We start from the raw sequence: 288,358 nt of genomic DNA on the forward strand, positions 1-288,358 counted from the left end.
GGTGCATTATTGTTGAGAAATGCCTAGCCAGGCATGGAGGAGGACTCAAATGAGGGGTTAGCCTTGAATATCGCAAGAGATCCAGAATTGACACCCTTATCTATCTGTTCCCAAGAGTGGCAAGGAGTCTGAAGAGATTCTTGTAGTAGAGTCAGAATACAATAAAGTAGTTAGCTTGAACACTACATGTGTGGATCTGGTTGTTTGCGCCCAACATTATGATTAATTTCTTTACTGCCTCAAAACCAACTGTGCCATGATAATTTCATGTTAAAGGTCAAATTTCCCATTACTTGTTGTTGGATAGCTGCTTCTCTCCAAAGGGTCTCCAAAACAGAACAATGAGAGGCAGCACGGAAGACATCCACCTAAATCTTGGTCCTTGTACTTGATCCTAACATCTTTTAGATGTTTAGAAATCCCTGATGGGGATTTCTAAACAGCGCAGTGGTTAAAATGCAGTATTGCTGGGAAACTCTGCCCACTGTCTGCAGTTCGATCCTGATGGTCTCAGGAGTTCGATCCTGATGGGGCTCCCAGTATTGCTGGGAAACTCTGCCCACTGTCTGGAGTTCGATCCTGATGGGACTCAGCTTTCTATCCTCCTGAGATCGGTAAAATTAGGACCCAGATTGTTGGGAGCCATATGCAATTTAATGCTTATATCGTAAACAATCCAGAGAGTGCTGTATAGCGCTATGGGGTGATATGTAAGACTAAATGCTATTGCTAGTTTTGCATCTCTCTATCCCTCCCTGCCCACAGGTTTTCTACCCATGAATGGAAAAGCATAATCAGAACAAAAGAGGTGGGCAAGTTGTTAATGTGCTGAATTCCATTTCCATATACCAGAAAAGTGCAACATTTTGTGAAAAGGAAGACTTGGCTTCTGTCCACCCACCTTGCTTCTCTATCTAGAGGAAGCGGCTTGGCAGTTTCACCCCTCCAGAGAGTGCATTTTCGCATTCCAGGTGAAGTGTTTAAGTAATGGAAATACTTCCAGATGTGATTTTATTCTCAACAAACACTCAAATCCTTTCCTGGGCTTCTTCCACGTGTGACAGGGAACTGCTGCTGAAGACTAATGGCTGATTAAGCCAAGTTCAAATCTCCCTGCCTCCTTTTTGTGCAACCATGCTCAAAAAAGGCAAATCCGTTCTCTAAGCCAGAAACGAAATCCAGCCCTGACCCAAATGGACTTGATACTTTACACATTACCAAAGTAATACAACTCAGTAAAAATATACTCTGGCTTTGTGACCGGTGTGCCATTGTTGGGCAGATTCTTTGGTGGAAGGAAAACAATTCTGCTATAATCAGATCTCCTTTTTTTACAAGCATGTTTACAAATGAGTATTCCAAATTATGTAAATACACATTAACTTGGTGAGTATCCTTAGAGAACAATCTAACTGGGCAGGAAGCTAACCTCTGCTTTAACACTACAATCTGCAGATGGAGTTGCAAGTGTTCATTTTATAGCCCCCTTCTCTTCCTCTCCGACACCTCTCTTGTCAGACAAAGATTACTATATGCCTCCTAAAAGTAGCAGAGCCACGATAAGACAGAGCTCTGATGGCGTACTTCAAGTGCACAATGTTTCCAGCAAGCTTAAAAGAAATCAAAGAAAGGTGCCAGGTATTAAGTCGATTTACGTCCTACCAGTTCTGGCAGCTTTCCTGGTTGAGCTTATTTGATTAATCCTATCTCAACTCTATAGTTTCTAAGAGATATCCTCAACATGGTTTTACTTTTTAACAAGATAGGTCGACAACATCAGCAAGTATTGCAGGCCCAATACTCAGTACAGTATTGGTTGTGCACATGTGGAAGAGGCCTTCATCCTGCAGTGGATAGACAATGGCTAAAATGATGATGATTCAAGAATCTGGGTTTAACATTGCTTGATCTCTCAATACCGCCTGCTTAAGTGGCTGAATACCATAAAACAGGGTTTTTCAGTCTTGCCAACTTTTAAGATGTGTGGACTTGAACTCCCAGAATTCTCCATGCTGGCTGGAAAATTATTGGTTTTGAAGTCCACACAAGACTGAGAAACACTGCCCTAGAGAAACAGCAATACAAGTGGTATTTGCTGCAGCACGGAATGTGGCTCTTTGTGGATAAACCCACTAATCAATGATGGCTTCTTCCAAGATACTCCATGTTACTTTCCTTCCATTTTTTATTCATTTCCCACAGATGCCATTTTGTAACCACTGACTATGTTTAACACTGTTGAATTGGATTATCTTCTTCATTTCCCGCATTTAGGTATGCAAAACTGTCTGGATGACTTTAGACCAGTCCAGGGGTGGGTTCTACTTATCTTTACTACCAGTTAGCATTGTGCGTGGCTGCTCACTTTGCTCGTACGCACGCTCTTCTGTGCATGCGCAGAAGCTTCTGCGCATGTGCAGACATCACCTATGATGACGTCTGGATCAGTGGTCGGAGCCTCCTTCCGGTTTTACTACTGGTTCTTGTGAACCGGTCTGAACCGGGGGCAAACCACCACTGGACCAGTCCCTCTCTCTCAGCACAACTCACCTCACAGGATTGTTGTTGTGAGAAAAACAAGAGAGGAAGGAGCATTAGATATGTTTGCTGCCTCGAGTTACTTATCAAGTAATAAAGGTGAGATAAAACTTGAATAACTAAATGCAGTTCCTTCATTCTCTCCTATAGTTTTGCATATTCTGGAATTCTTCCAAGTTTATGGATATCACTTTCAAGGGTAAGTAGCTGTTGGACGAGATCAGGACATAGTTATTCTGATTCTGAAAATGAGTGAGTTATATCTGGTATTCCAAAACGAACCCAAGAGAGCACCATGTCTTCAATTATTACATCACATTATTTCTCTCAACACTGTGCAGAACCATAACTGCGAGTTTTAATCCTAAATAAAACTAGATGGATTCGTGCTGATATCATTCTTGGCGATGGGTTTGTTGAATTACTCTATCACAAATGGATTGCCTTTGGGTATTGTTGAAGTACAATTACGTATTAGCTGTCAAACTATCCCGCATGGGGTTATGATGTATTATGATCCTGGTTGAAAATTCAACAGGGCCGTGTTGAAATTTCTCCCGCAATTTCTAAACCCCCTTGTTAAAACAAGCACAACTTTTTCCCACCTCATTCTTGGGATGCTTGAGAATGCATTTATTGTTTGAAGAGTCAGAACATGATTGCTGTTTTGATGACACCATTTCTTCATCATTCCATAAATCAGTATTCTCAATATCAGCATCTTTAAGTTGTATGGACCTCAACCAGGGGTGAAATCCAGCAGGTTCTGCTAGGTTCTGGAGAACCGGTAGCGGAAATTTTGAGCAGTTCAGAGAACCAGTAGCGGCAATTTTGAGCAGTCCAGACAACCGGCAAATACCACCTCTGGCTGGCCCCAGAGTGGGGATGGAATGGGGATTTTGCAGTATCTTTCTCCTGGAGTGGGGTGGGAATGGAGATTTTGCAGTATCCTTCCCCTGCCACTCCCACCAAGCCACTCCCACCATACCACACCATGCCCACCAAGCCACGCCCACAGAACTGGTAGTAAAAATATTTGGATTTTACCACTGACCTCAACTCCCAGAATTCCCCAGCCAGCACTGGCTGGGGAATTCTGGGACTTGAAGTCCATACATCTTAAAGCTGTTGAGGTTGAAAAACACTATTATAACCATTCCGGTTTCCTATATTTTCTGAACTATTTCTTTTTAAAGGCTCATAGGAAGAGTTATTTGCTGATTTCTTCTCTTAGGATTTAATTGAAACATTTAAAGCCAGGGAATCTGAAAGTGACTAGACACCACCCGCTGCCATCGCTACTGGATCGGGTGATCCGGTCCGAACCGGGAGCATTTTACCCCTGGTTTGAGGACCTGGGCAATCAAGCACGTGGGTAAGTGAGAGAGAGAGATTTATACCCTCTCTTGGGCTTTGAACTTGCTTCATGTTCCTGTGAAAGAAATGTATTCTGATTGGTTGTTAAACTCCCATGAGGCCATGCAGGGGTAACTTTGTAGGTTGTCTTGAGTCCCAGGCTTGGTTGAATCTTGCTGGGTGATGTAATGAAGGGGCTTTCGACAATTCCTATTATGGCTTAATGGCTTTGTCCTGGTTTGGCTCTTGAGTGAGGGCTAATCCTATCACCCTGGAACTGAAGGTCTTTTGTCTTGTAGATAAAATGGCACCAAAATATCTGCTGGGGCTGAGTTTCTGGGTCCCTTAAGATTTCTATTTCTCTTTTAAGGGAAATATTCTGCCTTTTTAATATTTCCTAGAAAATTTCATTCTTCTAGGAGAGGGGTAGGTGCTAACTTTCTACATATGTAAAGTTCACTTCTATTTTAACTGCATTCTCAGAAGATGAATAGAAATTATTGGTTGTGCCAATGACTGGAATATGTTAGAAACGGAAGATATAGTGGGAAAAATTAGGCTAAGAAACAAAATGGAGACTGTACCCTCCTCCCTTTTGTTTAGATATAACCTGATACTTTGCCTAATTCCATCAAATCCAAATGAACCCTTCCTGTCCCCAGATAAAGCCCCACAATCCCATTTTATTAAACCATAGGAATCTCAACAGCTCACAGCATGCCCCAAGAGCAGCCCTTAACAAGTGAATGGCAAGATAGAGAAACCCCAGTCTAGTTCCATCCTCAACCGAGCACCTCAACATTCCACCTCCTTAACAATAGGCTTCCCCATTTGTGGTGTCCTACTCAAAGGGCCACTTTACCCTGCAAGAGAAATTACCCCAATTAATAATAATAAGTACCTGCCCAGCTTCTCCAAATGGACCATCCAATCAGATCCTTTGGATTTCTTCCCTTGTAATCCTCAGCTTCTATAAAAACATTTGCTTTCTTATTGTTCAGGGCAGGGGTGGGCTTCAAAATTTTTAGCAAGGGGTTCTCTGCCTGGTTGCTAGGTGGGCATGGCCATGGTGAGGGTAGCCTAATTGACCTCCTGCACCACAGCAGGAGTGGGTGGGGGTGGCGTTTTTGCCCTCCCCGGGCTCCGAAGGCTTTCCTTGAGCCTCTGGGAGGGCGAAAATGGCCTCCCCGGGCTCCAGAGGCCCTCTGGAGGCCGTAGACCCATTTTTTCACCCTCCCCAAGTTTCCGCACAGGCCCTGCACTTACCTACATCCAAAACAGGCCGTGTGGGAACTCCTGGGAGGGGCGGGGTGGGTGGGGCCAGCCAGGTGTTGGGTTTGGGGGTTCTCCAAACTGCACAGAATCTTAGCTAGAGGTTCCCCCAAACTCCTGCAAACCCCCAGCAGCCCACCCCTGGTTCAGGGTCTTTCTTTCTCGTAAAGCTGTCACCCAATGACAATTGCAATAAACATGGTTTCTTCTCAGTGCTGTGCTCCTTCTTCAGAATGGAGCCACAAGAATAGCTGGAAAGAATATATCTTCTTTCTACCGATCCATTAGCTTTAATTTGGCATTTGAGACCCTTGAAGGCCAGACTAATTCATTTAAAAAAAGCTGAAATGTAACAATTTGTCCAGCTACACAAGGAAGTGGATTAGTTTGGATGCTGAGACTAATTCATCACCAGCTAATGCACGGTGTCAATTTCTGTGTCAAAATAAAGCAGATATTCCCCCCCCCTTGAATTCTGTCACAATGGGGTCAAACCTACCTGTTTCTCAATCTGCCTATTTGTCTTTGAAAGTGTTTGTAGAGAGGATGAAGGAGAAATTATCATCAAGATCATAATGTCACTATTCAGCATGTTGCAATTTACATTTATGGCTTTTTGGCTATGATGATATTGTGTACACGTTGCCATTCTGACATCAATGCTTTTTGTAACAGATGCCACCATTTGGATTCTGCTGTAATCAACAGAGATTAAATAAGCCAGGAAACCTCCGATCTATGATTTGATCTCTATTGTCTCAGAATCAGGATCTTTCACTTTTCTAATTAAAGTAGATCAGTAAATCCCACCACAATCCTGCTACCATCCAGGGTCTTGAGAGATGGTTATTATGTAATCCAGCCCCAGTTCTTGATACTGATTGATTTTATGGAAGAGCAACAACTCACAAAGTTTGAAGATAACAATGAACAAACTTTAGATAGATGTTCCTTGGTGGGTTGAGCTACCCCCACTGGTAGAAGTGAGAATGACTGGACAAAATGCACCACGCTTAATAATAATTCTGGCTCATTGTGAAATGCAAACAGGCCCAGGGAATTCTTAAGCCTTCCCAGTCTTCACTGTAAACATATAAATGCATCTGTGCTCCAATCCTGTAGTTTAACTCAGTGGAAACTTGATCCAAGTACATTTTGGCCTATTCTATACAACACATGCTAAACTACACTGCCTCTACATTGCTATTGCCTGGTTTGGCTTAGTATATTTTGTGAACTCAGTGTGATGGAATGCCTAGCAGATTGTGGGGGCAGCAAGACAGCTAAGAAGGAAACAGAACCATTACAAAAGAGATGCTGAGTCTCAAAGTAAGTCCACCTTAATTACACTAGGTACAACTTGTGTGGGAGAATTACTTTGGTAGGCTTTCAAGGTATTGCTTCTTTACTCCACTATCTATAAAGTTCTTTTACAGATAGTGGGGTAAATTGCTTTCCAGAAATCTGAGAGTTGGTTTCCTTAGATTGCCAGACTCACAGGGCTAGACGCTCAAACACTATGGTTTGTGAACTACAGTGTATAGTTGGCTTTGTTGTATGATGCCAGCCATCTATGACCATATCATAACAGAACATGATGTGCAAGCCATTTCTGAAGTTGGAGCTCTTGATATGAACTCTATTTTCATAATTTTTGCCGCAGAGACTCTAATTTAAATGAGGGCTGTGGGAAAGGAAAAAATGATATTTTACTCCTCTGGAATTCCTATGAACCATAAGAGAGAAACCTGAAGATATCTGTGTGCGCGCATATCTATCTATCTATCTATCTATCTATCTATCTATCTATCTATCTAACTACCTACCTATCTATCTATCCATCCAGTGGTGGGATTCAAGTAATTTAACAACTGGTTCTCTGCCCTAATGATTTCTTCCAACAAGCAGTTTTCCAAACTGCTCAGAAAGTTAACAACCGGTTCTCCCGAAGTGGTGCAAACTGGCTGAATCCCACCACTGTATCTGTCTTTTTCTTTCTTTCTTTCTTTCTTTCTTTCTTTCTTTCTTTCTTTCTTTCTTTCTTTCTTTCTTTCTTTTTCTTTCTATCTAGTTTTACATTTTGTGGCTAAAAGTGCCTTGTGTGTTTTAAGTGGAGCTTTGTCACACAGAGGAATGTTTAATTTCTCATGCACTATATCCCTGTTCCAATCACGAAGTCACGTGCTTCCATTAAAAAGCACTTATACTTTGTATATACATATACATACACACGCACACACACACACAATATGTGTCTCTGTGTGTATATCTATTCTATTCTATGTTATATAATATATAATGAATGAGTTTGTTGTTACAAAATATGGCTATACAAGTTAAAACAGGCTTAGAATTTAATTTGCTGTTACTAGAATGAAGGAAAAAAAAAAGGAGGAACTCATTCTGGAATCTGCTTGGCAGTGAAACTTCCTACTTACAAGGCAGCATTACTCCTGACCAGCATGCTCCTTCATTGTTGCAAAATAAAGTGAGTCATTCTCTTAACATGAGTCAGCTTGGAAATGATTAGCCACAGAAGACTCCCCCCCTCTATTAAAAGAAAGAATTTTGGCTTATATTCTTATTTGACTTCGAGGGTATTGGGTTATGATCACTGTTTCAAAAAAATCACTTCTTTTTTCAGTGCTCATTTGGTGTTGTGTCTTCCTTCTAGAGTTACAATTTGTGTTGAGGGCCCATCCTGATATCTAGCTCTTTAAAGTTTTCCTACCTGGGCAATTGCCCAGGAGCTTTCTGCTTGTGGCATGACTTGTTCCTTTCTGGGGAGAACTGCTCAGGACTGGCTGTATCTGGATGGCTTAGTTGGGATGGTCAAATTGATCCGTCTGCCGCAAAGAGGGGAACTGCTAGGGCAGAGCAAAAGGCAGAGCAAGTCAAAAGCAATTTTAGCATTTGCAAGTTATTGTCATATATCACTTAAAATAGGACAGGGATGTATTGACCAGGAGAGGAAAAAAAAAGAATAAGCTGCCCCTGACAGTAAGAATCCCCCCCACCCACACTTACACTATTACTTTCTGTATGTGTCTCCTGGAAACAGAAACATGGTTAGAGTAAGACCTGTGGTAGCACAGTGATTAGAATGTAGGCTACTTCTGCTGACTGCCAGCAGTTCGAGTTTCACCAGCTCAAGGTTGACTTAGCCTTCCCTCCTTCCGAGGTCGGTAAAATGAGGACCCAGATTGTTGGGGGCAATATGCTCATTCTGTAAACCACTTAGAGAGGGCTGTAAAGCACCGTGAAGCGGCATAGAAGTCTAAATGCTATTGCTATTCAAAAGTTTGTCATTTTTCACTGGATAAATGTTTGCTTATTTAACCATGAGGTGCCCTGAAAACATTTCACCCCATCCTGAAAACTACATGATACTATAAGGAAAAAATTGATATGGGCCCAAAATATTTAAGATCCAATCTCCATTTGGAGACTGTCTCCTGATACATACCTTAAAACAGTCTATCAACAGGGGGAAGTACAAGGAGCACTGATGCTGTTATCTAGTTAGGGTAATGAAATGTTTGCAAGAAAACAAGCAAGCTCAGAGCATACCAAGGACCCCTCAGTAGAAGGAGTCAGTATCTCAGTTGGTCAACCATGAATAAATTAACCTTCAAGGGATTGTACCAATGAAACCTACAAGTCTGATCACCTGAATTCTGGAGGTTTACTTTCACGTCATGCACAGACTTCTCCTGGAGATTTTGGTCTGCCGGAACAGGACAATTAAGTGACAGTGTTTAATCCGAGTTCATACTGTGGGTTTGGGTCTGTTCCCTGCCCCGTTTGACCACGCAAATAAATCTCGCCCCTCTTTGCAAACAACAAGCAGCATGTCAAGGAAAAACCGTTATATACAATTTACATTACTGACTGCTAGTTGCAGTAGTGTTTACCCAGGGAAGTGTCCAAAAATATTTGCCCCTTTTCTGGATGACATTTGATCTAGTCTGAAGCTGTGCAGTCCTATTCATCATCTCTGAACTCGAAGTAGCTAACTAACTAGCAGTGTTGCAACAGGAAGCCCAGAAGAGCATTTGGATGGGGTGGTGATGGCAGTGGTGGTGGAATCCAGCAGGAACATTTGGATGGAGAGAAACGAGGAGTTGCTCTACAAGTATACTTCACACCTCCTCTTCCCTTTGGCCCACTGTGAGTTTCCAAATGCTGTTTCTAGAGTACATTCTTACTCAGACATAACTAGATCCATGCTTTGGGAGGACTTTAGTAGTGGCAAACCTAAAAGAGTCCTTGTTCAACTCCAGATGGTCATGAATCAGGGGAGGGCCTGTGGTGGCAAATCAGCCCTTAGCAATCTTGTTTGTCCTTGATTTCTTAATGAGGGGGAGGGACGGAAGGGGAAGAGCCCAAATGCAATTAAAAGTACGCAATCCTTCCTAAAGGATTCACTTTTGGAGTTCCATTTGTGCTTAGAACCACTCCTGGACTTTCTTCTCATTAGGTAAGAATTTCATAATTTTAATGGGTGTGTGTGCGCGTGTGTATGCGTGTGTATGTCAGAATATAGCAAAATTAACCACTTTATAAATGCTTGCTGGTCTTAACTGCACATTCACATAAAATCCATCTGTGCATGGTTTGAATATTTAATTGCACGCAGTTCCTGTTTGGAGAAGAAAACTTGCGCAACTTTGCTGGAATGACAATCCTTTTCAATCCTGATGTTGATATTCAATCAGCAATCCCTCCAGCACACTTCCGAGCAAGTGCTGTTGAACAGAGTGAAATTTAATCTTCAGTAAACATACATAATCTTGTGCTGCACAGGCATGATGCAGCTCAAACAAAGACGTTTTGAATTCCAATGTCAGGAACAGTTGGATTGCGGATGACTTTCTTTTAGGGGAGCGTTAAAGGCACAGAAACTAAAAAAAAAAAAAGTTTCTAGAAGCGACTGTAAAACTCTCCGGGAACTTGTTTTTTTTAATTGCGCGTTTATTACGAATCTCTCCAGCCTGTCGCTCTCCAAACACTGCGGACTCTAACGCCTGTTATCCCTAAGCCGCTCGGCAGAGTGGCTAGCAGTAGTAGAAGTCTATCTGTTCAGATGCACGGTGCACCTATCTTCAAGTGGCAGGTTTAGACGTGCTACGGAAAGCGGGGGAAAAAAAAAAGATTAGATGAGAGTCAAAAGCCAGAATCAAAACCAATCCGATTAAAGCTTAGAAAAGATCGGAGGAGCCGATCGTGGTTTTTAATACGCCCTGTTAATAACAGCGATCTCAGTAACGTCAGAACTAGGAGGAAACTAAACTTGGCTTGCCAGTTCTAAAAAAGTGAAGGCAACATTGCCTCGAGGGAAAATATTCAGCCGAAACGGGGTAAAACCTGACAGTTTTGCCTCCCGAGGTTCTTGCCAAGCCCGGATCCGGGCCAAGCGACCGCGAGGAAACCAACTCCCAGCCCCGCATCCCGCTCCGACGACTCATCTAAGGGAAACGAGGAATCCGGAGCCGAGCGAGAGGAAGGAGGCGTTTCCTCCTCGGTGTCCATCATCTTCCTAAACCCCGCCCTCCGGCCAATAGGAGGCCCGGGACGCTCTGAGTGACGGGCCCGTGCGCGAATCCTCCCTTCTCCCCCCCTCCCGCAGGGAATGTTTCTTTCCTAGCACGAGGGGGGGGGGGTCGGGGGTTGTTAACCCAGGAGTCCGGCCACAGCAACAACTCGGTGCGTCTATCTTGACGCTCGACCCGGACGGCCTCTCCTTCACCCCCCCCCCCCACCCGCCCCAAATTGGAACGTCCAACTGAGCATCCGAACGTTGGCGTTTCCCTGTCCGGTGCTGCTCTCCACCAACCAGGCAAATCAGGAGGCGGAGGGCGACGCTGCTGCGCGTGGAAGCGCCGCGGAGAGAAGAAGAAGAAGAAAAAAAAAAAGTTTGCAGGAAGCAGCTTCCTCCGACTCCCAACTTCTGCCTTGACAGATCTCTGGGGAGGAGGAGGGAGGAGGGAGGAGGAGGAGGAGGCGAGGGAGCAGGCGCCCCGGTTCCTGCGCGCGCGAGGCGAAGCTGGCCAGAGGCTTCTCGGAAGGGAATCCCCGTTTTTTCCAAGCCTGCGTGGTAAGGAGGATGCTGGGTGGGTTTTGGGGAAGGGACCGTCCCTTTCGCTTCTCTCCCGGCCGCTCGGGAACAGCCCAAACGCGCGCGGGTCGCGTCCCCCCCCCCCACTACCCACGCGCGGACCCGAGTGGCTGCGCGGACGTGTTGACAAAACGCCGAGATTCGTAGTTAAAGCAGCGAAGTGGGGTTTTTTTTTTGGCTGGCCAGCGGGAGAGGAGAGGCTCCCGCGGTGACTTGCCGGGGCAGGGGTGCCTGAAGGTCTCCGGGGGGGTCACTGATATTAGGACGGGAGAAGCAGGTCTTGGCTCTTCCACCCCCGAAGTTAGCTTTGCTCCGCAGGGACGGGGCGCTCCACGGAGAGAAGCTAGAAGCCTCCCGCTCAGCTCTGGACGTTTGACAGCTTCCCCGGCGGCAAGGATCGCGTGTTTGCTCCCTGCCGCCCTGCGCTTCTATGGGATCGCTTCTCCTGTGAATGCAGCCGGTTTGTGGGTTTTATTCAGTAAATCGTGGTTTAAATAAACCCTGGCTTAGCGCGACCTGCGAACTCGGCGTGTGCTTTGGGACAGCCTGCCTTGAACGGTGCCTTTAGATCCCGCCGGCTGCGCACCTTTTCTTGGAGGGTTTTCCTTCCTTCCTTCCTTCCTTCCTTCCTTCCTTCCTTCCTTCCTTCCTTCCTTCCTTCCTTCCTTCCTTCCTTCCTTCCTTCCTTCCTTCCTTTCTTTCTTTCTTTCTTTCTCTCTCTCTCTCTCTCTCTCCCTCCCTCTTTCTTTCTTTCTCTCTCTCTCCCCCCTCCCTCCCTCTTTCTTTCTCTCTCCCTCCCTCTTTCTTTCTTTCTTTCTTTCTTTCTTTCTTTCTTTCTTTCTTTCTCTCTCTCTCTCTCTCTCTCTCTCTCTCTCTCTCTCTCTCTCTCTCTCTCCCTCCCTCCCTCCCTCCCTCCCTCCCTCTTTCCTTCTTTCCTTCCTTCCTTCCCTCCCTCTCTCTCTCTCTCTCTCTCTTTTTCCTCCCCCCCAACGATCTGACTTTAATAGATCCGCGAGATAATTCTGCGCATTAAGCTTTACTCCTAAGTAGGATTGCAGACTTTTGGAGCAGCGCTGGGAAAAAAAAAAAGAAAAGTTGCAGTGCCAGAGGCAAGCTATTTACCCCCTGGGTTAGTGCAGCCCAGCCATGTGCAGTTGCTCTGGAATCAAGGTGTTGCACAGTGCATGGTGGGCTGCAACTCTATCTAAGAAGATAATGAATGTTATAATCCATTTACAGGGTGCCAAATTTTAAGGGAAACCTAATCTTAAAAATAAGCATAGGCTGAGTTCAGGTGGCCTGTGTTAATTTACACAAGCTAATTGATCCTTTATTTTGATTGCATTACATCTCATCCACCTCCCCCCCCCTACAGATTTAGACAAGTGACTGAAGCAATTGCATTGTGTTAGCATGTTATTTACTATTACACAATTATTATGCACTTGAGTTCTTGGCTTGGTTTGAGAGCATCTGAACTATGTCACTCTTACTATGTTTAGATCTTGATAAATGCTCTTAAACTTCAGGGACTGAAGTAACAGCAGTTACTTAACAGCAATTCTTCACTATTTTTAAACCACGCAGCAAAAACCACAAAATGCTGCAATTTGGTTAATGGATTGTTAGATCATTATGTCTTTATGATCTATTCTAACTTCATATTACGCTTCCTGAAAAATCCCAGGTTCTATGTTCAGGAAGGTGTGTGGCTTTTCTGTGTCTCCCTCGGCAATTCCGGTTGTGTGGACCCAATAGATTAAACTAGAAATCTGGGTCCACTTCTTTGGAAATACGTCACAATAAACGTGATTGAATTTACTTCACATAAGCTAACGGGAATGAACGATTAGATGCCCATTTTACAATTGCTAGGTAAAATTACAAGGGAGGAGTTTATGGGGTTGTAAATCCATTTTTTCAGGAAAGCATTATGTGTGGGATGAAAGTGAATAGAACATGCTGTGACATCACTACGCCTGAGGTGGTGATAAATACTCCTCTAGAGACAATTACAAATACAACCAGCTAAATAGTCAAACATCCCACCAGTGTCATCCCAAGACAAAAGGATTTGTTGTTAAATTTTTGGATGACATTGGCTTTTGTGGTTTGGTGATTCAACATAAGATGCTTTTTAGATAACAAAAGCTTAATGATGATTTTAAGATTTATTCCTTTGGCCATATCTGCTGTTAATGCTCTGCTGTACTGTAGTTTTAAACAACTTTGCATGCTTTGGATAGGAACGTCTTCACAGGTGCTCCTTGACTTATGACCACAATTGAACGTGAAATTTCTGTGGATAAGTGAGACAGTTGTTAGGTGAGATTTGCCCCATTTTACAACTTTTCCTGCCACAATTGCTAAATGAATCCCTGCAGTTGTTAAGTTAACAACACGGGTGTTAAGTGAATCTGAGTTCCCTATTGATTTTGCTTGTCAGAAGGACCCCCTTTATGCATAAAATAACAGGGTTGGAAGGGAGCTTGTAGGTCATCTAGTCCAACCCCCTGCTCAAGCAGGAGACCCTACACCAGTGATGGCTAAACCTTTTCCGGACTGAGTGCCCGATGTACATGTGTGCCTGAACCTCCAAAATGCAATGCGTGTGTGGCCCCCGTGAATGCACCCCACCCACCACGCCTGCGTGCACGGCCCCCTGCATGCACCTCACCCTTGCGCATGTGCGCATGCCCCTCCCGCATGTGCCCCACACCAGCACATGCACAGCAGAGACCCAAAGGCCAACTGGCCGGCGGAAGCCGCACACACGTGTGCAGCAAAACTGAACTGGGGCGACGGCTCACGTGCCATCAGAGAGGGCATGCGTGCCATAGGTTCGCCATCACAGCCCTTTACCATTTCTGACACATGGCAGTCCAGTCTCTTCTTCTTGAAAGCTTCCAACGATGAAGCACCCACAACTTCCGAAGGCAAGCTGTTCCGTTGCTTGACTGTTCTCACTGTCAGGACACTGTCAGTGTCCCCGAGGACACTGCAACCATCATAAACATGTGCCAATTGAAAAGCATCTGAATGTTGATTTTAGGAACATGGGGGTGCTGCAGTGGTTGTATGGGTATGAAAACCGGTCATGTCACATTTTTCAGTGCTGTTGTAACTTAAAACGGTCCCTAAACAAATGGTTGCAAGTCGAAGACTACCTGCATTCATTTAATTAGTTAAATATCCTGTCTTCCATTTAGGAGCTGAAGATGGAGTATAATGCTTCCTCCCCCAATTTTTGCTCACAACAACCCTGTGGTAGATTGGGCTGAAAGGGAATTGCCGGCTCAAAGTTAGGGGCTGGAGTAGAATCTGGAAGTGGCTGAGCATGGCTGGCTGAGGAATTCTGGGATTTGAAGTTCACAAGTCTTAAAAGTTGCCAAGTTTGGAGACCCTTGCTTTAAACAGCTTCTCTTCCATTCAGGGCATTCACAGTAATTAACTGGGGATTCCTACTTTAAGCAAGGCCAAAATGTGAATCCAAACTGTTTTTTGTTTGTTTGTTTGCTTTTGCTAATCCTTATCAACTAAAACACCACTTAAGAGGGCTGTGTGAATGCAGAGAAGGACATATTGGCATTGCATGTACCAACATCTGGGCTAGATTATATGGAGTAATTTTAGGATAGGAGATGTTAATAGAATTGCTGGGTGGATAAAATTCTAGCACGGCAAGCCTTTTATCTTTTAACCATGAAGGCAGATTTTTATTCTCAGTGGATCAAAATGTATTTCCTCATCTGTCTTTAAATAGAAGGTAATTTTTCCCTTACTGTTTTACCATTAGCTGGTAGAGTCAAGGAAGATAATGCTGCTTTTAGGATGAGAAGCTGGAGCAGTGTTGACCATATTGCTGGGCAAATGTTTCTAAAGATTTGCTGAATTTTGTCTGCTGAGATTCTTGTGTCCACTTTTAGCATTGGCACACTCTGGCTCAGAAAGCAATAGCTGTTTTTTTTCATATCAGTACTTTGCTTATACATTTCAATTAGAATTGCCAACTTCCCCTCCTCACCCTGTCCAAAAGCAGGGTGTTTGTGCAACAACTGTAGATATTTTAGAGAGAAAACTTTTTCCAGCCTCTGGAAATATGGTGATGGAAAAGCTTTACCCACAAAACAGCTGCTTGGCACACAGCTGTAACAAGCTTAGGAGCCCTGCTGGGATAATAACTTATTAGCTTTTGAAGTATATTTTTAATTGCATTTATTTCTGAAACTACAATCCTTGTGGGAGGCAAGTCCGATTCATCTAATGAGACTGGACTTTTATATAAAAATGCACAGGATCAAGATATGAGATTTTTGATTGGGGAACTGTGATGGGCTTTTGGTTTTTAACATTGCTTAAAAGTATTCTGCAAGCTAGAAGACAAGAGACTATGAGTTCTAGTCCTATCTTAGACACGAAGCCAGCTAGATGACCTTAGGCCAGTCACTCTCTCTCTCTACCCTAGGAAACAGACAATGGCAAATCATTTCTTAAAAAACCTGTCAAGAAAAATACAGGGACTGATCAGGGCAGTCACTAGGAGTCAAGAATGTCTTGGAAGGCATGTGTACGTACTTTGTATATAACCAGTAGCATACAAAATATATCCTTGTGCAGGTATCATAGTGAAGAAGTCATTCTAAAAATACAAAAATGTGCTGGATTGCACTAGATTTTGTTGGTAATATCGCATTCTTGTCTAAGAGGAACTAAGTAGTGAGAGGGCTGCAGTATAACTCACATGCTTTACGTTATAAAAACTTGCTATCAATCTAGATTAGTCACTGACGAAGAATTGCAGTGGAAAGGTTGTGTGGATAGGAGGCGCCAATAAGTACAGTCATGGTGGCTTATTCAATAAACTTAGCCGTAGTTTATTTGGTAAACCACATTTAAGCATCTTAAATCATAGCCTGTAAACCACAATAACAAGAGTTGCTTCGTATGCCGTACTGAACCAATTTATGGCTTGATGCGATATGAGAACCAGGCCAATACAGGGGTACATGAAAATCAGCCCTTACCTGTTATAAAGCAGTCTTCTATATTTCCATGAATAATATGGGCTTTAAAAGCTGTCATAATTATGTTGGATATGACCAACATAATTGCCCAACTCATTATTTTGATAGTTACTAAATAATTATTTTAATGTATTAGGGCAATATTCCAAAGTTGCTGTTCTCAGTTGACAGTCTTTAATTAGCCATAATTCTCTTAAAAACACCGCACATTTCTTTGCTATTATTCACAAGATTAAACAGTAAGCTCATACATACCACAGGGTGTTTAATATACTGTTTGAAGAAGATGTAATTCAAAAACTTCGTAGTATTTCAATAATTTAAAAAGCCAAAGACATTAGTACTGCCCTCTAATTTAGGACGGTTGTAATATCAGTTGTTGAATAGCAGATATTTGTAAATTAGCTAATTCCCTACTTCGTGTTTTACAGCCACAGGGATAGCTGAGAAATCAGAGCAAGAAGTTTACTGGCTTATTGGAAGAGCTTTGCAATAAGGCTTTGAAGAAAATTGCAGCCAAGGATCTTTGAGTTTGGAATTTGTTTTCCCCCAGTAGGTTTCTTGAGCAGAAAGATATTGACCCTGAGGGCATGTTACAAAGTTTATCTCTTCTCCCAGGCTTCCTCTGAGAAAAAAGGGCTTTCTTTGAATGGGGAGAATCTTTGGGTCAAACAGGACACGGCAATAGCAGATCTGTGTGCTTAAATCCTTAAAGCTTTGTTTTACTCACAGTTCAACTGTGGCGGGGACGGACGGACCATGTTAACACCAATAGGAGAATGAGGAGTGCTAAACTCTTTTAGTTGCTATTGCACAATGCAATAGCACAATGCATCATCCGTGCACATTTGGAGCATGGATGATGGGGAATAAAGTGAAGGAAAAAGAGAGACATGGAGGAACAAAACCTTACGGGTGAGTTCTCCACCTTGTTTGGTGTTAAAGGAGAGTGGGGAGATAGACGGATGGATGCCTTTGAGTTGATTTTGACTCTCTATGATTTATGACGCCTGAACTAGCCCCTGCAATTTTCTTGGCAAGGTTTTTGGGAAGTGGTTTGCCATTGCTTCCTTCCTAGAGCTGAGAGAGAGTGACCAACTGAAGATCAACCAGCTGGCTTTGTGCCTAAGGCATACTAGAACTCACAGTCTCCCGGTTTCTAACCTGAGGCCTTAACCACTGCACCAGACTGGATCTCAAAAATCAAAAACCTTTTCTAATATCTTCTGGTGGTGTCCATGGTTGCTTTTAGGAATACTGTATGTCTGATCCTGTGCAATTTACTTAGTTTGCGGGTTTAATTGAGAAGAAATCTAATCTGTCACTGATAAAATAATTGTGGATGTATGCGGGTTCAGTCACATTGAAAAATAAAATAGAACAGGCATCATTTTATCCTTTTGCCACTTTATCAGCTCATTGATTGTATGTCAGAATGTCCAAGGCTGCTAATCTATGCTATCTACTGTGTTTTTCACATTATGTGCTCATCTCAAGTTGGTGGCCTCCAATACTATCACAGTTTCCTAAACCAAGAAAACTATTTAAGTAAACAAATATCCCTTTTCTTAGGCGAAGCTTTTTTTTTTTTGTCCTCGCCCTGAGGGAAGCAGATGAAAGAAGGGGGGAGGAAAGGCAAAGTATGAATATATTTTAATGGAAGGATTGTGAGGAACTCAAATTGTAGAATAGAAGTTTCTCCACCATGCAGAAGCATGTTGTACTGGCGAAGTGACGGCCATTTCTGTCATACATCATTCATACATTGTAATTGGGCCATGAAAGAACTTATGCCTCTATATGTCTTTAAGTGCAGATCCCCTTTTCTTTTGAAACATATAAACAATAAAATGCATTAACAATAAAATGCATTTTCATTACTTACATTCTTAAGTAATGTCTCTAAACGCAGCAGAAAACAAACACTTGAAGTAATTATAACTAGCACCTTTTAACCGTCCAAAGTGATCAACAACTTTTACATATTTGTTTTCTTTCACAAAGGCAATAAACTCTAAATGCGACAGTTATATACATCCCAAAATTTTTGAATTAAAGTGAAGACTGTTGTAGATGTATCAATAATGGTAATTTGGCAGAAAGATCTGGGCAAGTGGGATACCCTTGAAAGCTTCTGTTTGCACAATGCAGTAATAATGTTCTAAAGCAGAGATTAGTAACCCACACGCTGGAGCCTTCTGTTTTTGTTCTCCTGAAATTCAATGACAAATCATAAAAAAAACCAGTGGCCTTTCTATTTTCATGGAAAAACCAAAAAGAGCAAAAGTAATATGTGGTTAGCCTTGAGGAACATATCTAGAAAAGATATTTCTGTTTTATCTCTATGTGCATATGCTTGTGAAGGACAACTTAGCAGAACAAAAAATCATAATGTATCCTGTTTCGTATGAGTGCTTACCACCTGTAGCCTTGGCTCTTAAAGAAGAAGAAGAAGAAGAGGAAGAGGAAGAAGAGAAAGAGGGGAGGAGGAGGAGGGGGAGGGGGAATGGGAGAGGTGTCTGGGTGATATTACTAACAAGTTAGTTTCTTCCTTTTCTAAAGTGCCCCTTCACAAACTGATGTTTTTGGCCCTCTTTTTTTTTTTTTTTTCTTAATTTGATTTATATGCCGCCCTTCTCCGGAGACTCAGGGCGGCTTACAATGCGCTAAGCAATAGCCTTCATACTTTTGTATATTTTATACAAAGTCAGCTTATTGCCCCCACAAACTGGGTCCTCAATTTACCTACCTTAGAAAGGATGGAAGGCTGAGTCAACCTTGAGCCTGGTAAGATTTGAACTTGCAGTAATTGCAGACAGCTGGTATTAATCACAATGCTATCAGTCTGCTGAGCCACCAGGCTCTTAACTGGAAATCATGGCAGTTTTGCAGTTGTCCAATTCTGGTCACCAGTTTGGGGACACTTTTCCTGAATACAGGTAGTCCTCAACTTATAACCACAATTGAGCCTAACATTTATGCTGCTGAGTGAGAAATTTGTTAAGTGAGTTTTGCCCCATTTTACGACTTTTCTTGCCATGTTTCTTAAGCGAATCACCGCAGTTGTTTAATTAGTAACATGGTTCTTAAGTGAATCTGGTTTCTCCATTGACTTTGTTTGTCAGAAGGTCGCAAAAGGGAATCACGTGACACTGGGACACTGCAACAGTCATAAATGTGAGTCAGTTGTCAAGCATCCGAATGCAAATCACTTGACCATGGGGATGCTGCAGCGGTCATAAGTGTGAAAAATGATCATAAGTCACTTTTTTCGGTGCCATTGTAACTTGGAATGGTCACTAAGTGAGCTGTTGTAAATCTATCTGTATACCAATTGAACGGTTTTGTGTGATGCAATACGGGTAGTTCTTGATTTATGATTGGTTGCTTAGCAACCATTTGGAGTTCCAATAGACCTATCTGGGATACTTGTAACTGGTTCCGAAGTTCTGATGGCTGGAAGTCTCCCCCCGCCCCCACTCCCCACCCCCCAATCATGCAATTGCATTTGAATGTTTGGTATTGAGCTCTTATTTATGCCCGTTTGCAGCGTCTCACTTAGGTCACATGACTGCGTCTTGTGCAGCATTTACTTCCAGTTTTTTGCAAAACTGACTCATAGTGAACCAGTGAACCACTTAACGACTGCGGCATTTGCTTTATGGCCATGGTGTTTGCTTAATGGTTGTCGCACAAAAGTTTGTAAAATCAGATCGGTTTCACGGGCGATTCTTTTTAGAACTATCATGATTTACAACCATGATGGGCAGGCTCCATTGCGGTCGTAAGCTGAGGACTACCTGTAGTCTTTGTTGCTAAGCTGGCAGAAGATTTGGTACATGTGTTCTGCGTGTTTGGAAGATTTGGTACATGTGTTCTGTGTGTTCAAAAGACCAGGTCCAGTTCCTGGCATCTCCACTGAGAATATCATGGAGAGCAGAAACTGAGTAATTCCATACTGAAGATTCTGAAAAGGAAGGCCAGGCCATCTCTATCTTTGCCCACTGCTATGGCCTAGAGGTGGAGCTCTTGCCTCACAATCAGGAAGTTGTGAGTTCGATCCTAGGTAGAGGCATATGTAGGGTCTTCTGCTTGGGCAGGAGGTTGGACTAGATGACCTGCAAGGTCCCTTCCAACACTGTTAATCTGTTAAATCAAGCATCACTAACTAGGAATCTGGGTCTCAGAAGCATCACTGCAAGGAGACCAGCCTGGTCCTTGAAGTATGTAGATTATTTATTATAGAGTAGCTGCAGGAAATTACCTCTAGCTGTCTCTTTTATACAGGGTGACTAAAAATCAATTTTAATTTTTTTAAAAAAATTGGTTTTTTTAATTTAAATTGTATTTTTTAAAATTTAAATTGGATTTTTTTTATTTTTATCAAATTTATTTTAATAAAATGCTTTTGGAGTAAAAATCTATCCAAATATAGTTTTCTGTTTAAGATACATTAATAATTTAGTTTATTCAGCATGAAATGGAGCTTAGTTATGTAGCATGAGGCTGTATATTCTGCAATATTGGGACTGTCGGTGAGTCAACAGCAGGTCAGAGGAGGAGCTGCTGCGGGACAGAGATGACAGTTGTTCTTTAAAAGTTACAATTTAAATCGACTTGATTTAAATCAAATCCACCCTGATTTTATAAGAACCACCCATTGAAATTGGTATTTTCTCCTCTTCCCTCCTAAATTCTCTTCCTTGTATCTGTGTTCTGCATGCACTAAAATGAGTTACAATAGAGCAGGTAGAACATTCTGAAACTCTCAAAATTGGTAACAAGAATGTCTGTTTTCTGCAGCATGTATAGTGGCTTTGGTGCACACAGTAATTTCTGAAGATTAAGGACGCAGCTTCCACTTAGTCTCTAGAGTCTAGACCTAATGTGGCATTCTTAGTTTGATAACTGTAGAGTAAAAGTGCAATGGAGATTCTCAGTGGGAGAAAGAGTCGGAGAGTTCCTGTCTTGATTGCAACTAATTTCCACTAAACAGGAAGCCAATCTGGAGGGCTAAAGCTGAAAAGATTGGAAAATCCTTGCCATTCAATTAAATCATCTCCACTTCTGCAAAGAGGCAAAGATGCTTCTCAAGGAGCATCACAGTGTGTTAAGAGGGATCTGATCAGGCGCTCGTGTTTTTAAGATCTTCAAAAAGTTCACAACATTTGGGTTTGTGTGTTGTGTTGTTTTGCCATTGCAACAAGGGGAGGATTTCCAACCCACACCAGGTATGCAACTGGTAGCAGAACTTCCTTGATATGGGAGAAACAGAGGGAAGCCGCTATGTTGCACCCTCTGGGACAGAAGCTACGAGAGCTTCACTCTTGTGAGTCAGCCGGGTGCAAATGTTCTTTCCTGTGGCATCTTCCTTTCCTGCAGTTTTGCAGAGCGATCATGGAGGTGTTGTCAGTGAAAATGTCACTGGGAGCCACAAAACTTGGGTGGGTGTGGCCAACTCGATGTCACACACTCCCACCCAGTCACATGACACACACCCAGCCACGCCTACCCAGGTTTTGTGGCTCCCAGTGTTTTCTGTGGGAAATAGGTAACTCTCTGTGTGTGGGTATGGGTGTCTCTCTCTCTCTCTCTCCCTCTCCTCTCTCTCAGGCCACGCGAGGAGTGACTGTAAGGGGAGGGCGAGGGGTGGGGCTAGCCAGTGATGGGTTCAGCCGATAGGGAGCCACAGCAGGGAGACGAAAGAGCCACATGCGGCTCCGGAGCCGCAGGTTGCTGACACCCGGGCTACAACAATGTTTGCATGCTAGTTTCTTTTAACAGCTATAATTCAGGGGACTGCACCATGATCATTTAATTGCAGTTTGTTCTCTCAAGCCATAAGACTTGCATTTTTTCTTGACCAAAAACTTTGAAAGCATTTTGGGGGTTGTCTTTGGATCCATTTCTTGGCCTTTTTCCACTTAAAACATTGCTTCTCTCTGGGAGCATCAGCTTTGATGATCTGCGCCTTGTAGTTCGAGAGCAGCATGAATCCTCCTGATGTAGCCAGTGGTGCAACTAGTTTAACAACCGGTTCCGTGCGCGCCTAATGCGCTTGTGCGCAGTGTTCAAAATACAGCAATTTGAAGCTCAGTGGCTTATCTTCTAAGGCAAGTAGAACAGTGGAGGCATGGAAATCAGCTGTGTTGCGCGAATCAGCTGAGCCAGAAAGAAGGAAATATAGAACAGAATAGAGCAGGGGCTGGTGGGCGGGGCCAGCGGATCGTCGGAACTACCGGTTCACTCGAATTGGTCCAAACCGGCAGCAGCCCACCACTGGATGTAGCTCTAGATGTAGCTAGTATGTGAAGCCTCTGATCTACTATCAGAAGGTTCTTGGGTTTTGCACCCCTTTACACCATAAGGAATAAAATAACAACAAATTAACTCTATCTGGAATGGTAATGATAGGGGTCATTCATCTGTATAATGCAGGAGCTCTTCTCAACAGAAATGAGATTTTTTTCCCCCTTCATTGCTGAGATCTTAACTCTTTTCCATAGAGCAGATGGCCAAAGCCAGTTTCTTAGCTTCGGCATGTAAGGATGATTTAGTGTCAAGGCTGTGAGATTAAATTGGTTATGCTTGGACCTTGAAAAAGACTTTTGGGATTGTAAAAGAATAGTTTATCTGAAGGTCACAATCTACAGCTACCGAGTTTTCTTGAAAAGGAGGATATATATGTGGATCTGTATCTGGGGTACAATAATCAGTCTTAAAACAAGCTTCGGTTGAGTTATTAAATTGGGTTAATTGCATCACAATTATATCAGTTTAGAAAATAGTGAAATATTTCCCACTTAACCAACTATATTTTTTGGGGTAGAAAGGGAGTCATTCAGTATACATATATGAACTGTCTAGTACAGGGGTCTCCAACCTTGGCAACTTTAAGACTTGTGGACTTCAACTCCCAGAGTTCCTCAGCCAGCAAACTTGCTTCAACTTGTGGAGTTGGTTCCTAAATCTTAAAGTTGCCAAGGTTGGAGACCCCTGGTCTAGTAGATTTTGGTGCATTATAATGATGCCATAAACATATCTAGCTCTTACCTTAGCACCCAAGTCAGAAGGGAGATTTTCTTGCCAAAAATCTGAATAGTTGAAAACTCAAATTATTTTACTTCCTTCTCATTTCATCTCGTAACAGGCATGGAAGAGCCACTCAAAATTTATGTCAAGGGATGCTCTTTGTATCTCTTTATGGCACCAGAATGAACTGCCATCAAAATGAACTGCCAATGAATGAGCTGGGGGGTGGGTGGGTGGGCTCTGAGTCAATTGAAAAGCATGAAGGTCCATGATCAGTTGTGCAATTCTGTCAGCTCTGGAGGCTCTGAAAGATCAGCCTCCAAAAGCAAATTTAGTGGTTATGATTTTGGACAAGGACCTGAGAGATCCATGTCCATGCTGAATTTTTAGAAGTTCACTGAAAGACTTTGAACTAATCACTGTTTCTCAGCCCAATTAATATCATAAAGATAACATTGGAAGGAAACCATACTCTGTGGTTCTTAACCTTCTGGCGATAAAATAGACTTTGCATGTAAAATATGGACAGAAAACATTCCTTTTTCTACTAATAGTTTAGCATCCATTTTTCACTGTACTGTTTTCTGGAATATTTTCTGGGATATTAACAACCAGCTTTTTTAAAAGCATGCAAAACCTGATCTTCTATATGAGAAAATGAAGAACATTTCTTGTCCAGCTCAACTTTGAGTACATTCTTGCTTCCGATCTAAAATAGGGTCACAGTTTTCCCTCCAACTTAGTGCCTTCCAGATGTGCTGAGCATCTGTCTGAGGGAGAGTAGTAAAGCTACACCCCTGTGCTAGGGAACCTCAGGTCAGAGAAGGTTGGTCCAGCAGCCCCAGAAGTCTTTGTCTTGGCTCGCTTCTCTTCCATGATTGATGATGACCAAGTTGATTGATCACCTTCTGTATCAATTCTAATATAAAAACAAGTGCTTCACTTTTAGGCTTGTGAGGCACAATTGGGAGAAAGGCTGACTCTTCGTGTAGAGGAAGTTCCTTTTGACTCATTGTTTTAGAAGTGTTGCACTTAAAAACCTTTTCCACATGTGTGGAAGAAGTTTCTTAATTCCGATAGGCGTTTTTAATCTTTTATGGGAAGTTGCTCAGCTGATTGTTTTAGCATTATTATTATTTTTTTCTTAATGCCAGAAAGTTAGCTTTAGTTGTTCTGGAGATGCCTATGGAACAAAAAGGTTCTAATTGATATGAGTGTAACATAGCAAATTTTCTAATCTTTATCCTTGTGCTGCAAAAGTTAATGTTCAAAATCCATCTGCAGGCCTCCTCCTTGTTTGGGCACAACTTTTGGGTGCCAATTTGCAAAACTGTAAAAGAGGGTACGAAAACAGAAGGAGAGGCCAATCTGGAAAAGATTAAGCTGGCTTGTTTCTCTGATAGGGAGTTTCCCATAGAAACTTTATTTAGACAGTATTAGGAGCTTTTATCTCTGGAAATTAATTGCATCAAAGGTTATGAGACAGTGACTTAGATAAGACCTTTTTACCTAGCTAAATAAACATGGTAAAATAGATCATGTGGGTGTTGCCGTTTTTGTCATGAATATAAAATCCCTTGCTGGGATTTTGATTGCATATGCGTTGTCCTGATTTGAGCCAAACCGAAAGAAGAATAATGAGAATTTAGCATGGGTTATGATATGCCAAAACCAGGAATCTTGTCCTCCTACCTAGATACAAATCAATGGACAAAACCAGAGTGCAAGAAATATGTACTGTACATATGTGCATAACAGTGGTGGGATTCAAATTTTTTTTACTACCGGTTCTGTGGGCATGGCTTGGTGGGCATGGCAGGGGAAGGATACTGTAAAATCTCCATTCCCTCCCCACTCCAGGGGAAGGTTACTGCAAAATCCCCATTTCCTCCCAATCAGCTGGGACTCAGGAGACAGAGAATAGATGGGGGTAGGGCCAGTCAGAGGTGGTATTTACTGGTTCTCCGAACTACTCAAAATTTCTGCTACTGGTTCTCCAGAACTGGTCAGAACCTGCTGAATGCCACCTCCGGTGCATTATTTATTTATTTATTTATTTATTTATTTGTTTGTTTGTTTGTTTGTTTGTTTGTTTGTTTGTTTGTTCGATTTATATGCCGCCCTTTTCCGGAGACTCAGGGCGGCTAACAATGCGTTAAGCAATAGCCTTCATACTTTTTGTATATACCTGCTTAGTAGGGCTTTCGGCCCCCCCAAGGGGTGTTCTTTTTTATACAAAGTCAGCTTATTGCCCCACAATCCGGGTCCTCATATTAATTAATCATATTAAGACAATACTTGAGAATTCATTTCAATCCTGAAGACTGACTGACTTCTTGGCAGAAAGGGGCAGTTATGTGAACACATATGCCAAATACCAAGCTTGGTGATATTTTAACAAAAGATTGTGTTATCTTCTTTGTAGATGTTTTCTAAACAGGCATCCCTAAATACATTTACTGGGTGACTCAAGCTTGGAAAAAAAAGCATGCAAGGAAGGATTAATTTTCTTCCGCTGTTGTCTTTACACTTATCCAAATCTAGATTCTCAGGACTACAATTAATCTTTAAAATATGCAAGAAGTAACTTAATTAAGGGTTTCTGTCTCTTATCTACTTTAACTTTTAAACAATATCCTTTTTCTATTGTTGTAAGATGCATCATCGTTGAAGTTTTAAAATGGGACCTTTTTTTAAAAAGCTAATGAGCATATTCAGGATTTTAAGGTAATGCTGCATGTGATGCCAACCCTTTAAGGTAGGCCAGGAAACTGACTCTAGAAGTTTTATTTGTAACCGTGTTTTTTTTATTTAGGCTAAGTAACAGAATCAGTGTTTTCCTCTTCCCCCTTCAAATACCTCATGGGGATAGGACAGAATAATATGAGTTTCTTTCTAATGTTTTCTTTATTTCTCAGGCTTAGAGCATGCATTGGTATACATTTTTGCTAACCTTCACTGCATAGAGTCATATCTGTACCTCTCTAAACCAAAAGACTATGGAGAAATATAGTAAAATAAAACAGAAGGTTGTGGGAGGCTACTTCTATTATTAAATAGTGCAAGCTAACAAGTTCAGAAAATTTGTGTTACAAATTTAAATGAACTAAGCTAATGGCAGGACACTAAAGAGGATATATGTGTTTGTGTATGTGTTGTCTGGTGGTGTGGAAATTTTGTCTGCTCTAGTTTTAAATAGTAATCTGAATGGAATTTTATTCCTGAGAGAATACATCATTAGGCACTGTAAAGTTGTGCTAGTTTTATGAAGTAAAGCAGCGTCAAACATTACTCTACACTATTGTTGTATTAAGTTAGTTGTTAATGTCTATGGAAATTCTCAGTCATCCAAGTCATAGTTGTCCCAAAGGTGCTTCTTCAAGACGCAACTGGACTTTTGTTTTTTCCCCCAAAGTCCAGTTGCCTTTTGAAAAAGCACCTTTGGGTTAGATGTTAATATTGTATTAAATCATCTTGTTGGAACCCCCAATTGTCTTACAGCCTGAGCTAAACTACATCACACCCATTGAGAGCATTACTGATGCAAATTTGGGCAAGGCGTATTTTCTGTTTTGAATAAATGGAAGATTCCTGCTATTGACCAAACATTTCAGGCCAGCTTTTCCAACTCTATCAATGTTAGGAATGTAACAGAATACTTTATATGATCTTAGAGTGTTCCTCCGTTTAGCCTAGGGTGGGCAATTTAAATATTTGGCCCATATTGTGATTTTTGAGAACGTGTTGTGGAGACTCTCACAAATATCCATTTGCAGAAATGGAATTGGTAACTTTGCTGTCTTTTAACTTCTTGAGACCCTACAATGTTTCCTACTTTTGTTAGGGTAGAGAAGCGTTCCTCAACCTTGGCAGCTTTCAGATGGGTGGACTTCAGTTCCCAGAATTCTGCAGCTCTCGGCTGAAGGCTATAGAAGAATTCTGGGAGTCCACCTATCTGAAAGTTGCAAAGTTGAGGAACATTGGAGTAGAGGCATATGTTGGCAAGGGAGTCAGATTAGTTATTTTGGTCCAAGAACAGATAGATTAATTCTGCTGATTTATATCTATACTAACCATTGTACCTGGATTGATTAAAACATTTCTTTTTCCACTACTCAGAGACACCAGGGGTTGAACCAGGGATCTCTTTGTACAAAAGAGATGCCATTAGACAGAAATAAAAATTTACAAACTGTCCTTGGACCGGTTGACTAGATGCAGTATCAATTGCAGAACAGGATGAATTTGGGTTACTGCAGGGAGGAAAAAGAAAAGCCTCTATTTTTTCTTAGGGTATAATTATGTGTATTTTGCGGCTTCCTGTAATTTGACAGAACACACAGCAGTGTGTTACCTTTAAAAAGAAAAAAAAAAACGTTTCAAGCATCATGTGAGAGTGGAAGAAAGCAGATCTGGGAGTGACATAACACATCCAATTTTGGCACTCTTCCAGTTCCCATAGCCTTTAGCTGAGATTTGTGGAAACGTCTTATTAAATGTAGCTGAAACTGAGTAACTCTCAGCCCTCACTGCAATTCTCTCCTTGGGATTTTGCTAGTAAAATTGAGAAGCTATTTTAGCTTCGTAGAAATGAAATGTTCTCGGTCTTGTAAAGTTCAGCCTGTTTCCCAAGAGTTTATAAAAGTTTCTGTTTATGATTTTGGTGATCAAGCTCAGTCTCAAAGGAAGACTATTATTTGCTTGGAATTTCTCAGTAATAAGCAATAATCACATTATTTGGTTTCTTTGCTTCTTCTGTGAGCAGATTCAACAGGAAGAACTAAGAATATAATACAGAGACAGACTAAAGAACACTATGGCTCTGCACTTAAGAATTTCATGTTGGAAATACACTGCTTTTTTAGAAATATTTCACTCAGCTGTTTTAAAGTTCCTGCTAATATTTTTAAAAATGACAAAATCTGTAAATATTTCTCCATATAGTCTGGAGTCATCATTTTCGGAGCATAGATTAATCATATAAGTGGTTGCATAATTCTGAATGCCAACATTGGTGTGATATCAGATCCACATTGCTATTGAATAATCCAAAATAAAGGGAACCAAATACTGAATTTCCGAAACATATTCCCCTTATCAGTTTTGTGTCTTTCCCAGTTGCACTTTATTTTTTTAAGCCACAGAACGTCATATTTTTTACATATGTTTGATCTTAAAGCAATGCATCTTTGAGTATATGTGTTACGTTATTCCAGTGGTGAAATCCAAATTTTTTTACTACCGGTTCTGTGGGCGTGGCTTGGTGGGCGTGGTGTGGCTTGGTGGGTGTGGCTTGCTGGGCATGGCAGGGGAAGGATACTGCAAAATCTCCATTCTCTCCCCACTCCAGGGGAAGGATATTGCAAAATCTCCATTCCCACCCCACTCTGGGGTCAGCCAGAGGTGGTATTTGCCAGTTCTCCGAACTACTCAAAATTTCCGCTACCGGTTCTCCGAACTACTCAAGATTTCTGCTACTGGTTCTCCAGAACCTGTCAGAACCTGCTGGATTTCACCCTTGTGTTATTCCCCAGTGAGCTAGGCAAACTCCAATTAAACGTGCCCAAGAATTGAAGCTTGCTGATAAGTAAAAACTTATAGAAAAAAAACTGAGAAGTGGTTACAAAACTATTAAGCATCACATCATGTGGGTCTGGTCAGGGGTGAAATGTAAAATTTGTTACTACCGGTTCTGTGGGCGTGGCTTGGTGGTGGTGGGGTAATGTGACGGTGGGCGTGGCCAACTTTTTTTAAAAAAACTTTTCAAAGCATTTTTTCTAATGCTTTGAAAAGCCTCTGGCGATCAGGCAACTCAGCTGGGATCGTCAGAGAGGCTTTTTAAAAAATGCCTCTCTGCCAATCAAGTAACTCAGCTGGGATCGTCAGAGACTTTTCAAAGCATTTTTTTTACCACCTCTTCGGCAAAGAGGTTGCAGAAAAAAATGCTTTGAAAAGCCTCTGACAATCCCAGCTGAGCCGCAAGATCATCAGAGGCTTTTTTTTTACTTTTAAAAGCATTTTTTCGTCGGAAGAGGTTGTAGAAAAAAATGCTTTTAAAAGTTAAAAAAAAAGCCTCTGATGATCGTGCGGCTCAGCTGTGCATGGGGGGGGGTGCAGGAATTTTTGCTACCGGTTCTCCGAACCACCCGCCGCCATCGCTACCGGATCGGGAGATCCGGTCCAAACTGGGAGCATTTCACCCCTGGTCTGGGTTACTTGAGGGACCACCTCTTCCCAATTATATCTACCATCCCATCAAGTCTAGCAGGAGGGACATGCTCAGGGTCTTATCAGCTAAGGAGCATCATTTGGCAAGGGCTATGGAGATTGGCCCCAACCCTGCTGGCCTCTTGAAAAAGAATGAAAACATGGTTTTGCCAACAGGCATGGAGAACAGGGAATGTGACAGAGTTAGTACAATGGGTGTATGGTGTGTTATTGGCAGATGTGACTAGTTGGGCTGTGAATTTTATGATCATTTTATGATGGGTTTTTAATACGTGTTTATACTGTTTTTTTAATCATTGTTTTTATATTTGTTTTAATTGTTTGTAAGCCACCCAGAGTGTAATATATGAGATGGGTGACTATTTAAATCTGAATAATCAATAAATAGAAGTTTTATTAACTGTATAGTGAAATCTGGGTTCTTATGTCTCTAGCTTCCATCTGAGCTATGCAATGAGCTAGTCAGCATTTCCTTTCAGACAGGAGACCTGGTTTTCATCCATCTCTTGATATCAGGTTGTTTTCTTCTGATTATCTGACAATTGACTTGCCGGAGTTTGAACTGAAAACTATATCACAAAGCCTAGAGAAGAATAAAACACATAAATAATTGTTTTTTGATTCATGTATTAGTCTGGGAAATATGAATTGACTTAATTCCATTAAAAACATAACCTAAACAAAATATTCCAGGATCTGTAAATAGTGTATTGTTTCTTCTTTGCTGGTGGTGGGTTTGTGTGGTACCGGCCGTCATATTTTAACAATTCTTTAAAAAAAATTAGATTTTATGTAGAACTGCTCTGTAATTCTAAAAGATGTTAAAAATTAAAGATCAATATAGAAAACATGTTCTCTGAAACAACAGCAGCATCAATTACCACAAGAAAATCTTTTGTAAGAAATGTGTAATCGGGTGGGATTCACCCGATTCAGACTGGTTCGGTGAACCGAATGCTAATTTTACTCTGGTTTGCCGAACCAGTAGTTGCAAGGACTGGCTGGCCCTGCCCACCCCGCTCCTCCCAGGAGTTTCCATGTGGCCCATTTTGGATGCCAGGTAAGTGCAGGGCCCGGCCGAGGTTCTGGGAGGGCAAAAAATAGGCCTCCCAGAAGTCTGGAAATGGGCCGTTTCTGGTGTCTGGAGGACCTCTGGAGCCCAGGGGAGGTGTCTTCGCTCTCCCAGAGGCTCAAGGAAAGCCTCTGGAGTCTGGGGAGGGCGAAAAATGGGCCTACTGGAAGTCCGTAAATGGGTCTGTTTCCAGCCTCCGGAGGGCCTCTGGAGCCCGGGGGAGCCTATTTTTGCCCTCCTGGAGGCTCGAAAAAAGCCTCTGGAGCCTGGAGAGGGCAAAAATGCCCCCCTGCCATGGTGCAGGAGGCTGAGTAGGCCACACCCACCATGGCCACGCCCACCCAGCGACGAGGCAGAGAACTGGTTGCTAAAATTTTTGAATCCCACCCCTGGGTGCAATGCTTAAAAGAATGCTGGCATTAGATTCTCATCCCATTGGAAAAAAAGGTCCTCATTCTGAGCACAAATTGTAATGGTTTAAAAAACATGGGAAGGAAACGAATAAATCCAATAAAGGTCAAACTCTGGATGGGGATTAGGCATAATAATTCAAATGACTCTTTGAATAGTAGTTACATGTGCTTTGACTCTGTCTTGAGAGTTCCATTGGTGGACCTTGGATTCAGAAGATAGGCTGGCTTCTTTTTGGCATCTTTAAGCCAGGATAACATGTGGCTGATCTTTCTGGCTGCAGAGAGAATAAGATTTTTAGCACTGCATGGCTACTATCTGCAAATATAGCAAAGAACTGAGCATATGAAAACTCTGCTTTTTATCCCAATCTTGCATTATGCCCTGGATGGAAGCACAGATGTCATTGCAATCAATTGTGGGTTGCACTCTTACAATTTAGAATTGCTTTGCAAAATGCCTGGATTTAAGACTTTATAGAGATTTAAAAAAAATTTTTTTTAAAGAGAACCATGGAAGCAAACAGGAACTTTTTCCAGAAATGTGATTGCGTGAGATCAGGTCAAAAACGTGGGAGTTGGGTGTCACCATGTGTGAGCTGCATTTTTTTTCCTGGACGGTAGTTTATTGGCCGAGGCGGCATCTAAAAAGCATTCATGGTAAAAGCCTATTGATGCCAAGTGGTGGCAAAGTTGTGCCCTTTGATAATGAGTGTCAGAAGAGCATTATCTCCCATAACCACTCTTTCTTTATGCCCCCTCAGAAGAGCTTCCTGTCCACAAAGAAGACCATTGCTGTATTATACACTGACCTTAAGGAAAGAGTGATCTAAGCCCTGGTTACAATTTTCCTATTCAAGGAGTTCTGTTCAGAACTTCTGTAGCTAGTTATTCTTCTCTTCTGTTCATTGTTTTCCAAAATTGACACGGGTGTCAACTTTAGTGTTTCTGATGGCTTTGTTCATGGTCTGAAGAATATCTGGCCATTTGCCCTGCTAAGAAGCTGGGAAGGTTGGGTTGATAATTTATAAATTAGTTGTTTCTTTGGTTCCTCTCAGATGTTTATAGTGTTACTTATGCCATCTGAAAAGTCTACTTCATGCATTTCTTGTAGCAGATTCCAATCCGTGAAAATCTTGTTTCATTAATATGTCTTTTAAGATGTGAGAAGAATCTTGGTTTTGCCATAAGAGAGATTATTGGATTTTGATGTAGCAGTGAAACAAACCAGGATAGGACTGCATTCTCTCTGGGATAACCTGTTGAGGGTTTCATGACAAATGGACAAGGAAAATCAGAGGGGGACAACTGTTTTCACTCTGAACCCTCTTTTTTCTCTTTCCATCGCAGACTTAAGGAGAAAGCAGAGTTCTCTTAACAGAGGAATTGGCTGGTCCTTTATAAATAGGATTTGAGGTTAGGCTAAGAGACTAATTTAAGAACTGCAGTTTGCCATACTACATTCCTCTGCATTGATTATCATATCGTAGTATAGTTATTCTGCATATAGCTAACATAAGAGTGTGCAGAGAAGATCATGTGAGAAGAGCAAATCCAATTAACCTACCTTGATTCTGCTAGAAAAGGGGTTGAATGTAAATTCAAAGTGCTGGTTTTAACCCTTAAAGCCCTTCATGACATGGGACCAATTCTTGACTCAGTTATGATCGTTAGTTGAGAACTACCTTATATATGCCTAGATATCCAATTGTAAGGTTCAGATCCTTGGGATTTGAGCCAAAAGATTTTTGGTTGTTGTTTCTCCTCCTCAGCTTTGAAGCTCTTTGCTCTCTGACTCTTGTTTACCAAATGGTGATTTCTGATGTGAAAATTGGAGGTGTTTGGTTCACTAACCATTGTAACAGCAGATAACTTGTACAGCTGTATGGTTAATCATTTAGCTATAGAGTCGGCATTCTTTCTTTCTTGCTCTCTCTGAAAATCAGTGCTGGATTTGGAGTCAGATAAGAGTAGCCTTTTGAGAAGTGAAGACCAAAGAAGAAATGCTTGTCTACTCATCAAGCCTAGATTGATAGGGACATATATGTTCTATGTTGCAAGTTGACCCCTGAACAATTAAAAAAATGTTCACACAGAGAACTGTGAAGTGGGTTGGAAAGATTTCCACAGAATTTCTCCCAAATGGATTCCCCCCCCCACACCCCGGGTACTTAATTTTAGATTAACTTTATTAGGGAGGGAGAATATTGTAAATAACGAAAGTCCAATGTAACATAACAAAGAAAAGTAGTGAAAACAACACAGGTGGATTTATATGCTTTAAAGGAAAAGCATTCAATCAGATATTAATTCTGTCATTTGCAAATGTGATGCAGACTTTGGAGGGATAGGTGAGTTCTTATCTGAGGATAGGTGTTTTAAGTAAGTCTGTATGTGCAGGGTAATCTGTTAATAGCAAAAGTACTTTGATTTATATACTGCTCCAAAGTGCTTTACAGAACTCTTAAATGGTCTACAGAGTCAGCATATTGCTCCCAACAATTTGGGTCCTCATTTTACCGACAGTCAGAATTGAACTCCCGACAGTCGGCAGAATTACAGTAGCTTGCAATATTGCATTCTAACCACTGTATCACCACGACTCTTAACAATAGCAGTAATAAGGAAGAGACAAGTGTCCATATAAAATGAATAATGAAGGAGCACATAAAATGCTGATTTGATGGTATTGGGAACACATGGCATAATTCATCCATATATGGATTTTTTTTAAAAAATTCTCTTTCAGGACTTGGTTAAAAAGAACATTAAAATGGGCCAAGGTTAATGCCCTTCTGAATTTAAAAACTATAATATGATTTAGCTGTTGGGCTGGTTTTAATTTTAAAAGGCTCTTTGGAAATATGTTTCTGGGAAGGCTGCAGATTTTGTCTATTTTTTGTTCATTACTAATAACAAAAAGATGTCATTTGCAAGGTGGGCAATTGCAAACTTGCCTTAATGTTTTTCAGGTGGTTATCCTTAGCAAGTAATAGAGATAAATATAAATGTTACTGAGCCATAGATGAGGAGGCGGAGAGAATAAAAATGGGAAACACAACTTATAACAATCCATTCATCATAATGACATGCTGTATATATTTTAATAAATCAATTTAATGTTGCCCCTTGAATATACTTTAAGAGCATTCCTTTGGCAATTATGTTGGGGCCCTTCCACTGACATCATTGGATCCCTGCTGCATGATCCAGGTCCTTGGTGGCTGACTTAAATAAGGAGTTCCTGTTCTTGATATATTTCTTTAAAACGTACATGCACATGAGTTTACATGAGGATGAGGACTAGCAACTTGTTCAATAGTTTGAGAACTATTTTTATTTCTTTATGCTTATTCCATGTATTTGTAGGCCACCTTGTCAAACCCATAAAACCATACAGTAAAACCGCAACAATAAATCACACAAAAATTAAATCCTACTACTGCCATCCATCATCACCCAAAAAACTGTCCCCAATTATATAGCACCTTCTGCTCCAAAAAGCCAGCCTGATAGAATTGCAAGGAGGAGTCATTCCAAGCCTACAGGACACACTCTTTCAGAGGGACAGGGCTGTGACTGAGAAGTTCTGCGGCCAGAGCTATACCCAGTTAACCTTTTGGGGAGGTATCCCCAACTTGCCCTGCCAACCTGCATACAATCTGCCTGCAGTGAGCAGATTCCCCTTGGTCCAAAAGGTAGTGAGGACCAAAGCCATAAGCGACTTTGTAAGTAAAGAACAGCATCTTGAATTGGACCCAGAAGCCAACTGATAGCCAGTGAAGCTTCTGCAGTATAAGTGTTACTTTGCTGAAGCAGGAACCAGGCAGCAATAGGTAGGCCGCTGCATTCTGTGCAAGTATACCGTGTTTCCCTGAAAATAAGACCTCCCCCGAAAATAAGACCTTCCCCGAAAATAAACCCTCCCCTGAAAATAAACCCTCCCTGAAAATAAACCCTCCCCCCAAAATAAGCCCTCCCCAAAATAAGCCCTCCCGCAAAAATAAGTCTCCCGAAAATATTTAACTGCATGCACAGCTGGTCCCTGCCATTTCCTCTGGTTAGGGTTAGGGAGACAGAGCTGGAAATCGGGTAAGATGGCAAGAGGATCCCTGTCTTGCTCCACATGCCCCAAAATAATAAGACCTCCCCGAAAATAAGGCCAAGTGCTTATTTTGGGGTTCAAAAAAATATAAGACAGGGACTTATTTTCGGGGAAACACGGTAGCTTTTGACTTGTCTTAAGGTAACCCCATGTAAAATGAATTGCTATAGTCCAAATATAAGATGAAAAGGGCATGATACACTATTGCCAGACAATGCACTCAGGAAAGGTCACAATCAATATACTACTAGAAAGCGTACAAAGCCTCCAGCCCTCCATCTGCCGATCTAGCAGGAATTTTAAATACAAGAAAAACTGCAGTTGGGTACCTGTTTCTTTGGGTATTCGTTCTAAAGCTAAAGATGGAACTGCCCTGCTGGAACCATGGAAATTTTGACAAAAGAGACCAGGATTCATTTTAAGCTTGTTCCATCCCATCTGTCTCCCACAAGCAGCACATCAAGGCTTCCATCACATCTCCTGATCAACGTAGGTAGGAATGTCTAACCAGGTATCATTACCTTATTGATGATAAATCACCCCAACCTGATGGATCGTCTCCCCCAGCGATTTTAAATAGCTATTGAAACAATTAGGAGAGAGGTCCTCCCCCAAACATACCAGTTGAATCTCTTACTCTGGAAAGAGCAAAATTGGTCTAAAATCACACTCTGTGTAGAAGAATAATTCCTCCATTGATAGTTGGTATTGAATGCTGCTGGGAGAACTGGCAAGACAAGGAGAGGTGTTCACATTGGATCATAAGAGTAACCAATATCATTTCTGATCTGTCCTCGGGTTTGGACCTGATCGGAAGACATCCAGTTAATTCATTTCATTTAGGGATGCCTGTCACCTTCTCTATAACTTTTCCTCTGTAAAGAAGGTTAGGGCAATGGTTGCCTAAAGTGACTGAATTTGAGGAATGGTTTCTTGAAGAAAGGTGTACCATCTCTCTTCCAGGGCCAAAACGATTATTTCTTCTGTCAAAGAGGCATTCACCAGTTCCTGAACTCAGTTCCCTCCCTAGCAGTTCAAACCAGGGAAGAGGGCCAAGGATCCATTTTACACTGGTGGAGCTCATCCCATAGAGAATCCTGTCTCCGATAACCCTGCAAGACATCACCCTTATTGTCTCATTGGATTTTGTCCAGCAGACTTCGAATCCACAACAGATATGAACAAATCTGTCTACATTTTGCCTGGCAAAATGATCACAGAAGCCCGAAGAAAGTTTTTCTGACTCACCATTTCTCAAAAGGGAGTGAGTTATGTTACTGTCCTATCCGCCTCCTTCCAAACAAGTTCCAGCTGCTCCAAAGTAAAGGGTAGATTAATTGTGTTCCCTCCCATTGTATGCTGGGCCTGTGATGACTTGACGCAACCTATGGTTGTCATGGAGGCCTTGAAAACACAAGTAAATCTCAATCCCATGGCTTGGAGGTTCCCCACCACCTAATGCCAGGGGGGAATCCACTAGCAGCTCAGTGAGATCCAGCAGCTTAGGTAGGGAAAGCGTCAGGCATCAGGGCAAGTGGTACAATCAGCAGTACTCCTGCTTGCCTGGTATCTAACTTCATATCTAGAGTCTTCAATTTATAGGATCCTGGGAAGAGGTTGAGGGGCCAGAACAGGGACTTGATCCCAAATTTTCAATTTCTCTTCCCCATAAAAGCTTCTCCGTGCACCCCTCATTTCCTTTGCTCTTTGCAACTCTGGTACTTTCTGCTGTCTACCTACTGTTCCTTGACTCAAGCTCCCAGAAGTGTGCTCAACTGACAGTTGTATCATCTTTCCCATTTTGCGGTTTACCACTTAGCTACTTCCACTGGATAAACCACATTCTTAACCCCAGTTTTCTTATACTGTACCTTCCTCGGACTTGCTCTCATCAGATCTTTGATATCTGGAGAACCTCACCTTGGAGATTCTCATTCCTCGGAAGGAAAATCTCTCCAACCATCCAATTTCCACAATTACTGCCCCAAGAACTACCATCCCAGAAAGCACAGTCCTCTCCCACTCCCCCGGTTCTCACCCAGGGTGGAAGAATCCAGAGTTTGCCTCCAAAATCACCATGGGGAACTCATGTGGTTGGCATTTAGTAAGTACTTATTTCTTCACACCTTGCTTCTTCTGAGATATACAAATCATGATTTCCCCTCCACCACCACCATTTTCTAGAACCACAATAGTCAATCCACCCAATGTCCTTCCCAATTTTCTTTTTCAATCTTAACCCAGCCAAACTAATTTCCAACATTCCCTTTCCCCTTTCTTCTTATTTCTTCTAATCTTCAAAATCAAGTTTCCCTGAGATGCCACCTTTTGACTGATGGCTTAGCATTGCTCTCATCATTCCACCTTCCAGCTGAACACACTGCATCAAAACAGTACAGGTAGTCCTCAACTTACAATCACAATTGAGCCCAAAATTTATGTTGCTAAGTGAGACATTTGTTAAGTGAATCACTGCAATTGTTAAATTAGTAACACGGTTGTTAAGTGAATCTGGTTTCCCCATTGACTTTGTCAGAAGGTTGCAAAAGGGATCACATGACTTCAGGACACTGCAACTGTCATAAATATGAGTCAGTTGTCAAGCATCTGAATCAGTGGTGGGTTGCCCCCGGTTCGCACTGGTTCTATAGAACCGGTAGTAAAACCAGCGGGAGGCTCCGCCCACCGACCCCGGCATCATCAGAATGCTTCTGCACATGTGCAGAAGAGCGCGCGTGCGTGCGAAACAAGAGAGAGCGCGCGGCCCCATTCCAAACCAGTAGTAAAAGTAAGTAGAAGTACATTCCGATCTGAATGTAAATCACATGACCATGGAAATGCTGCAACAGTTGTGTGAAAATGGTCATAAGTCCCTTTTTTTAGTGCCATTGTAACTTCAAATGGTCACTAAACAAATGATTGTAAAGAGGACTACGTGTATTTATTTTCCCGTGTGTGTATTCTTAAAACATTTACTTATCAACCTTCATTCAAATAGGATTTCAGGGCAGCGAAAAATCAATTTTCTAGATTTGATTCTGATTCGGTTAGGAGAATAAATTCAGCCTTCCTGTTTGGAAAAGGATTTTACTTTTCTGAAAGAAAAAAAAGAAGCGTATCTAGCCTCATATACCTCACATGTTTTTACTTTTGGAAACCCATCGATGAACTTCCAGTAAATCTGTGGTTAGGCTTGGTATGCATTGTGAAGAACATATTATTTTGTTCTAAAGTCAACAGCAAAATGTTCTTCTACTACATATGGACAGAATGATGGTTTTAATTTGTGCATCTGTGTGTGTAGAAGGGAGGAGAAGAAAAACAGAGAACCATGGCTAACGTATCAGGGAGAGGCTTGTCTTTTCTTGCCTTGTAAGCTTTCGATGTGTTTGTGTGTGTGTGGGGGGGGGGAAAATGTGTTGAAATGTCAAGCATGCATATCACCATACTCGCGTTTAGCATTCTGTCTGAAATCTCTGGAGTTCTCTGAGTCTTCCCTTTGTCTCAGCATAGACATGTTTAAACCATTTAGCCGCCTAGCATTTATTGATTTATTAACGGAGTTAAACTAAAAACTTGATTGAAGTTTGTTATAATAAAATAACAAACTACAAAATTCACGCCCTAAGTGATTTTGCCCCCTTTTACAACTTTTCTTGCCACAGTTCTTAAGTGAATCCCTGCGGTTGTTAAATGAGTTACACGGTTGTTAAGTGAATCTGGTTTTCCCATTGACTTCGCTTGTCAGAAGGTTGCATGACCCCGGGACACTGCAACTATCATAACTGCAACTGAATCAGTTGTCTAGCATCCGAATGTAAATCACGTGGCCGTGGGGATACGGCAATGGTCATAAGTGTGAAAAATGGTCTTAAGCCACTTTTTTCAGTGCCATTGTAACTTCGAATGATCACTAAACGAACTGTTGTAAGCCAAGGACTACCTGTACAGTACAAGAGAATACCAAGAGAGGTTATCAAGAAAGAAACTACAGTTACTGAGAACAAAAACATCCAAACACAACCCAGAATGGAGATTTTAAAGGATGTCCTAAAAAAAAAAAGATCTTTGAGACTATGACAGGGATGTCCTGTTGTCATTTTAAGGGGCAAGTCAAAACAAGGGGAAAAGAAGAAAATCACGTAATGTATTCAGTTTTAGCATTGGGTTACTAGATTTTGGACGAAACATTTTTTTACCCCTACCCTAGCAAAATTGCTCTTTCTGATGGCCTGTATTTATTACTTGATTGATTTGGTTTGATTTATAAGCCTGCTGGAACCTTTTGGATTGGAGATAAGGCTCTTTATGGCATGCCTGTAGAGAAGAGCAGGCAGAGCATGGAGGCAAAGTTAAGAGAGGAATCGGCCTAGAATTGCTACGTTGCCACAAGTGGTCTAAGTCCAATATCCTCTTGAATTCCATTAACTCTGACCTAGCACTAATTTAGTGCTGACCGTTAGCTTCTTGTGTATAGGCATGAGCAATAAATCAACTTAACTGAACATGTGCTTCTGGTGCTTCGTACGTAACAGTGTCCTGCAAAATGAAAATATAAAATGTGAAAGGAGCATCAGGAAAGTTCGCTTTGCTTGCACGCACCATCGTCTGCCCATTCGCAAAGCCTTCTGTGCATGCGCAGAGGCTGAAAATTGTCGCAAAAAAGAGACGTCATGACGTCTGCGTGGGTGGGCGGAGCATCCTGCAGCTGCCGCTACGGGTTCGCCCGAGCTGGATAGAACCGGCTGAATTTAACCCCTGACACAGATGCTTTAAAATATTGTAATTTACTATAATTTATATAAGCTATTCAAAAGGATTTTTAAAAAACCTAAACAATAATTATAGTGCTCCAATTGAATTTTTGAACCAACAAAGGACATTTAGATCACTTATAATTTAGACATCTAAGTATAAATATTTAATACACCATAATGACTTTCATACAATATGTTATTAAAAGGAGAGCAATTCTAAAACCATTTTCCTTATCTAAGGAAGTTTCCTTACATTCTCATTTGTGGCATTCCATTGAATCAGGAACACAGAAGTGTAGCAGGTTTTGACTTATACTAGGGTTGTCCAACCTTGGCAATTTTAAAACCATGGCTGACTAGGGAATTCTGGGAGTCGAAGTCCACAAGTCTTAAAATCGCCAAGATTGGACACCCCTGACTTATACCCTGGAGCTAGAGAAAACGTAAGTTTTTGACAAGAGGATAATCTGTTGCTCTGATGGTTTATAAAGTATGATTTAAAAACAAATAAGTTGGCTGTCTTTGTTTTTGTGAAATGGAAACGGAAAATCATGTCTGCTTAAGCAATGTTCTAAAATTGGCTTTTGAACATTTTTGCAGGTCGTTAAAAGGCTGGACAACTTTCAAAGAATCCTCATTAATCCTTTTCTAAGATCACCGCTGGTACAAAGCGCGGCTGAAAGGAGATAATTGTGGAACTTAAGGTGTGGCAAAAATGACTTCATATTGTATCCTTCCAGCATTTGCTTTGATGATTGGATGTTTAGCATTTCCAGGTAAGAGAAATTAATTTTATTTGGGCTTTAGTATACCTTATGTAATGAGCACTTAGTTTGAAAAATGGCTTTTTAAAGAATCACTGTAAAATATTTTGCTAATCGTCTATTGCACTGGCTAAAAGCACACACATAATTATACATATAATTTGAAATAACAGAATAACAGAGTTGGAAGCGACCTTGGAAGTCTTCTAGTCCGACTCCCTGCTCAGTCAGGAAACCCTACACCATTTCATGCAAACGGTTGTCCAATCTCTTCTTAAAAACCTCCAGTGTTGAAGCAACCACAACTTCTGGAGGCAAGTCAACCCACTGATTAATTGTTCTAACTGTCAGGAAATTTCTCCTTATATCCAGCAATTACTGGATAACAGGAAGTAACATTAAGAACCTTATATTAGTATAAAGTCTGATGCCCAAGAGAGCCTTGATTATGACTCTCAGGATGCTAAATTTTCATTTTAATGTCACAAAAGGGAAAAGTTATTAAATATACATTAAAGCTGATTTATTTGTGCTCTTGTCCTACCATTCAGAGTGTGCCACTGCATGCCATTCAAACAGTAAAAATGGCTTGATCTGGGAAAAAAGTGCTTGAATTACTTCTCTGTACTGAAAAAGTTGAAGTTTGTCTACCTATTGATTAATTTTTTTGGTGTGAGCTTTTTTATATTGAAATCTCTTCAGGAAATGTTTGTTGAGGTTTTGTTATGTAAGACATGGCAGAGAACGCTCTCTGTAGACAGTTTTGGCTGTGGAGTTCCCCGTCTTAGCAGCTATGTAGAGCAGAATTATGAAAATCACACCTTTTGGACTAGGAACTCACCTCTATTGTAATGGAAAATAAGAATAAGGCTGCGGTGCCGATGAGGAAAATTAAGCAAAATCTTTTAGCTTGCTTACAAACCTGTCTCTTTTTTTAGAGAAAAAAAAAATGCGTGTGTCTGTTCAAAAATAAATGGAAAAGCAAAGCCAAACACAGATATTTTTGGCTGTTCTCTCCCATATTTCTGTGGATCACAAATTAAGCAGTTTCTGTCCTGAATTGCTAGGCAGGGCAGATCTCCTGAAAGGGTGCTTTGCACTGTGTTGGCACAAGGGTACAATCCGTTCTCAAAATGTTGAGGCAGTTGCGTCAAAGGCTTTCTCAGTTCGTCGCACAACCCCTTCACTCTGCCAGCGGTCGCAGTGGAAGTGTTTGTGCAGACTCAGACATAGACCGAGACCTGCACACTGACCACCTGGAAAAGCAGCTGAATCAGGCCATCCAGAAAGCAGGCTCACCACAGCATTTCAGAGAGAAATTCTTCACAAAGAATCCATTTAACTGCTTGGAGCAACTTTACGCAAAAGCCTAATTAGATATTCTATCTAGTTTGTTTTATTTAGCTTTATGATAAAATGAATCAAGATAGTAGAAAATACTACAGCTATGTCTCTATTCAACTCTACTCTATTCTACCTTTAGGCCAATCCTGAGCAACATAGAATGAGTTTTAATGTGGGTCTCGCTATTGTCAGAACCATTCACCAATCGTATGGTAGCAAAGTTTTGATTTGGAGTGATTTCCCATCAGATGGCCACTCCGCATGGCATATAGTAGTACAGGTAGTCCTCCACTTACAACAGTTCACTTAGTGACCGTTTGAAGTTACAACGACACTTATGACTGTTTTTCACACTTATGACTATTGCAACATCCCCATGGTTATGTGATCAAAATTCAGACGCTTGGCAACTGATTCCTATTTATGATGGTTGCAGTATCTCGGGGTCATGTGATCACCTTTTGTGACCTTCTGACAAGCAAAGATTTTGTGACCTTTTGAAGCCAGATTCACTGGGCGGGTGAGCGGAGCCTCGCGTCGCCATAGCTACTGGTTTGGCTGAACCGGTCTGGACCGGTAGCATTTCATCCCTCCTTCAAGGGCAGCCCCATGTAGAGTCCATTTGTGAGGTCATAAGAACACGAGTGATCACCTGAGCCTCAGTGCTGAGAGAAAATGAAACAGGCACATAATTAAGACACAAAGACATTTGCTTTTTGTGTTGTCCAAAGCTACAACAATATATGTTTGGATCAGATCCCTACCACCTGCAGTAAACTTCATGCAGATGTTTCAATTGATGGCATTTTAAAAAAATATACTGATGTCAACCAGTATAAAGATGCTTAGATTGTTCTGTTCTGGCTCAAACATATCGAGGGCAGGAATGATCATCAGCGAAATTGTCCAGTGGAGATGATGTAGTAGGGGAGACCGGATAGTAGATGGATGACTTGCTCTAAATCTGGGATGTCCTCATTATGGAAATAATGACCATCTGGTTTGGGAGGAATAGAGAACATTACAATCTGACCTCTTTCTACATCAGATACATGGAAAATAATACTCTTTGAAGAATGAGTTTTAAACCTTCTGGGACTTTCTCCAGCGCTGAACTTTACTAAAGGCATATGGCCAGTACGGACTTTGTTTGGTTACCCTGCATGATGCCTTGATGTTGTAATGATTTTATTTTGCAACAAACCCTTATATAAATAAGATACATATGCTGACAGTAGGCGTGATATACAATACGATGTAAAGCGGAGTATTGCCTATGAACAGTCACGTTTAATGCTCCAAGAAGGAGCATTCAGATTGCTTCATATGCATTTTCTCACTTTACTTTCAAATAACCCTGAACCGGAAAACAGAATTATTATTCTAGAATACTTAACTATAGGTTAGAATCCAGACTGGGAGATAAGAACTTCCATAATCCTTTATTGCAGTACTATCAAATAGTTTCTTAATTTTATCCAGACAGAATGCACTATGATGGGAGTAAACAAAGATAGCTATTTGTCACAAATCAAAAAAGTGATATGTCAAACAAATAGTGGGGCTTGGAAAAATAAATTCTTGGAGGCAAGAATTTGTAAACCTATCGTGGCTGAGGCTTGCAGCACAATTGCACTAGAAGATGCTTGTCAAAAAAAAAAGTATTGGATATGATGTGGCTAATCAGGGGGACATAATAACTGGCTAATTACAGAAAGCAGCCAGGCATATGTCCATGACTAATTTGTATTGAAATCAAAGAAAAACATGAAGTCTCTGGAAAGTTTTCTTAGTTAATTTCTGCTGCTTTGCTAATATAATAACAAAGACCAGCAAATTGAAATAGAATGACTATGGCAAAGCAAGCAAAGGTAATACCAATAGTAATAGGCACCTGGGTGCAATCCCAAAACAACTGGAGTACCACTTGAACACTATCAGTTAATTGCAGAAGGCAACTTAATTAGAACAGCTTACATCCTGCCCTGATACCTTTAATACTATCAAACATTCACATCTGCCTATCCCAGGTGCTTGAGAAGGAATCAGTAAGTGAACAAAAATGTCAAGTTCAGTCTGATGTGCTATGAACCGTAATAATAATAATGATACAAGCTTCAAACTAAAATAGCTATGTTGATGATCAGTAAAATAAAATAACATTTTGAAATTTCTGAATGGCCTTTCATACTGATAATTGAATGTGAAGTAAATTTTCATACAAGTTCTTTGTTATTTTTACATTTTATTTGGTATGTATAATCACCTCTGTAATTGAAGGATTCTCATAGGAGTGATAGTAATGATTTTTATCGTTTTTTTAAAAAATCATGTTTGTTTCATCTCGGTTCTGAGTCATATTATACCCTAGTGAAGTTTGGAAATAGAACAATACAAATCATATTTACTGCTGGTGTTTCCCCTCTTTTTATTGAAGACAATGTTCACTGGCCTGCAGTGGTATTTCCAAATAAATTACAAAATCTGACCCTAGCCATAGAGTGAGTTGCATTTTAGGTCTGTATGGAAATAAAGAAATGTATGCTTGCTTGGTTTTTCCTTTTTCTTATTGAGTAATTTCAGTTCTTCATTATATTTCATTTTTCATCCATTATATTTAATACAGATGGTGTTGGAAATTTAGAGACAGTTGAGAATATTTCCTTTCCTGAAAACCAAGTTTTGCCACGTAGTTCTAACTGACTTAAATAAAAAAGTGGAATTTAAGTTGAGTAACAGGATAATTTTTGAGTCCCTATCTGATCAGAATGTTTAATTCATATTGTTCTAGTTTGTAATAAATATACAGATTCCATTCAATGAACTTCGAGTGCTTAAAAACAGGTAAAAAAAAAGGTAAGTATAGGATGGAAGGAAACAGGTAGACAATTGGGTCTTGTCCCTTAGCCAGAACAGAGCCAAAAATTGATAAAGACATGCAGGATCAATACAATCGATTTATTTTACATAGTGAATGTGATGCTTACAATACTTTAACTGATAAATCAATAAGAAATTATAAGAAAAATTTGTACACAATACAGAATGTTTTATTGGAACAAACAATACAATTATTGAAACTCTTCACAAGTTTTAATCTTTATAATTCTTTGGTGTTATATCATCCAACAAGGAGATCTCAGTTTAAATGTCTATTAGGCCATGTAGTTCACCGGAAGATCTTGGATCATCACCATTTCAGTCTATCTAATCTCTCACTTGTGAAATTAAAATGGAAGATAGTTATGTACTCTTTTATATTTATTTATTTTTATGTAAGCATATATTAAAATTGAATACCTCCCGACAATGCTGATTGGCTTTTTGATGAGAAGCTGATATAGGAGATGACTAGGCTGAGCACAAGGGAGGGGTCAAACGCATAATCAGTCATGAGTCCCTGCATGCCCACTAATTTCCTTTGACTGTTAGTAGTTTAGATTCTTGCAGAGCGCTTAAGTTTACAATAAATCTTTATGCAGATTTGAACTGCCTGGGTCTCCTGATTTCCCTGGTGCTTGACATTTATAATATTAATAATTAAGTAAAACGTCGTTGGAAACCATGGGGAAATTTTGAGGATCAAAAAAGACAATTCTTGTTAGAAAATTACATGTAGATTATGTCACTGACATTTGGTATCCAACTCCAGAGATTTTTTTTTTATCCTTGACATATTGAGAAAGATTACCAAATGAAAAAGGTGGTTCTTTGAGATATCCCAGTGTTCATATTTGTTCATATTTTATACAGTATCTATAGTTTAACTATATTTCAATAATTATGAATAATTTGATCTAAATAATTACATAATTATACTTTCAGTGATTTCAATAATTTTCAATTATTTGAAAATATAATTTGAATTGAAAATATAAAATGACTAAATTTTGGTTTAGAGCTAATGTGGCCTTAAATAAAAACTGGAGAGAAATGAATGGTTGCTAGAGATAGTTCAAGCAGGTAACACGCTGTACATAAAAACTAATCTATACCAGTTAAGAGGCAGACTTTCTGTTTCTGCATTAGATAAATTTTCAGTCTTGTTTGTTTTTATCCCTGCTATCTACTGAAGAACTCAAAGTAGCTGGTTTAAGAATGTAAAGTATGAAATAAGTCATGAATACTATTTCTTTACAATAATAATGTTTAAGCCAAATGCTGAAGAAAGAGAAGCTGAAAGAAACTAAGATATGTGTTGCATAGAAAAACATTGTGCCTTGTCTGTATAAGTAATCCATATTATCAAGAACTAAGCCTTCAATTGTCAGAGATGGAGAATAGGTTATCCTTCCTCTGAAATTTATGTTCCCATTTCTTTTAAGGACTATATAAGTTCTCATTTTGTATAAAAAATAATGCTCTAATGGCTCAAATCTTTTTAATGATCTGAGTTATTTGGCATTTTCTGCTGTGAGGAATTTTGTGTCTTAAAGAAGGGGAAGACTTTGCTGCATTTGTTCTTCAAAGAAGAATGTCATTATACATAACAAATAAAAAGTGTAGAATTATCACATCAGAACCAAATAGATTTTTTTTATGATTGGGAGCCTCATTTCCTAAAATAAGTTTTTGGAGGCTTTTGAAAAATGCAAAAGAGGTATTGCAGATGGTGTCAAATTGCTAATGAGCGTGGGGTTTGTTCACTGTTTAGGTACAGTAGCTTGCCCTGCCAGTGTTGATGGAAATGTGATGGTCTCCTTGATAGTTCCTTGATAAGGATATTGTTTTCTACTTTATTGTTTGTCTGGTGTTAATCCCTGCTTATCTGTGCATTTGGCTGCAGGAGAGCATTGTTCTGGTCTTCTTGTTTCCTTTTTGGTTTTTTTTTTAAATTCTGTCTTTTGAATGGTTTGTAAATGTGGTTTTTACATGTCTAGTGATCAAACTCATCTCAGAAACATCTAATCAAAAACATCTCAGAAACAATTAACAGACATTATGGCATTATTGTAGAACCAACTAAATCGAAGTAAACAACAACAACAAAAATCCAGCTGCCCAAGAAGAAAAAATAAAAGTTATCTACAAAATAACGTGGGAGGACTGAAACAGCCATTATGTAAGACAGACAGAAGACTAGCTGAATGTATTCATCAACACAAACTAGCAGTCAGAAGATATTATGAAAACTCCTTAATCTCACAACATATGGTGAAACTCAACCAGAGTTGGGAAAATTGCATCCTATATCAAACTTAATCCTAAAAGACTAGGGAAATTCTCAAAGCCTGATCTTCAGAAAAATCAACCATCAATAGCAGTAGGACTTATATACTGCTTCACAGTGCTTTACAGCCCTCTCTAAGTGGTTTACAGAGTCAGCATATTGTGCCCAACAATCTGGGTCCTCAGTTTACCGACCTTGGAAGGATGGAAGACCGAGTCAACCTTGAGCCTGTGAGAATCGAACTGCCAAATTGCTGGCAGCTGGCAATCAGTATAATTAGCCTGCAGTTCTGCATTCTAACCACCGCGCCACCACGGTGCTAGACACATTGGACTCATGGTCTTCTAATTTCTATCCTAATGCCTTAACTGATTGTCAGTAGGAATTATCATGAAACAATATTTGAAGACCCAAGTTTTGATAAAGTCAAGATTTTCTGTGGCAGAAAAAAATACCTTCACATACAGTAAATCAAACTAGCAGTAGCCACATAGTGTATGTTTTACTATTGAAAAAAATGTCATAAATATGTGCATCGAAAGTTTTAAAAATTAATATCTGTAAAAGAAAACTTACCCCAAAAGCTTATTTTAAAAGAAGAAGCATCTGGCATCTGTGCACTTCATGCCTTTTATCTATATAATCAAAACCTTGAGTAGCATTAAACAACAGTGTTGGCACATGCAAATATATTCCAGTGGAAAAGTTTATTGTTTGCAAGAACTGTGGGAGTTCAATAGCATTTTTTAATGAGCACATCAGGACAGCAATTGTTTTTCCGACAGCAGATGCTTCATTTTGAAGCAAAACACTGGGGGTTTTATTTTTTTACACCATTTCATGTGTAACTTAAACAGCTGGATTGTCTGCAGAAGGAATGGATAGGTATGCATATTCCCTACGCAGAAGCCAGTATTTAACAAGCTGTCATTTATTTAGGTATGTACAATCATCACGCCAGTCTTTTAAGCATTCATGCCCCATGCTGTTTGTTGATCACTTTCTAAGTGGAATATTCCATTTGTGTTACAATATTCTGTCAGCAGTTCACGGCTGTGAAAAAGTATTTGTACCAACAGTAGGAAAAAGCTATTATCTCTGATTCTGATTACATTCTAGAAATGTCAGCTGTGGGGATTGCATAAACTCAATCCAGGCCACCAAATCGTATGATAAACAGTATACTGTTGTTCATTCATTTTCACTCTACAGGGAAGTCCTCGATTTGCAACATTTATTTAATACAGGTAGTCCTCAACTTAGGACCACAGTTGAGCCCAAAATCTATGTTGCAAGCGAGAAATTTGTTAAGCGAGTTTTGCCCCATTTTACGACTTTTCTTGGCACATTTATTAAGGGAATCACTGCAGTTGGTAAGTTAGTCACACAGTTGTTAAGCGAATCTGGCTTTCCCATTGACTTTGCTCGTCAAGAGGTCGCAAAACGGGGATGCTGCAAAGGTCATAACTGTGAAAAATAGTTGCAAGTCACTTTTTTCAGTGCTCTTGTAACTTCAAATGGTCACTGAATGAACTGTTGTAAGTCAAGGACTACCTGTACTGTTCAAAGTTGCAGTGGCACTGAAAAAAGTGACTTAAGACTTGTCCTCATGCTTTCAACTGTTATAGCATCCCCATGGTCACATGATCAAAATTCAGGCACTTGCCAACATTCTGATGATATCAGTATCCCAAAATAATATGATCATTTGTTACTTTCCCAGCCAGCTTCCGATAAGCAAAGTTAAAGGGGAAGCCGTATTTCCTTAAGATGATTCACTTAACAACCATGGCAGATAAAGTTACAAATTTGAACACAACTCACTTAGACACTGCCTTGCTTAACAATGGAAATTCTCAATTGTGGTTGTAAGTTGAGGACTACCTGTACATGAAAAATAGAAGCAGATACATTATTTGTGGCAGAAGATTCAGCAGTGAAGCTGTCCGGATTTCTCTCAGGTTAATAGCATCCTAATTGGCATCAGGATCAGGATTATTCCTTAAATCCAATTTCCTTTAATTTTGCCCTTTCTAGATGGGCAATGACTACACTTCTGGAATTCTTTAAATCATGAAAGTGTTGCTTTAGACCACGGGTGTCAAACTCGCGGTGTCATGTTGCCATCACATGACATATCACGATGTTTTTTTCTCTTCGCAGAGCTGAGGTGGGCGTGGCCTGCATGTGACGCATCTGGCCCATGGCCCGCCACTTTGCTATCCCTGCTCTTGACCAATCTCCTAGAGAACAGTTTGCTTTTCTACCTTCTATTTTTTCTTTAATTGCCTTCACATAGATAATTGACACATTAAGTAGGAAAACATTTTTCCATTTTAACATTAGAAAGGGAAGCTCAGAGAGATGCTGGACCGTTTTCAGGGACTGAGGTATCTGTCTTTTTTTGAATTACATACAATTTTTGCCAAGCTATATTGGGACTTTAGACTGGAAAAAAAATTGAAGTATTGCATGCTTTGGAGCCAAGTAAATGCAAACTGAGTGGCTTTCAGTTGAAGCAGAAAGCTAATCCAGTTAAGTCAGATCTTGGGGTTTATAGCAAAGCTCTTCTCACATTGTCCTGTACTACAGATGTTGCCATTTTAATGAGACTTTTACGTGTGATCTGTTTCTCTATCTTAATGAGCAATGAAAGAACTCTATGAACCCTGTAATTGCAAATGCAGTGTGGTTTTGTGTATTTGCATTAATAGATTTGTGCCTCAACAATTGCTCGACAGATAGGAATGCTAAAAATTGCTCTTTGCTGAAGTATGAAAGCGATCTCTCTTTACGCTAATCTTAAGCTTCGCAATAAAGACGCTGAATGGAATTTACTGCCTGTTTGTGAATAAAGGTCTCTACTAAGAGTAATCTGAGCAATTATTAGTGGATTTTCTAGGATGTTTCCCCCTTCAATTTAAACTTTAAAGCATTTCGTTGGAAATCATCTCGTTGGGTACTAACTTAAAGCAGCGAAGAATTGTGAACTGTGTGTGAATGTTTATTCCTGTTCATTCTTGAAATGTTATATTGGTAACAAGGTATATGCATTTATTCTTGATTGAATTGGACTCTCCCCACCATCAGTAGTCTTTTGGCTTAATGCCAGAAATATTTCTTTTCCCTTGATTTAATTTTCCTTTGCAGCCGTAATTGTACTTGTTGACTAAACTGGCTCTCTCTTTTGAGCTCTCTCATTTATAACCATTCATTCTCAATGTCTTTACCTGAGAAAAAACAGTGGCCAATAAAATAAAATAATTTTGGCAGAACCTTCCAGAACCATCAGTTTTGCTATGGTTAATAAAATTCAAAATATTTTTATTATATGGTGTGTCAATTACAGTAATTTCATTTCTGCTTACAGCCTTTGCAATATTGCTGCCATATTATTGGGGAAATGACGAGCACATTGCCTGTCAATATTATCTTTAAACTAAAAATTAGCTCATAAATTATAACAATGTAGTCAAAGCCATTTACAGATGATTAGTAGAACAATATTTTGATTATTGGTAATACGGGCCTGTTTTACTCTTCAGTCTTAATTCTTCAGTTCTGTTAGTATCTATCCTTGTCCCATTTTATTCACCCTGACTTATAGGGTAGGCAAATACAGTATACAATGGCTTTGCGCTTCCTCTCTAAGCTTCACAGCTTAATTGGAATCCACAAGTATATCTTCAAATCCTAAATCTAAACACACCCAGTGCATCCTGTCAGTTTGAATAATTCAGCCTTATCACATTAATCCCTCTCTCAGGTTAACCAGATCTTAAGAGGAGGCCTGCATGAAAACCATGCAAGTAAATCCAAACAAGAATCTCAGACAAATTTTGGTTTTATGGATATGAGTCAAAAGAGAAGAATTCTCTAGTTTCTTCGTTCGGTTGAAATCTTGCAAATAAACATTACACAAATACATTGGGTGCCAGGAATAAATTTTGCTCAGCTTATATATGCCGTACATGTGTATTTAGAGCAATGAACTGTCTAGAAAGCAGGATCTCTGCATTTAATTCTGTTAAAGGTCCTTCTGATGTATAACTTGGAACTTCGTGCTTAATGTGATGGCAGCTTTCTCGACTTGTAAGCACATTAAACATTTTGAATGTGTATCATAGGTACTTCCATAAAATGGCTGCCATGGTGAGTGAGGCTGGTTATAGACCACCTATTTATCAAGGTATGACCTTTGAGGATGCTACTAACTGTATCTGTGACGTTGTGGAATGCTTTCTTCCATTTCTTTCTCCTTGCCCTCCCTCCAATAGATGAGCAATAAAAGCACTGGACTACAGCTGTTCTTAAAGTCTAAGGCAGGGACCCCCAATCCCTGGGCCGCGGCCCACTACTGGGCCATGAGCTGTTCGGAACCGGGCCACAGAATCAATGTGCATGCACACATCCACACTTTGATGAGCAATGGGCAAGTGCATACATGCAGGCTCCATTTGCACGAGCGGCAGGCGTGCATGCCTGCTGCTCACGCAAATGGAGCTGCACGTGTGTGTGCTTGCCAGCCGTTTGCGCAGAACCATCCTCTCTCCCCAATCCCCTACTGGTCCACAAAGCTGGAAAGGTTGGGGAACTCTGGTCTAACGAACCCATTGTTCATAACATCTAAGGGAACAAATTTATTTATTGGTTCAATTTATATGCCGCCCTTCTCTGGAGACTCAGGGTGGCTTACAATGCATTAAGCAATAGCCTTCATACTTTTGTATATACCTGCTTAGTAGGGCTTTCGGCCCCCCCTAAACCATGTTCTTTTTTATACAAAGTCAGCTTATTGCCCCCACAATCCGGGTCCTCATTGACACCTACAAGACATCCAGAGGAATTACTGGGAATAAAGGTGATGCTAGAAGTTTGTGCTTATGCTCTGCAGTGTTCCAATTCCTCATTTAATTTTTAAACTTTAAAAAAAAGAAGCAAAATTTATGTAGCTGGGGAGATGAGCTACTGAGTGCCAAGGGAGATGTTTGTAGATATACGTGTTCAGAAGATCCTCATTCAAAGGCACCCAAGACTCAACATAGTATTTGTTGCAATATCCCTTTTCTAATTTACAGGTTTTTGTTTGTGGTAGTATGTTCAAGCCTTGAGAGAATAGGAGTCAATACTCTGATGACAGAATTCTAGAATCTGTAGCAGCACGTGAGTACAGTGGGTCAAGATATTGCATCTCATGATAACTTCTCTTTGCTGTGTTCCTAAAAGACAAGCAAATGAGGACTGAAGCAGAAATATCACCATTACCCTTTTTTTTTTTGTGTCTGTATTTCTAAATTAAAAATTTCCGGCAAAGGTTACCTATTGTTTAAGTAATGATTGTTTCTATCTACCATTTCCCAGAACTTCACCATGTGATCTTATCAGGAGAAGGTCTCTGTTTTATAAGCACCTTCCTTTCCTGTACGATTAAGCACAGAACATAGTTATTCAATATCTGCGATTCAAATTCTGTTTATAACTAGCAAAGAGAAAAAATATATGGCTCTAGGACCTACATGTGATGTTATTCTCCATAAGTGGAAACTCTATGAGAATTGTGCCTGGCTAGATATCATGGTATCTTAGATACGATCTGAACATAACCTTAGTTTATTTCCATCTTTATAGTTTCCCTCCCACTAAATGAAATATTCTCTATATTCTCTATATCATATGCGACAGGCAACCATTCCATGTGTTGAATACAAGTGGTTTTTTGGGGGAACAGCTGTAAAAAGGGGTAGAATTATTGTAGTGAATGGCTATTTACCTTCTCTCTGGTAATAATAACAGGGTCAAAATGATAGAGTGAACCAGTAAAAAGAAGAGCTTCATGAGTAAAAGTAGTATATGATCAGATTTGGGGAATAATGTTGATACTGTCTACCTGCACTACGCTTCTTTTCCCTCTTGTATAAATATTTTTTATAATCATCTTGTACTGCTTCTAAAATTCATTTATGGAACTCAATGGATGTCAAATTGTAAGTAGATTTTAAAAACAATCAGTCTTGTAATCTCTGTGGTAATCTTATGGAATGTTAAACCTTAACAATGTCATGCAAGTAGTTCTCTTACTTTGCGCACAGTGTGAAAAAGAGCTTTGGTTATAATTCATCTCTATTTATACCTGTTTTCGTTCGTAATGGATAAAAGTCACACTTAACCACATTAAGATGATTTAGTTGTCCTCCATATCACATGGTTTCTGTTTGGCTGACGTGAACTGATAGTAGGCATGGAATGGGTTCCCTTGAATAAACAGTGCCATCATTTCGGACCCACAAAATGTGCCATACTCTTAGCAGTGCCTGCCCTCTAGAATTAAGTCCTATGAGATCTACACGGCTACCATCCTGTTAGTGTTGTGGAATTCCTTCAAGATTTAGCTGTTTTTCCAGGCCTTGGGGTAAGGTGGATGGATCACTCTGAGGCATTGTAACATTTGGTATGAGGTCCAGATTGCTTTCCTGTAATTACCTTGCAATTCTTTTTGGATTAATTTTTATTGCATTCCTATTTTTTTTTTTTATGTTGTTCTCTGTGAACTGCCCAGAGTCAATTGGAGTCAGGCACCATCAAAATCAAATCAAATGAAATGCGTTCATCATGTCATTATTAAGATAAGAAAGGTTTTTATTATCAACTGGTTGGGGAAGCTAGTGAGTTAAGTATTCTCTTAATTAGATTTAGTCACAGTTTTTTTTTCAGTTATAGCAACCAGTACACAAAAGTCTTTTGTATAGAAGTATTAAATAGGATGTGTAGAAATATGAAATAATGATTTTACCATTTTTGTAGTTAGCTATACAATTATCAGTATGTTGTTCATACTGTCAGTTTATGTTTTTCTTTTTGGTTTATAAACCACTTTTTTGTGTGGTTTGATTTTTCTTGTTCCTTGTTCTGTTTAGCTTAATCTTTTTTTAAAAAGGGGGGGGGGAGGAAAAAATGTCAGCAGGATCCCCCATTTGAACCTCTGTGCAGGAGATTGTACCAATACTGCATACTAGAGAAGTCCTTAAAAAAAGGAACTTTGTGAGATTTAATATATATCAAATTTAGATTTAGTAATCCCTACAGTATCCCTCCCAACTTCTGCCTTTTCTGCATAGGCATCAAAATCTCAATCTTTCCCCTATTTTCTCAATCCTGCCTTGCTGATACAATTAAAAATATAAATCTTCTAAAGCAAAGAAATTCAGAAGTTGACTCAATTGTTCCTAATGTATCAGTTGTGTGCCATTTTATAATAAGGTAAAGGTTCCCATCGCACATATGTGTTAGCTGTTCCCGATTCAAGAGGGAGGTGCTCATCTCCGTTTCAAAGCCGAAGAGCCAGCACTGTCTGAAGACGTCATCATGGTCATGTGGCCGGCATGACTAAACACCAAAGGTGCACGCAATGATGTTACCTTCCCACCAAAGGTGGTCCCTATTTTTCTACTTGCATTTTTTATGTGCTTTCGAACGGCTAGGTTGGCAGAAACTGGAACAAGTAATGGGAGCACACCCCGTTACGCGGCACTAGGGATTCAAACCGCTGAACTGCCGACCTTTCGATTGACAAGCTCAGCTTCTTAGCCACGGAGCCACCGCGTCCCATATTTGCAGTATAAGGAATACTTAAAACAATGATGCACTCTTGCTAGGAAATAGAGTATGTTCAATTATGCTTGGTGGTGCAAATAGAGAACTGTTAGGATCTGTGAGATTTATAATGTTAAATGTTTTAGTAAAAAAAACCAGTAGACTGCTCCGTTACAGTTTACGATTAATTGACTACAATATTGAACTATTGCTGGTGCTAAAAAAGTTGAGCCATTGCAACCCTTGTAACAAAAGATACATTCTTGTTATTCTAAAGTACATGTTCTGAAGAAGCAACTGTCTTAAAACACTGTAAAAAGAAGCCAAAGATATGTCTCCAAATCAGGAATCTCAATTGTTAAGGTCATCTTGAAGGAATTCCAGAGAGCTATGCGGTCCAGAAAAACAAGTTTAAATGTAATGCAACCACCACTGCTGAGTTGTTTAGTTAACAGAGTCTGAAATTACTTTCTACAAGATTGGATGTTGCCTGTTTTCATGTATGTTGAAAGACCATAAAATCTAGCTCTTTAATGGAGAGAGATGAAAACACACCAGTGGTGGGTTGCTCCCCGTTCTGTCTGGTTCTTTAGAACTGGTAGTAAAAGCAGCGGGAGGCTCCGCCCATCCGCCCGGACATCATAATTGACGATCTGCGCATGCACGCTACCGTTACGAACCGGTAGTAAAGGTAAGTAGAACCCACCCCTGAACCACACCTGTTAATTAACTCATGGCAAGGTCACCATGAGCTATTCCTTCAAGTTTTATCTGATAGCTATAGAAGAAGAATGTGGGACGTGGTGGCTCAGTGGCTAAGACGCTGAGCTTGTCGATCGAAAGGTCGGCAGTTCAGCAGTTCAAATCCCTAGTGCCGCATAATGGGGTGAGCTCCTGTTACTTGTCCCAGCTTCTGCCAACCTAGCAGTTCGAAAGCATGTAAAAAATGCAAGTAGAAAAATAGGGACCACCTTTGGTGGGAAGGTAACAGCATTCCGAGCGTCTTTGGCGTTTAGTCATGCCGGCCACATGGCCACGGAGACGTCTTCGGACAGCGCTGGCTCTTCGGCTTTGAAACGGAGATAAGCACCGCCCTCTAGAGTCGGAAATGACTAGCACATATGTGCGATGGGAACCTTTACCTTTACCTGAAAGAAAAATAACCGCATTTGAAAACTTGGGGATGTTAATAGGGCACATTAACTACAATGTTTTATTATGATAACTTTTTTCTTTAGAAATAGCTCCATTTAATTAGTATTTTCAGTAATATGCTTGACTCTTTTATGGATAATTGATAATTCTGGGGGTGCAACATGTACAATAAGGGACTAATATTTGGAGAATTAATCTGGCAGAACTACAACAGAAAGAGTGTGCATTTAGGGAAACAGATGTACAGGTTTGTTTAGTGACCGTTCAAAATTACAACCACACAGAAAAATGTCTTATGACTGTTTTTCATTGTTATGACAATGCAGCATCCCCATGATAATGTGTTCAAAATTTGGCAACTGATTCATACTTATGACGGTTGCAGTGTCCTCAGATCATGTGATCGACTTTTGTGACATTCTGACAAGCAAAGGCAATTGAGAAGTTAAATTCACTTAATAACTGTGTGACTAACTTAACAACTGCAGTGATTTGCTTAACAACTGGGGCAAGAACAGTAGTAAAGTGGGGCAAAACTCAACAACAGAAATTTTGGGCTCAATTGTGATTGTAAGTTGAGAACTACCTGTATAAAATGGCAGTTGGCTGTATCAAACTTAGATACAGTTTTTCTGTTTCTGATGTAAATTTACAGGATGAATGGATGGGTAAATAGTTAATTGTTTCTTATTTTGTAGTTTAAGAAAGTAAATATAACAACATGCTCATTAGGATACCAGAAGAAATATGTTTTCTAATCGGCAATGCATAGATATTCATTTTTTGATTATGAAGATAGCTTATTGTAATGTTTTATTGTTGGTGTTTATTTTTATTATATTATTTGATGTGTGATTTAACTCTTTGATAGGTTGTAGCTTTAAGTAAAATTAATAGATAGTTTCAAAATTACCCTGTTCTGGACTTTCTAATCATTTATATTTTGCAGAAGAGAAATGCTGCCATTTAATTGAAGCAGAGTTTCTTTTCTTATGTGATAAAGATCAGACACTGAAAAGAAATATTTTCAAAAGTTTCTTTTTGTTTTGTCAACAACTGATTCTACTAATTTAAACAATAACAGTTTTCTGGAGGAAATGGTTTGTAATTATTTTGAAAATGTTCACAGGATCTTCAGCTAGTTAAATAACAACAACTGGTCATTGAGTTAACTGATTATTAAGTGAGCTACTCTTGAAATTACAGATAGCCTTCGTCTTATGACCACAATTGAGCCAAAATTTCTTTTGCTAAGCGCAACATTTGTTAAGTGAGTTTTGTCCTATTTTACAATCTTTCTTGCTAACAACATGGTTGTAAAGTGAATCTGGTTTCCCCATTGACTTGTCAGAAGGTCCCAAAAGTTGATCAAATGACACTGCAACCGTCATAAATATGAATCAATTGCCAAGTGTTTGAATTTTGATCACATGACCATGGGGATACTACGACGGTCATAAGTGTGGAAAAACGGCTGTAAGTCACTTTTTTCATTGCCGTTGTAACTTTGAATGGTCATTAAATGAACTGTTGTAAGTGGAGGACTACCTGTATATATATTTTTTGAAATGTAATATATAGAAACGTTTTGTAAATGTTTCCATTTGGATGCAATAGAAATTTAAGTAAAATGGACATTACATTTTAAAAGAGGTATTTTAACCAAAATGGGGGCACTTTTTTCTTTCCTATGTACTTAATTGCTAAGGAGGTCAGAGCAACAGTGAGAACTGAAATTGATATTACAGTGATTTCTAAAGAAAACAAAAACCTAGGAAGATGGAAAGAAAATGTGTTGGTTTATTCTTTACATGGCTTGTTTTCCAAAGATCTGACTTCCTTGATAAGTTTGAAAAACTAGTTTTTGTTGGAGGCAGTCGCATCCCCAAACAGGAAAATTTTATTTGCATGATTTCAGTACCAATCCCCAGAAGAATCGTTGAGAGATAATTACAAGCTAAGCTGTGTTTTTAATACTTAGGATTTCCTTTTTGTTTGTGAAAAGGCACCATTGGGGGTGGGGGTGGGGAAGAGAGCATGCAACATAATACAAAGCTGTTGTATCAGTATCTTCATGAATTATGAGCATTACACTGTTGTGCAAATTCTGGGATGGGTTAGAAGGTGGGTGTCGTTGCTGATCATCCATCTGTAGCAATAGCACTTAGACTTATATACTGCTTTACAGTGCTTTACAGCTCTCTCTAAGTGGTTTACAGAGTCAGCATATTGCCCCCAACAATTTGGGTCCTCATTTTACCCACTTTGGAAAGATGGAAGGCTGAGTCAACCTTGAGCCTGATGAGATTTGAACTGCCAAATTGCAGGCAGCCGGCAGTCAGCACAAGTAGCCTGCAGTACTGCACTCTAGCCACTGCACCACCAATTGCTTTACATATTCAGATCACTTTATAAATATAGAATCTACCATGTAAAGGATACAGACATTAAACATATGGATCCCTTTAGAGATAGTCCTCGACCGAGAACTACAATTGAGCCCAAAATTTCCATTGCTAAACAAGGCAGCTGGTTAAGTGAGTTTTGACCCATTTTATGACCTGTTTTGCCAGAGTTGTTAAGCAAATCCTTGCGATTGTTAAGTGAATCATGTGGTCGTTAAGCAAATCTGGCTTGCCCTCATTGACTTTGCTTGTTGGACGCCAACTGGGAAGGTTACCAACGGACGTCATAAATACATGCCAGTTACCAAGCACCCAAATTCGGTCACGTGACCATGGAAATGCTGCAACGGTTGTAGGTGTGAAAACCGGTGGTAGGTCACTTTTTTCAGTAACGTTGTAACTTCACTAAACGAATGGTTGTAAGTTGAGGACTACCTGTGTATATACTGTCTGGATGTAGGATCTTCCAGCAATGGCTTTCGATTCCAATGAAAACATTTCTGCCCATGCTATTACAACAGTAAATCTATAATTGAGCCATTTAGGAATGATGGCCAACTTCCTTGCCTTAGTGAGGTTTCCTTAATTAGGATTAAGACTAGTCTCCCCATCTCTGTCTTTAGAAAATTAGCTTACAGGTCAGGGGTGGGTTCTACTTACCTTTACTACTGGTTCGCAACGGGGCCGCACGCGCGTGCTTGCTTCAGTCGCGTGCTCTTCTGTGAATGCGCAGAAGCATTTTGATGACATTGGGGCGGAGCCTCCCGCCGGTTTTACTACTGGTTCTATAGAACCGGTGCGAACTGGGGGCAGCCCACCACTGTTACAGGTGGGAAAATAGCCATTATGGCTTGAGGTTTGCGGCCAGGACTAACATAGCACTCTGCAGATATAGAGGGACTGCAAATGTCAAAGGAGCTGTGGGCACTAGACATCTCTAGAGTATTGGGTTAGAGGAAGTTAAATCCACTTTTATCCCTTGTATCTCCCACAAGGAATACAAAGCAGCAGAATTGAGATTGCCCCCCAGGTTTTTAGTTTAGCTCGGTTAACTTCAGAAAGTTTGCTGGGCTTAGACCTTCAGACTAAGCCTGCGTAGAAAAGAATGGAGGATCCTTGCAGTGGTGGTATTCAGTTTGTTTGGATCGGTTCAGGCGGTATTCAGCTCCGGCGTAATACCGTCCTATTTAGCCATGTTTTTGAGGCCAGGGGCATGTGCAGAAGGCGCGCATGTGAGCAAAGCGAGCAGGCGCGCACGGCAAACCAATGGTAAAAATATGTGAAACCCACCTCTGGATCCTTTCCTTTGAGTCCTTTTGGAAGCGATTCTAGTAACTGCTACAAGTTTGATGGTATTAAGCATAGGAGTAGGAATCTGAATTTGGAGCAAGTAGGGTCAACCTAATTGTAGAAGGGTACTGTTAGTTTTCGGTGTTTTACTCATCAAATAGCCACGCTAAAGCTGTTCTGATGCATGGTGGTCTTTACTGAAGGTTCAGTGGACTACTATAACATACTTAAAATGCTCTCCATGATTCCAGGGTTGGCTTCAAAACATTTGGAGATTTCAGCCCAAATCATGTCAACTATAGGAGATGAATTCATCTTGTACTGTAGGTTATACAGTCTGATCTGTAATAAGTAGCCAAAGCCATTAACTTATTCTTTTCTTACTCTCCAGTTTTACTTTGGAGTTCAATATTAACATGACAAATCAGGTTATTCACTCTTCGTACAGGCAGTGTCAGTATTTCAAAACAAATTGGAATATCACTTCCATAGCAAGTAGTAAATAATACAATGTCCATATGGGACGTTGCCAATGGTTTACTCTAGGACAGATTTCTCCAGTCTGGTACTTTCCAGATATAATTTTGCAATTAGGACCAGAATTTCCATTGCTAAGCAAGGTGATTGTTAAACGAGCTGTGACTTTCCTTGCCGTGGTTATTAAACAAAACACTGCAGTTGTTAAATGAGGGGTCCTTAGTGCTCTCTGAGCTTGCTTGTTTTCTTGCAGATGTTTCATTAACCTAACTAGGTAACATAATCAGTGCTACTGGTAGTAAGGAGTGCTGTTTGCTGCCAGTTTATATTCTAGTATTTGTTTGGGGGTAGTCTTAGAGTTTCTTTGGTTGGGCTGTTTGCTGCTGGCTTCTTTGGCAGTTTCTTGATGGGGGTATTGTTTACTTGATTGTTGATCTGATGTTAACCTTGGAGTTAATCTGTTCCACGGGTGTCAAACTCGCGTCGTCACATGACGTATCACAATTTTCCCCCTTCGCTAAACCGGAGTGGGCATGGCCAGGACGTGACGCATCCGGCCATGGGCCGTGAGTTTGACACCCCTGATCTATGCTGATCTGGGTGCTGATTGCTGGTGGAGAGGTGCTTGGGCTTTTTTGTTCCCTTTTGGCCTGGTTGTTAAATGAACCAGGCAGTCATTAAGTGAATCCAGGTTCTCCCATTGATTTTGCTTGTTGGAAGAAGGTTCCAAATATTTTATTTATTTATTTATTTGATTTATTTGATTTGTATACCGCCCTACTCCCGAAGGACTCAGGGCAGTGAACAGCCAACAATAAAATACATAAATACACAAAATTTAAAAACCCGATAAAATCAAATTAAACTTTTTGGCCCAGACAAATTAAAATACCCCAATAATTTAAAAACAGATTAAAATTTACATATTTTAAAAAGGGAAGAGATCAGGCCAAGCCCGCTTGATGGAATAAAAAGGTCTTCACAGCACGGCGGAAGGAGCGCAGATCCGGGATCCTCCGTATCTCCGGGGGGAGCTCATTCCAGATGGTAGGTGCCCCCACAGAGAAGGCTCTCCCCCTAGGGGCCGCCAGTCAACACTGTTTGGCTGACGGCACCCGGAGGAGTCCCTCTCTATGAGAGCGTACTGGCCGGTGGGAGGCTATTGGTGGTAGTAGGCGGTCCCGTAAATAACCAGGCCCTAAGGCATGGAGTGCTTTAAAGGTGGTAACCAAAACCTTGAAGCGCACCCGGAAGACCACCGGGAGCCAGTGCAGCTCGCGCAGGAGAGGTGTTACATGGGAGCGCCATGTCGCTCCTATTACCACCCGCGCGGCCGCACTCTGCGCCAGTTGGAGCCTCCGGGTGCTCCTCAAGGGGAGCCCCATGTAGAGAGCATTACAATAGTCCAGGCGGGAGGTGACGAGGGCATGAGTGACCGTGCGTAACGAGTCCCGATCCAGAAAGGGACGCAACTGGCGAATCAGGCGGACTTGATAAAAAATCCTCCCGGTCACGGCCGTCAAGTGCTCTTCTAAAGACAGCCGTGAATCCAGGAGGACGCCCAAGTTGCGAGCCCTCTCCGTGGGGGCCAATGATTCGCCCCCAATAGTCAGTGATGGCGTCAACTGGCTATATCGGGACGTCGGAAACCACAGCCACTCGGTCTTGGATGGGTTGAGCCTGAGCCTGTTCCTCCCCATCCAGATCCGTACGGCCTCCAGGCACCGGGACATCACTTCAAGGGCATCGTTGGGGTGATCCGGGGTGGATATGTACAGCTGGGTGTCATCAGCGTACTGATGGTACTCCACCCCGAAACCACGGATGATCTCGCCCAGCGGCTTCACATAAATGTTGAACAGGAGAGGTGAGAGGACCGACCCTTGCGGCACCCCACATATGAGGGGCCTCGGGGTCGACCTCTGTCCCCCTGTCAACACGGACTGCGACCGGTCAGAGAGAAAGGAGGAGAACCACTGCAACACAGTGCCTCCCACCCCTAACTCTTCCAACCGGTGCAGCATGATACCATGGTCGATGGTATCAAAAGCCGCTGAGAAATCTAACAGGACCAGGACAGAGGAGCACCCCCTGTCCCGAGCCCTCCAGAGATCATCAACCAACGCGACCAATGCCGTTTCCGTGCTGTACCCGGGCCTGAAGCCCGACTGGAACGGATCCAGATACGTCGTTTCATCCAGGTGCTGGGGAAGCTGTTGCGCAACCACACTCTCAACAACCTTTGCCACAAAACGGTGGTGGCAAACGCAGATGGTGATCACATGACCCCAGGATGCCGCAACTACATAAATACATGCTGTCATAAATACATAGTGATGCCATGATAGTCATAAGTATAAGGGCCGGTCATATGTTACTTTTTCAGAGCTGTTGTAATTTCAAACAGTCGCTAAACTAATGGTTGTAAGTTGAGAACTACCTGTAACCAGTATTTTAATTTGAGCCTTTTAAATAATAAAAAAAAAAACCTTTGAAGTAGTTTCTTAAGGAAAAGTCACTTTCATTTTGGAATTAGTTTTGCCTCACAAATCATGAGCTTATTGCACCAGGTGGTCATTCTGACAAGCTACTCAAGCGGCAAAAGTTGTGTGTAAAAGTTTAACCAGCGTGTTTTGTTTTTTTTTTTGAGCATGCAAACAACAGAATTTTATTAGCAAAACATTTGTAGAGAAAGGTCCAGCTTTTGTGCATCTTCGGTAACAGAACCAATCAGATTTAAAAGCCTGACAAATGTTTCAATTAATTCTGTAGTTAACATCTGTTTTCTATAATTAGGCATCTATAGTTCAGATTCAATTCCTACATGAGGCTTTTTTATTGAGCGTGGCAAAGTATAGTACCATGGGAACCGTCCTCTGTTTTTGTTGCAAAAATGAGAGATGTCAACGTCAAACAAATTGCATCTGGAAGTCAGGGAATAGAAGTGTCTATTTTTTTTAATGTTAAGCAACTCTGTTTAGGCCACATGCTGTTCTAAACAACCATATCTGTGTTTTTTAAACATACATCTCCTGAGACCTAGAAAAATAGTGATGGTTAAGACTTCTGTCCCACATTCCTAAAAAGAACTATCCCAGATGGATATTTACCTGTAATAAAACTTCCAACTGTTTCATACAATTTTCCTTCTAGCAAATTTCCCAGTTGCCTCTTGAGAGAGAATAATGTATATGTTTTGGGCATCATATAAAAATATAAGCTCACTAACGAAAATTCCTGAATCAGTGTTTCCAAACTTAACTTTAAAAAGTTTGGACTTCAATTCCCAGAAGTCCCCAGCCAGCCATGGGATTCTGGGAGTTGAACTCCATACTTCTTAAAAGTTCCCCGGATAGAGAAACACAGATCATATTTACTGGGGTAAAATTAGAGGGATGCGATGGCTCAGTGGCTAAGACGCTGAGCTTGTCAATCGAAAGGTCGGCAGTTCAGTGGTTTGAATCCCTAGTGCCGAGTAACGTGGTGAGCTCCCATTACTTGTCCCAGCTTCAAACCTAGCAGTTCGAAAGCACGTAAAAAATGCAAGTAGAAAAATAGGAACCACCTTTGGTGGGAAGGTAACAGCGTTTCGTGTGCCTTTGGCATTTAGTCATGCCGGCCACATGATCACAGAGACGTCTTCGGACAGTGCTGGTTCTTTGGCTTTGAAACGGAGATGAGCACCGCCCCCTACAGTCCGGAACGACTAGCACATATGTGCGAGGGGAACCTTTACCTTACTAATTTTCTAAGGATTATTTTTATTTTCTTTATATCCCACTTTTATAATTTTTACAAATAACTCAAGACAGCGAACATATTCAACTCAACACTTCCTCCTCATATTTTCTCCACAACAACAATCCTGTGAGGTGAGGTGGATTGGGCTGAGAGTGAGTGACAGGCCCAATGTCACACAGCTGGCTTTCATGGCTAAGGCGGAACTTGAACTCAGTCCCCCCCCCTGTTTTCTGTGGTGTCTTAACCACTAGATCAAACTGGATTACCCTCCTCAGTCCAGGGAGCAGCTGTTGTTCACAAGAAGTGGAAAATGCAGTTGTTTAGTTCAACTGGTTGAAACCTTTGCCAAGAAGATAGATTATGGCTGCCCATAGAGCCATATTTTGGAAATCATTAAATATATGGATAACCTAGTTAGTACTGAAGAATGATAGAACCTTAGATCATTCAGAAGATGTATTTTGATTAATTTTATTGGTTAAAATAGTTTCGGATTCTATTCAGCATAATCCTTTCTTTTCACGACTCCCTCTTTATAAGGGCCACCAAACCAAATTTCCTTTCCTTTTTTTCTTCCCTTCCCCTAAAGTAAGCATAGCTGAATGCTTACCAGGTCAAAATGGAAAATGTGCATTCTTTTCTGGTTTTTGAATGTACTATGCTAAGCTATATATTTTCTGGCAATCTTCCAGCATAACAGGCTTTCTAATTGAAAGCAACCCTTGCTTATTGCTGACCTTCAGACTATTTGTGGCTTTGCTGGGAATGTGGGCCAACATTTGTTGTGCTCAGACACTTAAAAAACACACAATATCCCCAGGGATTAAAATGTGGTGTTGAGTTGTGTGGGCAAGTAATATTGCTATGGTAACCTAAGATCGTTTATGTTCATTCTTTCATGGTTCTTCTACTGTAAATGGAAAATACAGCTGTGAATTTAAACTGCCCTCCCACCCCTTTTTGGCTATTATTTGTCAGGATTTTGTCCTTTTGTATCCATAGGCTAATCTGTTTTAAAACAAAGGAACTGAACTTTTTTTTTATGTTGATAAATATATTTAAACTGAAGTCCAGGGATTTCTGTAATGTAAGTGAATTTTAGAAAATGCCCTTCCGACCATTATACAAGATGTTATATGTGGAGGAAAACAAAACATTTAACTGAGTCCAGATTCTTGACTTAGAATCTTATTGATTGCATTGAGAATGAAGTTCTCATAATCAAGTCACTTTGGCTATAGGGGGGCATGTTCTAAATCTGGCTAAATCTGGCTTTAATACCTAATGTGTTACATTAGGTTGGTTTTAGTAACTGCTTCATTTGGCCATAGTCCAATCTCTAAATGGTTTATACGCTTCATGCATATTTTCTTAAGTGATTGAAAACCGTAGCTGTGTAATTTGTAGAACATTTCTTGTTAATAAATGATCAAGAGTTTTAGGTAGGGGCGGGGAAAAGAAAGAACTGTTAAATATTGTTTCTGTAAGACTCGTAGCATCTTAATTAACAGCTAAGTCCTCTATTGGGCATTTTATTTAGCAAAAAAATCAGCCCGAACATCATACATAGTAGGGATCTTCCCATGCAATTTTAAGTACTTTTATTTATTTATTTATAAGCCACCTGTCTCATCTTAAAGCAACTCTCTGCATATTCCTCTGTTTGTGTGCTTACCCATGCATATATTCCTTATATGGAAGTTTGCTTTAATGATATCAAAAAAATACATGTTCTGTGCAGCGGGGACATGATACCCACAAAATTGCCTGTGTGAATCTTCTCATGGAAATATTATAATTCCCTTTGGAAAAGTGAAGAACTGAAAAACTTTGAAATTGGCCTGAGTCCATATGGAAAGTCCATGACTAAAGTTGTTTTGGACTAATAGCTCTTTAGTCAGGTAATTACCAGTATCAGCAGCCCAGCCTCTAAGACTCTAATAGTAGTTGCTATGTAGGATGGACAACCCATGCACCTCAAAATGTTTCTGACTTTTTCAATGTTGGGGAAGCAAAAAGTTGCAAGTCAACAATATCTAGAGAGCTGTTGTGGTCCACCAGCAGCCTGGTGAGTTGGCAGCAGAGTCGGACAGTGAGGAGGCTGAGGAGGACCATGGGCCAGTCCTGGAGTCTGGGGAAGGCTCGGACGACGGCTCTGTGTTGGAGGCAGAGAAAGGGCTATCTGGGAGGTACATGCTGCCTCCGGAGCCTCCAGAGTCGGACCTCAACGAGGCAGAGGAACAGGGGGAGCCTGTTCCCAGTGCGCACATGCGTAGAGCTAAAACAAAATGGATGACTCAGGAGTAAGGCTGGGAGATGATTGGCCCCTCCCATAAGACTTAAAAGAGGAGCAAAGGAACGTGAGCCTTTGCAGGAAGCAACGTTTGTTCATTCGGTTCAGCTTAAAGCCTGAAGCTCTGTTTGATTCTGGACACCGTGTGGCTTTCTAAACAAGAAAGAGACTTGTTTCTTTGAATCAGGTGCACATTCAGGCCATATACGTCCCTTGCATGTTTCAAAAATGTTTCAGAAGAAAGATTTTAGATCTTGTGTGAGGAGTACCTTCTTCAGTGGTGGGTTTCAAAATTTTTTACTACCGGTTCTGTGGGCGTGGCTTGGTGGGCGTGGCATGGCTTGGTGGGCATGGCTTGGTGGGCGTGGCAGGCGGAGGATACTGTAAAATCTCCATTCCCACCCCACTCCAGGGGAAAGATACTGTAAAATCACCATTCCCTCCCAAATCCAGGGGAAGGTTACTGCAAAATCCCCATTTCCTCCCAATCAGCTGGGACTTGGGAGGCAGAGAATCGATGGGGGCAGGGCCTGTCAGAATTTTTACTACCAGTTTTCCGAACCACTCAAACTTTCTGCTACCGGTTCTCCAGAACTGGTCAGAACCTGCTGAAACCCACCTCTGACCTTCTTACTACAGGTAGTTCTTCACTTACAATCACAATCGGGACCGGAATTTCCATTGCTAAGCGAGGCAGTTGTTGAGTGAGTTGTGCTCAATTTACAATCCTTTTCCCCCCACAGTTGTTAAGCAACACATTGCAGGTAGTTGAATCATCCAGTTGTTGAGCAACATAAGCTTCTCCCATTGATTTAATTTGTTGGAAGATGGCTGGGAAGGTTGCAAATGGCGATTACCTGGCCCTGGGATACTACAACTGTTGTAAATATATTCTGGTTTGCCAAGTGCCTGAATTTTGATCATGTGAACTGTGGAGATGCTGCAACGGTTGTACGTTTGAAAACCGGTTGTGAATCATTCTTTTCATCAGTGCAATGGTAACTTCAAATGGTCACTAAATGAATGGTTGTAAGTTGAGGAGTACCTGTATTTATTAAATTATTCCTCTGCTTTTTAACCATCTGCAGTTCCAATGAATGCAATTGAAGATATGCATCTGTATGTTGCAACATTTTGCAACATTTCATTTAGTGTCCGTTCAAAGATTCAGCGGCATTGAAAAAAATGACTTATGAGGGTTTTTCACACTTAACAACTGTTGCAGCATCCCCATGGTCACATGATCAAAATTCAGATACTTGGCAACCAACTCATTTTTATGATGGTCACAGTGTCCCAGGGTCATGTAGTCAATTTTGCAACCTCCTGACAAGCAAAGTCAGTGGGGAAGAAAGATTCACTTAGCAACCGTGTTACTAACTTAACCACTGCAGTGATTCGCTTAACAACTGTGGCAAGAAAGATGATAAAATGGGGCACAACTCATTTAACAAACATCTCACTTAACAACAGAAATGTTGGGCTCAGTTGTGGTCATAACTCGAAGGCTTACTTGTATTGTAACTCATGTAGAGTCCGACCAGCTTCCTCACTAAATGTGAATTGGTCTATGTACTTCCCTCTCTGAATATATATCTCTGCTACTGTCTTTGGAAGTATGTATGTCTTCCTATTCAACTATGGCTGGATTGTAGCCAATAAAATCTGGATGCTTGAAACAAAGCAAAGGCTTGAAATACAGCCTCCGATTTGTATTTAGGGAAATCTGAGTGTGTTTGTGTTTCCACACATGATTGAAAATTCAACCTTTCACATCCTTCCTTCTCCAACTCCATAATGTAGCTCGTGTTTTGTTTTTGTTTTTTAACATGTTATTTGAAAATGGGGAAGAAATTCTAAACAGCAGAAGAAATGGAACAGAACATCTTCATTTTTGAAGTTAACATGACATCTGAACCAGGGGTGAAATTCACATACCTTTCCTATCAGTTCGCAAATGTGCGCGCGTTATCGTCTGTGCATGTGCAATGCGCAGAGGGTCAAAAACAGGACATGGTGATGTCCGGGCGGGTGGGCGGAGCCTCCCGCTGCCAGTGCTACTGGCTCGCGCGAGCCAGATTAAGCCGGCTGAATTTCACCACTGATCTGAATTTATCGGAAGCAAATGTAAAAAGAAGTACAGCAATGTGACCATATATCTTTGTGGAGTTCAAATTCTGCTTTTATGAACCAGTTTTGAGAACCGCCTTATAATTTAATTAGTATAGGAAAACTGCTGTGGATGATGGTGACAGAGATGGGAGGGGTTAACTTTTGGCAAAATGTTTTCCCAGATGAAACAAAAGCAACATTGGTTTAAACACTTGAGATAAAGCCCATCTTTCGGGTTTAATATAATTACATTGGCTAATATCTATAAAATACTTTTAGGGAGTCTGTTAAAGAAATTCAGCCTTTAGCTGAATATGGAAGGTTTTTATGAAGCAGCATGTTGACTTTAGGATCGCACATGGCTATCTTTATAGAGAATGAGAAAGTTTATGCAGGAAAGTACAAGTTTTCCATAGCTTATGAAGTGGAGGGAAGGGCTGGTAGTGGTTCTGCAGCCACTTTCATATGAAAAAAAAATACATGTGTGAGAAAAGTGCTGCCATCCTGTGTTCTCCATGATACTTCTCTAGACGTGTGCAAGCTGAGGCGATTGTCTTCACAATTTATAGTAATTAGCTGAACCGCTGCTATGGAGGAAATGCAGTGTACATATTTTTGCAGCATTTCCTCTAAGGTTGCCGAGTAAGCACTTGCTTATTGGCAGCAATTCCTCCTTTTTTCAACCTCCTGAGTCCTGGGATTTTTCCTCTCTCTTCACAAATCTAGGTTACTTGATGTTCTCTCCCCCCCCCCATCCTTGTTGTCATCCATCCATGTAAAATACTATCTGTTGTCTTGCCCCCACCACCCCTGAAAACAATTTAGCGAAGTAACAAATGAAACATGGTTTGTAGAGAGCTGGATAATGTTTGCACTTCATATTTGGCCAGTTATGGTGGAGAGAGATCTGGTCATCACACTACAGAGCCGTGGTGATGCAGTGGTTAGAATGCAGTACTGCAAGCTAACTCACTGCTCAGTCCAGGAGTTCAATTCTGAGCGGTTCAAGGTTGACTCAGCCTTCCATCCTTCCGAGGTCGGTAAAATGAGGACCCAGATTGTTGGGGGTAATATGCTGACTCTGTAAACCACTTAGAGAGGGCTGTAAAAAACTATGAAGTGATATATAAGACTAAGTGCTATTGCTATCAGGAGGATCAAGACCAGGAAGTATATGAGGATATTGAAAGACGGCATAGAGGTAGATACTGTATGAGGCTCTCATTGACTGCATGGAAGTCTTTTGCTTGATTATGCTTAGCAAACAATTGTCAGATTATGATAACTGCAATTCTGGTTCAGAACCTTAAGATGTTTAAAGAGTATTGGTAATCCTTTGTATTTTTCATCTCAGAAATCCTTATAATAATGAAGCATAAAAAATGGTGATGTTGCAAATAGCAACAGCACTTAGACTTATATACCGCTTCATAGTGTTTTATAGCACTCTCTGAAAAGTTTACAAATGTCAGCATATTGCCCCCAACAATCTGGGTCCTTGTTTTACTGACCTCGGAAGGATGGAAAGCTGAGTCAACCTTGAGCCAGGCAGGATCGAATTCCTGGCAGTGGGCAGAGTTAACATGCAATAATGCATTCTAATCACAGCACCACCATGGCTCTTGTGGTTACAAATGTTGGCTTCCCTCAGAGATGGGAATCTTCTCTATTATGCTTAAAATCTAGTCTGTGTTGGAAATTACACATATGCAAAGCCCTTCACTTTGATGTATGTTTTTTCTGAGACACACCGTATTTATTCCCTTAAAAAAAACTTGTTTTGATCTTTTATTTTTTATTTATTTTATTTTATTTTGAATTTGTATACCGCCCTTCTCCCTGAGGACTCAGGGCGGTGAACAGCCAAGTAAAAACATCAAGTACAAATATTAAAATACAGTTAAAATATACATATATAAATTTGGCCCCATTAATTAAAAACAATAAACAAAACACTTAAAAACACTTAAAAAAATTAGGCCAGCCCGGCTTGCTGGAAAAGGAAGGTTTTAAGGGCACGGCGGAAGGCACCGAGGTCTTGGATTCTCCTTATCTCTGGAGGCAATTGATTCCAGAGGGTAGGTGCCCCCACAGAGAAGGCCCTCCCCCTGGGGGTCACCAGCCTGCACTGTTTGGCTGATGGCACCCCGAGGAGGCCCTCTCTGTGGGAGCGCACGGGTCGATGGGAGATTGTCGGTGGCAGCAGGCGGTCTCGAAGATAGCTAGGCCCTATGCCATGGAGCGCTTTAAAGGTGATAACCAACACCTTGAAGCGCACCCGGAAGACCACTGGGAGCCAGTGCAGCTCGCGCAGGAGCGGTGTTACATGGGAGCGCCAGGCTGCTCCCGTCACTACCCGCGCTGCTGCATTCTGGACCAGTTGGAGACTCCGGGTGCTCCTCAAGGGGAGCCCCATGTAGAGAGCGTTGCAGTAGTCAAGGCGAGAGGTGACGAGGGCATGAGTGACTGTGCACAGGGAATCCCGATCAAGAAAGGGCCGCAACTGGCGGATCTTGCATTAAGGGTGGCCCCCGGATATTAGCATTGGTATGGATATATATTGTGTTTTCCATGGTTGTGTTGACATTGCCTCAGCCCACTGAAGCAGAAAACTAATAACATACACACATACATACACACACACACACACACACACACACACACACACACACACACACCCTAATGATCACAAAGATTTTCTCTATGACAGTATGTTCCTAATCTGATCTTTTATGTCTTCCAACGCTACAACCATGGCCAATGTATGAGACTCCATCCACCTTGCTGCTGGTTCTCCTCCTCATCTCTCCCAGCATTAGAGCCTAGCGGAGGGATAGTTTTTTACATGATGTATCTAAAGTAGGATAGCAAGAATTAAAAATGGCAACAACATCAAAAGCAAACCCAAAGCCTGGATAGCTCTGCAGACAAGGCACTGTAATTTAACACCAGCTGTCTGCAATTAAAGTAAGTTTGAATCTTGCCAGGCTTGACTCAGCCTTCCATCCTTTCTAAGATAGGTAAATTGAGGACCCAGTTTGTGGGGGCAATAAGCTGATTTTGTATAAAATATACAAAAGTATGAAGGCTATTGCTTAACGCACTGTAAGCCACCCTGAGTCTCTGGAGAAGGGCGGCATATAAATCAAATTAAAAAAAAAATTGCCAAGAACCAAGGAATAAAATCCCAATATCAATGCAGGGGTCATAAATTGCCCTGCTGCAAAAGTCATCATTTAAACACTTTCTGAAAAGGTAACAGAGTCAGGACTATATTGTATTTGAAGGGTATGCTGTCCTGCTAGGCAGTCACAGAAAAGGCATATTTCTACATTTCTATAAAGTGATTTAATCTTAAAGATGGAACCTGGTACACCCTTGCTTTTACTACATCAATAAGCTGTACAGGAGATCAAATATTCTATGCAATTACAGAGATCTAATGAACCTTAATATTTAATTTTCCAGTTCTGATTTTCAGAGTTGTATGTTAATGTATTTGGAGAGTATAACAGGAACCACAATATGGAGAGAACAAAGGAGTTGCATGTCTCACAGGTGGTTTTTTTTCCCATTTCCAGGATAAGAAATGTACAGACGTATATTTATTTCTGTAACCATGTAGAGATTGAGGCCCAGTATGTGTTTACTTTTGTGTGTGTGAGTTTTGTTTGCTGATTTATGAATTCCTGCACAATTTGGTGTAAAAATAAATACAGTTCAATCCTGGGCTCACGCTGCTTAATTCTATAATGTCTAATGTTTCCTTTTTTATTGTTTTCAGTTTACCAAATGGTTTATTATGACTCAGTTTTCTGCACCGCAATAAACAACATTGCCATGCATTGGGCTGAGGTATTTCAGTTGCACTCTTTTAAAATTCATTTTTTTAAAAGATTCAGTACGTTTATTTATGCTTTTTTCATACAGAGTTGAGCTTATAGTTTTTGCTAGGAATTTATGGATTTTTTTTTCCTGCTGTATTCTCTCTTGTCCTAATATGTAACTGATAATTCCACCCCTTGTTACTGTCCAGGCTGAAATTCCAGCCCTTGTTACTTAAACAGAACACTTCCATCTATTGTTTTCTGCACAATTTCCTATCCTTTTTGTGGCTGTGAAGGTTCAAATCTAAGACATATGTATAGGTTGTCCTTGGAGGTGGGGATACGAAGCAGGAAAAGTTAAGAAAAAAAAAAAGCTGCATTATAAAATCATAATTGTTCTATATCGGTTTTATGGATCTCTTCATTTTCTAGATGTTTTTAACTTTTTCCAGTTAATTTTTTTTTTTTTAAAATACATATTTAGGGGTCTCCTCTTCTCTCTTTTCTTTTTATCCTACTCTTGGGGATAAATAGGTGCTGCATTGCAGAGTAATCTAAAGCCTTCCATTTGTAAGAATGTCAAATGTGATTGTTTCCTGCACGGGTCATGGCTGTTGGCTTCAGATACATGTCAGGAGGAAAGTAAAAGATAGGGAAATTGTGTGTGGCTGATAAAGTTCAAGGTAGGGCAAAAATCAGAGAAAGAAAAAGCTATCCGTAAACTAGCAAGAACACATCTGGTTGCTGCTCCGATTAACAAGTGATTTGGATAGAAGTCAGGAAGAATTATATAATTCTGCTTATTGGTGCATAGGGGAAGGAACCTCCTAGGCTGGGATAACTTAATTTCTCAGAAGTGCCTTCCAACAGGCAAAGCTGTTAATGCCCTTTGGGTATTAATTCAGCTCTAATGGAACAGTTTTAGACTGCTGCTTAATTTGAAGGAACTTCTTTACCTAATATGTAGTCTGGTTTTAATATGCAAATTAGTTTTCTTAAAAGTGATTGCTGGGGTTTTACTTTTTCTACACAGATATAAGGAACAATACCTGCTAAATCCCAAAAAATTAATTTACATGTTTTACTTTTAAATCTCACCCACTCAACTCCTCTCCCCTGCCCTGAAACCGAGGCTGCCCCCTTCCAGAGATATCTCTATGCCATGCTCTCTGCAGCCATCACAAGCTCAGGTATGTTTGCATTTCATTTGAGTATTAAAAAAGATGGTAAAATGGCTTACAGACATTTAAAGCAAACAGCAATAACATATTTTTTTTAAAAAAACAGTAAAAGCACAACAGCACTATCATTTACAAGTGAAAACACTTGTAAAAAGCCAGGGGAAACATCAGACTGCAAGGAGCTGGGGGGAAGTGATATTTGTTGCTTTCTTAAAGGCAAGGAGTGATGGGGCAGCAAAAAAAGATCTACTTCACAGTGCTCTTAAGAGAAATGTAGCTGCTTTAGTCTAATAGTATAATGGAACCTGAGACTCGGCAGCCTTTTCATAAATCAGCGGAAATACAACAAACAGCGCAAATCAGAATAGTGCCTTGGCAGGGGGCTTACAACATCTGCTTGCTCTCAAATATTTCTTTGTTTATTTTGTTTACTTGCTGCAGATGTTGTATCCTGGGTTGTGTCACATGGGCTACACAAAGCAGATGTGGAATTAAGGCACTGATATTTTTTCCCCTTTGGGTTACATGTTTAAAATTCATAGCCAAGATTGCCACCCGGTGATCACAAAATTAGGAGTAGATTCTTAAGAACAATACACCTTACTTTTGAATAATAATGCATAGGATAAGTAACTACTACTAAATATATATATATAGAATTGCATAATTGCAGTGGTTAATATTCTGCAGGGATAGGCAATATGGTGTTGGAGATTAGAACTAGATGTCTCTGATTAGTTGGCTGGGTTAAAATCTCAAACATCTGGAAGGCACCCACTTTCTCAGTACTGATTTTCTCAAATTGACAACATGTATTCTTTTTAATCAGAAGAATCTTTCACTCTATAGTTCTGTTTAAAATGGTTTACTGCCTAATAATGAGGACTTCTTGATGTGTAGCTTACTTCCCTGTTAAGAAAAGTTTCCTTTTAGCATTTTCACATAAATTATACTCCATCTCAGCTCATATTATAGTACCACAAAATTGCTTCTTTGGTCAAGGGGAAGATTGCCAGAAATTTCTTTCAACTAACAAAGTTTGGGCCATTTTTATAACAGGCCATATATTTCTCTCTCAATGGCTCACAGGGATGCCTCTCTTTGAATCTTTCTGGTGAAATAAAACAGAGAAAAGGTTTCTATGGAAAATAATGTTCATGGCTACCTAATATTTGCAAGAAGTAAATCTCCCTGTGACAGGTTGCGGATGAATTCTAGGCAGCTAGAATGTTTTGAGGAGCTGAAAGTTGGGTGCCTGCCTAATTCACGCTCCTCCCTCTTTTTATCAAAGAAATATCAACTTTCCATATTAAGCTTTCCTTCGTTTCAAAACCTTTATCTTAATGAAAGAACTTAGAATACATGAAATCATTAACAGTGTAAATCATCAGTCCAGTGTAAATCATCAGTCCTGTCTTCACATGGGCAAGCTTCCTCTCTCAATTAGGATATGAGCTGGGAAGACTGAAATGGCAGTCAAAGACATCCAGGAAGCCAATAGGCAAGAAAATCTGATTGATCCCAATTGTATTTGATCTTGAGGATAAACTCACCCTGCTGATCTTCTGTACAGGACTATCTCCAACCTTTTCAAAACCTTTGTTCTTCTTAATCAATCATTATTTCTCACCTTATCTGTGCTTATTTTTCTTCAGATGCTTCTGTTCATGCAAATATTTTGAAAGTAATAATTCCTGATGGTGAAACTCTTGCAGCTATAAAAGTCACTTTTTCTGGTCTGAGTTCCATGATGTGTTTAATGTATTTAATGAAACAAACAAGAAAACAAGAAAAAAAAACCCAATGCCATTAATTTTATTAGATTGTTTTTCTTGTCATGAAGAAAAACATGTTACATTTCAACAGAAAAGTACTACTAAAAGTACTTGAAATAAGGGTATGGTTTGAATTTGACACTTTTTATAGATAGCGCCATGTGGTCTAATAACTAGAGAACTCTGGAGTTAGTTTCCCCTGAGTAGGGTTGAAGAGAGATTTGCAGACAGTGTTTATTTCTTACTTTTAGTTTTATTCTGGGGGGCACAATGGCTCAATAATTAAAGATGCTGAGCTTGTCAGCTGGAGAGCTGACAGCCCAGGTTTGAAATCCGAGTGCTATGTAACAGTGTGAACTCCCGTTACTTGCCCCAGCTGCTGCCAACCTAGAGCATGCAAATGCAAGTAGATAAATAGGTCCTACTTTGGTGGGAAGGTAACAGTTCCATGTGCCTTGGTGAATAATCGTGCTGGCCACATGACACAGAAGTGTCTTTGGACAATGCTGGTTCCCTCAGCTAAGAAACGAAGATAAGTACCTCCCGTAGATTCGACAGAGGAAACCTTTGCCTTTAGTTTTAGTCCCTTTTAATATGTTTGTGTGTATGTATATGATGTGTGTGTGGGTATCACAACTAAAAAAAAATCAACCACTGCAAGAAATGTTCAAAAACAGTGTTATAAATAGCCGCTTAATCATAAAAGAATTGCATGAATTGTATCACTCAATCTAACAGATAACATTTATAAATATTTGGCTTTGGATGGGCTAGAGATATGGCAGACCACATTCTGGGGATAGGGTTGGCACACAGTATGGCACACATTAGAGTACTAGTTATATGGGAAGTCAAGGTGCTGAAACTATATTCAATAAATTCTAGATGTGGTGTTTTGTTTAGGATCACACAGCTTTGGAGAGGAAATAAATTTGAGTTGTTTCCGGAAAATAATAAAATGATTTTTCCCGCCAGTTTGGTGGTTTGTTTGTTTTAACAGCAGCTATTGTGGAAAGCCTTTTAATTCTCTATGTTTATATTATATCATAATTCCAGCATCCACAGGTGGCTGCTGATGTTTTGGGACATCAAGGCCCAGAATTCCAAGTGAAAAGCTGGAAAATTTTAAGAGATGTAATCCCAATTTGTCTAGAAAGTGGCCAATTTATAACCAAGGGATGAAGAAGGAAATAATGAGACTGGTTTTTTTTCCTAGATCTATTTTGCATTCTGCTTTTATACTTTTTAATGTTCTTTTAATTATTATATAATAGTTTTAGGTAATGATTGTTTTATTTATTTTACTCCTTTATTGGATTTCTTTAAACCATCCAGAGTCACTTTCCGCGAGATGGTCGGTCATGTTAATTTGATTAAATAAATAAATATTCCATTTGTTGAATATAATGTATTCTATATTCAACACTATTCAACAACAGTGCAGCTAATTGATTTGGAATATATATTGGAATTAAAAATGGAGATATGGAAAAGGAAAATCTAATGGTTAACCAACATCCCCACCCAATTAGAACCTTCAATTGAGTTGTTTAATTGTTAAAGGCGGATTCTTTCTTTTGATACACACTGGTGTCCCTGTGTCTTCCTCCAGCTTCATTAGGCTTGAAGATGATTGATGAATTGCTTACATTAATTAACATATAAAAGTGGGGAAGAACAAGATGCTTATTTCATTAATTCTCATTTCATTGACTTTTACTTCCCTTGAACTGAAGTTGCTGGGATGATTGTTGTTGTTTCTAACACTAGAGCTGAGCGTTTCCAGCATTTTTGAGGACAGCCAGAGAAAGTCCTCTCACCACATTGAAATGGATGGGTAAATATCAAGGGAAGTGGAAATTTCAGTTCTTTGACCCACAAATGGCACATTTTGTTAAGCAAGGAAATAAGAAAAACAATTACGTGTAATCAACATCAAGGGGGGGGTTTTATGAATGGTGAATTGGTTTGTATATGTAGAAGCAGATGTCAGTGGCTATGCATGGTTTATGGGGAAAGAAAGACCAGAATGTGGTCTTAGATTTAAATATTGGCCTGCTCTGCATAGCAGTTGGTACAGGGTTTGGCAACAGACAAGGAAGCTGCTATAGCAAGAGTTTGTTTTGATTCTGAATTCAGTTAGTTGGGGAAGATGAGTCATAGACCATAGTCCTAGGTGGTCAGCCTGCAATTATATAGCATTGGCTTTCACAAAGATAAACCTGTAAGAACAATTAGGGCGTTCAGGCAGCTGTACTGGACCAATCCACCAAATAATTGATGTACCAAACTCATGGTCTAGATTTCAGAAGTAGAAAACCTGCATCCGACTAGATGTGGTAAAACTTCCATTTTTAACATTGTGGACAATCTGGGCTGTTGTGGGTCAATTTCCTATGTGTTGCTCAACAACTGCTGGGAAGGCCACTGTTTTTCTTTCCCTGGCACAGACTCACACAAACATTTATAGATAACCAAGGCTATGGCAATTCCAGAGGGATAAGTAAAAAAAAAAAAAAGTATAACAAAAATAACTTAAGTAGAAAGTGAAAAACAAAGTATAGTTTAGTATAATTCCTACTCCTGCAGTTAGAGCCATTCATGAGTAGCATAGCTTAGTAATGACTCACCTGTGGCATCTGCCTATGAAGTGTGAACCCCATCTGAAGTGGGACAGTGATTTTCAGCTGAGATGCAGTAACAAGGGAAAAGTCTTTAATCCGTCACCCGCTCCCCTCCCCATTTCATAACTGTGTTACTTTTCTACTTGCTAAATTTTAAAATTAAAAATGAACTTAATTGATATTGATAATTGATGTCTAAGATCCTGGGTAAAAATGGGGCGGGATAATGGTACCTTGGTGCTTGTTGTTAATTGGTTCCAGGAAGCACAATGGATTCTAAAATGTTGAGGTGCGATAGGTGCCAAAAATGATGAATATCAAACAAATTTTTCCTATGAGGAATAATGTAAAGAAATTTAATGCGTTCCCAAACCAAAGACAATGTACACTTTTTAAGGCAATATTGTAAAAAGATAGGGTTGTATATCATTACATGAGAAATAAACCTAAAAATTAATAAACACTTAGATTAAATAAAATAAAAACTTTATACATGTTTTGTTGAGAAAAAAAGGCAAAAATACACAAAGACTGCCAGGAGATGTGCCCAGGGCAGCAGCTACCACATAGACTTAGACTTAGAATAACTTTACTGTCACTTTGTACACTTATCGGCATACATTAAAATGAAATTTCATTGCATACAGCTCTCAGTATACTCTCCATAAACATGACAAAATAAACAAATACGAAATTATGCATATACCCACATATATTATATGACACAGAGAACCAACACAGTCTAGTTCGGATGTATACATGTACATGGGGAGAAAAAATGAATCCTGCGAGTTTACCAGATGTGACTAAGGTTTCCTGTGTTGTTTTGGCTGGAAAGGATAGCGAGTCACGAGGCAACCAACACCGATAACTTCTAACGTGTGCATTGAGTACTAAACAAATGACAAGTACCAGGACAAAATTTTCTTGTCAAAATGCGTTGAGTTCCAAATTTGATGAGTTTCAAAGCAGTTGAGTACTGAGGTACCACTGTACAACCAATCAGGTTGGCTTCTCTTTCAAAATTATTTCCCTTCCTTCAGCTCTTATAGTTTAAAATACGCTTGTGCAACATTTTTTTTGCCTAATCCACACTTCCCCCCAAATACCAGAAGTATATCTGGTGTAAGAAAGACATTAATAATGGATTACTGTTGATTTGGACGAAAATTAGGCATGCTTTGTTTTGAGTTTATATATAGACAGAAGAAATTTCCTCTAAATTAATTAATTAAGAAAGTAGATTTCCCTCCACTTACTTATTTCTCTGTTAACCTTCAGATAAAATGATCATGATAGAATACAATAATCAAAGAATAACGAAGGTTTAGGTGTATTTTTTTTAAAAAAATAAAGGATGCCAGCAAATAAAATGAAGATAGATTTGTAGTGTCTTATAGAAAACATTAAATTCATAACCATGGAATTATATGGGGAAAAAAAATTAAGTACAGCCAAAAGTATTTGTTTAGTGCTGCGATGACAAAAATTGACATCAGGCAGATTTCTCAGGAAGAAGGTCACAGAAGACGCATTGCCAGACAAATAAAACGCCATCTTCAGAAAGCAGAGAACTAGGAAATAGGCCTCGCTGATGTCACAGTAAAATGTGAGCACAGTGTGTCTCTGAGTTCTGCCAATTTAATTTCTTACGCGCTCAAAAGAGCACATAAAGTCCTGTTTTTACTGAGGGCAAGTAATATAGTTGCTCCCTCTTCCAGATAGTTCATCTTCTTCACCCTCCTGGAACTTAATTGGAAGATTTACCAACTAAATCATAGTTTTCCATTCCCAAGAGAGTACTCTGCTGGTGGGCTTATGGTAGGGGACGCAAAATAATAATAATAATAATAAAACAATGATTACAAATACATGAAAATCATGTCCCATTAAGGCTGACTTCTTTGTGTAGTGATTAGAAAATTAACTCTGAGTAGTCTTCAGTATGATTGTGCTGTAAGTAGTGGAATTTTCAAGAAGGAAAAGAGGTCAGTGTAACCAGGAGACCAATAATCAAACAAGAGACTAGCCAAATGCTTTTTAAAACAGAAAAAAATACATAATAATCTAGACTTGGCAAGAGAATGAATGACAGCCATTCATATCTATGGGAGAAAGTTTTTTTTAAAGTGGATTTTTTTGGACTATATCGGGGAAGAGTATCTTTCCCTCGGCCTTACGACCCCAGTTGCTTGAGAAAACTTGCCCTTCCAACATCTTCGTCATTTGCAACATCTTAACATTCTCCCTTTGAGCTTACTGGGAATCTTCCCCTGTTTATTTAATAACACCCTGAGCCATTTGTTATTAAGATGGAGTGTGGCAAGCAGAATGGACTCCAAAAATGACCTTTGTTCTAAGGACTCAGAGTTTTTGCCCTAGGGACTGCAGCAAAGCCCCAGGGTCCTTATCCATAGCTATTGGGCATAAAGTGCCTATTTTAATTTTGTTCCATTCAGATGCATGTTGGACAAGCCACAATTGAGTCCAGATGCTTGTAATTCAAGCCACTATGGTGGAGAAATGAAGGAATGTGCCTTTGAGGTGTGGGATAAACCCTACCTATGGAGACTTAAGTTTTTCTAAAATCATTTTTATTTCTTGGTTGTGCTAAGCGTGGCAACATTTGAGGAAAAAAAAATCTGTCTTCAATGAAAGGATAATCACATACCAAGCTGAGTAAGGCAGTTTGTAACTAATTTATTGTAGCAAGAGGGAGTCTTTGCTCAGTGGTGGAGCATAGGATTTGTAGTAAAAGCTCATTCCCGTCATCTCCATATAAGTCTTGGAGAAACTGGTTCATTTTCGTATTTCTTGATGTGTGAGATTTTGAAAAGGCCATTTCTGAGAATAGCGCCCATGGCAATGTACAAAAACACAAGAAAGAATAAACATGCCTTCAAAGTATGTGGTTGCATTAAAGAATGCAGCAATAATTAACCTCTGTAAATTCCTTAACCATAGAAAACTATAGAAAAACCAGCTGTTCTCCAAACAATGGACAAAGAAATTAACTCTTAAAACTAAGTGACTTTGTTCTCGTGCCTTGCAGATGGTTCGGAAAGCTGACGAACGTCAAAGCACAACTTCCTATTAGAAGCAGTAAATGGAATAGGGTCTCTGTAGATAATACTGTAGTCTCCAGTACTTGGGATATAAGTAGATTTTTCTGAAGAGAGAAAAGTCCAAAGTACCACTTAAGATTAATAAGGTTCAGCTACACTGAATGAATTCCAAATTGGAGTTAGAATGTGTGAAAGGAATAGCTAAAACCATGGCATTTCTTCAATGAGTTTTGCAATGCAGCGTGAGTTTCTATATAAGTTGGACAAGCCAGGGCCATTCTCTGTAAACATTTGCTTAGTTTTAGCTTCCTGCAGATGTATTTAATGTGTAAAACTCTTTTGTGCCCTTCAGCTCTCCTGCTGTATTTCCATCTGCTATGATAATGCCTTAAAAAAAGTGCAAGACTATGCTGGAGGGGATTATATGGAAGGACACATACTATTTCTTGGGCTAAAGAGTGTAGTTATTAGCTAAGATAATTGCTTTTAGATCCAGCAAGCGGGTATTCAGTCATGGTCAATCCTATCAGTGTTCAGCCAACTCACATTACTAATAGTTGCATTTCAGGTGAATGCAACGTCAAAAAAAGTGCAGCGAACATATAGTAAGGACACTTGTTTTTCCCCAATTTGCAGATTCGATAAATGCATCTTTACCGTATTCTCCTTAAACATCTTCGTTTTGCCTGTCTATCCTAAGCGCAGCATGTTTTCAGATATTACTTTATTATGTTAGTATGGTTTGTTTTGGCTAGTGCACCATGGCCATTTATTTAACAACGAACATTGGCTATGGTCATTCAAACCCTTGTCACCTTGTACCGGGCTACAAAGGATTGCTCTTGAAGACTATCCAGGATCTACAACTGATGCATAATGCAATATCTACTAAGTGTTATTGCCATGTAACACTGAGACTGTAGGAACTGCATTGGTTGCTGGTTTGTTTCCAGGAACAATCGAGTGACTAATTAGCTACTTTGGAAGAACACATTGTAGAAGGCTATAGTTATAAGAATTTGGACACAGTCCAAAGTAACTCGAGTCTAAGTCTATAATCCTATATAAATTCCAACTATACACTCTTCATCAGTTTAGGGTTGAAGTATAATTCCACAGATTTTCACTTTGATGTTTACTTCTTGCAGAAAAATTAAGCTAGATGAATACCATAATTTTACTTCCAAGAAGGCACTTTGGGTTACATCCTAATCCTAAACTGGTTTATTAGAAGCTTCGTTTCATTGGTTTCAATAGATCATATTCTCGATATAAAATAGGTAGGATTACATCATTAGGCAGAAATCAGGGCACTGAAGCCTTCAATAAATTTCAGTGAATAAGAAGTATGCATAGCATTTCCTTTTATACCCATCTTAATCCCTTCCATTCCATTTGTAATTGGTATGCTATCAACTTGGTACTTTATATAATTTGTGTGATAGCAGAAGGTTATACCAAGCAGCTGGTGAGATAGCTTAGACTTTGCTCTAATTCAGGTTTTGCTACAGCCTTTCATCTCAAATTAATCTTCCTTCCCATTTATTCTACAGGTCCTGTGCCTAGAAGTGGCTGTCTATTGTCTCAGGTCAACAGTTCACATCCAGTCCAAGCCTTGCTAGAAAGTTTTACTGTCTTATCCGGCTGTGCAAGCAAAGGAACTGCTGGATTACCACAAGAAGTTCACATCCTCAATGTTAGGAATTCAGAAGATTCTGGCCACCATGAAAGAGAGGTATGGAGGAAATCATTCTGTGTCTTGGCCTTAAATATCACTATCTTCCCAAATCTGTTGCCTTCTAACTGTCTTGGACTTCAACTCTCATAATCCACCACAGCATATTATTGGTTTGGTTCATAATTCTGAGTTATAAGGTGGAACCCAACTTTAGTGGACTAGATTGATAAGGCTGCTTTACTTTGGAGAAGGGAGGCTTCAAACAACTTTGCCTAAAAAGACAACACAACTGTTATTCATTTCATTTTTCATTTTATTAAATTTGTATACCGCCCTACTCCCGAAGGACTCAGGGCGGTGAACAGCCATAAAATAAAACATATAAATACAAAATTTAAAAATATAGTGTTATATTGTTATAAAGTAGAAGCCTGATGGTGCAGTGGTTAAAGTGCAGAACTGCAGCCTAACTCTGCCAACAATCTAGAGTTTGATCCTGACAGGATTCAAGGTTGACTCATCCTTCCAAGGATGGTAAAATGAGGACCCAGATTGTTGAGAGCAATATGCAAATAATGCTTACATTGTAAATTGCTCAGAGAGTGCTGTAAAGCACTTCCCTTTTTAAAAAATGACGTGGCAGTCTCTATTTGGGGTAGAATTGGTGGGAAGACAGGGTCACAGGGACTGGATGGAGCTGAGCATTTACTGGCTGGATGCCCCTCCTAACACCTACACGGAGTTCGCAGCAGATATGTGTGTGTGTGTGTGTGTGTGTGTGTGTGTGTGTGTGTGCGCACGCACACTAGGAGAGAAACATCTGCTACCTAGGATTGAACTCTCAACCTATGGAGTGGTATATTAATCTAAATACTGTTGCTATTGCTATTATTATATGACTGAGGAAATAGCAAGGTACAGTAGAACCTCTGGTCACGACTATAATTCTTTCCATAACTTTGTTCGCAACCTGATTTGGTCATGACCCGAGCCTAATTTTGGAAATTTGGTGCTTACAAAAAAAATGGTGTGGAAGGGGAAATTGGCCATGAAAAAAAAAAGTGAATTTTTTGGTTGGACCCCAATTTGGTCATGGTCAGAAGCATTCGTGACCAGAGGTTCTACTGTATAAAGATTTAATTTTAGAGATGCTGGCATTATCGTATAGATAATAACTGGAATGCCGGGAAGAAGGAAGGAGAGAGTAATTCTTCAGAATTATGACTAGCAGCCATGTCAGTCAATGAACTGTGCAATAGGTCCACTGCTTCCAAGCCAATTTGCTTTCCAGGAAATCTGTTTAGAATTGAATTTTTGGTATGAAACATTTGGGCTGCCTAATCCACACACAGAAGTAATAGATGTTGCTTGCAGGACTGCATTCTCACAGAAACATTTGTCACCACAGATCTTTAGCATGGGCTGAGATACAGACCAAATCTGTGGGAATTATAGTGATTTTGCATTGTAGAAAACCAAGCCTTTCCTCATCTTGCTGATCTCCTGGAATGTTGCAAAGTTGGAATTTAACCTATGTAGAGGTTACTGTGTCATGGAAACGTGACCTAGTTCCTCTCTTAAGTATTTTGAATTTTAAAGCAAATCTAAGTCTGTATAGTAAGTACTCTTGTTTTCCACTACTGTGGCTCAGGTCTGTTATCTGATCTGAGGCAGCTACTATGTTTCAGAATCATTATCTAAGATAGGTCTCCGAAAGCTTCCCAAGTAATCCATCCTTCCTGTCTTTCTGACAATGTTTTATGGCACATTCCATGCCTTCAGTTTTTCCTTTGCTTCCTGCTTCTTTATAAAAGCCAGGTTCCTGTACCTTTCCCAATGGCCCCTGAGAAAATGAGCAGGAAGTTAGGAAAAGACTTCATGACAACAGGGGAAATTGTAAGTGTATAAACAACAACTTTAGGCCAGCTTTTCCCTTATGTTCCAGAAGCCTGGAAACAAAGCAGAGCAAAGGTTATCATTAACCTTTTTATTTATTTTTTTGGTTTTGTTTCTACACAAAAAGAGCCTATGTTTTGCAGTCCCTTTCAACTTATACCGAGAACAGTCTTAACTTTGTCCCTCGTGACATTTCCTGCACTGGACGATGCATCCGGCAAAGGCCAAGATTTATAGGTTGACTGTACAATGCTTCCAGCATCTTGGAGAATAAATAGCACTTTTAATTTTCTTTTTGATTTGTACTCTGGCTAACATGGAAAAGTAAGGCAAGCCAGTTTACCACGTCCTTATCAAAAATATTAAAGGTTTTTTATTAGATTCCACATTGAAGGGTCCATATTGCAGGTTCCATTAGTTTTTGTTTGGTTCCTTATACTTAGCCCATTACAGTTTCTGCTAAATTTTCATTATTATATATTATATGCTGAGGGAAGGCACAATTGTTTTCTTCCAGCAAATTCTTTAAAGTCTTCATTCTTCTGCCATCCTAATTCTCATAGATATATAACATGTAGTATCTATGCTTTCTGATAGTTTCTTAGCACTTAAAACTAGCCTCTCATATGTAATCACTACTTCTTCCAAGCACCCAGCCTTCTAATGAAGCAAATAAATATTTTTTTTAAATGTCTGCATTTTAAATTATTACCAAGAAGTGTTCATTCAGATATTCATTCAACATTAAAATGTTATGAAAAGGTGTTGAATCTCAGGCATTTCCAATGCATCAGAAACATGTTGCCAGACTATTGAGAAGCAGGTTGTGCTTCTGTTAAACATTGCCTATTTTCCTTTATTTTGCAATTGTGCTTTGAAAAACAATATTGCAATTTAGTTTATTTAAGATATATAAGTACAACACATACACATATCTACCTAGGGAGAAAATAAAATCTCCCTGAGTTCATTCATTCCCAGATAAGTGAATCCATAACTGCAAACTAAAAATACCACAGGTGGAATCATGTATTTCTGTAGTATATTTGACATAGGAGGAGGAACATGCGTTGGATATGTTTGCCATTTGGAGTTATTGGTAAAAAATAATAAAGACAGGATACATGCATGCATACATACATACATACATACATACATACATACATACATATATACATTCCTAAATACATACCCATTTCTTAATTTTATTGTGCAACTCAGTTGCATAAGTGACTGCTTCTCATCTTTTTAAAATATTACCTAGCTCCTTCAATCTTTGAATCAGTCAAGTACTACAAATTCTAATTGTGGCTAATTTTTTTAATAGCTCGTCAGAGTTCACAGAGTTTAGAACCAAGGTTTTAAAAATTATTCTTCATATTTCCCCCTCTGTTACATCCTTTAAATCTTCCTTAATTTCCACAGACAGTGCAATTTAGTGCAAACACATAGAACTTCATTACAGTTGGGGAAGGGATTAAAAATGTAATGGACAGAAGTATAGAAAACTATGTTATATTGTATACGCCATTTGTATTTCTGCTCATATGGCTCCCATCATTTTCAGACTTCCCTGAAAGAGTGAGGATATCATACTACATGCATCCTCAGAATGTAAAAAGACAATAATCAATATGTCTCTGGTCATTCTGAGACCAAATCTGATTTTTTCAAGGGCATTTGTAACATCTAACAATCTGCCACCTGCGTGATTAAATAGTCCTTATAGATCACGGGTGTCAAAGTCGCGGCATCATGTTGCTGTCATGTGATGTTTCGCGATGTTTCCCCTTTGCGGAAGGGTGGGTGTGGCCTGCATGTGATGCATCTGGCCCGCAGCCGCCAGTTTGACACCCCTGTTACAGATGAACAGAGGAGACTGACTAAAATACTGTCAAGTCACTATCAGATTTGTCTGTTGCTGTGCTGTGGTAATATTGCAGGCAATAAAATGGCGGCAACCACTGTCAAGTCACTATCAGATTTGTCTGTTGCTGTGCTGTGGTAATATTGCAGGCAATAAAATGGCGGCAACCACATGCTGATTGGAGCAGATCACTAGCTAGTCTTCTGACCTTGTAACACTTCCCCAGCATGGCCAGTTTGATTATTTGGAGAAAAGTGATAGCTTCATCAGCATCAACACTTTGGGGGCCTGTATGGTAGCTGACACCTATGTAGGATCCAAATTGTACTGGTTATGTAGAACAGCAACAAAAACAGTTTACTCAGGAAGGCCCTCAAAACTAGACTTGGAGCCTGCTTATTCGACAGCACACAAATCAGCTAAAAGAAATAATGAGTTGAAAACAACAGCCATTGAAAAGACAACTTATGCCAGAATATGACATTCTTCTTGTTGAATAAATAAGGTTTTCTTTTAGGACAGAAGCTGGCAATGGTGCACTGAGAAACAAGGCAGATGATTTGAGTGGCGTCTGTTTATAATAGCTAAAAGCATGGCAGACTGCAAAAGAGACTGCCTCTCCTGTCTCACGATTTGAAAGATTTTCACTTGAAGGCATAAAAATTCCCAGGGAGATAAACATGTTGGAGCTTTTGATATCTGTGATAATGTTTATCTGGAGAAAATTCAATTTTTTAAGATTAAATTTTGCAGCTATCTATCTATTTGAGACATTTGTGAAATGCTATAATTGGTATGAGAAGTGAGCAAGACAAACTTTGCAGAGGATTTGTCAAACTGATGGCACTTGATAAAGTGTTCCCAAATTATGAACCCGTGTTTATCAAATGGTTGCTTCCTGTGGAACAACATTATGACAGAAGTTTATTTCTTCTTCTTATCCTCTACTTGGACACATTTTCTGCTTTGGTTTCTCAAATAGAGCTTGAGTCCAAAACTGTCTCTAAGGAATTCAAGGATAGTACACCAAGACTGGTAATTTCTTAAGACAATTCAGTAAGTTATTGGCGATGAAAGCAAAAGATATATATCTCTCTCTCCCTTCCTCCTTCTTCTTCTCCTTCTCCTTCTCCCTCCCTCCTTCCCTTTCTCTCTCCCTCTCTTTCTCCTCTTCTTTCTCTCTAATTTCTACACTTTCCATCTCACCTAAGTGACTCTGCACAGTTTACAAACAACATCATATCATAATATAAAAATGTTATTTAAAGCACAATTAAAAACAGTTTTAAAAGAGGGTTAAACTTACTACCGTGTTTCCCCGAAAATAAGACCTTGTCTTATATTTTTTTGAACCCTGAAATAAGCGCTTGGCCTTATTGCCATGCACTCAAAAGCCCGATTGGGCTTATTATCAGGGGATGTCTCATTTTGGGGGAAAACAGGATAGTTAAAAGTAAAAATCAAAGTTAAAAAGTTAACAGGTAAGATATTCCAGACACACTTTCTCCTGGTGTTGGTTGTTGGTTGTTTTCCTCCCTTTGTGTCAATTTGTTGTTCATTATTTGGAATTCAGCTTGGCCTGTATACAAACCTAAGGCATTTTGAAGCCATTCAGGTTGCATTTCCTTAGGACTTTGGTGTCCTAAAATGCATTCCCAATGCAGTTTTGATGCTTGAAGCTAATAAGTATTAGGATTCCAATCTCAGGATTTAGAGTTTCATTTGACCCTACAGATATGATGCTTCTGCTGTTTTCAGACAACAACCAATCTCATGAGCACTGTATAATATATCTGTATAAAAGAATTGTGCAATCTTGGCCCATTTGCTGAATACTTAGATCAATTAAACCTGGAGAAAGCCAAATCAGTAGTAAAAGAGAATCGGGGACATTGATCATCAAAATGACATCACCAGGGTCCCTGAATTGTATCTCCAGATGTTAGATAACCGCAAGCAACCTACAGCGTAGTATCAGTGCAATTGATACAAAAGTTAGATACAATCTAACCCTGTGGTAATATAGATGGCCTTTTCCAGAGCTCACTTTGATGTCCTCCCATCAACTCTATTGACTGGAAGCAGAGTTGGCTTTCACCACAGCTGTTCAGAGGGTTGAGACTAAGGAGTTCAAGCAGTTTAATAAATAGATCTGTCTTGCTTTTGCTGTTTTGCTTCAGCTATGTGGGAGCAATTGTTGAGACATATTTATAAATAGGTGCATATACACTTGAATTCACAGAAAACCATGGTTTGTTTTATGAAAGCGTTCAACATGCTTCAAACATGTGGATAGCTTAAATTGACTGCCTACTCTATATCAGTAGGGAGAGAATAGTACAAATACATATATTGCCATGACAAATGTTACTGTAACACATTCAGAATGTGTTCTGTTTCAACTCATCTTCTAATACTTTCAGTACAGACATCCTTTGTTGTTGTTAGTTGTGAAGTCGTGTCCGACCCATTGCAACCTCATGGACAACTTTCCTCCAGGCCTTCCTGTCCTCTACCATCCATCCCCCGGAGTCCATTTAAGCTCACACCGACTGCTTCAGGGAGGCCATATAACCACCTCATTCTCTGCCATCCCCTTCTTCTTTTGCCCTCAATCGTTCCCAGCATTAGGCTCTTCTCCAGTAGTTCTAAATTCAATTTTTTTTTGAGTTTTGTGACTCATATACTTCTTTTTATATTGGCTTCTGTTTCCAACATAATTTTTCACTCTAAATCTGATATTTCCTGTATTTCTTCTGAGGCACACTTTTTAACTGATCAATCTCTCTCAAATTGCTGGAGAAATAGTAATTTGTACATTGAGTTATTCTTTAATTTTACAGCCATGTGGCTATTGTTTCCTGTTTTAAAACACTATTCCATATTTAATCCAAAAGCATGCCCTTGTTAAATGGCCTGTCATGAGGAATTAGTTAAACTAACTCTTAAAATACTTTGCATTTGAGAAAGAAAAGACTGGTGTCCTCTACAGCTTAAACTGGGAGTAAATCACATGAAGCTTTAGATAAACTTCCAAGCAGCTAAGCATTTGCTCAGATTGCAAATATCTTTTAATTTATTTTTAGGAATGGTGATATTTATTTATTTGGCTTAATATTTCTCCAGACTTCCAAGGTGTCTCAGCAGTAATGTACAATAATGCAACTTGAAATTTAAATTTAAAATTAAAACAATCAAGTGAAACAAGTTGAATTCATAACTAAAATTAACAGAGCTAGTAATTAACTAGCTTTAATGAGTTGTTAGCATTTGTACAGAAAAGATGAGTTTTCTTTGGAAGACCCCAAGAATTAGTACCCTCTCTTCTGCAGAGAATGCGTTCCAAATTGCCGGAGCAACAGAGAAGTTTGTACCCCCTGCCAAATTTATGATAGGTGAAGCTCCCTTAATTGATTTCACAAAGGCTTTCTCTCCAATAGAATGATGTGTGCCGTTTCTTTCTTTCTTTCTTTTTCTTTTTAACTTTGATGGATTGTTTGAGTCATGCCTGGACAAGCAAAGCATGCTTATGCAATTGCTCTTGGATTTCCAGCAGCACTTAAAAATGCTTAGACATAAATGAAATAAGGGTTTTCATTTCTAAAAGTGGTGAGGTGAACTTTGTAGCTTTGCTCACAGATCTTACGTTGAAGATATAGCGATGCAAGGATATCCAGGTAGTCCTCGACTTATGACCACAATTGAGCTCCAAATTTATGTTGCTAAGCAAGACATTTATTACATGAGTTTTGCCCCATTTCTTGCCCCGGTTGTTAAGTGAATCACTGCAGTGGTTAAGCTAGTAAGTGAATTTGGCTTTCCCATTGACTTTGTCAGAAAGTTGCAAAAGGTGTCCCAGGTCACTGCAACAGTCATAAATACGAGCCAGTTGCCAAGTTGTCAGAATTTTGATCATGTGACCATGGGGATGCTGCAATGGTCATAAGTGTGAAAAACAGTCATAAATCACTTTTTCCAGTGCCGTTCTAATTTTGAACAGTGACTAAATAAACTGTTGTAAGTCATGAACTACCCTTATATTTCAGAAGTGCAATTGTGCTTCCCATGCACATTTATTGCTTTATGTGTTTGGATTAGTATTCTCTATTTTCTGTTGTTAATGGATTAATCAAGACAAGGTTATTGGAAGGTCAGGTTTGTTACTGAAAAATTAGCAAAAACAAAATGGCTGGAGAACATGGGTTAGTTTTTAGACAACAGATTCTTGGGCTACATGGGATAATTGGCATCGTTTTTTTATGAGACTTTTAACATTCTCCTGTTGAATAAGAAATAGGCAATTTTTTCCTCCCGTGGATGGTGCAAATTGCAACCTTGTTCAGTGAACTGAGAGATGTGGATTGTTTTGAGTTTTATGCAATCATTCGGTAAAGCCAAAGTTTTTACAGGTGATTGCATTTTACTTTAAACACATAAATCGACATGGCGTTCCCATGTAACACCTCTCCTGCGCGAGCTGCACTGGCTCCCGGTGGTCTTCCGGGTGCGCTTCAAGGTTTTGGTTACCACCTTTAAAGCGCTCCATGGCTTAGGACCTGGGTACTTGTGGGACCGCCTACTACCACCAATAGCCTCCCACCGGCCGGTACGCTCCCATAGAGAGGGGCTCCTCTGGGTGCCGTCGGCCAAACAATGTCGACTGGCGGCCCCCAGGGGGAGAGCCTTCTCTGTGGGGGCACCTACTATCTGGAACGAGCTCCCCCCAGAGGACCCCGGATCTTCGCACCTTCCGCCGCGCTTTAAAGACCTTATTATTTCACCAGGCGGGCCTGGCCTAATTTTCTCCCTCTTTCATAAAAGATTTTCAATTTTTAAATATCTTTTAGTATTTTATACATTCAATTTTAAAATTGGTTTTAAACAGTTCGGGGTTTTAAATTTGTCTGAGCCAAAATTATTTAATTTGATTTTATTCTACTTTTAAATTTTGTATGGATGTGTTTTATTGTCTGGCTGTGCACCGCCCTGAGTCCTTCGGGAGTAGGGCGGTATAGAAATCGAATAAAATAAATAAAATAAATAAAAATAAAATCCATATCTGTTTTGCAGATGCAGAAGGGCTTTGGTAGCTTTAATTTAAATTACTAGTTTTATACATTTGATATCTTCACTCTCTTAATGTTGCAGTTGCTAACAACAGCGAATCAAAGCTGCAATCCTATTCCCAATTGCTGAACTATTCTGGTAGAAGTTAGTGAGTCTACCTATATGCTTTGGATCAAACATGGACTGTACTGAAAAGGTAGTGACCAATAACCAAAAAGCTGTTAAATTCACCTATTCCCACCAATCCTGTTGTTTTTACTTTGGGGTTGTATCCTAGTGGTAATTGCTGAATGGAAGAGGGGGAAAAAAGAGGAAAGGGATATTGTGAATTAGTGGCTCTATGCTTTCCTTAAATCCTCAGCTGAGGTTGCAAGTTATAAGGTCTTATGGAAAGACTAGAGCTGTCCAGCAGATGGTGATCCTTCTTCTTTCCTTGTGTTTTATTATTTAATCCCAAAAGAAAGTTGCTGGCATGCTAATAAAGCTTTCAGGATGACCTGGGAAACTCACTGTCCTGTCCAGCCACAACTGTGTACAGCTGGAACTATGGTCAGAAAAATGCAGACAGCAACAGCTTGTGACTGGCTAAAGTATTCTCACCCACAAATACTCATGATAGTATACAAATGTGTGTGCATACACTGACAATTACAACATTGCAACTACACTCATTTAGCACTTTTCCAGAAACCCAGAAATAGGGGTAAGGTTCTAAAATCACGAATGGCCATCTTGAATGCAAAGACACTTATGTTTTTGAAAAGCAAGGCAACACTCCCTCAATGTTGAATGAGAACCAAAGGAATAAGTAGGAAGAGATGTAGACTAGAACAATCACATATATTTATCCCCGGGTCTAGTGGCCTGAAGTACTCCTACCCGGTGAGCAGCAACAAGGTGAGACAGGCATTTGGGGACACAGCAGACAATACTGCTTCTTCCCATTGTTAAAAGAATTTAATAGAAAGTGCCTAACTTAGATGCTGATTTTAGTTATTTTATTTTTAAAATATAGCATTCATTATACGATATGATACATCATACTGTGTATATATGTAGTGTGTTTCGTATATAAACAGACATACTGCGATACATATATAATAATCAGAACATGTTCACATTTCTGTGCATACTAATAAGATCGATTCAAGAAGCAAAGCTATCCCATTATAAATGCTATCTGCCTCCCTCCCTCCCTTCCTCCCCACTTCTGCCTTTTCCGCATAGGCATCAAAATCTCAATCTGTCCCCTATATTCTCAATCCTGCCTTGCTGATACAATTAAAAATAAAAAACGTCTAAAGCAAAGAAACCCAGAAGTTGACTCAATTATTCCTAATGTATCAGTTGTGTGCCATTTTACAATATATAGGTCTTAATATAGATTTGGTCTAGGGTTTATGTGGTTTTTTTAACTGTTTATTTCTGAGTGCTGATCAAATGAATAGGTCCGAGGAAGAGAAATATGTTGTGCAAATCATTTGTTAGAATTCAGTGCAAATGGAAAGTTTTTTGTAGCAAATGGATAAAGATACTGGCAATGTTTTATAGTGTTTGCAACTACTGCCAGTAGCAGAGCTACATTTATGACAGTTCCTTGGGTGTTTTGCTTCTGGAGAGTCCTAAAACTTTAATTTACAGAACATGTTTGAAAAAAGAAGTCTTTCTTTACAGCTAACTCAAGATGGGATCACTGAGAAAGGTAATACCCTGTTTAGAACAATAGCATTTAAATTGTTTTCCTGCGAACGAAGGCCCTGCATTAGCTGAAATTATTCAGTATTGGCTGGGGAATTCCTTGACTTGAAGTTCAGACATCTTAAATATGCCAAGGTTGAAAAACAATACCATAGGATATAATAACACAATCTTGAAAGCCTGATAGAGATGGCCTTTGCTCTCTCTTATATCAAAGAGAATCAAGGTGGGGTTATCATAAGTTTCACCCCGTCTTTTTTCCCAAGCCCAGTGGATGTTTACTTAGCTATTTTGGCATACCTTCAAGGTTAGCTCTACAATCCTGTAGGCTGAGACTTCTTTAATAAGAATTATCTTATTAATACATTTAGATCAGTGGTGGGTTACACTTACCTTTGCTACTGGTTCACTCGTGCATGCACCACTTCTGCACATGCACAGAGTGTATTTGATGACGTCTGGGCGGGTGGGCGGAACTTCCCACCGCTGCTGCTAGTGGTTCGCCTGAACTGGGGCGAACTGGTATCAACCCACCACTGATTTAGATACACCATCCTTTCTTTGGATGTACACTCTTCTTTCACTCTTTTTTATTCTTACAACATTTTTATGAATCAGGTGAGCCAGAGAAATAGTTAATGGCTTCAAGTCACCTATCGAACTACACCTTCTCCTTGATTAGTGTTCCAAAGGCCTGGTCATTAAGCAAAATGGTCTCTAAGAGAAGACATGGCTGAGGGAGAGACACACACACACTGCGGAGATCATTGGTTGTTGCCATCTCATTCAGATAAGATCTCTTGTACAGTGTCCTATGCCTGACCAATCCCCCCCTTACCCTGCCCCCCCAATAGTGCAGAGAGATTGCTTAAAGAAGCTATGTCTTCCTGAGCTGCTTTTCTTTGCAGCACTTTGGTTCCTAAAAGTGCTATTTTTTAAACTGTTACTAGCTGAGCAAGGTAACAAACTCAGCGCTGTGATCTTAATTAGTTGAAAAGAACCCTCTAGGTTGCTCAGCTGTTGCCTGAAACTGATTAGAACTTAATCAGTTTCCCATTGAAGGATTTGTCAGATACATGAAATTTGCCTGAAAAATTTATCAGAAAATGATTTTTTATTAGTGTTTTTGTGAATGCTCACCAACCAAGAGAGTTGCTAACTGAGAAATGGCTTTGCTGTCTTTACCTGAAATTTATACTTTAGCCATATATACAAAATCATGCACCTATGAAATTTGCTCAGTGGGGAGACAGTAATTCATTTTGATTATAAGATTTGACATAAGATGAAGTTATACTCTTTTGGGGGTTTTTTATACTTACTTCAAAATGGTCTAGTTCACCTGATTATGTTCAAATAACAACATAGTACTGTGTTTCCCCGAAAATAAGACCCTGTCTTATATTTTTTTGAACCCTGAAATAAGCACTTGGCCTTATTGCCATGTGCTCAAAAGCCCAATTGGGCTTATTATCAGGGGATGTCTTATTTTGGGGGAAACAGGGTACTAAAAGGATTTGCGAAACAAGGAGAAGTACTTAGAGACACGAGTGAAAAAGAAATCCTTGTAGCATATAATATCTGGGCATTTTTTATAAATTGTTAGTGAAGTATGACTTAGAAACCAAACAAGTCAAAGATTATATGATTAAATGGATGCTAAATTTGGATGTAGTAATAGATATGCAACAATGAGGCTTTCAGTGGAAGAAAGTATAATTTACTCCAAATTGTACAGATAATTGTGTAAGATTGCTATATTACTCAGTCCTGATTGCAAAATGGACAGTCCATTCTCTAAAAAATGTGAAAAAGTACTGAGCAGATTGGGTCATTCTTTCTTATTTTGTGGCAATTGGATAAAGCTCAACTATTCTGGAAAATTATTCCTACCCAAATGAGACACATCTTAGTTGAATTTTATTTCAACTATTTTCTAAATTATGGTAAACTTTATTAAACCTATTTTCTAAAAATATGTTAAGTTTGTACATGCAAAGTACTGCAATGATATTGTATGCCTTTTCCTGGAAAAGTTCTTTGATCTCTTCATTGGAAGAATGATTTAACCAAGTTGTGGGAATGAATTTTGATTTTTAGAATGACTTCATATTTTAAAAGTTAATCTGACAGTGATACCATCAAAAACACATTACAACAACATGAATTAACAATAATTGAAGCTGCCAGAAGAGCAAGAGCCATAACTTTGTGTCTCTCTTGACACACGAAGTGATAAAAAGAGGAGGAAGAAGAAGAGGAAGGAGAAGAGGAAGAGAAGGAATCTGTCAGAATTTAATTCAAACTGGAAAACATTTTTAAATCACAATTAAATATATAGACCTGTACTATATGCAAATTTTGAATTTCTTTATGCATAGAGTATATATTTCAATTTTATGAAAATTTAAAATCAAAACACTCTACCATATCTGTAAGGTTGGAATTTGTCTCATTTGGTGATACATTTTACGTTGGTCATGGGTCCTCATGTTCATTCTTTGATTAGAGCTTAATGGTGATTTCTAGTCTTTTTCTTTCTTTTTGGTGCAGCTGGTGCTCCTAATGTGCTGAAAGTACAGTATGTCCAAAAATCTGCTGTATACTTAAAATGCATTTGGTTTCCATAGTAGATTTCATGGGTTTATCAACAACAGAACACTGATGAAACACTTACTTGAAGATGGAAAGTTTGAAATCATCAGTGAGAGATATGATTCAAGATGTTTAATCACCAGATAATTCAATCCTAAATTTAATTGATTTAATAGAGACTCATTTTAATTCATCATGGTATGTTTGAATTGGTGACAGTTGTTTTTCAGACTATTTTGGTTCTGATTTGTTGTTGCTTCTAAGGAACATAACAGCAGCAACAGAAAAAACAACAACTTAACTTTGAAGTGTGATGTACTGTTTGGTTTCATCCTCAAGCTATCTTGTAACTATTCCACTAGAAGAAGTACATATTTTTAGATCTGGGGAATAGACCAAAAATAAACCAATTTTATAACAGCTCTCCCAACTTTCCATAGGCAAAATGTTGAAGACCTTGAAATGGCACCTCTACCTATTCCCTTACTATGCATTTTCAGTTTGTTATTCCGCAACTTATATGTCCAATCAACACTTGCCAAATGTGGACTTCTTCCTTAGGTCACATCTATTAAGAGTTAGGTGTGTGCATTATAACTTTCATATATGGAGGAATACATTTATTGTTATATAGTATATTCTTTTCTATACCGCTATACCTTCTATCCCTCTTCAAGACATAATATGATTAGCAGGTTGGATTTTTCAGTTCTCTGAATAGGCTGATGGGGTTTGAATGTGCTGGGATAATGGAGAGAGAGATAAATTATGTTCCTAAAATAGTTTCATTTTGCTGGGGGTGGGGGTGGGGATTGAATGACAGGATTCGGTGTCTAAAGAAATAATAAGCAAGGAATGGAATTTAGAGAACAGACCACAGATAATTCTATGACATACAGTAATCCTGGGAGATTCATACTGTTCTTGTTTAGGCCCCAAAATGTACAGAAATCAGTAACTTGATCCCAGAACCAATTTTAAGATTTATGTGTGTATTATTAATAAATCATTAGCATTCTGGATGTAAATAATTGAACAAAAATTATTTATGATACATTGTATTTATGACGCATAGCTTTCTTCCAGGTAATTTGGAAGTCTATCCTGGTGTACTGAAGTACAGTTTTCATGAGTTGACCATTTTGGGTTGAGATTATTAGAATTAATTGTGTTATAACAAATCTGCAAAGCAACAAATTAAGCAGGCTACTTTAAAGATGCAATGGACTAGTTTTTATCCAGTCAGTGAATTAGGCTCATATAAGAGTTCCCTCAAAACATAATGTTTGAATTTTGTGATTTGAAGATAGAAACTTCTCAGGCGTACAACTCATTTTTTCCTCTCCCATGCTTTTCTGAACAGCTGTCTCAATATGGGCATTGTAATTTGATATATTTTACCCTGCATTATCAGCATGATTTTGTAATGGCTGTTTTGAAAAAAAAATCTATGCTGTGAATTATTCCGGAGTCCTTCACACTAGCAAGGTGTTTCACCATTTCAAAACCTTAGATATTTATTTTTATAATGACATTGTGTGTGGGAGTATATATTGTGTGGGATTTCGGGTCCTAAAGTTATATAAAGCCAATAGGGTTTGTTGGTTGTTTTCTTAATCATTTTCCAGTATTTGTGCCCTAGTCTGTTCTTTGTAATATAAATTACTCTGCCAGAATAATAGGCATGAGCCCTCAGTCTGTTTTTGTAATTTGGTTGCTGTGGTAATATTCAGTCTTCCACAACCCTGGCATCTCCAGGGAGACCAAAATTGTTGCCGTCTTTACCAACTTGATATTGTCCATGTTTGTAGAACATTTCCGAAAGCAGTGCCTAATTGTATAAATTTGCACTGAAATATATAGATAATGCCCATGTTTAAGGTACAAATAAAACCAGTGTTATTTCTAGGGGAAAAAAAAGAGAATTTTCTAAAGGCGCATGGCCATTTATGTTTTAACTACAACGTTGAACTTGCATTTACCTTTTGATTAAGTGCTGGTAAATGGATTTTTAAAAGAGAATTATGATCTTTCTGGGAGAAAATAGTTTCAAAATATAGATTGATTGATGGATGGTATGATTTGATGTTTCTTATATAAAGAAACAGACTGGATATAGAAAACTAGAGAGTTGTGAAAAATAATTCTAATCTTTTCTCTGGCACATAACTTTTCTACATGCGAAAGCCTATTTAAATGGCAGACAAACCTGGGATTTTTCTATCCAAATTTTGAAATATTATGATCCAAGGTACACTTTATCACATTTTTTGCTTAAAAGTCGCCCTGACTTTTAATTATCTTGCCTTTATTGGCATAATCCTGACTCATTACGTTAATTGTGTTATGCCTCATGTACTCCCAAATCTATCCTTGTCCTTAGCCTTTTTAATTTATTTGCTGATTGTGTCCTGTTGTATTTGGTATATCTTTAATTCTTTAAGAAAGTTAAGAGGGAAGTTGAATAATAATAAAAAATCTTGTTTAGGCCCTTAAAGGAAACATGCCACTATGTGGAGGGTTAGTATGTCCTATATTCCAAACATTGATAAGGCAAAACAAATCTCAAAAAAAACAAAACAAAACAAAAAAACCCCCCCAAAAACATCTCCTGATTTATAAACAAAAAGAGCTTTTATGATAATTGCCAGGACGGAAGATTTTTGTACCCTTGAACAGGTGTCCTTCACAGTTGGGCCACAGACTATCATTCACAGATGCAAAGATCTCTTTTCTGATGGTTCTTTTAATTAGCAAACCTCCTTTTACAATTGTCTAGGTTATGTCTAGATTTTCTCTCTATGGATTCTTTCCAGCCCATGCTTTGCAGAAATGATATTCTCTTCTCGTGCCCTGAACAGGGTCATGAGAGCCATACGCTTCTTGATTCTGTAGGGATTTATAATATCAAAGATTACAAATTCAAGGGAACTATCTGAAAATCAGCTAGTACGTATGGAACCAGGCTGCAGACTGAAAGGGCATCATTTCCCTGCCACTTTTGTGCTGTGTGGACTTCAACTCCCAGAATTCCACAGACAGCAAGGTTGATAAACATTTCTGTAGAGTCTGGAATGTTTTCAGAATGCTGCATTGTTTGTTACTTTCCTCTCTTTTTCATCTTACTATGCCATTGATATTTGCATGACATAAGACAATGCCCCCTTTTAAAGTCCTATTTTGCTGGGTCAAAGGGTGACTAAGGTGTTAGTGCCTTTACTATTGTTGCTCATTATAATTAGCAGATTGGGTGATTTCAAACAAGGATGTTCTTGCCAGCCCTGGTCCTTGAGGAGAACTATGCCCAGGATGTAAAAACTATGATTTGGAAGTTTCATGTTTAATTTTTAAATTGGTCATGAGCTAAATGTGTTCTTAAATTTACCACTCACCTTCACCCACCCACCCACAGCTCTGCCTGTAACTTAGAAAATCCCATGTTTTTGATACATGGTGCAATTTTATTTGGCAAGATGCCTTCAGGGGCCTCCCTGAGAATAGCACATCCTTCACTTCCATCCTGTTGCTCTTCACATTCCCTTACTTGCATGTCTAATCTTGCCACTGTTGGGAGGAGGAGGGCTGGAGAGAGTAAGACACAGAGAAGGTATTTCTTCTTCCCCATTCCTCTATCCCTATCTTCTTGCCTGGAAAAGACATAAGCCTCAGTTCAACACGTGCCAAATGATGTTAGTTTTGACATTTCATTCATCAGTTATGTAACCCTTAAGTGCTGTTGACTTTGAGATTTGGCCTTACTCTTTCTGTAGAAAATAGAAAAAAAATATTTCAAATCTGTGAGCAAGTCTGTGTGCAAATTATTAGGTGGCCCCTGAAGTAATTAAGCCCTTACAGCAGAAGTGCTAATTATTATTAATTTATTGCTCAATTGGATCAAGTATTAGTTGTGGTGTCTTGAATTATTTGTTTGTATCTTACAGGTTGTTTTGCATTTGAATCCAATTGCTTCAATGCATATTCATCAGAAACCATTGGTGTTCCTCCTGAACTCTCCTGTGCCTCTAGCATGGAAAGTGAAAACAGAAAGACTTGCTTTGGGGATTCAGAGACTTTTTATTGTAAGTATTTGAAATATCCTGACCTTGTGTAGTAATGTTTCATATGCGACTGATGGATATGGACAGAGAAAAATAAATGTCAATTAGCTCTCACATTTCAGCAAAAATCTCTTAGGGGCCATGTGGGGGCTTATTTGAATTTTTGTTTAATATGGGTGGGTGGTAGAGAGAGGTTATATAATTGCCCTTACTCTGTGATTATTGACTACAGTAGGCTTCCAGCTTTGATCAACTGTGGCGCCTCTGACAGATCACTAGCTTTAGAAGATGCAGTAGCTGTAATGTCAAAGGTCAAGAGCACTGTAAGAAATTAGGAAGAAACTTGCTTGCTGTGTGGTCTGCCAGCAAAACTCCTGTTGAGTTGAGCCCCTTGTGATCAGGAGAATGTTTGGGCTGAGGTTTTGGTAAAGGCACAAGCTTAAGTCCAGCATGAAACCATGGCATGTTTCTGAAGAACAGTCCAGCAGTCACCTACTATTTAATAAATTACACACATTGACCATTGGCCAGGATGTGCTGTTAGTAGAGCTGACCAGACAGGTTGTTTGGGTTGAATTTTTAAGCTATGATATCATGTCTCATGATGACTCCTTAGAACTTCATTATTTAACATCCCAATTTCTGAAACAAACATTATTTAATGGATTATACAAGAGTTATACAAACCCCAAATAATCTCTGGAAAATGTCACATCTGGCACCTGGAGGGACATTCTCCAAAATAATGAATATAATATTGTATGACAGTTTTACAAAAGTGTGTTGACAGTAAGAAATCGATCTTTGTTGGATTTTAAAAGAAAAAAAATTCTTTTTTTTAAATAGCAAAACTAATTTCCAAAAACTATTATGTGTACTTACCCGAATATGATATGTTTCTATGCATTTTCTTTGATATATAGTATGCTTTTGTCCTGTGCTTTTAAAATAAAATACATACTTTTGGCGCACAGTTGTTGAATTGAGAAATAGTGGGAGACAGTCTTTGTGGACTTGGTGAATGAATGTGCCAGTCCATAAAGTGTTCTGCTTTGTTGGATAACACATTGCTTAAAAAGAAATCCCTAATTTTCATTGTTGATTTTCGGTGGAGAAAACTATATTGTGATGTCTCTTTCATCCAAATCTCATAGAAAGTATTTTGGATACGTTTAATTGACCTGAATGTGTGAGGAATAGACACAGCTCTATAGAATGTGACCTAAAATATAAGAGAGAAATCACATGGACTTGAAGTCATACAATTTTGTATGAATAAGTGGAATCATCCAATGAAATGTTTTTCCACATCAAAGACTCCCTGAAGTATCCTTTTTTATGTAACCTTGAGTGGAAAGGCAATTCCACCTGCTATAGTCTTTCAATTTGGAATTTACTGATGTAATTCCAGCATAAATTTATAAATGAATGAAGAGTTTTTACCTTCTCTCTATATACATCATTTTCTGTGTTTGCAGGAAGATTGAATTCACCGTCCATTAAAAAATTAAAACGGTGCCTCCTATTAATTGAAAAAGAAAGACTCTCAGTTGTGACATATATTTACCATGATTTTAGTTTGACTTGGATTGCTTTCTGACCACCTGATTTTAAGAGGTTCTTAATTGACTGTCAACATTTATTTATTGTTTTAATACTTTTCCCTGATTGACAAACATTGACAGAACCTTGAATAAACAGTAAAATTATAACAAATAAGTGAAGAGAGATTTATAACAAAGTGAGATGTGGGAGAAGAAGAAGAAAAAATAATATATTTGTAGCCAAAAAGGTAAAATTGAATGAAACATAAATTTTCCAATGCCTTCCTTCATAACAGAGATAACTTATTTTCATGCCACCAATTTAGCCTCTTCCTCCTCCATCACATCAATTTTATTGACCCCTGCTGTGGAACATGTTTTCCTCTATATCACCCAACAAAATATGTGGTAGAGCTTTTTGCTGAGAAAATAGCCCAAAAGGAGAGGATTAAACAATCTTTTTCTCACTCCCATTTTGTTTTACCCCCAAAAGATGACTCTGGATGGCTTCAGAAAATTATAAATTGTAAAAAGTAAAATAACATTAAAAAAACAGTTCATCCATATCATGCCTAAAGTAAAAAAGACCTGCCAAAAACCCTAATCCAGAGTATCTCTGCCTGCTAGTTGGGGAATTCTGGGAGTTGAATTCAATTAAAAAAAGGACTTTGAATTTACTATATTTTAAGAGGTGAAAAGCAGGTAGGTAGCTTCTCCCCTTCACAGCTTTTAACTTATTAGCAAATAAATTATGCTCACCTATACTGATGGACTAATTTAATAGTGGTAGTAAATCACTGTGAAAGATTGCTATCTTTAGTTACTGTGCATCAAATATTCTTGAAAGTGAATTGAACAGAAGTTGGAAGACAATCAAAAGGAAGCTGCAGTTCAATATGTCTAATGGAGCATAGCTCTGTGTTAAAATGCATAGACTGTGCTGTAAACTAATTCATGTAATGGAATATTATGTTTCATAACATACTAGCACCTCAGCTACGTTAATCTGAGCATGGAATCTCCTGAGTCTTAAAACTCAATTCCTCTTGAAAGCAAAACTTGGATCATATAATCAGGGTATTTATGGTCTTTCTACAGTAAAGTTTTATGACTGGAATTGTCATGATTATATCAAACATATTTTGCAGTCTTATAGGAATCAAACTTCCCTTTGGTAAGACACCTGAATTTTATCCCTTCCTTCTCTTTGTTTTTTAATAACTGCTTCAGCTGAATTGATCAAATAGGTAGAAAGAATAATTCCTATTCCTCTCCAATTGTATATAAAAAATAAGCTAGCTTTGATTGATTTTATATTGTGAACATACTAGATCATTCTCCATTGAGAGTGGAGACAGCAGCCAGGATGGGTAGCAGCAGCCAATCAGCATGAAGGACTGAGTCTATCAATCACATCAAGTCCCGCCCTTGTTGCCGGGTAGACCCGCTTTAGACTCAGTCCTTCAGCTTGATCTGGCGTGTGGGTCTTTAGCTCTACCTCATTTCTGGCTATTTAGCTTATTTGGATGTTTTTCTCTGGCTTTTTGACTTCGGACTTCTAGACTACGATTTTCCGCTTTTTCCCCTTAACGGTTGGATCGACTCCCGGACTTCTAACAACTTTGTGGTATCGTTTAGCCCTTTACTGCCCTTCTAGATAGGACACTATTTCTAACTGTAGCACCCCTGGGGGGGGGCGCTTGTCTTCCTGGTTGGATTGCCTGGGCTGGGAGGCTTCCCAGAGGGACTGGCTCTACTCGACGGCCGTTTTAGCCTCTGTTGCAATTTGGGCGGCAAATTGCTTGTATCGGCAGGTCACGCCGGCCATTTTATTTTCCCTTGCTCGCCCTCTGCAATTTTACATCGTCGGAGCCTGCGGCGGCCATTTTGATTGCCCTCAGTAGGTCTTGGCTTCTGAGTCAGGGCGGCGGCCATTTTTGTTTGCTCCTTTCCCTCCTGACGTCTCCTTGCCAGCAGAGGGTTTAGCTTCGGAGTCAGGGCGGCGGCCATTTTGTTTGCTTCTCTCCACATTGAATGCTGCTTGCCAGCAGGAAGTTTGGCTTCGAAGTGAGGGCGGCGGCCATTTTGACTGCTAATTTCGTCGTTTCTGGCCTCAATTTGACAAGAATCTCCCTTTATTCTGCTCTGCCTCTGTTTGACTATTAAAGTTACTGGACTTGTTGGATCTCAACTATAGTGCACCTGCTGATTCCACTTAGTGGCCTTACTGTTTGGACTTCCTTTGTACTTTCTACCTAGCTGTTATTGCCTCATCAAGTGCCACTTTGGACTAAAATTTGCCCATTACTACTAGCCTTTGTGGAGCTCTCGCGCCCCCTGGCTCTTTTATACTGTGACCTTGCAGACGTTTATTAGAGGGGTTTGTCCACGCCCCCCCTTATTGTCTTGGCCTGCTCACATTGACTTTGTGACCTTGTGCAGTTTCCTACGCTCCCCTTGCTATTGCACGTGAGCCCCTTGCCAGCCATTATGCCTAAGGCGCTGTCAAAATCAAAACACGGCCGTAGGGCCGGGGCTAATGGAAGTGAGCGTTCAGGCCCTCAGTCTGCTGATCAGCCTTTAACTCGGGAGGCCTCTCAGGAGCCATCCCCAGTTTTACACGAGCCTCATGCCCATCACAGACCTGATAAACAGGTCTTGATGTCCAGAGCTGAAAAAAGGAGGGACAAAGTGTTGAAAAAATTATGTGACAAGGCCAGCGCTGATCTTACCTGCACTGTCTCTCAGCCTCCTGCAGTAAGGGTGACCTCAGCACCCTCAATGCCTTCTCGCCCGGACACTCCGGATCAGATGTCACTCCAGGATTGTCCAGTGACCATCTCTACCATAAATCTCTGGGGCGCTGAGTCCTCTGGTCAGCCTGCATCCTCGGATCCGGATCCTGCGCAGGTCTCTTCTCTGTCTCCTCCTCCGACTGCCTCTGATCCTGATCCTGGGCCTGTTCATCCCACTGGCCAGCTGTCTCCGGAGCAGATACAACGCATGATTGATGCGGCGGTGCAGAGGTCTCTAGCCGCCCATTCCTGCCTTTCCAGCCGTGCGGGTTCCATGAGGTCAGCATCGCCCGTTTCTCCGGAACGGCCAACTCCTGAAAAGAGGCAATGCAGGGCTCCTGGTTCTCCATCCTGCTCTCATTCTACTCAGCCCTCAACCTTGGCGGATGCTGAGTATAGCGACTCCGGTCTCTCAGATGATGAGAATCTTCCTCCGGACCAGCCCTCCTTTACGGGGTTGTTTCCGCAATCATTGTTCAAGTCGCTTCTGTTTAAAGCTGTTTCTACGGCTCGTTTGTCCTCTCCAGTCGTTGATCCTGTGCCCGCTTCTCCAGCTGACTCATTGGATCCCATGTTTGTCGAACCTGCCAGACCAACTACATCTGTGCCAACCCCACCGCTCTTTTTGGACACAGTGAAGCGGCAGTGGTCTTCTCCTACTTCAGCTGTCCTGCCCTCGGCCAATGACCGAAGGAACTTCCAGGTGGCTTCAGAATTGGACTCCATCCTTCAAATCCCTTCTGTCGACGCGCCCATCGTCTCTTTACTGCCTAATGTCAACGTTCCAGGGGATCCTGACGAGGCACTTCGCCCAGACGAACGTAGATCGGACTTAGTCCTTCAACGGGCTCACCAAGGATCCGCCTGGGCTATTAGAGCTGCGACCTCAGCTTCATTCTTTAACCGGACTACCCTGCTCTGGTTGCGACAGCTGCAGGAAAAGTTGTCACCTGATGATTTACGTATCAAACAGGACCTTAACAAAATTGTTGCAGCTCTGCAGTTCTCAGCTGACTCTTCCTTGATTGCCGCCCGCTTCGCTTCTAAAGCTCTTGCTTCCTCCGTGGCTGCCCGCCGCTTAGTATGGTTGCGTCATTGGCAAGCGGACACTAGACACAAATGGCGCTTAGCCTCGGTTCCCTTTGGGGGTACCAGGTTGTTTGGAGATGCCTTGGAGCCGTTTCTCACTGAAACGAGAGACAAAAAGAAGATCTTAGCTCCTATTTTCCGCAGGGGGGAGTCCCGTTTTTCCCCTTACACCCCTCGTTCTCAGTTTAGAGGTAACGATGTGGGTGGGTCTTCCTCATTTGGTTTTTCTAGGCCCCCTACTAACTTTACTAGATTCCGTGGCTCTCAGGATAGGTCTGTTCGTGGTAGGCCCTTCGTATCTAAACGGCCCTTTCGGGGGGGAGGAGGTCGTTCCTACCGACGCCGTCGCTAAGTGCATCTCCGGTCCTCCCATAGGCGGCAGATTGGCCCTCTTTACCGCCTCTTGGGAGAGATCTATTTCCGATCAATGGGTCCTGGCCACGTTAAAATCTGGGTTGGCCATTGAATTCCTTTCCCCTCCTCCGAGTGTCTTTGTTTGCTGTCCGATTTCTCGTAATCCGGAAAAACGTGTCCTTATGGACGCTGCGGTACAGCATCTCCTTTCCATCAGGGCTATCCAACCTGTCCCTCCTGATCAACGGGGTACGGGTTTCTATTCCCGGGTTTTTCTGGTGCCTAAGTCCTCGGGGGGGTGGAGACCCATTCTGGACCTTAAACGGTTGAATCGGTATGTAGTATACCGAAAGTTTAAGATGCAGTCCTTAAAGTCCATCCTTGACGGCGTTAGGAGGGGCGATCTCCTTTCTTCGATAGATCTCACTGAGGCCTATCTGCATATTCCGATTTGTCATTCCCATAGGCGTTATTTGCGATTTTCTTACGGGGGGGTCCACTATCAATACAGGGCCCTTCCCTTTGGCCTCTCCTCTGCTCCCCGCACCTTTACTAAGGTGCTAGCAGCCTTAGCTGCTTCCCTCAGGGTTCGTTCAGTTCGGCTTCTCTGCTATCTGGACGATATTCTTGTTCTGTCCTCATCCCTACAACAGGCTACTCGAGATCTTCGGCTTACTCTAGAGACCTTGGCCTCTCATGGCTTTTCGATTAATCTTGAGAAAAGCCACTTAATCCCTTGTACTTCCCTGGTCCATTTGGGGGCCCTCATTGACTCTGTCCAGGGGAGGGTTTTTCTTTCTACAGAAAGACAGGACAGTCTGCGAGGGTTGATATCTAGGATTGAAAGGTGTCGGGCTGTTTCACCTTACGTCCTTTCCCAACTCCTGGGGAAGATGATTTCGGCCATAACCATTGTTCCCTGGGCTCAGCTCCACTCCCGGGAGCTTCAATGGTTCCTTTTACCTTTTCAGAAGGCGGGCAGAGCCACATCAAGCAGGCCGATTCCTGTTCCCTCAGCTGTTCGCAGGTCCTTCAGATGGTGGACATCGCCAGCTCTGTCGGCCGGCTCCCTCTTCCTCGAGCCTCAACGAGTGGTGGTCACCTCAGATGCCAGTCTTCTCGGCTGGGGAGCTCATTGCCAGGGGCAGATAGCTCAAGGAACTTGGACTGTCCGAGAAGCCGCCCGTCCAATCAACTGGCTGGAATTGCAGGCTGTTTTCCTTGCCCTCCGAGCCTTCCATCACCTGGTGTCCGGTGCTCACGTTCTGGTACTAACGGACAATGTCACTGCCAAGGCACACCTCAACAAATTGGGGGGCACCAGGTCGAAGTCCCTGCTTTCTGTGGCGCTGAAGTTAGGTCTCTGGGCGGAGCGCCATCTCAGCTCCCTTCGCGCAGAACACATCTCTGGAACCAGCAACACTCAGGCGGATTGGCTGAGTCGACAACATGTGGACAATGCGGAGTGGCAGCTTCATCCTCGCATGTTTCAAGGTCTGATTCAGCGATTCGGCGTTCCGGTGATCGATCTCTTTGCCACGCATCTGAATGCTCAGCTACCTCTCTTCTTCGCCCGATACCCGGAGTCTCAGGCTGTTGCCACGGATGCTCTGCGATCCCCTTGGCCGCGGGGCCTATTGTATGCCTTTCCTCCAACCGGGCTGATTCCCAGGGTCATTCGCAAAATCCTGACAGAGCGGGCGGAGGTGATATTGTTGGCTCCCCACTGGCCTCGGAGGCCTTGGTTTGCGGACCTGGTGTCTCTTTCAGTCGCCCCTCCTTGGCGCCTTCCACACGATCAGGACGTTCTCATTCAAGGTGCCTTGTACCATCCGGATCCGTCTTGGCTCAATCTGACCGCCTGGCGGTTGAGCGGCGCTGTCTGAGTGATGCGAACATTCCAGGCGACGTGATTCAGATTATTCAAGCCTCTCGCCGCCCTTCCACAGAGCGAGTTTACTCGGCTACTTGGCGGGCCTTCTGCTCGTATTGTGCCAGTCATGGTGTGTCGCCCCTTCAGGCTTCTATTGTGGACGTGTTGGTGTTCCTTCAGAAGGGTTTCTCGAAAGGCCTTTCTCCTAACACTTTGAGGCGCCAGGTAGCGGCTATCTCATCAGTCCTTCGCTGTGGTTCCCTCTCATCCTTGGCCCAACATCCTCTCATTCGCCGCTTCCTCCGGGGTGCTTCGAACATGTCTCCCCCGGTGTTACACCGCTACCCAACCTGGGATTTGCCGTTGGTTTTGAACTCGCTTATGGGTCCTCCTTATGAACCGTTGCGGACAACGAGCCTCCGATTGTTATCCTGCAAGGTCGCCTTCTTGGTGGCCATAACTTCGGCCCGCCGTATTTCAGAGATTGCCGCCTTGTCAATTCGCTCTGATCTATGTGTGTTTCATGCTGACCGTGTGGTTCTCCGCCTGGACCCCACCTTCATCCCGAAGGTCAATTCGGTGTTTCATCGCTCCCAGGAGTTGATCTTACCTAATTTCTGTCCCAGACCGACTCATCCTCGAGAACGCCGTTGGCGCACTTTGGACGTTAGACGAGCTCTGCGGATTTACCTGAAGAGAACAGCTGGGGTTCGCCGTTCGGAATCGATGTTCGTATCCTTCTTGCCTGTTTCCCTGGGCCTTCGCGTGACTTCATCTACAATCGGCCGCTGGATCCGGCAAACCATTGCTTCGGCATACGACCTCCGTTCTCTTCCGCGACCGGCACGTATAACAGCGCACTCCACCCGCAGTGCTTCTACGTCGGCTGCCTGGTCTACTCAGGCTTCATTGCTCGAGATTTGTCGTGCGGCGACATGGGTTTCGCCTGTTCCCTTTATTCGCCACTATAAAATTGACTCCTTTGCTTCGGCGGAGGCTGCATTTGGTAGACAGGTGTTACAACAGGTCGTTTCTGGGGAGGATGTTTTGCACCAGTCTGGTCCCACCCCGGCTTCGGGACAGTGAACTGGGGTATGTCCCATCCTGGCTGCTGTCTCCACTCTCAATGGAGAAGGGGCGTTGGTCCTACCTGATACGCTCCTTCTCGTTGAGTGGAGACAGCAGCCAGACCCTCCCTTTAAGTGTTTTTCTTCAGTCTGGTGCTTTCAACCTTGTTTTTTCTTCTGGACTCTGTTCTTCTTTTCCCACACGCCGAGTCTATCTCTTCAGTTCTTCGCCTAAAGCGGGTCTACCCGGCAACAAGGGCGGGACTTGATGTGATTGATAGACTCAGTCCTTCATGCTGATTGGCTGCTGCTACCCATCCTGGCTGCTGTCTCCACTCAACGAGAAGGAGCGTATCAGGTAGGACCAACGCCCCTTCTTTCCATACTCAATTATCTAGCTCAAACTATCATGAGTTTTCCTCAGTTCATTGATGGTCATGTATTTTTTTCTCTTGAATTTCTACAGTTCCTTTTATTTCTTCTTTAGATTGTATTTTTTTCCCCCAAGTTTTTCCATGAGTGAAGAATTATTGTATAATAGGAGCGGGATAGTTAATGCTGGGTGTTAGATTTTATTTTCCATCTTTATTATTCAGATTGGAAACATGCACAATACTCCTTCCTTCTGTTTTCCCCACAACAGCACCCCCTGTTAGGTGGGTTGGGTTGAGAGAGAGTAACTAACCCAAAGTCAGCCAGCCAGTTTTCATGCCAAAGGCTTGATTAGAATTCACAGTCTCCTGGCTTCTAGGCTGAAGCCTTCACCACTAGATCAAACTGGCTCTAGTGAGCTACAGCTTCTAGCAGCCCTCTTCAGCCATGCTAACTAGCAACAGTAGCTTTTGCGGGACTGAAGCTTTGTGTTCCCCAATGGACAAACTTTGTACACAAACCCAATTTAAATGAGAGAGGGCCAAATTAATACTTCAATTTCAGTCCTTATGGCCCCATTGATCCTGTTAGTCGCATAATCAGAAGAGCCATTGTTGGATCAATTAGGAAAGGGAAGAAATTAAACTTCATTACAGGATAATGTTCTGCCTTCCCATCTTAATTCTCCACAAATTCTGCACTGTTTGGAGTTTCAGTTAAAAAGAACTCCATAGAAGAGAAAACCTAGACAATTACACCTGTGTCTTCAAAGGTATGTGAGATATCTGGCTTATGGCACAAAGCAGTTTTATTAGCAGAGCTTTTTAAATCTAGAGATACTTAAAACTCCCACTGGTGGTAGGAGATTTTCTCATTCTCTCTCTTTCTTTCTCTCTCTCTTTTAAGTATCTCCAAGCTATAGCACCGTTTTAGACGGAAAGGGAAATTCCCCCCTACTTTGGCTAATTCCTCCCTCTCTTTCCTCCCACCCTTCTTTTTCAAGCTAGTTTCCACAAGAAGATGTTGGCAGGAGGCCATTTTTTAATGTTTTATTTTTGTGTCAAAGTGGTGGCCTTTGCAGGTGCTGCTCAGCTGGTGGAAACTTTTGCTTCAAGCGGTGGGCCTTTTGACTTTCATGGCTCCAGATCTTTCCTGCTGGACTGAAACTGGTTGTTATGGAAACTACAATGAAACTTCCTTAGATACTTCATTCTGTGGTTGCATGGCATCCTAGGTTTAAATAGTTAATTAAGATAATGTGTAATAATATGTTAAACAGTTTTGGCCACAATATTTTTTTGGAGGGGGCACAATATATTTGCTACAAGTTTTTACTCATGGGAACCAACCTCTGGTCAAGAGTTCATAAGTAGAGCTACACCTGTTGAAGTGAAGAGATATCCTTCAGGTGAGGCCCTTCCTTATGCACAGTGTACAGCTCTGAGTCTGCGCTCTAGAAAACATTTTATTTCCTTTCATACCAGTATTGATTTTTATAGGACCACAAGCATCTGAAAATGCTGAGGGGCAAAAGCTTCTTTTACAAAGTAATCCCTTGAGCTTTAAAGAAATGGCTTATATATCTGAAGATGTAAAACATGTATATACAATGACAGAATAGTTAATGCTGGTAATTTAAAAACCCTGTTTGCATTTCTCAAAAGGCAGACCTGTGTCATTATTTCTGATTTGCTCCCTTCCCCCAAGAATGGGTTTCAGAAATGTTGGATGGCTGCCATCAAACCACAGGCAGCTCTTTGGTTTGTGCTGGATTTTGGATGATGGTCAAAGCTCACTGAAAAACAAGTGTTATTTCTTTTTCCTGTGCCTAGCATTTAACGGGAAATCAGGAGGCTTCATTTCCAATTACTTGTTAAGCCAATCCAGATGTGAACTGAACAGGAGGTCGAGGAGAGGAACAAGCTAGGTTAGGCAATGTCTGAAAGCTAGTCTCCTTGAAGTTGGGCTGATAAAACACAGGTACAAAGTGACCTGATGTGATTCCAAGAGGGGGAAAAAATATAAAAGGACAACTTTGCTAAAATTTAGCTCTGAAATTTTTAAACCTGTATACATTAGTCAAAATAATTATTTCAAGTTTTGTATAATTAATGAAGCAACAGATTATTTCCTGCTTCTCCAGTCTGAGGTGCTTTAAGAATATTTGGAAGTAACATAAAAATTTTATGCTGCTAAATATATTTTGAATATTTACCAGCAAATGTAAGGCAGTGAATATACCTCCCTTTTTTCTTTTAGTTGAGGATATATTCTATGCTCAGAGGAATTAAACATGCATGCAGTAATGAGGTAGAATTGGGAGGAGGTTGTGGTGGTGAAATCATGAAATTAAATGACTTGGATCTTACTGCTCTTACATATGTTCCACCATTTTAGATTACATTTGGAAGCAGCATTTAATATCTAAAATCATTTCTTTCATCAAAATGTACATGATTTTGAATGCTTTGAAATTGCTGCATTATCCTAAGCATTTTTAAAATAGGCTTTGTAGTTTCCAAATTGACCACTATGTTTGAACTATGTTTTCTGTTATAATAATGATGTGCAGTGCTAACATATATGTACAGAATATATGTACACATAGAAGTAAAAACAAGTATTGAAATATTATTTTTATGCTATGTTATATACTAGAACAGCTGTCCCCAACCTTTCTGGCTTGGTGGCCCGACAGGAGACAGAGGGGATAGTACCTATGAGTTGTAGGAGAGCTTCGCACATGAGTGCAAGCAGCTACTGGTTGTGCAAGAGGAGCTTTGCGTGTGAGTGCAAGATGACTACTGCTCACACAAGGGAGCTTCATGAGCATGCATGCGCTCACTCGCTGCCTGCGTAGCCCAGTTCCAAATAGGCCATGGCCCGGTAGTGGGCCGTGGCCCGGGGGTTGTGGACCCCTATACTAGAATAAATTCGTCAGTGTTACATACACTCCAGTGGTGGGTTCCTCCCGGTTCCGCCGAGCCGGTAATGGTGACAATATGACGTCACTGAACAGGTTCTGCCCCCCTGCCCTCCCACGTTATTCTTACCTTTTATTTGGCCCCCACCCCCAATCTATTGCTGCCTCCTGAGTCCCAGTTGATCGGCTAGAAGGAAAAAAACTTGTTTAAACTCTTGCCACGGGGCTTCAAAGGGCCGTCCTACAGCTGATCAGTATTAAAAGGCAGTGTGGTGGTAGACCGGTGCCTGCAAAAATAAATGGGTAGACCAGTGCCTCCAAAAACAAATGAGTAGACCGGTACAGCTCTGCAAGGAGTTAAAAGCCTGGTAGACCAGTACCTCTGCTAAATCCTAAAGAATTGTCACATGACTAGTAAGCCACGCCCACAAAATAAGCCACGCCCACAAAACCGGTAATAAAAAAATTTAGAACCCACCCCTGATACACTCCTGTATTAAGTTAGCATTTGATAAATTATCTATAATAATGGACACTGTTGATAAACCAGCTAGCCTAGTTCTTTCCAGATATTTAGTGTTCAGCTTCCATAATCTCATATTTTGTCATTTAAATAGAAAATCAACAGATCTGCTACTATTTTATCTACCAAGTAATAGTTGCCTGGTTGTCTTTTTCTTTGGACTGGCTGTGGGGACTTAGTTAACCACTTAGTTAATTAAGTATAATGGTTAAGATGAATATATCAAGAAAAATAAAAGGACAGAAAAAAACAAAAGTAATGAAAAATCATATTCAATGCATTCCATGGGACTTTGTTATGTGATCCATGATCCGTACTTTCTTCAGGTTCTAGTGTACTAAATAATTCAGACTCAACATGTCTTTGATGCACTTACAAGGACATATTTTTGTAAGTTTGCACAGTTTTTGAAACAGACTAGAAAGAAACATAAACAACCATACAGTCAAGAATATTGATTCCTCAGTCTGTCACACTCTAATTCTGAGGCATACACAAATCCATCTTTGAAATGAATTTCACCTGCCTTACTGCCTACTAGTTTAACAGAAATCGTTTCCATAAATACATAGTTCTGCAACATGGTACCTTTGCTATAAGGGAAACAGGAAAGCACTGGAATATATTTGGATTCTCTATATTCCTTTCCTAGCCTTTATTTAGGTAGAATCCTTGCAAATCAATTTGTCTTGTTTCTTAGGTATACTACATCATTCTTATCTCAATAGATTTTATGCATATTTAGTGCACATTCTTAACATATTAGAGATATTCCTTTATTCCACTGTAATTGATCTAGAAACGTCAAAGAATCTTACAATATCTTACAACTAGCACATTCATTAAACCTTATTAATTTTTATAGAGTGACCAGACTGTTTGTTATACAGTAGTGCAGCAGATTAACGTAGCTACACTTTTAGGAACTGATAATAGAATCTTGCATAGAAATTGATGTAAAATCTTGAAACTAAATTTGCCTGTTTTAGTGTTGGAATTTCACTCTGAAAGCAACTATCGCTTATTGTTTCTTTTTATCCCAGTAACTAGTTCTCATCCTTGGAGATACATGTAAAGCAGTTTGTATAGATCTCCCAACCTTTCTAATTCATCATTCCAATTCAGTGCATTTATATCTGCATTATGCTGTAGCTGAAAAGAGCTATCTGCAATCCATAGGACAAAGGTATTAAAGAAAAATAAGGTATTCAAGCGAACAGAAATATGGTATTTAAAAGATTTAAATTCAAGCGTATAATAGAGAAGCACACATTTTTCACTTGAAAATCTTCAGAATACCTTATGACCAATTCTCTAATGGAAATAAAAGTACAGGCTCAACTGTTTTATTAGTATTGGTTTCACCCACCAAAGCTACATACAAAAGATAACAGAATATAAAAACAGAGCATCTGACCACTTTGTGATTCTAGGAATGTATTTTCAGTGCTATAGCTAATCTAAATTAACAGGCCTCTTTTGTTTGTGCAAAGATCAACTTTCAGATAAGTAGCCTAACTTAGAATTCTTGTTAAAAAGTTGGTATGGAATCTCTCTTTGTGTGAATCCCAGAGAACTCCACCTAGCAGCCCCTGGTTTTCATAGGAATTCCAGGAGATGAAATAGTAGAAAAGATGCCTAAAGCATTGCTAGAGGAGACTAAATAATAAATCTGATTGAACTTGGTAAAATCTTTTATCAAGGTTTGCCTCATGGTGATAAGAGTAGCAAAACACAATTATTTTCTGCTTTCGTTGCATCTGCAGATAACCAGATAGCAGTTCTGTTCAAGGTGACTTGGCTTTGCTAGGTAGGGAGGGCTTAGAGCTCTGCAGAAGGAACACTATTCAAAGCATTTATTAGATAAAGTTGCTTAAATCTGCTCTGAGTTTGATTCTAGCTGAATGTCCTTTGGAATTGTCTGAGGGCAAGGTCTGGCTTGGTTATCTGGCAAGAGTTTGAGCGTGATAGCCCTGAGGAAATAGACAGGGACCTTGGAGTTCTATGCATAACCATCTGTGTAATAGATCCATGTCCCTCCTGTTGTAGTCAAGGACTCTCCGAAGACAATGCTTATGATAGCCAACTATGCAGCTCTATTCCTGCCCAATCAAGTGATCCTGTCAAGGTTATTTCTCAGTGTGTGGAGGCTGTGAGGGTCTGGATGGGGAAGGAAAGACTTCAGTCTAGAAATACTGAGTAGCTGTAGGTTTTAAGGACTGGTTCTGAGAACCTTCCATCTTTAGTTCTGGACAGAATTGCATTCCATCCACCAGAATTAATACAAAATTGAGGAGTCATATTGGACTCCTCAGTATTTAAAATACTGTAGATGGCAACCATGATGAAAACGTATTTTGCACAAATATATCTTGTGCACTATTTGCACCTTTTCCTGGATCAAAGTCGAGCCCACCTTGGTTGCCTCTCAGTTGGACTATTGCCATGCATCTACCTGGAGTGTAGGTCATCTGGAACTGACTGGTCTAGAATGCAGCAGCATAGGTAGTTACAGGCTGTTAAGGAATTTAGATTTGACTTTGGGAAAGAACCATTGTGGGAATTAAACGAGATCACACACTCCAGATATTGAAGGGACCCTGAGAAAAATAACCCCATCTTGATTTTGTTTAGTAGGAGATGGGATGTAGAGAAACTTTCAGTATGCTATTGTTATGCCCAACTAAAATAAAATAGCATTCATGGGAGTGCCTGTTTTATTGACATGATCTATATTGAAGGGCTGACGTCAGTCTTGATGGCCTGCTAAAATTCCTGTCTCTCCTTTGATCCCTGGACTGTGCAGTTTCTTCTCTCGTTAACATTATGTCTTTCTGTATTGCTTTTTATACTATTGGTTATGTTTCAGGTTTTGATATTATATTTGCTGTCCAGTGCAGCCATTTATAAATTGATTGATTAATAATTAAAAATATATTATTTCCAATTCACTCTAATGTAAATTTCTCAGAGATGTATAACCAAGTCTTAAATTAATATACTGTATGTCAGTTGCTATGTAGAACAGAGTTCTGGCCATTTATTTATTTAGCGTACAGCGTATCACACATGGACTAGCAATATGTATTAACATATCATATAGATTAGTAGAACACAATAAAATATAAATATTAAAAAGATCTATGTCCAAATACTAATGTCTAGGGCATCTAACAGAGGTGGGTTTCAGCAGGTTCTGACCAGTTCTGGAGAATTGTTAGTGGAAATTTTGAGTATTTCGGAGAACCGGTAGTAAAAATTCTGACTGGCCCTGCCCCCATCTATTCTCTGCCTCCCAAGTCCCAGCTGATCGGGAAGAAATGGAGATTTTGCAATAACCTTCCCCTGGAGTGGGGTGGGAATGGAGATTTTACAGTATCTTTCCCCTGCCACGCCCACCAAGCCATGCCCACCAAGCCACGCCACGACCACCAAGCCACATCCACAGTACCAGTAGTAAAAAAAAATTGAAACCTACCACTGGCATCTAACCATTGAAGTGCAGCATCATTTATATTTTGAAAAATCAAATACTGGACCAATATATGATCTCAGCTTACAGCCAGTCACGATGTTATCTACAGTTTGACATGGGACCCTGCAGTCACACTGAGGGGAGAATGCTATGCCCCATTTATACAGCGAGTCCCAACAGATGCCATGTGAGGTGCGAATCCTATTCAGGATCCTATTGTCCATTGCTGACATGGTAGTTCAAACCCTGGCACCTTTTTTGTGGGGTCATTTATATGTTTTTCTATGACTGGGTGTTCAGCGACCCATTTGGCTTTCCATTGAAAATAACATTAAAGTTGTTGGACAGATGTTGTGGAAGTGCCAGTGTATCTCTATTATAGAGTAAAGCCAGGGGTGAAATCTACTTACCTTCCTTACTGGTTCAGAAGCCGCACGCAGACCTTCTGCACATGCGCAAAAAATACATTACTTCCTGGTTAAAACCAAGAAGTAATGACACCTGTGCGGATGGGTGGAGCTTCACTCCGCCATCGCTACCGGATTGCCGAACACTACCGCTACCGGACCAGGTGATCCAATCCGATCTGGGAGCATTTCATCCCTGAGTAAAGCTATATAGTGTGGTGGTTAAAGTGTTGGACTATTGATGGAGGAGGGGAGGGCATTTCCTAGACCACCCTTCCAGCTGAACACCTCACTGGATGATTTTGGACCAGTCACTCTCTCTCTACTTAGCCCACTTCCCAGGATGTTGCTGTAGAGTAAAATAGGAGGAGAGAATTCTGTATGCTGCTTTATGCTCCTGAATGACAAGTGAGGCGTGAATCAAACAAATAAACTGTCAGAAATGGCAACTGGCCTCTCACAAATCCTTCAGGTAAAGAACTATCTGCAGACTTTTCTGTAATTTAAATTAAATGCAACCATTATTCGTGGTTCAAAGCAGTGGTGGGGAGCTTGTAGTCTTCTTGATCACGTTTACATTTTCCTAAACAGTCAAAGAAACTATAGACTTTCTTGTACTCATATCAAAGCAAGGTCTATATTCCAATTTACCAGTTCTGAAAGGTTCCTGGATATACTTACACCAAGATAAATAAAGAAAACAATATATTCTAAAACCTAATCCTTGTACTTGCTAGAATCATTTTTGTGAACCAGTGACATGAACTCTGTCAGATATCTGACTCAAGTACTAATGAAATGAAATTAGGAATAAAAAATTCCAGTTTATCTACAATACAAAACATAACTCGTCATCTGCTTGGAACTGAATTGTTTACTCTGGCTTTTCCACGCAATTATATTAAAGTATACAACCAGATTAAAAAGGAAAAAGAAAGAGGATGATGAATCCTGTCTTATTTTCACTATAGCAAAGTGGTTTAATTAAGAATTAAATTTTGTCAGGGCTTGGCAACCTTGAACAATACAGTATGTTCAATAACTATTGTACAATACTTAGCAGAAAGAGCTGCAAGAGCTACTGGCCAAAGTAGGCGTTAAAACTTAATATTACATTAACATTCACAATGGAATCCTTATTCATCTTGCAAACAACTTTAATGATTACTTTCTTAAACTAAAGAATATTTGAAAAAGCTGCAACATTTACTTCCAATACGATAAGAGCAGTGGCGATGTAGTGGTTAGAATGCAGTATTACAGGCTAATTCTGCTGACTGATAGCAGTTCGATTCTCACCAGCTCAAGGTTGACTCAGCCTTCCATCTTTCCAAGGTTGGTAAAAATGAGGACCCAGATTGTTGGGGTCAGTATGCTGACTCTGTAAGCCACTTAGGGAGGGCTCTAAAGCACTGTGAAGCGGTATATAAGTCTAAGTACTATTGTCCCAAAAGTGCTTTTTCAAGAGGCAACTGGACTTTCTGGTTTTTCTTAAAAGATTTTTCGCTTCTCATCCAAGAAGCACCTTTAGGACAACCATGACCCGCATGACTGAGAATCTCGATAGACATCTAAATGCTATTGCTATATACTAAAATATAGACAAAACACATTCCCACCCACCCATCCACCCCACACAAACTTGTGCCTATCAAGTGGGAAATAATCAGTTCCTGGACACTTTCCCAGATTGTGTATGTTGTGATTAACTCACATTCTGTAAAAAAAATAATAATAATAAACCATTGATGAAGAATTGAACGATATAGATGTAAAAAATGAATAGATCACAAAATCAGTATATTTGCTCTTGTCTGAATAAAGATACAGCTTGATGTTACTTAACATCAGGAGAAGGGCGGTATATAAATTGAAAAATAAAATAAATAAAATAAATAAAAAAACATGTTTGAAACTGAAAGCTACTACTTGACAAATACTTCCATTTCCCATTTGAAATTGTTGCCTTGTCCTAAGCATCTTTAAAGTATTTTGTATTCTCCAAATTGACCATTTGGAGGATGGTTGATTGATGGTTGTATTTTTTTTAAAATTTGATTTATATGCCGCCTTTCTCTGGAGACTCAGGGCAGCTTACAATGGGTTAAGCAATAGCCTTCATCCTTTTTCGGAAAGCTTAAGTTCATAATAAGTAGGGACCACCAATCACCATTGATTAGAGTACTGGAAGGGATGCATAGTGTGATATTTCCTTTTTTTCCCCCTAGGGATGTAAGTTTAAATAATTGTTGCTTCTTTTACAAGAAGCATATGCAGTATGACCTCAAACAAATGCTTTGGCAGAATCCCATCCCAAAGACAGTAATGTAACTGAGGCCCTGTTATCATGAAAAAAAATACTTCTATCCCTTGTTCCATCTGCTTAAAAAATCTTTTGCTTTCAGCAACGATACATTAAATATACTTAAAACATGTTTTAGTTCAGTATATCTTAAGAAGCAAAGATTAGCTTACTTTTAAAAGTATCTTTGGCACTAGGCAATCTTTTAGTATTTTCCTCTGCTGCATTACAAATGAAATTGAAGTGACATTCCATACCAAAAGAAAGAAAGATAAATGTTTGTTAAATTCTAGTAATGCCAAAAGAAATTTGGGGGAGGGGGGGAAATTCACTATCAAAGTATAAAATGGACCAGAGACTTAAAATATCTAATAACAGCTAAAATTGCCAGGGCATATACATTGTTCTGTCTATATTAATGAGAATAGGTCTATATTCTTTTTTAGTCATTTCTTTATCAAAACTCTGCATGTTTCAAGGGAAAGACAGATAACGTATTCATGGCCAGAATGAATATTTATAATTTCAAAAAACTAATGTCTACATGTTAAATACAAAGAAAGGTAGACACCATTAAATTCGGTGGCCAGAGGTCATTTGATCATGGACTAATCAATTTAATGAGTGTTTCTATTTCAGTACATTTTTCTTTCCCTCTGCTGCCTTAATAGGTGTACCTATTCTGCTCACCACCAAGCAAACGATGTCTGTTATAAGAGAAAGTAAAAACCTCTAAATTGTGTAACATTCAATAACTGAAATATGTTAATTCCCTAGAAAGAATAACATTTTTGCTCTCTCCTACACTTATCAGACAGATTAAAATGGTAAAAAGATCCCCACTCCCTCTTCAAGAGATTCCAAGATCAGTCATTCTTAAATGAAAAGAAAAAAAGTAGTTTTATTGGACGTTATCTTACCCACTGATCTGCCAGACAAGATCTGACTTGTCTGATCTTGCACTAAGGCAGGGGTCTACAACCTTAAACACTCAAAGAGCCATTTGGACCCATTTCCCACAGAAAAGAAAACACCGGGAGCCACAAAACCCTTCCCGTGCCTGACTATTTCTTGAGCGGCCACAAAACTAGCATATGTAGTTGAATTAAATGTTCTGGTTTCTTCTGAAACTTTTCTTTTCTTGGTTTTATCCACGGTTGGCCTACCGGGGGTTGAAAAACTCAATAAATCGTGTGCCGGCGGGTGTTGCACATTGGCGGTGTGACGCATATTTTGAGTGACAGGGAGCCACAGCAGAGGGATGAAAGAGCCACATGCAGCTCCAGAGTTACGGGTTGCTGACCCCTAAAGACTAAGGAGTCTTTAGATGACCCCTTTTCTAATTCACTGAATTAGGATTTTGTAAATTTATTATCCAAAACCCTGCATCCTGCTTACGGTTGCTATTTATAAGATGTAAAATTATTAAGCATATGCAGGCTTTTGTGGTAGCCATATATTGTTTGCTGATGAGATGTAAATACTTCTGGTCACCCCGAAAGTAGCCATTTGCCCCTTCCAACTGATAGGATTTAGGTTGACATGAACATTTAATCCTAAATTATACATCACTGGCTAATAGAGGCTGTAAGGCACGCAAAAGACAAACAGTGTACATAATTCAAGATATGGCACATTTGACTCAATCAGGAACAGACCGTGAGCTGAATCAAGAACAGGAGCAAAGGTAAAACATATTCTTTATCATTCAGATTGGGATCCAAATCAAATGGTTTGTATTGTGTACTTGGTGTGAAAATATCCTGTTTCCCTGAAAATAAGACCTATCCCGAAAATAAAACCTAGCATGTTTTACGTGTGCACCTAATATAAGCCCTACCCCCAAATAAGCCCTACTTAAGAGCCTATGCAGCCAGCCACCCGCTCATTCCGTCTGGTTGTTCACGATGCTGCAAGGCAAGGCGGGATGGTGGTGGAGCTGCCCTATGGATCCTGGATTGGCTTCCCTCAGGGCCCCTGCAGCCAGGCCATCTACGCCCCAACAGCTGCCTCGCGGTGGTAGCACCAGTACCCATATGCAGCAGGAGCCCATGTGACTGCCGACCCACTTCTTCTGCTTGCTCGCGGCCCCAATGGAGTAGAAGATGTGTTGGTGCCGCAGCCGCAAGGCAAGGAAGGTGTCTGGGTGGCCTGGCTATGGAGCCCTGTGGTAAGCCGATGCACATGGGGCAGCTCCACTCCCTGTGTTGCAGCGGCAGCAGCGGCACATCATGTGGCCTTCCACCCTGCTACGAGCAAGCAGAAAAAGTGGGCCTCCCATACATGGGAAAAAAATAAGATACCCCCCAAAAATAAGCCCTGGTGCTTATTTTAGGGCCTAAAAGAAAATAAGACTTAGTCTTATTTTGGGGGAAACATCATGGGTATGTGGACTGTCTTCATCTGGGGTAAAGTGCTGAGTAGGCCTAACATGCAATAGAAAGTCTGTCTAGCAGTTTGTACATCCTGGTGATTTGCTTGGTGGTCAGATATGCAGTAAGGAACTACTGGGAATCATATTCAGTTCAAACCACTGATTCTGTTGGTTCTTCACGTCAGATGCATTTACAGATAGTCCTTGACTTACAACCGCAATTGAGCCAAAATTTTGGTTGCAAAGTGAGTTTTGCCCCTTTTTATGATCATTCTTGCCCCAGTTGTTAAGTGAATCATTGCAGTTAAGTTAGTAACACGGTTGTTAAGTGAATCTGGTTTCCTCATTGACTTTGCTTGTCAGAAGGTTGCAAAAGTGATCACATGACCTTAGGACACTGCAACCGTCATAAATATGAGCCAATTGCCAAGCATCTGAATTTTGATCACATAACCATAGGGATGCTGCAATAGTCGTAAGTGTGAAAAATGGTCATAAGTCACTTTTTTAGTGCCACTGTAACTTCAAATGGGCACTAAATGAACTGTTGTAAGACAAGAACTACCTGTATTTATCAACCTTATGTGCCCACCCATTTCATACAAGATGACTCCGAGCAGCGTCCAATAAAACCAATGATGAAAACATGTTATAAAAACCACGTAGAACAATTAATTCAACATAAGAATTGAACCCAAGATCAGAGGTGGGAAAGGACTGTATGTGTGTGTGTGCAATATGTGTGTGTGTGTGTGTATGTTGATACACACATACATACAAACACGCTAGCATTAAAGCCAAATTTAAGTAAAGAATCTATGCAGAACATCTGCCTTTATTTTTTTTCCCCACATTTTATTTGTTTTAACATTCAAATAACTGGGTACAGTTATGTTCAGATAGTCATATTACACATCTATGTTGTGTTAGAAAGTTAGAAAGGAAGAGATATAAAAAGAGGAAATGGTACAGAGGAGAGTTGGTAAAGAAGATGATGTTAAGTGTTAAGTATTAATGTTATTATTTTGTTATGTTATTATATTATTAACATGATGGAGATGAATTATCACAACAAAGATCAGCTTTTATTTTTAATAGACATTAAGATGACTAATAGATACTAGGACTCTGACATAGTTTCCACTAGATGAAAAAGGTAAAGTATTTCAAACTTCCCTTCAAATCATGGTCACTGGGGAAGATTCCATCTGAAGGCCATCTCTCCAGGTGGGATACATGTGTGGTCCTCTATGGACCAAATCATGAGGCTATTTGGGGCAGAGAGAATAGCAGTGTCAAGGCACGTGGCGGCTTACTTCAGGGTTAATCTTACTTAAAAGGATTTCATTTTTCCCAAAGGATGAATATTTTTAAAAACTAGCCCAAGTTCTAGGATTAAGATAATTTCTCATCGTAATCAGAATGCCTTGTTTGGGAAGGAAAACTACCCAAAGCCAAATCATTGTTCTGAGAAGAGTGAACAAGGTCACTGCAGAAGACCAGAGAATATGTTGAAACAGACCCTTATATAGAGCTCCTTGTGTATAAAGTTCACAATAGTTGTGGATGGTTACATTTCTTAGCTTCATTACATGCTTGTTTATAAAAATGAAGGCCAAGTGGTGACAGGTGAAGTTTGTCACACTGATAGGCAGACACTTTCATAACTACAGGCTTTGGCAGAGGAGTTGTTAGCTAGCCAGTTGGCTGGGCAAGTAATCTTCAGACAAATACTGTGCATAACTTTCTGATTTATTTTAAAGACAACTTCGGGTCTTGTGGAACTAGACAACTTAGTCTTCCAGTTAGAAAGTATATTTCCCTTTGTCCATAGATTATTGTCACCTGTTTGCCTGCTGCAGCTACATGCTTACACATAAACATATAGTGACGAGGTATATTGCAAATAATTAGAAGGGTATTAACCAGGGGTGAAATCCAATTTTTTTCCCTACCTGTTCTGTGGGCGTGGCTTGGTGGGCGTGGCAGGGGAAGGATATTGCAAAATCTCCATTCCCACCCTACTCCAGGGAAAGGATACTGCAAAATATCCATTCCCTCCCTTCCTGGGGGAAGGATATTGCAAAATCTTCATTCCCACCCCACTCTGGGGCCAGCCAGAGATGGTATTTGCTGGTTCTCCGAACTACTCAAAATTTCCACTACAGGTTTTCCAGAACCTGTTAGAACCTGCTGGATTTCACGCCTGGTATTAACTAATATAGGATATTAGTTAGGATATTTTCTTCGGCTCTGTCAGACAAGCAATGGACAAGAGCTTATTTGCCACAAAGAGGAAACAAGAACTGGGAATAAGTGAGGAAAATAACACAGTCATTATAGTGATTAAATCCAGCTTCAGAATGAAAGCTCAACAAAGTTCAGGCGGGTTACACCCATCATTCAGAAAAGGAATTACTATTTTTATAGCATTGCAAGAGTGCCAGTTTGGTATAGTGGTTACGGCACCAGATTAATACTTGGAAATTCTAGCCCTGCCTTAAGTACAAAGCCAGCTGGGTGACCTTGGACCAGTTCCTCTCTTTCAGCCCCAGGAAAAAGGCAATGGCAAACAACTTGTTGCCAAGAAAATTGCAGGAATTTGTCCAGGACACACACACACACACACACACACACACACACACACACACACACAGACCTACAAGTCTTCTAAGTCACTCCCTTATCTCTCAGTGAATCAACCTTCAGTGGTCATTCTGGAGTGAAAACCCACAACTGAACATGGAATGATGAAACACTTTGTCTATATTGCTCATAAAAAGACTCCTGTGTGATTAACCGGTTCCCACCTTGCTCTCCATTCAGCTTGGTGTTTTGTGTATGTGAAAAGACGCTCGGCAATATAGCCCAACCCTATGTCTCTTCATGCTATTTCAGGCATGTCCAGTTGTTAGCCTCAAAAGTTACCTTCTCAAGCCAGATGTTCTTTCACATCCTGGAGATTTCCAGAGCGGCCCTAACTCTTCTGGAAGACATCAGTTCTATTGAGGAAGCAGTTAATGTCTGATGAAAAGGAGTGAAACCAAGTGACGGCTGCCTTTTCTTTCCCTCTCTGGAAGTGTTTCTTGAATGCGATCCAAAGAAAATAACATGCTTGGCTCATTTAATGTAGCCTTAAGCCCTCGTAGTAAAACTTTTGAGACCTGGCAGGCACAGCAGAGTCCTTCTTTGCTCTTGCCTCCATCACTTGATTCCAGACTTCATTTGTAAATTAGGCAGTCACGTAAAGCTTAATTAGAATTAATTATTTTATTCAAAAGTTGGAAACTGCAGCGTAGCAATGTGTTGACTAGCCAGGCAGTGGCTTTCTCCCCCATTTTGTAGCCTTAGAAGGGCAGTGTGGCTGTTTTATCTTGATGGGGTCAAATGAGAGCAGCATGTACTTAGCCTACACGCTGAAGTATGGTCTTTTGATGCATTTATGCTGTTGGCCTAACACTTTAGAAATCTTGCAAAATATAAAAGCTTTGAATAGATGATTGACTCATTAACTAGTTTCCTCCAGACTGCTTGATGTTATTTTGTCTGAAGACCAGCAAGCTACCAGGGCTGAAGATTCAAATAACTTTTTAGATGATATAGGGTTCCCAGGCATTTAACTGGATACTGGTTGTTTCTAACAGGAAGGGTTTTAAAACAGTTTTCCTGTTTAGGATAAGGTTTTCCTGTATCCTGCACTTTGGTTCTTTACTTTATTTCTGGGTGGTGGGTGAGAGGTGGGGGTTCCTGGTTCTAACCTGAGATTAGTCCATAATTCAGCTCTCCATTGATGTAACTTCTTCTTAAGACATTACCCAGAACAACAGGAATGAAGATGTGTGATAAACTTACATGCATCAATTTCCCTTTTCCATTTCTTCAATGGAAGAGGCCTTTTATATGGTGAGCTATGAAACATGAAAAATAAGAATAAAAAATGAACGGGCGCGGGATATTGCCTCGCACAATCAAACCCTCACCCTTTAAAAAATGAAGCTGACTTTTATGGTTTATGTGGATGTATTTGTGCATGCATGTGCATGCAGTGGCATGTTTTATATGTCTGGGGGAAAAAACCAAGGCACAAGATGGGTCCATGAGTTTGCTATGGTGGTGCAATGCAAACTAGCACAGCACGATGTGTGAATTGAGAGTAAATATTTTTGCTCCCTCACAAATACTCTAGGTAACTTCAATTAAAAATATTCCATATCTTGTGAAAAACTGCAGCACAAGTTACAAGCATATTTCATTAAACTGAGATTCATTTTATTAATGCTGCACATTGCCAAACATAAGGAAGATGTGTTGAGACTACCAGGTGATGAATGGACAGAATAAAGTTTAGTGAAATGTAGATTAATGGCGTTTGGGGCTCCCCTTTTATACAAATCTGGTTATTCTTTTATAAGCTCTCTAGTAAAATTGATATATGAAACACTGCAGTGAATATAATTTCTTTTTAAAAATTTAATGATGTAATGTGGTCACATGACCATCAAAAAAAGCTCATTGACATCTGAAGCCGATTTAGTTTGTATTTTAAAAATCTAATCTAATAAAGAGAGAATGGTTGTTATATTGCTTGTTGTGATTTGCCTGACCTAAATAAACTTTTGTTTTAAAGAGAGTGTCTTTACCAGTCTGGATATGCTATATCTCCCCAGCAGACACTCCTTTTTGTAAGATATGTGATAGTTCTTCAGGTTTGAAGAAGACTCTCAATTGTGCAGTTCATTTGTGGACATGGAGGTTGCTCTGCAGTCCAAGTCTGGAACCGTAGTTCTCCTGTCAGGGTGGTCACGGCAGTCAGGATGGGAGGCGACACGGGTGTGAGCTGTTTAGGACCGAGTCTGCAGAGGAACGAAGCCCCGCCTCCCTGCTCCAGGAGTCAGTTTTTTCGACTCGGTGGAGTAGGACAGGCGTGTCTATCATTCGTTCCTCTTCAGACTCAGCTATTTCCAGCGTGAACTTCGTTTCGGATTCCGCTGAAGAGGGGCTGTCGGCTGACAAGCCCCTTGGCAAGAACGGGCTCGTTCTTCGGCCTTAAAAAGCACTTTTTGGCGAGTGCTTTGCTTAGGCTGCGACTCGGGCTCTGCCCTGCAGCCGGAACGCGCGAAGTCCATTCCGCGCCCTTTCCAGCGCTCCCTATTGCCGCCTCTCACAAGCAGCTGCCCCACTCGATCAGGGGACTCTTCGGGCATTTCCCTTCTGCTGAGGAGTTCTGGACCGGCACCGGAGAGCCCTAGCCGATCAGCGCAGTGAGTGGCCTTGTTTCCCCCCGTTTTAAAGTTAGCGGCGGTTTCGGGGAATTTTCAAAATGGCGGACGCCACTTTAGGCACTGTTTCCCGCTCGAAAAAGAGCAAGGAGAAACGAGCCAGGGAGCCCGATCCTGAAGAAGGTTGTTCTGGGACCCAAACTTCTAAGAGGTCAAAGAAGCAGGACCCTCCTAGGTCTTCAGGAGTCCGATCCTCTTCATCCTCTAAGCGTTCAAAGGACGAAGAGCGAAGGCATAGGGCAATGGAGAGGGCCTTCAATAAGGCCTCCTCTGCCTCCTCTTCTCGTGACAGAGCCAAGGCCTCAGCAGTTGCCTTAGAGGAATCTCGCCCAGTGGGCCAAGCACCTATTCCCCTTGAGGCCCCCTCTCTCTCTCCTGACCGGTCCACTCAGGAAGACATTGTCTCCCTTTCCGACGCTGCAGCTGTCTTCCAAGGCGACCATGGCGGGACTCGGGGGGTCCCTGAACCAAGGCAGGCCCCTTCTGGGGCGCATCCTCCCCTGCAGGAACAGGCTGTTCTGTTGGCTTCAGCAGTCCCTAGCCAGGGACAGGCTATTTCCCCGGACTTGGCCAAGTTGATTGCGCAATCTATAAAACAGGGCATCGCGCAAGGTCTGCAAGAGCGGTCTCTTTCTCGGGTCTCCGATTATCTCGACGAACAGGCTCTTTCTCTTCGCTCTGATCCCATGGAGCCTGCCCATTCTCATCAGGAGCGGGCTGACTCTCCTTCAAGGGTCAGTCAAGGTTCTATTTCGGCCGAAGAAGAGGGTGAGATTCTCGTAGATCAGGACCTGTCAGACGACGAAGGGTTGCTTCCTGACCAGCCCTCATTCGTTGGTCTCTTTCGACCACACATGTTCAGGTCTCTTTTGTTTAAAGCCCAGACTACCACTCGCTTGGGTATTCCTGGGGCTAAGCCTGCTAATCAAGCTTCCACACCTGACCCAGCTTCGGCCTTATTTGAAGAGCCTTCGATTATGACGGAGACCATTCCCGCGCCCAAGTTGTTCTCGGACGTATTACAGAGACAGTGGAAATTTCCAAGCTCAGGTCCGGCACCCAATTCTTTGGATCGACGGTTTTATCACCTGGCAACGGAATTTTCAGATCTTTTGCAAGTACCGAAGGTAGATGCCCCAATAGTAGCCCTCGCTTCTCCGACTCCCTTATCGGGTCCCTCAGAGGAATCACTTCGACCGGAGGATCGTAAAGCTGAGAGATCTCTGATTAAAGCCCATCAATCTTCAGCATGGTCTACCCAAGCATCCTCTGCGGCCTCCTTCTTTAATAGGGCCTCGATCCTCTGGCTCAAACAGTTGCAAAAACGCATTCCGGCCTCAGACGTCCGTTCACACCAAGATATCTCCAAAATCCTGGCAGCGGTGGAATTTTCGGCCGACGCCACCTTGAATGCGGCTCGTTTTTCGGCCAAATCCATTGGTTCCACGATTACTTCACGAAGATTACTCTGGTTGAAGAATTGGCAAGCCGACATCCGCCACAAGTGGCGCCTGGCATCTTCCCCTTATGCTGGAACCAACCTATTTGGGGCCTCCTTGGATCCACTTCTTGTGGAAACCCGCGACCATCGCAAGATTTTGCCATCCCTGTCTCGTAGGTCAGACTACCGTCAGACAAGTTCCTTTCGTCCTTCGTCCTTTCGTTCATCAGATTCGACGTCCTTCCACCAGCGCTACAACCGTTCCTTCCAGAACAGGGGACCTCCCTTCCCGGAAAATCAGGTCAGACAAGGGACCCGATTTCCCTCTAGGAGAAATCAGCGTGGGGGACGGGGCAGACCCTTCCGTAGGTCTCGTTAACTTTCCCCAGGCTCCTGCTATTGGAGGGCGTTTAGCTCTTTTTGCCTCCAAGTGGGACTCCACTGTTTCAGACAATTGGGTTAAGAATGTGGTTAAATTTGGCCTTCCCCTTGAGTTCAAGTCCTCTCCCCCTCAGTTGTTTTTACGTTGCCCGGTTTCCCTTAATAGGGCTAAGAGGGCCAGGGTGGAGGCTTCCATTAGGCACCTTTTGGCCTCGAGGTCTATTCAACCGGTACCGACCTCGGAGTTTGGGAAGGGTTTCTATTCCCGTTTATTTCTCGTCCAAAAATCCTCGGGGGATTGGCGCCCCATACTCGACCTTAAAGCCTTGAACCGGCACATAATTTATCGCCGGTTCAAGATGCAATCCCTTCAAACCATTTTGCTCGCCCTTCAGGTGGGAGATTTCATGTCATCTATCGACCTGACTGAGGCCTACCTTCATGTCCCTATCCTCCCGGAACACCGTAGATACCTTCGTTTTTGTTATAATGGGAGACATTATCAATACCGTGCCCTTCCCTTTGGCCTTTCTTCAGCACCCAGGGTCTTTACCAAGATTATGGCAGCCCTTATGGCCTATGTCAGTAATCTTCCCGTACGGGTTCTGTTTTACCTTGATGACATTTTGATTTTATCCCGTTCATCGACCCAAGCCCACCGGGACCTAGTTTTGACCCTTAGAATTTTACAGGAGCACGGCTTTTCTATTAATTGGCGGAAAAGCCACTTATCCCCTTCCACTAGACTCCAACACCTTGGAGCTATCATAGACACTGTTTCCTCGGAGGTATTCCTCTCCCCGGACCGTATAGTAAGCTTAAGATCTCTAGCAGCCCGGGTACAAGGACAACGCTCAACTTCTCTCCTCACCTTGTCTTGTCTACTCGGCAAAATGGTGTCTTCGTTCGGAATCGTCCCTTGGTCCAGATTGCACAGCAGGGACCTCCAGTGGTACCTGCTCCCATTTCAGCGTTCCCGCCGGAGTTCATCGACCTTGAGGGTGATCCTCCCCTCCCAAGTATCGCAGTCTCTGACTTGGTGGACTTCCGACAAGATATCCAAGGGCAGTCCTTTCCGCGAGCCCCAACGTCTGACCTTGACAACGGATGCCAGCCTGTCAGGTTGGGGCGCGCATCTGGGGACCCAGCTGGCACAAGGCCTTTGGTCGGCCCAGGAGTCGAGGTTGAGCATCAATTTCTTGGAGCTTCGGGCCATTTTCCTCGCTCTTCGACAGTTTCAGCCCCTGTTGCAGGGCCGGGACGTCCTCGTCCTAACGGACAATGTCTCGGCCAAAGCCCACATCAACCGGTGGGGGGGAACGCGATCTCGATCTCTCATGCGGGAGACAAACAGACTAGGCGCCTGGGCGGAATCCAATCTGGCCTCCATAAAAGCGGCCCATATTTCAGGGATCGAGAATCGGACGGCGGATGCTCTCAGCCGGTCCACGATCGACCCAGCAGAGTGGAGTCTTCCTCCGGATCTCTTCCAGGAGCTGGTGAGGAGGTTCGGTCTGCCGGCCATAGACCTCTTCGCCTCGGGGGACAACCACCAAACACCTCGGTTCTTCTCAAGGTTCCCGACTCCAGGGGCGGAGGCAGTGGACGCCCTCCGCAACACCTGGCCTTCGGGCCTTCTCTTGTACGCATTTCCCCCAATACCACTGATTCCTCTTGTTATCAGGAAGCTTCTACAAGACCAGGCGGAGCTCATCCTTCTAGCTCCCTTTTGGAGCCGACGTCCTTGGTTCGCGGACTTGCGGACCCTCTCGATACAACCTCCCTGGCGGATACCAGAGGATCGGATTGTACTCCGACAAGGACCCTTGTCCCACCCGGACCCGCAATGGCTCAACTTGACCGCGTGGAGGCTGAGCGGCGCATCCTGAGCCGTATTCCACTTTCACAAGGTGTCATCTCTCTCATTCAGGCATCCAGACGGGGCTCTACCACCAGGATTTATGAGGCCACCTGGCGTTCTTTCTCGGCCTGGTGTTGGAAGCGCCACCATTCACCATCCTCCGCTTCCTTGGAACACGTCTTGGAGTTTTTGCATGAGGGATTTGTATCGGGCCTCTCCCCTAACACACTTCGTCGTCAGGTGGCGGCCCTTGCTTCTGTTCTATCCTGTGGTGCAAGGGATTCGATCTCTCGTCATCCTCTAATTCGCCAGTTCCTGAGGGGCGCCTCTAACGTCCGTCCTCCTCCGGTTCGTCGCTTTCCGACGTGGGACCTGCCAAGGGTCCTTTCGGCTCTTACAAAACCTCCCTTCGAGCCATTGAGGGAGGTTTCCCTCCGTTTTCTTTCTCTGAAAGTGGCGCTTTTAGTGGCAGTTACGTCTGCTAGAAGAATCTCAGAGCTGAGCTCACTGTCGGTTCGCAAGGAACTCTGCACATTTTACCCGGACAGAGTTGTCCTCCGACTGGACCCTTCGTTCGTCCTGAAGGTGAACTCCTTATTCCACAGATCCCAGGAGTTAATTTTACCAAACTTCTGCCCTCGTCCTCGACATCGTTTGGAGCAGGATTGGCACAATTTGGACGTGCGACGTGCTGTCAAGATTTATGTGGCCCGTACTTCTTCGATCAGACGAACGGATGCCTTCTTTGTGTCCTTCCTCCCCGCTACATTGGGATCAAGATCTCGTCAGTGACCTTGGGTCGTTGGCTTAGAGCCTGCATCTCGGCGGCTTACGTTTCTCTTTCTCTACCGGTACCTCGGGGCATCACTGCCCACTCCACGAGGAGCGCTGCGACTTCGGCGGCCTGGTCGACTAGAGCACCAGTAGAGGAGATCTGTCGGGCGGCCACGTGGGCCTCTCCTACTGCCTTCATCAGACACTATCGCCTGGACGCTTATGCCTCGGCGGATGCAGCATTTGGCAGGAGGGTCCTCCAACAGGTCCATCAGGCTTCTTAAGTCCGGGGCCGGCCTCCCTCCCGACAGGACACAGAGCTTGGGTATGTCCCATCCTGACTGCCGTGACCACCCTGACAGGAGAATGAGCGTTGGTACCTACCTGACACGCTCCTTCTCTGGCTGGTGGGCACGGCAGTCAGCCCCTCCCTTCGGGCCGTCCCCAGTCTGTGGTATCCGTCGGGGGGGGGATGGGCTTCACTTACCTCTATGTCTTCTTTGTTTCCTCTAGACACGCCAGTCTGCATTGGATTCCTCGTCTCAAAACTGACTCCTGGAGCAGGGAGGCGGGGCTTCGTTCCTCTGCAGACTCGGTCCTAAACAGCTCACACCCGTGTCGCCTCCCATCCTGACTGCCGTGCCCACCAGCCAGAGAAGGAGCGTGTCAGGTAGGTACCAACGCTCAATCTAGCACAATGGAAGCACTGGACCTCCATTGTTGTAATAACTGTGGGTGTTATTCTGTGATGCTGCTCATTGTTTTCTGTCAGTTTTTGATGGCACCTGTCTTCATAGCCTAGGACTAGCCAGCAGGTCAGCAGCTGCAGCTTCCAGTTCCTTCGACTGAATGTCACAATAGTAGCACCTCTTTCACAGTGCCTCTGTAGCACTTGTGTGATCAACCTCAAGGTCTCTTCCCAGATTCAGTATGCGCTACAGATCAGTTGGTGAGATATATGGCAGTCATCCATTCCATGACATGTCACACCCATCTTATCTGGGCTTCCGATAATCAGGAGTCAATGCTGGTGGACTTTGTCCAATTCAAGTTGGAGACATGGTCTTGTCAACAAATGCCAAGGATAGAGTGGAAACTGTGTGCGTGAAATTTTTCCACTTGTTTGTTGTGACTTTGGTACAGAGTCTTCAGGATTCACATCCATAAAGGAGGGAAAGGATAACCATTGTTTTGTGGACTTTAGTTTTGTGGAGATATGGATGTTGTGTTAATTGAGCCCCTCTGTATATACATCCTTTGTATACATCCTCTGTATAATAAAATATCAATTAAATATGGCAAATAGTTTACATTGATTGGTAAATGTGCAAAGGATATATTTTGTTTACAGTTTCTTTCCTTTTAATGGTTGACTTGTTAGTTTTTGAATATTATGGATCTTTAACAAATAGAGCATTTTCACACATGTTAACGGACAATAGAAATTGGCAAACTTTTCTGGCCCAGTTACTATTGTGTGATCTTATGAAATTGCTTGGACACTAAAACCAAATAAACAGTGTGGATCTGACTGGGGTAAATTTTAGGGTTGATACAGAAACGTGATTTGTATTTTCTTTTAGTTCTGTCTTTTACTCTTTTCTATTATTTATGGTCTAATTATTGCCTTGTACATTGCAGGGCCTTACAACTGATCAATAATTTATTATTGTTATTATTACTACTTCAGCAAAAATGGATAGAATGCTGCAGGATTTATTCTACTTTGATTATGTAAGACAGTGATTGTCAAAGTATGGTCAAAGGACTCCTGGTGGTCCCTGAGACCCTTTTAATAAATTCTTGATTATTACTGTGTACCCTGCCCAGAGTCACTGTTTAAGAATATATCGGTATGCTTCCAGAAGTATCTTCATATCTATTTGCAACATGTTGTTGTTTGAAACAAAGCTCTATTGAGTGTTGGTGTTGTTCAAAATCGCCGTGACAAGACATTGGTCACAGTGTTTTAGAAAAAAGTGTCTTATGGAAATAATCACATTTCACTTGGTTGCTGTGAGCATTTCTCAAACAGATCCTTTCCTTCTTTCCCACCAGAATAAGTTTCCTATGAGGCAATCTTCTATGAGATCTGACAACTTGAAAGACAAGTTATCAATTTTCCGATTTTCATCCCTCCGAGATAGGATTTAATTTGATTAAGAACACATGTGCTGCTGACATCTGTTTTAAAATAGTGTGCATGGCTTGCACTATTCTTTGATATCCATAACTATTAAATGCAATGCTAATGAGGATTCTCATGCTGATTTTTTTAGCTCCCATACATAAGTCCATGAAAAAAGTTGTCAAGAGTTAGGCAGTTTTCCAGAGTGCATTAGTTTCCAGTACTTTGGGATCATTTCACTTCCTGGTTTAACTAAGTGGTTAGCTTACCAGTTCATACCATCTAAGATTTACCTAAATGACGCTGGTTAGCAATGATCCAAAAGATCAAATTCCATCAACCTTGAGCCCATGCCATAAAGCATTTCTCTGATCTGTTTCTCCCACTTAAGGAGCTTTGAGATTGGTTTGATATTACATGAACTGTTCCATAGTAGCTTAAATGTTTTCTACTATCATTGACTGACTTTTCAAAGAGCAGCTTTAAGAGTAAGAAGGTTCTTTCTTGCAGGATCAGTACAGTCCTATTGTGCCTCGGGATTTTATTTCTGCATCAGTTAGCTTGCTTGGGCTTATATACATCATGAAAGCCGTTTTTGTATCAGATTGGCCTTGAAAACACCAATTTTCATTGCACAATGCCTGCTTTGCTGTCTCTGAAAGCCCCCCCCCCCATCAATGGACTGATAGTCCTCCAATTTAGCGTAAGGCAGCTTCCTGTGTTGGTTGACTTCATATCCTCTGATGCTGTTTCCGCGAGTCAGACTTGAATGTTTCAGTTGCTTCACAATGTCTTGTGAACTTGGAGGTCATAAATGATAATGAATCAGTAGAACGATACCTTGAATGAAATATAGAAATGTGGTCAATTTAATTAAAGAAAAGCATACATCCAGTTTTGTTTCTACTCAGTAACTACTTCTAGGATTTGTGCTCAAGAAAGAAAAACATAACATGGGATTTCTGATTAGAAATGTTTGTTGTTATAGAAATGGCTAATATACATTAAGCATGTGAAAGTAAAAAAAATTGAGGCTATATTTTTTTATCCTACTGTGCTGAAAAAAGTTGGAACTTAATGCTTTTTTTCCTTCTTTTTTCCCCTCATCCCACACTTCTCTTTCCCCTTCTTTTTCCTCATCCACTTCTCTATTATCTTTGTTTTCAGTTGTATTTTATATTATGATAATTTTAATAAAAGTATATATTTAAAAAGAGAAAAGATGGGAATATAGAAAAATGGTGAATAATGACATATCATTAATAAGCCCATATTTGTTTGTGGACTTCAATTATTACATGTATATCTGAGTGAATTTTATTCATTCACCATATGAAACAGAAAAAAAAACATGTTCTGTTTTCTTGTATAGTGAACAGGACCCAGTATTAAATCAGCATTCATCTTTATATGCAGTACAATATCGGGGTACAGTGTACAATGGAGTCATTAGCATTAGCAAGGGTTCCACTACTCTTTATTAAACTGCTTTGTGCAAATCAGGAAGGGCACTCAAATTGCTGTTGTCTCAACAGGCATGAGTGAGGAAGCTTGATAAAAATGAGCTATTGAGGTGCCTCTGGTTTGGGAATTTAGCCTGGAGCAGATATCTTAGTGGTTCATCCTCTTCTTTACAATATCTTAGCTCCACTTTTCTAAAGCTGGAATTAGAGGACCTAAAATTCTCAGTCACTGTTTATTGGGGGTTCTGAGAGGTATCCCACCACAACTAGGGAGTGACATCTTGAAGAAGGCTTCCTCACAGGCAATTTTTCTTTAAGGAAGAGTTTCAGGTATCCCCAGAAAGAATCAGCATTTTTGTTGTTATTTTCTCAATCATGTAATATCTGACTTTTTTCCTATTTATTGGCATATAATACAAAATATCTTGCTAAGAAATATCAAGCATTTGGCTCCATGTTTCAAATCCGTATGCATCTTTTCTATGTTTTCTTTCTAGAAGGTAATACCTTCTCATCCACATTAAATCTTTCATTGATAGCTAATCGAGATGAATTGAAATCCATGTTCTTGGTGTGATGGTCTATTTAAAGGAACTTCAGGTTGTCCAGTTGATTGCCATATAGTTTATTTAGCAGGTACTGGAGACAGTGTCACAGTTTTAATGTCACGATTTTACAGTTGGTAAGTTTTTGAAGAGACAATTGTTTGGTAGCAGGTGACTGTCGTATTAAATATGGCTTCTGATCTCCTCAGCTTTCAGCAGGCTCCATTGTGCAGTTTGAGAAGGAAGGCTTCTCCTTGACAGCAAAGACAGAAGAGAAACCCCTTCCTCAAGGAAATAAGCATCTGTTAGAGTGGGCTGAAAAGGAATATGGAGCAGTAACATCCTTCACCGAATTTAAAATATCCAGGAACGTTTACATAAAAGTGGGTGAAGGTAAGTCTGTTGAAGCTTGTATGACTGTTAATAAGAAGTGGGGTTTAATTAATGTTTGTCTTCAATCTCACCTGAGGGACATTCCTTGGCTCTCCTGAGATAAGAAAATCACTCCAAAAGTTGTTTCTTTTGTACCCTTGTTGTTGCCACAAGGGGAAAGCAGTGTATTAAAAAAGGGAAATTTACATAGAATGTTCACCAGGGACATCTGGATGAATTTTGGCTTCCAAAGGGTTTCATTTGATATCCCCCCAGAAGTGGCAAATGAAAGAGGAATTAAAGGAAGGAGGGCTGTAAAATAAAGTTTGCCAAATAAAGCTTGCCAGACTCTTGACAAATTGGGGTGAGTGTGTGTCTAATCCTGGTGCTTGTCAAACTAGTTTGGATGACTGGGTGCTGATCAGAAAGGTTTTCTGATGGGAGTTTAAGGTTTCACATGTTAGTAATATTTTATTTTTATCGCACCTTTATTAGTTTTATAAATAACTCAAGGCATTAAACCAGTGGTGGGATTCAAATTTTTTTACTACCGGTTCTGTGGGCGTGGCTTGGTGGGCGTGGCAGGGGAAGGATACTGCAAAATCTCCATTCCCACCCCAGTCCAGGGGGAAGGATACTGTAAAATCTCCATTCCTTCCCCACCCCACTAACCTGCTTTCCAGCATCATGTGCAGGGCAACAAAAGAAGACCCAGCTGATCAGCTGGGACTCGATCAGCTGGGATTCAGGAGGCAGAGAATAGATGGGGGTGGGGCCAGTCAGAGTTGGTATTGACCGGTTCTCCAAACTACTCAAAATTTCTGCTATCGGTTCTCCAGAACCGGTCAAAACCGGCTGAATACGTAAACATAAACGTAACCGAATGTCTTTCCTCCTCATATTTTCCCCACAACAATCACCCTGTGAAGTGGGTTGGGCTGAGTGAGTGATAGGCACAAAGTCACCCAGCTGGTTTTGCATGCCTACAGCAGGACTAGAATTCACCGTCTCCTGGTTACTAGCCTGGTGCCTGAACCACTAGACCAAACTGGCATAAAACCTGTTAGTTACTGGTGTGATACATGATGCACTGATTACATCTCAAAATAATTTGCTCTTTGGCAGTGCCGCAAAATATCTAAATATGAAACAATATTTTATTGCTCAGTATGTTCCTTGAAAGTAAGGAACCCAATGCATATTGAAATGCCAACATGGATGGATGGATTGGTGCTCTAATTTTATGCACCTAAACTGGAATCTAATACATCCAGTCAGTGTTTTTGAATATATCTTTTGGCTATTTACCTTGCAGGCATGGGTACCAATTAGACTCAAGACATCGGAGAGCAGCATAAAGGATTTTGACTGCCATCTTTTGAGATTCCAGTCTATAGCGATTGAGATGGTCAACTTTTGTGTCAATTTTTTTTAGTCTTCCGTATCCGTATCTAGATTATTGAAGATGTCGTATGAATGTTAGGCTTCTGTATTACTTATTATAACTGTATTTTCATTTACTTCTTCGAGCAACTGAGCTGCACATTTTCTCTTTAACTTTTCTGATTTGCCATTTTGCCTTCTGTATTATGATGCCCTTATTTCATAAAGCATTAATTAGTGATCAGTCTTTCAAAATCTACTTTGATGAATTTAAGTGTTCCCATTTCAATGCTGAAACTCTTTTTCCCTGTTAGCACTTTGCTAGCACCTAGAGTATAATCCCTTTGGTTTTCCGTTATCCTAGAGTTAAATCTTTATAAAATATCTTCCAGCTGCAGGGAATTTTACTGTTGATATATGATTTTTGGCAGCAATAATTTATTGAGGAAAGTTGATACATGATGAACATTTTTGATAAAAATGCTTATCTTTTTAAGCCAAAAGAACTAAAGTTTACACCAATGTTGGGTCATGTTGGAAGAGGTTAGCTACATAGATTAGTTATTTACATAGATAAGGATGGTTGAAATCCTGGTAGTGTTTCAGAAAGCTGTCAGGACCTGGGTTACCTGGAGGATCTTTGCGGACAACATGGTTGGTTAAACAGAGGAAGTGCCACTAGCAGTTGATGAAGGGGAGATGCCTGTCATTATTCATTGTCTTGTTTACTGCCTACTATAACCCCCCCCCTTACATTAAGCAGTAAACAAGACAATAAATAATGACAGTCATCTCCCCTTACCTTACTTGGGGTATTCTTTTCAGATGGAGTAGCATATCAACCTAAGTAGGTGTAGATGTAGATAAAAAATGAAAACTGTGTCTCCTCGCCCTAAGCTGGACTACTGAAAAACTCCCTTTTTAATTGGGAAATATATAGAGAAAAATGAATAAGTTGAACTAGGGCCTTATTAATTAGCAGTTGAGGCAATCTTTTGCTAAGGTTTTTGCTTGCACATAGGAGTAACTGCTGAAAGTAGATACGTACATACACATACATTAACTATATGAATAACATTACAGTAATAAGACACCAGAGCAGTGTAGTGCACATACCCAACCACCCACTCACCCATTTTTCCACTAACTACCTGCAAAATAAAACACAGCAGCATAAAGCCCACCCATTCATATGCCCTTTAATTTCCTCATAGTAATAGGTTTGTTTTTCTTTTTAAAAAGCTCCAGTTTACAAGATCTGTTCGTAGACATCCCTGCATAATCCCTATTCAATGCTTTCCATTCCTCCATGACCTGCCCCAGCCTAATGCAATGGCAGCAAGGATGTAGATGATTGTGGTGGCCGTACATTCTGGAAAATCAACTTAGTCACAAAGGACAAAATAACTACCCAATCTCAGCCTCCGAAAATACAGGTAGTCTTCAATTTATGACCACAATTGAGCCCAAAATTTATGTTGTTAAGTGAGGCTTTTAAGTGAGTTTTGCCCCATTTTATGACCTCTCTTTCCACAGTTGTTAATCACTGCAGATGTTACATAAGTAACACGGTTGTTAAGTGAATCTAGCTTCCCCATTGACTTTGCTTGTCAGAAGGTTGCAATAGGTGATCACATGATTCCTGGGACGTTGCAGATGTCATAAATATGAGTCAGTTGTGGGTGGCTGAATTTTGATCACATGGCCATGGAGATGCTGCAACGGTTGTAAGTGTGAAAAACAGTCATAAGTCACTTTTTTCAGTGCCATGGCAACTTCGAATGGTTGTTAAATGAACTGTTATAAGTCAAGGACTACCTGTACTCAAGATGATGCCGCAGTGATTAGAATGCAGTATTGCAGGCTAACTCTTCCCACAATCTGGAGTTCGATCCTGACCGGCTCAAGGTTGACTCAAGTTTTCATACTTCTGAGGTTGGTAAAATTAGGACCCAGATTGTTGGGGACAATATGCTGACTCTGTAAACCGCTTAGAGAGAGCTGTAAAACTTTGTGAAGCGGTATATACTGTATTTTTCAGAGTATAAGATGCACTCCCCCCCCCAAAAAAAAAGTGGGTGGAAAAGTCTGTGTGTCTTATACAGTGAATATTGTGACAGGGTGAGGGGAGGGGAATTGATGTGGTACCAATCAGCTGTTCTAGAATGGGACGCAGCGGTGGGGGTGAACAGGCCGCAGTGGTGAATGGGCCATGGCGAAGCAGCGGCGGCGAACATGCTGTGCTGAACGAGACATGGTGATTGCAAACAGGCTGCAGCAAAAGGGCTGTGATGGCTGCAAACGGGCCACAGCGGTGAACAGGCCAGATGAATACCGGATGGATGCTGGGAGGCAGAGGCAGATTTTTTTTTCTTGTTTTCCTCCCCAAAAGCTGGGTGCGTCTTATAGTCCGGAGAGTCTTAGTCTGAAAAATAGGGTAAGTCTAAGTGCTATTGTATTGCTATGCCACTCCCAACAGCAAATTGTGCTCTAAGGCCAAAGCAAAACTCAGCATCTGTATCTTTTATTTTAAGTGCAGAATACTCTAACCAGCTTAGCAGAGCTAAAAAACAAAGATAAGGGACAGAATTCATTAACCCTTAGATAGAAGACTTTCAGGGAATCTCTGGGTGGAAGGCTAGACTGGAAAATCCCAAAACACCTTGGTGGGGGGACATAATGTTAAAGCAATTTGGTTTTGTTGCCATGAAATCTACCTGGGTATGTCCATATAATCACCAGAAGTCTAGTTAAGCTCAAAGGAGTCTTGACCTTTACCTACAATGTAGGTAATTTATTATTACACTATGATTGTCCCCTGCTGCTGAATTAATCCAAACAGCAAATGATTTTAAGGTGATACCAACATGATGAAAGAAGCTGTCCCCTTTTTGACTTATTTATCTGCTGGTACTGATGACTGAAACAAGAGGACATTCCAGAAACACACAGTGAAGATACAAAATACAGAGCCTTGATAGTACAGGGGTTTAGTGAACCCTGTTATTAACACAGCTGCCTGCAATTTCTGCTGGTTCGAATCTCTCCAAGGCTCAAGGTTGACTCAGCCTTCCATCCTTTCTAAGGTAGGTGAAATGAGGACCCAGTTTGTGGGGGCAATAAGCTGACTTTGTATAAAATATACAAAAGAATGAAGGCTATTGCTTAACGCATTGTAAGCCGCCCTGAGTCTCCGGAGAAGGGCGGCATATAAATCAAATTTAAAAAAAAAAAAAAAAATCTCCTGTAGTGTTTCTCATTCAAACGCGTGGTGATATTCTCAGAGAAGTGGTTAGAAAGCCATTTGCCCATTTAAAGACCGTGGGTTGCTTGCATTGAGAATCAATTTTGCACGTGTGCCTTTTGAGTACATTAATCTGAGTGCAAGCTGGACATCTTCAGGATCACTTTCCATTGTCTGAATGGGAGGAGTTGGCAGAATATCTCTGCAGCTTTTGAGATCCCATCTGGCAGGATACTTAACAGATGTTTGGGGAGTGCTCTGTCAGACTCCGTGAATAGATTAACTTTCTCATGGTTTACACAGAAAGATCCTCTAGCTTTACTGGCTGAGGAATTCTGGGAGTTGAAGTCCACAAGTGTTAAAGTTGCCAAGGTTGGAGACTCCTGCTCTAGAGAGGAAGGCAAAGGGAGACTAAAACTGAGTTAAGGTGGAAAAGATTAAAGATAAAACTGCCAGTCTCGATCCATTCATCCAATGTCTTTATCTCAAGTTGGATATTGGAAAACTAGAAAAGGTCAACCCAAACAATCAAAAGGCTGGAGGAATTCCCGTATAGGAAAAGTTTACAACATTTGTGGCTTTTAATTTATTAAAAAGACAAGGAAACGAAAATAATAGTTTAGTTCCTTTTCTATTTATTTTGTAAAGAGCGCTATCTGCTTTTCATGAAAATCATAATGATTCCAAAGTAGGATATAAAGCTGTTGTTGTTGTTAGTTGCGAAGTCGTGTCCGACCCATCACGACCGCATGGACAACATTCCTCCAGGCTTTCCTGTCCTCTACCATCCTCTGGAGTCCATTTAAGCTCACACCTACTGCTTTAGTGACTCCATCCAGCCACCTCATTCTCTGTCGTCCCCTTCTTCTTTTGCCCTCAATCTTTCCCAGCATTAGGCTCTTCTCCAATGAGTCCTTCCTTCTCGCCAAAGTATTTGAGTTTCATCTTCAGTATCTGGCCTTCTAAACAGCAGTCAGGGTTGATCTCCTCTAGGACTGACCGGTTTGATCGCCTTGCAGTCCAAGGGACTCGCAGGAGTCTTCTCCAGCACCATAGTTCAAAGGCCTCAATTCTTTGGCACTCAGCCTTCCTTATGGTAAAATCCCATGGACAGTACCAAAATAAAGCAGTAATCCTAATTAAATATGATGTGGAAGGAGTCAGAGATTGAGTTTCTCTCTCTCTCTCTTATAATACAGACAGTCCTTGTCACTGTGTTTTTGTATTTACCAGATGAGCTCATATTTTGGATTTACAGACTTACCGTAGCTTGCCAAGTTTCTTATCAGTAAGCTAACTGCGCATGTCCACATTCCTTCATTTTTCTTCTAACTTTTTTTGTTCTCCTGCTAAGAGGTCCGGCCACAGAGGGGTGGCCGGCAGGAACGTTGCCAAAATGTAACTAATTAGATTAGTGAGATGTTTTATTTTCTTTATAACAAATAAATGAATTTTTCTTAGAAGATATATCTTCGGGTTTATTTTCTTAAGTATGCTTCAAGGAAGAGCCTCAATTCATCCTCTAAATCAAGGTGCAATTACCCAAAAGTAGAATGGGATTAATTAGCACCCTGACAGTCATTGATTTACAACAGTTCATTTAGTGACTGTTCAAAGTTACAACAGCACTAAAAAAAGTGACTTATGACCATTTTCACATTTACGACTGTACGGTCGCGTGATCAAAATTCAGACAGTTGGCAATGCCTCATATTTATGACGGTTGCAGTGTACTAGGGTCATGTGATTCCCCCTTTGCAACTTTCTGACAAGCAAAGTCAATGGGGAAGCCAGATTCATTTAACAACCGTGTTACTACCTTAACAAATGCAGTGATTCATTTAACACCTGTGGCAAGAAAGGTCATAAAGTGGAACAAAATTCACTTAACAACTATCTTGCTTAACATCAGAAATTTTGGGTCATAAGTCGAGCAGTACCTGTATTGGAAGTTGTATTAAAAGCCAATGAACAGTGAGACATTCATACCATGTTTTATTGCTTTAATCAGCAATCTACAAAAATGGAGAAAAGGGATAAAAAAGAAAAGTGAACAGAGAGAGAAGCAAAGAAAAAATCATACGTTCCATATAAGGAATCGGATTAACCAGAAAATGAATTTGTAATTTCCAGATTATAAATCTAGGGTTGCTTTGTCCTTCTAACATTGAAGAATGAATACAGTCTTTGCATGTATTCTTGATGCAGGATTGTATTTGGGGCAGTGGTGAAATCTAAATTTTTTTACTACTGGTTCTGTGGGCGTGGCTTGGTGGGCATAGCAGGGGAAGGATACTGCAAAATCTCCATTCCCACCTCGCTCCAGGGGAAGGATATTACAAAATCTCCATTCCCACCTCACTCTGGGGCCAGCCAGAGGTGGTATTTGCCGGTTCTCTGAACTACTCAAAATTTCTGCTACTAGTTCTCCAGAACCCGTCAGAACCTGCTGGATTTCACCCCTGATTTGGCGATATTTGTCTGTTGTATTTTTGCGTGTGTGTTGTTATAAATAACTTGAGCTCTGTGAATAGAGTTCTTGTTTTCGGAGAAAGTGTTCCATAGGTAGCAGTGATGATTCTGAAAGGTCAAAAGTTGAGCATCTGTGGTCTAAATTGACACTTCCCTAAGATAAGTCATCCTATGTGTGCATTAGGTGGAACTAGCACAAAGTGTGTCACTCTCTCTGTGATTGCAAGCCTGGGTTAAGGCAAATTTGGAAACATTGGTTTGGAGGAATAAGGGGATTTGTTTTTCTCAGTCTTTAACCATTTTTTCGCACCAAAGCTTTGCTCGAGATTTGAAATGGTGTGAGAAATTGTATCCATTATTCTGACACCTGATGTGTATATTTAAGCTAGACTGAGCTTTGCTATTCTTTACCCTTAATTATGAATTCTGTAATATAAAAACTTTGGATCTCCATGTTAATTGTTGAATTGTAACTCTGTTAACAAAAATGTACTATAAGCAGAAAAAAAGGCTTGAATAACATGAACTGCACACACGGAAAATGCCAAAAATTAGATTTCTCTCCAGGCCTCTTACTCTGCACTTGAACAAATAAAATCAAATAGAAAAAGGAAGGAGAATTTTGACTTTTAGCACACATGAGATTTCTCTAATGTCTTACAGGTTGTGGTATAAATTACTACATTTTGGTATGACTTAAAATTGATTAAATTTGTAAAAAATGTACAAAAGGGAAGGATCAGTTCTGAACACAAAAGAATATCGTATTTTGTTTTGGCATCACTGCAAATGTAATTGGTATAATTGCATTTGATAATCTCAGGTAATTAAAACCAATGTATGAAATAATTTATCTTTTTCTCTTTTTTTTAGTTCAATTTTTTCCTACAACATGCAACATAGAAAAGAACTTTATTTCTTTAAACTATCTTGCGGGATACCTACAACCAAAGACAGCAGAGGGATGCATTATCTCTAGTGTGGCCCACAATAAAGAAGTTCATATAATTGAACTTATTGCACCTGATTCAAACAGGTAAAAGTTTTAAATCAAATTATATTTCTCCAAACTGGGAAGGAACTGATTTCAGCCCTACAGCAGTTTTAAAGGCACCAAGCCTCATATTGTAAAAGCCATATAAAAAGTATAAAAGTACAAAATATTCAAGCTGAGCCTAGATTTTATAGACATTAGAGAATAAGTAGAAAACTAACCATTTTATAATTGAAACTGATATATTGATGTTTTAAAGTCATAAATTCGACATCTTTGACCTAACATTTCAAACACGGGATAAATCTAATGAAGCAAATCAAATTAGATGTGGTATTTTCTCTTAAAATGATGGTTTCAGTGCCAAATTGTAATAAACACAAAAGTCAGCTGTATAAAGGATTGGACATCTGGCTTAAACATGCAGCACACAATAATTGGGCATAAGTTTAAAAGTTGTTCAAAGTTCTCTTTGCTTCCAAATTCTGCCATGATTAGGATTATATGATGGACATGTACCTTTTATTATAAGAAGCTGTCATAGCTGGTGACAATAAGGTTGGTATTGTAGGGGAATGAATCAGTGGTGGGTTTCAAAATTTTTTACTACTGGTTCTGTGGGTGTGGCTTGGTGGGCATGACATGGCTTGGTGGGCGTGGCAGGGGAAGGTTACTGCAAAATCCCCATTTCCACCTGATCATCTGGGACTCAGGAGGCAGAGAATAGATGGGGGCAAGGCCAGTCAAATTTTTACTACCGGTTCTCCAAACTACTCAAAATTCTTGCTACCGGTTCTCCAGAACTGGTCAGAACCTGCTGAAACCCACAGTGGAATGAATGCCAGAATCTGAGGGCAGAGTTAAAAGGGGACTCAGCGTAGAATCCCTAATAGCTACAGGGGAACTAAATCCAACCCCTCCTTGAATCCTGTTGCTCCTCATATAACTCCAAGCAGGCACCATTAGTTAAGAATATTCCTGTGCAAAGACACGAGTAGCAATAAATCAGTTTAATTGGACCTTCACCTGGGCCTGACTGTTATCTATTTATTCTTAACTCAGAAAAACTCAGGAGGGTTGGTCATGATTCCTACTAAGTGGGAAACTACTGGGAAATGTTGAAAATTAAACTAGAAAGTTGATCAAACATCATGGGAGAAGGTAATATAGAGACCACATACACATTTTTGTTAAGAAAATTATCTACCAAGAATTGAATAGTTTTATGGAGCTGGCATAAAAGAGACATAAATTAGTATTCCAAAGAATAAAAGGGAATAGTGTAAAGTTGTAAAGGGGTTGAGAAGAGGGAATAGGGCTCACAATCAGGAGTTGGAGAGCAAGAAATTGGCTATTGATTTAAAACTGGCAACACAATCCAGATATGACAGAGCTGTCATATCTGTGTGTCATTTTAAATATAAAGTAAAGCTGCAAATATTCAGTAATTTTGTGTATGTAGATTTGCTTCTAAAATCCAGCGAGCAGATTGAACTCTTCAGTCTATTTTGCTGTTTGCCAAACTATGGTTTGAAGAGACAGCAAAGTGACTTTTGTTTCATATTACATACCAAAGGGAACAGAAATATAAAATCTTCATTTAAAACTTCTGGTGCAAAAGAAGATAGCTCTTTTGTGGAGATGTGAAAAGCCAGCTCTAAGTGGTTTTCTTGAACTGATACCAAAACAGAGAAAATGTGCACTCTTTAAATGGGAAAGACAAGCTTTTGAGGAGCATTATTAGCGTAAAAAGTATGTTGTTTCCATTGTTATTTAAAATTGTTCTAGCAAGTGTGGCAGAACAGTCTGTTTTGCACATGCTGGACGTCTGGGATAACCTCCAGTGTTTTAATCTACTGGCCAGACACTGGGAACATGATGGATTGGAAGAAGGTTGAGAGCAGAAATTTTCTGGCATGCTGGCTGACTCTGCCTTGCTTTTCCAGTGCTTTCCAGGTGGATATCATCATTGACATCAGACCATCTCGGCCAGACACCACACTTGTCAGGGATCTTGTACTTATCCTCAAGTGCAGAAAGTCTGTCAACTGGGTCATCAAATCCCATGACGTACAGGGGAGGTTGGAAGCCATTGTAAGTAGATACTGCCCTGTTTTGTGGTGTGGAGGAGGCATGGGTCTGTTAACAGCTCGTGCCTTGCTGTGAACAAGGAAAGGCCTGATAACAGATGGCTGACTAAATGTCTCCCCCTCTTTTGCTAATATTGTTGGCGCTTTGTTTTCTCCTAACCTACCAAGCAGCCTGCTACTGTGTAAGGCAGGGGTGGGGAACAATGGCCCTTGTATGACTTGTGGACTTCAACTCCCAAAATTCCTGGCTGGCTCAGGAATTCTGGGAGTTGAAGTCCACAAGTCATAATAAGGCCTTCGTTGCCCACCTCTGGTGTAAAGGATGGATCAACGTTCATTTCTGAAAGCCTTTATAAACCTCAGGGATGCATTGCATCCTATTCTGAGCACCTGTTGACTTTGAACCCTTTTTTTTTCAAGCTCTTCATTCAGCAAGAATCAAGTTGTTAAATAATATTATCATTTAAATATTAATAGCAATAGCGCTTAGACTTATATACCGCTTCATGGTGCTTTACAGCCCTCTCTAAGCGGTTTACAGAGTCAGCATATTGCCCCCAACAATCTGGGTCCTCATTTTTACCGACCTCAGAAGGATGGAAGGCTGAGTCAACCTTAAGCCTGGTGAGAATCGATCTGCCAAACTGCTGGCAGCCGGTGATCAGCAGAAGTAGCCTGCAGTACTGCACTCTAACCACTGCGCCATCGCAGCTTATTAAGAGCAATTGAAAGGGGAAGAGTCCCATGTATGCGAAGTTCCTGTGTTGTTCCAGTCACAGTTCTAAAAGCTGAAGGAATTCAGTGGCTATCCGATTCCTTCTGCTCTCAAGAATGCATTCATAAATGAAGCCATCTATCTTCTATCTATCTGTCTGTCAGTTTAATTTATATGGCTGCTCATGTCACAAATGTGATTCTGGGAGGCATACAGTAAAACCAACAATTGCATAGAGCAGTGCTCACCAGTTGTCAGTTACGCACAGTATTGCTAAATAGGGGGTATTTCTCACTGACAATAGCTCCAGTTTAGAAAGTGTTAGTATCAGCATTTTGAGGCAGGTGCTGGGATCTCATTACATAATGTTAGAATCTCCTACTCTTAAATAGAATAAAAATGAATCCTTCTGAGCAGCTTTATGCAACTAGATGCAACAGTCCTTTTCATTTCTCACAGCTACCTTCTTGGGACCTTGTGAAAAATGAAAACAATTGCTAGAAATACTCCAGTTAGGCCCATCAAGAGGACTCCAAGGCAGCCTAAACCTTGTTTACATAGGACTTTTGTGATAGGTTTGCTGCTCAAGAAAATCAGATTTCTACCACTGCATGAGGATGTTTAAGTAAAATCACACCATGCTAAGAGGTGCGATTACAACTTTAGACTCAGATGTATGTTTAAAATCAATAACACTTTGAAGGGCTTTTACTGAAGTGGAAGGCAAAGAGAAAGCATTGGCTGAATTGGGATGGGATGTCCTACAGTCTCAGGGTTGCTTGAAAAAGAGAAACAATAGAATAGAATAGAATAGAATAGAATAGAATAGAATAGAATAGAATAGAATAGAATAGAATAGAATAGAATAGAATAGAATAGAATAGAATAGAATAGAATAGAATAGAAATTTTTATTGGCCAAGTGTGATTGGACATACAAGGAATTTGTCTTGGTGCATATGCTCTCAGTGTACATAAAAGAAAATATACATTCATCAAGAACCATAAGGTACAACACTTAATGATAGTCATAGGGTACAAATAAGCAATCAAGAAAGAATATCAATATAAATCGTAAGGATGCAAGCAACAAAGTTACAGTCATACAGTCATAAGTGGAAGGAGATGGGTGGTGGGAACGATGAGAAGATTAATAGTAGTGGAGATAGTTTGACAGTATTGAGTGAATTATTTGTTTAGCAGAGTGATGACGTTCAGGAGAAAATAAAATGAAAGGAGAAAGGTATGTCAGAAAGGGAAAATGAGCCCACTACAGGGGCTACCAAGGACATTCTACTCAAATGAGGTCTATTGTTATCCCACTATCTTGAGTACTATACATAATTCCTTTTATGCAGCAAAGCATGATTTCTGAGTAACAATTTTCCAACTATTGCTTAAATGCAACATTGCTAAAGTGTCCTGGTTTGGAGATTCTCAGAAGCTTTTTGTAAAATGTTAAGGGATGTACATATAATGTTTTATTTTTATTGCACACTTTAATATATTGCTCTAATTGTATTCGTTGCCTTAGTGGAAGATATATATATTTTCAAAGACTTAAAGTTTACTTGGGGATGATCTTCAGTTTTGCAGATGGTTCCCTGTTTGTCCAAACATTCTGACGTCAACAATTACAATTTAATTCAAATCCTGCTGCCTGATAGGGGCAGGTGGTAGAGGAAAGAGGATCTCATACCCTGCCAATTATTGGTAATGAATTATAAGCCATAAGAATCATTACAGTGTCTTTTCTCTCCTTTCCCCAATTGACTGGAAATTCTGAGAACTGAAGTTCAAACATACTTAGAGAGCATCAGGTTACAGAAAGCTGTTGCAGTATGTATTTCCTCTCAATTATCCCTTGGCAGGGAGGATCTCATTCTGGTTGCTGGGTGCAGTTATGGTAAAAGGCACTATATGATGTAATCAACCCGTAGAGCCATTTTATATGTTGCGGTTATCAATAGAAGAATCTCATGAAGCGGTGAGATTCTGTCATGTGGATATTCCTCAGTTAAAATTGTTTGAACATATCTTACACATTACCCACTAATTTTTGTTCCTTTTGATAAAATTCCTTGTGTGGACAAGAAAACATTGATTGAATGGTATAAAATGAATGAACGAAAGCAAAGTTTGAACTGAAGTGATAGTTAACTAAACCTTTCAATTTACAAAAAAATTAACTTTTCTAAGAAATAAAACTCTTATCTAGGGCTACAAATTTTATTTTCTATTTTATAGACATCAAATGGGGTTGGCTTTGGAAAAGAAACCGAACGCTCTATGGCAATGAGCAAAACCATAGTGTTTGATATGCCTTCCTCTCATGAGAATTTGATTGCCTGGGCATATGACCATGGCCACTACCCAGTTACTACTTACACAAAAGCACCCCTTGCTAATAGATTTCACCTACAACTTGTGGATGCAGGTAAGGAAGAACATCAGATCGTATTAAATACAACAATATTCTTTTGTTCCCTTTGATCCATTTTTCCAAAGGTCTTGAATTGAGAAGATACTTGATGGGCATTTTTGCTCCCGGAAGTTACAGTGCGGAATGCTACATTTGTGAGATGATTCTCAGCTTTGTACTTTATTTTTCAAACGTTCTGTTGTCCTGAGCTAAGGATGCTGAGGGAATACAGGCTTTTATATTTTGCATACCATGCCAAGGCTGTTTTTACCCCTCCAAGAACAAGGAAATAAAAGGAAGCTAGTTTTTCAAGAGGGAAACAACACCAGGCAAGTTGAAGGAAAGAAGAGGAGATACCTTCATTGTTGTTTTCTGTGAAGAAAGAGAAGTGTCAGATCCTAATTGTACTTTAAATAGCAATCTTAACTTAACGTCTGTTTCATGCATCCTGCTAAGTCGGCATTTGTTATAGCAATTTCTTATAACCATGATTTGTTGAGAAAGCCAGGAACAAGCCAAAGCCAGTTTTGCCGAAAAGATTTATTGAGTAAATTCCTAGGATTTTTCTCTTTGTTACTTCTGCCAGGAACAACAAGAGCTAAGTTGAGTTAAAGACAAATTTAGGAATAAACCAGTGTTACACATTCAGACATAATAAGTCACGGTTAAAACAAGCTGGGAATCACTGTATCAAACATTGACTTGTTGCAAGAAAAATAGGGCAAAGAAACTATTTATTGGGAAAGGAAAGGAAAAAAAAATAATATCATGGTTTAACATGTCCCAAATGTGCTTTTTTAATCATGAAAAAGCCATGACCTGGATGACTGAGAATCTCCATAGACATGGTTTAACATGCTATGTGAACTAACCAGTGCATGATTCTAGTTATGAATAAGTTGCATGGAATTACTATTTGTAATTTCTCTCTTTCTGTAGAAGAAATGAATGATGAAGAGGAAGAAGATTTCCTTCCACCAGAGCTGAAGGAACTGCTGCATGGCATTAAATCCCCTCCAACCTCACGTTTGAATGAAGACATGCGTTTCAGTTTTCTTCATGAGAACAACCAAGGCTCCTTGCCGTCAGCCGATACGGTTGACCCAATCATGGCCAGCCATGGTTTTGAACAGCTTCTTCCAAGAGACCCGGAACCAGAAGAAGTGCAGGGTAGCGTTGATGTTGCCATGTCTGTGATATGTAACGATACATCCATGATGGTAGCTGTAGCAAAAGACTCACTGGAGGTTAGTATGCTATTTTAATTTCATTCCAAAATGAATTATTTGGGATTCTGGATGGTCATATGGATACCGGTGCAAGGCTGGTATCATCACAACTGCTTTGTACTGCTTGGAGTTCCCCTTGTTTGTTCTGATGACTATGGTTCTGCTGAACCTCAAAGCAAAAGCCAAGGCAAAAGTTGTTCTTCTCGTCAGCTCAGCAAGAGTCATGTGATCTAAGGGGCCATTAGTATTCCATTTGGCTCTAAAAAGTATTGACGCTCAGCTGAGTCCACAGTCTCAGCATTGCAGCTTTTCTTCAGATACGGCTCAAAGCGTAGTCAAGAGAATAAAGTCATAGTTTTGAGATAATAGAATGGACTGGATCATTTCAAATAGCTGGTCGCTTTTTGAAAAATCTCTCTCCATTTAAAAGTCCACTCATATAGAAATCCCATGGAGAAGAAATGGAGAAGTGTACTGCCTTCCTCCCTTCTATAATAGCTTTTATATATGTAAAGAAGCTTCATTTTGTTTCTAACTGGACGGGAACTTCAAAAATCCTATTTCTCTACAGTATTATATTCTGAAATGTTCAAGTCTATTTTACAATCTCAGGATCTTGAAATTTCATTCTACTGAATGGGTAGACTATCCAGTTGCTTATCGGCTGAATACCTGCCCTGCTTGTTTCCTACTTCATTCATCGTGACAGCAAAAATAATCATACAATAGATTTCCAATACAGAATTTCTCAGTGTCGGAGAAAATGCTTGGTACCAGTTGTTGCCTTTTGTCACTGTCCTTTGCAGTTCTGATCAGTGGTTCGGGTATAACCATTTGTCTTGTTCTGTTTTCTTTTAGGCTAGTGGTTTCATTGGGACACAGCTCTCTCTGCTGGATCCTAATTGCAGAGCTAAAACAAACAAGACCCATTTTATTCTGGAGTCATCTTTGCACGATTGTGGGACCCGACAGATTCCCTATCCTTTGGATAACGTCGTCTACCTCAACTCTGTAAGTCTCTTATCTCCTAGAATACTGAGATGGAATCCCAAATCTCTCTTTCTGCACCTCAGCTCTTAGAAGACATTAGGAGAAGCAGCACAGATTAGTTTTGAGCTGTTTCTCCGATGCAAAGCTAGCGAAATCTGTTCCACATCTTTTTCCAGATTTATAGCTAAAAACAGTGATGGGCAAAATACACAAGATGGGAGGAATATTTCCTAGTGACTTTTTAGTTCATTATAATATCTTTCATCTGACACATATGATACCATCAGTGGTGGGTTGCTACCGGTTCGCCTCAGTTCGGGCGAACCAGTAATAGTGGCAGCGGGAGGCTCCGCTCACTCACCCGGATGTCATCAAATACGCTCTGCACATGTGTGCAAGCGAACTGGTAGCAAAGGTAAGTGAAACCCACCACTGGATACCATATATAATGTTGACTTCTAACAAGAGACAGTGGGATGGTAGCACTATCTCATTTCATTCTTCAAATATGCCTATATATGTCTGTGAACTAAAACTCCCCCATCCCGCTTTTGATTGTCTGAATTTTGGCATATCTTTGTTCCTGAAAATTACAAGAACTTAATGTGGGTACTGTTGACTTATAGACAGGGTCTGATCTTTTGTCTGTTATTTCTGAAGTAAAGTCATCCAACCTGCAGACTTACATACCGCTTCACAGTGCTTTACAGGCCTCTCTAAGCGGTTTACAGCAGTGGTGGGTTTCAAAAAATTTTTACTACTGTGGGTGTGGCTTGGTGGGCATGGCTTGGTGGGCGTGGCAGGGGAAGGATACTGTAAAATCTCCATTCCCTCCCCACTCCAGGGGAAGGTTACTGCAAAATCCCCATTTCCTCCCGATCAGCTGGGACTCAGGAGGCAGAGAATAGATGGGGGCGGGGCCAGTCAGATTTTTTTTTAAATTTATAATTTTTATTATAACACATATATGACATTCACATAACATACAACATATATATATCTTATCATTTTTAAGCATCGTTTCATCATGGTCTTCCTTCTATTATTTTGTCTTTTTCCCCCTATGTCTTCATTTCATTCCTCTCTTTTTTTCCCCCCCCCATTGTCCTTTTTTTTTTTTCCCTTCCCCCCTGGCGGGGCCAGAACAGAATAATGTAAAAGACTGATCACTAAGAACTGGAACTGTTTGGTTGCAGTTATAACAACTAAAATGGTGCAACTAGTTAAGGAATCTGTGAATTTTATTTTTTCATTCTAGCACTTTGCCACTTTGTTTAGGACATATACGAAGCAAGTGTGAAATTTTAATATTAGTTTGTCACACAGATTCTATTTCAGTAGAGAATATATATCTGATAACATTCAGGGGCAAAGGTATGCAAAGATCTGAACAAGGACAAATATTTTTATAGAACTGTATGATATCTCTTTCAGTTGCCCATCATTGTTATATGGGATTGGGGTGAGAGTATTTGAATAATTGCAATAATTTTTCAATGCTAGACGCAAGCATGAATTTATTTAGAAGTAAACCAAATACAGTAATTTGACAATTCCAAAGTTATATTTTAAGTTAAATCATAGTATATATGCTTTTGAGTGGGGTATTTCCTGGTGTATGCTAGTTATGTTAAATATATTTTCAATGTTAATGTATATTCGGTGCTGGAAATTTGAATCCAATTGATTTTTCCAAGTGTGTAAGCAGCTATGCAAGTTATTGTGCCCAAGTAAGATTTTTCCCTTCAATCTGGTTCAGCATTTTCACTGTGACTTGGGTGGATGTTGTCCAGTTCAGGTAAACAAGCATAGCTATTGGCTTTTGTAATTTCAGCACATAGTGACAATTTTGGCAAATGAAGAAAAAATTGTTGTCCAATTCAAATATAGCTAAGGCAACCTGATCAGACATAGCCTTATCCAATTATTTTTTCAAAAGGCCATTTAAAATCCTTTATTGGCTAGAGCTTTTGGCATTTGATCTAGAGATGTACCCAACAAAAACTATAGATCAACAGGCTGTGGAAAAATACATCTGGATCTCAACTCAGCAGTTGGACTGCTATCTTTAAACATTAAATTGATCTCAAAAGCACAGATTTTTCTTAGTACTCGGACCAATTTCTAAATCACTGAAACTAGCAGTGAATTATGCACAAATGCCTGAAAAACGTCAAAATATCTTTTGTGTGTCAACCATCTGTCATGTGGGAAAACAAAGGTAGAACTAAATTGAAGAAACGCTGCATCATCAGGAAACCCAGAAGAATATGTAGGAAACATTTGTGTATGAAAAGCAAGTAGAAAATGAGTAATGCGCTCAATAGGGGAGTTAAATTGAGAAAGGGTTTTATTTTGTTGTTTTTAAAAAAGTGGTAAAAACTTTAATGTGTATAGCAGGGAGGAAAAAATACAAAAGAAAAGTAAAAAGAAGAAAATTCACTGTTATTGTGTGTTCTTCAAAAAAAAAAAAAAGAAATACTGAAATAATATAAAGTTACAGCTCTTTGCCTACTAAATACTGTGATGATTATTAAAAAGTAGGATATATGCAAGTCCAGTTCAATGAGCCATTACTTTTTTGAAATGCGGTATATGTTATAGTTTTACCAGAAAGAGGAGTAAAACTGCTGGTATATTCATTTCTGTGCCAATACTTGGACAGCTTTTTAAAGCCAATATGTTACTGCTATTACACTCCAGGTTTGGAAGTCAAACAATAAGCCTATTTTTACCATGATGCAGATAGATAAATTGACTGACTGGAAAGATATAGGGGTTTAGATCCTGGGGTAGCCCTTTCTAATAGTAATATTAAGTATCTTCCTACAAGACGAATGTTCAGCATCATTTAGAAACTCGCCATACTATATGTACTTCCTCTTTTTATTCTCTATTGAAAAGAAAAGGAATCATTCAGCATTCATTTACCTTTGACCAATTCCTGACAAGTTCTGGGCAAACTAGCAATCACAGTTTAAATAAACTGTAATCAACTGCAAAAGTTAAGGTGAACTGTTCTTAAGCAATCCTGCTGACCAGAGTGTCAGGGTTCTGACCGAGTTGACACAGATCATACAGATAGTCCTCAACTTATGACCACAATTGAGCCTCACATTTCTATTGCTAAGTGAGATATTTGTTAAGTGAATTTTGTCCCATTTTACCAACTTTCTTGCCACATGACTTAAGTGAATCACTGCAATTGTTAAGTTAGAAACACAGTTGTAAAATGAATCTGGCTTCCCCATTGACTTTGCTTGTCAGAAGGTCACAAAAGGTGATCACATGACCCCTGTCATAAATATGAGTCAGTTGCCAAGCATCTGAATTTTGATCACATGACCATTGGGATGCCACAACAGGCGTAAGTTTGAAAAATGGTTATAAGTCAATTTTTTCAGTGCCGTTGCAACTTTGAATGTTTACTAAATGAACTGTTGTATGTTAAGGACTACCTGTATAGCCTTTTTCATAGGCTCCTTCTTCAGTTTGCATACTGTACACAAACTAAAGCAAATTTTCCCCAATCTGTAAACTTCCTGAAACTGCCTAGTCAGCATATCCCCAGGAAGAGGCTAAAATTTGGGAAAGCAGAGGGCATTTCCTATGAATGTGGTTATTATTTTGATCTAAGTTAAGCTTAAAACAATAGGTAACAGACCGTACTCTCTACTATCAATAATATTAGATCTTTCTTGTAACCAACTTTTCCTGGCATGTTTCTGATCAAGTGAGAATCAGAACCCCAAACAGCTTTGACAGTTGTTGTCGTTTTTCCCCCTTTCTCCATTTTGTTAAAGATTGTTATCCAGGTGTCACCATCAACTGAAGCTAGTGGTTGGCTGGTTGATTATGAAGACATGGAATCGGGGGATAATGGTTTCCCTGGGGACACAGATGAATCAGATATCACCTTTTTCAGTCGGCCTGTAATTGTTGTGGTAAGTATTGATTAGCCATCATTTGGCTTGAGAATATAGAAGACTGATATTATTTCTTAGAACTTTGATTTTTAAAGTATTTGATAAACAACATTTATGATGCATGGGCTGATTGAAACACTTTTCCATGTACCTGTGAATTATATATCTTTTATTGGATCAGGAACCAGAGTACTAATCTCCCCCTTCCAATTTCAAAACAATATCAGTTTTTCATGCTGTTAAGGTGTGAATAATTTCTGTGTTTTCCTAGTGAACCTTTTCTTTCGAAATAGACTTTTTTGGTTTTAAAAAAAGCTTGCCAATATTTTAGGCTTTCCTCATTTATCCTCTCTCACCATCTGTTCTTTGCTCAAAATGAGAAATTCACCCGAAGCATTTTATTTCTGTTGGGTTGTCTGTATCTAAGAATGTATGTCTTTCGTGCCATAAATTTAGTGAAGAAGATTTAAATTGCTGTTAATGAGGTCAGAGAGTATTATTTGTTTGTGTGTATTCATAAGGATTTTATGGTACCACTCATGAGAGGGTTAGACAGGAAAATAAGATAAGAAGAAAACATTCTGAACAGAACAAGGCAGTGGGAAGAGAAGTCAATTTTGAAGAAAGCTTGATTTTTCTCCCTTTCAAAAATGCTTGAGAATCAGTCATATTTGAAATATGTTTGTGGTGGGGGTGTTGGTGTGTGTGTCTGGGTCTTTATGGAGACATTGTCTGACTGGATGGAACTAGGCCACCAAATCACTCAAATATTTTAGATCTAACCTAAGTCTCAAAACATTAAAAATAAAATGGCAAAAGATTAGGCTGTTGAAATATGGTGTTTTGGCAACAGGACCGTAAGGGATTCTAGGGGCTATAAAAATGTAATTGGGAGGCCATGTGGAGTCCACAACTGTTCTTGCCTCCCCTTATATATTTTGCTATCTTCTTCAATAACTTTATCTCCTTGTTTTTGGACTATAGTTCAACTGCACATTCCATCAACCCAGAGATTCAAAGGTTTCCAAGTTCTGGCCACCTGAAATACGTGTTGGCAATGCCACCTTTGGAATGGAACTCTACGAGACTGAGCTTTTTCATACTCCAGTTCAAGGATTCTTCTCTGTCGCAGATAACAGCCAGATTTTTGTTGAGGTAATCGACTCGAGTAGAAATAGGAATCAATGAAACTGTTTTTCAGGAACATGGCAGCTGAGAAAAGGCTGTTCTCATATGTCCTAAACTGGTTCAATTGCCTCTGGCAGACAGATGTGTCCCCTTGTGGTTTCTGCAAAAAGGAAATTGTACTGATCTTGAATTAAGATAATACTTTTGTGGTAAAAAACAAGGAATCTTAGTAATATGGCAAGTCCAGTGCAAAACGTGTGTCTTCCTCATCAAGTCTTCTATGAAATAAGAGTTGTTCATGAAAATAATGCTCTATTGTTTCATGTTTTTCTCTTTCAAATTGATGGCAAAACTGATTTCACATGCATGAGCACGCACAGTTTAAAAAATAAGCAGGCACAGTTCTTTCCTTTTTTATTTATTTGAAAGATTTATATGGCCGTCCATCTCAAGCATCTCTGGGTGGTTTCCAACCAAGAACTATGAACATAATTCCAAGAACTGCTGTGTAGCACATGCAACTTTCAATATACAACAGTGTCCCTCTCTTTCTCCTACTCTCTCTGTAAGGGGTAGAAGATAAAATTCTCATTTGTTCCTTAATTTGTTAATGTCTTGTTCTAGCATCAGGTGGATCATTTTTTACTCTGTAAAAACTAACATTCACACCCAACTATAGACAACAAAGTCTGCGTCACCACACTTTATAAGAGTGCAGTTCCTCTTGGTAATGAGTTCACCCTATGCTAAAATAGAATGCAGTTAGTTTTCATTTGATTTGGCATTATATACCAACCCAGCCAATTAAGGTTTACTGAACAAACTACAAAGAAACCATGACTTAGCATATCAAAGACTTTGAGGATATTACACCTATAAAACTATGTTTCCTTATTCCACTTTTAACAATGGTGGTTACCATAGGAGAAAAAAATGTCTAAATATTTTGGACTATAACTCTTAAAATCCCTCGTGATGTGGGGGGAATGATAGACACCAGAATTTCCTAATTCTACAGATTATCCAAGTGGGAGGAGTAACCAAGGTACTCAACATCTGTTTGACTGACTTTATTATACTGCTATGCAATCTTCAAAACATTAAAGGTAGCATGATCTATTTTTCTTTTCTCATGCAGATTTCTCTGACAAAGGCTGAAAGATCCCTGGGCTTTGTAATCCAAACTTGCTTTATTTCACCAAATTCCTATCCTGACCGAATGTCAGAATACACCATTATTGAAAATGTTTGTCCTAAAGATGAGTCTGTAAGATTCTTCAATGTTCCAAAAACTAATTTTCCTGTACCAAACGCACATACTGACAAAAAGCGGTTTAGCTTCTTATTCAAATCCACATTCAATAGCTCTCTTCTCTTTCTACACTGTGAGGTGACCTTATGCACGAAAAAAGAAAAAGATATTCCAGGATTAGCTCTGGTAAGTTATGAAAAGATTCCTCTCCCTTTTTCTCTTTCTGGCACACACAAACTCACATCTGTAATTACCTTGTTCTGCTATCTACACCACCACTAAGAGTTTAAGATAAAACTTAGGCTAGAACTTCATTGGTTGTGATTTAACATGTGGATCTGACAAAAAAGGTGGGCATAGATTATTTTCTGAGAGCATCAATCATGTACGGTGTGATACATCTACATTGCAACAACTCTGGCAGGTTAACAAGAGTGAAGAAACTTAGAATTTGCTTATTTAATGTAAATCACTGAAAAAGAAAATAGAGAAAGCCAAGATTCTCTGATTTTCAATATCAGGACTAAAATATCAAATGAAGAACACTATTGATTTTATTGAAGCTAGAGCTGGGCAAGAAATAAACATACACTCTTTATAATGTAATTTCAATTTATAAGTTGCAGATAGTCACAAATTCAGCAATTTGCAAATTCCTGCTACAGATTTGAACAGGGAAGGTAGAGATCAGTATGCAGAAGGAGTTTGACAGCCCTAGAGCTTATGTTGTCAAAACCTGCTCATGTTCTGCCTTGGATGAACCAACAACCAACTTGCAGAGAAAAAGCACAGAACAAATTTTTGCCATGCTCACTCTTTGCTTCTGCAAGCCCAATTGTTGTTTTTTTAAACGTGATTCTGGCCATGTGACTCTTATGGGGGCTCATGGCCCCTTAGTTTAAGAAACCCAGCCTTAGACCTTGGCTGGGAGTTACATAGCTGGAGAGTTCCAAGTTTTGGAAGCTACTTTACGATAGTGCAGCCAAAGAAGTTATAAGTGTGACTGATTGGTTAAACCAATTTTCAACAGATCATGTTAACCAATACATTTTCTATATCAGTAATAGTGAGTTTTTCCAGAATAGCTTATACAGTATGAAGCTACTCCTCTGCATTTGGAGCTGTTATAATATTGAGGTATGGCTTAATATGAATGTTCTGTCTGTGAGTTGGCTGTTTTCCAGCATAAAGGAAAGACCGATGAATATAATTTCATCTGGTCAAGGATTAATGGTTTTTCTAAAAATGTGGCTGAATTGTGTTTTTTGTATGTAACCTAATAGGTATTTTGTTGTTATTCCCCCCCTTTTTTCTATGCTTCCTCCTCCATCTATTTCTTCTTTACATTAAAAACAAACTTTCTAAAAAGAATAATATATACAACTCTTGTTTCCTGAAAGCATTTGAGTCAGAAGGGAGTATCAGTTTTGGAAGGTCTTCTGTAGCAAGACTTTAGACTGTAACTGCCAAGTAGCATTTTCCCCATTGTAAGAACAGGCTGTTAGTCTAAAGAATATTCTGTGTTTTCCCAGGATGTTCCTCAGGCATATAAAACAGGCCTATTTCAATTATCCTAATAATCTGTTCATCTTGCCCAACCTGTGTGTTCCTTATTGTTGGACTGTAGGTCATCCAGTCATCCAGATTGTAGGTCATCCAGTCAGTGTGTCATGTTAGCTGGACATTTCTGGGAGGTGAAAAATTATCTTGAGGCCATCTTAATCACTAGATTAATTCATTTGAACATAGGATCCAATTCCTATGCAGGATCCAATTTGCAGGATCCAATTTGGGTCAGTCACAGAGGTTTAGTCTTCCGAGCTTTAAGACTTTTTCTGGAGCCCATCCTCTGGGGACTTCTCTCCAATTGAATGTGTGCTTTGGGCTATTCTATACATAGTATTTATGTAGTGGCCGATTGGAGGTGGCTTCTTATTGGTTGATTGGATTGTTAAAAGTCACACCCAACCAGGCACCACTACACAAAGAATAGTCCACAAATACTACGCATAGAATAGTCCACACATTCTTGGTGGGAGACAGATTCCCTGAAGATGGATGCCAGCATGAGTCCAAATACTCGGAAGACTACACCTCTGGTCCCAGTGACTGACCCATATTGGATCCTGCAACATTATCCTGGGACATATACGTTTGCCTTCATTTGTAATGCTACTTGGTGTAAATTGTCATTGCAATAGATTCCAAAAGGTTAATAAACATAGGAATAATTGCAATTAACAACAGTAGAACAATATATGTTGAGTTTTCCCAATGAAAACTGTTGTAGCTTTTGGCAGCATGATATATATTTTCCACTAAATGGTTATAGATTATAGGTAGAAATTGTGTTAAGCGGTTCAGATTTACCAAAACTATTCGGTGCTCATCACATTTGTTGTAAACAATGCATTAGCATTAATTTTCCAGATCTTGCTGAGATAAAATAATGCTGTTGTTTCTCAACCTCTACTGATGAATTATTAGGTTGAACTGCTTCAGAGGATTTTGAAGGAAAATAAATGAGTGTTTAGACTTAATTACATTTTTTATTGTTTATCTCAGAATATTTCTTTTATAGATGTAGTAAACATCTCTAAGCTGGGAAAATGTCTCTTTGTTCGAAAACATTAAAATAATCTGCATCTTTTCTAAATGGGCAATATTACTTTTCCACTTGGGGGAGAAAAAATTTTTTGAACAGTCCTAATAGCAGATGAACAATCATCTTGAATAATCTCCATCACCTATTGTGTTCATTGTGTTAGTGAAGATAGCAATTGGGATGGAAAACAGAAGAACTTTTTCAACACAATGTTGTTGAAGCAACATGCGGATTGGTATGGACATTGCCCAAAAGAAACACTCTGCTGCTTTGAGGATTGGTAGAATTTTAAGTAACTCCAGTATCAAGGAAAAGTTGAAATGTAACTGAGGGGAATTCTTTCAAGCATTCGTGGAAATAATTTTTATTAAGTTTTGTTTCTTCTTGAGTAAATATTTCTACATACCGATGATGATGATGATGATGATGATGATGATGATGATGATGATGATGCACATCTACTGTGATAATATAAATATTTTCAGTGAGTCCCTGATCTTACTGAGCTATCTGTTCTCTCCATCGTGCAGTGTATCCTTCCAGATGAAGCTTGTACCTTTCTTAATGTTGATATGATCTTTGCAATGATGCAGAATAAGAAAACCTTCACCAAACCCCTTGCTGTGATATCTAAAGGGAAACCAGAAGGTACTGAACATATTTTCAATCTCTGTATAAAAAAATTGCTTCCAGGCACATACAATTTTGCATTCTGGTGATATTATTATTATTATTATTCCTAATTTATAAGACACCGTTATTTTTAAACACTAATATTTGTTTGCACTCATATTTTCCTTAAATCTTCTTTCGAATGTAATTTGGCCAAGGATTCATAAAGGAATGTATTTTGATTCTATGTAACAATTTGGAATTCATAAACATTAAGTAATGCTGCACAATTGATTCCAGCTGTTCATTATGCTATAGGTTTTGGGAAAGCTGTATATATTTTTTTTCCTTTGGGGCTGTAAATACTTAATTAAACATTATAACGGAACTTCAGATATATTGAAAATATTTCATAGCATAGTAGGTTTCTATTAATAAAGACTACAATCACAGAGAAAATGGCTGTATATATTTAAAATGATTGCCTGAAGGAAATCATTTTTTCCTCCTTGTATTTGTATGACTATTAACCTATGTTTTCAGAAAGAGGAAATATATACAGTAATTAACAAATCTCTAGATTACCCTCAGAGTGATCTATCTTCTGTTATCCTTATTTGTATATTAAAGCTTCCTTACCTTCCATCTGCTTGGATAAAACTTTTCCACCATATGCAACTTGCTTTTTGATGCTTCATGTCACAGCCCACAACCCACATTGCTATTTTATATATTGACTTATTTTCCCCACATAATTACTTTTCTTAAAAATAGCTGTTCTCATAATATTTAGAATTTGGTTTTCTAAGGTATGCAAGGCTTCCAACCAATTAAATTAACCTAATTCAGTTAACTGATTAATTGGACCCATCCGATATTAACATATGAATAGTTTCATATAGTCAAAGAAAATTTGCAGTTGTTTTGATAACCTAAAATTATTTGCACAGGTAGAACTAAGAAGAGGATTGCACTACAAAGAAACCCTTGTCTCCCTCAATATATTTGTTAGTTCTATATATCCTCCCCCTTTCTCTCTATCTGTCTGAGAAAAAAAAACCCACAATCCTATGCAGTGTATTAATTTATTTTTTATTTGAAGCTGCCAGAAATCTGAAATGCTTGATAAATATATATATTTTCTGCCTCTTCATAACTGAGTGCAATGAACATTCCTAATAAATGATGTTGTATATAAAGGTTCTTTTCATTGTGTAGTTGGAAGCACATTGATAAGCCTGAATATAATCCATATCCAAAAGTCTGATTTCTGTCCCAAATTATTCCGGCATTATTGCTGGCTAGGGAATGTACAGTCCCTACACAGACATGCACATGTGCACGCACACATGTGTGCACATGCACACGTATACACACACACACACACACACACACACAGAGAGAGAGAGAGAGAGAGAAATATACAAAACAGAATAGCTGCCAATTTGGAAAGAGCTATTTAAACCAACATCCATCCTAGATTAGAATTGGTTGTTGTTGTTTTGTTTAAATAAATCCCTGTTGTATTTGCTTTCTCTTCTCCCCCCCCCGCCCTTTCCCACTTCATGAGTGAAAAAATGGTAGAAAGTTACAGAATATAATTTCCCCATACTGTATGAAGTAAAGGATGAATATAAAATATAATTAAAAAGACAATAGGTGATTAAACATGGCAAGCGCCACAGCCAATCCTAACCAATTGAAGTTGGACCATTGTTTTCAAAATCAGGGTTGATTAATATGGATGGCAAAAACCCAGGAGTCAAGCTAACAATGCATGTGTACATGAAAATAATCTTTCTTTGGGCCGTTCTAACAACATCAGCAAACATGAGCATTTATACTTATTTTTAAAACCTCAGCCTTGCACACTCCCATTTGGTGCTGACATGTCACATTAATTAGAGGGTTTGAGTGCTTTCAAATGGAGATCAAAATCTTTCACTTCTATGCAAAGGCTCTTTGAAATTCTGGAATGCTTTCTAAGGGTTTGGGTGTTTTTTTTTTAAAGATGAAGATCAGAAATCCCTTAACCTCAGTCACATAGAGAACGTTTCTTGGCATTTAAGCAGTTGATGGTATACCATGGTGCACTGCTTGGGGTGTGAGAAGGACAACTGTTTCTGCTTAGCTATTTGAGACTGCAAGGAGTTTTTGCAAATCTTTATTCTCGACACAAATGGATCCACTGGGGACAACCCTGAAATATTTGGTCTCCGTGCACAATGCAATTAAAATGCTTGCTTTTTTGTGCTTTTCTGGCCATATCCATAATCTCTCATGAATTTCAATAGCTAAAAAAATGCCTCATTGGATCAGCCAGAATGGATGCCATTTGGGTTCAATTCTCTAAGGAATCTAGTACCTCTGTAGCTTAAATTGAACCAAATCTTTTATAGATCTTCTTTAGATGTTTCTTATTTTAGAAGAGAAGAGCGTTTGATAATAAACACAGTGAACTAAGGGCTGATAAGATTTATTGTGCGATGCATACTGGAGTGTGTCCTAGTCTTTTTCAGACTTTAAGCTTAATGGGCACCAGCATGTGCCCATTAAGTACAAGTATGCACACAGTGTGTCTTTGCTGCCATTTATCCACTTGGTTATGAATTGAGCCCTTGGGGTTAATTGTCATTATGAACTAAGAGCGAACTTGTAAGGCTTAGAATTGCTAGCAACTACATAATAAGAGTTGCATCTCCAAGACATTAGTTGTCACAGATTTTGATGGAAAACAGGCCATTTGTCGTGTGCATTGTTACAAACCATATTATTGGATCCATTCCTGTTAGATCTGCATTAGAAGCCAAATAAAGAAACTTGGAGGCACCGTAGATACAGAATCAGAATAGAACGTTCAGTTCCACAACTCACTTTTCTCTCCACGTGTTACACACATCACTGCCATGAATGGTGATCAAGGATAATATAGTTGCATGTTTAAGAGAAAACAAATCCTTCCAGATTTTTTTTTTTTTTAAGTTAGAAGGTTGGGCTATGTAGAGGATGCCATGGCTATGGTGAATTCAATCCTAGTGAAATTAGAAACATATTTAGAAACGTTTGACTTGTTGGCTACTGTATGGTTTTCTTTTATTGGTTATTTTGCATTATCTGTTACTCTGGCATCACTCATTTGCTTTCCAAGATTGCGGAGAGCAGCACAGGATATGGAAGATTGTACAACAAGCAAATATATATTAATATATAGATATTAATCGTGATTTTGGTAAACTGGTGACGGTTAAAACTTAGGTAGATATCACATCTATCTTCTGTAATCGGAGTCAGAATCTGTGGGCTTCATCTCTCTCAGCAGTGACTGAGGGAATTCTGGGTTTTGAAATCCTCATTTCTGAAAGGTCTCTCGATTGGGAGAAACTGTTTTATGCAAACTATTTTGGGAGTAAAATTAGTTTGCCTCTATATTCTTTCAAGAGGGACGCGGTGACTCAGTGGCGAAGACACTGAGCTTGTCGATCGAATGGTCAGCAGTTCAGCGGTTCGAAGCCCTAGTGCCGCATAATGGGGTGAGCTCCCATTACTTGTCCCAGCTTCTGCCAACCTAGCAGTTCGAAAGCAGGTAAAAAATGCAAGTAGAAAAATAGGGACCACTTTTGATGGGAAGGTAACAGCATTCCGTGCGTCTTTGGCATTTAGACATGCTGGCCACATGACCACGGAGACATCTTCAGACAGCGCTGGCTCTTTGGCTTTGAAACGGAGATGAGCACTGCCCCCTAGAGTCGGGAATGACTACCACATATGTGCGAGGGGAATCTTTACCTTTACCTTATATTCTTCAATGCCTTGGATTTACATGTCTCCAACTTACTCTTACTTCTTTGGTCTTTGGGATAACCACATCTGTTTTACCATAAATGCCCCAAAGGGTGAAATCGAATTCTTTACAGAAAAAGCCAATGCTTGTGATTTGGCAATAATTGGACAGCACCTGGTAACTTTTGTTGCTTGCGTTTTTCAAGATTATTTCACCAAAGACACTTAATGAGCTAGAAAGGATTTCCTTTCCTCTTCTTTATGTTCTCACTCAGATTTGATCAGTTTAACTGGATTTCCTACTGGGTGACAGATTCTACTTAAGAATTTCTGTTGGGTATAAAAATTTTCTTTCATTCTTTCCTTTTTTGGCAGATAAATCCTCCCACTTGAATCCTTCTGAAGGATCATCGTGTAAGTATATATAATCCTCCTTGTTTTTAGAGAACTACATCTAGAAAAATGAATAGAACAGAATAGAACAGAAGAGAATCACAGGATTGGAAGATCCTGAAGGTCTTCTAGTCCAACCCCCTGTCTAAGGCAGGAATCCTTATACCATCCTGGACAAATGATTGTCCAATCTTTTCTTGAAAACCTCCAATGATGGAGCACCCACAACTCCGGGAGGCATGTTGTTCCACTGATTAATTGTTCTCTCTATCAGGAAATTCTTCCTTAGTTCCAGGTTGGATCTCTCTTTGATGAGTTTCCAACCATTGCTTCTTGTCCTACCTTCAGGTGCTTTGGAGAATAAGTTCACCTCCTCTTCTCTGTGAGAGCCCCTCAAGTACCGGAGATAGCTATTATGTCACCCTTAAGCCCTCTCTTCATTAGGTAACCATACCTTGTTCCCTTAGTCCCTTAACTGTTCATCATACGATTTAGTTTCTCTTTGTTGCTCTTTATTTCACTTTGTTGCTCTTCTCTTCACTCTTTCATTCTCAGCTGAACTGAGAATGGTTGTAAACCTTTTGAACATATGAGTTATATAGAGAAGGAGGATTTTTTTTTTTTTTTTAGGAGAAAACCCATGTGGGGAAACTGCCAAAGAGGCATTAGGCCCTCAGGTTCAAATTCCCATTTTATCTTGGAATGCATCTGAGTCTCAAGATATTTGCTCTGGAAAAGGGGCTTAAGCCAAGAATTCTCCATCTTGGGCTGTAGAAGTAAATATCTACAATGTTATCCATAAAATAAACTAAATAATATCTAAATTAACAAAGCTATGGTGATTGGTGGATGGCATTCACCAATGGCTAGATCCATGGTCTCCATCTTTGCTTGCTGCTTTGCTTCTTATGCTATTCCTTTAAAATCAAATAAGGCTTGCACAGGCCATGTAGGAATGAAATTGTACGATACCCTCATCAATTAAAAACAAAATAAAGTACAGATGGTTCTCAACTTACAACCATTCATTTAGTGTCCATTTGAAGTTAACGGCACTGAAAAAAATGACTTATGATTGGTCCTTGCACTTAAGACTGTCACAGCTTCCCTACAGACACAGGATCAAAATTTGGGTGCTTGGCAACGGGCAAGCATTTAGAACAGGGGTGTCAAACTGGTGGCCTGAGAGCCGGATGCATCACGTGCAGGCCACGCCCACCCCGGCTCCGCAAAGGCAAAAAACGTTGCGATACGTCATGTGAGTTTGACCTCTGTGATTTAGATGGTTGCAGCATCCCAGGGTGATGCTATCACGATTTATGATCTTCCCAGCTGGTTTCTGACTAGCAAAATTAATGGGGAGGGGGGTTTTCTGGGTTTGGTTAGCAACTGCACAATTCACTTAAAAACCGTTGTGATTTGCTTAACAACCATGGCAAAAAAAGTGCATAAAATCAGCTGCAACTCACTCGACAACAGCCTATCTTAGCGATGGAAATTCTGGTCCCAATTGTTGTTGTAAGTCGAGGACTACCTGTATACATAATATTATGGTGTTGGCGTCACTGTGAACAGTCGGCTGAGGGGATCAAACGGGGAGAGATGGCCAGCACTCCATCTTAGGATGGCCATCCAGTGAAATTAATGGCAAACGAAAGTGCCCCGATAGGCCGGAGACCCTACAAATATGCCACTTAAAGCCGAATCTCAATAAAAATTAATGAGGCTCCACCCCGTAGCACTCCTTGCATAAAAGAAGTGAAAGTTGCGAATGGCTGGAAGTGACTGCCGTTGCTCAGCACACGTTCAAAGCCATGCTTTCAGGAACCAGATGTACACTCACACAGATTATCCTGCCTCTCCCAGTATGGGCTCCATGTTAGGGCCTGGAACTGATTTCCGTAATTAAAACTGCTGCCAAAACGTGAAAAACAATTGTTTCTATTTATGTATTTGCTGAGTTTCAAGCTGGCACTCCCGCTTGGTTGACAGCCTTTCCGTTCCCCGCTTAATATGCTGCTGAAGACGTTGGGGAGACGGAACAGAATTGGCAGAGGCCTTCTTTAATTATTTGAATGAGTTTATCCTGCCTTACCTCAAAGGCCCAAGCGTGAGGGGTACATGTATTCAAAACTAAGGAGGCTAAAATTAGAGAAGTAAGTTATTTTTGGTCTTTCCAACTTAAAAACAAGCAGAAATCAGCAGGAAACCTACCAGGCCGAAGCTGTTTATGGGAGAGTCACATTTTTAAATTGCATCCTGCTTCTCTGCTTTGTTCTTGTGAAATAACGGGCCACACTAACCAAAGATATATTAAATAGTGTCGTTTAGACTTTCCTTTGGGCTGATGTTGTGATCCCATATCTACACACCCGCTTTTTTCAACCCAGCTTTCTCTTGTTGTGTTGCCAGAATCAGCATGTAGCTTGAACATCTATAGGGAGTCCTTGATTTACAACCGCAGTTGAGCCAAAATTTTCTGTTGATAAGCAAGACAGAGCTTAAGTGATTTTTGCCCCATTTTACGACCTTTCCTGCCGTAGCTGTTAAGTGAATCACTGCAGTTGTTAAGTTGGTAACATGGTTGTTAAGTGAATCTGACTTCCACATGGACTTTGCACGTCAGAAGGTCTCAAAAGATATTCCCGGGGACATGGCCACCGTCATAAATGTGAGTCAATTGGCAAGTGTCCGAATTTTGATCAAGTGACCATAGGGATGCTGCAATGGTCAACAAGTGTGAAAAACAATCGTAATTCACTTTTTCAGTGCTGTTATAACTTCAAACAGTCACGAAGCGAATGGTTGTAAATCGAGGAGTACCTGTACTGACATGGGCCAGAAAGAGAGGGAGGGGCAGAACAAGCCTACTTGAGGCAAAAAGAGCTTGAGGTAAATTTGGTGAGCTCAAAAGGTGCCGAGCCCTGATTTAGGGGAGGAAAAATGCCATCACTTTTTTGGGGGGGGGGGGTTCTGAATACCAGTAAAATGTCTTTGATTTTGCACTGCAAATGTGTTGATTTTTCTCTCACTCACTCTCTCTAATCTCTGAATTTCACAGCTGTTGTATACGGCCTGGACACGTTGACAGTTGTGGGAATTGCCTTTGCAGCTTTTATGATAGGTGCGCTGCTGACAGGAGCTTTATGGTTTATCTATTCCCGCACAGGTAAGTCCGATGTTTTTCCCAAATTGCATCAAATTATATCTGTAACACTGACCATTTTCACTAGCCATTGATTTGCATGGAAAAATAAAAGGCCCTGAAGGATCACTATAGATGCCTATCCTGATCAATAGCTTGTCATTAAGAGGATTTCTTTTTAAACAATAGAGTTTCAAGTGTGGAGAATATTTATATAAAATGACCATAGCAGTGTTTTTTCAAACTTGGCAATTTTAAAATGTATGAATTGCAGCTAATACACACTGAAAGGATAGAGAAAAATGTAGCTATCATAAGTAGGGGTGGAATTTTGTATCTTGCATCTGAATGGAAAATGAAAAACCATTTAAAATATGTTAATTGGCATTCATATCAACTTGTCTTGGTAGAGATTGAGGCAACCATTCTGTAGCCAAATATCTGTAAATAAAGTTCACTGAATTTCCTGAGACTTTCTTTTGAAGAATCGTAGGTAGCTTCTTCGTTGCATTGCAAAGAATATAATGACAGATCCTCGCTGTGGTTGTTATAAATTGGTAGAGAAAACCGAAGTAAGTAAACAAATATTACAGATCCACTAAGAAAAAGCATGTGTTCAGAAGATGATTGTGGCTTTCTTGAAAATAAAGGCAAGATTAGATAAGATTAGCCAAGGGGTTGCTATACTAAGATTTTATCTTTTTTTACATATGGAAATATAAAATCTCAGCTTTGACACATAAAATTGAATACGAATCAATACAAAGAATTGTATGCAAATGAACTCTGGAAAAGAATGGAAATGTGTGGACAAGTTTCTTAGGAGTTGAAATTTCTTTCACAGACCCTTCAAATCACCATAAAGGAAAGTTGATTTATGACTGAAAACTGAGACATGCCATCAATGATTGTACTGATCCTAACCTTTCTGCAATTCATTGCATAAAAAGAGAGCACCTCCCAATGTTTCTCTCTCATATCAATCATTGGCATTTTAATTTGATGTGTGTAATTAACCCTTCTCTTCTAATCATTTTCCAATGCAGTTTTTGTGCTTTCCTACAATGTCCACATTAGGGCTCTGCAGAGATCTGCTTCAAAGAGTAAAATATGAGTATTTTAAAACATAGTCTCTTCCTGGGCTCTTTTATCTTTTGCAGCTGAAATGAGATCTTAGGAAGAGATATTTTGCTTTAAGGTATTTTCCACAGATGTAACATGCATGCCCAAGTATGCTCCAAATCACATTTTTGTCCTTTGTATCTAGATTGCTGCATTACCTTAATCCACTTTATTTCTTGGGTGAAAATTGAGGATACTGTATTTGGGAGGTAAGGGAGAAATTGCCAGTGGAAGAAATGATTAACAAGAAAAGTCTATATTTCCTAAAATCATAATGTAGAAGAGATTTGGTACAAGAGCAGAAGCACTTCAGTTTAGAAAAATGTTCTGCTGTGCTTCCATTACAATAATAGAAGGAGAAGGTCCATTTAAAGCCGAACATCTGCCATAGATTAACAAGAATGTGGAAGAACACATCACCTTACTTTCCTGTTTAAATGCCTCATTTATTTCTAAAGTATATGACTTGGCCTTGATAAATCTGAATCCTGTTTCCCATCATTTATGAATCAGAGTTAGTTTGGAAAAAGCAGTGTCCAGTTTTGAGCAATCAGATCTTGTCTCTTACTTAATTGTACTTTATACAAATGATGACTAAGCCAGAAAATTGCAAGTTCAAATACTGTCTAAATCGGAAACTACAACTAGTGGCTTCCAAACAAACCAGGATATGGAAAACAATTTTAAACTATAATAGCATATTCTGTCTTTCCTGAAGTTATTAAGCATGGTTTCCTGAATCAGACATGATGGAAAATTCTGGTTAATTGTGGCTTGTTCACTCAGGATTTGTGTGTTTAAGTGAGAAGCAAATAGAAGGGAATGGGGCTGTGTGTGTATTTGAAGCTTATATATCTGGTTTACTGAGGTAATATTTGATCATTTGAATGTGTTTATGGCCTATCCTGCTGCAACTTTATACTAGGAAGAGATTAGGCAATTTGGCATAATTCCCTAAATCCTCTTTGCCTGCTTGGTGAGTGGAGGGGGACAGCATATAAGCCTTGTTTGAGTAATTTATTCAGCGGTGACTTAGTCCACTGGCTGAACTTTTATTAGTTTTCCCGTTCCTAGTTTGAATACAAGTGACTCTTTCAGATGTCAAAGTTTTGCTCATGTCCAAGGAGTTCTCAACAAATAGGTACAGAAAACATGTTCCTTTGCGGATCCCCTCTTCCCACCTCCTTCCTTGTACGTGACAAGTCCATCCAGCGAATGCAAAGGCCAAGAACAGTCTATTATTTATTAGTCTGAACTCAAAGCAAGCCGTTTTAAAACATATGTAACTGTCACCTCTGAAGATCTCTGCTTTCAAATAACAAGATTATGCAACCTGCTCTTCCCCTCCCCAGCCCCCAAATAATTTGGTGGGAAACTTAGAAGACTCCCTTCAATAAGTTCTGACTGAAGAAAAGGGAGAATACAACATATAACATTTGGTGTGTGCGAACTTAGTGTACTGAGGGTAGAAAAAGCAAACAGACTGGCTTGAAAGGGAGCCATATTGGCAGGCTTTGTCAGTGTGAATAATAAAGAACATGCGGTTGCACTTAGATACATATGACTATAAGCAGCTTAAAGATTGTTTATGGCCTATAGCTGGGATAGAAACATTTACAAAACCATCCACTTTAAATAGTGTTCGGACAAATAGTGGTAAGAATCCTCTTCAGAAACAAATCTACTTTTCCAACTGGCTTAAAATGGTACATTTTGTCCTCAGAAATTTGCTGCAGGGCCCCTTACTCCTAGGAATAGTTGCTTGCAAAAATCCTCGTGGATAAGATTCATTGTTCATCACAACTCATAAACTGACATTCAGGTAGTCCTCGCCTTACGATCACAATTGAGCCCAACATTTCTGTTGCTAAGTGAAACGTCCGTTGAGTGAATTTTGCCCCACTTTACAACCTTTCTTGACACAGTTGTTAAGCGAATCACTGCAGTCGTTAAGTTTGTAACACAGTGGATAAGTGAATCAGGATTCCCCATTGACTTTGCAAAAGGTGATCACATGACTCTGGGACACTGCAACCGTCATAAATATGAGTCAGTTGCCAAGCCTCTGAATTTTGATCACATGACCATGGGGATGCTGCAATGATTGTAAGTGTGAAAAACGGTTGTAAATTATCTTTTTCAGTGCCATTATAACTTTGAATGGTCACTAAATGAACTGTTGTAAGCAGAGGACTACCTGTATTTCATCTGCTTTGTTTATATTTCTGAAGACTCCCAAATTTCCAATGGCAAGCTGTACAATGGAATCAGGAAGGGATGAAATTTGGGCTGTCACTCAACTGTAGCATCTATTTATACTCAATTTTCCATGCAGTAGTGACTAATTAAACTTATCTTTAGCCTGTATTTTATGTATTTTAAGAGCGATAGGTGAGCAATTGGAAAATACAGGCTATTCAACAGAAGAATCAAGGATTTATTTTCTATAAAAGAGGGAAATGCTGAAAGAAAGATTGAAATTCTGTGCCATGGAGACAAGGGGGCATAACCCCAGAGTTGAAAGGGGAAAAAATGCATCTGTTGCAAGTTTTCTAGTAAGAGGAAATAGGGGAGGGGAAAAACACGAGACAGTATTTTTTTGGCATCCAGATATTGACAGCTGTGCGCGCCGTTTTCCCCAAAGACGAAAAGGTATTCACAGACACAGAATTGGAGGAAAATATATACAGATTGCAGCTGATAAGCCGAGGATGGTGCACAACGCTGTGTAATAGAGTGGTTTGTAGCCTGGGTGACAACATCGCTGTAATAGGACCCAACGGCAGGGGATGCGGCCAGTTCTACATTTTGCAGATCGTTTTCCTGGCAGAAAGATTGAGGGGGCCCTATTAAGGGACTGAAAGCAGCAAACTTGAATATATAGAAAGCGTGGCTTTTCTCTCCTAAACGTTCTCAGGTTTTACTTTGGTTTTAGCTAAGAAAGCTTTACAAAAATCTCAGGGGGGAAAAAGGATTTCTCTCACCTAGAGATAGCTTTTACAGTGTGAGGAAAGGCTTTGTTTGCCTAAAGTTCTGGGAATCAAAGAAAGAATACCTAAAATAACCTCACAAATGAGACACTTGAACTAAACCCAGGACGCAGTCCAAAGTTTGTTTTGGTTACACTGGAGGGTGGGGGGGGTGGGGAATCAACCTTGATTCTACTCCCTGCTGCCAAAATCGTATGAGCCCCCAAATATTTCATGAGACAGTTATTCATGCATTTTCTCTTTTGATGGTGTAGAAAGGAAGGAGCAGAAGGGGGCAAAAAGCTGGACGTGGGCCCAGGACCTACGAATTTGAATGCCTTCTAGATTGTGCATCCAACTGAATACCTTTGGGTCAGTCAATTACATTCATTATAGAGTCCCTGGGGAAATAAACCTGGGGGAATTGAGTCTGTCAGTATTTAGCTGCTTGGAACAAGGACAGAGATGCCTTGATGAATGATAGTGAATTGAAGAACCTTCTTCCCTTCCCTTCCCTTCCCTTCCCTTCCCTTCCCTTCCCTTCCCTTCCCTTCCCTTCCCTTCCCCTCCCTTAACTTCCCTTCCCTTCACTTCCCTTCACTTCCTTTCCCTTAACTTTCCTTCCCTTCATTTCTTGTAACTTTCATTCCTTCCCTTCCCTTCTCCTCCTTTCACTCCACTCCACTCCACCCCCCTTCCCTTTCAGGGGAATCAGGAGGGTGTGAGGACAGTAGAAGTAACTCTGGGCTTGCTTTTTGTTTATTTCTTCCTTTCCTCCAGGAGAACCCGAAGGAAGGCAGCAGGTTCCCACATCGCCACCACCCTCTGAAAACAGCAGTGCAGGCCACAGCATCGGCAGCACACAAAGCACCCCCTGTTCCAGCAACAGCAGGGCCTAACACAGGAGGCAGGATGGAAATGCATGCAGCGACATCGGAGACCAGAGGTTCAAAAACAGCTGTTTGTTGCCTTTTGCTTCCATTGGTTTGGATTCTTTGGCAAAACGAGAAGGCATTTCCTTCTTTTTTTTCAGCTTCTTCCGGTTAAACGCGGTCCTTGAATCTCCCGCCGCATGCTAAGGCTACCTGTGACGGAGCTACTCTTTTTGTGCAGCTGTGGACCGGGTACAAAGGTCCACGCGTTCTCAATGTGAAACACAACTTCCCCCACCCCTCTATAAATGCTGCTTTGTCTCCAGAGAATCCCAGGGCTGAGTTTTGCAAAGGTATAGGAGACGCCAAAGGGATTTCAGTCTCATAAGCTGGGGAAGGGGTTTGGGGTTTGTTTGTTTTTTCTTAACCTCCCTCACTCCCCCCACCCCGCTGGGCACAAAGGCAGGGTGGTTTCAAATGCCACATTTGAAACTGATTTCCTCTGATACGCCTCGCAGGTCACCGTAGCTGTGTCACTGTGTAATTGTTGAGCTTGACTTCGGAAAGCCTTTGGCCCCTGATTGTGCTGTTCTCCATTGAACGGATTTGTATCCACTGAAGCTTTTGAAATGAAAGCAGCATACAGGGGCTAAAAATACATGTTGGTTAGATATTTGTAATTACTTATCTTTCCTTCTCATATATTGAAATGCTTGCTTGAATACTTAGGGTTGCTTTAAGGGTTGCTCCATTTTTTTCCCCTTACTGAGAACTACCTTTTTTTTCCCCCAGGACGGAGCAGCTAGTTTCACCCTTGTAACCTAAGATTTCGCTACAAGGCGCTCTTTGTATCCTGCATGCTTTTCACCTGCTCTTTGTCTTGTGGCGATTTGCATTAAGCCATCACATGGCCCTGTCTCACAGCCTTGCTTCATGAAAGGCAGGGGTCCCCGGGCCACGGATTGGTACCGGACCATGGCCTGTTAGGAACTGGGCTGCACAGCTGGAGATGAGCCAGCTCCCCAGCACTAGCATCACGGCCTCAGCTCCATCTCAGATCATCAGGCATAAGATTCTCATAGGTGCGCAAACCCTTCTCTAAACTGCGCATGCGTCAGATCTAGGTTGCGTGCTCCTCCCCCCACCCGGATCCGTGGAAAGATTGTGCTCCACAAAACCGGTCCCTGGTGCCAAAAAGTTTGGAGACCGCTGATGTGAGATGTGCTTGCAGATATAACCGCCTCCCTGCTCACTGCTGTGTTAGATGTTGCTTCGTAAATGCATTTCCACTGAGTGAATCTGCAGAATTGTCTACGGCTTTTGTATAGAATGGGGAAATCTTGTTTTTTTCTGTAAAGGCCATGCCCAGCAATGCATCCATGAAGCTATATTCTGGAAGGGGATGGGTGAGTTATACTATGATTGCACTTGGAAGTTCAGGATTTCATTGGCCAATTTTGAACATAGGCATGCCTGAATATGCTTCACCAAAGGAAGGAAGACTACAAAAATTAAAATGGTTGCCTGATACATTTTTTTAGATATTTTTACAATATTTTCAAAGCCGTCTATTGTAAGAAATTCATTTTGATTGGATTTGTGGCCTCAAAGCATCTGGAGATATTTGTAGAATACATGTGGCCATGCTTAACATGACACATTAAGTATACATTGCTGATTTTTAAAAGTATAAACTAATATTCAAATTCAAGTCTGTGCCCCATGAGAATGTTCTGCATTAAAAATAGTTAGCTTTTTTTTTACTTTAGGTTATTGAAAAACACTAAGGTCAAATATTGTGGATCCAGTTTTCTATCATGTTACTTTTTTCCATTTGTTTAGTGCTCAGTGGAGACAACTATTGAATCGTGCTATTGTTTATGACTTACAGCATGGATAGCAATAAGATGTCCCCTGTAAAAGCTTTCTTATGTTTTGATTCCAACTCATCTCAGCTTCACAATTGGAAATACATCAAAGTAAAACTTGAAGTGGCATGAAATTGTAAAAATATTAGGCTATCATTTTGTGAACTGAAAGCAAAATAAGCACAGTTATTCCTTTGCAGATTATCATAAGTATTATTCTGATAACTTCAGACGTTAGTATTTTTTCATATTTCTGTAGCTGAATTTTTAGTAGAGCAATTTACTGGTCAGTTGCAAAGGAATCAGAAATTGTGCCCATTTAAGCTTAGATGGCATACATTCAGTTTGCATAGTCATATTGGTGGATACTTGGAACCATGCCACATAAATATTATTTTAACTGAGGTATTTAAATATGTGTTGAACAAAAAGTCCTATAAATACTCCACCTTCAAAACAAATTGTTAGACTAGTGATTGTAAACCTTTTCTGTGTGAATCAGTTCATTTTTATCACTATTATCACTGTTGCTACCACCAAAAGCTTTAAATATGTAAAAATAGCGTGCAATTGTGGTAATCCCATCTGAAATTTTATGAGATTTTGGAGCAGGAAACAAAAATGTAAGATTAGCTGATTTCCTGAGATTTTGGGCATTCCAAAACATAGGTATTCCTTGCTTAACAAGCTACCCTTGCTTGAGGCCACAGTCATTGAGCGAGACATCATGTGACCACAATTTATGATTTTACTTCCCCTTCTCTATTTAACTATTGCAAGCCAGTTGTGAAGCATACAAATGGCAAACATGTGCCTGCAGGACACTGCAACAGTTGTAAATGCACACTGGTTGCAAAGCACCCGAATGGTGATCCTGTTGTAAATATAAGGATTGGGCACAAATCAATTTTTTAACACTGTTGTAACTTTGAATGGTTGTTAAATGAGGCCATCAGTAAGCGAGGACTACCTGCTTCCAATCTTAGCTTGTTGTTTGTTTCGTGTCCCCAATGGAGACTTGTAGGAGCTGTATAGATTAGTAATGATCTCTATGTTGGAAAGGATTCCTTAGCTAATTTGAGTGAAACTGTGCGCTAGGATTTCAGAGGAGATGGAGAATGGCTAAATGCACAATGCCTGGCTGGGTTTTGCTCGTAGTAGAGTCCACCCCCACTTCTCCACTATATTAAAATTACTTCTGTGGCACAAAAGAATTGCCAGCTGACTTCGAAAAGTCCAATTACAGCAGTCAGTTCTGATCCCATTTTTTTCATAGTAGCTCAGGAAACAGATTAAGGAAGTATATCAAGCTCAGAGAGCACCAAGGACCCCACAGTTCAACCCTGAGCTACAAATATCCTCTTCCATCAGAAACAGGTATAGCTTTTCACCCCCTCGAGTGGAATGTTCTCACCTGGTGATGGGCAACATTTTCTATTGTCAATTTTATTAATGTTCAGCTCCAGGAGCATATTCCAAAGTTGGTACCTAGGAGAGGACCACTTTTTTTGTTGCATTTCATGCAGCCTTGTATTTAACTTCCTGCATAGGTAAGCTACTGATGGTGCACCAAAATATAGAACCCATTTTGTTTAAAAAATACTCAAGACTACTAATCATAATTGAAAGCCAAGGTGCAATTTTTTCAAGACAAATTAAAATGAATCAAAAATAAAATTCTGGTGCAGAAATGATCAAATGTGAGGATTTTGGCAGATTTGGAATGTATTTAAAAGAAATCAGACAAAACAATTACCTACAGTACCACACCTAAGTGTTTGCAGGACTGGATTGATGGGAGGGGTCCAGACAGCCAGGATGCTTACCTGTATATTTAAAAAGAATGCGCTTTGCCTAACCTTCAGCTGAATGTATTATGCAATCATATTCTATGTATGAAAACCTTTAAAATGTCTTCAGAGAAGACTTAGAGTCTTTAAATCAATCATAGCTCTATTATATTAAATGTGAGCATAAAATATAAGTATATATTAAAAATACATATATTTAAATCCAAATGGCTTTATATAAGATGGGTAAGTTTGGTTACTGTGAATTGTATGGCTTTGTCTAAGAGTTATTTCCCCTGTTTTGATTCTTTAGATTAAAAAAAAGTAGAAGTATAGAATTATTATTAATTTGATTCCTGGAGTAAAATGTTAAACATTTTGTGTAAAATGCTTAAATGTTTTTTTTTTTAGAAAGATGCTGCATTATGAATATTTCTATTGAAAACTACTCTAAAAAAAAGCTTTATAGTTCCTGACATACAAATTAATTCCACTTTTAACAACTAGAGAAGTTACATTTTCCTGGACCTATATAAAAGATTAAAATAGAATGAATAGAGCAACATTGCTGCACTTAAACATACTACAGAAAGCTTAGTTTTATTATATATTGACTTTGTTATTTGCCCTTTGTTAAGAATAGAAAATTCTTATATTGTTGAACAGTGAAGCTCCTTTCTTAATCCTTTAGGTGTGCTTGAATGTTTCCTAGAATGTTTAGCCAGCTTGTATGTATTGACTGGGAACTCTGGGAGTAGTAGGTCCACCTGGAGGCAATCAGTTAGTAGTAGACTATTTAGTCCAGTGAATTGTTGTATATTTCAGTTGAATTATAGAAGTCCTGATATTAGTAATATTGAAGAAGGGAGCAACTACTGTTATAAACCAGACACCAAATAAGAAAGAATATTTTTAGCAGATAACTGTGCCACAAGCAAGTGACTTTTTTCACAGTCATTGAAGTCTGTTTTTTTTTCTACAGATATAAGCTTTGCATTATGATGCCATTCATTATTTACTAAAAGTTTTTTTTTTATGATGGTGGTTCTTGTATATTATTTAATGCTGCATAGCAGTGCTTCTTCTGAATATATTGTGCCACACTAACATGTTTTAAAACTTGGTTTTAAAGATATATGTTATGGTATTTTGCAGGGATTTTGTCAGATTTATGGATAATCGGCTATAACCCTTGTAATATCTGCTGGCAGACAGCAAATTGATTCTTTTTAACAAGCCTTCTTCAATGATTTCAACTTTTTAAATTTGATTAGTGTGTATACCAATTTGCCAGGATCATGGCTAGGTTGAACCAACAACACACACACACACAGAGTATATATGCTTTTAAAAATAAATAAAATATTTGAATTTTTTAAAAAAGGTTGTTTTAATACACCCCAACCTTGTGTTAATTCAAAATTTGTCAACTGGCTCGAAAATATTATCCTTATTCACAATTTGACAAAATTCGTCTGAGGCCTCCAATAAAAGCGACCTCTGCCCTGAGGTGTGAAAGCAAAAATTAGACTCCTTATACATACCTTTTAAAAAAAAAAACACTTAAATATCATACTTTCTATATTGCCGGCTTTCTCATCCAGATATACTTATAAATATTTGCTTGCCTTATCATCCGATCATATATTTTTTTATAAAGCTTGCCAATAGTGGAACTACTAAAATAAGATAAGATGAAAAAAAGACTGCGTTGTAAACTTTATTTTGGCAATGTATAAACTTCACTCTTGTTTTGCTTGTTATGTTGATAATACCTGTCTAATCAAGGCTCTCGCCTGTTTAAATATTTTCACGTTAGGCAGCTGTTAAGTTGACTGTCAGCATGCCATGCATTGTGTAGAACTGGCACTACGTTCTGCAGATTTTTTTTTTTTTTTTTAAAGAAGGTTGTATGTTCTACCTTATCCACCCCTTAATGGTCTCTGTCTGTATGCGTGCGTCCTTGTCTTTTCTATGATGTAATCTACCTCAGGCTTCAAAAGAAAACTCTTGCTGATTGTAAGTGCAATTCAGCAGGCCCCGCTGCTGCTGAATGCCCCCTCACATTTCAAAGGGGCGTTGGGGGTCCAGGCCTGCCAAGCTCATTAGAATAAACGGACCATAAACAGCGGTGGCCCACACTGGTTTGCACCCCGTGTGAGTAAGAGTATTTTTAATGAGGCAATTGTTCTGTTTTGTTTGTCCGACCTGGGGTGTTCATGAAGCGACTGATTCACGGTTTGGAGTCGACCATTTCCAAACATAAATACTTTAACCGTTAAAAGAAAAGAAAAAAAAAGAAAAAAACCTGGGTTTTTGGGGGGTTTTTTAGCCAGTGAGTCTGGAAAATATGCCTTTTAAATCCCTGTGGCCAGTTTGAACACCTCCTTTGTGTATGTGCCTGGTTCATTCCCCACTCCAGGAAAAAAACAAAACAAAAAACAAAAACACTCCTTTGTGCATTTGATAAGTTGTACAGTTTTGATAAAAGCCGTGTGATGTTACCTTGTGTTCTCCGTGCTTAATAAAGATATCTCAATTATTAATAAAACTTAGTGTTTCTTTTATTAAGTACAGTCTTACTTCTCGTACAAGAGGATTCTCAAGCAGCACAATCTCTTCAAACCTAATAGGGACTTGAAATATTACATAAAAGAATGATAGTCTGAGAACCGCATCAGCTGTGGGAAGTAATCCAGATAAGAAGAACCGCCCAGAAGGATTAGGTCTAACTTTATTGTAAGGTTACATTAATAGAATCATACAAGTCTGAAAATACAACTCTCTCCTGTCAGCTTTATAATCTAAGACACTAGGGAGGGTCCCATCTGAGATGTTTGCCAGCCCCTCCCCCCTTTCTTTCTGCAGACTCAGCTGCAACTTGTCTGACCGTTGCCTAATCTGTGGTTCTTCATCCTGTATCCCAAGATCATTCCCACATACCATTACATCACACTTCTTGGGAAAAATAAAAACTAGGGAAAGGCACAATTTCCCATAACGTTGAGCTCTTCCTTCTGTGTATCTCTCTACATTAATATCTCCTTGACTTCTTCCACTGCTTAAAACGACTAGAAGTTTTCACCTGCTTGAAAGCATCTCTCTAATAGCCCTGACAGTGTCCCTCTATTCTTAACCATCATGGTTTGATTTAATCACGACACTGATATTTCTATGGTTGTAAATATGGCTATAATACATTAACTTTGAAGTAAGTCCTTGCCAATGATTTCAGATATCAGATGAAAGATGTTCTCCACCTGATGTCCCCAAGGTACCTCAAATATGAGTTCTCCAACCTTCCCGAACTGCAGACAGAGGAGAATCTCATTACAAGGCAGCATCCAACTAGAAGGCAAATACAATGAAATGCAACTTGTTTTTAAGAACAATGGTTTATAATTATCCAATTGGACAGTTGAGTTGTGACCCTTTTAAAAATGAAATATACAAAAAAAAGCCTTAGAATATTGCTCAGAAAACCAAATACATTGTGCTTATTCTTGCCAGATGCTTGTGAATAAATTAGTATTTTGATAATCGAAATGATTACTGAATGTCAGCTGCAAGAAGAATATAGACCAGAGTGTTTCTTTACTCTAAACGAAGTTTAAATATACAGTATAGCACTATGAGTTAGAGGAAGGCACCATATGAGGCCATATTCTTCCGATAAAGGTCTATAATAAGTCATCTTGTAATTGCAAAGCCAAAATTTATGAGGGCTGAAGTCTGCTTGCTGCCTTTGTTTTTGTTCTTTATTCCCAGTGTCATAACTTTAGACCAGACCTTCTGCACTTAAGTGCATTTACTTGGATTGGATTGCTCAGACACATATAAAAGTCAAATGACATCACCCATCTCCTAAAAGGGCCAGAGCTTAAATTACTCGTTCATGGATTGTCTTATTTATTGGAAGCCGTAAGGGAATCTGCACGTGGAAGGGTTTAGGCTGAAGCAATATTTGGGGCCTCCGTGTTCATGGGACACGGGCCTTTTGTTACAATTTACTTCACCTTACATATATCTGTTCACTGGACGTGTTTATTCTGGAGATCATTGCCAAAGATGAAGGTTGGGAAAACCCAGAAGCTGTCATTTAATTATTCAAAAAATAAACGTAATGCAACCATTTATATTGAGCTTTGGGGAGAAAACTTCAGCTTGATTTTAAAATTATTTTATAATGTGAATAAAACAATCATTGAATAACTCACTTGTGACACTGAACTTTTGACAGTGTTGTGGAAGCCAACATGAAGTTCTTTCCCACTAAATTGACAACTATTTAGGAAACAGAGGGAGAAAAATGAAATCTGTTCCTTCTAGCTCTTTAGTTTCAATCTGAACAAAAACTGATGTAATTCTAGCATGGAGTACCTACAAGAGGGGCTCCAGATTTGTTGTTCAGCAACATTACAAACAGTGACAAAACTCTGAAACAAGTCCAAAACCACCTAGTATAACATTCGCCACACATTCTCAACACCACGTTCTCCTCTCAAAAAGCCACATGATGGGCCACTAAATATACCCAGTGACGTCCCTGACTTGAGGCTGGGCCCCACTTAAGACCCTTGCTGAATTCTCGGCAACATACAGGGCACTCCTTAAAGGAGGGGGCATGTTTAAATTTGTAGAAGATGATTACATGTGAAAAGTTTCTCTTAGAATAGAAAACCTAGCAACCATTGGGCATTGGGCAATATTTTTCTCTTGACAGTTGCCATCTGTTGGGAGACCTCAAGACGGAGTGGATTGGGTTGAAGGAAGCAATGGAAGAGCGTGGAAGTGGAGCAGGGAATTCTTATCCATCCCCGTCTCCATCCCCATCTCTGATAAAACTTTTTTACGTTGTCTTCCTTTTTTTCCCCCCTATGCCCAGTACCATAAGAGGGTATTCAAGATATAGAATAGAATAGAATAGAATAGAATAGAATGGAATGGAATGGAATGGAATGGAATAGAATAGAATAGAATAGAATAACAGTTGGAAGGGATCTTGGAGGTCTTCTAGTCCAACCCGCTGCTTAAACAGGAAACCCTACACCACTTCAGACAAATGGTTATCCAACACCTTAAAAACTTCCAGTGTTGGAGCATTCACAACTTCTGGAGGCAATTGTTCTAACTGTCGGGAAATTTCTTCTAAGTTCTCTCCTTGATTAGTTTTCACCCATTGCTTCAGATGTCATTAAGGTTTCTTTGACCGGATTTATTTCTGGATTTCTTGCATTTGCATCTGCTGCAGTTAAATGGCCTCTTGATGATATTTCCCAAAAGCGTAACCTGGACAGCTAAAGATCCAGTGGCAGCATTCACGGTTCACGTAAAACTGGGTTGGGTTTAGTTTGCTTCATTTTCATTTATTTATTTATTTATTATTTATTAATCAAATTTCTATACCGCCCTACTCCCGAAGGACTCAGGGCGGTGAACAGCCAAGATAAAATACAGATAATACAAATATTAAAAAAATCCCTTAAAATTATTAAATATTTCGGCCGAAACACAGATTAAAACACCCAATTTATAAAATCACAAATTAAAAAATTTAAGAAATTTAAAAGATGGGAGTTAGGCCAGGCCAGCTTGCTGAAATAGAAAAGTTTTGAGAGCACGGCGAAACGTGCGCAGGTCCGGGATCTTCCGTATCTCTGGGGGGAGCTCGTTCCAGATGGTAGGTGCCCCCACAGAGAAGGCTCTCCCCCTGGGGGCCGCCAGTCGACACTGTTTGGCCGACGGCACCCTGAGGAGCCCCTCTCTATGGGAGCGTACTGGTCGGTGAGAGGCTATTGGTAGCAGAAGGCAGTCTCGTAGATAACCCGGTCCGATGCCATGGAGCGCTCTAAAGGTGGTAACCAAAACCTTGAAGCGCACCCGGAAGACCATGGATTTGCATGAGGTGCAAAGCCAGCCCTTGGGGTTTATTTATAATTAAGTGCATTTTTAGAATGAATAAATAAAATTAACTCAGTAATTAAGGAAGAGGCACACAGGCAGCCTCTGAGGTCTTTTGGAACTAAGCCAAAGGCCACAGCTCCACCTACATGCTCCAGAGTATCTCTTTTTAAGCTAGCAACTGGGGAGTCATTGCTGGGTCTCTGATGGTTTGGGAACAGTAGCATACAAATATTTATGCTTATTTATCTATGAAATGCATACCTTTGGCTCTATGTGATTCAGAATGCACATAATAAAACACAGGAATACTTTAAAAAGGAACACGGTATAAATCTTGCCAGACTCAAGGTTGACTCAGCCTTCCATCCTTTCTAAGGTAGGTAAATTGAGGACCCAGTTGTGGGGGCAATAAGCTGACTTTGTAAAAATATACAAAAGTATGAAGGCTATTGCTTAACGCATTGTAAGCCGCCCTGACTCTCCGGAGAAGGGCGGCATATAAATCAAATTAAAAATAAAAATTAAAAAAATATCCTAAATGCCATCTTACATCTTGCATGTTAGAGTCAATTCCCACGGGCCATTCAAAACAGCCAGGTCTTTACGGCTTTGCAGAAAACCGTAAGTAAGGAACTATTTTTGCCAGCTTTCCATTGGAAGGAGCCCCTACAGACTCTTGTGAGAAAGGTTAAAGTAGTGTTTGTCAAGCTTGGCAACTTGAAGATGGATGGACTTCAACTCCCAGAATTCCCCAGCCAGCCATACTCAGATGTTAACAATTAAAACAGACAAAAGAAGAGGTGGGTTAGATTTTGAAGGGTTGCATTCCCTGGGGTCATGCGCTCAACAAGGCGTTCTTCAACCTGCAGAAAACATGATTAGGAAATCAGCATGTTGCATTGGTACTCCGATGGAGGGATTATGGAGATGATTCCTAATGACATGATGTGTCTATAGTGAACAGATCATCATGACTGCACATTTTACTTTCATTTACACACAAAAAAGATGATAGGTATCAAGTAACCGACCTCTATATTAATGGTCAAGAACTTTTTAAAATGCCACTGAAGAAGTTGATGAATTTCCTGGAAATGTGAAGTGTCATCATCCTAGGTTTAAAAGTGTGTATAGGTTACCAGCCATGAGAGTTTATGGATTATTTGGGAGCCCGTCTGCTTTTAGAAAATAATAACAGTTGCTATCAAGTAAGAAGGCTTAGACTTGCCAGCATTCTTGGCCACAGCTGCTAGTGACATGTTTGTTTGTTATTTATTCCATCCTTTCTCTCTAGGTTACATGGGGAGAAGGAGGGAGGGCTGGAGGGGTGGAAGAGGAAACTGGTCTAAACACACATTGGGATGAGATTGGAAATGTGGCTTTCCTGAGGTAAATCCCGTCATTGTAACCCAGTCTTGGCCAATCAGATGCTCTTCAATAAGTGGGGAACAAGCTGTCTTTCCATCAAGTGACCCACTACAAATTCTGGGACAGTCTTGGTAGCTCAGCTTCAAAGCCACCACTATAGTTAGCTATTGCACTTTTGCAACCAAAATGTCATAGTGGAGTTGAGAGCTTTTGAGCTTCCCTCTATTTATGCTTTGAAGAAACAGAAGTTCTATGCTGCAGAAATAGGCAGAAATCATTTTCCTTGGCTGGTTTTCCTATACTGAATGCAGAATGATCCTTTTTCTATGAACTAAAGGCAAGCTATGACTGAATTACTAGGGCACAGCCTAGTAACTCAGTCAAGGCAATTGATCACGGAACAATGGTCTCCAAGTGATGGGATTGGTCCAGCAGTTTCGATTCTAAGCCATTCTGAAAATTGTCCTCAAGCTTGGAATGTATATAGAGATAGATCATTCATTTAAGAGTGAAGATCCAGAAAGTGAGTCAGAAGATGGTCTAATTGATGAACCATCCAGAGATTTCACAATTTGTGTTAGAAGCAAACAAAATTCAAAGATAATAGAATTAGATTGTCTCAATCCCCAAATAGGCAACTATGAAGGGAAAGAACATAAAATTTATACAGAGTTAATAGGGCAGATTCATTCATTTTATCTCTTCAATTCCCCTCATACAATTATAAAGTAGGAATCTTTTCTTTGTCTTAACAGTGTTTTTAAAAAAGAACAAGAAGGATAGATGAAATAAACTATCTAGGTTTTGCAGTTTTATTTTTAACTTTTATTATCTGGTTGTATTCATACCACACATTTAAACAGATGGGCTAACAGCTGAGCAGATGCCATCACGCAATGTGCTAAGCTCTGTTAGTGTTAACCTTGTTAAGCATGTGTTTGTTTAAGAGTTAGCTTTGTTCGGAAAGGGCATGTTTCATTTAATTTATGGCATTGTGAAAAGCTAGACAATGGGCTTATTTAGTAACCAGATTAAAAATGTATGGTGTAACCATACTTATTCAACCTGTTAAAAGAAGAGGTGAAGAAAAGATGAGAAATCCTGCAAGTTGATACAAGCATTAGCCCTCAAGGTTCTCTCAGGAGTTACATATTTGGAGAAGAGATGAATTATAGACTTTGAAGACCAATAGAGTAAAAGAAAAGTCAGATGCTAATAGGAAGCATATCTTTTATGCACAGGTACAGTATATGTGGTACCTTGCCCAATAGTAGTAACTGTGAGAGGGATCTTGGAGTCCTAGTGGATAACCATTTAAATATAAGCCAGTAGTGTACAACAGCTGCCAAAAAAGCCAACACAGTTCTAGGCTGCATAAACAGAGGGATAGAATCAAGATCGCATGAAGTGTTAATACCACTTTATAATGCCTGGTAAGGCCACACTTGGAATACCACATCCAGTTTTGGTTGCAACAACGTAAAATAGATGTTGAGACTCTGGAAAGAGTGCAGAGAAGAGCAACAAAGATGATTAGGGGACTGGAGGCTAAAATATATGAAGAACGGTTGCAGGAACTGAAATGTTTAGTTTAATGAAAAGAAGGACTAGGGGAGACATGATAGCAGTGTTCCAATATCTCAGGGGCTGCCACAAAGAAGAGGAAGTCAAGCTATTCTCCAAAGCACCTGAGGGCAGGACAAGAAGGAATGGGTGGAAACTAATCAAGGAGAGAAGCAATTTAGAACTAAGGAGAAATTTCCTGACAGAACAATTAATCTGTGGAACATCTTGCCTCCAGAAGTTGTGAATGCTCCAACACTGGAAGTTTTTAAGAAGATGTTGAATAACCATTTATCTCAAGTGGTGTAGGGTTTCCTGCCTAGAAGTCTTCCAAGGTCCCTTCCAACTCTGTTATTCTATTTTATTTGCTATTGCTCCTATTGATAAGTAGTGGAATTAGGATGTTTTCAACAGAAATAAACTATCTGGAATTTATTTCACTATATAAAATGGAGTGTATAAACATAGTTTGGTTGCAGAAGCTGAATTTTTGTTATGACTTCCATTTCTTAAATTATAGGTGCAAATATCTAATCGTGGCTTTGGAAACTGCTATCTGGGACAAAAATTTGCCTTGATATTGTGCTGGATCAAAGTCTAACTTCATTCCAAATTGTGTTTTGTCAACAAAAGTCCATTGGTATCACCAGATGAAGAACCAATTTAAATTTTGAATTTCTTATTTAGGATGAATGGACCTGCAAAAGAAATGGTGAGCTGATGATCTCAGTAGAGTGAAGAGCCACTGAGTAGACTGGCTCTTTGATATAATTCCTCTTCAGACAAGTAGAGGACTTGAGTTCACCCACAAGTACTTTAGACAGCTGGTCCTCATGAGGAGATCATGAGACAGTGATCTCCAACAGCTTTAGAGCTCTGGGTGAAGAGGGAATGACCATCTTTTGCTCAAATTGCAGCTGCCAACTTTGGAAGGACATTTAGCATACTTTCTTTTCTAATCATTTTTGGATATTGCTTGTTAATTGTTTTTAAGAACTTTTGGGCTGACATGTTTGACACATTGGGTGAGTTTCCTTTAAACCTTAGTGAAAGGAGTATTAATATCAACTTTTTTGGGGGAGGGGAGAGAATAAATAGCAAAAAGGTGAAAACTGATTTTAGAAAGTTACAAATGAACTTAAGGTCTAGATAAATTTGAAGTAAGATTTTTGTATAAATAATAAAAAACCTATCCATCAATAATAAAAAACCTACCCATCCAAATTTTGTTTCTGAATCTTTAAAAGCCAAGACTGTAAAAATTGGCTACTGCTGCCTATCCCCGCCACCTATCCCTGCCGCCTGGAACGGGCCAAAAATGGGGTGCACAGAGGCTGGAAACGGGTCGGTGGAGGAGGAAAATGAGGCGGGACGGTGGAGGAGGAAAATGCTGCGATAGGCAGCAGCGGCAATGGATGGCAACGGTGGTGATGGGCAGTGGTGATCCCCACAGCCTGGAAGAGCTGATAGGCAGTATTCCAGGAGGCAGATTCAACCGCCAATCAGCTGCTCGTGCTAAATCAGGCTGTGTGAAGCTGACCAAGCTGTTTGCTGTTTGCTGCAAGAGGCAAATTGCTGGGAGGCAGAAGCCGAAGCGTGGCAGCCGGTGGGTGGGAGGGGCTTCAATTTTTGGGGGGGTAATGCGTCTTATACACTGAAAAATACGGTATGTTGTTGCCTTTGGTACTATTGAATGGACTTTTGCTGATCAGGCATTAAGGATTTGTTTGTAGATAAAAGGTAGGATATGAGAAGAATAGTTTAAAAAGCAATGAATTATTAAAATTGTTCATGCTTGTGATGAAGGGGGAAATCACTTTTTTATTTCTTTTCTTTATTCTTTATTCCTTCTTTTCTACTTCTCTTTCTATTTTTTCTTTCTTTTCTGCATCTTTTTTTCATTTCTATTCTTTTAATTTGTATTAGTTTTTACAGTTGTAATTGTAATATTTAATAAAATTGCTAGCAAAAAATAGATTGTCTTATTTAGCTTTAAGTAAATCTGGCAGGGAGCTCTCTTGGCTAAAGATCAGAATTATTCCCTAGACTGACTTTTCCTCTCTCCAGTTCTTTGGATAAATGGAATTATTCCCCTGCCTCAATTTACATTTCTAGTCCAATAACCTCTCTTCTTGTATCACATACCTGATTTTAAGTATGTCAAACCAAAGAATTTCCAGAAAAATAATTTTTCCCATATCAATTTCTCAGATTTCTAGCTATAAGGGCCTTTACTCAAAACATTTCTTTCAATATTTTTATTTATACACAAGAGGATTGATCTTTAGGTAAGCCTATACAAAATATATTTGCACTTTATTAACAAGAAAGCTGAGGTTGTCAAGAGGCATATAGAGAAGTTATTCTAACTTCTTGACACAATATAGATCTTTTAAAACAAAACTCTTTAAATTCAGGTAGTCTGGAAAATGCTCTATTGAACAACTGAAAAAAATGTGTTAATAAGTCAGGTATTAAGTTCGTATCAATTTTCTAGAGTTTTTTTCCTAAGAAATCTGCAAGTTCTAGAATTTCTCACTTTGACTAACAACAGATGTTTTTTGAATGCAGTGTATGCTGAATATATAGAATAGAATAACAGAGTTGGGAGGGACCTTGGAGGTCTTCTAGTCCAACCCCCTGATTAGGCAGGAAACCCTACATCACTTCAGACAAATGGTTATCCAACATCTTCTTTAAAACTTTCAGTGTTGGAGCATTCACAACTTCTGGAGGCAAGTTGTTCCACTGATTAATTGTTTTAACTGTCAGGAAATTTCTGCTTAGTTCTAGGTTGCTTCTCTCCTTCATTAGTTTCCACCCATTGCTTCTTGTCCTACCCTCAGGTGCTTTGGAGAATAGCTTAACTCCCTCTTCTTTGTGGCAGCCCCTGAGATATTGGAACACTGCTATCATGTCTCCCCTAGTCCGTCTTTTCATTAAACTAGACATACCCATATTTGCTTGAGATGAGCAGGAAAGTACTTTATACAAAGATAACCTTGTTTAATTCAACTTCTTTCAACTAGAGTAAACACTAAGTATACTAATTTGAGTCTCTCTCCTCAACTCTGCTTATTGTGATCTTTATCAAAATTGTTCCTTGGATTCTAGCACTAGCTATTGCCTTCTTCAAGCATCAAACTCACATTTAAATTTATTCAATCCTATTCATTGCATAAGTGGACTTCTGATCAACAATATGACTTGATACAGCTCATGGTGCCATTCTTCCAAATTTGCTCTAGATTTTGGTTGTGTAAGAGGAACTTATTTCCTCTTACACAACCAAGTCAGCAGATAAACTAGTCAGCAGATAAAGAATACTCAATTCTACCCACAGTGTATATTTTTATGTAGTATCAAAAAAACAAACTCAGGTCTTTCCTTCTCTAAATTTCTCTTCCTGAACTGTTAATTCCTACTCTAAAACAGATGCAGGTTTTTATATCAGCAACAAAGGAAGTTTAACTTGTGGCAGGGTCCACATCTCATTTTAAGCCATAATGTTTGATTAATTGGCTTTGATTTAATGTGTGACATAAAACCCAGGAATTGTGGTCTATAAACTGTAGTGCGCTGTGTGACACCAACTAAGTGATTTTTATTCCACAAGTCATACTTAAGAAGGTCATGACTCAATGGAATGTGTGACTCAAGTAGTTTGAGAATAAAAGAAGTTACAACCAGCTGTTATACAACTTTATTATACAACTTTATTTCAATATTAAGCAGGCTTGCCCTTAAAATTCAGACCGACAGTCATATTGGGATCTTACCATGGATATGAGTGCTGCCTGACCCTCTCCTCTCCTCTCCTCTCCTCTCCTCTCCTCTCCTCTCTCTCCTCTCCTCTCCTCTCCTCTCCTCTCCCTTCCCTTCCTTGCCCTTCCCTTCCCTTCTCCTCTCCTCTCCTGTCCTCTCCCCTCCCCCTTCACTCTCCTCCCCCTCCCCTCCTCTCCTCTCCCCTCCCCTCATTTCTTCCCTTCTATCTAGTTTGGCTAGTAGCGATAGCACTTATACGGTCTTCTCTTGCCTCCTCCGTTCTCTTCTTTTTGGCATTATGGCACCCCCAAATTCAGCTTCATATGCATTTGGGGCATTCATTGAGACTTCCCTTACAATTCGTTAACAATAAGTCCAATTTGTTGAGCTACTTTCCCTTACTGTGATGATGAGATTCCCCGTTACACAAAACCTTAGCAGCAGAGCCGGAGAAATGTTTGACTTGGCATCATGGAAAGCAATCAGATACAAGAGGGGGGAGGTGAAGGCCTTAGTGCACATCCCATACAGATGTGAAGTCTGAAAATCACAAGAGCCTTCAGAAGGCCAGCAGACCTAAGAAGTATAGTCTTTCAAAAAAAAATATTGGGGGGATAGTTAATATTTTAGGTGATTGTAATGGAGAACCTAACAACCAAAAGGCAGTATCTAATTATTGTTGCAGTCTTTCCTTGTGAGGCCTCAAAAACTTAAGGGCAGACTTTTTTGTACTGTTTGAAACAGAAGATGACATGCATACTTACTGATTATGTGCCATCAAGTCATTGTCAACTCTTAGTAACTATATAAATAGATTTTCTTCATGACCCATGAATATATAAAATTGCAGAGGAATTCTTTACTAGCCAGTTTCTGTAAGATTTTTCTAAGCTTTCGTTCCTAATAGTTTATCCTGAGAATAAACCACTTCTTCCCACTTGAATTCTATTCTGCCTCTGATTTAAATTTTCATACCTACCTCTGTGCCTATGGGCCCATTTATGCAATTTAGATTTTGTAACAGAGTACCAAATGTCGTCATCATCTTATCTTAGGCACGGCCAATTCAGCTCCAAATACCTGGGAGGGCAAAAGCCAAAGTAACCTAAACTGAATTACATTGAATTAAATAAAACTTCATTTCTTTTTTTAAAAAGTTTTTTTCAATCATAGCAAATGATTGAGAATGCAAAGATTGTTCAGAGGGAGGAAGGAAGGGAAGAAAAGAGAGGAAAGAAGGGAGGGAGGGAGAAAAGAAATAGGAAGGAAGGAAGGAAAAAGAGAAATAAATAAATAAATAAATAAATAAATAAAGAAAGAAAGAAAGAAAGAAAGAAAGAAAGAGAAAGAAAGAAAGAGAAAGAAGGGACAGACAACCTTAGACACAGGTAAAATGTTTTCCTCAAGCTATTTCTGTGGAGCATTTTAGTTAGGAATTCTCTGGTTGTTTAGTATTACCTCATCTTAAGAGCATCAGGTTGGAAGAAGTATGACTGAAGAACTAATGTCACTTGAGCAGGTCTCAAGTTATAAGCCTCTTCAGAATTAAGAAAAGAATTAAGAATGCATCCATATAAGCAATTACATCAGCTAATTTATTATCAAAAATTTCTCCACAATTTCTTGAATGTCTCAGCCCTTCATTCAATTGCTGCAGGCTAGGCTGGAAACATTACTGATAGAATCCCATCATACCAATAGCCTCCCACCGACCAGTTTGTTCTCACAGGGAGGGACTACTCAGGGTACCGTCAGTCAAATTATGTCGACTGGCGACTCCCAGGGGGAGGGCCTTCTCTGTGGGGGCTCCAACCCTTTGGAATGAACTGCCCCCGGAGATACGGAATATCCCTGATCTCCGTGCTTTACGCCGTGCCCTCAAGACCCTGATGTTCCAACAGGCGGGGCTAAACATACGAACATGTGAATGATTTTTTAAATGTTATCTAATTCTGGGTTTTATTTGATTGACCAAACTAAGTAATAATTTTAATTAGCAATTTTATGATGTTTGTGTGTCTATATTTTTCTTGACTGTACACCGCCTTGAGTCCTACGGGAGAAAGGCGGTATAGAAATATAATAAATAAATAAATAAATAAATAAATAAATAAATAAATAAATAAATAAATAAATAAATAAATAAATAAATACAAATAATACATTGAAAAACACTAAGGATTTAAATGTAGTTGAATTCAAAAGTGTGTACTCTTTCCATCAATAAAGAGTGTGAGAGAAAAGTTGCATTTTTAAAAATCCTTCTTCCATTTGCATTTTCCAAAAAAATAATTATTTTTTTTAGTTTTGGTTATCTGACCCCAGAAACCAAATCATCACACCTTTTTAAAACTTGGAGGGGAAAACTTTATGAAGAAGTAAATATTTACCAAAAATTGGGACTAACCACATTAGGGGGGGAAATATGTGTTCCTTGCAATAGATTAAATTCTCTTTTGTTACAGATCCAAGTAGATCTTAATAAACACAGAGCAGCCTTAAACATGATCCACATAAAGTTTAGAACAATCAGGATGACAAAGGATATTCATATGCTACTGTATAAATTAGCCTAACATACTTATTCAACTGTGTTTAATGTCTGTTTAGAAAGAAGAGGTTGTCAGGAAGTAGGTATTTACCAAAAAATCCATCTGCCCATATTATGGTTTACTGTATGTTTACTATATGTCCAATATATTTACTCTGGTTCCGTTTTTTTTTTCCGAGGTCAGAGTTTAGTCCAAGGAATAAAACATAGGCAGTTTACTTCTAGTGTCATTGCATCCTGATAAATGAACAATCCCAGACTTTGTTTCTCAAACTTTTGTAGATTTTGGGGGAGGGGGGTGTTTCTTAAGCTTACCTTTGCAAGCTGAACTACAGCAGAAAACTTTCCAAGAAGAGTGTGGCATTCCTAAATCCTGTAACGCTTTGCCCAAATTAAATATTTTTGACACATACTCTTGGTATATCGCCAATGCTTTTATTTATTCTCCAAGGCCAATATTTTCAGTCAGCTAATGTGCTGTGATGTCGATTCCTAGCTGATTTCACTGCTTTCGCTTTTTCAATTTGGGCAGCTTAAAAATCATTAGTGTCTGCCCGTTGGAATTTTTAAAACTGCTGTTTTTAGTTGAGCTGAGCTTTTCAACCTTCTGAGTCGCCCTGGGAAAAATATTTCTCATGAAAGGCACATTACTTTATTTCTCATGAAAAGTACATTGCTTTATAAAAATAAGTAAACCAGGATTAACAAATGCGACACCAGTAGAAGGTTCAGCCTTCTGATGTAGGGTTGCTGCAGCACTATATACCCTGCACCCCAATAAATTCTATTCCGGTCAGAGCTTCCAGTTCCAAATCTAAGGTGGAAGGCAATTATTGGGAAGGGCCTAAAATAAATACAGCCAGAAAGCACTTCGGCATTCCATAGGAGAAAGAGAAAGGCAAGAGGGAAAATGCTTACATTATTCTATTTACTTTGAGATGTGTATCTAGATGATAATAAAAGAAAACATTCCATCATTAGGGTCTTTCACGTCAGTAGGATAGCTTTGACCTTTAATATCCACTGCCTGACCCCAGCTTTCCAAACTGTGCCTTGCCTTCCAATGCGATCCATTTTCCCATCATTTGATAGTGTCTGGATGCACATAAATCTTTTGAACTCTATTGGGAATTTCCCACTCCCACCAGCTGAAGGGATGAACAGGAGACCCTCCCTGGCTGCACCGCTGACCTTTGTTCGAGAAGCCATTTTCAATAAACAGCTTTCTCTTGCATACTTCCTTCTTTTTCATTTTTGACAGCTTCTAATAATTCTTAGTGGGGTTTTTTTTGTTTGTTCTTTCTGGTTTCCTCCATAATAAATGCGCCCCAGGCAATGCGCAAAGAGCACACTGACCTTTAGGAGAAAAGACTTACAAACTTTAAGCTAGAGGGCATCCCAGGAATAAAGCCTGCCTAATCAGATATGGAACAGGCTCTGTATCAGAAGTCTCTTTCTCATATTTCTTTTCTATACGCAGGCACTGCAGGAAGAAGAATCAGAAACAGCAAGGGCTGCAGGGAAATGCCTCGGGCCGTGCATCAAACATCCATGCATTTACAGAGCTTTATGCCGACTTCACACATTCTAGAACGGCGTAGGTTTTAAGCCTTGGATACATGCAGGTCATTCTTTCCCAACCTAGATGCTCTTCCGATGGGTTGACTTTAATTGCCGCAATTCCCCCCCACTAGTTTGGCTGTTGCTAAGAACGTCTAATGCGAACGTCCTACATCTAAAGGTCGACGGAGAAAACATGGTGTAGACTTCGAGCTCCGATCTATAGACCCATTCTACGATGGGTTCCTCTTCACACGACGCCTACAACAGGGGTGGGTTCTACTTACCTTTACCACCGGTTCGCAATGGGATCACTAATGACATCTGGAGCGGTGGGCGGGGCCTCCCACCGGTTTTACTACTGGTTCTTGCGAACTGGCCCGAACCGGGGGCAACCCACCACTGGCCTACAAGATGGATCTAAGGTTGAAAACTTTTCAAAGCTGATTACAACTGTGTTTTTAATAGCGGTTTGCTTTAATGAGCAATATTACACCTCTTCAGAAGGTGCTTACACCAGGTGCAATTACAGTCTGTGAGAAGTAGAGCAGGGTGTTGCTCATTGAAGAAGTCAGGCCAAGGTCTGTTTTGAATTATTGTAGAACTACATCAGGGGTCTCAATCTCAAGGCCCAGAGGCCAGATCTGGCCCGCAGGGTACTTTCCACGGGGCCACTCTGGAAACAGTGAAGGATCTGCCTGCGGTGCTTCTGCCAGTGAAAACAGGCTCCTGAGCTCTGTTTTGGGGTGTCACGGCCTCCTGCAACCCTCTGCCAGTGAAAATGGAGCTCTGTTTTCACAGGAAACAGAGGATTGCAGGAGGCTGTGGCACCTGAAAACGGAGCTCAAGAGCGCGTTTTTGCTGGCAGAGCGCTTGGGCCATCACAGGTGCCCCCAACAGGAGTGACGTTGAGCTAGCCATACCCAGCCTGGCCATGCCCCCCCCAAGGTCAAACGCAACTCTGATGTGGCCCTCAATGAAATCAAGTTTGACACCCCTGATCCATATAAACTTGATCCTTTCCAAGACGTTGATTTAAATGTGTTACAGGTACCCCGCGACTTAAGACCACAACTGAGCCCAACTTTTCTGTTGTTAAATGAAACATTTCTGAAGTGAGTTTTGCTCCATTTTACCACCTTTCTTGCCACAGTTGTTAAGTCAATCACTGCAGTTGTTAAAACAGTAACACGGTTGTTAAGTAAATCTGGCTTTCCATTGACTTTGCTGATCAGAAGGTCGCAAAAAGTGATCATATGACTCCAGGACACTGCAACGGACATAAATATGAGTCAGTTGCCAAGCATCTGAATTTTGATCACGTGACTATGGGGATGCTGCAATGGTGAGAAGTGTGAAAAATGCTCATAAGTCACTTTTTTCACTGCTGCTGTAACTTCAAATGGTCACTAAATGGATTGTTGTAAGTTGAGGACTACTTGTAGTTGTCTCAGTCTCAGTAGTTGCCTAGGAATTCAGAAATAAATTTTGGAGTAGTTTATAATTAATCTGTTGATTTCTTTGTTTTGCATTGTGCCTTAGTAAATGTGCATATTACTATTAATCCAGCAATTAAATCATTTCTGAAAGACAAAACAAAATCTAAAGCATCACTCAAAGCCAGTAGAAAGGCAAAATAATTAATGGGCATTAATATCATGTTGAATTAATGTAGACATAAAATGATGAATTTTGTCCTATTCCTTGATCAAGCGATCTTCTCAACATAGAAGCCAAAGCCAAAGCCAAAGTGTACAATTTTCACTTTATAAAGTAATGTAAATCACATACACTATATATATTATATTAACCTTGATCAAATAAACCATCTTCGTATTCCTTTTCAATCTGTAATTCATTCAGATGCTATTATGGAATTTGATTCTTACTCAATTTTTCTTTTTTTCAGGGCGTTAACCAATTTCATTTATAAATCCAGTAAACAGTCTTCAGTCTGGTCAATCTCTTGGCTTGTCCTTTGTATTTCCACTCCAGGGGTGGTAATCAGCCGGTTTGCATCGGTTCAAGAGAACCGTTTGTTAACTTTTTGTGGAGTTCTGTGAACTGGCTGAATAGTCAAGGTTGCCTGCCTGCCTGCCTAACGATTCCAGTAGCTCACACACACCTCAGATGTTCCGGCTTGTTTGTAATTAACCAAAGGAAGGGAAAACAAAAAGAGGAAATAACCACATAGCCATTCCCTCAGCAGAAAAATTCTAGCTCCTTTAAAACTCGGGGGGGAAAATAAAGTGAAAGAGAGGTGTTTTTTCTCTTCTCTCTCCCTTCAGTTAATAACTCTGGGCAGACAGCCAAGAACTATTTAACAGGCAAATACTTAGTTGCGATAACAAAACCACAGGAATGCAGCCAGCACATAAACAATAGGAATTTACAGATCATACAGATTAACAGAGTTGGAAGGGACCTTGTAGGTCATCTAGTCCAACCCCCCCACCCAAGCAGGAGACCCTACACCTTTTCTGACAAATCACAGTCCAATCTCTTCTTGAAAGCTTCCAGTGATGAAGCTCCCACAACTACTGAAGGCAAGCTGTTCCATTGGTTGATTGTTATCACTATCAGAAAATTTCTCCTTATTTCCAGGTTGAATCTCTCCTTGTTCTTGACAGGATTGGGCCAGGAAAGGAGTTTTTTAAATGTTAATACAGAGCAGGAGTTTCTTGTCAGAGTTCTCATGTCTTTTTAGATTTTATTAATTTGGAATAGGGTTGCAATGCTGTTTCTATGTTTATGTATTTTGATCCCACATTTTCAGCATTTAAGAGTTACCTTACAGTATTAGACTGTAAAGATTTCAAACTATCTTGTAACTGTGTTGCTTGTGTGTGATGGGGCACCCACAACTTCTGAAGGCAAGCTATTCCATTGGTTGATTGGTCTCACAATTAGGAAATTTCTTCTTAGTCCTAGGTTGCTTCTCTCTTTGGTAAGTTTCCATCCGTTGTTTCTTGTTGTGCCTTTTGGTGCTTTGGAAAATAGATTGACCCTGTCATTTTTGTAAGAGCCTCTCAAATTTCCTGACAGAACAATTAATCAGTGGAACAACTTGTCTCCAGAAGTTGTAAATGCTCCAACACTAGAAGTTTTAAAGAAGAGGTTGGATAACCATTTGTCTGAAGTGATGTAGGGTTTCCTGCCTAAGCAGGGGGTTGGACTAGAAGACCTCCAAGGTCCCTTCCAACTCTTGTTATTCTTTTTTTTTAATTTTAAAAACAAACTATTCGTATTTAAAAAACATTTAAAACAAATATAAGAAAAACAAACAAGTTTCTCTTAATCAAAAACACAAATTACATATACATATACAGTACATATACAGTACTCAACTTCATCTATTGACTACTTTCTATTATTATATATACATATATACATACGCACAGTGGCTTATTTCCTTTTCTATCTATCTGACAGTGCAGTTGTTAATTATATTGATTTCTTCTGAATTTCATCTTTAACCATTCCCCCTCCTCTGATTTATCCACTGGTACCATCTATTTCATATTATGAAGTATTTTGAGTCTTCCTTATCCAACTCTTGTTATTCTATTCTGTTCTGTTCTGTTCTATTTTCTATTCTATTCTAAATATTGGAACAGGGCTATTTTATTGTGAGTTGGACTAAGAAATTTCCTAAGGGTGGGACCAATCAAGTTGGCCACGCCCACCCAGTCACATGACCACCCAGCAGGTCATTAGGGCAGAGAACTGGTTGTTAAATTATTTGAATACCACCACTACTCCACTCTATTTTATAGTCCTCACCCACCACCCACCACCCATTTTCCAGTACTTCTATAAAATCTTTATCTTCTGATATTTCTGCCTCAGGCATAATTTGTTTCATCTCTTTATCTTGAAAATTGTCCAAGATGTTCTCTTTCACATCAGTAATTTCTTTTTTTAAAATATTTTTGGACATAGTCTATTCATAGAATCATGCAACATCGCTGAGAATGAAGCTGCTATTTTTTTGACCCCCTTCTTCAAAAATCTCCTGAAGTGTTTCAAATGTCATAGCAGTCTCAGTTAGTAATCCTTAAGAAGACAGCCAGTTTGGTGTGGTAATTAAGATGAGAAATTGGGAGAACCTGAGTTTGTCCTGCCTTATGCCAATTACTCTCTCTCAGCCCTAGGAATGAGGCAATGGCAAATCACTTCTGAAAATCCTTGTCATGAACCTTCAGGGAGAGGAGGAGGAGGAGGAGGAGGAGGAGGAGGAAGGAAAAGGCAATCTATTCCAGCAAGACAAACTTCAGGGTTTGTTTAAAAGTAGCTTTCAATGATCCTAATACCATTGCCAACATCAAAACAGAATCATGCTGTCCAGTGGTAGTATTCAACCAGTTCAGACCTGTTTGAGCGAACCGGTAGTGGCAACCTGCGGGCCCACCCATGCCCCCTGACGCTATGCCATCCTATTTAGCTACATTTTCTAAGCCGTGCTCCTGCACACAAGCGCATCCAAGGGGTGGGTTCTACTTACCTTTACTACCGGTTCACAACGGGATCGCGCAGATTGCTGATGATTTATTTATTTATTTATTTTGTCGCATTTCTATGCTGCCCAACTCCCAAGGGACTCTGGGCGGCTTACAACAAAGAATAAAACAATGCAAACAATCCCATAAAAAATGTTAAAAAGAAAAACATTAAAACATTAAAAACTTTAAAAACATTAAAACACATGCACCCCAATTCGTGGCCGGGTCTCGCAAGATCATTATAACGAGATCAACGGCCCCAGGCCAGCCGGAAGAGCCAGGTCTTCACCACTTTGCGGAAGGCCAATAGGGTGGGGGCAGTCTGGACCTCAGGAAGTAATTCCAGAGAGCATCCGGGGCGGTGGGCAGGGCTTCCCACCGGTTTTATTACTGGTTCTTGTGAACCGGTCCAAACTGGGGGCAAGCCACCACTGGCGCATGCTCACATTTTCAGTGGGCAGCGAACCGGTGGTAAAATTATGTGAAACCCACCTCTGATGCTGTTACAGAGCCATCTTTTTGTTTCTCAGCTTGCCACACACTATGGGGGGGGGAGGGAGAGAGTTGGAATGTCAGACCAGACAATAACAACCGTTATTCGGAACGGTTATTGGGACCCATGGGAACCAAGGTCATCTCAACAGGTGCTTGCCAGAGACTTGAAGGAGTTACCCTGGAGACACCAGAGCACCTAATTGGACAATGTGACCTGTGCCAAAGAGAGGAGGGAAATAACTATTCTTTAATTATGCAAAAAACCGTGGGAAATAGTTAGAGTTGGTTTTGGTTGCATGTGTACCGAAATAATGTACTCAATAAAGCTATTCTTAGAAAGATCCTATCATCTCAATTTGCTTGCTTGGTTGGGTTCACCAGTCAGAAGCTTGACAATCATATTCAGGAATTGATTTCAGGCCCCTGAATTCGATTAAAAGGAGAGAAAGTACTAGCTATCGTGTAAATGCTAGAGTTTTGTTCTATATCCTCAATGATCTCTTGGAGCATGGAGGGCAAATAAGAATTTTATGGAACCCCAAAAGCCAGGAGCATGGTTTCTTCAACACTATCTTCTGGAATCCACTTTCCATGTAGAGCAAAGCCCTGCAGAACATCTTCCAGGCTCCTTTGCAGATATACAGACATGGTTGATGGTACTGAAAGCCAACATAAAAAGGTAACTCTCATTTCTGCTTGCTTCTGTTCAAATAATATGCATTTACAGCAATCTAAAAGGACGTTCATTTGAAAAGAGTCAGAATTGACAAAAATTAAAAGGGAAGCATTTTTAGTTAAATTTGTCATTTAGAACAAATGGAGCTACCCTTAAAGATTTCAGCCAGTGTCTGTTCAAGAGGTCCATGAAATGGCACCAGTTTATCGATCAGTTCTGTGTGCTGCCATTTGTTCAGTGTTGTTTGTGATGCTTTTAGTTTTATAGTAATCCCCCCTGATTATGGGGGAAGGATGCTGACATGCCTTTCCATTCCTGAGAATTATGAACGTAAAGCCTTGTAGATGTAGCTCATTGGATGGATCATGTTACATTGAACCGGACATCATCATGTTACATTGAACTGGACACCATCCGATTACAACAATCCTTATTTCAGCAAGAAGGACCAACTTGCAAACAGAAATGGGTGTCCTTGGTTGCATGTATATTCCTAACCGGTATTGTTATTCTAGATATATATAAAGCAGAGATGCAGTCATGGCACAAACTCTGGGAACAATGTGTAGCAGTGAGACTACATAATTAGAAATATGGAGAATGGATCTAGTCCCACAGATACTGTAAACAATCACAGTTTTTGCAACAGTATAGTTGTGTTTACAAAATGGTTTCAACATTAGCTGATCTATAGTTTGCTCAGTTTTGTATCCTAAGAGTATACCAGTACATTGCAGATGTATACATTCCATAGTATATTAGTTTGCAAGGTGCAAACTGCAAAATTAGTATGAGTTTGCTTGGGGGGAAAAAATAGCAATATCACTTTTTATTTTTATTTTATTTATTTTATTTCGAATTTATATACCGCACCTTCTCCCAAGGGACTCAGGGCGGTGTACAGCCAGATAAAAACATACAATACAAACATTAAAAAACAATTAAAAGGATATATATTACTTTGGCCCCAATTTAAGATAACAAACCAATTAAAAATTTAAAATGTTAAAAAATATGTTAAGGCAGCCCGGCTTGCTGAAAAAAGAAAGTTTTAAGGGCATGGCGGAAGGCACCGAGGTCTTGGATTCTCCTTATCTCTGGGGGCAGCTGATTCCAGAGGGTAGGGGCCCCCACAGAGAAGGCCCTCCCCCTGGGGGTCGCCAGCCTACATTGTTTGGCTGATGGCACCCCGAGGAGGCCCTCTCTGTGGGAGCGCACAGGTCGGTGGGAGGTTGTCGGTAGCAGCAGGCGGTCTTGAAGATAACTTATAAACTTAGATTTATATACCACTTCACAACGTCTCTAAGCAGTTTACAGAGTCAGCTTATTGCCCCAACAATCTGGGTCCCCATTTTACCAACCTTGGAAAGATGGAAGGCTGAGTCAACATTGAGCCAGTGAGATTCGAATTGCTGGCAATCGGCAGTCAGCAATCAGCAGTCAGCAGAATTAGCCTGCAATACTGCATTCTAACCACTGTGCTACCACGGCTCCTGGACTTTGGTTCCAGTTGTAAATGCTGGTCAAACTACAAAAAAGACTACTACAATATTTATTGTTAGCAAGGAATGCTGCAAGCGGATTTTTTTTTTCCTGAGCTATCTGAGAACAAGAATGGAATATGCAAGACTGCAGTTTGACCTGAACAATAGCAAAGAACATTTATTTATGTGTCAGCGTCCCAGCACTGACATATAATAAAGAGAAGAGAAGCCTGAACTTTTGCTTACTAAATCCCTTTGAAGATTCTGTCTCCTCGGAGATGGGGAGGGGGGAGACTTTTTTTTTTTAATTTGATTTATATGCCGCCCTTCTCCAGAGACTCAGGGCGGCTTACAATGTGCTCAGCAATAGCCTTCATCCTTTTGTATATTTATACAAAGTCAGCTTATTGCCCCCACAACTGGGTCCTCAATTTACCTACCTTAGAAAGGATGGAAGGCTGAGTCAACCTTGAGCCTTGGCGAGATTCGAACCTGCAGTAATTGCAGACAGCTGGTCTTAATAACCAGCTTAATAACAAGGTGCCTTAGACCACTGTACTACCAAGGCTCTTCCTGTGAATGTGATCGTCAGATCACATTCCTGTGATCTGACAAAGAAGGAATCAGGAAAGTGACTTGGAAGATAGCCAATGAGAAGCAGAGAATTGGGGATCAGAAAGGGAGGGATTGGGGGGCAAAGGTCAGTACTGACCACGAAAGAGTCAGGATCAGATTACTGTGCTCGAATAAAGAGAAAATTTCCTTAAAGATCGGCAGTTTGGAAATTCATTTATTTTGAGATAGCATCGAAACCTGACATTATGTATTTATTTATTATATTTATATACCGCCCTTCTCCCAAAGGACTCAGCGCGCTGAACAGCCAAGATCAAATACATAAATATAAAAGTTAAAAACAATTTAAAACCTGATTAAATACTTTGGCCCACAATTAAAACATCCCATTAAATTCCAATTTAAAAATTAAACCGTTAAAATTAGGCTAGCCCGGCTTGCTGGAATAACAAAGTCTTCAGGGCACGGCGGAAGGTGCGCAAGTCCAGTATCCTCCGTACCTCCGGGGGCAGCTCGTTCCAGAGGGCAGGAGCCCCCACTGAGAAGGCTCTCCCCTGGGGGGTCGCCAATCGTCTGACTGATGGCACCGCGAGGAGCCCTGCCCTGTGGGAGCGTACTGGCTGTTGGGAGGCTGTCGGCAGCAGAAGGCGGTCCTGTAAGTACCCAGGTCCTAAGCCATGGAGCGCTTTAAAGATGTTAATCAACACCTTGAATCACACCTGGAAGACCACTGGGAGCCAATGCAGCTCGCGCAAGAGAGGTGTTACATGGGAGCGCCCCGCCGCTCCCATAATCACCCGCGCGGCCGCATTTTGGACCAGCTGGAGCCTCCAGATGCTCTTCAAGGGGAGCTCCATGTAGATGTAATATAACTTAATGAATGCAAGAAATGACCTATAAATATCTAGGTTGTGTCTGAAACTAAGAGAAAGTGGGGGAAAATACAATACAGGTAGTCCTTGATTTACAGCCAGTTGCTTAGTGATTTTTTGACATTATGACGCACCTACTTGGGGGCTACTTACAACCCAGTTCTGAAGTTCTGATCATCAGGGCCCTCCTGCTATCACATGGCCACACTTCAGGCAACACAGCTACATTTATGGCAGTTTGCAGTATCCTGCATCACAGGACCGCATTTTACAACTGTATGCTGAAGACCGACAGTTACTTTCAATTTTTGGCAAAACTGGCCCCATAGAGAACCACAAATTCACTTAACGGCTATTTCACTATTTCAATTAAGTTAATTGCTACAGCAAAAACATAAAAAGATTGCAAAATCAGGGCAGTCACATGAACAACCCAATTTACGACAACATATATCACAACATATGACCGTATGGCAGGTTCCATTACGGTCATATGTCAAGGTGTAGATTAAGGAGCCCAATTTTTGTATTGATGTTAATAGATATAAGAAAGGAAGTGAAAAGTATTTCAGAAGATATGAATTGATACCCATCCAGATTGTTGTGGGTCCAGGCGAATTAGTAAAGGTTATAAGGGTGATGAAAGAAAGTTTCGGAGTAAATCCCAAATATGCTTTTTTGAAGAGGCAACGGGACTTTCTGGTTTTTCTTTGAAGATGTTTCACTTCTCATTCAAGAAGCTTCTTCAGCTGAAGCTGAAGCTGAAGAAGCTTCTTGGATAAGAAGCAAAACATCTTCAAAGAAGCACCAGAAAGTCCAGTTGTCTCTTGAGAAAGCACCTTTGGGACAACCATGACCTGGATGATCGAGAATTTCCATAGACATTTTGGAGTAAATGCTTCTATTGATCTGATCAAGATGCAGTCTTCTATGCACGCACGTTAAACAAATTGTATGGATTCTCAAAAGGAATGGAGTGCCAGGTTGCCATATGTACAACTGAGATTCTGATAGAGTTCCAATTCTCCAAAAATCCAATTACTCCACTAAGCAGTTTTCTGATAGAGAAGCAAAAAATTGGAGAAAAGCTGGTAACAAAAATTCATCCACCATTTTTGGTAATGATTAAATAAATAACAGGATTATTCCATGAAATCAAATTTTGTGACAGTGTCATATGAATATTGGTTTATATTTATCAGCATGTAGGGATGTGATGGCTCAGTGGCTTAGATATTGAGATTGTCAATCGAAAGGTCAGCAGTTCAGCGGTTCAAATCCCTAGTGCAGCGTAACGGGGTGAGCTCCTGTTACTTGTCCCAGCTTCTGCCAACCGAGCAGTTTGAAAGCACATAAAAAATGCAAATAGAAAAATAGGGACCACCTTTGGTGGGAAGGTAACAGCATTCCGTACACCTTTGGCATTTAGTCATGCCGGCCACATGACCCTGGAGACATCTTCGGACAGCGCTGGCTCTTCGGCTTTGAAACGGAGATGAGCACTGCCCCCTAGAGTTGGGAACGACTAGCACATATGTTTATAGGAATGGTTCTCAACTTTTTCTTCACCACGACCCCCCTTTAAATACCTTTTGTGGCCACAGACCATGGCCATAGACTCCCGCCCAAGACTTAACATTTAAAGTATAACATTTCTTCAAGACTTCACGGACCCCCTGTGATGACATCATGTCATTCCCCCCCCCCCCCAGGGATCCACAGACCACAGGTTGAGAACAACCGGTTTATAAGCATATTTCTCAGTTTCTAGCCTAATCTTTTAAAAATGCAAATCACCACACTATTACCTTGGGATTCGTACCTTTTCCTAATGAAGAATTTTAAAGTATAAATTTCCTTATTATAAGCTCTCTTTTAAAAGAGAACAACCGCCATTTGCGTCTAACTTTCAATTGTGTACCTTTTTTTCAGGCATCTTTTTGATGGCAAGATTAAAATTAGATGCAACTCTGACACCATGTTATCTAGAGGGAACAGAATGCTCCATTTCATTTCCAGTGGAATTATTTATGAAATTCTTTCATATCCCTCATGTTTAAAAGAGGCCCCCGGTTTCCACAGTGCTGACTCACACGCTTGAATCAGAACTTGCAGTATGTTGCTGTGGAGATATACGGGGAATTAGAATTCTAACACAGATTTCTCATGTGTTTCTTTACGTATTAATTTATAAACGGACTACAAAAGAACAAAGGAGATAAAAAGATGAATTGTTGCACAGAAAATCGTTGAAAGGAGGAAAGCAATCCCAGGCATTCACCAAGGGCTGTCATCCCCAAGTCAAGAAGATTGGCTGGCAAAGTTTCTTCCTTATCCCTTTCCTGTGCTACTCTCTCAGTCCCTCAACAAATGCAGGTGCTTCTTTCAAAAGACGACTGGAATTCTCTCATCCCTGGGCTCTTTAAACAAGATGTTTGTGCCAATCTTGGTTTTGGGGATTTGGGGCCCAAAATATTTGTTAACTTACAGTACTAATAAAGAAAACAGCTGGAAGAAAATTCTTTAGATGCATCTGTAATGGGAAAGAAGACTTCCCATTTTTTTTGGTGCCGTTAGTTTTATATCTCGTTGACAGTTTCTTCTCAAATGATCTTAACGTTTTGAGACAGACTATACCATACTATTCCTTCCTGGGAATTTTTGATATCTTATGAATAATATAGATCAGTGGGGGATATTTGTTTCCTCCAAGACCATCTATCAAAATATTACTTGAAATTTCTTTTCAGATTTTTCTTTGATTGCTGATGTATGTCATGTCTCAGCTTCTGGCCAGGATCATGGGCTTGATTAGAGAATGTTTTCATAGGAAAAAACCATTGGTAAATTTTCTCAGTGGTTCTCTCTCTTTGCCCCACGAGAGGCCAGCAGTATGAAGAATTTAAGTTAATCTTTTTTGTTTTGTTTTCACTAGAACTTTGAGGTACACCATCTGTAAAAGAGGAAGGAACACACAGAATTTATAGGATGAGGAGCTTGTAAGCACACACTAAGTCCAGGGATTTGTTCTCAGTGCCAGAATTATAGCTTGCCCAGGCAAAAAAAAAAAAAAAAAAACACCACAAAACCTTCTGTTTTTTCCAAATGGCTAGGCTATTTATTTTTGGTTTACATTTCTGCTGAATGTGCCAATAGGGGCTAGGGTGCGGGGGGTATAGGTTGATTTAGAACATGGAACATCTTACATTCATGGTTTATTTTTGGCTTACTGATTGCAAATGTAGCCTAAGATGATGCCCAGGTGGGTAGTTTAACAATATTTCTAATGAAACTACCGATACAAGGCAACTAAAAAATGAAGACTTAGAGAAGGGGAAAAAAATCAAATCAAGATTATTTTGCCCATTAGGAATAAAAGTTTGTTCTCCAAAATGCCATGATTAAAACAATGGATGGATTAGTATAATTTATGAATGCAGGGAATTGAAAGTAGAATAGGGATACTATAGATCTAATATGGAAGCAAAGAACTTGGACTGGTTTGGGTTTTTTTACAATTTTGAAAGAACAATTTTGTAATCAATATTCAAATATAATGATAGATATTCGAGATAGATAGATAGATAGATAGATAGATAGATAGATAGATAGATAGATAGATATAGACAGACAGACAGACAGACAGACAGACAGATATAGATAGGTAGCGATAGAGATAGATAGATAGATAGATAGATAGATAGATAGATAGATAGATAGATGATAGATAGATAAATAGATAGATAGATAGATAGATAGATAGATAGATAGATGATAGATAGATAGATAGGAGATGGATGGATGGATGGATGGATGGATGGAAGGATGGACGGACGGACAGACAGACAGACAGACAGACAGAGACAGACATAGATAGATAGATAGATAGATAGATAGATAGATAGATAGATAGATAGATAGAGATAGAGATGATAGAGATAGAGATAGATAGATGATTGATAGAAGATTGATAGATGATAGATGATAGACGATAGACAGAGAAATAGAAAAATGTAAAAATTGTCACAATCTTCTCTCAAGGTAAACTAAAAATGAGTAACAACAATGTTCCTGCTACTTGAAGAGTTATGACAAGCCTAACGTTATATTTAATACTCCATAAGGATGACAAACATTCAACATGGCCAACTACAAGTGATTTCTTCCCCTTATATTGGAAGATAAAATTGAATAAATGGAATGAAAGACCAAATACCAACGGATAAGGAGCGTCAGCCTCACATCTTGCTTATATTTATTTATTTGGGGTTTTTTTAAAACCCACCTTTATTACTTTATAAGTAACTCAATATGGCAAACACACTCCTTCCTCCTCCTATTTTCCCCACAACAACTACCCTATAAAGTGGCTTGAGCTGAGAGAAAGGGACTGGGCCAAAATCACCCAGATGGATTATCAGTTCCTTGGGTACATTTCGCTGCCCATTTTGTCACAAAGAATACAGTGTTGGACAAGATAGTCTTTTGCTGTGACGCAGCACAGCTGTCCTTATGCTTCAATCTATCCTTCAAGATGTAGGTTACCCTATGCTCATGATGGCGAACCTATGGCACGCATGCCACAGGTGGCACGCGGAGCCATGTCTGTAGACACACGAGCGTTGCCCTAGCTCAGCTCCAGCATGCATGTGCGAGCCAGTCAGCTGATTTTCGGGCCTTCCAGGTCCACCGGAAGTTGGGAAATGGGCCGTTTCTGGCCTCCAAAGAGCCTCTGTGGGGGTGAGGAAGGCTGTTTTCACCCTCCCCAGGCTCCAAGAAAGCCTCTAGAGCCCGGGGAGAGTGAAAAATGGGCATACCGGTAACCTTTTTGCCATCGCGTGCCAAAAGCAGGGGGGGCGGAAGCACAGGGGGGCATTGAATTATGGGGAATAAGTTTGTCTGGAACGAGAAGAAGCCGAGAGTGAAATTGAAAATTATGCAAGATGTTCCAGAAAGAGGAGGTCTTAAACTCCCAAACCTACAGTTATATTATGATGCAGCAGCTTTAACTTTAACAAGTGATTGGTTTGGAAGCAAAAAGACTGGAATATTGAAAGCAGAAAGTTTTGACCTTGAATTTGGATGGCATGCCTACTTATTCTACGATGACAAAGTTGATAAAGTATTTAAAAGTCATATACTTAGAGACTCTTTGATGAGAGTTTGGAAGAAGCACCGACTCAAATGGGATTACAAAATACCGCTATGGCTGGATCTTGGTCATACTTTGTGGAATACAAATATAATGTCACTCGGGGGGTTTTTATACAAAGAGGTTCTTTTTACAGATGCGGGCAGATGGCAGCTGAAGACATTACAGACACTGTTGGATGAAGGGCTTAATCTAACTTGGTTACAATATAATCAATTACAACTGAGATGGAAAGAGGACCAAAAAACTGGTATTATGTTGCATGAGGAAGAATTGGTTAGACATATAAGAGAGAAAGGTCCAATGCATATTAAAAGGCTTTATAATGTTTTGCTAAAAAGAGATTCAGAAACTGAATTAGTTAAAGACTGTATGATTAAGTGGGCACAGAATTTTGAAGAACCAGTGATGCTGGAAACATGGGAAAAAATTTGGGTTCAGAATGTTAAATTTACACAGTCGCAAAACCTGAGAGAAAATTTTTATAAAATGTTTTATAGATGGCATTTAGATCCTAAAAAGTTGTCATGTATGTACCCTAATGTTCAGCCAAAATGTTGGAGATGCGAATGTTTGGATGCTACGTATTATCATGTTTGGTGGACCTGTAGGAAAGTTAAGGCTTTTTGGATAAAAATTTGGTGGGTCATGCAGAATGTTTTGAGGAAAAAAATTCAATTTTCTCCACAGTTGTTTTTATTGGGTATAGTTAAGGGTTTTACACGGGGTGAGATAAAACTGATATTGTATATGATAACAGCAGCAAGATTGTTGATAGGTAAATATTGGAAGAATGAAGCTTTACCCACTATCGAGGAATGGACTTTGAAGATGGCCAGTTTTGCTGAGATGGCGAAGATTTCAGCATATTTAAAAGACTGTTCACAAGAGACTTATGAATGGGAATGGAAAAGGTGGATAGAATATGTTCAGAACAAATACCAAACTAGAAAGTATCAAATAGCTTTTATTTGAAAATAATGTATTAGAAATATTTTAATGTATTAGAAATATTTTAATGTAAAGAGATAAAGAGGAAAAATTATACAGGGGGAGGGATGGGTTTAAGCTTGTTTACTAGTGTTATTAGTTATGAGTATATAATAGGGAAGTCTGGGGGGGGGAGGGTTAGGGAGGGTTTGGGGAGGGAGGTGGGGGGGGTGAAAAAAGGGGTGAAAATCTAATTGTAAAACTTTTGCAATAAAAAGAATTATGGGGAGCACAACGCGCCCCACTCCCGCCGCTTTTGGCACGCAACAGCAAAAAGGTTAGCCATCACTGCCCTATGCAGTGGGATGGAATGGAGACCTTAAAATGGTTTGAGATTTTAGGTTATCTAGTCTAATTCAGAAACTCTTTCCTCAGGGCCGGATTTAGATGAAAAGAGGCCCTAGGCTATTCCATTTATGAGGCCCTTTCACCTATAGTGAAAGTGTAATTTTAATTTTGCTAACAATTTGAATGTAGGCCCCTCTTGATCTTGAGGCCCTAGGCTGAAGCCTAGTTAGCCTATAGGAAAATCCGGCCCTGTCTTTCCTAAGCCTGTAAGGAGTGCCAAATACCTGAGGGTAACTGGAGGCTTTCCAAACAAGGAGAGGCATTTATTAAGAGTAGGAACAATCAAACCAGGCAAGGAGCTAAACAAAAGGCCATTTAAAAGCCTTGCATATCTTCATATGAAAAGACTACGCTATAAAAGATGAGATAGGGATTGCCAAATATACAGTTTCAGAGACATGTTTGAGAGCTGCCCAGCCTCAAAAGGAAAGAGAATTAGTTGTTAAGATATGAAGAGAATTGAACATTTGGAGAGGAAAAAAAGGAAAAAAGGGCCATGAGAAAATAGAGAAGAGTGTGGACAATGGAATGCTGCTTGTGATTTAATTATAGAATTACCTGTCTTTTGTTAGTATATTTGTGTGGGCATGTACGAAATGTATATATAAAAACAAACCAACTTTGCTTAAATATAACTTATCAGGGTTCCGTTCTCTTAGCTGAAATATTAGAAAACCAGATTAATAGCCTGAAAACAAGCAATCAAATGAACAAATAAAAAAAGAACCAAGCATTTATGTGAATTTTGCTAACATAAGTAGTGTGGCAAAACCAAGAATCACTTCCTTGCCATTTGGCCTTGGACAAGATTGCTCTGCCAGACAAAATATACAAGCCTGTAAACAATGGTCTTTCTCTCTGGAGCATCTATCAGATGATAATTACTGTAAATCAGCAATGATAAAAAGCAATTTTTGGTCTAGCACAGAGGTCTCCAAAGTTGGCAACTTTAAGACTTGTGGACTTCAACTCCCAGCATTCCCAGCCAGCATGCTGGGGAATTCTGGGAATTGAAGTCCACAAGTCTTAAAGTTGCCAACTTTGGAGACCCTTGGTCTAGTAGATATCTGTACCACTCTATAAAATATTCCCTCTTTCTGTAGCCAATCCATCTCTGCCTAGTGCTCGTGCACACTGGAGTATACTTAAAGAAAACAGTGGTAGATCTAGAAAGAAATTATGGCAAAGGATGATACTATTGGTGTATTACCGGTACTTTATAGGGGAATTCATCAATTCAGCCAGTTGGGTTCCTTCTTGAGAAAAGTTAAGTGGATGTGGATGTGGAAACATAAGATGCTTTTATGATGTAATGGTATATATATATACTCCACATCTGATGCTTTTGTCAAGCCCATGTTCTACCTGCCAAACAGCATCTGTGGACAATTCTCCAAACCACCCAGAATTGTGTTTTTTTCTCAGTTCTGTAAGGAAAGTCTTCTGAGGGTTCTTTACACCTTCCTTGTCTCCCAGCTGACTGATGCTGACGATATATAATGAACTGAAATTGCTCCCTTAGGTTCCTGCAAGAGTATTAAATCAAGTGCTAATGTTATGGCTCGAAAGAAGATTATGCAATAGTAGAAAAATACATCCTGCAATTTTGTGTAGTGCTATGATCTTCCATATATTCTGTTTCTCACATGAAAAGGCCATGGGTAAGGACAGGGATAAGAATAGGGGAGCAAATTTTTACCAACTTTCAAAGAGAATCTTTTTGCAGCAACAATGGTCTTTTCTCTCTTTCAATCTAGATAATTTTTTTTTTCCTCTTTGCCATTGCCTTCAGCCACCAATGTTCTGCATGCAGTACATTTGTCTATGGAGCTTCTCAATCATCCAGGTCATGGTTCTTCTAAAGGTGCTTTTTCCAAAAGGCAACTGGATTTTCTTGTTTGAAAATGTTTCACTTCTCATCGAAGAAGCTTCTTCAGTCAAAATTGACAGGTGGGGAATGGAACAATATATGCAAAGAATCAGTGGTGGGTTCTACCAGTTCACACCGGATCAAGCAAACTGGTAGCGGCCGTGGAAGGAGGCTCCACCCACCTGCCGGACGCTTCTGTGCATGCGCAGAAGCTTCTGTGCAGGTGCAGGTGCTGCGCACGCACAAGTGAACCGGTAGCAATGGGATTTGGAACCCGCCCCTGCAAAGAATATGCATTCTTCCATTCCCCACCAGTCAGTTAGAACTGAAGAAGCTGCCTGGATGAGAAGCAAAATGTTTTCAAAGGAATACAGAATCAAGGCAGTCCAGTTGCCTTTTGGAAAAAGCACTCTGGATCTGCATACATTTCTCTTTGCCTTTTAAAGATTGGGAATATCAATGAATGCTCAGAGAGAGAAAGAGACAGAAATCCTGCCTTAACAATGAAGACATTCCAGTGTATGGCTTCCTCCCCCACAGAAATCTTTAGTAAAAAGGCTAAAGGTCTACAATGTATGATCTGGAGAGAAACCAGAGTTCACTTCCTGAGATGCAAAGCTATGTTATTTAAATACAGAGCTAACTTTTTCCACTTGTCCACTTCCTGGATACAACAAACTCAAAGAGGGCACAATCTGAATTCACCAACTCATCAGTGCTTAGTTTGGCTGATTATGTTTATTTCCACTTGGAAGATAATCGCTGCCAACCATTCGTCTTCCTGTGGCTTTTATTGTCCCATTTCTAATATCTCCCAGAATAAATGAATGAGCCCATGCAAGTGATTAAAACAGTTAACTTCACTGCCTCCCACCCACCCCCTCTGTTGTGCTTGAGATGTGAAGCTCATAACCCTACAGCATAGTCATTGTGTGGGCTAGGCCAAAATTGAAGACATTTGCTTTGTATTTCCTAAAGTTTCCACTGAAATTTCCAGGAAGATACAAAGTTTGCTGGGTTGCAATTACTATTAAAAAGCTCTGGCTTTATTTTTTATACTGTTTGAGAGGCTCGAACTGCCAAATATACCTTTTATCTATTTTGGGGTGGGGAGGGAATTTTTCTTGTGTTTTTCAAAGTGCGGTCTAAGGACTGCTAGGAGTGCCTCAAGATCTTCTCTCGGGGCCCCACAAATTCATAATTGTTTGCCAGCCAGCTTGAAATGTTGAAAAATAATACAATATTAAAAACTCATCAAAAATCATGAAAAGCAGTAATGGCAGCAAATGTGTCAATCTAAAATTTTAATAAATATAACTCAAATAACAAAATCTCTTTTGGGGTCCTCTGTAATTTCTAAAAAGTGGGAAGGGGTCCTAAGAGAAAAAAGTTTAAGGAACACTTGTTCTGTTCTACTCTATTGTTATACAAAACTGATAGAATCTTCTACTATAACCTGTTTCCGCTTGGGCATGATAGGAAAATCTGTTTTTTGGTTTTGGGTTTAAATTAACAAAGTTAAGTACTGGCATGTACCAAATGCCCACACAATTGACTTCTGTCTGGTATCATCCAGCCTACAATAATGGCATATCTGTTCCAATTATTATACAACCCAACTGTAATCACCTTCTGCTCATTTTGAAATTATTGTAGACAATTGTTTCTCTTGTAGGCAGTTTACCTTTGGGCAGGATCTAAATTCTTCAGCTAACTCTTTTTTGGATAAGATTTTAAGGGCTGGGTGGATTAAGGGTGGATTTTAAGGGTCGGGTGAAAATGCTGTGCTGTATTTCTAAATTTGGCCAGGAAGAGAAAGTTGGTTTCAAAAAGGGACAATCAGCCTTTGATCAGTGTCTTATTTTACATGGTTGAATAGAAGCATAATCTAGTACCTTTTATGTGAACTTCATTGTTTTAAAAGTGACATTTTGCTCAATTCTTGGGGAATAAATTGTTCATGAAACTCTATGAAACTATTGTATGCAGGTTCACTGAAACAGCATAAGACACCTTTCACCTGTAACTCAGGTCCTTGAAAAGGTGAAGCAATGTTGCTTAATGGCACCCTTCCTTTTTAATGTTTATATCAATTTACTTGTTCAAGAGTTGATGAAATCTGAGTTATACAGGTAGTCCTCCACTTACATCAGTCCGTGTAGTGACCGTTCAAAGTTACAACAGTATTGGAAAATGTAACTTAGATAACCGTTTTTCACAATTCATGACCTTTGGGGTATCCCCATGGTCATGTGATCAAAATTCAGATGCTTGGCAACTGGCTCATATTTATGACGTTTGCTGTGTCTCAGGGTCACGTGATCTCCTTTTGCGAACTTCTGACAAGGAAAGTCAACGAGGAAGCCAGATTCCCTTAACAACCATGTTACTAACTTATCAACCGCAATTATTCACTTAACAAATGTGGCAAGAAAGGTCATATAAAATGAGTCAAAGCTCATTTAGCAAACGTCTCACTTCACCACAGAGGTTTTGGGCTCAGCTATGGTCGTAAATTGAGGACTACCTGTATCCCAGGGGTGAAATGCTCCTGGTTCAGACCAGATCACACAATCCAGTAGTGATGGAGGTGGGTGGTTCGGAGAACCGGTAGCAAAAATCCCTGCCCCCCCCCCCCCATGCCCAGCTGAGCCACGCAATCATCAGAGGCTTTTTTTTTTAATTTTTAAAAGCATTTTTTGTACAATCTCTTCAGCCAAAGAGGTTGTAGAAAAAATGCTTTTAAAAGCCTCTGACGATCCCAGCTGAGTTGCCTGATCAGCAGAGGCTTTTTTTCTTTTAAAAGCCTCTGCCGATCAGGCAAGTCAGATGGGATCGTCAGAGGCTTTTAAAAGCATTTTTTTACAACCTCTTCAACCAAAGAGGTTGTAAAAAATGCTTTTAAAAGACTCTGACGATCCCAGCTGAGTTGCCTAATCATCAGAGCCTTTTAAAAGCATTTTTTACAACCTCTTCAGCCAAAGAGGTTGTAGAAAAAATGGTTTTAAAAGTTAAAAAAAAAAAAGTTGGCCACGCCCACCCAATCACATTACCCACCCACCCCACCAAGCCACACCCACAGAACCGGTAGTAACAAATTTTAGATTTCACCACTGCTGTATCCCTTATTTTCCACACCAGATCTGCATCGGTGCTTTTCTGTGCTGATGATGCAAAAGCACAGTCTCTATAGAAGTGGGTAGAGACAAAATCTTCAGGGACTCTCACCCAATATTGCACAATGGAGAAACTCATTGTCAATTACAACCACACAAAAGTAGTCACTCTCATTAAAGAAATCATTCATCACCAGCACTCCTGCAACATTGAGGGCTTCGCTATCTAGCAAATTAAGATACCTTCATTCTCCTGGAATAAATAACATCGAGTCATTATTACTCAGGCTCATAGGCTTTCAAACACCATTCTTTGTTTTGCCATTATAGTCGCAGTGTGCTTATACCGGAGGTCATAAACATCTTTAAAGCCAAGTCATTACTGTTATGCTTTGCTACTATGACCAAAATCCCACAGAGCAGGTTCAGTCCAAATTTTATTAAAGGCCTAGTCCAAGTATCTTGTTGTGATCATAAACATCAAATAAAATTGGAATCTGAGCTACTTTCTCTAGGGATTTGTATGCAATAATGTCTCCTGGACTGAGGGATTAAACTGCCCTCCTCTGATAATACCTTGATCTTGCAGGACAAATATATTTATACCTGGAAGAAAGAGATTCTGCCTAACCTAAAGCATTACAAAGTTTTGGCTCACTATTTGATCTCTCTAAGTCCAGAAAGAGCTGGGTTAGATTTGAAATTGTGGGCAGCTGTTCAGCAGCACTTGTTCAAAAACCCCTGCTTGGTATATGGAGGATGCTTGGAAGACCATTTGTGCACAATGTTTAGCAAACATCCTCTGCTCTTCTTACAGGAAAGTCTTGCTCGATGCATCATTTTTGCCTTCCTCCCTTTTAGAAAAAGACTTTCAAAATATTCCAAGAATAACTTTGCCCATGATCCTAGAAGAAACAGAAACAGTTTCACATATCTTGTTGCAATGATGTCCTTTTTATGTAACATAACACATTTGGTTTAATAACTCCTCTTCTGAGTCACCGTCATTCAAGACTGGGCGAAGTGATTGCTTGCTTTCTTTTAGCTGACAGTACAACAAATGCCTCTAGAAGAGATGCCAATTTTTTTTCTTGTAATAGCCTTTATTGCAAGATGATTAATTGTCTAGTAATCTTGTTAGTTTGTTTCCCATAAACTGATTCACCTCTCTCTCTCTCTTTTAAAATATTCTTTATTCTCCTGTTTTAATCTTCTAGTCGGTATTTTATTTAGTTTTTCGCTCTGTGCTTTGCTCCTGACTATGAATTTAATTGATAAACCATTTTAATGTGGATAATCTTTTAGTTTCTTGTTTCCTGTACTTGCTGTTTTATTGGCTAATGAGACTTAAAGATTCAATAGCTTGGAAGGGGTGAGGGGAGACCAGGGGTGCTATTCAGCAGGTTCTGACAGGTTCTGGAGAATCGGTAATGGAAATTTTGAGTAGTTCGGAGAACTGGCAAATGTCACCTCTGGCTGGCCCCAGAGTGGGGTGGGAATGGAGATTTTACAATATCCCTTCCCCCAGGAGTGGGGAGGGAATGGGGATTTTGCAATATCCTTTCCCCCAGGAGTGGGGAGGGAATGGGGATTTTGCAGTATCCTTCCCTGCCATACCCACCAAGCCACGCCCACCAAACCACTCCACACCTACCAAGCCATGCCCACAGAACAGGTAGTAAAAATATTTGAATTCCACCACTGGGAGAGACCAAGTGAATTGGGAAGTAAAAAAATACAGTATTTTCCAGAGTATAAGACACACCTTTTTATCCCAAAAAAGAGGGTGAAAATCTGGGTGTGTCTTATACTCCAAATATAGCCCCACCCAGCCTCTCAAACGGAGGTTTCAGAGGCTGAAAAAAGCATCAAAAATGAAGCTTCAGAAAAAAAGCTTCCAAACAGAGCTTCAAAAAAAAAGCCTCTGAAAGGAAGTTTCAGAGGCTTTTTTTCTGAAGCTCTGTTTCGGAGGCTTTCAGACGCAGAAAAAAAAGTTTTTTCTGAAACAGTTTGAGAAGTTTCAGAGGCAGAAAAACAAGCCTCTGAAACAGAGGTTTCAGAGGCTGAAAAAAAGCAAGGCACAGAGCTCACAACCAACGAACCTGTTGCTAAAATTCACCTCTGGGAACAGCTGATTGTGGGTATTCCGGGAGGCCAATCCACCTGCCAAACAGCTTTTTTCTTATTTTCCTCCCCAAAAATTAAGGTGTGTCTTATACTCCAGTGTGTCTTATACTCCGAACAATATAATACTTAAAGCTTGGATTGAAAGAAGCTGGTTTCATCCTGACCTCAAGAGAAAATTAAGGTTCACGACAAATCCCTACACAGAGCTATTCTTTTATAACCTCTCAGAATGATTGTTTTGAGTTTAGATGATGTTGACATTTCTGACTGTTCTTTGGAGCAATTCAGATCTATCATTCTATATTCCTTTGAAACCTCCTTGGGCTTCCTCATAGGAAGAAAAATTAGATTTACCAGGAACAGAACACTCAGGAGTTTTAAAGGGTTTTTGTAAGATAATATACACTGACTTTAACCGCCTGATCCTAGAGGAAGAAGGAACTGGCCGGGCTTTCGTGCTTTGCTTCTTAGTTTTCAAAAGCATCTGATTACTGGTGAATAGCAATACTAAACTCAATGGGTTCTGTACAGTTCCAGCAAGACTGTCCTTATTATGGAAAACTATTGCGAAGGAAAATAGGTTAGAGTTAGAATCTCCCTCGAAGAAGTAGGGTGACTTTTAAATCCCCTGTCAAGATATACACATATGGTACTAGCATTATGGTCTCACCCTCAAATTATTTTGAAGTAAACAAGAAACATGTGTCTTTTTGCCAGGGTTTTCTTCATTGCTGCTGATGGAAAATAATTCCGATGTGATGGAACGGCCTTATATGCCAAAGCACATTTCCAAGAGGCGGCCAAAACCATTTAAAATTGTTTCTGATCTTTTTGTTTCCTGAATGAGTGAATAAACTTTTAGTCATGACTTTGATTGACAGGGTGCTGGGGCAGTGGTGGGTTTCAAATTTTTTTACTACCGGTTCTGTGGGCATGGCTTGGGTATGGCTTGTTGGGCGTGGCAGGGAAAGGATATTGTAAAATCCCCATTCCCCACCCCCACCCCCACCCCAGGGGAAGGATCTGTAAAATCCCCATTTCCACCTGATCAGTTGGGACTGGGGAGGCAGAGAATAGATGGGGGCAGGGGCAGTCAGAAATGGTATTTACTGGTTCTCTGAACTACTCAAAATTTCTGCTACTGGTTCTCCAGAACTGGTCAGAACCTGCTGAAACCCACTTCTGTGCTGGGGTCTTTGTGCAGGCCTCAGAAGAAAATAAATATTGAAGATAGTTGCTTCACTATGCTAATTTCTTGTTTTTACTTTATTTTATTTTTTAAGTTTTTTATTTTATTTCTCATAAACACATTTACATGTACAGTCATTTCCATCATTTTTCATTCATCTTTTCTTTTAACTTTCATTTTTCATTTTTACTTTTTCAGGACTGCTCTTTTACCCTTTACCTTTACTTCAACCTTTCACTATGCTGATTTCTCAGAGGCAAAAGTTCAAGACAATGAAAAAGGGAAGTTAAAGTCATAACTTGATTTAAATAACTGAAGTCATAACATGACTTTAATAAAAAACTGTGTTCGAAAATACAACTACAAGTATTATTAGTCAGCAGCAAGGCAACATTTTATTAAGCGTGGGTCCCACTACTCTTCGTGTGATTAAACAACTTACTTTTCCAGGCTTAAACTAGGCAGGTTGACAACCACAATTTTTAAAATTTTTAAAATGTGGCTTGCCTTAAATTCACCAAAAATAAAAGTGAGGGGGGAAAAAATAACAAAGAAATATATTTATAAATAAATCTGTCCTGTTATATATGAAGAGAGGTGGGTGAACAGCAGATCCAAAACATTTTTTTAGAATTGATCTTAAGGGCGAACTCATTAAAACAGAAAACAGAACAGTATTCCTTTCCTTCTGCAATATGGATTTTAAATCCAAGGTGCTATTTTTTTCCCTCAGCATTACCCCCAACTTTTTAAGTTTTAAAAGCAGCACTAGAAAGACAAAAATGCTTCCACACTCTCCAACCTGGATGGAAATCAAAGGGTGTTTTTTAAAAATGATATAATAGAAATAAAACTCATAGTGACATTTTGGGGAACTTTTACCCTTCTCTTAATCTTCCAAGAACTCAAATTAAATCATTGCTAAAATTGTACCAGTTTTATTAATGGCACAATATCCATCTGAAAATATTCTGGAACTCAGTTTGATCTCCCAGTGTTGAATTATAGAGCCAAAGGACTTTTAAAAAGAAGGAGAAAAGGGATATAAGTGAGATACTGAGTCAAACTCTGTCATCCTGCAGTCACTGTTGACTCAACTCCCACAAACAATAAACAATTAAGGAGGTACCTTGGTATGAGTATATTTAATCTGAAAACCAAAATAGATTCCAGGATGGCAGATTAATGGACTCATATGGGGCAGAGGTCCAGGCCACAAGGGGCGAAACTAACATCATAGACCATCCCACCCATTTCCTTGAAAGCCTCTCAGCTAACGTTGCAAAACGTTGCTTCTGTCATCAGATTCCATCTAACCAGCCTCCAGCTCGGGGGGAATGCCTTTGATTGTACAGTATGCACAAAATATTCAACCAGATGATAACAATCTGCACTTTTTGCCATCCTTCTCTAATAGGTCTAGGCAACCCCAAATGGTATAGAATAGCTGTCCAACATTCCACAGACATAAGAGAAAGAAATAAGATACACACTTACAAATGGCATATACCTTATGCAATTTATAAATGGGTATACAGATCCTATTTTAATCTGTTTCATCCCTTTTAGAATTTGTTTTGTTGGATTTCTCAGGCACATTGGCAAGTCATATTCCAGATATGGGGTAGGGCAGCAACTGGTGTATTCCTTATATTCTTCTCCTACTGTTTTTTTGGTTTTTGCTACTTTCTTCTACTCAAAAGTATTTTCCATTTAGGTGGAAGAGCTGCTTATTCGTGTACCCCTCTGAAAGCAAGTGTCTGGCATAAAACACTAGCCTTCCTGCTAACATTTTGCCAGTTTGTTACGTCTCAATCATTTCCAGCTGTGCTTATTGCAAACTTTCCCAGTTTTTTTTTTCCTACTTGAAACTCAAAGTGCTTAAAAAGAACAGAAGCAGATAAAAGAATGGGGAAGAGTGGTCTGCGCATCAGGTGGACAGAAGGAAAATGGTTTAACATTTGGGAACATTTGCTTCTCAAATTGTAGACGTTGACTCAAAAGAGATGGCAAGCGTTAGGAACTTGGGATAAATAATGCAATGCTGCACAGGCACTGCCAGCGAATAGGATTCCAACTGCAGTAGGAATGTCTGGGTTTCTAACTGCAACTGGAAACTTAAACGAGGAAAGCTTTGCGTGATTTCTGAATGCAATTGGTTTTTCAGCAGAACTTCAGAAAGGGAGAAATTCGGTTTGGGAGACGCAACCTAATCCTACAATAACCGATTGTATCACCATTTGTTGTTGCTTTTTATCTTGAAAAAAATATTTATGGAACGGGAAGGTAAACTCCACATTATAGGAGAGTAAGAGTTTCAAGAGTGTGTAGAGGTCGTAGAAGGAGACATACCTTTTATTTGAAATGGAAGCGTCAAGAGTTTTATAGACCTAAGTCTAAAACACCAAGTATAAGATCATTATTCCTTTTTTACTCATTTATATTTGCTTAGTTTAATTTATTTTATTTTTATTTTTATTTTATTTTGAATTTGTATACCGCCCTTCTCCCTGAGGACTCAGGGCGGTGAACAGCCAAGTAAAAACATCAAGTACAAATATTAAAATACAGTTAAAATATACATATATAAATTTGGCCCCATTAATTAAAAACAATAAACAAAACACTTAAAAACACTTAAAAAATTAGGCCAGCCCGGCTTGCTGGAAAAGGAAGGTTTTAAGGGCACGGCGGAAGGCACCGAGGTCTTGGATTCTCCTTATCTCTGGAGGCAATTGATTCCAGAGGGTAGGTGCCCCCACAGAGAAGGCCCTCCCCCTGGGGGTCACCAGCCTGCACTGTTTGGCTGATGGCACCCCGAGGAGGCCTTCTCTGTGGGAGCGCACGGGTCGATGGGAGATCGTCGGTGGCAGCAGGCGGTCTCGAAGATAGCTAGGCCCTATGCCATGGAGCGCTTTGAAGGTGATAATACTGTGTCTCCCCGAAAATAAGATCCAGCTGGGAAATAAGCCCTAGCATGATTTTTTCAGGATGCTTGTAATATAAGGCCTACCCTGAAAATAAGCCCCAGTTAAAATAATCAGCCAGATGAACGCATTTAGTACTGTATTTCCCCCAAAATAAGACCTAACCAGAAAATAAGTCTTTTGGAGCAAAAATGAATATAAGACCCAGACTTATTTTCACGGAAACATGGTATAACATGACAAAGAGGTGATAAATGGGAGTCATAAAGGCTGGAGAAAACATGCATATATTTGTTGCCTGTTAAATCAGGGGACCCCAACCTCCGGTCCAAAGCCTGGACCTGGTCTGCAGCCCATTGGAAACTGGGCCACACATATGGTAAATGATAAGATATAATTGAATGTAGTCATTGGATGGGATGAAATGTCTTTAAAGGTTCAAAACAAATGGGAAAATGAGCCACTCTACTAATGCTTATACATGTCAAAAGTTATTTACCACATTCATAATATTTAGTCCTCTCAATAACCCACTACTCAGGGCAGGGAAAATAAGAGAAGGAAGGAGTATTAGGTATGTTCGCACCTTGAGGTATCTGTAAAAATAATAAACAAACAAACAAACAAACAAACAATAAATAAATAAATAAATAAATAAATAAATAATCTTGTTTTGGGATTTTTTCTCCAGCCTCTTTCAGAATGCTCTTCTAATCATCTTCAGCTTTCAAAATATGTCATAATTGTTCTGTTTGTACCACTTTCTTTATATTCTAGGTCCTTCTTCAGATTTTCTGGAGATGGAAGTAGGCAAGGCCCATTGTCAAGCCTGCTGCCGTTTGGTTCTACCCTTTTCAACCCCATAGGGCTATTGCTACAACCACTCCCCAAATAGAGGCTGTGTGTGTGTGTGTGTGTGTGTGTGTGTGTGTGTGTGTGTGTGTGTGAGAGAGAGAGAGAGAGAGAGAGAGAGAGAGGTTAAAATGCTGGTCTAGGAGTGGGAAAATCTGAGTTCAAATCTTGCTTTAAGAACATAAATAACCTGGGTGAACTTGAGCCAGCCACTGTTTCTCATCCCAGGAAAGAAAACAATGCTGAACAATTTCTGAAAATGTTGCAAGGAAATTGCAAGGATTGATCCACGTTTGCCAGGCATCAAGTCACCTGTACGTGTACTGTACATAAACATGAATTCACATTGTTTATTTAAAGAATTTATTTAGTTACCCAACAATGTGAATCTAGATGGCTTAACAAAAGTAAAATAAAAACACAATGGATGATAACAGTAACAATAACTAATATGCAACCTAGCTCACACTCCTATGTTCTTTTGATGAGAACTTAATCATGTTTGGGGAAATAACCACATTTTAAAGACCATACCAAATTTGAGGCAACTATTTGAGCAAGGGGTTGGACTAAAAGACCTCCAAGGTCCCTCCAACTCTATTATAGTATCCTGCATTCTGTATTCTGACCATTGCGGGATTGGAGGAAAATCATGGCAAAAGCTGCAGATTGCCTTACGTTCGTTATATTGTATTTTGTGGGTTTTGTACTGTTTTTTAAAAACGCTATAAGCCAGGGGTGTCAAACTTGCATCATCACAGCGGCATCACATGACGTATCGTGACTTTTTTCCCCTTTGCTAAACCAGGCATGGGTATGGCGAGCGCATGATGCATCCAGCCCATAGGCAACGAGTTTGACATCCCTGCTATAATCCATCTAGAGCAGGGGTGTCAAGCTCAAGGTCCAGGGGCCAGATGTGGCCGAGGGGGTGCTTTGATCTGGCCTGCGGGGCCGCCCTGGAAATAGCGAAGGACCGGCCCACGGTGTTTCTGGCAGTGAAAACGGAGCTTGGGAGGGGCACGTGCGACGCTCCCTTCCTCCATTTTCACTGGCAGTGGGTTGCAGAAGGCTGTCCCAGCTGAAAACGGAGCTCGGGAGCCCATTCTTTCTGGCAGCGCGATTGGGCCACCACAGGCACACCCCCCCCTGACATGAGCAACAACATCATGCTGGCCACGCCCACCCTGGCCTCCCAAGGCCAAACACATGATGCGGACCTCAATGAAATCGAGTTTGACACCCCGATCTAGAGTCATGTATTTGAAAACGATGACTGTGTAACTCCAAATAATGCATAAAGAAATGTCTGGAGTTGCTACTGAGAAGGCCAACCACCTGAGCGCCATCAGATAGCAGTTTCAGAGAAGGGATACAAAGTGCGCCCTCTTCATTAGAGCAAGCCAGACAGGGAAATGCTGTTTGAGAGAGGCAGCCCAACTAATAATCTAGTCTTGGATCTTATGGGCTTGTTTTATTAGAGTATTTTATTGTGTTGCAATGCTTCCAGTCACCCTTTTCAGTACCCTGCAAAGCGAGATACAAATACACCTAATAAATAAATATTCTCTCTCTTTCTCTCTTTTAACCCATAGGTTGTTTCAAACCCAAATAAAAATTTTCCAGAAATGGAGAAACAAACCTCATCTTGCCTTCCACATTTCTTGTTAGCAAGAAGGCAGCAGCGTAAGCAAACAGCAAAAGAAATGAAGTTGGCCCTTGATTGTGACATATATTGTACACATGCAGGCATTTTGGTGAAGGTGTGTCTGTGGACCTGGACTCCTGAAAGTGTGCTTTTGCAATGTGTACAGGTTTCTGGATGGGGAGTACATTCAACACAAGGGTAGCCTGTTCCAGCTCCACCCCATCCCCAATGAAAATGATTACATCTATCTGTTTTTCCTCCCTCCCGAATATTCCCAATATTGTACATATAATAAGCAGCCTGCTGGGCACAGCCAGAGGCATATTACAGCTTTAATGAATTCCAAAAGGATACATGCCTAACATTTTAGCAAGTTGGGAATCAGATATACAAGAAGGTATTGTAGTAAAGAGGGAGCTTTGAGCTTAGCAGATATATTTTTTTAGGTATTTATTTTTGTTGAAACCGCCCCTGTGCTGTGTTTGTTTCATATCACAGCGTGTTTCCTTCATGTGAAAAGGTATTTTGTCAGCAGTTTATTGCCATTAGCTTGTTTAAGCTGGGAATGCCTTTTTTATAAGCCAGCATGGTGCTCCCTAGATCTCCAGCGTGCACTTCGAAATAGAGGAGCTGTGTATATAAAATGGTTGCGGGGATAGATGGAATTTGCAATCCAGCAAAGCCTTTTCTGCAATTAATTGTATGGATTCGCTGCACATGTTCTGCATTAAGTTTCATAAGAAATGAATGGAATACTAAACAATGGGGAGTAAAAGCAATGTTATTTATTAAGCGTCGTTTAGGTTTGGTTTTGTAAAATATGAGGGCGGAGTGCAATGCTGACCAGATGGTCTGATCTTATAAGCCATTGTATTAAAACTACGGGAAGCCTGACAGGCCTTTTAAAAACTGTAAAGATCCCAGTATACTGGCTATAGGAAGATTGTAATGTCTAGTGTAAATATTGTCTGCTCAGGTATATATTGTTTTCCCAGCTGCAGCTGGTCTAGATGTAACACTGCAAGTTCAAACCATAAATCCATTCAGTTCTACAGGGCCTATCCAACTAGCAGAAGTTCTCCAGATATTCAGGTGAATAAGATTCTTTCCCATCATTTACTAGTTGATGTTTACGTTAGATTGGTGATGAACAAGACTGACTATCATCAGTTTCTACATTTTATCATTTGTCTGTCTAATCTATCCATCTATCTATCTATTATCCATCCATCCATCCATCCATCCATCCATCCATCCATCCATCCATCCACCAATCCATTTTCTACAAGCAATATATATTAGTTTTACCAAAGATTTATTGTGTACAGTTTTCATGTGTTATCTAAGACAGCCCAAAGTGATATGTGAAAACAAGCTATGTTTGTGTCGTGTATATTTAAAAAGAAATGTTGAAATACAAAAAGGCTCCATTACCAACAAACAACAAAAACAAAAAAAGTGTTTCTACAGTGAATAAAAAAACCTCACTAAATATATTACAGTGACTGAAATAAACAAAATGTGCCAAAAAAGGAAAACAATTCACTGAGAAAGAATCCATATAACTTTAAATAATTATATAAAGTTAATTCAACTCACTAAGCTTATCATTAAATCGAGACGCTATAGCCGGGATGCCCTCTCTGATGGCATGCGAGCTGTCACCCCAGTTCAGCTGTGCTGTGAATGCGCATGTGTCTCCCACCAGCCAGCTGGTCTTCGGGTCTCTGCCACGCATGGGGGGAGCATGCAGGGGGCATGTGCATGCGGGGGGGGTGTATGCAGGGGGCCACTCGTGCATTGCATTTTGGGGGTTCGGCCATGCTTTTGGCACTTGGTCCGGAAAAGGTTAGCCATCACTGCTCCATAGCATCATCTTGTGACATGTTCTCTTTTTTAGAGTGCAAAGATATTTCAAAAATAAATAATAAAGTCCTAAGCTTGACTCTTTTTTCTAAAAATGAGAGCTTCTTTCTAATGACATAACATTACCTTCACTTTTATAACACGTAAATGATATGAAATTTTAAGAAAAAAATGTAGGTTTTCACTGAAAATACTGGGGGCGGGGGGGACGACGACCCAAAACCATTCTATATGATGCATGGCTAAATCTTTGCATTCTCATTCCAAACTGAGAAGTACCAAACAGAGAGTATTAAATTTGGCCACACAGTAGCAGTTTCTAACATGGTCAATAATTCAGAAGTAAAAATGCAAACATCAGAATATGATGAATGATTAAAATAAGTGTGGGCTTTTTTGCTGTTCTGTTGTTTTTGACTCATCCATAAATATTGGCTTTACAAAGAATTATTTTATTGCATAGACGCCATTATGTGCATACCTCCGTCACAGAGGTGAAGGAAGTGATCCCTTACCCTTTCTCTGCATTCATTCATATAAGTGGACTCTGTTTTGCTGTAGCATTTCTTGGAATAAAACAGAGATGTGTAAAATCGTAGCAGCTTTCCAAATTATGAGCATATTACTCACCTGCCTAAAGTGTAGCTAGGACTCTTTAAGACCATTTTTCATACTTTTGACCATTGCAGTACCCCATAGTCATGTGATCAAAATTCAGGCATCTGGCAGCTGACTCATATTTATGACAGTTGCAGTGTCAGAGCCTTTCATGACCTTCTGACATGCAAAGTCAATGGGGAATAGAATAGAATAGAATTCTTTATTTATTGGCCAAGTGTGACTGAACACACAAGGAATTTGTCTTTGGTGTATATGTTCTCAGGGTACATAAGGAGAATAAAATACATTCATTGGGAATAAAAAGATACAATACTTACTGATAGTCAAGGTTACTAATAAGCTGTCAAATCATACTAGGAAACAAATAAAAACAATATAAATTGAAAGATACAAGCAAACTGAATCAGCAGCTCTTTGGGCAGTTTGAGCTTTCTGAGTTGGCGCAGAAAGAACATTCTTTGTTGTGCTTTTTTGATGATGTTTTTGATGTTAGGTGTCCATTTTAAATCTTGAGATATGATAGAACCTTGACACTTGAAGGACTCTACTGTTGATACTGTGTTGTTTAGTATTGTAAGAGGTAGTAGTATAGGAGGTTTTCTTCTAAAATCCACTACCACCATTTCTACGGTTTTGGGTGTATTTAGTTCAAGATTGTTCTGGTTGCACCACAAGGCTAGTTGTTCAACCTCCCATCTCTATGCAGATTCATCATTGTCTTGAATGAGACCAATCGCTGTTGTATCATCTGCAAACTTCAGTATTTTAACAGGGGGATCTTTTGAGATGCAGTCATTGGTGTATAGAGAGAAGAGAAGTGGAGAGAGCACACAGCCCTGGGGGCCTCCTGTGCTAATTGTTAATTGGCCTCCTGTGCTAATTGTGCTATTTGAAGCCAGATTAACAACCGTTTTACTAACTTAACAACTGCAGTGATTCACTTAACAACTGCTGGAAGAAAGTTCGTAAAATGGGCAAAATTCACTCAACAAATGTCTCACTTAGCTACAGAAATTTTGGGCTCAGTTGTGGTCGTAAGTTGAGGATTACCTGTATCTCTATTTATAAGTAGAAAATTCTCATTTCAATTACAGATTGTATACATTCAGAATTCACTTTTAACACTATTAACTCTCAGCAGGGTGAATCAGAATGCTCATCTGCTGACTCTGAGAAATTGCATAGGCAGCCATATCAGGCATGATAGCATGTTGCCTTCATTCCAGGCCTACAGAGTTGACCTCAGTGAAGAGGAAGTCCTGCAAACTGTATCCGAAAGTTTATAGAACCCTGAAGGTCATGCAAGCAACACGATTGATAATACTTCAGTTGAGAAAGGCGGGGTGTGTATGTCACTGTGTGTGTGTGTCACTGTGTGCGTGGTTTTTCAATGTGTCAGCAAAAATTCTGCCCTTCAGCCTTCTCCCCATGACATTGTCTCTCCAAAATGATCCTCAGATATGTTTTGTTGTTGTAGAAAAAAAAAAATCTCAAGGATCATCAGTTTTGTGGCGCAGCTAAGACTGCACTCGGTGCACTTAGATTACAAGACACATGGGAGAGCTTTTAATCTTTTGCTGACAGAAGAATGAGTCGGAGAAATGGAGAGATGGCTGGGCCCTCTCTGCAACGATTCAGTTCCAGGGGGGTAGTCAAAGTGTGTTTTGTTATTGTGCATTTTTGAAATTATTGCTCCAGAACATATTTCATTTTTGAGGTGGCCCTTCCTCCTTTACTACTCGGTTACTACTGAAATAGAGATTAACGCCATATAGCAAGATTTATCTTTTAAGTAACCCTGATTTATTCTATCACTAATGTCCTAGGGGCTGAAGAATGAGATGTGATGGTAGAGGTTTATGGGGTTACAGCCATTATCTTTCCTATGGGAATGAAGCAACGAAATCTTTCTCTTTTTTATTCACTTAACAAAACATTCTTACTCCTTAGTTCTTCCTCCCCACCAGCATTTTAATTATTGCTAATTCAAAGTAAGCAGTATGGTGCTTTTGAGCACAAACGTGCCCTAGAGAATACGTAGGCCTTTAAAAAATGTTATTTATTGTATTAAATGACCATAAACTAAGGAGGTTAAATCCAAGTGATATGAATATGTTTTGTGTGTGACTAATTCTGTATGAGACTATTTTTTTTTTTCTCTGTGAGGCTATTCTTTTTCCCTTCCCTTCAATTGTGTCTTGTTCTTAGAGACTGCCTGGACAAGTCCCTGCAATTTTCTTGCAGGGTTTTTCAGGTTTAAGGTTTTTCAGAAGCCATGGCAGCTCCTAATTTATGGAATACCTGCTTTCATTAGTGATAAGTGAATTCTGCTTCTCACCTCATTTTTAATTATGGTAATTTAAAACTTGAATTTTAATTAAATCAAATTAAAATTCAATTTAAAATTCATTTAATTTTTAAGATTTGCTCAGTCAGTTATGAATTCAACACTGTAAACATGGATGCAAGCATTTGACACATTTGTACATGAACAAAAGTGTGCATCCTGGGAAATAACATCAAATGTCATTTTTATCTCTTAACACATCTTTTTCTGATTAGTTTGATGTTGCACATCTTAATTTCAGGCTATGGTAATAGGTCCATTTTAAAATATATTTAAATTGGTTCCATGGGCCAAAAGTGACTGAAGGATTCAAATCAATCTATATGTGCCTTGCAAATGTCTTTCAAAAACCAAAGAGTTAACAACAACAAACGCTTCAGCAAAGTAATTCAGTTGCTGAATCGGACTAATTGTTCAGGTCGGGCAAAAATTAGAGGACAGTAGAGCCAATGGCAATGCTCAGTTTGATTGGGCAGATATCTATAGTCTGCCAGTAATTAAACTGATCTTCTCACCTGATCTCAGCTTTCCAGCTCTGTTCCATTGAGTATCTCATAACAACCAGTACCATGAAGTGAATTCAGCTGGTTTAACTAGGAAGCTGCTCATATATACTTTACTCATTTCTTAGATGGTGATATGGGGGATTCGTGGTGCCCTATTTGCATTAAAGAAAAAAATTAATTCTTTACACTTTTGTAAAACTTTGTCATGGAGTAATAGCCTATCATTCATTTTCCATCCCCGGACATTTTTTTCCCAAAGCTCCATGTTTATTATTAACTTTAAAGAGTTAATAATCTATAGCCAATACTGTACTAATACCACTGTATTAGTGTATCACTAATACCACTATCAAAATCATGTGTTTTCCTACAAAGTAATTAAAAAATAAATAAATTCTATGATTAAAAGAAGCATGCCAATATTTTTCTAGATGAAGTAGATCCATTACAAATTGTGAGTATTGTTCTTAAACTGTGCAGTTTTTCTTTTCCACTTTTGATTGAATGAGTGGAGGATTTAGTTATAGCAAGTAAGTAGGTTTAAAGAAGGTCAGCTTGTTCTTTTAATCAAGTCGCTTTGCCAAATATTTACTAAAATAGGGCAGATGCTTATAAAAGTATAAATAGTTGGTTACTTATTTAAATAGAAAGATCTTTACCGACCTTATATGGTATCACCCTGTGATAATGTTTATCTTTTTTTAAAGGATTTCCATTGTAGATTCTATTAGTATATTAAAAAAATCTTGCCAGAAAGAAATCACTTATCTATCCTATAAAACTTGATACAAAGCACACAACTCTGTCGAATTCTGATCTCCTATAAACATGTCAGCTGTGCATTCTGCTAATAAAATATTTGTTTAGGGCAAAGAATGCCGCAGTTGTATCATATACTACCAAATATTTCATTTAGTCGATGATAAATAAAATATTTTCTTTTGTCAAGCTCATTATGAAGATGTTAAAAGTTTCACTCTCCCTAACTTTTACACTGACTTTTAAATGAGAGATATTTTCAAGCCCAATAAAAGCGGACATGGATGAATGCCATCCCCATCTGGACATGTTGAGAAACTCTTACTACAGAAGTGTTTATAAAGATTGGCTAGTGTTCAAAAGAGACTATATGCGTATTTTTTTGTGAGTGCGTGCACGCACATGCACATTATTATCAATTTTCCTTTCCTGTGCCTCATAGAATGGCATTCGGGTCTCCTGGCCCAGGAGTAGCTGCTTTGAGTGGAAGAGGCTGGTATTATGTGATAGACGGAATTAAGTTCCTAGTTGTTTAACTGTTTTTTCTAATCCACTTTTGTTGGCTTTATTAACCTGATTAATGCTTGGGATGATGAAAACTCAGAGCTATGGGCTAGACTGGAAAGTCCAAAAATCCTGGAAGATGTTTTGTTAACCTACTTCTGCATTGTTTCCAAGAAAACTATACAGTTGGGCCCATGAATTTACCAGTAAAGTTTTGTCTTCAAGCAGACATTTCTTTGCTAATCTATTTTGAGCCATTCAATCTAATCTAGTCAGTGAGACAACCAGGCCTCATTTCACTGTGGTAGCCCCCTCCAAATCATTAGTCTCCTATAATTTTATAGAGGAAATGTAGCTTTTCCTTGCTCCTACAAGCTTTACAGGCCAATATCATAGGAGAAGAGGTTAGTTATAGTGCTATGAGCCATATGATCATGGTTTGGCACGGATGTTTTCTATATGGAATTTCTGAAGAACATGGATACGAAGTTGTAATGGTGTAAAAGATATGCAATAGCTTTACTGTCACTGAATGCCTTTATTGCATTTTCTTTTTCATTTCTTTTCATATTTTTACCTCTTGTTTTGATACAATGCTGTTGTGAGGTTACTCAATGCATAGGCTACTCAGTGGTGGGATTCAAAAATTTTTACTACCGGTTCTGTGGGCGTGGCTTGGTGGGTGTGGCATGGCTTGGTGGGCGTGGCATGGTGGGCGTGGCAGGGGAAGGATACTGTAAAATCTCCACTCCCACCCCACTCCAGGGGAAGGATACTGCAAAATCTCCATTCCCACCCCATTCTAGGGGAAGGATATTGCAAAATCTCCATTCCCACCCCACTCTGGGGCCAGCCAGAGGTGGTATTTGCCAGTTCTCCGAACTGCTCAAAATTTCCACTACCAGTTCTCCAGAATGTGTCAGAACCTTCTGAATTTCACCCCTGGCTACTAAGTAAAAAAGTATAATACCTACTATACATGTAAGAGGTCCCCCAATTTAATTCTGGGCATTTTCCGGGTGAGTTTAAAACAGTCCTTTCTGAAAGCATAGAAAATTGCTGTCATTCTATATTGATAATATTGAGCTGGTTCTTTCTGAGCATCTTAGGATGTGTTGGGAACTGCAGCCAAAATCCATGCAAACAGGGAAACTAATACAACTGGAGCCCCAATACACCAGGAGGACATCAGGTCAGAAAACACTGAGTTCTAAATTAGTAGGCATTAAATGAAGAAGACTAGCTTTTATTTTTTTAAAAGGCTAGTCTCATTCTCCATTCACATGAGGCAAAAATGCATTCATATTCAGTCATATTCATAAATATTATTTCAAGCAACGGACAGTCCTCTTGGAACATCTTCCTGGATTAGAGCAATGCTGTCCTGCTAACATCTGTGAAAATTTTAGCACAAAAACAGGCTCACATTTTGTTTTAATTTTATTTACAAAACAGTTGAACCCTCACACCAAATAGCCCCTACACAGTAAGGTAACTATGTCTGAAGGTCTGTACTTGGAAAAGATTGTGAACGTCTTTGGAGAGGAGGAGATAAATATCCAGCTGTGTTTACAGAGGCTTGATATGGGAAAAACAGTTTGGCTTAATAGAGATTCTTGAACTTTTGAGCTGTCTGTCTGGAACCTTGAATGTCATGTCTGGACAAGGCTTGTTGCTAGCCTGCTCTTGAAAGGAATCCTATCTAGATTTGGGGATGGAAGTATCGCAGTGAGGACCACTATTTTAGGTGGCTTCAAAAGGCATTTAGGATCAGGTAATGGACGAGAAGAATTCTTGCTGCTGCTCATTTTCTCGCCTTTTGGTTAATTGACCTCTAAATTCATTGTGTGACTCTGCACTGTGAAAGAAATAATGCACTGACGTTTTTGAAAGAAATTACTCCTGTTCTTAAGGTAAAGGTAAAGGTTCCCCTCGCACATATGTGCTAGTCATTCCTGACTCTAGGGGGTGGTGCTCATCTCCATTTCAAAGCTGAAGAGCCAGCGCTGTCTGAAGACGTCTCCATGGTCATGTGGCCAGCATGACTAAATGCCAGAGGCACACAAAATGCTGTTACCTTCCCACCAAAGATGGTCCCTATTTTTCTACTTGCGTTTTTTACGTGCTTTCGAACTGGTAGGTTGGCAGAAGCTGGGACAAGTAATGGGAGCTCACCCCGTTATGCTGCACTAGGGATTCGAATCGCTGAACTGCCGATCTTTCGATCGACAAACTCAGTGTCTTAGCCTCTGACCCATGTGTCCCTCCTGTTCTTAGCTTCCTTCTAATTCAGGGGATCTGGAAATAGAAGAAGAAACTGGAGAGCCTCAGTCTTGGTAACCAGATGGATACAAACCTGCAGATTTTTCTTAGTAAGAATTTGAAAGTGGTCACATTTTGTCATAGCCCTAGAAGTTCCTAATGATTCTTGTCCATACACAAACTAGGAATCTAGGATTAGGTGAACTGGGGCTTCAGGGGTCCTATTATTGTCAGCCTCAGGCATTTGGATCAATGTCAAAAGATTTAGAAAAGTCAAAAAGATCTGAAGATCAGCTGCCTAACTCCAATGAGTATACACTACATCCTAACAATGATTCACTCTTAAGTCTTCTTAAACAGATAAATGATAAATGGCATTTTGCCACCAATTGCTTTACCATATATCATACAACTGGAACTCAAAATAAAAATAAGGGGGGGAAAAACAATCATGCCTCTTTTCTTATAGAAGAAATGTACCATTCGTATGAATTAGTCTCTTGGCAGAAGAAAATAGTATTAAATTTGAACTTGTCAAAGATTGATGAAATAGCACTGTGTACGAAAGACACTGCCAGCATTGTGCAACAAAGATGTAAAGGAGATTTGTTGAAAGAAGATGGAAGCAAATGTCCTTTTAACTCAAGCTATCAAGCCCGATTGTGAGGCATGGAATATCAAAACAAATTTTAAAATGATAGACCATAAAATGGCCTTTTCCAAATAATATACCATTTGTATTTATTGTATGCAAATGCATGTGCATTTTATATTAAATACGAAATTAAAGATTAATCCATAATGTCTGCTTTGCTTTTCCTAGTTAAAAAATAAGAATAGTGTTGTTATATAGGACTTTGGACATGCTCATCTGACAACAGATAAAATTGGCAATCAATTAACTTAGTCTATCTGATTATTAAGAAACACTTTTAAGTACTGTTTTATCTTGAATAAGTAATCTCAGCATTCTGTTTTATGCTTGCACTGGTATAGAATATACTCTCACTTTGCCCTAAAATAAGATTTTATGTGCCCCCAGAAGTCATCCTAATTCACATTTGTACAATTTGATACAGGAATGAGAGGGGGAAAAGCTGGTAGTATCCTCAATCCTAAACTTTTTTGTCCTATTTCAGGTAAGAAGAAAAGCTGGGGGCGGGGGGGGGGGAACCACCACCATTGTTTTCAAATATCCAAGTGTGTCACAGAAGGGGAAAAAAACTATATTGGTGGATGGAAAACTAAAACAATATATTTACTTTGGCAGCTTAAAATTTAAAAGAGTACAATGTGAAAAGGAAAGCTGATGATTCTCCTTTCCACCAAATTATTTTTGGAACACAGATTATAATACACTTCAACTTTAGGGAACATTTTGGGAGAAGGATGTCTGATAAATCCAAGTGTCTGTTAAATCCAAATGTCCTTGAGGATTTGTAAAATTGATATTTTACTGTATTTTAGTGAAGTTCCTCAATTATATCAAAAAAGGGGGATTATTTTCAACCTATAATATAACAATTTGGTTCCAGGAACTGTCTTCATAATATTATATGAACTGCAGTAGCATTCCCTGTTGTCATTACTGATATTCAAACCAAATATTAATTGTAATAATTTACCCCCAAACGTGCAAAATTCTGTGCAAGCAAAGAAGCTTTTGAGACTAGAAATAAGAACAACGAAGCCTTTGAAAATGATTTAAAAGAATTTTGGAGTCAGCACGAGCATAGCATTCTCTGATATTAATTAAAACAGCCCTTTTTCCATGGTTCCACATGAAACCTGGAAAAAAAAAAACCCAGTATGGCTGCTTCAAGAGACGTATGAACTTTTAGGGCTGTGGATTAAATCTGGATTTAAAATGGAAAAAATGATGGACAGCATGTAGGGGTTATGTAACTCCTGCCTATTATGTCTTTTCTTTGGCTCATGCGGTGTCAAGCCTACAAGACCAGAAAAAGAAGCATTTAAGTCACTATGGACAGGTGCTACTGTATATTGTGTGCTTCAAATAATCATTTGTCTTTTGAGCATGCCTTTCTTCTTATTCACTTCATTTTTTAAGTAAACAAGTTTTATAAAACATTGTCATCCAATCCTGGGCCACATAAATCCATTAAATGTTACCAAAAATAGCAACCCATCTATTTTAATTTGATGGAATAAACCAATTCCGTATTCTTCTCTTTTCTCAAAACAATTTTTAATCTCCTCAGATAATATCCAAACATTTCTTTTTATATACTCTGTCTTCTGTCATAAAATTATTGGCAATTTAGCAAGCCCCTTTTGTAGATCCAGTATGAAGAGATTATCCACATCACTCTTCCTAATCTCACTCTCCCTTCTTCTCCCAAAATTGTAAACAACCTCATCAAATCCATTTTCTAAATCTAATATAAAAGTATTAGAGTATTTTCTGCTTTAGTATGTCCCTGTTAATAGTTAAAATATCAGGGTTTTTTTTCACTTGTATAACCAAGGATACATCTTTTTGTGTAACCACTGTTTCATATTTTTCCATCTGTCTATTCGTTTTTAAATCCACATTTAGATCAATTACAACTTCATTTGGTAAAATTTGTTCCTCTTTCATAACACCATCCAATTTATGTATCAGAGCAAATAATTTTAAAACTAATTTCTGTACCCAAAACTGTAGATCATGCTCAAGGATCTATTAATGCATTCATTTTCTTCTGCTGCCCTCTAGTGACCAACCTTCAAAGTTATCTTATCAGTTATTCAGATGTAAATATAAAAAGTTTCCCACCAGAAGGATTTTTTTAATTAGCTTCAGATTCTAAACTCAAGTCCATCTAAATCCTTAATCCATTTAAAACTTTCTAAAGTCAACATTCAAATCATCGTTTTGCTGTATATTCAAAAAATATAAATTATAAAAACACATAATCCTCTTTTTTAAAGGATTGAAGAAAAAAAATTCCTCCAATGAAAACCATAACATGAGAAACCTGTGGTTCTGAAGGTCCTCAATCTTTAAAAATCAATATTTTTTAAAAAAAGTAAAATACAAAATGATTAAGAAGTCAGGTTTGGTCAAACCTTGAGTCCATGAAGGCTATATTAACAGCTATATAAGCTTGATGAAATTCCATGATTCCCAGCTGCTTGCAAGCAGCTGCAAAAATCTTGGTTTCTGCCATCTACACACATAAAACAGGCATATGGACTATGTGTGAGTGATCCCAAAGATCTCTCCTTTCTTTGGAGAGATTTCAGTGGTCCAGAATCAGTATCCTTCTGCAATTTTTGGTTGCAATGTGTCCTGCTGCTCCATGGGAAGTCAGTTCACTGGAAGCCTCTCCCCTTGGAACATTTTTGAAGAGTGCTTTCTTCTTAGGGCTGAGAAAGGATGATTAGCCCAGCATCACCCAGGTGGGTTCATGCAGAAGGCCGAACTAGAACTCACAATCTCAGGTTTTATAGCTTGGTGTCACACCAATTTTGGTCTTTATCAATAACCATCAATGGTTCTTATTTATTTATCTGCTTATTTAAGTAACTACCTTCCTTTACTGAGCTTAAATGGATGGTAGAGGACAGGAAGGCCTGGGGGAACATTGTCCATGGGGTTGCGATGAGTCAAACACGACTTCGCAACTAACAACAAACCCTCCTTTATGACTTTAAAAAAGATGCCTAAATGCAGAACAGTTAAAATTTGTTTGTAGTTCTTCTACTGTAAAATATCAGGACATAAAACAGAGCCATGATAAATTTACTCAAATATCAAAAGTATGTATATATGTCAAGGCCCATTCCTATTTTCTTTCTCTAATTGCACTAACGTTCCTTTTACTTTAACCCTGTCTGCAGAAAAGTGATGTGCTGTAATTTCTATAAAAGGAATATGAGCTAATTTTCAGACACAGCAAATAGATCAGTTCCCTTGAAACTTAACCTAACTTTACTAAGAAATATGGGACTGTTCAGTCCCAAAAGATTCTATTCAAATGGCTGGATCTTTCTAAGCGAAAGATAAAACTAGTAAATATGGTCTGCTAATTAGATTAAAAGGTTATGATCCTTAATCCCTAAAGTCTACCTAGAATATTTTCTTCAAACAAAAGTAACTCAAACCATCTGAATGGAAAAATCATTAATTACTTCTGAGCAAGTTATTTTTGAAAAAAAAATCTACAGAACAAAATGTTCCAATTAAAAAGAAGTGTCTGTAATTTTACTGAAGTGAAAATATTCTGACACGGTGCTGGTATTGGATCTGTTTCTCCAAGGAATATAAACTGTCAAAAGAACAAGCCAAAAAATGAACTATTTCTTTCAATAAATATAGTGCCTAGACCATCGTGAGATAACTTTTTTGCTATTTGTCATTTCTAAGTGTGTTGTCAAATTGTTAGCATATTGACAAAAATGAACACAACCAATTTTTAAGAGTGTTTGAGCATATGTTTGAATAACTGAACCTGCTGTCTTATATTGCTACTCCAGAATAAGGCCAGTTAAACCGGATTAGACCTCTGATTTATAGGATTCAGGATTATAGGATTGTACAGTTCAAATGCAATTTTGAAACTACTTGCCTCACAGTAATACTTCAATGAACACAATGGGATTCAATGTATACATACATAAAAGAAGTTGATAATTATTCTTAACAATGTTTACCAATATATACTAAATGTTGCATTGATATGGAGACCTGTAATGCTCAAACTGCAACAGGTTATATTTATGTATACGGTAATTCATTCTTCAAAAATAATAATACTCATATATCATTACAAAGCATGGAGGAGTATTGTATCTGCCCCTTCATAGTTAACAAATGGGCACTGAAGATTTTATCATGACTAGTTTCCTACATAATATGGAGTTGTAGAATTTCAATTCACATAAACTTTTACTTGCTCACACACTGGATTCCAGTCAATACTGATTCTTGAAGCCCAACACATCTGGAAGGCACCATCTGGGGAAAGCTGGAACAGCTGCATTCAGCATTACTTAAACACTAGTAAGTTTCAAAAGACATGTGGATTCTCTAAAGATATTCAACCCTGGGGTCACAGGAAAAAAAGGATTAGCTGAGTATCAACAGTATATTGATGACAGCTGATTCCAAATCTGCAAACAATTCTTCCCAGCAGTTTCATGTACATTAAAGGTTAATACTATGGGAATCAAGATTTTTGTGTTCTTCCCCAAGTTATCCACCCTTCCTTTCCAAAGAAGCTAAACATACTATAAGTTGACTTTACTCTTGTGGTGGCAAACATGCTACAACCAATTGAACTTGCAACCAGTTTAGCCCTATATCCATTCATGAAAAGGGCATTTGTCCTGTAGGATAAAAAAAACATATGTGTGTCATGTCATAGGTAGCTGCTGAAACATTCTGGATGAAGCCCAAGGGTACTGTACAACTGCACCTTTCCAAATGACCACAGGTTGAATGTGATAATTGATAACAAATTCACTTAATGATCCATAATTCTGTCTCCAAAACTTGATAAATGCTTCAGGGATTCTAATCAGGAGAACATGTAGATGCTAATCTTCTGAATTGTTTGTCAACCAGAAACTGATAGACAAAAGTTGACAAGTGTGGGGGGAATTCTGCAATGTGTTCAGCAATCTTTGGAAGGTCCCAAGTTTCTCACCTTTGCAAAATTGATAATGGCTAATATCCACTGACAAACATTTCTAGATTAATCCGAATGTATCAATAAACAAATTTTACTTTAGGGTATCTCCACTTCCTAAAACCATGTGCTAGCTGCTAACATATTCATTATATATGTGATCTTGAGAACAAGATCTGTTATTAATGAAATTGGAAATGATTTCCAAATATGCACTTAAGCTCTCAATGTTACAGTGATACTATAATGGCGTAGTTTGGAGTCAGTTTAGTGTAGTGGTTAAGGCATCAGGCTAGAAACCAGGAAATGGTGAGTTCTAGTTTTGATTTAGGCAAGGAAACTAGCTGGGGCATGACTGGGGCAATCACTCTCTCTCAGTCCAACTCACTTCATGGAATTGTTGTGGAGAAAATTGGAGGAGAAAGGAGTATTAGACATGTTAGCTGCCTTGAATTATTTATCAAAATAATTAGGACAGGAAATAAAATAATAAAATAAAATAAATGCTTTTAACAGCAGGGATTTTCAACTTTTTCAGCCTACAGAAACTGTTAAAAAAATCCAAAACATTGAACATGAAGGATAGTCCTTTTGAATGTCAGCTAACAAATCCTGTCCTTTCCATTTGAACTTGGGGATTAAGTGGTGGTGGTGATGTACTTAATTGGACGGGAAAAAGAAAAAAGAAAATGGACTTAGGAAACTAGAAATATAGAAGGGAAAGATCTTCCTGCATTTCCTCCAGGCCAGCAGGAACTTGGAAGAGGCAGCTACTCACATACTGATCAAGTAACTATGTTGACTTGGTTTATAAGGTGGAGGTTAAACCGCAACGCTTGTTAATAGCAAAAATTCCTTTTGCCCTTTTCTTTTTTTAACATTAATTGTTAGGCATTCCTAGAAATAGCTCAAGAATGACTCAAAGGTGGTTTGTGTCTCCTGCTCAAACTTGTTTAGTGTTTGCATGAAACACTAGATGGCAATAGTCAAGCAAAAGTATTAAGTTGTCTCTAGAGTTCCCTTGAAAATTTGAGAGGTTTGGCCTCTATAAGATTTTCCCCTCACTGTTGGTAAAGTTAAAAGAAGGAATCTATGTTCTGGGAGAAAACAATCAAATACTCTTGGAAATTCAGGTGGTGTAGTAACTTCATTTAAAACAACACCCCCACACATAAATTGTTAGATTTGGGGTAAGAATGGAAGCGAAGCCAGAGTGATTTCAGCAAAGTTTTTTTATTTAACTCATACTAACACAAAGCCACAGTCTGGCTGACAGCGTTCCTTTTATAGGAGGCTGTCAGCCGGCCAGCCAATCAGCTTAAAGTATTTTCCCGCTTCAATAGCGGACCTGAGTGAGAACTTCAGCAACTAGTTTCAATTACTCATTTCAATACGTAAATTAATGGACATTGGTTAATTGACTGGATCCATTCTCAATTAAGCTTAATAGTTACAACTGTAATGAAGATGTTGCAAACTTACTGAGAAATGGAAAGAGTGTACAGGTAACATTTATGGTGTTATTGAATGGCATCTGTTTTTGAGAATATATACAGGCACAGGAACCTAGAGGGGGGGGAAAATCAGTAGAAGTAACCCAGTGTTATCTACAAGAAGCCTGTGAGACAGATTAGGCTAAGAGGGTAACTGCCCAAAGTCATCCAGCTGACTTTGATGCTTAAAGGAAGACTTGAACTCAGAGTCTGTGGGTTTCTAGTTCAGCACCTTGAAGGATGCACATTGCTTCTACTTAGGGATGAAATCCTACTGGTTTGGACCGGTTCAAGTGAACCGCTAGTGATCATGGGCATCAGTTCGCTGAACTGGTAGTAATTACTCCTCCTTGGCCCCACTCATGTCCAGGTGGTCACCACTCACCTCTTCCAACCACTCGATATTCCACAGAATTCAATGTTAAATGTAGCAGAGAGAAACTTTTCTCCTTCCATTCAGAACAGAGCTGCTGCAGCCTGTCCCTTTAAGGTAGTCCCCAGGAGGGAGGAGGATGGAGGGGAGCAGCTGGAATGGAGCTGTTTTTGTGAAAGGCAGGAAAATGGGGAAGGGGATTTTCTTGCCTGTCATCCATTCCTCAATCTCAGCACAGACGGAGGGAAGAATGGTAGGCAGGAATATTCCCCTCCCCATTTTCCTGCCATTCGTGACAAGGAGTGGCTGGGAAGGGAGGGGCTGGTGAGGAGCCCCTCAATGTGAGTGATGTTGAGTTGGCCACACCCACCCAGTCACATGACCTCCCCCCAACAAGCCACGCCCATAGAACCGGTAGGGGAAATTTTTTAATTGCTTCTACTCTTGGATGCTGTGATTCTCATTTCCTAGACTACTGTTTCTCAACCTGGACAATTTTGAGATGTGTGAATTACTTGCTGGCTGAGAGAATCTGGGAGTTGAAGTCCACACATCATAAAGATGCTGACATTGAGAAATGCTGCCTTAGACTACAGCACTTGCAAAAAAATCAGATTGGTTTTTGAACCATAGAAGGAGAAATAAGTATTAGAATAAATGCGTATGAGTTGGGGAAACTTTTCATTGGTTGCTTACTTTCCTGGTAATTTTAATGAATTAATGAAGTATTTTAATGAAACTTTAAGCAAATATAATAGTTGATTTTGGGGGGGAAAGCATAATAACTGTTTTAATGGTTACTTTTTTGCTAATTGGCAAAATGGCTAATGGCAATATTTTTATTGCCATTATAGAGTTACTAAAACAAGCAGCCAATTTAAATCCTGTCCAAATTCTTGATGTATTCTGGGAATAAAGAAGAATGTGGTTAATGGACTACTTGTAACAAAGGAATGCATATAACCCAGCATTTTTCTATCTATTATTACTGTTAGTTTCACTCACCCTTCTAAATTCCACCTTATTGCTAACCTTGGCTGATATAAAGCTGTTATGAAAGCATTGGGATTCCAGAAATCATTAGTTTTATTAAGCATTTAGATATTTTCAATCAGAGTTGGAGTGGCTCAGCAGGCTGTTTAATTCAAACTTCTCTCAATGCAGGAAAACAAAGTGCAATATCTCCGCTTGAAGAAAACTGGTAAAAAATTGCTCTCCACTTATTTTAGACTATACTGCACTGTTGTGGAGACTCAGCCTAAGGGACAGCATCCAGTTGATTTTAACAGAATAACAGAATCGAAGGGACCTTGGAAGTCTTTTAGTCCAACCCCCTGCTCAAGCAGGAAATCCTATACCATTTCAGGCAAACGGTTGTCCAATCTCTTCTTTAAAATCTCCAGTGTTGGAGCACCCATAACTTCTGGAGGCAAGTTGTTCCACTGATTCATTGTTCTAACTGTCAGGGAATTCCTTCTTAGTTCTAGGTTGGTTCTCTCCTTGATTATTTTCCATCTATTGCTTCTTGTTATACATTCAGGTCCTTTGGAGAATAGATGGAGTCCCTCTTCTTTGTGACAACCCCTAGTCCTTCTTTTCATTAAACTATACATACCCAGTTCCTATAACCATTCTTCAGATGTTTTAGTCCTCTAATTTTGATCAATTTTGGATGATCTCAAAAACCAAAGCAGAGCTGAACCTGGTTAGTACTTGTATAGGAGACCACCTGGGAATCCTCACTGATTTATGAAGCATTAAAAAAAAATAGTACTGTAATAAGGATGAAAAGCCTGAATGTTTTTTTCTTCCATGTATTTTGATGTGTTAGGACGTGAACGTTCTTAGAGATTCTTTATGGCGACAACTGTACCACAAGAAAATGTTCTGAATTATTGATAAGTGGCTAAGAATTCATTGTTTGGGTCTCATCCAGATGGGGATATTTACTGCCACATAGATGAATATTTGCATCTATCTTTGTTGCATGTGCATAAAAAAAAACCACAGAGAAAATGAAACATTCCTGTTGGATCAGCAGACTTTCCCAGAGAGTTGGTGGCACTGCTTCCAAATTAGCACCGTATTCCTATTCTCCCAGGCTGTTGTCATCACAGGGCAGCTGAGCCAATGTAGTTATTTCTGCTTCAGCTGGAGCATGGCAGAAATCCGATTATTTGTGTTGTATGCCGCCCATAGTCACTTTTTTGTGAGATGAGTGGCTATACCCATTTGACAAATGATTTTCAAAAATCCAGCTTGCAAGAAGAATACCTTCCTGATTCCTTGGCTCTCCCTTCTCTCTGCAGCTGGAAAGCCACTGTGATGCCATGGCAACCTTCTAATAGATGCTTTCAGCTCTTCAATGTAAGCCTGGGCAAAAAAAAAAAAAAAAACCCAAAACACAACAACACAGAATCATAAGGTTGGAAGGAACCTTGGAGGTCTTCTAGTCCAACTTCTCACTCAAGGCAGAAATCCTTATATCATCCTGCACAAATCGTTTCGAATCTTTTCTTGAAAACCAGCAATGAAGTACCCACAACTCCAAGAAGAAAACCATTCCGCTGAGTAATTTTTCTCACTGTCAGGAAATTCCTCATTTCCAGGTTGGATCTCCTTCTGACAAGCTTCCACCCATTGCTTCTTGTTCTGCCCTCACATGCTATGGAAAATAAATTGACCTCCTCTTTCCTGCCACAGCACCTCAAGCAGTGGTGGGTTTCAACCGGTTTTACTACCGGTTCTCTTCGTGCACGCGCTTTGCATGTTGAAGAGCACTGTGCCCAAGACAGAACCTTGAAGCACTGCATTCTTCCTTCCACATATGTGTGTAGCTCCATTGAGGACCTCATGCTGATTGCCTTTGGTCATCCAACTGCAACTCCCAGGAGTTGAAATCCACAAGTCTTAAAGCTGCCAAGTTTGAAGACCTCTCGTCTAGTCTATCCCACATGGCTTTATCTTACTGAGAAGTAGAAGTAGGTTGTGGTCTACTTTACCAAAGGCCTTACTATAAGTACACTATATCCATAGCATTTCTATGATCCACAAAATTAGTTATTTTTATTTTATTTTATTTCGAATTTATATACCGCACCTTCTCCCGAGGGACTCAGGGCGGTGTACAGACAGATAAAAACATACAATACAAACATTAAAAACAATTAAAAGGATATATATTAATTTGGCCCCAATTTAAGATAACAAACCAATTAAAAAATATGTTAAAATATATTTAAAAATATGTTAAGCCAGCCCAGCTTGCTGAAAAAAGAAAGTTTTCAGGGCACGGCGGAAGGCACCAAGGTCTTGGATTCTCCTTATCTCTGGGGGCAGCTGATTCCAGAGGGTAGGTGCCCCCACAGAGAAGGCCCTCCCCCTGGGGGTCACCAGCCTACATTGTTTGGCTGATGGCACCCCAAGGAGGCCCTCTCTGTGGGAGCGCACAGGTCGGTGGGAGGTCATTGGTAGCAGCAGGCGGTCTCGAAAATAACTAGGTCCTATGCCATGGAGCGCTTTAAAGGTGGTAACCAACACCTTGAAGCGCACCCGGAAGACCACTGGGAGCCAGTGCAGCTCACGCAGGAGCGGTGTTATATGGGAGCACCAGGCGGCTCCCGTGATTACCCGCACGGCCGCATTCTGGACCAGTTGGAGCCTCCGGGTGCTCCTCAAGGGGAGCCTCATGTAGAGAGCGTTGCAGTAGTCCAGGCGCGAGGTGACGAGGGCGTGGGTGATTGTGCACAGGGAATCCCAATCAAGAAAGGACCGCAACTGGCAAATCAGGCGAACCTGACAGAAGGTCCCCCTGGCTACAGCCATCAGATGTTCCTCCAAGGACAGATTGTGCGCCCTCTCCGTGGGGGCCAAAGACTTGCCCCCGATAGTCAGTGATGGAGTCAACTGACTATATCGGGATGCCGGGAACCACAGCCACTCAGTCTTGGAAGGGTTGAGCTTGAGCCTGTTTCTCCCCATCCAGATCCATCCAGTTATCAAAGAAGACAACTATTAAGCATAGTCTGCTTTTAACAGATCCATACTGGCTTCTAATGATTACTTGGTTCAGTTTCAGGTGCTCACAAATTCACTGCTTGATTACTATTTGCTATGCAAATACTCCAAGCAATTTAGTCTCCATTCCCCTAGCTTGATCTACTGGGCAAAGTCCCACTTCTCTTTAACTCATGGTAAGCTCTTCTTTGCTCTCCCATAATATTCTGGTGCTATGCAAATATTCCCAGTGACTCAGTCTATTAGCTTGATCCATTGGATGAAGTCCTACTTCTCTGTAGCTTGCAGTGAGCTCCTCTTCGCTCTCCCAGAATCCTCTGGTGCTATGCAAATGCTGACAGTGACATCACAAAGGCTACTAGAACTTTATTGCTATAGGTTATGATAACGGAAGATCAAAACTGATAAAGAGTTTCTTTCAATCTTCTCATATTAAAGAGGGGACATCTCGCCCAGGGGTGGGTTCCACTTACCTTTACTACCAGTTTGCAATGGGGCCGCGTGTGCACACTCGTTTCGCTTGCACGCAGAACCTTCTCCACATGCACAGATCGTCATTTATGAAATCCAGGCAGGTGGGCAGAGCCTCCTGCCAGCTTTACTATCAGTTCTATAGAACCAGACAGAACCGGGAGCAACCCCACCACTGATCTCACCCCAATGGGATTGGCTCATCCAACTTGTTCCACCAGAAGAGGCCTACTTGTCTGCCAAAGAATTCTGTCTGCCAAAGAATTTTGGCTAGTGGGATCCAGAAAAGCCTTTTCTGATGTGGCCCATCAGAGGTAAGGTCCTCCTCCATCCTCCTGGTTTTCCAGAACAGTGCTAAAACTTAATAATAAGTTTATGCAAATAAAAAGGGGCGGAGTTTGAAGTCCAAGACTGCTTTTATCATTCTGCCCTTCTTGCTCCAACACAGATTCCACTGACCCCAAATCTTGGGATAACATCATAGTAGAATTCTAAACTCCCAGGCCAAGATGAGCGTTAAGCCCAGTGCATGTCTACTTGGTGTAAGAATGCTTTGGAACTATCGGGTTATATTGTATAAGGCAGAAGTCTATATAAAAATTTCAAATAAATAAACTAGTTTAATGTGTGGTTGTATATATATTAATGGGATGCGGTAGCTCAGTGGCTAAGACGCTGAGCTAGTCAATCAAAAGGTCGGCAGTTCAGTGGTTCGAATCCCTAGTCCCGCATAATGGGGTGAGCTTCCGTTACTTGTCCCAGCTTCTGCCAACCTAGCAGTTCGAAAGCACGTAAAAAACGCAAGTAGAAAAATAGGGACCACCTTTGGTGGGAAGGTAACGCGTTCTGTGCGCCTCTGGCATTTAGTCATGCCGGCCACATGACCACAGAGACGTCTTCGGAAGCGCTGGCTTTTCAGCTTTGAAACGGAGATGAGCACCACCCCCTAGAGTCGGGAACAACTAGCACATATGTGCGAGGGGAACCTTTACCTTTATATATATATTAATAAGAAGGAAATGTTTCATATAGCTAAAACATCTAGGAATTGAGGGAAAATTTAGTGCTGAAAAAAGAAAGATTCTTAGGACAGCCTGATGACTTCATTGACCAATCCACCCTCTCCTGGAGGATCCCATGCTTCCATTTGGATCCTGACTAGGCCAGGACAAAGAAAGCTACTGGTGCAGCAGCTGATTTTGAAGTGATTAAACTATGCCCTACCATTCTGGATGTGGGTTTGGAATTACATTCTAATATTTCTCACATGAAGTAAGAAGCACATATAGTTCTGCATAGACAAACACTAACCAATTAACAGATTTTAAAAAAATGGGTTTCAGTCCTGGAATCTTTCTCTCCAGTTTTACTGTAGAAAAGAAATGTTAAAATCCTCCCCTTACATGCATTCAGATTTGGTACAGTCTGCTCTGCTTCAGGATTCCATACGGTCATTTTATCTTCCCAGGTCAAAGCCTCAGAGTGAATCATTGATAGGTTTAAGAGGGAAGGAAGTTATTAATATTTCTGGGGTGCGTTGGGTTAAAGAAGCAAAAAGAAAATAAGTGACATTTTAGGTTGTCCCTGTGCTTTCTGTGGGCTGTTAACTCTGGAAAGAATGGCCTTAGGCTGTGCATCTTGGTATTTGCAGAAGAAATTCAGGATAGAAGCCATTTACTGGCCCTTGTTCAGTTCAAAATCTGGACTTTATTAAATCAGTTTTTAGGCCTTTAAAGAGTAGGTAATCTATTTGCTCATTGCACTTTGGCTTTGCATGTGTGAGTTGCTTTCTGTCTTGCTGCAATTATACACACGTATGAAGGTATCTTGAGTTATGTCCAATCTAATGCGTTTACTAATCTAACTTGTGTATAAATTAAAGAGTTTATTTGGTTTGGTTTTGTTTAGCATGTGCTTTAGTGCATAGATTCACAAGCAAGAAATCAGTAGATTTATTTCAGATTTTTCCTGCTTTCATTATCCAATTTCCTTCTCAGGCACACCAGATTCAGGCAATCCAGATGGGGGGGAATAAGTAACATTTTGCTTGTTCCGCTTGAGAAAACATTATGTAGCCTCGGGGCAGTCCCTGAGATTAGTTCCTTATGTTCACAACTAAATATGTTACTTTCCCAGGAGATTTTGTGTCGATTGGGTTAGCGCTGAACAATAATTATTTGGAAGATGCTGGGTTGGCAGCACCTTTAATGAACTGCACTGTTGTGTGTAGGAATCTTTGTGTCTATTGCCTTTTGTAAGAGTTTAAAGCTGTCCCTAAAATAAGAGGTGCAACAATAGTACAGAATGAGCTCACCGATAATAACTCATCTATTCATATTCTTCTATACAGTCGTCAGAACTAAACCACGTTTGTTTCATTGCTGTAGCGCAGGGGTGTCAAACTGATGGCCTGCGGGCTGGATGTGTCATGTGCAGGCCACACCCACCCCAGCTCCGCGAAGGGAAAAAACAACACAATACATCACATGATGGCAATGTGACGCGAGTTTGACACCCGTACTCTAGAGCAGTGTTTCTCATTCTCTATAACTTTAAGATGTGTGAACTTCAAAGTCCCAGAGTTCCCCAGCCAGCAGGGAATTCTGGGACTTGAAGGCCACAAATTTTAAAACTTGCTGAGGTTGAGAAACATTTCTCTACAGCAGGGGGTGGCCAAACTCGATTACGTCATGTGATGTATCGCAACGTTTTTTTGCCTTTGTGGAGCTGGGGTGAGCATGGCCTGTGTGTGACGCATCCAGCCGTGGACAGGCCTGCTGTACAGAATCTATACAAAACCATAGCCCAATGGTTATATCACTGCTTTGTTTTTCAACAATTTATGTTTTTTTCCTTGCATTCTTTCATCTGCAAGAAGATACTTGGATTGTCAAAATGATATTGATGAATTTGGTGGAAGAGGATTGCCATCAGATTAGACGCATTCTCATTTTCTTCACTGCTGCTCTCCTTTTCTGATTTGCAGAGATGTACATTTAGTATGTATCCTCTCCTGGCGCAAATGTTGTCTTCCCTCTGTCTTTTTAAAACCTAATGTTGATAAACGGTAAAAACATCACAACTATAAATGGTGGTCATTGTTTTTCTAAAGCGTGGTTTTACTCATAAAAATAAAAGAGGAAAACCTCTAAATGTTACAACTTTTTAAATTTTAATATACAAAAATAAATATACCAAAACAACTTGAATTATACAAAAATAGTTTGAAACATATTGTACTGTCCTGATTGGCTGTTACATAAAAAGGTGCCTTTTTCCGGCCCTTTTGGCATTATTCTTATTAATAAAACAAAGTTAAGAAATGTGCTAAGTGACTTGTGGAATTGCCAAGCTCCAAAAGTCAAATGAACTTGGGAGACAAATAGAAAAAAACAAATAGAAATATTTCATAGAAAGGACTAATTTTAGCACTGTGGGATCCAGGCCTGTTTTATAGATCAATAAATTGAGAAATCTGTCAATTCAAATTTATGATCCCCAGTTCTCTTGTTTTAGCTTTTGGAGAGTTTTAATGCTGGTGTAGATGGCATTGGCAAATTTTTATGGGGAATAATCATACCATACAGTATTAAGTGTCGCATAAAGTCCCAGTTTTTATTCTCCTGGACTAAAAATGTCTAATGTGGCCAGGGTCATCTTCTGTTCTGTTGCATATGCTACTGTCAATATATATCCCACCCCCAATTCTGAGAATATTTCAAACATTATGATTAAGAAACTGTTTGTTAACAACTCATTATTTTCAGTTAGGGTTGGGCAGTTATCCTCTATGCATTATTACTGATGTATGACTGCTTTTCTAAACTTGGAGCTTTTGAGGTTGGCCAGGATCTCTGAATTCCAGAAGAAGTAACAAAAACTCGGATTTATTTCACTAGGTTTCTTGGACTTCAAAAGTTCCCATGATCTGCTTCTGTTTAGCAATTCTGATGACCCACTGAAGTTCAGTGGGCGGGCTGCAGGCTGGATGCGTCACATGCAGGCCACGCCCACCCCAGCTCCGCAAATGAGGAAAACGTCGTGAAACGTCACGTGATCGCAACATGATGCAGCGAGTTTGACACGTGTGCCTGAACAGAGCAAAAGAAAGATATCAATAGCAATATGTCCGCTTACCTGTATTATTTTCATATAGGATCATCTCCCCAATTGTTTCTTACCCATCCTATTCAGTCACACGAAAAGGCATGCTCTTAATTTCATCCATCAAGAAGTATCAACTGATGAGATCTCAGAGGAGAGCCCTTGTGTACCTGCCATCTGGAATATCACCCTTCCAGAGATCAGAATGGTCCCAATCCTGTTGGGCTTTCTTATGGCCCTGAAGATTCGGCTCTGTGCTTGAACTTAAGGCCCAGATGTACAAGGAATCTGCCATCTGGGCACGTTGATTGCTGTTCATGATTTCTCACCTGCTATGGTTCATATATTTTTGTATCTTTTTACCATTTTAATTTTATAAGCTGCCCAGAGTCACATATTTAAGGTAGGCAGTTATATAAAACTATCAGATAAATAGGAACATTATTTTCAGAAGTGTCTATTATAAGCCACGTTGACATCAAAACTACATCATGCAAATGACAGCTATGTAAGTTTGCATAATTTGGGTAATAATGTCATGAACCTACAGTATGTCATCATTGAATCTCTTCTTGGTCAACATTTGGGATACAACAGATATCAATAGAGTGATGCCGGCAAATGCTTCTCCTTTTGGGGAGCATCAAAATGCTGACTTCTTTATCTTCTTTGTTTGTTTGTTTGTTTGTTTGTTTGTTTGATTGATTGATTGATTGATTTTTATCTCACCCTTATTATGTTTATTGTTTCATTTCTACTTTCTCAATAAGGCTGTTAGAACATGTGTGATGATCATAAAGCTACTGTTTACATCTTGTTTCTCAAACTAGCAAGAGATTCTTTATTTCTGGACTCTCCCTTCATCTCTAAAATCCAGGAGGTTCTTCCTAACAGCACAAAGTTTTTTTCCTTCAGACTCTCTAGCATTTTATATATATGGGTCCTTATTAAACTGTTTTCCAGCCTTACAAAAACTAGATTCTGGAGGTATCCCTTAATTTTTTCAATAAATTAATAAGCAGATGTTTTATTCCTTTTTTCAAACTTGACTTTATAACATTTCATGACATCAGCTAAATGTTAATTGAAACAATGTGCATGGCTGGAAGAAGTGATGGATCTTTTCTCAGTGGTTGTCTGAAATCACTCTTAATATTGCTACTGTTTGATTTTTTTCTATGAAGAAAATTAGTTTCTGCTATGTGGAGGTTGATGGAGAATAGTAAATCAAATATTCCTAGCCAAAAATTACCTAACCTAAAATTGATTACTTAAGAGTCTTTATGTTCAAGAAACTTATGTCAAGCTGCTTCCAGATAGAACTTCTTGGTGCTCATTCAATTAAAATATATTTTGTGGTACTTCCATTCTTCTTTTCTTGCCAGCTTTTTTTTTAAAGTAAAGCAAAAAGGTGGAAGAAATAGTGGGAAAACATGGAAAATGTTACACTGAAGGCAGCAGTTACTTCTCTGCCATGAGTAGGGAACGTAATATAAAGCTTCCTAAAATAAAAATATTTATATGAAAGTAATATGAGACTCCAAAACGGTAGGGAATTAGGTAGATTTGGCAGATTTCCAAATATTTTCTTCGCCTAACAGCACTTTTTATATTTTTGATCAGCAAACAAGATCATCAGAAAGATTGCTGCTCACATTTCTTTAGTGGGTTTTTTTTTAAATTAAAACAAAGGATGAATTCTAGTACTCTGCTGGGTTGCCTTATTTTCTTGACTGTAATGACAACAGGTATTTTGGATAGATTCTTGTCTCCAAGAATCAGCATGGGGTAGCTGGAGGAAACAAGGCAATAAAAGAACATTTGTTCTATATATTTTGAAGAAGTGTGGCATTGCTGTATGCCTTACACAATTTGGGTCTAATTTATTCACCGTTTTTATTGCATGCTGTACACAGTGCATAGTTAATTAAACTTAAGTTGACTGTTTCAAATGGCTTATTTTTTTCCCCTTTGCATATTGTTTGACTGTAGGCAGAGAAAGCAGAAGCATACAAAAGAGTTGGAAGCAGCTTTCCCCAATAATCATTCTATTAAAAAAATTAGCCCCTCTTGAATGTTCTGAATTTTTTTTCTTGCCACAAAATAGCAGCCAGAACTCCATGTGGTCCTAAGTGATTTGTATTTAAACAAAGTGATTTGTATTTAAACAAACAAAGTGATTTGTATTTAAACAAACAATGCTTGTTTAATTGATTTCGTGACATCTAACATGCAATATGCCAAGGTAAAAACATTAATTACCTTCTTAAGAGTCAGTGATTAGTTGCTGCAATAACAGCTTGTGTGTATGGATTTGCCCTTTTGCTGTATGGCCCATTTGTACTTCAGCTTCAGCTGATAGACAGGTGGCTGAATATTCCCCTGTAGAGTTTACTGATCGAAAACAAAATCCATGTTGCCTTCCATAATGGCAACTTATCGATGCCCTGAAGTAGTAAAGCATCCCCAAAACAAAAGTATCTGGTAGATGATGGGAAGAGGGGATCAAAGACATCCAAAGACCAGGTGACTGGATCACCTAAGCTCTGCCCATTTTTTTACATGTATACATCACACACCTATAGAAAGGGGTGGGTCACAGCTGCCATTTTTTTGCCAATGTCCTTCCTCCTTGCAAATGCTTCTGCCCCAAACTATGCCATTATCCCCTTCTTGCTTGAAAGCTGGTGTGAGATTCTTATTGTGGAATAGAGTGCTTGGTTTCAGTCAGTCAACCTGTTCCTTCGGAAGTGTGGTCAGTCTTCCAGGCTTTTTTTAACAACCTTGAGATAAACATTAATTTCTTTTGTAGTGAGCGGTGGCTTTTGCTCTGCCATTTTCCATCAATCCAAACTTTATCTACTGGAGTTCTTCCTAGTGGTTTTCTAAAGGCTAAGTTATGAACACTGACTTTAGTCAAAATAAGAGCTCCAAAGATGTCTGTGGGACAGGTAGTCCTCGACCTACGCCCACAATTGAGCCCAAATTTTCTGTTGCTAAGTGAGGCATGTGTTGAATTTTGTCCAGTGGTGAAATCTAAAATTTGTTACTAATCTGTGGGTGTGGCTTGGTGGGGGGGGTTAATGTGACTGGGTGGGCGTGGCTAATTATTTTTTTACTTTTAAAACCATTTTTTCTACAACCTCTTCGGCGAAGAGGTTGTAAAAAAATGCTTTCAAAAGGCTCTGACGATCCCAGCTGAGTTGCCTGATCGGCAGAGGCTTTTTAAAAAACCCTCTGCCGATCAGGCAACTCAGCTGGGATCGTCAGAGCTTGGATCGTCAGAGCCATTTAAAAGAAAAAGAGCCTCTGATGATCGCGCGGCTCAGCTGGGCATGGGGGGGGGCAGGGATTTTTGCTACCATCGCTACCGGATCAAGCGATCCAGTCCGAACCGGGAGCATTTCACCCCTGGTTTTGTCCCATTTTACGACCTTTCTTGCCACAGTTGCTAAGTGAATCACAATTAAAATAGTAATACCGTTGTTAAGTGAATCTGGCTTCCCCATTGACTTTGCTTGTCAGAAGTGGCAAAAGGGGATCACATGACCCAGGATACTGCAACCGTCATAAATATGAGCCAGTAATCTAGCGTCTGAATTTTGATCACGTGACCACGGGGATGCCACAGCAGTCATAAGTGTGAAAAACGATATCTTTTTTCAGTGCTGTTGTAAGTTCAAATGCTCATTAAATGAACTGTTGTAAGTCGAGGACTACTTGTACCTATGTGGGGAGAACAACACTGCGACGATCAAGTCAATCTTTCTGTGATTTATATATGTTATGATTAATAGGGGTAGCCACACAATTGTTCCTAACTATTCTTTTAATTGGATGGATTAAATTCAGTTGATTGAAATAAAGGAAAAAAGACACCAAACTTTGTGGTGATATACTGACTTGATCAGTAGCACTAGTATAAGCTCTTGAGAAATAGAGTGGCATAAAATATAGTTAGCAAAAAAAAAAAAGTAAATTAGAAGTTCTGAAAGTGCTCAGTGGCAAGATATACAAACATTCAGAAAATCTAGAGGGATGTATGATTCCCCCCCCCCAGAGATCAGTGTACTCTTGATTGGAAAAATTACAGTTCTCATAGAAGGTAATATTGCTCAGAATTGAACTGTAGAGACAACAAAAATAAAGTTATGTTATTTACTTCCAAGAGAAATTCTTTACAAATGCATATATATTTCTGGTTCCGTATTCCGTGGTTCTGGTACAGTGCTAAATTTTAAAATTTATGATAATCAAAATATACTATTTATAGTTTTGGAGAAAAGCAGAAACTCTGTAAAAGTAACCCTGTGCATTTGACTTTGATCTGTCTGGCAAGTTAATTTCTACTGTTCAACCTCAGTCAGTAATGAAATTAATTAGACTGTATTGCAAAGCAATTGCTCATCTTGCAAATTCTCCTGGACAGAAATGAGCAATTATTAACTTCAAGGACATAACGCTGCACCCATGGAAATAAGTAGTAGTAGGCAGAATTATGCAACAACTTTATTTTAATATTTAGCAAGACCAGTATTCATTTTGTCTTATTTCATTTCTTGTTTTGTTTCCTCACATTTTGAGTTGGTGTCAATGCATTGCAGAGATGATGCAGGGAACAATATGTTGGCTTGATATGTAATCTCCTGTATCCAAAGTAAAATTGTTCACTTAAATAAGGGCAGCACTTTCTGGCACAATGAACAGTCACTACTTAACTTGGAAAAGTCCTTTCCATTTACTCTTTCTCCTTCTTTTCTTCAAGCTACTATTATGGCCTTTGGCCAATGAAAGCAAAACGATCAGATTTATGAAATAAAATTCATCCCAGGCTTCTTCTAGCATCTGTATTTTTCCTTCCACTACTGCCTAGCCTTTGGTCCAAGTCCTCTCTAAATGTCTCTCCCTATACAATCAGAGAAATGTATTTGTAGAAACTAATGGGACTACATTACTGTAGAAACTGATGGCAGATGGGTTTTGTTGGTATTTCCCCTCCACAGTTACTATCGAATGTGGCATGTCAGGGTGAGGGAGTACTATGACATCTGCATAAAAGATAAATTCATCAGGGCCACCACTACTACATAATTGGAACAACACCAATTGGAAATCTGAACGCATTCCTCCACATATAGATTCATGGATTTTTACTTGAAAAACTACTGTAGCAGGGATGAAATCCAGTAGATTCGGACAGATTCTGGAGAACCGGTAGCAGAAATTTTGAGCAGTTCGGAGAACCAGTAGCGGAAATTTTGAGTAGTTCGGAGAACCAGCAAATACTACCTATGGCTGGCCCCAGAGTGAGGTGGGAATGGAGATTTTGCAATATCCTTCCCCCAGGAGTGAGGAAGGAATGGGATTTTGCAGTATCCTTCCCCTGGAGTGGGGCGGGAATGGAGATTTTGCAGTATCCTTCCCCTGCCACGCCCACCAAGCCACACCATGCCCACCAAGCCACGCCCGCAGAACCGGTAGTAAAAAAATTTGGATTTCACCACTGCACTATAGTATATGCAGTTGAATAAATTTAATCAGGAACTGATGGTTAGTAGAATGTGCTTAAGTCTGAGGGGGAGTGGGGGGGGAAACATCAGGTTCTTCTGACAAAACAGAAGATCCAAATGGGGGATGAAATAAGGAGTGTATAGTAACTTCATTGCCTCAGTGTGAGTTAAACTTAAAACCCCATGATTTGTTCCCTAGTCTACATCTTATCCCTTAAGTCCTCTTCATATCTCTGAACTCTCAATCTATATTTTACAGGTTCATAAGACCCATGCCAGTATTACAATTTGGGTTGAGTTGGGCAAGCATTCAGCTGGAAGATTTCCTGCACAGTGGCAGATGAATTTCTGCCTGTTCCAGGTTTCCCTGTACCACCTGTCTACTTGTTTGACACCCAGGGCTGAACTGAGTGAACTTTCAACCTAGCGTCAGTGCAGTGTCAGAGACTAACTCGGCTGGCGACCCCCAGAGGGGGAGCCTTCTCTGTGGCGGCACCTGCCCTCTGGAACGACCTACCCCCAGAGATATGCACAATACCAGACCTCCGGACTTTTCGTCGGGCCCTGAAAACTCATTTATTTCATCTAGCCAGGCTGGCTTGATCCCATCCTTTTAATTTGAAATTGGTTTTAACTGGGTTGTTTTAAATTGTGGGCCGAAATTATTTAATGTTTTTTAAACTGTTTTTTAAATTTTATATGTTATGTTTTACCTCAGTTGTTCACCGCCCTGACTCCTGTTGGAGAAGGGCAGTATAAAAATCAAATAAAATAAATAAATAACTCAAAGCTCTCTCTTCAACAGGATTGTCAAAAGTTTCAAATGAATTGGGCAAAGGACAAATGCTACAAAAGAAATATGTGCAGCTGACTAACTCTGTCTTCCCTATTCTATTGTAAAGTAGGTTCATTTTTATTCACTATTCTCTCCCACCTGCATGGTCCCACAGACTCACTCAAAACACTAATTTTTCAGAAGTGATATTCCAAATAAGATGCTTCTTTCACATCCTGTTAATCTGTTTGTTTGTTTGTTTGTTTGTTTGTTTGTTTGTTTGTTTTAATGACAACTGGGAATCTGAGATTGTTTTGTTTTGTTTTATTTATCTATCTTAGTTCAAACATTTCCTATCTACACCAGCCAAACATCACTGGACTAGAATTGGCCCTCCTTTTTTAGGAAACACATTAAATATGAGTAGACCTTTGTTGAATTATTCTACTAATATATTTGACTCATTTACTCAGAAGAAGCTCCTATAACTGAATTCTAAGTTTATTATCTTATTGCCTCATACTTACAGAGAAATAAGTTCCATTGAACTCCATTGGAACACTTTCCAAAATACCAATTTTAAGACTAAGTTAGCAGTTTCACTAACTAAAAATGACCATCCTACTTTAGAAAAGGAATGCGGTGTCTCAGTGGCTAAGACGCTGAGCTTGTTGATCAAAAGTTCGGCAGTTCAGCGGTTCGAATCCCTAGTGCTGCGTAACGGGGTGAGCTCCCATTACTTGTCCCAGCTTCTGCCAACCTAGCAGTTTGAAAGCACATAAAAAAATACAAGTAGAAAAATAGGGATCACCTTTGGTGGGAAGGTAACAGCGTTCCGTGCACCTTTGAAGTTTAGTCATGCTGGCCACATGACCACAGAGACTTCTTCAGACAGTGCTGGCTCTTCGGCTTTGAAAAGGAGATGAGCACTGCCCCCTAGAGTCGGGAACGACTAGCACATATGTGCGAGGGGAACCTTTACCTTTACTTACTTTAGAAAAAGTAACCGTTCTGGGAAGAAGAAGAAGAGAAAGTTTCTTCTGCCTCTTTCCCCCCTACCATTTTGTAAACTCTAACTCTATAATCCTTCTTCCTTAATACTACAAACCCTCTTGTAATAATAAAAAAAAAATACTACTTTGCTTTTGGTTCCTTTGTAGTTTTCATTAGGATGCCTTTGCAGAATTCATATCTAAGATTAAAATATCACTTAAAACTATATGGATGAATGGACAGATGGAGAAAGAGCGAAGTAGCCTTGTATATTAGCTTCTATTCTAAGCTCATAGATTTTGGAAACTACTGTGCTTGAGATAAAAGACTTAACATCCTCACCAATACAAATAGATGTCCTGGCTCCTTGGCTTCTGTTTAACCCTGAAAAAAATCCTTGCTGATTTCTTGGTCAGGATTAATGAATAAAATGTTGGAGACAGAAATTTCTGCCTTCCCAAATTACAGGTCACACCCTCCCAACTAGTGGATACTTTGCAAAAGAAATACCAAAATCTGAAAGTAGCTCTTGATTTGGCTAGTTGTAAAAACCAAGTGACAAGGAGTGGTTGTTTTCAATCATGTAAATCTAGTAGGGGAAAGGAACAAAAAAAAGAAATGCCTGGTTGCTTAAAAGGCCTTTATACCGATCACCCTCTGTTTCTGATGGTCGAAGAATTCCCTGCAGCTCTGGTTCTTCTGGAAATGAAAAATATAGCTGGGGAAAGAATACAGTGTTGTCTCTCAGGTTTGTGGTAGAGCTTCAGTTCAGTTTGTCGATTTTTATTCTCTTTCAACGTGGGTTAAATGAAAACTCTTCTCTTTCAAAACCTGAGAGAAATGACAGGAATCGTGACAGGGCTTGTTTTGACATAGGGCTACCTCAGAACCTCATTTCCTTTAATGAAAGCTGAGAATCTGGGATTTTAGATGCATCAAAATCCTGGGTTTCTTAACTGTTTTTATGATGTAGGCCAAAAGGGATTTTTTTTTTAAATGTATCCCCTCCAGTATGCAATTACTTCTTTAAAGCCAGGCAGGTTGTTGGAAGAAATAAGGAAGAAACACGTCTTTTGAGGCTACAATTTAATGCAAATTTATGGGGAAATAAACCCAGTAAACTCACTGGAGCTTACTTCAGAATAAATAGATTTATTCTGCAGGCCCTTAACCAGTTCCTTTCCCTTCCTTTCTCTTTCTCTCTATATTTCTCACATGCTTACCTTTTGTTCTTGGGAAAAGGTCCTAAATCCATTCTTTTCTCTCTCTTTTTTTCATTCTTCTGATATTCTGACTTGAGAATTCAGAATTTAAGCCTGAGTCAATGAGACCAGCCTGGAAGGGACAGACAAAAAGCAGTGAGGAAGTTTCATATGAGGGGGGCAGCTAGAGAGATTGGAAACGTATGATGCAAAGAATGAAGCAAGGACCAAAGAAAGTGGAAAAATAAGAAATGGATACAATAAAAGACCCAGCTCATTGTTTAAAAGGAATAATAATTGCCAGCAGAGGATCTATTGAGTGTTTCCATTTTTCCATACCTTAATTTTCCTACCCAGCGGAATAGATAAAATGATATATTGTCATATTGTAAAACAGCCCTTAATTGTTTATGTTGCTCTTCTGCCTTCATTAACCCGTGAAATCTACTGGGTGGTCTTTAAATGTTACTCGCTTTCAGCCTAATCTTTTGCAGAAGCTGGATAAAATAGAATTGGGATATACTGTAATAGCGTGTAATAAAACAAATGCAAACAAATTGTTATTAAGTCTTTTACTCGAGAAAATCATTTTCTTCTTATTCACTGCTCCTCATCCTAAACTCTTTTGTAATGTTACTTCCATTTCAACATAAAAATTATAATTATGAGCCACATTCCAAAAAAATAATATATGTATGTGAGGGAAAAAAATGTACCTCTTTGGGTAGTTCCCTAAATTCCTGCATTTTAGTAAGATAATGTTCCCAAATATTAGGGAATTTCAGAGTTCTTTTGTTGTGCTCTTTTATGATACAAAAAATATGATATGTTTCATCCCCAAATTACACAGGACTGCACTTGCCATTTCAAACTTTCCAAGAGTTAGAACAGCCAGGGATATTCTTAAGACCTGTGGTTTGAAACCATTCCAAGATTTGATCCCAAAGCGATTTTACAAACAAAATACCCCAGAGGAGACAGAATTACAAAATCTCAAGCAGTGATAGTCATAAAAAATGTTTCAAAGAAAAATGCAAGATCCCCATAGTTAGCAGGTGTTTGGAGAGAAAATTAGGCTTTTGGAAAAACGACCACCGGAAGATTTTTGCAAATTAGGAAGTGCAATCCAAAAAACCCTGAGGTGGAAGTATAGAGTGGAAAAACCGCCAAACTGCATCAGATCCAGGGCTGGCACGGATCCATCTAGTTCTGGAGCTGTAGCAGAGGATTGCAGGGCATTGAAAGTAGAAGATCAAACTGGTAAAATGGGAAAAGTGCCATTTTTGTGCTGGTTCACTTTTTAAACAGACAGTAGGCTAACTCAGGATTCTAAATTAATAAGGAACAAAGGGAAAGGAACCTCTCCATCTCCGACTACCAATCCCCCAGTCTCCAGATGGAAGTCTGAGTTATATTATGCTCTGGAGCATCTTCCACATTTGAAACCTAAAATCTTTAAGTGATTTCAGAGAAGATCTGTGTTGTATCTTACAAAACTTCCATAACGGCCTGCTATTTGTCTCTTGTACTGGGCTTATTTATTTATTAAATTTATATTCCCGGATTAATTTACTTTCCAACAAAAGAGAAACTATGAAGCTCTTCAACTTAACACACTGCAAATGCTGGTTAGGTAAGTTGCTGGGGTGAAAGTTCATCTAAGTAAATGGCAGGATCTGGTCAGCATGCACTGCTTGGAGGGACTATGAAATCCAATATTGAACCTAGAGGCGAGGTGGTCTGCGGTCCAGTTCAATGCCTTTTTCTCCTAGCTAAATAAATGTCATTTGGGAGAGTCAGAGCAACCCTGAAGCTCTGTGAAAATCGAATTAGTCCAGAATCTCAGACAGCAAAACCTATATAATGTAGACAATTAAATAAAACAATATTGAAAGACAAAATATTTGCAGCCAAAATGTATTTAATAAAAAGCGGGAAAGAAGGAAGGGTTTTATATGAATAATTCAGATAATACATGCTTTATAATAATTTGAAAGACAATATAAATACCTAAATGATGGAAGCCACTGAATCAGATAGTCACCGCTGAGCATTTCATCTCTGCTCTTATATACCTCAATTGGGAGAGAAACTCTTTTTGTTCAGGCGCATCCTGGCCTCAAACCTGTTGCAGGATCAGCACTGTGAGAAGGTGTTTGAATCAGAGGTACTATTCAGCAGGTTCTGATAGGTTCTGGAGAACTGGTAGCGGAAATTTTGAGTAGTTCGGAGAACCGGCAAATACCACCTCTAGCTGGCCCCAGAGTGGGGTGGGAATGGGGATTTTGCAGTATCCTTCCTCTACCACGCCTACCAAGCCACACCCACCAAGCCACGCCCACAGAACCGGTAGTAAAAAAAATTAAATTCCACCACTGGTTAGAATGCAAACATCTTTATGTTGTTATGTGGTTATTGCTTTTTTATTCACTCCCCTGTCACTTTTTAGTTCTAGATTTTCTTCTTTAACTGCTCCATAGAATTTTTATGGCAGCTCCTCTGAGTTAAAAATGTGATGACCCGGGCAACCTACAGGGACATAGACTTTGTAGGGTCCCATATGACAAACACATGCACACAACTGTGTTTGTGTTCCTTGACCCAAGTACAACTATAAATTTGATTTGCATCCCAAATTAAGGACTTTAATATCTGGCTGCAAACCAATACAGTATGAAGTGGCGAAAATAAATTGCATCTCTATCAGAAATAGGACATGTGATATGAATATACGGTATGTTCAGGAGAAGGTATAAATAGACATGAAGGGTACTAGATTTGGCTGGTGCTCTAGGAAGAGCAAGGAAAAAGTTAAACCAGTTCATGTTTTTACTGTTTATAGGAAGAATTCTATGTTTTGTTTAGAACACATCAAGAAGGACTTACCGTAATTTTTTAAATTAGGGATCCTGATGTTTGAAATAGCTAAAACTATGGGGTCCTTTGTGCTCTCTGAGCTTGGTTGTTTACTTGTAGATATTTCACTACCCAACAAGGTAACATCATCAGTACTAGAAAGGAGCATAGTTTGCTCTTTTTATATATTAGTATTTTCCCTATCAGTGTTGGTGGGAATGTTCTTATGATTAGGCATTTGTTTATTGAAAGTTTGTTTGCCTGAGCTAGTTCCTTGATTGTGGTATTATTTACTTCTTGATTGTCGGTCTAATGTTAATCTTAGTGTTAATCTTTGCTCTATCAAGGAACTACTAACTCAGACAAACAAGCAAACAGTAAGCAACAACCTATTTAAGGAACCACCGAGAACACTCCCAGTCTCCCACCAACACTGACAGGGCAAGCCACTTGCATATAAAAAGAGCAAACCCCATTCTCTTCTAGCACTGATGTTGCTATCTAGTTTGGTAACAAAACATCTGCAAAAAAACCCACCAAGCTCAGAGAGCCTCAAGGGCCCCCCAATTCAACCCTAAAATACAAATATTCTCTTCCATTGATAGCTAAAACTAAATTAAAGAGGGTGTTGCTAAACATTTGACCAACTGAATTGGAACTACTTCTGTCAAAAGAAAAGTGTCATTTCACTCACCTGCACTAGACCTTAAATCTGACAAAAAATGATATTAGCTGACATTTTATGATTACTGTAGCAGAAAAGAACGAAGGAAGCAGTACCTTCATAAGCATTGCAGCAGCTTTGCCTGCCAAATTTGGCCACGGTTCTTTTAGATAAATAACTTCTCGGTGACGTGCTGTGCTGAAATTACATAAACAGCAGAAATTACTAAGACCTAGGCCCCAGGGATTTGTGGGTTTCAAGATTTTCTGCAATCAATATTCTGACATCTGCAAACATTTATCCCTAAGAGTTGATTCCAAAAAGCTGCAAAAAATGAAAGAAATGCCATCACTTCACTTGATACACGAATTATTTTGCCGCTATGCACCATTATTTATTCTGTAGCTGAATTTATATAGAAAGGAGGATGGTGCAGACTTGATTCTAAATTTAACAGAAAGTGTTATGAAGAGTGTTACAGGTGATAGCATGTATTAACACATATATAAGAGCTCTCTGGCAATCCAGCCTATGAATTTATTAATATCTATTGCATACAATTATTTGCTAGAATTATTTCCTTGTTTTCCCTCTAAGAACTCAAGGCAGCTTGCATAGAAATGATTCATTTTACCGTAACACTAAGGATAAGTGACTCAATTAATTTCTGTGACTAAGAATGACTATGAAGCTGGGTCTCCCTAGCTCTGGTCCATCTTTGTTGCATCACACAGTGAAGTGTTTTTCCAGTGAGACCAATCTATCAGGGCAACCTGATCTACCCAATTATGGGACGGAGCATACTGCTTCGCCTTTCGGCCCCAATCCAGGAGCCTTTGCAGGCAGTCGCTTCCGCAACAAACTATTTTGTGTTAAATTTAAATTTGCCAACAAAGAAATAAAGGAAGACTAGTATAGCTATTTCAAGCTGTTTAGCTCTCATCAGCTAGCCATACCCTTCTGGGATTCGAACTCGGGCTGCTTGCATATTAGGCAGATGTATTAACCTCTAGGCCTCAGACAGTGAAGTTTATAGTTTTAGCATTATAACTATTTTCATGACGATACACTGAAAGATCTAACTAGGGCAAGATGACAAATGAAGATACTGACAGAACTATGCCAAAGTTTGTCATAGGGGTCTTGTTCAAAATGGCTTCCTTTTTTAATGTACTAGTAATATAGTTATTGGTTTCGGCAAGTAGGATTACCTAAATGACTTTGGGCAGAAACTAGGCAGAATTTGACCTTCATAGCTGAGAGATTTCAGGACTGTAGGTTAAACTGGAAAATCAAAATAATCTGGAAGGCGGCCATGGCAAGCCATTTCCATATTGCTACCAAGAAAGTGGCATAAGTATGTCCATAAAATAATGAAGAGCTGAGCTCAACTTGAAGGAAGCTTAATTTTAATTATTAATTTACCTACAACTGCTTGAAAATGGAACTGTTGATCATCGTATTCTTCTGGACTGGCTTCAGAAATTGTTCTGGCTCGCCTCCTTCCTCCAGGGCCGGTTCCAGTCCATTGACTGGAGGTATAGAGGGAGAGAAATCCAGTCCACGGACCCTACTTTGTGGGGATGACTGAGAATTCTTTCTCCCTATTTAACTTTGACATGAAGTAATTGGGTGAGGTGATCCATCAGTTTGGGATGAGATATCTCTATCCCAGGCCCTTTGAACGATGCTGTGGATGTCCTATCCCAGTATCTGGGGGATGTTGGGGTTGGTTGGGACGAAGGGCTCTGACTCAATCCACGCAAAACAGAGCGACTATGGGTATTTAGACCCTCCAGAGACAGACAAGATTCTTCCATCTTTGGTTCTGGATGGAGTTGCACTACCTTAGACAGACCTGGTGTGCAATCTGAATGTAATCCTGGATTTGCAGCTCCTGCTTGAGTAACAGGTGACAACTGTGGCTAGAAGGGTCTTTGAACACCTTCAGATGCTGCCCTAGCTACACCTTTACCTGGACCGGGAAGCCCTGCTCACACTAACTTATATCCTTGTAACATCTCATTTAGACTACTGTAACACATTCTACATGGGGCTGCCCCTGAAGATCATTTGGAAACTTCAACTGGTGCAGAACGTGGTTGTGTGGTTAATAAATGGTGCCAGATACATGGCACATGTAATGCCACTTCAGTGTGAGCTGCACTGGTTATTGGTGTGTTTCCAGGTATAACTGAAGATGCTGGTGGTTACCTTTAAAGCCCTACATGGCTTGGGATAGGCACACCTGAGAGTTTGCCTTTTTCCAGCCAGAACTAGCAGAATGGGCATGCTGCAGATCCCATTGGCCAGTGTGTTGGCTGGTTGGGACTAGAAGATGGGTTTTTTTCCCCTGCAGTGGCCTATGAAGCATTCTCCCTTCAGAGATTAGAATTGCCTCAACCTTCCTCAGCCTTTGTAAGGCCCTTAACACCTGGGTGTTTCTGAGCTTAGGGTGCTGCATGTGTTAAGAACCCTGCTTCCTGGCTGCATTGCTTACTGGCCAAGTATCTTGGCTGCTATGTATATTAATTTTGGAAGTTGCTATTATTTGTATTGTTTTAACATGTTTTTATATTTTGATTGTAGTATATTTTCTGAATTGTAAGCCGCCCAATCATTGACCGAGATGGGCAGCTATAGAAAATGAATGAATGAATGAATGGATAATTCCTCATAATTATTAGATTTACATCCCATCTTCTATGTATCCACTGAGATTACACATATAGTTTTGCCTTTTCTAATTGTATTACCCCCAGCGATCCTATAAGCTAAGTTAAATTGAGACATATTGGATATGTTTTGAGTCAAGACCATAAGCTTTCACTCTCAACTCTGGAATTGAACCTTAGTTTCCTGATCTTAAACTCACATCTTTTGGGAATTACTCTAAATTGACTTATTAATCTTTTTATTTTTCAATTAAGGGAACTTTTTTCCCCATTCTATACCAAAAAGTCAATACAAATGTAAGAAAACTAACCTTCCAGCTTTATTCGAACAAACAGAGATCTTGGGAAAGCAGTCCTTAAAAAATAATAATAAATAAAGCATATGCAAGCCTCTTCATTTCACACTGCAGTAAGATTTGACTCTAGTTTCGCCATGGTTACTTGAATACAGAATGCTTCTAATGCAGATTACTGTTCTCCATGGGCATCAGAGATATATTCTTACTTAGCAGAGCCTAGACTTACATATAGAAAACACATTTTTATATTAGAGACAAGTTAACTGAACATTCATTCCAATCTTATACATTTTTTTTTTAAATCAGAAGGGATATTATATCATTCTAAAGTATGTCTACCTTGCAAGCTTATTATTGTCTTGGAAAATTGGTTCGAAGAACTAAGGCAGCCCTTTGACTGGGATCTGTTTGTAATTTGTACAGATTACTTTTATTACAAACATGCTATCTTTTGTCTGCAGACATAATTTTCCAAATCAGCATTTGTTATATTTTATATAATGGCTTTTATTTTTTATTAAAAAAATATGATTTTATTTTGGTCATTCTAATAAATTCATCACAAAATTATAACACAGTGGTACATACCAATCAACAAGCTAATGCTGTATCTGTACATTGTTTTTACAAGAAAAAGATATTGTAGTCTATACAACGAAAAGATAACAGTTCCAAAGGCATATGAAATAGAAAGTAAATGATATCATATGCTCTTAAGAGGAAAAAGTTCCAGGTCCTTGGAGTCAGTGTTTTCAATACTCTTTCCTAGTCATAAAATATAAATTCTTGAGCAATGCCTTAAGTTAACTTTTACCAATATATATCCTCTACTACTTTATTAAGATTAAACTGTCAAAAATTCCCCACCAACAATTCAAAGGAGCTACATTTACATGTATCTTACATTATATCTAAAATTAATGTTCTTCTGTTGAAAACAAACTATGTGAGCATTTGTCAACAACTAGAAGTTACAAATCATAATAATCAATCCCCCCAGATCTGTGAAACTAAAATATATAATTAATTCATTGCCTACCAGAATAATTCATTTATCATATCTGCCCCCAGCCAAATTTAAACCAAATATTAGGAAGCTGCATGATATAACAGGATTGCTAAAACCCAAGAACATAGCAGAAAGTAACTCTTCTCAGATTTCAATCCCATTATATAGATTTTATGTTGTCATTTCTGAATGCACCACAAAGGGGTGAAACAATCAAATGCACTTTGAAATTGTTTAAAAACCTGTCTGAAAAACAGTATATTTACTACTTTAACTACACGTAGACCAAGGGTGACACTTAATTTCATCGAGGGCCGCATCTGGGTTGCGTTTGACCTTGGGGCCAGGATGGGCGTGGCCAGCTCGATATCACTCATGTCGGGTGCGCCTGTGGCGGCCCGAGCACTCTGCCAGCAAAAACTGGCTCACGAGCTCAGTTTTTGGCTGCGACGGCTTCCTGCAACCCTCTGCCCGCGAAAATGAGGTTTGGTAAGGCTGCCTGCAGCCCTCCTGAGCTCCATTTTCGCTGGCAGAGGCACTGCAAGCTGGTCCTTTGCTGTTTCCAGGGTAGCCCCGTGTGCCAGATCTAAGCATCCCGCGGGCCAGATCAGACCCCCAGACCTTGAGTTTGATACCCCTGACCTAGACCAACACTGCTCTGGAAATAGCGTTTCTCAGATTTTTGGTTTCATTTTAAAGAGTAACCAATTCTAATAATACTTTAACACACCCACACATACAATAGAGTGTCAAAGGTCTTTTTATTGCTTCACGTTTCTGAAAAAGGGATGCAGCAAAGCATCCTTTGCTGTAATTCTTGTAGCAGGACTTAAGTCCAATAGTTTATCAAGGAGATCATAGGCGCTATTAGGAACTCTGTCCCATCCTTTGGATTCAGGCAGTTTTTGTATGGTTTTCTTTTCTTTACCACCATCTTCGTGAGTGCTTTGTTTTTGATATTGCGTATGCTTTTTGGATGCCTGAAGGGCAGAATCTGACGCGTTGCCTATTCCAATTGGTAAAGCAAATTCCTGAGAAGGGTTCATCTGTACGTCACCTGCCGAATTGTCAAAGCTGGTAGTTTTTCCCCTCAGCCTTTCACAAAGTTTCTTTAAATCCTGTGCTGGGATTTCTTTGCTACACAAGATTGATTTACCTAAATAAAAAGCACTTGTTAGAAGGTTCTTCAGAACGCACAGCCATTTTCTGCAACAGGGTCCAACACTTCAATTAAAGAGTTAAAGTAGCAGCCGTTGGTCCCTTAGTGAAACCAATTTTTTAAAAGTGAAACATTGATTTCGCTCTTCCAAATTTTACATGTATAGACTTGACATACAATGGCAATTCATCTTCCATACTGCTATTTTGCAGGGAAATACAGAACAGCAAACACTGCTAAGACAATTCTTATTGAATTCATTGGCAATATTAGATACACTGGTATGGGTATGTAATCAATAGCACAAGTGCATTGCCCCAGGCTGAGACAATATGTCTATACAGATTCACGGAGAGATAAAAGAGAAAAAGAAAAAGAGAGAGGGAGAAGGAACACATCTCACATTGTATGTATGTATTTCTGGAAAAAATAAGTGATGCTGTCAAATTCTGGGTTGATTGTCCTGCATATGTTGGTCCCACTGTGCATGACTGTGAAGATACAGCAGCCAAGAGTCGACTTAGCCAGACCTCAACTATGCAATTTATGGCTGCACTCACCTCATCAACTGGAAACCCTTGAAACTGTGTTGCTAGAAATGGATGTTGTCTTTCACAGCCTAAACAAAGCAGCCTGTTTTATTCTGTACCTGACTTACAAGTCAGACCTGCAAGTTTTGTTCTCAGTATGGAATTCTCAAATAAGCTATTTCAAGCTTAAAATATCTTTGAGCTACTTTGCACTATCCTACGAAGGAAGAGGCAGAAGATTGTATCTACTGAGCAATTCTAATATTAGAGGCTCAGAAGACACTACAAGGGGACACAATACCCAAGACATATAAACAAAGACTTAACTGCCACTATCAACAGTGAGTCTGTACTTTTTGCTGTTGCTTTGATGGAAATCTATAAACTTTTTAATTTGGTGAAAATTTGTTATCCCTACATTATCTGAAGTGTATTCAAACTGAATACCTGTGGCTCTTTGGAGTGCAGCAAAAGCAGCACTGACACTGTGGCTTTTATTTGATCTGTATAATTTTCACTGCAGTGCCAAATATACACTATGTTTACTGAATTGCTGATTTTGCCTTAATAGGATTTTGTTGACAGATTTAGAAATATTTTCCCCATCATGATCTTTTATTGTGGTAAGTTGATATTTAGTGCGAAGTACTTTGCATAAATATCTCTGGATGATTATCAGATAACTACAACTAAACACTGTAGGTAGAATGGAAAATGAGGAACAGCATCCAGGTGAAGCAAACCTGGGAATTGAAGTCCTTCAGTTGGCAGTCTTTCTGTGGAGAATATAAGTAGTTCTCGACCTACAATTCATTTAGTGACTGTTCAAAGTTACAGCACTGAAAAAAAGTGACAATTTTTCACACTTGTGACCATTGCAGCATCTCCATGGTCACATGATCAAAATTCAGAGGCTTGGTGACTGACTCATATTAATGACTTTGTGACTCTTGTGATCATGTGATCATCTTTTGCGACCTTCTGACAAGCAACGTCAATAGGGAAACCAGATTCACCTAACAACCATTTTACTAACTTAACAACTGCAGTGATTCACTTAACAACTGCGGCGACAAAGGTTGTAAAATGGGGCAAAATTCACATAACAAATGTTTTACTTAGCAACAGAAATTTTGGGCTCAATTGTGGTCATACGTCGAGGTCTACCTGTACTATTGTTGAGAAATGCAGCAAAAAGAAGTCTGGTTTACAATTCTGGGAAAGGAGAATGGGAATAAAAGAGGAATACAGATCTGAGGAGGAGTGATTCAGAGCCAGTAACATTGATTAGAATTAATTAGCCACATATTTGCTTGCAGCCTTTTCATTTCGCAAACTGGATGCCGCTAATTTGATTTGTATGTTTGTTTCCTATGGGATTATTTAGAAGCCTGACATGATTTAAGAAATTTGGTCCTGACATTTAGATGAATGAATTCCAATGCTATTTTATCTGAAGTTATGTAGAAATCCATGAACATAATCCTAATTATCTACATATAGACAAATAATAATAAAGTTACAGTAAAGTTACAAACAGGTTCGAAAAAGAATAACAAAACCTGCGTACCAAATGTTTTAGCAGCTTGAATGGTTTCTCTGGAGCCACGAATAGTCATGATCTGTGCCAAAGCTGTTAAATCATCGCTAGCCTTGTAAAATGGATACCGACCACTCAACAGAGAGAGAAATATAATTCCTGCAGACCACATGTCAATTGCTGCAAATAGAAACAAGACTTTAGTAACAATGACTAGTTATTCCAATTCATTCCCAGTGTTAAAAAAATCTAAGGAGTCAAAGCATATTATATAGAAAGCAGTATTTTATATAGTTCAATATAAGACTGCGGTCTTCCCAGGATTTCTTTGGCTTTTCATATTTTATAATCTTTTCCAAATGAACTTCAGGAAGAACCAAGCAAGGACAAAGGATCTGCAATAATACCTTATAAATACTAAATGCAATTTATGAAAAGAAAAGGGTAAAACAAGCCATTGTGGAAAGATCAATGAAGGAATTAGTTCAAAATTAAGTTGTAGCAAAATGTTTCTAATAAGCCTGAATGACTTTTTTTTTCAGGAGGAAACGTGGGCTCCTCACTATCCGTTTCATTGCAATCCTAAAAGTATTGATCCTAAAAACATCAATAGACATTAATGTTTCAGCAGCAGCAAGTTTTTTTAAAAAAGAAAACATATTGTAAAATTCAGATATACTGACTGAAACAGCATCAATTTGGATGTTTTCTGACAGACAGGTGGAGGTAATATTAATATTCTCAAAATGCTTAAGTTCCTCATCTAACAGCTAGTTTCCATCTGCTTAAAAATATGAAATATTCTTCAGTTTGAATCTCTAAAAAAATCTGCCTGCAAGAATATTATGTTAATTATGCTTGTTCTAAGCCAGCTTGCTAATGAATGTTACATATTCAGAACAAGGACTTTAAAAAAAAACTAGCACAAAATTAAAATCACTTGAACTTTCTACTTGTTGTCCTTTGTTTAAAATAGAAATATCTTAGTAAATATTTTGGATAAAGATAGTTTCTATTTAAGGTTCTTATTTTAGCTAACCAATTTTAATAAAGTAAAATTTTAACAATTTTAATAGTTTCTTGGATTAAGTAGCTTGTGCAATTTATTGTACCTGTAGTTTGATTAGGGCACTTTGTTAATACTTCTGGTGCTCTGAATCCAGGAGTACCTGCCCTTGGGGCAATCTGCTGACGTCTTGGGGTTAAATAGAAAAAAAAATTAGAAAGTAATAACATACAATTAGAACATTCCATAACCAAAGTACTTTCTAGATCAGGCCCGCTCTACTCTTTGAGGGCAAAGGGCCATATGGATACATTAAAAATCCTCATGGGCCACACAAAGAAATTATTGGAATGATGATAATGTAGTTTGGGGAACAGTGGGAATACTGGAGCCGCTGGTGGTGCTTGGTAGCATGTCCTCTGTGATTGCTGTTAGTTTACTATTTTTTTATTAAAAAAGATCTGCAGGCCACACAAGGCTGCTTGGTGGGCCACATGTTACCTGTATATCGTGGGGGCCTGATCTAGGATGTTCTTTCATATGGTGTTATTAGACAGCTAGCAAGATAATAGGACAGATTTCTAGTATTCTGTGATTCAACTCCAGAATTGTCTGCCAGCAGTCAAAGGCCAATTTGGAAGCCTAAAAATTGAACCTATCATATACCTAGAGGCACCATGTTAAGGAAGGTTGTTCTAATATCTTGCTGCAACCTTTTTAAATGTTTCCTTCTTCTGTATTGGGAATACATACATACAGCTCACACTTCTTTCAATAATAATCATGAATAGAATTGCAAAAGGATTTGTTTTGTAGTTATATCATTATGATTTTAGAGAACTTATCTATTTAAGCTTATCCTATAGATTTTTGACTTTATTTTTTCTACCGTTTTATGTCTACGATTGTTGTTTTGATACTTGTATGAACTATCCAGCTGGTACCCTAAAGGTGCTTTTTCAAGAGGCAACCTTTTTCTGGTTTTTCTTTGAAGATGTTTCGCTTCTCATCCAAGAAGCTTCTTTAGCTCTTCTGAAACGTCTTCAAAGAAAAAGCAGAAAGTCCAATTGGCTCTTGAAAAAGCACCTTTGGGACAACCATGTCCTGGATGACTGAGAATCTCCAGAGATATCTAGCAGATACTAAATCAGTTTATATAGAAAGGAGTAGCAAGTAGATAATAAATCTACTTTTTTATACCTATGCATTCTCTATCTGACATCCTCCCAAACTGACATTGCTATAATGGAGAAACGGAACTGGAAAGGGCTCAAGTCTTTATTGGTGTTGAGAATTCTTGTACGGAAAATGTACGCCATTATAAAATCATGTGGGTGAACAAAGTGTTTGATATTTTTTTTCTACTGTTACATTTCAACGTTCTAAATGTAGCATTTGCTTAGTAAATCCACTAATGTATCCATAGTTTTAATGCTGCTTGGCAACAGAGTGAGTATTTTTTCCTGCATCAAAAATGAATTACCTTGAAAGACAAATGCTGCAGATGCTATCTTTTGCGTAACAGTCACAGGTCAAGTGAGCTGGGGTGCCGCTGGCAGCTTTCTTGCCTAAACCATTATTCACAACTGAAATTGCCTTCTTCTTCACCGACAGTTTCCTAACTGGAATATCCATTATCCTGGGTTGCTTTAGGAGCGGGTAGAATAAAAGTTACATTTTTAATGAAAGGCATACTCAAAACACAGTACTGATTTATTTCATGAGACCGATAATGATTTGCCGCACTAATGCATAACTATTTTAAAAAAAGAGTTAAATTTAAAAACTCAAGAAAACATATCAAATTACGTGGATAAAAAAAAAACATTACAAATAAAATGCCATTCCTATTTCCTAATTGCTTAGCAGAACTCAACCAGTCCAGGCTTCATGTTTTGTAATAGCAATAGCACTTAAACTTATATACTGCTTCAGAGTTCTCTGTAGCCCATTCTAAGCGGTTTTACAGTCAGCATATTGCCCCCAACAATCTGGGTCCTCATTTTACCGCCCTTGGGAAGGATTGAAGCCTAAGTCAACCTACAGGTAGACCTTGGTTGATGATGGTAATTGGGACCAGAATTAAGTTATGCAGTTGTAAAGCATGACATCACATGACTGCATCATTCAGTGGCAACAACCACGACAGTCCTTGTTGAATTCCAGATGACCATTAGGTGAGGATTCACCCTGGTCCCTGCCAGCCCTGAACCTATGCCTTCTCTTGAACTCCATCCACTCGTGTTTGCCCCCCCCCATCTCTTCCCTTCTGGCCACCCTGCACAGTGACACTCCTTGGCGATGGCAATGGGACTAAAGTACTGCCCTGGTTCTTTACCAATCAAGACCAGCCACCATGACCCTCAGCCTATAACTCAGCTCCGGCACCACTAGCACTGCTATCACTGCAAAGTACTGCCACAAGCCCCATGCTGCAGCCAGTTCCCCAGTGCAAAGCCTCCACTATCCCAACCACTTAATTGGTATGGCACAGGGCCGGCAGAGGTGGCAGAGTACAGGGTGGCCAAAAGGGCAGAGATGGGAAGAAAGATAGGTGGGAGAAGTTAAAGTGCCCCTGTACTCATAAGTGCAGGTGGGCTGCCTAACGTCCAGATTGATCACATGACTGAAGAGAAACTGCAATGGATGTAAATTTAGGGATTAGACATAACTACCATTTCTTCAACACCGCTGTAACTTTGGTCACTGAATGAATAAATGAATGAAAGGTGGTTGTTCAAAGACAAACTGTTCCTCTGAATATACACTAGATTTATCTGTAATTAAGAATACTTACTTTAACTGTGGAACGGGCTTGAAATGCTGAGCTTCGCACGTTGAAATTTTTCTCCCCAAAAACCGAACGCTGAACAGAATGACAGTCTGCATCCTCCTGTGAGGTCAAGAAAGGACAATGAGGATTCTATTTCTAATTCATAGCAGTACATCCTTTAATTAATGAGCAAATACTAAAACCACTGTAGTTTATCTATTATCCTGTTTTTACTCAGAAGCGCAAGGCTGAAGTCATAATGATGCATCTTCCCATTTTTCAAAAACATCCCTGTGAGAGAGTGGGAAATTAGCATGGTTTTAAAACTGGAAGAAGAACCATGAATAACCTGTGTTTTATTGATAATATTACCCTTAATAGTCAAAAATATAACAGATCTACAAGATCTAGTAATAAAAACCAAGGAACATGGTAAAAATATGGGACTAAAATTAACTATAATGATCGAACTAATGCCAGGCAGGCAAACATTACAATTAACGATGATGGTACTGAACAATGGATAGCTTTTGCCTTTTAGGATCCACCATTAACAGTAAAGTAACGGTAACAGTAACAGAGTTGGAAGGGATCTTGGAGGTCATCTAGTCCAACCCCCTGCTTATGCAGGAGACCTGTACTAGGGATTCGAACTGCCGAGCTTTGTGAAACACACCACAGCCTAGCATTTGGTAGACCAATCACAAAGGTCTTGGAAGAGTTATTCAAATACCATGATGCATCTGTACCTACAAAGATCAGAATTGTACAAGCTATGGCAGCAGTTCCCAAACTTTCTGGCTTTGTGGACTTGTGGGGGGGGAGGGGATGGTTCTGTGCAAGTGGCAGGCGAGCACATGCACAGCTCCATTTGCACAAGAGGCAGACGCCCCCATCACCTGTACAAATAGAATTGCGTGCACGCTCACCCACTGGTTGTACAAGTGCTCTCCTGCCTCTTTTGTGGCCCGGTTGGGAATCCCTGAGCTACAGTACTCCATGCAACACAGAGTTCTGTACAAGTGAAAGTTAAGACTCTGAAGAAGCAAAAGTAAACTAGTATTAATGCTTTCGAGCATTAGCATTGGAGAAGACTTTTGAAAAACCATGGAGCGCCAAGAAAAGAAACAAATGAACAACTGAACAAATCATCACAAAGAGGGACAAATGACCAGGCTCAAATTATCTTACTTTGGAGACATTATGTGAAAATCTAGTTCTCTGAAGCAAACTATCAAGCTGGGAAAGTCAGAGGAAAGGGAAGAAATTGCCAGCAATGTAGATAGACTCGGTTATAGTGATGATGGAAAAACTGAAGGACCAGCTAAGGTCAGATCATCATGAAAAGTATTTGTGACCGGATGACATATAACCAATCAATCTGCGAGTTAGATGGGCAGAGAAACTGTACTTGGGTCAAAGTCACTCAGTAAGCTGCTGGGATTGAGGTGGATCAGAACCTGGGTCTCCCCAATATCAGTATAACAGCCTAACCACTTCACCATACATGAGATGGGAATTTGGGTTTCCAAGTCCATATTTAGTTGGTCATACATTGCCACCTGCTGAGACAAACCCCATATTTATTCAGTGTAATTCTTGGAGCAGTTACACCTTAATATGAAAAGATATGTAATGAAACAGACCCAGTTTATTCTGTAGTAACCTATCTGAACCCATTAATACACAACACTCTCATATAAAATATTATATAAGAATAATTATTGTAATAAAATCCAATTTTGTATGATATCTGATATTGATATTCCTTCAATATTTCATACAAATACAAAAACTCTGAAACAGAATGAAATATTATTCTGGTATTCTATCTCCCCCTGTTGGATAAAGTTACTTATTAAAAAAATCCATCCAGCAAAATTATGGGGGGGGGGGAAAAAAGAAAAGAAACTAGAACCTTTCTTTTGTGTCCTTGTTTAATCTGTGTTTGCGAAATGGAAGAAAGCCTTTTATTAGCTGTTTTTGTAGCTGATTGATGAACGAGCTGCCTTGATGTTGGGGAAGTAACTTGGCTTCCCACAGTTAGTGGAGGTCTGTTGTATGCAGAACTCCTTTGCTGAGTTTCCGATGGAATAACTTTGAGAAGTTCCACTTTTGTCTCAGGAGTCCCTTGTGCCAAGCCAAAGTCAACCAATGCAAATCTGAAGACAATTAAAAACACAAAGTTAATGATAATACTCACTTTTCCTTTTAAAAGAATCTAACAACTTCTTCCTTGTTTAATACTATTCCGATATTGAAATACCATTTATATCACATTTAATATCCATGTTTAATAACAGAATAAGAATCACATACTGAAAAACCGTGTATGCATGAACAAGTCTGCTAAATGTGGCAAAATTGATTTGGAAATTTACCATTTTACCAAACTGGCAGGCCATGACTTCAATATATCTCCTCCCATCTACCATTACAATTTATCTACCATAAATACTTCATTTTCTTCACCTTGTCAAGACGTTCGTGACTCAATTATTTTTTACTAAATACACTATTAACTTACTAGATTTAATACACCCTACCACATAAGATCATAACGTCTACAAGGTAGGTCAGACTTACTGTTGCAGTTGCCTGTTGTACAGGAAGTTACTGGGCTTGACATCACGATGAACGATACCAAAATGATGAATGCGTTTCAAAGCTTTCAAGAGGTTAAACATGTAGTTTCTTGCTTCTTCAAATGAGAGAGAATCTAAGATGTCCTGTACGAAGGTTGTAATAAGTAAACGTGCATCCACTTGCAATCAAACTCTCTTAATTTTTTTAATAAAATTTTTTTTAGAACTCACCGAAAATGATTCATGTTCCAGATAAGGCATAACGATTACCACATGATCATTTTTTCTAAAACAATATTTAACTCCCATGACATTATCTTGTCCTCTACCAAAAGGGGGGAAAAAAAAGTTCTCTCACAAAGAGAGAACATAGCATTGTTAGCATTTTTCCACAGATCTTTTCTGAACAAATATTTCAATATTCTTTAAGGAAAATCATTTCATACTAACAGCTTTCCATTGATGACATCAATGGACAGAAAACAAGTTTATGAAAATGGCTGTCATTTTTCAAAACTACTTTTGTAATTCTAAGGACATTCACAATCATGAAGTGAGATACAAATTTAAGATACACAATAAAGATGATTTAAAATATTCACATCTATGCTTGTATATGTTGAAAATATTTTCCAAGGCTTAGATATAATGCCCTAAATTATGTCCAGCAAAAAATTACGCACATTAAGGAAACAATTGTGCCATCATTTCAACTGTTTTTGCAACAATTTTTATATACATATAGACATGTGGAGTAGTAGAGTTTAGGTTATATTATTTTACAATTTTATTTCTTTAATTAATTTTAGGGCATATTAGAACCTCACCAGTATTAGAATATAGATAGCCTTTGACTAATGACCACAATTGAGCCTAAAAATTCTGTGGCTAAGCAAGGCAGTTGTTAAGTGAGTTTTGCCCCATTTTACGACCTTTTTGCCATGGTTAAGCAAATTGCTGCAGCTGTTAAATGAATAATGCGGTTGTTAAGCGAATCTGGCTTCCCCCGTTAGCTTTGCTTGTTGGAAGGCTACAACAGTGACCGCATGACCCTGGGACAGTGCAACTTTCATAAATACATGTAAGTTGCCAAGGATCTGAATTCTGATTGTGTGACCATGGGGATGCTGAAACAGTCGTAAATGTGAAAACTGATCAAAAGTCATTTTTTCAATGCCATTGTAACTCCGAATGGTCACTAAACGAAATGAAACAAATGAAATAATATATATAGAGTCCCTATATATTATTTCATGGTCCATTTATATATACAGGTAGTCTTCCACTTAGAACAGTTCATTTGGTGAACGTTCGAAGATACAACAGCACAGAAAAAAGTGACACGACCATTTTTCACATCTCTGACCGTTACAGCATCCCCGTGGTCACGTGATTTACAGTTGGATGCTTGGCAACTGACTCATGTTTATGATAGTTGCAGTGTCCTGGAATCGTGTGATCACCTTTGGTGACCTTCTGACAAGCAAAGGCAATGGGGAAACCAGATGCATTTAACAACCATGTTACTAATTTAAGAACTGCAGTGATTCACTTAACAAATGTGGTGAGAAAAGTCATAAAGTGGGGCAAAACTCACTTAACAAATTTCTCACAAAATTTTGCACTTGTGGCTGTAAATTGAGGACTGACTGTGTGTGTGTGTAAAAGTAAAAACTATTTCTCTATAAAAAGCATAAATCAAAGTAATTCAAATGCTAAGAAGCCCATTGTGAATCTTGTGGAAATGTAAGATCTCTGTATACTTCTGTGTCCATACATACCCTGCTATTATGAGACACTGAAGTTCAGCAGCAATTCGTACAGGATGACTGGTAGGAATCAAGTGTTTCAAAGCTACTTTTTCTTCACGGCCTCCTCGTACATGGCCTATTGCCAAGTAAACAGAACTAAAAGTTCCTACAAAAATAATATAGATATATTTAGCAAAAAATTAGTAGTTTCCAGTTGGAATTAATAGTTAATTTTGTTTTTCATAAATTCTTTCTTTAAACCACCAGATCCCCATAAAAAACTTTTTGGATCCTTGCATAAACAATTTTAAACTTCGTTTTTTTTTTCTTTTCTTTTTTAAAAAGCACTGTACAATTGGAAGAACATGAGCCCTGTCATGGTGATACATAGTTCGGCTGAACTTGTAAGAAAGAAGGTTATATTCACTGTATTGTAGCTGTACACTTGGGATTTAAAAAAATAAAAAAACAAAGAACAGGCCTGTTTTGCCTGTTTTTTATTTTTTGACATTCTCCAAATTTATGGATTTATATGTCCTCAAAGTATGGGTACAGAGAATAGATTCTATACAATCCAGAGAAGGGCATATTAGATTTTTATTTTTTTAAGACAAAAGATTTAACCACATGGGCTTTCTGTATCAAAAATAAATAAAGAGAATATAAGCCAAACACCACATTAATCAAATTCATCCATGTTGCAGGCTTTATTGTCCACTCAGAGGTTTTGGAGAGAAAAAAAATCATCCACCTTAGTTGATTTGTCTTCCCAAAACAAAGATACTTATATTACTTTTATAGAACTTTATTCCATGAACCACAGATTGAGAAAAACTGCTGTAAAACAACTTTACTTCTGTAGTGATTCTTACAGCTTTGTAAAGTTTAAAGTTCTGAATACACTTTCTGCTCTAATTCAGACAAGGTTGGTTATTTATTTAAACAATTTCCATTTTTTAAAATCTGCTCTGAGCTAAAGTAAAAAGTATATTGAAAAAATAAGTAATTACTTGAAATAATAACTTTTTTCTTCTTTTCTTTTTTCCTTTAATGACATTTTCTCCCTTCTTTGAAACCCTTTCACCTAATTTGATGCTGTTTCAGCAACACAGCTATCTATGCATGTGATACTATTGTAGAACTACTTCCTTGTTCTTCAAAGAGGTTTCTAATCCCTCAGAGATAAAGAAAAAAAGAGTTCTACTAAAGAACATTCATGGACAAGTCCTAAGCAAGCAACTATACTCAAGCCATAATCCTGAATAATGTCGAAATAACAGGAAGCATGAAGTTGGGTATCTCCTATGTGTACAGATAATCAATTTATGACCATAATAGGGATCAGAATATCCATTGGGAGCAAGGCGGTTGCTAAGTGAGTCCCTATTTTTTTGCCAACCTTTCCTCCCATGGTTAAACAAATAACTGCAGTTGTTAAGTGAATCACATGGTCATCAAGGAAATCCAGGTTTCCCCATTGACTCTCCTTATCAGAAACCAGCTGAGAAGGTTGCAAATGGTGATCACATGACCCTGAGATGCTGCATCTTTGTAAATACATGCCAATTGCCAAGTGCCTGAATTTTGATCACGTGGCGATGGGGATGTTGCAACGGAGGACCAGTTCTAAGTCATTTTTTTCCCAGGGCTGTTGTTACTTTGAACAATCAGTAAACAAATCGTTGTAAGTCAAGGATTACCTGTATTGTTCCAGAACATGGATCAGACTTACAATGGTCAGCTACAAACCTGATGATAGCTTGAAATGGTAAATCTGCTTACTGGGCAGCTCCAATTCACTTGCAGGAGAAACTCACATAGCTACATACTTTTCTTCTCAATAAAGAGAAATTCTTGCATAAGGTCCTCAAAGCATAATGAGGACCTTAAAAGCATAATGGAGCCTGTTTATCATAGTCATAAGTTATGACAGTTGTAAAGCATGTTACCCATAAGATTGATCTGATTTTTATGATCTCTTTTTTGTGACAGTCATTATGTTAATGCCATGGTCATTAAGTAAACCAATGGTTCATTATGGGTCAATTTCGATGAAAACTGGAAGTAAATGCTGATTTTCACCAAGTGTTGTAAAATGTGGTCATATGATCACAGGATGCTGCACATAGCTGTAAATGCAGGCTGTCGTGCATCCTAAGGTCATAAGTCAAGGACTACTTGAATGGAAAACTAGCATCGTGGAGCAACCAGTTTATTTCTTAGCCTTTTCTAAGACTTTTGATAGCAGTGAGGATTATGGGGAATACTCAGTCATGCAAGTTTCCATCTATATAGCCTGAAGAAACATTGCTTACTATTTACGAATGCTACATCTAAAAGCCAAGAGAACTATTGCAATTGCAAACAAAAGTTTAAAACAGTTCCCAGAGGGGGAAAAAAAGACAAGAGAATCTGAACTATGACATAGAGAACAAATGAATTAACTCTTTCCTACCTACTATTCATTGTAGGATGCTAAGAGAACCTATCTACCAGGCAAACTAGCAATATGGTTAGAGGTGGCTAAGAAGCTTACTGGTTGGGTAACATGGCCAGTAAATTCTCTCTGTATTCCAAAGTACTGATTAGTCTTCTTCCGTACTGTTTAATTTTTTTAAAAATGGACACATTAATTACAAGATTTCAGATAATCCAGTCCGTGGTTTGACACAGCAGGCAAGTAATAACACTAAACTCAGAAATAATTTATATAAAATTTATCTGGAAAATTTGGATAGATGATCTATAGTCCTCATAACTCTGATGTTCAAAAAACTTTAAAGCAAAATCATATTCACCTTCACCAATTTTCCCTTTGATTCTGAATACATTTGCAAGCTGAGGTACTGCTTGATAAAGCTTTTCAATATCTGTAAGTGCTCCTATGGAGAAATTTTTAAAAGTCATTTTAGAAACTGAAATCATTCTCCCTTACTTTTATATAAGGTTTGCAACGTAATGATTTAATAGTGAAATTTAAAGCATTAAAGCTGTCCTTTAAGTAGAGCTGGGAAACTTGTGGCCCAAATGCAACTACTTAGCATTTCAAAATTAAAAAAAAAACGTAATACACATTAACTATTTAAAAAATAACAAACTTTTGCATAATAAACAGTAATAGGCCTGATTACACTAAACATCATCTCCAGTTTATAGTACCAACATGCTAAAAACTGATACTGAAGTATGACTAACTCCCCAAAAACCTTATTGAGAAATTTTATATGGCCATTTTAAAAAGATAACTCTGGATTGTGAACACTCAATTTACAAAAAGAGAAATTCAAAGAAGAAAAATTGAATCCAACAGTGTAACAATTTCACAAAATAGACACATGCTGAACTCCACAAATGTCCTGACATAATGATAGAGAGAATTGAGTCCTGAAGCATAAGGGGATCTGGTATTCAACTTTTCCCCCATCACACTAGAACCAATCTTGGATAAAGGAGTATCACTACAAAATAATTTCTCATATTCAACTCCCCCACAAAAGCTGGCCCTGATAGATACTATGATCAAGGAGGGCAAGGCAGGATGCACCACCCATCTTGAGCCCTACAAAGACAAGTGTAAGTAATGCTATCTTGGTGCTATGGCATGCCTGAAATATGACTGAAGTCCCAAATAATCAATAATTATTATTTTAAGATAAAGACACAAACATGGACTATAAACCAAAACTTTACAGGAAGCTTAAGGAATTTAAATTCAATTCAGAAAAATTGAAGCTGTGGCTTTTCATGTTTTTATCACTAGATGGCAGAGCAATGATGTTGTATTTATTTTCTGGGTATCTGTAAGAGAACACAAGTTGGTAACTAAACAACTATCAAGCAGGAAGAAGAGGAAGGGAGACTGAATAGCTAAGATGCTGTTTGGAGTCATAGTTTAAGTCTCTCCTGGACTGTTTCATATCAGAAGTTTCAACTCTTGCTATTTCTGCCATTCCTGTCCTGGCAGTTTTGTCCTGCCTGGAGTTTCAAAGTAGTAACAACTTCAACATAAATATACAATAGGTTACTTACAAGCCCCTCTACAATTCCAAGTAGTTTCATGTATTCTGGTTATATTTATAAACAGATTCCATATATGAATTAAGGCAAAGCCAAATAAATATCTCAAGGCTTAGACTGAGGTGTGACCCCAGATTGTTTTTTTAACCCTTGTAGTTTAAATCAGATCAATTATTTATGGAAAGCAAGTTAATGTTATTTAATTAATTATTAATTTAATTAATTATTTTAATTTACTGGTTTATTTAACATTTCTTAAAGTTAAATAAATTAGTAAATTTGAATGTATGTATATGCTTGAAATATTCAACTTTATTTTTCTACAGGTTTTGTTTTTGTTTGGTTTTCAAGGTCAGTTTTCAACTTCTGTAAAATTTATATCAATCCCTGTTATGCCTGTGTAGATTCTCAATCATCCAGATCATGGTTGTCACAAAGGTGCTTTTCAAAAGGCAACTGGACTTTTTTTTTCCTCTTGAAAATGTTTTCCTTCTCATCGAAGAAGCTTCTTCAGTTCTGAACTGAATGGTGGGGAATAGAAAAATTTATATTCTTTGCAGTCATCTGGTTAATTTTCTGAGTTAGCTCTCTGAGAGTCATTGAGGCCACCTGGAGGTTTATCAGTTCTCTCAGTATCACCTGAATCAGAGTGTAAATGAGTGTGAAACCTTTTTTTTTAAAATTTGATTTATATGCCGCCCTTCTCCGGAGACTCAGGGTGGCTTACAATGTGTTAAGCAATAGCCTTCATACTTTTGTATATTTTATACAAAGTCAGCTTATTGCCCCCACAAACTGGGTCCTCATTTCACCTACCTTAGAAAGGATGGAAAGCTGAGTCAACCTTGAGCCTTGGAGAGATTCGAACCAGCAGTAATTGCAGGCAGCTGTGTTAATAACAGGGTGCTTAGACCACTGTACCATCAAGGCTCTTTTTTGGGGCTGCTGAAAGGACAGTGTTGCAGATAGGAGATAGGTGGTATTGTATTCCTCTCCCTCTGTGGAGAAAGGGCTGTTCAATTTTAATGAAGATGGCCTCTCTGATCACTCTTTCAAGTCAGTGGTCCTCTCTGTCCAGAATGTGGGCCTTGCTGTCCTTCAAAAGAGTAACCTTTGTCTTTCAAATGCAGATGGACTGTTGAATCTTGTCTTGATGGGTTTGTTCTCCTATGCTGTGCCATGCATTTGTGAAGTGGTTGTTTTGTTTCCCCAATGTTCAGATCTGCACGTCTCACTGCATTGTACTGCGTATACCACATTGTTCAGCTTGTATCTGGAAATGTTTTATCTTCAAACTTCTGCCTTAATGTATTCTTGTGTTTAAAGTGTGCACGTATGTTGTATTAGTACTCCTTCACAGGATTCCTTCATAGGAATTCCACCCACTCACTGGTATAGGTATGTGAAGGATACTTGGGTCAAGATTAAAACATAAGAAGTGGAAGCTTTTACCAAATACATCAACTCTGTGGAGAGGTATATTAAGTTTACATGGGAAGATGTTAAGAAAAATAGTCAGCTTTCCTGGACTGAGCAGTAACATTAAGGAAGACAGAAGCTTCAACACCGAACCACCCAGAAGATTCTCACCCAGAGATCAGTATTACATTTTGATTCTCACTACCCACTGGAGTACAAAATGGGAGTAATCAGAACTCTACACAACCAGGCTGAAGGTTTGCCTATGAGTAAAGGGGGAAACAGATCAAAGAACCCCTCAGAACTTAGGCCTTCATCAAATCTAGAAAAAGATCCAGCAGGAGTTTCTCCATAACAAAGAAGAGAACAACAAATGAAGCAACATTGCCATTCCATACTTTACAGAAATATCTGAAAAGGTCAGGGGGATTTTCAACCAACCCAACATACGTGAGAATGAAGTCAGAACTGAAGAAGCTTTTTGAATGAGAAGTGAAACATTTTCAAGGAAAAAACCAAGAAAGCCCAATTGCGTTTTGAAAAGCACCTTTAAGTCAAATCCTGGCACTATGAAAATTTAAGAATCATTTGTGGAGTTTTAAAATACTAATCAAGATTCCAAAAATGAGAAGGAAGCATAAATTATCAGGAAAAATGATAATGAGAAGATTTTAGACTAGTGCTAAATATACATACCTTTCTTGTTGCTCTCGTGTTTTTTAAATGAGTTTCCAGCATTCAAGGGAGATTGTTCATCTAGATGAATTGCCTCCATGACCAACTATTTGAAAGGAAGCAAATAATAATATAGAATGAAGTATTCTCAAAGAAATGACTGAGGCTTCCTAGGAGTTAACAGAATCACATAAATCTGCTTTTTCCTGCTTCCCCCAAATAAGTCTGGAAAATGGGTGTGCATATGTAGACTGTGGGACTTTGTTGATGTTATTTTTATCTCACCTTTATTACATTATAAAACTCAATGTGGCGAACATATGTAATGCTCCTTCCTCCTATTTTCCTCACAAAACAGAGCCTTGGTAGCACAGTGGTCTAAGGCACCCTGTTATTAAGCTGGTTATTAAGACCAGCTGCCTGCAATTACTGCAGGTTCAAATCTCACCAGGCTCAAGGTTGACTCAGCCTTCCATCCTTTCTAAGGTAGGTAAATTGAGGACCCAGTTGTGGGGGCAATAAGCTGACTTTGTATAAATATACAAAAGGATGAAGGCTATTGCTGAGCACATTGTAAGCCGCCCTGAGTCTCCGGAGAAGGGCGGCATATAAATCAAATTAAAAAAAAAAAAAAAAAAACCTCATGAGGTAAGTTGGACTGAGAGTGACTGGCCCAAAGCCACCCAGCCTTTTACTCCAAAGACAAGACTAAAACTCAAAGTCTCCTGGTTTCTAGTCTGATGCCTTCACCACTAGACCAAACATGCTCACTTTGTGTAATATAATTTGATCCTAGATACTTGGAAGCCCTTACCAGCTTAGTGAGGCTGTTCAGCAGTGTGTGGCTCTATTTAAAACTAAACTGCACTAAACAGAAGAAAAATTAATAATACACTGGACCATCTTTTAGTACATAGTAAGATCAGAATGCTGCATAAAAAAAAAAAAATCTTCTGGTAATGCAAAATTCCTGATCTGATTTTGAGAAACCAGATTACCCTTTTCCATCTAAACTAGTATACTACATAGGCGATATTTCCCATAATACCCACCCAGACATATGATACCTAGAACAAAGACATCTCGATTTTTGGTGTAAAAAAGAGCGAAATATTCTTCGATGGGAGAAAGAAGCCTTGTTTAAAGTGAGGCTATGTCCCAACCAGAAAGCCCCAGACCCCAATTTACAGGCCCCGCAGAATAATTTTCCAGCCGCGAGGAAAGGCTGTCATCGTTTTAAACTCCTTACTGGGCTGTTTCCCTCCTTGTTCTCCTCGTCCTCTAAAGCACGCGCGACTCCTGGGCTTAGTGGCTCCAAAGTGGGCTGTCCAACAGTAACGACCCAGCCGATTTCCCCTGCAGGATCCCGCATCTCTCGTGGCGTGTTTTGTTTTGTTTCTTTACCGTGTACAACCACCAGTGTCGAAGTGCGAGCCGCCCTTTCCGAGAACTTCCGATTCCCCCATTTGTACCTAGCGCCAAGCGGCGCGGTTGGCAGCAGGAAAGGGGGAAAGGAGGCTGGCCCGTGAGGACGAGAACCGTGAGGAGAGGATACACGTGACAAGGGGCAGATGCTGGCTGGCTGAACTGGTGCTGTCACTCAGACGACGTCTTGGGAGAGGCGGGAAATTACTTCACACGCAGGATGGCGAAAGAGGAGAGGACAAATAAAAGCCGCGTCCCTTTCCTTCCGCTGGGTTAAGGGCGGGAGAGAGGAGGAGGAGGGTGGTTTCTTTTTTTTTGTCTCAGTATTTTAACATCTGACCTGTGCCGGCAATGGCAGAAGAAATGTATTGAGGGAGAAGTGTATGTGCATGTGTGTATGGGTTTAATAGGGTTTTTTTATGCTAAAGAGTTGAGGCATTTAAAGCAACGTTCTTGGACTGGACAGAGCGAAGGGAGGTGGGAGGCTTGTTACTATTCTTAATTAGAATTCCTGGACTCTAAATTATCTACGTTCAATTGAAAAGATCTCGGTCATTAAAAAAAAAAAAAAAAGCATGGGGCTGGAAGTAGCAGTAGCAATAGCACTTAGACTTATATACCGCTTCACAGTGCTTTACAGCCCTCTCTAAGCGCTTTACAGAGTCAGCATATTGCCCCCAACAAGTAGTGTGTTTATTTGTAGAACGAGTTCACATATAAATTTGTTGGACATATATGCTGCAGTGGCTGTGCTCACCCTGTTTACACATCATGCTTGCCTGTTTCCAATCTTAATATACGACACTTAGTGTGGTATTTTCCAAACCTGGCAGCTTTTAAGATGTCTGGGCTTCAATTCCCAGAATTCCCCGGCTGGAATACTGACCAGGGAATTCTAGGACTTGAAGTCCATACATCTTAAAAGTTGCCAAGTTTGGAAAACACTGGTTTTGTACAGTGTGCAAACCTGCTTCCTGGGACTGGGATATAAGATGGCAGACTTTACCTTGTTAAAACATAAATGCAATGAATGTTCCCTTCTCCATGAATTTTAGGTTAGGTGTTTCCTTGTCTGTGGCTGAAAATGTGGAAAAAATTGTTTGGAAATGGGGTACTGATTTCAAAAGTATACATAAAAGTCACCGTGTTTTCTGCAAAGGCTTTAATCCTTTTTTAAAAATCTCTTGGAAGTTTCTGGTTGGTTTGCTGCCAGAGGTAGAATATTTGTTAAATTTATATTTAATGAATAAAACAACACTAGATAAAACACAGTTGTTTAAAAACAGTGCTATAACTTCACCTAAAGCAGGCTGCAATAAAAGAATGCCTTCCCACAGATAATCACAAATTGCCTGTAGTTACATACCCTTGCATTCAGTTGTTTTATCTTGTACAGCGTGGTCTCTAGTCTGTGATCTGAAAAGAAAAAGTTACAGTGGGGAAGAAGCTTTATCTTGTAGCTATCTATATAAATAATTACTGTAGGATAGCCTGGGCTGTGCCCCTCAGTGGCTCGGAGCTTTGTTCTCTCTGAAAACATTTCTCACTAGAAAAAATAAAAAATAATGGATTTTTAAAGTGCAAATTAAACTAGAAGGCAAGGAGCAGCCTCTGGGTCAGAAATCGCCAACATTTGGGGTTGGTTAGACAGTTGTAATTTTGAGAATGTTTTCTGGGCATTCTATTGTGTTAGCTTTCCCATTGACAAAATGATTGCCTTAAGACATATAATCATTAGTATCAGTTTGCCAAGTTCCTGAATCTCCCTGTATACATATATTTGTTAGAAGATTGGCATAGTTCAAAAAAAAGAGGCACTTGGCTTCTCATACTCCTTTAAAAAAAATAGATAAGGCAGAAGTCTGATTTGACAAAAAAGGGAGGTGTCTGCAGGTATATTCACTAAGTATCTTGAACCTATAATCCTAAAAAATCTTCCAGAAAAGCCAGGTTTTAAACTAATCTTTCAAAAAGGCATAGAGTAGATGCCATTCTTGCCTCGGAGGGTAGGCCAAACTCTTCAGCTCATATGAAACATATGAAAATAATAAATTATACTTGACTAATAATACTACAAGTAATAACGTTAATGGATAGCCCCATTGATACTTGATGGTTGATATTGACTACTTTGGGGAACCCTGCTATAAGCTGTCCAAAGAAGCCACCAAGAATTCCTGCTGCTCACATACCTCCTTGGTGTCATACCTCCTCACACTTTACTTCCTAATGGGACGGGACCTTCAGCAGGCACTCCTGTTTATCCAGGTCAGGTAGACAGTAGATTTAGGATCTCTAAGACACCAAGACCAAAAACCGTATATAAATTTATAAGTATCACCTTGAATTATACTTGGAAACAACTCAGCAACCACTGTAGTTCACATGGAAGCAGTGTTACGTGGCAATACTGTGGCTATCCAATAAGCATACAAGCAGCTGCATTTTGCATCAGTTAAAGGTTCTGGGTAGCCTTCAAGGGCAGCCCCATGTTGAGTGAATCCAAGTGCAAGGTAACAAGCAACAATCTTTAGAGTATTCTTGCTAATGCTCAAGATGATGCACTAGCTAAAGCTAAGCAAAGGCTTTTGGTGGACTCCCTGATTGCAAGTCTAAACTTTGAGAGGGAAAACAATCCCATAAAAAGGCAAGGATGGTATTGTTTTAGAATCAGTTGGCTTTGCAATCAACATTTACTGCAAGCTGTTTGTATTGCTTCTGAACCTGTTTCCATGCAGGTCCTGACAGCCTCCAGAGTCCAGACACTGGATCAGGATTTCCATCGTATTCAGTCTGAGACAGAAAGGTATACTTGGGTACAGTCAGTATATTGATTATATCGTACTCAGTGATGGCAGAGAACCTCTTCTAGTGGAAGTTAAATAGGATACTGGAGAGTTCTGGGCCCTAAGGTACTCCAAATTTGAGTGCCTGTATACTCAACATCTCCCCTTCCATAATCCCTGACTGGAACTATTGGCTCAGAAAGGAGTGGAATAATTTCAGAAAAGTGTCTCCCACTTTAAGCTTTCATAGGTAGTTTAGAAGGATCCTGTGGTCAACAATATCAAAGGATGTTGAGAGGGACAGTAGGACAGAATGGTTATATTCCCACTACTTGTATTGTCAGAAGTCATAAATGAAATGACCAACATGATTTCTTCTCTGTACCACTTTTCCTCTGTTGTTGTCCCACCACTTTCCCTACACTTTCTCCTCAAAGGGAGGTCATGCATTGGTTAATAGTTATCCAATATTGTTGGATCAAAGGCAGGTCCCTTAAGAAATGGGAAGCCAATGCCTCTTTCAAGGCAGGTGAAATGTTCCTCTCCACAATGAGACACTATAGGTATAGGCAATCTGGAGAAACAGCCTAGGCCATTATCTCTGACAAAAATTAACCATACAGAATACTATACACTATTGGGCTCCTTGTCTAAAACATTACATTTTCATAACAATAATGAGGTTTATTTTACAAATAGTATTACATGTTCTGTTCCCATAACAGAAAATGATACAGAAATGTATTTACTAGTACCTTTCATTATATTTACAGGCCAGGTCCATTGTCCCCAACACTTCGAGAGCATGACTATTCCATAACTGATAGAAATATTTTATGTAGTGATTTGATGGACTCAGTTAAAGTAATAATCAAATGATTACATCACAAAGGACATTGTTTTAACAGCAAAAAAGGTGAAAGATTTATTTTCTCAATACATTTTTTTTAAAAAATGAGATGAAAATACAGGCAAAATTGTGCTTTTTTATAGCACGATTAAGTTATATATAGAATAATATTAAGAAACAAATGGTTATTAACTGAACACACTCAGTTTAAAAAAGACATTTGCAATGTTAGTCTGGGATAATTTCATTGTCAATAGTTTTTATGATTTAGAGGAACTAGGATTTTGCTCTGGGAAGATTTCACATTTAATAAGCAATTAACAGTAATGATATTGAAATAGAAGAATAAACTTCATTACGGTAGTCAATAAAATGTAGGTAGCACTAATGAATCGTCTTTTGAGAAAAAAAATATTTTGTATCTTATATTAGAATGGCTTCCATGTTTATCTTTGGAATATAAGTATCATAATATTTTAATATGCTTTGAGAAATGTTTATATTTTGTAGTATTTCCATAAGTTAAAATTATTATGATTATATAATATTTTTCCATATTTATCTTTGTTCTATAGTTCTTTAAAAATTGTCTGGTTTCCATACATAATTATCTAGGTTATGCTTCAGTACTGAGGAAAAGGTTTACATATTATATATCATATATTCCTAGTATTGATACAAGTACTAGTAATACTATATATAAAACATTATTATAGTTTTCTGCATAACTATGGATTTGCCTAGTTCAGGTATCAAGGAACTATCCCATTCTAGATATCATTATAGACTTCCATTTTGCCTCATAGTTTGTTCTGAGGTAATAGTGGACAGCCAAATGGAGTCAAGTATAAAATATGGTTACAACTGGCTTTGAAATGTGCAAAAGATATGGAAGCATGGGAAGTATTTTAATGTTTTAAAGATTCTGCTTATGTATAAGAAAAACAAGAGTAAAATTTTCAGAGCTAATAAAATTTCCAGACAATCAATATACCAACTGCAAACAGAATGAGTGCCTTTTAAAAAATGAGTTTTTAAAAATTTTATAATCAATGGAATGTGCAGCCTTTTTTGTCTATATTATTTATTTTTCTCTAGACGTATTTATGGAGCTATTCCATTTCATCCCCATAAAATTGTATCTTTCCGTAAGAGGTTTTCAGGCCTTGATTAATATTGCCCTGTCATTCACATACAGTGGTACTTAAAAATTAGTGAACCCTTTGGAATGTTCAATATTTCTGCATAAATATGGCCTAAAATTTGATCTGTTCTTCCCATAAGCCTTAAAACTAGATAAAGATAATCTAAATAAATAAATGAGTCAAAATATTATACCTGTTTATTGATTCATTGAGGAAAAAATCCAAATGTATATTACGGTATTTGTAGATGGCATGTATATATAAACCTCTAGGATTATCAGTTCACTTGAAGGAGAAATATGTCATGGCTGAAACAAAGCAGATTTCTGAAAGCAGTTGTTCACAAACATGTGGATTTGGATCATTTTCCTCAATAAATACATGAACATGTATAATGTGTTGATTCATTTGTTTAATTTTTTTTTTTAATTTGATTTATATGCTGCCCTTCTCCGGAGACTCAGGGCGGCTTACAATGCGCTAAGCAATAGCCTTCATTCTTTTGTATATTTATACAAAGTCAGCTTATTGCCCCCACAACTGGGTCCTCAATTTACCTACCTTAGAAAGGATGGAAGGCTGAGTCAACCTTGAGCCTTGGCGAGTTTCGAACCTAATTGTGCTTTCTTTATCAGATTTTAGGGCTTGTGTGAAGACAAGATCATGGTTTAGGTCATATTTGTGCAGAAATATTAAAAATTCAAAAAGGTTCACAAACTTAAACATAATTGTATGACTGGAGGGTGTATGACTGGAGGGTGGTTTAAGACTAATATTCGTGCTTATGTAGCAAGTACTCATTCTTAACTAACCAACACCTCACACAGTTCCTCCATCTTTCCAGAAAAAAGCAACAGTCATGAATCAACTCTGCCTCTTTCCTTTTTCAATTTTCCATCTTCATCTAATCTATAAAGCTGATGTTTTTAAAAGGGCCCAAAACAGAGTACCTAAAGGACAAACTTTATCCACTTCCTTCAATTCATATAGATCCTATTGCTTGTGCTATTGTCTTTTTTTGGGAGGGCAAACATGTAGATGCCAGCTATGAAATTACATAATGTGGGTAAGCAGTACCTATTAAAATATCTTCCTAAAGGAAAGTAAAAGACATGTTTTCTTCTTTAGTAAATCCATTAATTAAATTTAATATTACTCTTAAAGCAGTGGCACCTTTTCTCAAATGTGAATGGAAATCTAAATTGGATTTCTATAACTATAGAAGTGAACTGTCCCCTTATGTGCTTCAAAGGACTTCTGTATCTCTTTCAAAGTATGCATAGCCCTAGTAGAACCAAACTGTTTAGCAGACATCAATATCTTCTGTACCTCTAATGATGATATATACATGATAAGGTAACCATGATGGAACTTAAAGGTGCTTGAGCTGGATGTCCTGACCCAAGACCATAAATGCAATTTTTGCTTGATGTTGTGCTGCCATTTTGCTGAAGGCTGCTAATAGCAAAAGTTTGGAGACTGAAGCTATATTGTTTGCCTTTCCTCTTTGTTTATTCATGATGTGACGGTGGTGTATGAATACAGCTAAACAGTTTTCTGGCCTAAGTGCTTCCAACAAATATTCCTGGCTACTCTTCATTAATATATAGCCTGATTAATTGCAGAAATCTGCCTCTCCACTTTGTCACACATTTTAAGAAGTGGAATTCAGCACCCATAATTGGAGTCATAGTCTTTCTATTTCGGCTCACATCACTTGTTTTGTCCAGTAGTTGATTGTGTAAGATACTTATTAACCCAAATCCACTTTGACTGTATTATTACAGAAAAGGGCATCAATCTTCTTCCTAATTTTTGGATCCTTAAGGCCCAGTTGAAAATGTTCATTTCCTCTTCCATCCTATGGCTAAGAACATTTTGTTTATCACTACAGTAGCTGCATAGCCAATTTTTTATTTCCTTGTGCAAATGCCTACAGTATCTGTTCACTATCACCAGCATCACCTTTTGGACTACAATATCTGATTCTTCTTTGTCTTCTATAACTTTCTGGTTGCCAAATTTGTCCTGCTCTTCCACACTGGTGCAGTTCTATGGACATTTATTCCTCCTTTTCCATTTCCATTTGTTGTTTTTAGTGGAGTCATCTCAAAAGCAAAGATTATGTCTGAAAGAGAACTTATTTACCCTTACATCATTAGTAAATGATTTCAGACATCAAAATATCAACCTTTTTTCTTTTTAAAGCTAAGAACGCCACCAAACCAATGAATTCCAGATGGAAACGAAGTACAAAACATTAACTAAAGATGTACCAATTCTGAGAACTAAAA

The 288,358-nt window shown here is 39.5% G+C and overlaps 2 protein-coding genes across 6 annotated transcripts; one reads left to right on the top strand and one right to left on the bottom strand.

The window, feature by feature from the left end:
* The first annotated feature begins 10,933 nt into the window (after positions 1–10,933).
* Positions 10,934–174,093, top strand: TGFBR3 (transforming growth factor beta receptor 3). 3 transcript variants are annotated; one of them, XM_070939401.1, is made up of 18 exons: positions 10,934–11,263; positions 40,513–40,688; positions 82,279–82,460; positions 99,468–99,605; positions 134,764–134,947; positions 142,899–143,061; positions 144,966–145,113; positions 148,071–148,260; positions 149,185–149,492; positions 150,333–150,485; positions 154,268–154,408; positions 155,375–155,545; positions 156,657–156,956; positions 159,906–160,023; positions 164,143–164,181; positions 167,222–167,329; positions 171,672–171,768; positions 172,177–172,218. In XM_070939401.1, exons 2-17 carry the CDS (start codon positions 40,628–40,630, stop codon positions 171,728–171,730), a joined length of 2,463 nt encoding a protein of 820 aa, XP_070795502.1. In that variant the 5' UTR covers positions 10,934–11,263; positions 40,513–40,627; the 3' UTR covers positions 171,731–171,768; positions 172,177–172,218. The 3 variants fall into 3 exon arrangements, with proteins under 3 accessions (XP_070795502.1, XP_070795500.1, XP_070795501.1); XM_070939399.1 differs by lacking the exon at positions 171,672–171,768 and having other exon boundaries at positions 172,177–174,093; XM_070939400.1 differs by lacking the exons at positions 164,143–164,181; positions 171,672–171,768 and having other exon boundaries at positions 172,177–174,093.
* Positions 174,094–262,395: 88,302 nt separating this feature from the next.
* CDC7 (cell division cycle 7) lies at positions 262,396–281,352 on the bottom strand. Of its 3 annotated transcripts, none has more exons than XM_070939404.1 (12): positions 281,263–281,352; positions 279,880–279,964; positions 276,546–276,629; positions 273,778–273,913; positions 272,228–272,321; positions 271,998–272,140; positions 271,330–271,573; positions 269,436–269,531; positions 268,122–268,285; positions 266,745–266,827; positions 265,663–265,812; positions 262,396–263,559 (listed from the first exon to the last, which is right to left on the bottom strand). In XM_070939404.1, the coding sequence occupies exons 2-12, from the start codon at positions 279,956–279,958 to the stop codon at positions 263,165–263,167; spliced, it is 1,668 nt and encodes a 555-aa protein (XP_070795505.1). In that variant the 5' UTR covers positions 279,959–279,964; positions 281,263–281,352; the 3' UTR covers positions 262,396–263,164. The 3 variants fall into 3 exon arrangements, with proteins under 3 accessions (XP_070795505.1, XP_070795503.1, XP_070795504.1); XM_070939402.1 differs by having other exon boundaries at positions 281,108–281,352; XM_070939403.1 differs by lacking the exon at positions 276,546–276,629 and having other exon boundaries at positions 281,108–281,352.
* Positions 281,353–288,358: the final 7,006 nt, after the last annotated feature.

Source organism: Pituophis catenifer, unplaced genomic scaffold, assembly GCF_029215685.1.
Source record: "Pituophis catenifer annectens isolate HBS135680 unplaced genomic scaffold, rPitCat1.0.hap2 SCAF_3, whole genome shotgun sequence".
NCBI lineage: Eukaryota > Metazoa > Chordata > Lepidosauria > Squamata > Colubridae > Pituophis > Pituophis catenifer.

What these genes read in the sequence shown, in the direction of transcription:
- CDC7 (XM_070939402.1), bottom strand. Translation starts at nt 281,230, where the DNA reads ATGCGGGATCCTGCAGGGGAAATCGGCTGGGTCGTTACTGTTGGACAG. An exon ending in ACACGAGAGCAACAAGAAAG is followed by an intron (nt 276,630 to 279,879) that starts GTATGTATATTT and finishes ATTTCTCCATAG; the next exon opens with GAGCACTTACAGATATTGAA. An exon ending in TGGAACATGAATCATTTTCG is followed by an intron (nt 272,141 to 272,227) that starts GTGAGTTCTAAA and finishes ACCTTCGTACAG; the next exon opens with GACATCTTAGATTCTCTCTC.
- TGFBR3 (XM_070939399.1), top strand. Translation starts at nt 40,628, where the DNA reads ATGACTTCATATTGTATCCTTCCAGCATTTGCTTTGATGATTGGATGT. An exon ending in TGGATGTTTAGCATTTCCAG is followed by an intron (nt 40,689 to 82,278) that starts GTAAGAGAAATT and finishes TTTATTCTACAG; the next exon opens with GTCCTGTGCCTAGAAGTGGC. An exon ending in ACGTCGTCTACCTCAACTCT is followed by an intron (nt 150,486 to 154,267) that starts GTAAGTCTCTTA and finishes ATTTTGTTAAAG; the next exon opens with ATTGTTATCCAGGTGTCACC.